The sequence below is a fragment of the Lithobates pipiens genome, unplaced genomic scaffold (genome assembly GCF_037356315.1).
Source record: "Lithobates pipiens isolate NorthernLeopardFrog02 unplaced genomic scaffold, aLitPip1_a1.2 Scaffold_1, whole genome shotgun sequence".
Classification (NCBI taxonomy): Eukaryota; Metazoa; Chordata; class Amphibia; order Anura; family Ranidae; genus Lithobates; species Lithobates pipiens.
Window position 1 is genome coordinate 229,850,404 of NW_027507685.1, and position 222,763 is coordinate 230,073,166.

The 222,763-nt window shown below is 45.5% G+C and overlaps 1 protein-coding gene, 1 long non-coding RNA gene and 1 pseudogene across 2 annotated transcripts; all 3 read left to right on the forward strand.

The window, feature by feature from the left end:
• The first annotated feature begins 10,885 nt into the window (after window positions 1–10,885).
• Window positions 10,886–204,839, forward strand: LOC143984169 (uncharacterized). The gene is made up of 4 exons (XR_013274714.1): window positions 10,886–11,004; window positions 12,572–12,601; window positions 14,268–14,958; window positions 202,078–204,839. It is a non-coding gene; the product is annotated as an uncharacterized LOC143984169 (long non-coding RNA).
• Window positions 34,418–37,245, forward strand: LOC143987039 (hsc70-interacting protein pseudogene; annotated as a pseudogene).
• LOC143984096 (class I histocompatibility antigen, F10 alpha chain-like) lies at window positions 77,946–204,839 on the forward strand. The gene is made up of 7 exons (XM_077484415.1): window positions 77,946–78,083; window positions 115,522–115,782; window positions 148,784–149,062; window positions 181,926–182,201; window positions 198,009–198,107; window positions 201,060–201,089; window positions 201,397–204,839. Exons 1-7 carry the CDS (start codon window positions 78,026–78,028, stop codon window positions 201,435–201,437), a joined length of 1,044 nt encoding a protein of 347 aa, XP_077340541.1. The 5' UTR covers window positions 77,946–78,025; the 3' UTR covers window positions 201,438–204,839.
• Window positions 204,840–222,763: the final 17,924 nt, after the last annotated feature.

Here is a 222,763-nt window from a genome sequence, read left to right on the forward strand (position 1 = left end):
GAAATGGGGGTGTCGGTAACGTATAATGACACTCTCCAGCAGTCCGCATATGACAGTGTGAACTGCCGTGCGTGTCGGGTGTGATGCGGGAACCCGCAGTTTATTCGCAGGGTTCTCACAGCGCAATAGTGTGAACCGGCCCTGACTGTCAGATGATGTACAGTATCTGCACTCAAACAGAACAAACTTTGCAAAGAATTTGTCAGCTGATTTCAATTGTCTTGGTAAAGACAAGCCTAGCATAAAATTCCAGGAGTTTTCCCGCACCCTGGAAGACACAGGTGTTGTGTACAGCCTGCTATTCTAGAGGTTGGCTGTATGCAGCTTTATGCTTGTCAACACGGATGCTTCTGTGCAGGGCTTGACAAATTTGCTTGGAATCTAGGAGCCAGCTAAAAAAGTTAGGAGCCAGGTCGGTAACGGCGATCTGGACCTGTCCCTGGCCTGACATGGAAACGAATGAGGGGAGGATAGCGCAGCCCCCCCACCTGTCTCCAAGTCATTGCCCTTAGCTCTTAGCCCTTGTACACACGGTCGGAGATTCCGTCGGAATGTGTCCGATCGGACCGTTTTGTCGGATATTCCGACCGTGTGTTGTCTGCATCGGACTGTTTCCGTCTGAGTATCCGATGGACCAACTTTTCCAACTTCCCGGTAAAATTTTCTGACAAAATGCTCCGATCTGACATACTCCGATCATGTGTAGAGAATTCCAATCGGAAAGTGCCACAAAGTGCCACGCATGCTCAGATCAAATTCCTACACCAAAGCTATTGGCTACTAGCGTGAACGTAGTCCAGTCGTAACGAAATAACATAATCACGTCGGATTTTCCGACAACTTTGTCCGACCGTGTGTATGCAACAGTTTCTGACAAAATCCGATGGATTTGGTTGTCAGAATCTCTGACCGCGTGTACAAGGGCTTAGAGGGACATTTTATTTATTTATTTATTTATTTATTTATTTTTTCAAATGACAATTTTTTTTTTTTAATTGCATTTTAGTGTAAATATGAGATCTGAGGTCTCTCTGACCCCAGATCTCATATTTAACCACTTTCAGACCGGACCATTTTGCTGGTAAATGACCAGAGGTCTTTTTACACTTTGGCACTGCGCTGCTTTAACTGGTAATTGCGCGGTCATGCAATGTTGTACCCAAACGAAATTTGCGTCCTTTTCTTCCCACAAATAGAGCTTTCTTTTAAAGGTATTTGACTGACTCTGCGATTTTTATTTTTTGCGATATAAACGTAAAAATACCGCAAATTTTGAAAAAAAATGATATTTTCTACTTTTTGTTATTAGAAAAATCCAATAAACTCAATTTTAGTCATACATTTAGGCCAAAATGTATTCAGCCACATGTCTTTGGTAAAAAAAAAGTCAATAATTGTATATTTATTGGTTTGCGCAAAAGTTGTCACATCTACAAACTAAGGTACATTTTCTGGAATTTACGCAGCTTTTATTTTATGACTGCCTATCTCATTTCTTGAGGTGCTAAAATGGCAGGGCAGTACAAAACCCCCCCAAATGACCCCATTTTGGAAAGTAGACACCCTAAGGAAATTGATAAGAGGCATGTTGAGCCCATTGAATATTTTATTTTTTTGCCGCAAGCGATTGAATAATGACAAAAAAAAAAATTTTTTTTTTTTTTTACACAAAGTTGTCACTAAATGATATATTGCTCACACATGCCATGGTTATATGTGGAATTGTACCCCAAAATACATTCTGCTGCTTCTCCTGAGTACGGGGATACCACATGTGGTCGACTTTTTGGAAGCCTAGCCGCGTACGGGGCCCCGAAAGCCAAGCACCGCCTTCAGGATTTCTAAGGGCATACATATGTCATTTTACTCCTCACTACCTATCACAGTTTTGAAGGCCATAAAATGCCAAGATGGCACAAAACCCCCACAAATGACCCCATTTTAGAAAGTAGACACCCCAAGCTATTTGCTGAGAGGCATGTTGAGTCCATGGAATATTTTATATTTTGCCACAAGTTGCGGGAAAATGACAAACTTTATAAATTTTTCACAAAGTTGTCACTAAATGATATATTGCTTACACATGCTATGGGCATATGTGAAATTACACCCCAAAATAAATTCTGCTGCTTCTCCTGAGTACGGGGATACCACATGTGTGGGATTTTTTGGGAGCCTAGCCGCGTACGGGGCCCCGAAAACCAAGCACCGCCTTCAGGCTTTCTAAGGCCGTAAATTTTTAATTTCACGCCTCACTACCTATTACAGTTTTGAAGGCCATAAAATGCCAAGATGGCACAAAACCCCCACAAATGACCCCATTTTAGAAAGTAGACACCCCAAGCTATTTGCTGAGAGGCATGTTGAGTCCATGGAATATTTTATATTTTGCCGCAAGTTGCGGGAAAATTACAAACTTTTTTTATTTTTTTATTTTTTTTCACAAAGTTGTCACTAAATGATATATTGCTCACGCATGCCATGGGCATATGTGAAATGACACCCCAAAATAAATTCTGCTGCTTCTCCTGAGTACGGGGATACCACATATGTGGGACTTTTTGGGAGCCTAGCTGCGTACGGGGCCCCAAAAGCCAAGAACCGCCTTCAGGCTTTCTAAGGGCGTAAATCTTTGATTTCACGCCTCACTACCTATTACAGTTTTGAAGGCCATAAAATGCCAAGATGGCACAAAACACCCACAAATGACCCCATTTTAGAAAGTAGACACCCCAAGCTATTTGCTGAGAGGCATGTTGAGTCCATGGAATATTTTATATTTTGCCGCAAGTTGCGGGAAATTTACAAACTTTTTTTTTTTTATTTTTTTTTTCACAAAGTTGTCACTAAATGATATATTGCTCATGCATGCCATGGGCATATGTAAAATGACACCCCAAAATAAATTCTGCTGCTTCTCCTGAGTACGGGGATACCACATGTGTGGGATTTTTTGGGAGCCTAGGTGCGTACGGGGCCCCGAAAGCCAAGAACCGCCTTCAGGCTTTCTAAGGGCGTAAATCTTTGATTTCATGCCTCACTACCTATTACAGTTTTGAAGGCCATAAAATGCCAAGATGGCACAAAACCCCCACAAATGACCCCATTTTAGAAAGTAGACACCCCAAGCTATTTGCTGAGAGGCATGTTGAGTCCATGGAATATTTTATATTTTGCCACAAGTTGCGGGAAAATTACAAACTTTTATTTTTTTTTCACAAAGTTGTCACTAAATGATATATTGCTCACACATGCCAGGGACATATGTGAAATGACACCCCAAAATAAATTCTGCTGCTTCTCCTGAGTACGGGGATACCACATGTGTGGGACTTTTTGAGAGCCTAGTCGCGTACGGGGCCCCGAAAACCAAGAACCGCCTTCAGGATTTCTAAGGGTGTAAATTTTGGATTTTACACCTCACTACCTATCACAGTTTTGAAGGCCATAAAATGCCAAAATAGCACAAAACCCCCCAAAATGACCCCATTTTGGAAAGTAGACACCCCAAGCTATTTGCCGAGAGGCATGGTGAGTATTTTGCAGCTCTCATTTGTTTTTGAAAATGAAGAAAAAAAAAAATAATGTATATTTTTTTTCTTTTTTTCAATTTTCAAAACTTTGTGACAAAAATGAAGGTCTGCAAAATACTAACCATACCTCTCGGCAAATAGCTTGGGGTGTCTCCTTTCCAAAATGGGGTCACTTGGGGGGATTTTGTGCTATCTGGGCATTCCATGGCCTCCGAAACTGTGATAGGCAGTGAGGAATGAAATCTAAAATTTACACCCTTAGAAATCCTGAAGGTGGTGCTTGGATTTTGGGGTACCGTACGCGGTTAGGCTCCCAAAAGGTCTCACACTTGTGGTATCCCCGTACTCAGGAGAAGCAACAGAATGTATTTTGGGGTGTAATTTTACATATAACCATGGCATGTTTGAGCAATATATCATTTAATGACAACTTTGTGCAAAAAAAAAAAAAAAAATAATAATAATGTATTTTTTCCACAACTTTTGTCAAAATATAAAATATTCCATGGACTCGACCTGCCTCTCAGCAAATAGCTTGGGGTGTCTACTTTCTAAAATGGGGTCATTTGGGGGGGTTTTGAACTGTCCTGGCATTTTATGCACAACATTTAGAAGCTTATGTCACACATCACCCACTCTTCTAACCACTTGAAGAAAAAGCCCTTTCTGACACTTTTTGTTTACATGAAAAAATATTTTTTTTTGCAAGAAAATTACTTTGAACCCCCAAACATGTAGTGTTTTTTTAAAGCAAAAGCCCTACCGATTAAAATGGTGGGTGTTTCATATTTTTTTTTCACACGGTATTTGCGCGGCGATTTTTCAAACGCATTTTTTGGGGAAAAAACACACTTTTTTTTATTTTAATGCACTAAAAATCACTATATTGCCCAAATGTTTGATGAAATAAAAAATATGATCTTAGGCCGAGTACATGGATACCAAACACGACATGCTTTAAAATTGCGCAGAAACGTGCAGCGGCGACAAACTACGTACATTTTTAAAAGCCTTTAAATGCCTTTACAGGTGACCACTTTAGATTTACGGAGGAGGTCTACTGCTAAAATTAGTACCCTCGATCTGACCTTCGCGGTGATACCTCACATGCATGGTGCAATTGCTGTTTACATATGCCACCAGACCAACGCTTGTGTTCCGCGTTGCGCCTTAGCAGGGGGGGACAGGGGTGGTTTTTTTTTTTTTTTTTTTTTTTATTATTTATTTTGCTTTTTTTTTTTTTTTTTAAACTGTTCCTTTCATTTATATATATTTTTTTATGATTTTTATTGTTATCTCAGGGAATATAAATATCCCCTATGATTGCAATAGGTAGTGACAGGTACTCTTTTTTAAAAAAATTAGGGTCTATCAGACCCTAGATCTCTCCTCTGTCCTCAAAGCATCTGACCACACCAAGATCGGTGTGATAAAATGCTTTCCCAATTTCCCAATGGCGCTGTTTACATCCCGCAAAATCTAAGTCATGAAATGCTCGTAGCTTCCGGTGTCTTAGGCCATAGAGATGATTGGAGCCATTCTGGTCTCTGATCAGCTCTATGGTCAGCTGGCGGAACCACCGGCTGCATTCTCAGGTTCCCTGTTGGGACAGGAGAGCCTGAGAAAACCATGGAAGATGGTGCGGGGGGGGGGACATTCCCTCCCACTGCTTGTAAAAGTAGTCTAGAGGCTAATTAGCCACTAGGATTGCTTTTACATAAAAGCCGACCGCTGGCTGAAAAGAATGATACCAAGATGATACCTAAACCTGCAGGCATCATTCTGGTATAAGCACTCAAAGTCCCGCAACATACCAGTATGTTGCTGGAACTGGTTGGGCATATATTGTATTTTTTTTTTCATGCAGCCTGTGGGCTGAACGAAAAAAAAATATTGATCGGTGGGCATGCCCACCATTAGATACCACCCTTCATCCACCCACTTTCTAATGGTGGGCATACATGCACCATTTATATATGCCGAAGCATGGGGGCATCCTCCCGCAAAAGGTAGGAGCAGATCGTTCCTCCACCCCGTATGCCCCCATGCTTCGGCATATATGCTCTTTTTTAACTGTGGTGGTGAAATCACCCCCGACAGTGCTGGAGTCGCGGCTTTATGTATCGTGGGAGCAAACGCTGTTGCTGTCAAGATAAATAAATCCGCTCTGCAGCAGAATGGCGTACCTGCTAAGCAAATGATGGTTAACAATAAAACAAAGTAACATTACAGTATAACAGTAGGACTTACCATACCTGCAAAGCAAATACAAAAAAAATCGCAAAAAATAACACATTTAACACAATCTGTGCCTAAAATATATATATGCCGAAGCATGGGGGCATCCTCCCGCAAAAAAGTTATGCCGCGTACATACATTCAAACTTTTCCACGGGCAAGCCCTCCGTCGGAATTTTGACTGTATGTACGCGGCATTAGGAGCAAAATCGATCCTCCACCCCTTATGCCCCCATGCTTCGGCATATATGCTCTTTTTTAACTGTGGTGGTGAAATCACCTCCGACAGCGCTGGAGTCGTGGCTTTACATATCGTGGGAGCAAACGCTGTTGCTGTCAAGATAAATAAATCCACGCTACAGCTGAATGGCGTACCTGAAAACAAAAAATGGTTAACAATAAAACATTGCAGAATAGAATACAGTACAAAGGAGCAGAACAATAGAGAGAGAATAGAGAGAGAGAGAACAATAAAACGACAACTATTTTTGGTTTTTTTATTTTATATTTTTTTTGGTTTTTTTGGTTTTTTTACTTTTTTTTTTTTTTTTTTTTTTAACACTTTTTTTTGTAACTTTAACACTTTTTCTGTTGTAACGGTTCCAGCGGTTTGGGTCTCTCAAAATGTGATGGCATCTTGGGAGACCCTGTGAACGTGTGCCTAGCTTGTGCAATGCTGTACCCTGCGCTAATACTCAACTAGTTCATGGTAGCGTTCAAAACACTCACCCTGACAAAGACCAGGCTGGTCAGGACAGCGGGGACAATAAGAACGGGTGTCACGCCTAAATCCGCGCTTGCTACAGACACGACATCTTTTTTGGGGGGCTCGTTGGGTAGGGGTACTCGGGATGACATAAGAATAATGCCTCTCATGCAGCCGGCTTACTGCATCTGGTAGGGGAAGGTGAGGTGGAGCACCGTCTGGATACAGAAGGGCTCTGACGATATCCTCCTGGAATTTGAGGAAGGATCCAGTCCGTCCTGAAGCTTTGTGTAGTACATAAGCATTCAGTATAGCCAATTGGAATAAATAAACAGACACTTTTTTGTACCAGCGTCTGGACTTACGGGCAACTAGATACGGCGCCAACAACTGGTCATTGAGGTCCACCCCTCCCATGTTAAGGTTATATTTGTGGACACAGAGGGGTTTCTCCACAACACCAGTCGCCGTAGAAATTTGGACCGTCGTGTCTGCATGAAGGGAGGTAAGAACGAAAACATTCTTATTATCCCTCCACTTCATAGCGAGCAAATTATTACTGCGCAAGCAGGCTCTCTCCCCCAGCCTAAGACGGGACTCTACAAGCCGCTGGGGAAAGCCCCGGCGATTAGGTCGCACGGTGCCACATGCTCCAATCTGCTGATCAAACAAGTGACTAAAGAGTGGCACGCTTGTGTAATAATTGTCCACGTACAAGTGGTACCCCTTTCCGAATAAGGGTGACACCAAGTCCCACACTATCTTGCCAGCGCTTCCTATGTAATCAGGGCAGTTCTCCGGCTCTACGTGACTATCTCTTCCCTCATAAACCATGAAACTACGTGTATAGCCTGTGGCCCTGTCACAGAGCTTATACATCTTGACCCCGTATCTGGAACGCTTGTTGGGGACGTATTGTTTGAAGGACAAGCGACCAGAAAATTTAATCAGGGACTCATCAACGCAGACAACTTGATCGGGAGTAAACAAGGCTGCAAAACGTTGGTTGAAGTGGTTTATGAGGGGCCGAATTTTGTAGAGCCGATCATACTCAGGGTCTCCACGAGGACGACAGAGTTCATTGTCGCTGAAGTGCATGAACCGCAAAATCATCTCGTATCGTGCCCTGGACATGGAAGCAGAGAACACGCGCATATGGTGAATTGGGTCAATGGACCAATATGACCGCAACTCACTCTTTTTGGTTATGCCCATGTTGAGGGAGAGGCCCAGAAAGATTTTAAATTCGGAAACCGTAACTGGTTTCCATTGTCTGGCAAGGGCGGACTGGGGAATAGTGGCGATGTGTTGAGCAGCGTACAAATTGGTTTGGTCCACAATAGATCTAAAGAGATCTTCGGTGAAAAACAGTGAGTAAAAGTCAAGTGTCGTAAAATCAACTGTTTCCACGTTAATGCCAGGTTGGCCAGTGAATGGGGGAAGTACGGGTTCTGCAGAAGTGGTGGGCACCCAAATAGGATTGGCGAATTCTGCAGGAAGGGCACTATGGGTACGACGGGCCTGTCTTTGTCTTCTTCTTGGTGGCAGCGGGACACTACTTGTGCTTGCCACCTCGCCAGCTTGAACTGCACTTATGGGACTCGCCACGTCACCACGTGTTACTGCAGTGCTGGATGTAGGTCCAGGGTGTACTAGGCCGCTGGTGCTTGCCAGTTCACCAGAAGGTTGAGCGGCTCTAGTACGTCTCTGCTCCATACGAGTGACCTGCGGTTCCTGCACCTCAACAACAGAATACATACGGGATTGGGCACACCTGTTCTTAACAGCGGCCTCATCTCCGTCGTCAGAGCTATCTGTCATGGAGCCGCTGTCCTCTACAGGATCGTATTCTGAGCCTGAATCTGACAGATGAGTGACGTCCTCTTCACTATCTGTCATGCTCAGAAACGTGTAGGCCTCATCACTAGTGTACCTTCGCTTTGCCATTTTGGGCTCTAAATTTAGGGGTACACTAGTGAGACTCACAGGTAAAAAAGCACCTAGCCTGTCAGCGACTGTTTCAAAACGCTACAAAAAAAACTGTTAGCGATCGCAGGGATCAAGCCTGACTCTGCGAACGCTGCAGTTATGTGTGTTGTGTTTTGTAAGTGACAGTGATCGATCGATACTGCACTTGGGTGGGCTGGGCTGGGCTTGGCGGAGGGGCTAAACGCAGGTGCTAGCGGGTATCTGGGCTGATCCCGCTAACAATGCGTTTTGGGAAACCTAAAATGCTGGCAACGCTAATATATATCTGATCAGATACTATATTACTAAGGGAGGTGTATGCTTTGCGCGTGGGTGTTAGCGGTACTGGCACTAACCTGACGCTGGGGCGACGCAGGCCTTATCTGACCCTAAAAAACTTATATCACCCGCCGGGTGATCAGGGGGTTAAACCTTTATTAGGTAATAAATGGCGGGTGCCCTGAAACAAAAAAATATAACTAACCAACCAGCGTCACCTGTAACAGTTATATGGTGATCACTGGTGAAAGGGTTAACTGGGGGGCAATCAGGGGGCTATGCGGTAGTATATGGGGGTCCCTGACGCTATAAAAAGCTGCGGCGAACCCAAATACTTACCTGCCTATCTAGCGTCACCTGTGACACTAATACAGCGATCAGAAAAAAATCGCTTATTAGTGACACTGGCGACGGGGGGTGATCACGGGGTTAAACCTTTATTGGGGGGGTTAGGGGGGCACCCTAGAGCTAAAGGGGGCTAGCCCTAACTGCCCTAACAGTTATTACAGTCACAAATGACACCAATGCAAAAAAAAAAAAAAAAAAAAAAAAAAAAAAAAAAATGCACTTGGTGTCACTGTGACTGGGGGGGGCAGGGGTGATTGGGGGTGATTGGGGGGTGATCAGGGGGGTGAAAAGTGTGCCTGGCGTGTTCTACTGTTAGTGTAGTGTTAGGTGCAACTCACCGATCCGCTCTCCTCGGTGCCGGAACGAAAAAGACCGACACGAGGAGAGAATACATCACTTCCTCTCCTGTGTTTACATTACAGGAGAGGAAGTGATGTCACGGGGGATTTTCATTCGTCGGGAGCGATCGCGAGGGGGTGGCCATGAATGAATGGCCGTCCCCTCGTCCGGGATCGCTCCCGAACGAAAACCGACCGCCGCAGGCACCGGGCGGGGGCCCGATCGGGCCCCCGACCCGCGGGAGGCAAATCACGTACATGTACGTGCTTATGCCTGCCCGTGCCATTCTGCCGACGTACATCGGCGTTAGGCGGTCGGCAAGTGGTTAAGAGGACCTGTCATGCTTTTTTCTATTATAAGGGATTTTTACATTCCTTATAATAGGAATAAAAGTGACACAAATTTTTATTTTTTTTAAAAGAACAGTGAAAAAAATAAAAGTTAAAGTAAGAAAATAAAAATAATTTTAAACGCGCCCTGTCCCGCCCGCATATGAAAGCGGTGTTCAAACCACACATGTGAGGTATCGCTGCGATCGGTAGAGCGAGAGCAATAATTCTAGCCCTAGACCTCCTCTGTAACTCAAAATGTGCAACCTGTAGACTTTTTTAAACGTCGCCTATGGAGATTTTAAAGGGTAAAAGTTTGTTGCCATTCCATGAGCGGGCGCAATTTTGAAGCGTGACATGTTGGGTATCAATTTACTCGGCATAACATTATCTTTTACTATATGAAAAAAATTGGGCTAACTTTACTGTTGTCTTATTTTTTTATTAAATAAAAATGTTTTCCCCAAAAAAGTGCGCTTGTAAGTCCGCTGCGCAAATACAGTGTGACAGACAGTATTGCAACCATCACCATTTTATTCTCTAGGGTGTTATATATAAATATATATAATTTTTAGGGGTTCTAAATAAAGGGAAGGCGATAGGCAGGGCAATAAAAAACAGGCAGGGGAAGCTCCGTTAGCATTGCTGGTTGTCATACCAACGGCCACCACAAGAGGGCACCAGATTCCAGAAGGAAGCATATCACCGCAGAAGGCCTCAAAGCCGCGGCCTCAATTACCGGCGGAACGGCCCGACGAGATCACGCTGGGGGGTCCACGGAGACAGGATACCCCCAGCTGTGCTGCCCCAGGTGCCAGGTCGCTAATTCTAGTCGCAAATGCGACCTGGCTCCCGGGTTTTGTCGAGCCCTGCTTCTGTGCATTAGCATTTACCCACAGATGTGTGTACAATGCATACAGGTACACAGAGGTTCAGCGTACGGTAATTATGTCATACGGGCATGAAGGGTACACAGTGATGCACAGAAGCATCAAAATTTATAAGAATATTACGTGGGAAAACACCCAGAATTTTACACTGGGCATATCTATGGTTTCTTCCCATCTGTGTACATGAGGTCTGATTATTACATGTCTTCTATTATAAAGTATCTTCACCTGAACTTCTCACTCACTATTCCCACCATCTCATGGATCTCTTTCAGAACCTGATAATGGCCTCCCACTTGCTATGATTATTGGAATTGCCTGTGCTGTTGTCATCATTGCAGTCGCTCTTGGTGTTGGAATCTTTTTCTACAAGAGTAAGTGATAGATTTAATTTTTTTATCTCGTTACTTTCTTTCACAGTATGAATGGATGAAGCTCAAAATAATTTGATTGCTTAAAGTGACAATTATGGAAGCCGCCATTGCTATCCCCCTGAGCTTAAAGTCTGGGTCCAGTACTCGCCCCCTCCACTCCACTGTCTCTCACAGTACCTCTTCTCTGCCACAAGATGTCCTCAGTGTGATGGACCAAACTGGGACAGAGGCTTCTGAGAGGACTAGGGGCAAGCCTCCTATCTACTGACTATGGGCCTGGGCTTTTAAAGGAACATCATTCCTTAGGAGCTGTGTGCGTTTGGGACACATGGAGTGGTCTTGCTTCAGATTCAAATCCATGTCTCCCCAAAACAGACTGAGAGGACAGGAGGACCCACAGACATATTTTTTGCATCTCTATTCCCAAACCAGGACTGACTGCTTCAGACTGAGACTCGGAGCAGATGGTAATCTAATCAGCTCAAGCAATCTGATACCAGGGGCTCTAGTCTGTTTATTAAGGTCTTGTGTGTTTATTAGGCACATCTCTCCCATTGTGTGCCTCCTAGGTGTGCATTCCCATTGATAATTGAGTCTCCTATTGTTTCTGTCTGTTGGCTAATTTGGCTGACTTTTGGAGGTTCCTATGTGATGGGATTAGCCTTGCGTCAGCTCTGCCTTGTTATCTAAACCATTGTGTGATGTTTTGGGTAAATATTTGGTTTTATTGTTCATGTGGTGACTGACCATAAAAACCTGTATGTCTATTCAATAAACAGTCATTCCTTTGGTTTTATCTCCACATCTTGTCTGTGTCCGGTGATTGGGGTAAAGGGCTGGTATTATTTCTCAGTCTGCTGGAATAGTTTGGAGGGCAGGAAGCATTGTTTGGCAGAAGCACCAAAGCGAGGGGCCAAGAGGTTCTGTCCCACTCAGTATTCCAGGTGAAATCACATTTATTCAACCTGGGAGACTGAGGACATACTGTGAATGCAGAGGGTCATGGGACGGCTTTTGAGGGGCATCATTATGACACCCTGTACTCGGTACATTGGGCAGGGAGAGGCACTGATGTCTTAATAGCAGCGCTGCTATCTGTATCATCAAGAACCACAGACTAGCAGGGGGTGTTGGGGGGTCACAGACCTGGAACGAGCATGCTGTAAATGAATGCCAGAAAAGTGTCCAATTCCATAACTAACTGTATCTGTTCTGTGTCTCCAACTCAGACAGCACTGAAGCCAAACATTAGCAAGACAGCCAGGGAATGAGCATTCTCAAAGGGAGATTGCAGCAATGGCTTCCTCCAGTATTCTCTAATGATATTGTCTCTTATTTTATCAGCATCCATAGTGTCATTTATAGAAAGTAGGGATCCGTTCTTCAACTTTTTTTTTATTGCCATTTATAATTATATTAGTCTGTTTTGGGTCTTTTCTGATGGGTTATACTCCATCTGGGGATGTTTCTAGCCTAAAATTTCTGAGTTTGGATATTGGCTGACAGATTGTGATGAACTTTTATTTACTACTTTCCTGTTTCTAACACAATAATTTATATATTTCAGAGAGGGGAGAAGGCTACAAGACCACCAGTAGTAAGTATCCCATCATGTCCTGTTCTCTGTGTTGTAGTGTACAGTGTGTAGAATATGTGGGGAGGTGAGACGTCTTGCAGATCATCTTATTCTATGATACAAGTAACTTTATTATCATTACCTACATTATATGATACAGATGGAAATAACTGAGGAGATCCCCAATAGTGTCTCTCTGTACAGACTTTTCTCTGTAATAAAAAGTGTGTCAGAAGGATGTTCTCTCTCTGTACTTTATATAGTATTATATCAATTCATATAAATGGTGCAGCGCAAAATACAAGAGTCCACACGTATTGGTCATATGTGACAACAGAAGAGCATGTAGAGCGGGGACACCACGTGGAAAGACCGCTAATTGCTTGTATGTGACACTCCTTCCACCAGTAGGAATAAACTCTTACCAGCTCTGATGGACCTCTGAATTCTCAGATGGTCAAATGTGCGTCTTCACACTCTCGGTGTGCAGGAGTCTTTATTTCCACATGCGAATGGAGCAGTTGTCTGAATCGATTGCTCACATGCAGCCGAATCCAGAAAAAACCCAATGGATTCACTCCAGATGTAAGTAGGTAGGTATATATGAACAGAAAAGTCCAGGAACAACTCCAACGAAAGATCGTGTTTTTTTTTTCTATATTTTTTTTTTTCTAAGTGTAGCAATAAACAGATCGCTTTATTAAAATATTAATTTAAAAAAATAAAGAGAATTAATCAATTTTTATATAACACAAAAAAATAAAAAAAATCTTTCAGTTTCAAAGTCCACAGTTCTGTGAATGAATTACTGAATAGCAGTGAATTGCTGTCAATACTGCTTTACACCACAAGATGCCAGTAGAGGGCAATAAGCATATCGAGACAAAAGCTGAGCCATTTACAGCACAAGATACACTTAGAATGAAATCAATGTGTAAAGCAAAAACAAACAGCACTGGCATCTTGTGGTGTAAAGCAGTATTGACAGCAATTCATTCACAGAACTGTGGACTTTGAAACTGAAAGATTTTCTTGTGTTATATAAAAACTTCTTAATTCTCTTTATTTTTTAAATGAATATTTTAATAAAGCGATCTGTTTATTGCTACACTTAGATCGTTTTTTTTTCTATATTTATTTTTTTTCTTTCGTTGGAGTTGTTCCTGGACTTTTCTGTTCATATATACCTACTTACTTACATCTGGAGTGAATCCATTGGGTTTTTTCTGGAGTCGGCTGCATGTGATCAAACGATTCGGACAACTGCTCCATTCGCATGTGGAAATAAAGACTCCTGCACACCGAGAGTGTGAAGACGCGCATTTGACCATCTGAGAATTCAGAGGTCCATCAGAGCTGGTAAGAGTTTATTCCTACTGGTGGAAGGAGTGTCACATACAAGCCATTAGCGGTCTTTCCACGTGGTGTCCCCGCTCTACATGCTCTTCTGTTGTCATATATGACCAATACGTGTGGACTCTTGTATTTTGCGCTGCACCATTTATATTAATTGATGTGTTATTAAGGTGTTTTTTGTATTGCTCCTTTAGGTGTTCAGCAATTAGTTTGTTTTGGATTATACATGTGAGCGCTGATTGTTTTTTCTTGATTTAAATATAGTGTTATATGATAATCATCATTTACCATGATCTCCATACAGACTAAACTGCTCCACTTTCTTTTACAGCTTCAGATGCCAATTCTGACTCCTCCAACCCGAGAGCCTGAATGTACAGGATGGAGGACATCACAGGAAGAGGAGGAGAGGCTTTTCTTTCCATTCAGATTCAGCCTATTGCACTTGCTTCTGTCTACATTTATTAATATATCTAATGCCATGTAATTTAAAGAGAACCTGTCATGTATTCTAATCCACTGGTGTATATAAAAGAATACATTTGAATGTAAAACCAGAGTGGTACACCGAATGTATGAAGATTGAGAGAAGTATTTTCCCCATATTAATAAAATCATCATGGCTGACCATGTCACCCCTATAAAGGTCTGTGATATAATAAATATTCATATACAGATTTAACTGATTTGATCAGTGCTGTCTATACTTCAGTGCTGAGGATTTCTGAATAGTACCATCATCTTATTCAGTACTCTGCATCTGACTTCCCAGGCTCTGCAGTAATATCTGAGTAATGAGGGGAAGCATATATTGGACCCCTGTAAACTCATGAGGATAGAGTCATGAGAGATCCCATTTCTGACCTGTTTTATGGGCATAGACTCCTTTCTATGTTAATGATCTTGACTTGAGTACATCATGAATCTGTGACCTGGAACAGACATGCTGTCACAATTCCCTTCTGTGTGCTTGTGTCAGGTCAGGGAAGTGTGTGTGTGTGTGTGTGTGTGTGTGTGTGTGTGTGTGTGTGTGTGTGTGTGTGGTGGATTCAAGGACCAGGATGACAGCCCCAGAACTTGCACTCCGAAAAAAAAAAATACAATCTGGCATCTCTCATATCTCCATCTTCACAGGTTCTGTTTATTGCCAGCCATGTATAGTGAGCCGCCTTTTCCTTTATTATTGGGGGGGAAATTTTCTCTGTACATTTGTCAGAAGAACATTGATATCCTGATACACGGCTAATGAGGCCATAAGCACAATGTACCATATTCTATGACAGGTTTTCTGTAGGAATAGGATTTATACAGCAATTATATTATACATCATTATTATGCTTTTTTTTTGCTTTGTTTTTTTTAAATAACTTTTACATATTTGCAATAAGGTGAAGGTTTTTAATTTTGTTGGTTTTATTTTATTTGTAATTGATAATTTGATTTGTAAAAAAAAAAATACATTATACCATACCAACATTTAACATCTCATATCATCATGGACACCACCATCATATTCTGGAAATAACTGCTGGGCTTCTTCAGATGGATGATGACCCCATTGTGCCAGATAGACACGGCTCTCCCGCTGCCCTTTCCATGTATGTCAGAATGTTTCCAACAGGCTTCCCTTATCTTTACTATGAATGGTGTTGTCATCTGCAATCCGCTAAGGTCAGATCAACATTGGCATTTCCTTTCCATTCATTCAGAGGAGTTCTTTGCCGTACAGACCAATATCCATAATGGACTGAACTCCTCAGTGTGTGTATATAAAGCGCTCCAGCCATCATAGAGCGGAAGAAGCTTGTCAGAAAATGCTGAGCACTGAGCTGTGTTTGCCTTAGGGCCTGTGTCATTGGGCTTTGGACTTGTGTTGATTGCATTAGTGTGAGACACGTATGAGATCATTCAGAATTTACTGACAGGTACATTCGATCTGCAATTGACCTCCTGATCTTCTTCAAGCAAGTTTTGCAGACCCATAGACTTTGTATGTTGAAGAGAACAAAAGCAATCTATAGAACCCCGAACGCTGTTCATCACCTGTCTGAAAATGCCTATACAGTAGACATGTACACTGCTGAAAAATGTTTGTTTTCGTTTCATTCTTTTTTGTTTTTTTCTGGGTCATTTGTTAAGATCGAAAATCGTTATTTTGAAAAAAAAAAACGGAATTGCGAAAATTCGAAAATAAGAACGAAAATTCACAATTTCCGCAGTAATAACTATTAAATAATAGGTATTGGAATTTCCTATCAAATTTGGCTGTTAGTGAAAGTGATGAATATGAATTTATCCGAAGTTACGAATTATCTGAAATAACGAACGCCGTATCTAAACAAATGGAATGTAACAAATTCATAATAGTAATTCATAACTTTGGATAAATTAGTGTTTGTTACGTTCACTAACAGCCAATTTGAAAGTAAATTCCAATACCTATAATTTAGTAGTTAGTATTAGTTATTTCAGATTTTCAAATTTGTGTTTTCGGATTTTAGTTCTTATTTTCGAATTTAATGGGTTTTCGTTAATTTGAATATTTCCGAATTAACAAATGTGTCAAATTTCGCCAAAAAACACATTCGGAATGAAACAAATTGCACATTCTACTTTACAGTCCACAACCCACATTATGGACCCGCTGATGTTACAATATCAAAGCAGGTATATTATAAATGAGTGACCTCAGACTATTCTAGAGGAATACAAGAAGAGACCGCTGATGACTTGATTCTGGATGGAAACTGTCAGTATGTTTTTTATTTCAATAGAATGGATATAAGGGAAGTAGAGTTTGAGATTATGATGGTGCCCAAATACACTTGGAATACAATTTTACTTAAAAAAAAAAAAAAAAAATACACACATTATATTACATAGAAAATGTGACAAAACGATCATAGGTGCATACAGAGTAGATCATTTATTTTAATGTTGCTAAGAAAAGGTATTGATAAGTGTATTTATGGCTTGTATGTAGAATATATACAAACAGATTGTTTAGTGCAACGCATGCACTGCAGTGTTTTGTGGTGACATTTGTTTTGAAAGCTCTGCACAGTAGAGGACAAAGCACTGCAGCACATTACAATGGACATGGGATGTGTTGCAAAATTTTTCTTAAAAAAAAAAACTGCATGTCCAATTTTTGATTCAAACTGCACTACCAGTACTTTCAAAATAAATGGGCTGTCTTAAGGCAGTGGACTGTAATGCACTGTAATATGTTGTGTGAACATAATCTGTACTGTGAATAGTCCCTAAATGTTTTTTCTCAGAAATTCCATTGGCTCTGTCTGGCTTCCCAGCTGCAGGAGGTTTATTAGCATTATCTCCATGTTCCTGATATTATAAAATAAAAACAAAGAATGATATCCCTATAAACTTCACATCAGTTGGGGGTGCAGAAAAATTGATCCCAAACCTCCTGAGACGCATTTGAGGTTGTTGGGTGATTCAGTGGACTGGAATGGTGATGTATCAGATTATGGGGGTCTAATTCCCCAGTTATATATTGAATAAATGATCTAGCACTTAAAAGAAACATCATTGTCCCAATCACCAGACAGAGACCTGAAATGATCAGATACAGATATGAGGCACGTGAGAGAATGAATGGCATGTTGGTAATAAGACTGTACTTACTCTATGGACATTAAGGCAATAAATAATAGAATTTTGGTATGTAACTAAGATTTAAATTATCAATAAAATTGGCTTGCCCCTCTGAGGTGACTCTGTTTACTTTTTTCAATTTGTCTTGAGTTCTAAAATAGTTAAAATATCTCTGCTAACTAACATCTGTTGTATAATAGTCGGGAGCAACATTGTTGGTTGATGTGAAGGGACAGCGCTGTGAGGGCGTGTTTTATGGAGGATAGGGACAGGACTGTGAAGGGTGGGTTATGGCAGATGTGGGGCAGTAAAGTAGTAGGAGGGGCAGGGGAGGAGCAGAGCACAGTCCCTGGCAGGTAGTATCCCCTGTGCAGCTCTCTCCTCCCTTCCACTGGGTGGGGGTCTAGATCGGGCTCTCCAGGAAGACTCCCTGCCCATCTTCCAGTTCCCCCCTGGACAGGCTCCGAGTTGGGTTTGGGCAGCCTGAATGCCCGCTACCCCCTGGACAGCCATGTAGTCACCTATCAGGGGCCACCAATGCTGCCTTATCACTGCACATTAGAAAAAAATTACTTTAAATCAAATTAAAGGGGTTGTAAACCTTCTGTTTTTTTTTTTTTCACCGTAATGCATCCTATGCATTAAGGTGAAAAAACATTTGATCGTTACAGGCCCCCAGCCCCCTGGTTTACTTACCTGAGCCCTCAAAAGACCCGCGGTGAGAACGTGCTAGCTTCTCGGCCCGGGCTTCTCGCCTCTTCAATAGATAGATTGATAGCAGCGCAGCCATTGGCTCGCACTGCTGTCAATCAAATCCAAATTATGTAGCCGCCGGGGGGGGCAGGACCGAGACATGGGAGCGTGCCTGCAAGCTAACCCTCTTGGAAAAGAGCTTCCGAAAGGGGATTAGCTTTGGCAGGGAGGAGCTGAGACAGCCACTGTGGGACCCCAGAAGAGCAGGATTGGGGCCACTCTGTGCAAAACGAACTGCACAGTGGAGGTAAGTATAAAATGTTTATTTTTTATTTTTTAAAACAAACCTATACAACCACTTTAAGAAAAAAAAAAATTCAAAATTTTTTTTCTGTTTTTCTTCATGTATTTAGAGAAAAATAAAGACCCTAGCGGTGATTAAATACCACCAGAAAAAAAAGCTCTATATGTCTCAAAAAATGATAAAAATGTAATTTGGGTACAGTGTTGCATGACCACACAATTGTCATTCAAAGTGTGAGTGTTGAAAGCTGAAAATTGGCATGAGCAGGAAGGGGGTGAAAGTAACTAGTAGGCAAACATTAAAAAAAAAAAAAAAAAAAAAAAAATTGTCTCAACTTTTTTTTAAATTGCCTTTTAGATTCAAAGCTAATTTGTCAAGCCCTGAATTATGCATAGATACAAGGTAACCAGATGGCCAAAGAAACTTGCCTCCTGGTCTTCAGCTGTGAGGCCTTAGTCCTGGTTCACACTACCACAACTGCGACACAGAAAGTCACATGACAAGTCAAAACACATTCATTTCAATGGGTGCCATCTTAATTGCTGCAACCCAAGTCAGCAAAAAAAAAAAATAAGTTTCTGCACTACTTTTGGCGACTTGAGTGCCTTAGACCCAAGGCTGGCGCCAGCATAAGGCAGCCAAGGTGGGTGCCAAGAGGGGCAAAGTCATGGGTTCCCCAAGAGTTGCTTATGCCGATGGCCGGCCTTCCTCCAATATGTACACAGCCTAGCTCATCCGCACACTGACAGGAGGCGGCGCAGCACAGTCCCGGCCGGGCACTGTTGACTTCCCCCGCTCTGCTCGCATCTCCTTACTACAGGCCTGGCTCGCCTACTGCTGCACTCCTCTGCCAGCTGAGCTGCAGCACGAGACTATAACACTGACACTTGAAGACACCCCCCCTCCTCTCAGGGGCGGGCTGGGCCAGGGGGCAGGGTGGCAATTTCCCCCTAGGCTGCCCTAACAATATACACATAATGGCCGGCGGCCACTGCTCACGATTTTTTTTTTTTTCGGGTCAGGGCAGGGGCTGCCAGCTGAGGCAGAGGGAGGGGCACGGAAACTCAAGAGGCACTCACTTATGTAGTGGAGGCTGCTCTGTTCCCGCACCTCCCATCGGTCGCGCTCACACTAATCCACTGACAGTGGAGTGAGAGCCAACCTGACCTGTCAGTTCGTGTGGGGGATTACCTCCCTCCTCTCCTCTCCTCCTCCGAAGACTGCAGCCTGTGTGAGCGTCCGCCCACTCTGTTCCCTCCCCTGCTTCCTCATTGGTAGAGGGAGGGAGCCCATCAGAGCCTCCAGCCGCTGCAAAGCATCATGGGACATGTAGTCCTAGTGGCCTAATAGCAATTCCTGGGCGCAAAAAATTCCCTAGCCTGACCACAGGAAGAGAACAAACGAGAGGCTGTGGGGGAGCAGACTGTCACCCCATGAGGCTGATCCTAAAGACAGAGCACAGATAATGTAAGTTTTTGGGTAAATGTGTTTTTTTTATTTTTTATTAAAAAGAAAAGTCTTACACTATGAAGATTCCTCACTTTTTTCCCATTGTTTCAAGCTGGGAGCTGATATTATTAACCCCTTCATGCCTAAACCTTTTTTGACACTTCTTTACAAGTAATATATATATATATATATATATATATATATATATTTATGGTCAAAGCCCTATGGCCGATACGGATATGATCAAGTAGCCTCTACCATAAGATTAACCACATGAAATGGACCTGAAGTGTGCCCTGGTCTGATGGTCGGTATACCAAAATAAGGGGGCATACCCTAGATTAGAAATTAATGTATGTGAAGAGAAATGAATTTGAGAAATGCCCTGAAAAGGGGAAGGGAGGGTGGGTGCCGCGCACCGGAAACCGACAAAGACCACAGGCGAGCGGGCTGGTTAAATACCCTCCGGGCTCCTCCCATAAATTCAGGCCACCACACTGGCCTTCTTACTTATGGTCAAAGCCCTATGGCCGATACGGATATGATCAAGTAGCCTCTACCATAAGATTAACCACATGAAATGGACCTGAAGTGTGCCCTGGTCTGATGGTCGGTATACCAAAATAAGGGGGCAAAACATTCAGGTAGGGGTGCAGTTTTATTAGTTTTAGCTTAATTAGTTGAGCGAGTTTGGTGAACGCTTGTGCCATTTCCACCCGAGGATTGGGAATGTACCGGGCGAGGTAGGCAGGGTCCCAACTGCTTAGTCTTTCAATGACGTGACTTGGGACCCACGCCAACATGCTGCCAAGGGTGCTCAAATACTAAAGAGTGTCCACGGTATGGACCGGGGACGAGGTGTAGGCTGTGTAGAAGAACCCCATGTGTTTGGGAAACTGGCAGGTACACAAGTGTTGGCACGAAAGCAATAGGGAACTAGAGTCTACGCGTTCCGGTAGGAGTGACAGTAGGTAGTCAAGTACGGTTACTTGATACCAAGCCCTGCTTCTCTATAGAAATGGACGTCCATCCTGGAGTCAGATTTCTGGGTTTTAGACACTGCAAGGAGGAGGATGAAATGAAGTTGGTAGCGAGCCAAGTAACGACTATGCAGAACTTGGCCTGCGGGATTGCTGAAGGCCTGGAATGAACATACAATGGACATTAAACTGGTGCCACCGGGCTAACTGCAGCGGTCTGCGCAGGAAGGACACAACCGAGAGCGGTCCAGACCTGGCTTCAATAACAAGATGAGCCTCGGCCCAGTTGTCGGTGGTGAAAGCCACAGCCTGTCCTGTCCTGACATGACCCCAGATACGAGAGGCTGTCATGACCGGGTATAGCCTGAAGAGGGAGGAAGTCCAGGTAAACCGGGGTTTTAGGAGTATCCCTGATGCCATGGTCCTGTAAACCAGTGGTGGCCAAAAATTTCCGCGAAGCCTGTGTAGGCTGTGGCATCTGTCACTACCAGGGGCGACAGGGGCATCGTAGACGGTCTAAACACCGATACATCAATCCATGCAGTAAGGAACCTTCCGACATTGACAGGTCTGCTATTGCCATGGCATCCAAATTAAGGATCTAAGAAGGGTCCTGTGTCCGTGAGAGGAGGACTAGGAGGCGTGACATAAAGATCGATCCTGGGGAATGGCCCGTATTGCAGATTTGAACATTCGTCAAGTAGTGTCTGTGTAGAACCTGGCTGCCAGTGCTACCAACAATAAATTGGCTAGGCCATGGAAAATCACAAAGGGCCAGGTAGATGGCCGCTTGGATGACTAGACTGGAGAATATGCGAGGATTTCATGTCCCTAAAGATGGCAGTTGTGATGGGCGAGCGTTTTCCGTTGGCTATGGGTGATGCCTCTGGATGCCTCGAAGTGGGGATCTTGCTGTATAAGCCATAAAGACAGGTGGCTCTCCGGGCCCTGTAAGGATGAGAAATGCTGAGCGCTGGCTAGGTATAGCCTGAGCGTGTTACAGGAAGAAGCCAGTTGCGTGTGTCAACACGATCCAGGTGCTGGATGGAAGTTGAACTCAACTATCCTAAGGGAGAGACCGACAGACAGGAAACGGTGAGTGGCTTGTAAGAAAAGCCACAGGAGACAAGTGGCCAACTAAGTGCTGCTGAAAACGACGTGTAGCCAGTTTGTGTGCCACTGAGAATGTGTGCTTGCAAAAGAATGATTGCAAGACGTTATGCTAAGTCGCGAGCCTTGGCACGATTGCAAAAGTAGTGTTTAAACGTGTGCTTGCGACAATTGCGTGGGAGTTTGTCACTGGAAATGTGTTCATAGTGACTGTGAGAAATTCGTGTTATCGCATGTGCTTTGCGAAAACTGCAGGAGTTGTGCTTGAACATGTGTTTGGGTGCGTGCTTGCAACGATTGCAAGATGTTATGCCAAGATGCGTGCTTGCAACGATTGCAAGATGTTATGCCAAGATGCGTGCTTGCAACGATTGCAAGATGTTATGCTAGGATGCGTGCCTGCAACGATTGCAAGGAGTTACACCAGGATGCGTGCTTGCCATGATTGCAAGATGTTATGCTAGGATGCGTGTGTGCAATGATTGCAAGAAGTTATGCCAGGATGCGTGCCTGCAACGATTTCAAGGAGTTATGCCAGGATGCGTGCCTGCAACGATTGCAAGAAGTTATGGTAAGATACATGGGTAGCCAGGTCGGAAAAGACAGAAGTCCATCCAGTCCTAACCACAAATCAAACAAATAAATATCGCACAACCCGACACACCCAATTCTACACCCACAGCTGATCCAGAGGAAGGCAAAAAACCCCAGCAGAGCATGGCCCAATTTGCTACAGCAGGGAAAAAATTCCTTCCTGATCCCCCGAGAGGCAATCGGATTTTCCCTGGATCAACTTTACCTATAAAATAAGTACCCCGTTACAATGTACATTTAGGAAGGTATCCAGGTTTTTCCCAAAGCAATCTATTGAGCCAGCCGGAACTGCCTGCTAGCAATGATTGTAACAAGTTTGTGCCTGGACATCTGCTCGCAATGATTGCAAGAGGTCTTATGCTCGAATGCGTGCTAGCAATGATTTGCCAGAGGTCTATGCCTGAATGTGTGCTTGCAATGATTGCAAGAAGTCTATGTTTGGATGCGTGCCTGCAACGATTGCAAGAAATCTACGCTTGGATGCATGCTTGCAATGACTGCAAGAAGTCTACGCATGGATGCGTGTTTGCAATGATTGCAAGAAGTCTATTCTTGTATGCGTGCTTGCAACGACTGCCAGATTTCCATACTTGAATGCGTGCTCGCAACGATTGCACGAAGATTTATGCTTGATGCATGCTTGCAATGATTTGCAAGAAGTCTATGCTTGGATTCGTGCTTGCAACGATTGAAAAAGTCTACGCTTGAATGCGAACTTGCAACGACTGTACGACGTCCATGCTTGAATGCGTGCTCGCAACGGTTGCAAGAAGTCTACACTTGAATGCGAGCTTGCAACGCTTGCGAGAAGTCCAGGCTTGTATGCGTACTCGCACCAACCGCAAGACGTCCATGCTTGACTGCGTACTAGCAACGATTGCAAGAGGTCTATGCTAGGATGCGTGCTTGCAACGATTGCTAGAAGTCTACGCTTGGATGCGTGTTTGCAACGATCGCAAGAAGTCTACGCTTGTGTGCGTCCATGCTTGGATGCGTGTATGCAAAGATTGCAAGAAGTCTATGCTTGAATGCGTGCTTGCAACGATTGCCAGAAGTCTGTGCCTGGGGATGTGTTTGCATGTCAGATGCGACCGACTCGAAACGGGGCACTGTATACTACGGTCCATTTAATAAAAACCTGTTATGACAGAGGCATAAGCCGGTCATGCCGTGATTGTGACTGATGATGAACCGGACTCTGGAGCATGCACTGAAATGAGGCTAAAGCACTGGGGCACACCGTAACGAATCGGTGCATGTATGCAACTGGATTCGAAACGGAGCGCGGTACGTGGCGGTGAAAATTTTATTTTTTTTTTATTTTTTTTTGATTGCCATGACAGAGGCATGAGTTGGTCGTGCCGCTGTTGCGACTATCCGTTAATCGTGCATGCTGTAAAGCAAGTACTGGAATGTGGCTGAAATACCTGGGGCGCCGGGACGAATCGGTGCGTCGTAGATGCGACTGGATTCGTATCGGACGTCCTACGTGACAGTGAAATTGATTTCCCATGACAGAGTCATGAATCAGAGAACCGAAACCTGCAACCAACAATGAATCCTGACTCTGGAGCATGTACTGAAATGAGGCCGTAACCAACTGGGGCACACCGAAACGAATCGGTGCATCACAGATGCGACTAGATTCGAATCGGAGCGCGGTAAGTGACAGTGAAATGAGTGACAAAAGTATGCCATGACAGAGGCCCGAATCGGTCGTGCCGCGATTGCGACTGACGACGAACGGGACTCCGGAGCATGTACAGAAATGAGGCCGAAAATACCTGGGGCACGCCGGGACGAATTGGTGCATCGTAGACGCGACTGGATTCGTATCGGAACGTGATATGTGACAGTGAAATGATCCCATGACAGAGACCCGATCGCTTAGCAACGAGCGGGCTCTGGAGCATGTACCGAAATGAGGCCAACACAACTGGGACACGTTGATCGAACCTGTGCGTTTTCTTGAGAAATGTGACTGGTTTCGACTCGAACGTACTAGGTGACAGTGAAATGATTCCCATGACAGAGACCCGATCGATTAGCCACGAACGAGCTCTGGAGCATGTACCGAAATGAGGCCAACGTAACTGGGACACGTCGATCGAACCTGTGCGTTCGAGAACTGCGACTGGTTTCGATTCGAACGTACTAGGTGACAGTGAAATGAATTCCCATGACAGAGACCCGATCGATTAGCCACGAACGAGCTCTGGAGCATGTACTGAAATGTGGCCAAGCAGTTAGGGGCACACCGGAATGAATCTGCGCATTTAGCGGATGCGACTGGATTCGAATCGGAGCGCCGTGCGTAACAAAATGAGTGAAATGATGAAATGACCTACGTGAGCCAGCCATGGCAGAGGTAGGAGTCGTTGTGCCGTGAGACGCGACTGGCAACGATTTTGACTGTGGAACACGGTAACGAGACTATAACAAGTACTAAAACAGAGCAATTTTTCCTACCAGCAATATCTACCGAAATGACGCCCGTGAAATGAAGGGCGCTGCGAAATTGGAGCGTATTGAGTGATAACAACCGGTATCACAACAAACGATTCGATATTTCAGGTTTTAACGACACTAAAAATAGTACAGGAAGGTCAATCGAGACCCTTACCTGCGGCAGTCGAGCTGGCGACATTGTACAGAGCCGGCGACGTTGTACAAACGAACGGGAAAGAAAACCACGAGAGAGACGTTTTGTCCGAATGGAAACGAAACACGAGCCGTCGGCCTAGTGACGTAGTGCCGCGCACCGGAAACCGACAAAGACCACAGGCGAGCGGGCTGGTTAAATACCCTCCGGGCTCCTCCCATAAATTCAGGCCACCACACTGGCCTTCTTACATATATATAAATTTTTTTTTTTTTTTTTTTTTTTTTTTTTTAGCAGAGACCCTAGAGAATAAAATGGCAATTGTTGCAATATTTTATGTCACACGGCATTTATGTAGCTGTTTTTCAAATACAATTTTTTTTGGAAGAAATACACTTTCATTAATTTACCACTTCAATACCGGGCATTTTCATCCCTTCCTGCCCAGGTCAGTTTTCATTGTGCGGTCATGCAACATTGTACCCAAATAAATTTTTTCCCACAAATAGAGCTTTCTTTTGGTGGTATTTGATCACCTCTGTGGTTTTTATTATTTGCACTTTAAACAAAAAAAGAGTGCCAACTTTAACCACTTCAGCCCCGGACCATTTTACTGGCCAAAGACCAGACCACTTTTTTGCGATTTGGGCACTGCGTCGCTTTAAAGCGGAGGTCCACCCTAAAGTGGACCTTACACTCATTGGAGTTCTCCCCCCCTACGGCGCCACAATTGGCACCTTTCAGGGGGGAGGGGGGTGCAGGTACCTGTACAGTACAGCTATCTGCACCCACTTCCGGGATAGCTCTCTGCGGAAAGGGGCGTAGATTACGCCCCTTTCCGAAAGTCCCCCGCTGCCTGCTGGGAAACACACAGATCCCAGAGGCAGCGGGTCCATCCTTATTGCGCAGCGCGACTCGCACATGCGCAGTAGGGAACCGGGAAATGAAGCCGAAAGGCTCCACTTCCTGATTCCCATACCCAAGATGGCGGCGGCAGCACCCGAGAGACGATCGCAAGATCGGCTTCGGGTGCCGACATCGCGGGCGCGCTGGGCAGGTAAGTGTCACTATTTTAAAAGTCAGCAGCTGCAGTATTTGTAGCTGCTGGCTTTAAAAAAAAAAAACACGGACTCCCGGCGGACTCCCTTTTTAACTGACAATTTGGCGGTCGTGCGATGTGGCTCCCAAACAAAATTGACGTCCTTTTTTTCCCACAAATAGAGCTTTCTTTTGGTGGTATTTGATCACCTCTGCGGTTTTTATTTTTTGCGCTATAAACAAAAATAGAGCGACAATTTTGAAAAAAACGCATTATTTTTTACTTTTTGTTATAATAAATATCCCCCAAAAATATATAAAAAAAATTTTTTTTTTCCTCAGTTTAGGCCGATACGTATTCTTCTACATATCTTTGGTAAAAAAAAAATCGCAATAAGCGATTATTGATTTGTTTGCGCAAAAGTTATAGCGTTTACAAAATAGGGGATAGTTTTATGGCATTTTTAGTAATAATTTTTTTTTACTAGTAATGGCGGCGATCAATGATTTTTATTGTGACTGCGACATTACGGCGGACACATCGGACATTTTTGACACATTTTTGGGACCATTGTCATTTATACAGTAATCACTGCTATACAAATGCACTGATTCCTGTGTAAATGACACTGGCAGTGAAGGGGTTAACCAGGGGGTGGCAGTGTGGGGGTTAAGTGTTCCTAGGGGTGTGTTACTAACTGGGGGGTCACTGATCTCTGCTCCAATCACATGGAGCAGAGATCAGCGTCATTTGTTGCTAGGCAGAACGGGGAGATGCTGTTTACAACAGCATCTCTCCGTTCAGCCGCCCCGTGAGACGATCGTGGGTATGCCCGTGGCGATCGAGTCCGCGTAACCCGCGACCGGACTCACAGGGGTCCCGACCAGATTGGACATACCTGTACACCAATATGCCTGCCTGTGCCATTGTGGCGACGTACATCGGCGTGCGCTGGTCGGGAACTGGTTAAAAAAAACACAATATTTTTTACTTTTTGCTATAATATGCCAACTTAAGCCTTAACAGTTTAGGCTGATGTGTAATTTTCTACATATTTTTGGTAAAAAAAATTGCGATAAGCAGTAATAAGTTATAGCGTCTACAAAATAGGTTATTGATTTATGGAATTTTTATCATTTTTTTCTTTTTACTAGTAATGCTGCAATTTTTATTGTGACTGTGACATTGCGGTGGACAGATCAGACACTTTTGACCCTATTTTGGGATCAGTGACTTTTATACAGCGATCAGTGCTATAAAAATGCACTGATTACTGTATAAATACCACTGGCAGGGAAGGGGTTAACACTAGGGGGCAATTAAGGGGTTAAATGTGTTACCTAGGGAGTGATTCTAACTGTGGGGGAGATGGGACTGACTAGGGAGGAGACCAATCCTATATACTAGGAACATACGATCTGTCTCCTCTCCCCTGACAGGACGTGGATCTGTGTATTTACACACACAGATCCACATTCCTGCTCTGTCATGAGCGATTGAGGGTGCCTGGCAGATATCACAGCAACCGGGTACGTGCATCGGCTCCTCAGTGACGTGTACCTCAGTGTACTGCCAGGAAGCCAAGGATGTCCTATGATAAAGAGCACACTGGTGACATCTATCATAGAACCTGGTCCAGGAGGCACGACTTTGTATGACAGAAGCCGCACTGGGTAAGCGGGAGATCTCCGCTCTGTGTTATCCAGCAGCTTTTCTCTCTCTAATCCCCATGCACTGAACAGACTGCATTGATGGGCACTGGTGAAGCTGCATTGATGAGCACTGATGAGGCTGCATTGATAGGCATTGGTGAGGCTGCATTGATGGGCACTGTTGATGGTGAGCTGATTCGTGGATTAATGGGCCACTTGACTAGACTTGCCCCCCAGGCCTAAGGCTGCCAGCCCTCCCCTGCCTCCTCTGCCCTCAAGTCGAAGGAAGGATCGCTGGATCACAAAGAAAAACAATTTTTCGCACCTGGCTGGGTTCGGTAGCAACGCCTCCATTTCAGCAGCACATAGAACATGGGAGAAGAGGGGGAGCCTGGAGCCAAGTGAGACCTGGAGGAGGGACCAAGGCCAGCAGAAAGGACAGGAGGAGGAGCGCGATTGGCAGTGGTGGTACAGCCCAGATGAAGATTTCTTATCTTTGTGGAAGGTGAGGCAAGCAAGCTGTGCATATTATTGTACCAGCCCTGCCATTGTGCCATGCATGCAATCTCTGACCATTCCTAGTGCCATCTCTGAGCATCATGGTGCAATCTCTGACCGCCCCATGTGCATTCTCTGACCGTTCTGTGTGCAATCTCTGACCGCTCCATGTGCAATGCATGCAATCTCTGACCGTCCCTTGTGCCATGCATGCAATCTCTGACCGTCCCTTGTGCCATGCATGCAATCTCTGACCGTCCCTTGTGCCATGCATGCAATCTCTGACCATTTACATTAAATATAAACAAAGCATATTTGTGTGCTTGTCTCAATCCAGAGCAGTAAATGTCATTTCTGTCTGCTGCCTCTCTTCTCTGCTATCAGTATGAATCGCTTTTCACCAGTTTACTTGACACCAAGAGCACATTGGTTACGGGTTGTGCACAGCCTGTGATTGACAACCTCAACTCTGTACCTGTGTAAAGGAGGGGTTGCCCCTTCCTTCCAATCAGCTCTCAAAGCTCTCCTCACTGTAACTTCAGCTCTCCGCCCCCTGTTTTTTAGAGCTGAGAGATTCTGTGTAAATTCTGCACTTTGATTGGCTGCACAGGACAAATGGCTTTAGGTAAACAGGTATAATTTACATAGGATGGTTTGTTTTATCTCTGTGTATCACCTGAGGCCAGTCACTTCATTGGGTATATGTCAGGGTTTAAAACCACTTTAACCGGTTCCCGGCGTCAACAGAATGGCATGGCTGCGCAAATGGGCGTACCTGTACGTCCCTTTGAATTTGCCGCCGTGCCATCATGTGCATGCCTGCCACGAACTCCGTGAGTAGGATAGTGGGTCTGTGGGGATACCTGCGAATCTCTCACAGAGAGGAAGAACGGGGAAATTCTAATGTAGACAAGCATTTCCCCGTTCTGCCTAGTGACCCTGTCACCGATCACCGCTCCCTGTAATCGGAAGCGGTGATCAGTGGTGTGTCACATGTAGCCACCCACAGTTAGAATCACTCCCTAGGACACACTTAACCCCTACAGCGCCACCTAGTGTTAACCCTTTCACTGCCAGTCACATTTACACAGTAATCAATGCAGTTTTAATCACACTGATCGCTGTATAAATGTGAATGGTCCCACAAATGTGGCAATGCATGCAATCTCTGACCGTCCCTTGTGCCATGCGTACAATCTCTGACTGCCCTGTGTGCCATGCATGCAATCTCTGACCATCCATGTGCCATGATGTATTCAATCTCTGACCGTCCTGTGTGCCTTGCGTGCCATCTCTGACTGCCCCGTGTGCCATCCTGTGTCTCATGCGAGCAATCTCTGACCGACCCGTGTGCCATGCGTGCAATTTCTGACCATCCGTGTGTCATGTATGCAAACTAACCATCCCGTGTGCCATGCATACCATCTCTGACCATCCCGTGGGGCATGCGTGCAATCTCTGACCGTCCCGTGTGCAATGGGTGTAAACTGACCATCCTGTGTGCAATGCGGTCAATCTCTGACGTTCCATGTGCCATGCATGCAATTTCTGACCATCCGTGTGCCATGATGTATGCAATATCTGACCATCCGATGTGCAATCTCTGACCATCCTGTGTGCCATGCGTGCAATCTCTGATCATCCCATGTGCCATGCATGCAACCTCTGACCGTCCCGTGATGCAGGCATCATTCAGATATAATTTTTTTCAGACGGCGATTCCCTTCTTCATAAGAACAATCATAGTGGCTGTTCTGCCGCTTGATCGTTCTTACAGGCAGCGGGAGGGGACTCCGCCCTCCATTGCTTCTACTGGCCCCTGTGATCAGCGAGCCAGAGAAGGATTACGCCAGAAGATAGTCATAGAGAAATCCGAGGGACAGATGGTCCCCGGCAGTCTCTATGCCTCTCAGAGGAACTCCGCAGGAAAGTCTGAGATTTTTTTTTTGGATCTCAGACTTTCCAGCCCAGAGGAGAGATCTCTCCATAAAGAGGACCTGTCACACACTATTCCTATTACAAGGGATGTTTACATTCCATGTAATAGGAATAAAAGTGATTTTAGGACCCCTTTCACAATGAGCTGCTCCCGGCGTTAGCGGCGCTTTACCATCGTTTTAGTGGCCAAAGAGAGGGCTAAATGCACCCCTGTAGCATTGCTGCTGAAGTGCTTTGCAGGCGCTTTGACAGTGGTGTCCATTCATTTCAATGGGCAGGAGTGGTGTATAGATGGTGTATAGACCGCTCCTCCACCGCCCCAAAGATGCTGCTTGCAGGACTTCTTTTAACGTCCTGCCAGCGCAGCGCCTCCGTGTGAAAGCACTCAGGCTTTCACACTGGGACTGCAGAGGAGGAATTTTTCAGACAATTTACAGGCGCTATTTTTAGCCCAAAAGCACCTGAAAAAAACCCCAGTGTGAAAGGGGTCTAAAGGGAAAGTATAAAAAAAAAAAAAAAAAAAAAACGTAAGTGCCCCCATCCCTGCATGCTCGCGTGCAGAAGCAAACGCATATGTAAGTCACATACACATATGTAAACAATGTTCAAACCACACATGTGAGGTTCTGCCAACGTTAGAGTGAGAGCAATAATTCTATCCCAAACCCTCCTCTGTAACTCTAAATGGGGGTAATCTGTAAAAAATTTTAAAGGGCTGCCTATGGAGATTTTTATGTAGCGAAGTTGGGCGCCGTTCCACGAATGTGCACAATTTTAAAAGGTGATGTGAGGTATCTATTTACTCGGTGTAACATCATCTGTCACATTATACAAAAAAATTGGGCTAACTTTATTGTTTTTTTTTTTTTCATTCATGAAAGTGTTTTTCACGTTGGAAAAATTGCTGCGTAAATACCTTGCGATATAAAATGCCTGTTACAATGCCCGGCATTTTTTTCCCTAGGGTCTCTGCTAATTATATATATAATGTTTAGGGGTTCTGAGTAATTTTCTGGCAAAAAAATGATGATTTTTACATGTAGGAGAGGAGTGCTGGAATTTGTGCGGTATAGAAGGGGTTAAAGTCACCTCACGTTCTTCACCTGTGGGGGGGAAAGGGGTTTAGACTGTCCAACATTCATGTTTACTTAAGGAGAAGATTATCCTCTAATTGCTACATGCTAATTGTTTCAGAGTATTCTATTCCCCTCTCCTGTCAAAGTTTCTTCAAGCTATAAATATTCGGAAGACACCCCCTTGACTGCATTATTGGGGTCAGAGTGGATGAACCAATGAATAAACGCTTATTGCGATGTTTTTTTTTTTTTTTTAACAAAAATATGTAGAAGAATACGTATCTGCCTAAACTGAGGAAAATTTTTTTTTTATATATATATTTTTTTGGGGGGGATATTTATTATAGCAAAAAGTAAAAAATACGTTTTCAAAATTGTCACTCTTTTTGTTTATAGCACAAAAAATAAAAACCGCAGAGGTGATCAAATACCACCAAAAGAAAGCTCTATTTGTGGGAATAAACAGAACATCAATTTTGTTTGGGAGCCACGTTGCACGACCGCGCAATTGTCAGTTAAAGCGACGCAGTGCCAAATCGCAAAAAGTGCTCTGATCTTTGGCCAGCAAAATGGTCCGGGGCTGAAGTGGTTAATGTATTTATTATTATATATTATTAGTATTATATACCCAAAAGGGGAAGCTCTGCTTGTCTGCCTCCTCCCCCTCCACTGCAACAATTGGCACCTTTTGCGGGAGACAGGGGAGCGGGTACCTGGGGGGGAAGTTCTGCCCTCCTCCTCCTTCCCCCTAATCTGGCCCATTCACAGAGCACAGTGCGCTTTGCACATGTGCAGTAGGGAGCCGGCTGTGAAGCCACAAGGCTTTACTACTGAGTTCCCAAAGTGGAGATGACAGTGGGATGGATAGATAGATAGATAGATAGATAGATAGATAGATAGATAGATAGATAGATAGATAGATAGATAGATAGATAGATAGATAGATAGATAGATGTGAGGACACCGCTGGATTCCTGGACAGGTAAGTGTCCCAATATTAAAAGTCAGCAGTTACAGTATTTGTAGCTGCTGAATTTTCACTTTTTCTGTAGGAGCTCCCCTTTAACTTTCAACATTGGGAGGTACCTAGCAAGGGGCGCTGGAAATCTTCCCCCCCCCCTTGTCCTAATGCTGTGATTGAAAATAGCTAAACCAGCAGGCAGGTTGCACAGACTTAAGTACAATAATAACATCAATACTTTTGACATTATAAAAACAAAATTGCATTTACAAGATGTGTAGAAAGAAATCTGCTGGTGAGAAGCCGACAGCAGGAGGCAGAAGTGACGGCTCTCTGTGGGCCAGCAGAGGAGATCTATCCGCAGTAAAGAACATCCCAATGTCTGTCTGGATGGCAGGAAAAGCCACTAACAGGAGAAAAGCCTTCCATATCCTGACAACCCAGCGTGCTCCAGAGATGTGAATATCTCCTGGGTGGAAAGAAGAGCCGGGGGTGCCAGACATTGTGTTTCGGGGGTTCCACCTCCTTTGTCAAGTTTAGAGGTTGTCATAGAATGTGAGCGTCTTTACATCATATAACAGCCGGGAAAGTCACCAAGCCATACAATATAATGGGGAATACAAACAAATACAGAAATGTTGTCTTACTGAAAAGTACATCCATGTACAGTATATTATACACTCAGTACTTGGTCGGGGCTCCTTTTGTATAAATTACGGCATCAATGTGACGTGGCATGGGGGTGATCAGCCTGTGGCACTGCTGAGGTGTTATAGAAGCCCAGGTTGCTTTTATAGAGTCCTTCAACTTGTCTGCATTGTTGGGTCTGGTGTCTCTCATCTTCCTCTTGACAATACACCACAGGTTTTCTATGGGGTTTAGGTCAGGCGAGTTTGCTGGCCAATCAAGCACAGTGATGCCATGATCATTAAACCAGGTATTGGTACTTTTGGCAGTGTGGGAGGTGCCAAGTCCTGCTGGGAAATGAAATCATCATCTCCATAAAGCTGATCAGCAGAGGGAAGCATGAAGTGCTGGAGAATCTCCTGGTAGAGGGCGGAGATGACTTTGGACTTGATAAAACACAGCAAACCAACACCAGCAGATGACACGACTCCCCAAATCATCACTGACTGTGGAAAATTTACACTGGACCTCATGCAGCTTGGACTCTGTGCCTCTCCACTCCTCCTCCAGACTCTGGGGCTTTGACTTCCAAATAAAATGCTAAATTTACTTTTATCCGAAAAGAGGACTTTGGACCTCTGAGCAACAGTCCAGTCCTTTTTCTACTTAGTGCAGGTAAGACGCTTCTGACGTTGTCTCTGGTTAATCCTATAGATTACAGTAGGCAAGGGGACCATTAAAAATTTGGGCCGTGTTTTTACCACCCACATTGCTCCATTTGGTATTGTGCACACCCAGAATGTTTGGTTGTTCAAATGATATATTGAACATGAGTCCCCCCTATAGATCGCAGAAGGCATAGGTTTAATTTAACATTTGGGCTTTGTGTTTTTACCGCCCATATTGTTTCATATGGTATTGTGCACACCCAGGACAGTTGGTTGTTCAAATTACATATTAAACCCGAGTCCTCCCTATAGATCAATAGAAGGCATAGGTGTCATTTCAAAACGTGAGCGCTGTGTTTTTACCGTCCATACTGTTCCATATGGTATTGTGCACACCCAGGGTAGTCGGTTGTTCAAATCATATATTGAGGATGAGCCCCCTCTATAGATCGCAGAAGGCATAGGCTTAATTTAAAATTTGGGCTGTGTGTTTTTATCGCCCATATTGTTCCACATGATACTATGCACACCCAGGAGAGCTGGTCACTCATATATATTTACTAAATACGAGTCTCTCCTATAGAGTGCAGAAGATATAGCGGTGATCCAAAATTTGGGCCGTGTTTTTACCACCCATACTGCTCCATATGTATACAAATTTATACACCGAAGATGAATTCATCTATCCAGTTAGGATCCACTGTGGTGTGCGACTCATACGGAACAGATAATCAGAGGATATCTTTGTTCTGTATGAATCATGTACCGTTGATTGATTTTGGTCAATTTTGTTTCGTTCTATACTCCTCCTTTTTCCATATCTATACCTTGACAGCTCCCCCGTGCTTTTCATTGATGTTTTTATTATGGGGTTCAGCTAAATGTATTTACATATAAATGTATTCAGGATAATGGAGTATAGCAAACATACATTCATCTTTAATCATTGGGATATAAATAGGTTGTAATGTTTTTACATTTGGATGTTTTCTAGGCAGTAGGGGGCGTTGTGCTCGTGTGTGTAAAGCCATCAATTTACTAACAGAAGCCATAAAATTGAAGCCACAGATTGTCATGTTGTATGCAGAAAGAACAAGTGTTTATGTGACGCTACAGAAGCCAAATGCTGCAATTGGTGACGGTGAGAAAGCTACAGCCATCAACCCCGACTCTGCTCAGCCATATAAATGGAGAGGCAAAGCACATAGGCTCCTTGGGCACTGGGAAGAATCTGCCCACGGCCCGGCCATGGCTTGTAAATTGGACTGTGATGAAGAAGCAAGTGAAATGTTGAAAGAAGTGCGACCCACGTGCTCAGAGAATTGCAGAGCATCGGAGAAAATATGAAGGCAAACAGAAGGAAAGGCTGCTCAATGAAAGGAAAGAACATCTTAGGCCGCGTACACACGGGCGGACTGTTCGCCCAACCTTGTCCGCTGAACAGTGTTTGGGCGGACAGTCCGCTCGTGTGTGGGGGTTTCAGCGGACAGTTTCAGCGGACAGTTTGACGGACAAAGTCTTTCGGAAATTCCGAAAAACTGTCCGCTGAAACTGTGTTTGAGCGAACAGTCCGCCCGTGTGTAGGCTACTTTCGAAATGAGCAAACTGTTCCCGCTCGGAGGAAAGTCTGCTCATTTCGAGCGCGTGTGAAGGTAGGCGGGGCCCGCGAAGGAGACGTCGCGGGCTCCGCCGCCTGGAATGGGCTTAAAGGGGAACCCCAACGCCGAAAAAAATCGGCGTGGGGGTCCCCCCAAAGTCCACAACAGACCCTTGTCCGAGCACGCTACCCGGCCGGCCAGGAATGCCAGAGCCGCGCTGTGCGGTCACTTATATAGTGACAATGGGGCGGGGTCACATGGTATATGTCACATGGGTTGGTCACATGGTGACCCCGCCCCCTTACGATGTCATAGTCCCCATGTGACATCAACCCATGTGACCAACCCATGTGACATATACCATGTGACCCCGCCCCATTGTCACTATATAAGTGACCGCACAGCGCGGCTCTGGCATTCCGGCCGGAGAGAGCGACGTGTCAACATCTCCTGGAGAAGAAGAAGAAGAACAAGAAGAAGAAGAAGAACGGAAGGCGGCGACGGCGACAGCGACAGCGGCGACAGAAGACCGGGCCACCGCCTGTAAAAGAGCTACAAGAAGGCGCGGTGGCCCGGCAGAAGAACCGAAGGCGGCGACAGAAGAACGGAAGGCAGCGGCGACAGAAGACCGGGCCACCGCCTGCAAAAGAGCTACAAGAAGGCGCGGTGGCCCGGCAGAAGAACCGAAGAGGGGGACAAGACCCCCGAAGTCGGGAGAAGAGGCCGGCGGCGGGGAGGAAGAAAGCCGGACTCCTCCGCTAGCAAAAGAGCTACACGGAGATAGCGGAGGAGTCCGGCGAGAAGACCCCCAAAGACGGAAGACCCCCGGAGCTGTGCAATAAAATATTTTTTCCCTGTGTTGTGTTTTTTTTTGTACTTTATTTCACAGGTGAATGGGTAGGGGTACATTGTACCCCATACTCATTCACATAGGGTGGGGGGCCGGTATCCGGGGGCCCCCTTCTTAAAGGGGGCTCCCGGATTCCGATAAGCCCCCCGCCCGCAGACCCCGACAACCAACGGCCAGGGTTGTCGGGAAGAGGCCCTTGTCCTCATCAACATGGGGACAAGGTGCTTTGGGGTGGGGGGGCCGCGTGGCCCCCCCTTCCCCAAGGCACCCCCCATGTTGAGGGCACGCGGCCTGGTACGGCTCAGGAGGGGGGGCGCGCTCGCTCGCCCCCCTTTCCTGGCCGGCCGGGTAGCGTGCTCGGACAAGGGTCTGTTGTGGACTTTGGGGGGACCCCCACGCCGATTTTTTTTGGCGTTGGGGTTCCCCTTTAAGCCCATTCCAGGCGGCGGAGCCCGCGACGTCTCCTTCGCGGGCCCCGCCTACCTGTACACGCGCTCGAAATGGGCGGATTTGCCTCCGCCTTACGTGGGCGAGTCCGTTCATTTCAAAAGTTGAGCGAACTGTTTGGCAAACAGTTCGCTGAAACAGTCCGCTCGTGTGTGGGCAAGTCCGCTCATGCAAATTTTGAGCGGACTGTTTGCCGAAACTGTTTGCCGAACAAGGTTGGGCGAACAGTCCGCGCGTGTGTACGCGGCCTTAGGAAAGCCAAAGAGGAACATGAAAGAGCACAGAGGGAGGAAGAAGCCCGGCGTCAAGCAGGTGCCGAGCTTCCAGGTCTCCCAGGGGGGTTTCCTGGTGGCTTTGCCGGGATGCCAGGAGTCCGTGACATTCTCTCTGACCCAGAAGTTTTGGCTGCAATGCAGGATCCTGAAGTCATGGCTGCATTTCAAGATGGAGCTCAAAATCCAGCTAACATATCAAAGTATAACACCAACCCAAAAGTGATGAATCTGATCAGCAAACTATCCAGTAAATTTGGAGGAAGTGCATAAGGGTGTAAGAACATCTCAGACAGCGGTGAAAAAAGACGACTTCTTGGACTTTTTATGTACACATGGTGATTTTTTTTCATCTTATGCTTACAAAACAGTTTAGAAAATAAAGTATTACAGATAATAAGGCCCCTTTCACACGGACGGATAGAATGGGGCTTTATGCTCTATTTTTTCTATTCGCACCGAACCGCATGTAACGAAATCGCAGCTAAACGCTGTGTGTGAATGGGGCCATAGGAAAGCATTGTGTGCTTTTAGCTGCGGTAGAAAACTAGAAAATCCACAGCTAAAAGCACACAATGCTTTCCTATGGCCCCATTCACACACTGCGTTTAGCTGCGATTTCGTTACATGCGGTTCGGTGCGGATAGAAAAAATAGAATTGAATGCGCAGCTATATGCACATAACCGCAGGTAATCGCTGTCTTTTGTGTTAACTGCGGATAGCAGCGTGAGAAGGGATTCAAGGGACCAAAAAAATAAATAAAAACAAAAGGTTGCTATGGGAACGACTATATTAGATAACTGCAACTGAACGCAACTGCACAGAAACGCACATAAACGCAGGTAATTGCACTGTACAAATGCAGCTGATCGCTGTGCCTGGAGTCTTGAATTTCACCGAAAATAAATAAACATGCTAAACTGCGACAGAACAGCCGTCCGTGTGAAAGCGGCCTAAGGGATATACAAAATATATCAGTTGGTTCAATGAACAGTTAATGTGTTTGAAAAACAATGGTATGCCTGTATTTTTTTATTTTTTTTATTTCCTGATGGGTTTACTATAAGAATGTTATTTCTGTCAGCAATATTTGAAATGCAATAAAATATACCAATCTGCAAAAACAGTACAGACCAAAAGTTTGGACACCCCTTCTCATTCAAAGAGTTTTCTTTATTTTCATGACTATGAAAATTGTAGATTCACACTGAAGGCATCAAAACTATGAAATAACACATGTGGAATTATATACTGAACAAAAAAGTGTGAAACAACTGAAAATATGTCTTATATTCTAGGTCAGTGATGGTGAACCTTGGCACCCCAGATGTTTTGGAACTACATTTCCCATGATGCTCCACTATGCTGCAGAGTGCCAAAGCATCATGGGAAATGTAGTTCCAAAACATCTGGGGTGCCAAGGTTCGCCATCACTGTTCTAGGTTCTTCAAAGTAGCCATATTTTGCTTTGATTACTGCTCCGCACACTCTCAGCATTCTGTTGTTGAGCTTCCAGAGGTAATCACCTGAAATGGTTTTCCAACAGTCTTGAAGGAGTTCCCAGAGATTCTTAGCACTTGTTGGCCCTTTTGCCTTCACTCTGCGGTCCAGCTCACCCCAAACCATCTCGATTGGGTTCAGGTCCGGTGACTGTGGAGGCCAAGTCATCTGGTGCAGCCCCCCCATCACTCTCCTTCTTGGTCAAATAGCCCTTACACAGCCTGGAGGTGTGTTTTGGGGGTCATTGTCCTGTTGAAAAATAAATGATGGTCCAACTAAATGCAAACCGGATGGAATAGCATGCCGCTGCAAGATGCTGTGGTAGCCATGCTGGTTCAGTATGCCTTCAATTTTGAATAAATCCCCAACAGTGTCACCACAAAGCACCCCCACACCATCACAGTTAATGAGTTAATTAGCTGATTAGAGCGTGACACCATCAGTCTACAACATTGAACTTTTTAACAATATTCTCATTTTCTGAGATACTGAATTTTGGGTTTTCACTAACTGTAAGTCAAAATCATTAAAATTAGAAGAAATAAATGCTTGAAATATATCGCTATGTATGTAATAAATCTATATAATATATGGGATTCACTTTTTGAATTGAATTAGTGAAATAAATTATCTTTTTGATTAAACGGTATTCACATTTTTTTTAGATGTACCTGTATGTGAGGATACAAAGTAGCTTACATTCCTAGTGCACCAAATTATTTATAAATATATTGTTATACAGGAAGTTGTTCTGGATTTTTGGAGAATGTGCATTCAGATAGTTTTGAAAAGCCTCCTAAACCAAATCTTTGAAGGACCTTTCCTGTATTTGTCTTTTTTACAATCTCACTAAAGTGCAATTTATTGAGTCTATAGAACTGGCTTCTGAGGATGTTATTCTTCCATTTTTCATGGTGACATTTATTTTCATGACGATAGAAATTCCCACTGGTGGGAAAAAAAAAGAGAGCTCCTGTTCCCTTATAGCAGATTAAACAGCACTGTGCTTGTGCTGCCTAATCTGTCTCTCTCTAAGCTGTAAAATACCTGGTTGATCCTGCCTGTTCCTGTATTTATCTCTATGTACTGACCACGGTAATCATGGTCAGTTTACATGTCGCCATCATTCCTATCCTCTCCCTCTCAGCTCCTGTATGTGTCTCACCTCCTATCAGCCCCCCTCCCCCAACCACTTTAAAATGATTCCTGGACAGAATCATTCTGTTCATGAAAAAGTTGTAAGTTCAAAAAATTAGAGACACATGGTTACCTACATGCCTAAATCTCAAGCCAAGTGTGCTATTGTTACAATAAAGTAAAAAAGGGAGAATGGTCTGTGAGACCCAGGGCCGGCGCTACCATAAGGCAGCTTGACCACTTGCCGACCAGCTGCCGCCAATATGTGGCAGTGCCAGGTCGGTTCTATTGTGCGAATCGCCGTACTGGTACAGGTGTTTGTTTAATAGATATAGCACACATGCCCGCAGTGCCGGAGCCGATGCACGTGGCCAACGGCCACCGACCGCCCACAATCGCTCTACAGAGAGGCAGAACGGGGATCTACCAATGTAAACAAAGCAAATCCCCATTCTGTCAGGGGATTACAGTGAGATTGTCTGTTCCTAGTGATCAGGAACAGCAATCCCTCTCTACACCCCGTCAGTCCACTTCCCCCACAGTTAGAAACACCTCCCTAGGACACATTCAACACCTTCCCTGCCAGTGTCATTTATACAGTAATCAGTGGTGCATTTTTATATAGCTCTGATCGCTGTATGAAGGGCACTGGTCCCAAAAACGTGTCCCATCTGTCCACCGCAATGTCGCAGTCCCACTAAAAAAAAAAAAAAAAAAAAAAAAAAAAGCGCCATAAATATATGCCCTGTTTTGTAAAATCTATAACTTTTGTGCAAGCCAATCAATATACGCTTATTGCAAGTTTTTTATCAAAAATATGTAGTAAATTACATATTGGCCTAAACTGATGAATAAATTCATTTTTTTTTACATTTTTTGGCAGATATTTATTATAGCAAAAAGTAAAAATTTTATTTTTTTCTTCAAAATTGTATTTTTTTGTTTATAGCACAAAAAATAAAAACTGCAGAGGTAATCAAATACCACCAAGAGAAAGCTCTATTTGTGGGGAAAAAAGGACATCAATTTTGTTTCGGTACAACATCGCACGGCCGTGCAATTGTCAGTTAAAATAACACAGTGCCATATTGAAAAAAAATGGCCTGGTCATTAAGGGGAGTAAATCCATCTGGGGCTAAGGTGGTTAAGCAATCGCCATAGGGCACCAACCACTTGGCGGGATTCTGATTTTTACAGTGCTGCAGACATGTGGGGTTTTTGTACTTCAGTAAAGCCGACTGTCGGCTTTCATGTGCTGTGAAGCCGCCATCACTTTCACCACTCCCGTGATGTGCCGCCATTCCCACCCTCCATGTTCACCGGGCTCTGCTGTCCCACTGCAGCTCTCATTCTCCAGAATCAGCGCTGGGGGAAGCAGCAATCTGTGTTCCATTAGCTGCAGTGGATTAGAAAGGAGACATCCAGGGTCTAATAGACCCTAGGTGTCTCCATAAAGAGAACTTATTCACCTATTCACTTAGTCACCAATATACTATCACATAGGGGGCTATTGGTCCCGTATATGATAGCAATAAATGTTATGTAAAAATAAATAAAAATGTGGCAAAATGCACCTTTGCCCAAGTAGACAAAATTCTTGCACCGGCCCTGGTGAGACCTAATTCCAGATCAGGGTTTCTCAACTCCAGTCTTCAATGCCCCCCGACAGGTCATGTTTTCAGGCTTTCCATTATTTTGCACAGGTGATTTGATCAGTTTCACTGCCTTAGTAATTACTAGACATGTGCAGAGTAAAATATTTCGTTTCGGAATTTCGTTTTCGTCCGAAAACTTAATTTATTTAGTTACTCCCGAAATTCGTTTTTATTTATTTCGTTTTTCGTTCAAAAATTGCATTCGTCCGAAAATCCACATGAATTACGGTCGAATCTGTCTTTGAAGGCTTATGGTGTCTGTCGAATGTATAAAGAAGATTCGACGGAGCTAGTATATAGCATACTTTAGAACCCTATTAAAGTCTATGGGACTCCAACGTTCAAAATCTAAAGTGCTAATTTTAAAGACTAATTTGCAAGTTACTGTCCTAAAAAGTGTTTGGGGACCCGGGTCCTGCCCCAGGGGACATGTATCAATGCAAAAAAAAAGTTTTAAAAATGGCCGTTTTTTCGGGAGCAGTGATTTTAATAATGATTAAAGTGAAACAATAAAAGTGTAATATTCCTTTAAATTTCGTAGGGGGGGGGGGGGTGTCTATAGTATGCCTGTGAAGGGGCTCATGTTTCTGGTGCTTAGAACTGTCCCTGCACAAAGTGTCATTTATGCAGGAAACAAAGTCGTTTAAAATCACTCACAGCTATTATGAATTGTCGGCTCCGTAATACAGAGAACACTCATTGAAAGTCATTGATAAAAAAATAAATAAATAAATAAATAAAAAAGCGTGGGGGTCCCCCAAATTCAATTACCAGGCCCTTCAGGTCTGGTATGGATATTAAGGGGAACCCTGCCTCAAATTTAAGAAAAAATTTGACGTGGGGTTCCCCCTAAATATCCATAACCAGACCCTTCAGGTCTGGTATGGATATTAAGGGGAACCCCGCGTCAAATTTAAAAAAAAATTGACGTGGGGGTCCCCCTAAAAATCCATACCAGACCCTTTATCCGAGCACGCAACCTGGCAGGCCGCAGTAAAAGAGGGGGGGACGAGAGAGTGGCCCCCCCTCCCTCCTGAACCGTACCAGGCCACATGCCCTCAACATTGGGAGGATGCTTTGGGGGTCTGTGACCCCTCAAAGCACCTTGTCCCCATGTTGATGAGGACAAGGGCCTCATCCCCACAACCCTGGCCGGTGGTTGTGGGGGTCTGCGGGCGGGGGGCTTATCAGAATCTGGAAGCCCCATTTAACAAGCGGACCCCCAGATCCCGGCCCCCCCCTGTTTGAAATGGTAAGGGGTACAAAAGTACCCCTACCATTTCACAAAGAAAGTGTAAAAAATAGTTAAAAAAGACAAACACACTTTTGAAAAATTCCTTTATTAAAAAAAAAAAAAAAAAAAAAAAAAAAAAGATTCCAGCGGTGGTAATCCACTCTTGCTATCCAGTGACAGACGGTCATCTCTCCAGCGATGGCTCATCTCATCCAGCGCAGCGAATCCATCCTTCTTCTGTCTCCATGGAGGAGACACTTCAGGGATTCCGGCGGCCTGACGTTTCTTATATACGGAGGGCGGGGCCACCCGTCACCTGACCCCGCCCCCCTCTGACGCAAGGGGAAACCCGGGGTTCCCTGTGATGTATGGGTGACCCCGCCCCCTCTGATGTAACACATGCAGGTTTCCGTTACATCAGAGGGGGCGGGGTCACCCATACGTCACAGGGAACCCCGGGTTTCCCCTTGCGTCAGAGGGGGGCGGGGTCAGGTGACGGGTGTCCCCGCCCTCCGTATATAAGAAACGTCAGGCCGCCGGAATCCCTGAAGTGTCTCCTCCATGGAGACAGAAGAAGGATGGATTCGCTGCGCTGGATGAGATGAGCCATCGCTGGAGAGATGACCGTCCGTTGCTGGATAGCAAGAATGGATTACCACCGCTGGAATCTTTTTTTTTTTTTTTTTTTAATAAAGGAATTTTTCAAAAGTGTGTTTGTCTTATTTAACTATTTTTTACACTTTCTTTGTGAAATGGTAGGGGTACTTTTGTACCCCTTACCATTTCAAACAGGGGGGGCGGGATCTGGGGGTCCCCTTGTTAAAGGGGGCTTCCAGATTCTGATAAGCCCCCCGCCCGCAGACCCCCACAACCACCGGCCAGGGTTGTGGGGATGAGGCCCTTGTCCTCATCAACATGGGGACAAGGTGCTTTGAGGGGTCACAGACCCCCAAAGCATCCTCCCAATGTTGAGGGCATGTGGCCGCTCTCTCGTCCCCCCCTCTTTTCCTGCGGCCTGCCAGGTTCCGTGCTCGGATAAAAGGTCTGGTATGGATTTTTAGGGGGACCCCCACGTCAATTTTTTTTTAAATTTGACACGGGGTTCCCCTTAATATCCATACCAGACCTGAAGGGTCTGGTTATGGATATTTAGGGGGAACCCCACATCAAATTTTTTCTTAAATTTGAGGCAGGGTTCCCTTTAATATCCATACCAGACCTGAAGGGCCTGTTAATTGAATTTGGGGGACCCCCACGCTTTTTTTTTATTTATTTATTTTTTTATCAATGACTTTCAATGAGTGTTCTCTGTATTACGGAGCCGACAATTCATAATAGCTGCGAGTGATTTTAAATGACTTTTTTTCCTGCATAAATGACACTTTGTGCAGGGACAGTTCTAAGCACCAGAAACATGCGCCCCTTCACAGGCATACTATAGACACCCCCCCCCCCTACGAAATTTAAAGGAATATTACACTTTTATTGTTTCACTTTAATCATTATTAAAATCACTGCTCCCGAAAAAACGGACGTTTTTAAAACTTTTTTTTGCATTGATACATGTCCCCTGGGGTAGGACGCGGGTCCCCAAACACTTTTTAGGACAGTAACTTGCAGAATCTTTTCTCTCTGTCAAATCTTTTTTCTCTGTCGAATATTTTCTCTATATAATCTTGGACTAATAGAGGTAAGGTTAGGCACATTCGGCCACAGGTTCTATAGACAGATTGTTATTGTCAGAGTCATGTCGAATCTCCTATTCTATATCGAACTGTTGTAACAATGAAAACGAAAATAAAGCATTTATTTATGTCGGATCTTTCGTTTTTCGGATTCTGTGCTTTCGTTATCGTTTGTCAAAACGAAAATGAAAATAGCTGAAATTCGGACGAAAATGCATTCGGACAAAAACGAATGCACATGTCTAGAAATTACCACAGCCGCCTTGAGGGCTGGAGTTGAGAAACACTGTCCCAGATGATCCCCATCTCATCTATATACTGTATCTCCCAAAGTATATAATTGTAGTGCTTACACCTGAAGGAACCATTGATGTACGGGTCCCCTGATTTCAGATGACAATGACCTTTCTAGCAATGACACACCCTCTGACACACCTAGGCTAAATAAGGAGGATGTATTTGGGAAATACTCCCAACAAGACAACGAACACATGATGGCAATAGCAATAAACAACAGATAGTAATTTGGCACAACACCACAAATAATATGAAAACCAAGTGTCTCTGCACCTGAACCCTGAAACGAGGAAAGTCATAATTATTGGGGACGATACTGAAAGCTAAAAGGTCCTTCAGTCTCTCTAGTCTCTCCCACTGGCCAGTGTACTAGCTATCCTTGGGGCACAAAGTTTCTACATTGGAGTGCTTAGATATAAGTGGATCTCCTATCGGGAGACACCTCATCCGGGGGGTAAATACTCAAATTATATTCTTTGGTGAATTAGGGTATGTTTTATACACATTTTACAGATAAGTATAACAAGGGCTAGGTAGCCTTTTCCATTCACTTTACAGAGAAGTGTATATATCTCTGTAAGGGTATATAGGGGGGGTTGCACTAATTAAGCGCCACAAGGTGATATTGATTTGACAAAGTGGAGTTGTTGATTTATATTTACTTTTTGATTTATTTAATAAAAATAGCCCCCCTTCACATCAGAGTCCACAGAGTTCCACTTTTGCATCTGAACTCACAGAGTTCCCTTTCGCTGTAAGGGGGACTCTGCAGACACTGATGTAAGGGAGAACTCAGAGAAGCCTGATTTAAGGAGGAGGAACACTGAGAACTCTGTAAGGGAGAGCACTGTGGCCTCTGGTGTAAAGAGGAACTCTGATGTAAGGGGTGCTCTGAGAACCCTGAGTTACCTTAGTGTAGTCACTCAGAGGCAAGGGAGAGAAGGGGGAGACTTCACTCACAGACAGGGATGGATGGTAAGCTCACTCACCCTTTTGCAGTCAGCACCTCTCATCCAGATGTATCTGAGGCTGCTGGACTTCAAATTTCCAGCCCCCGCTTTTCTTTTCTGAGGTACAGCACCGGGGATTGGAGTGTAGGCAGACAAGGAGGGTTGGGGTGGGACGAAGAGGTGTAGATTGAGCCCTCTCTCCTCTCCCGTCTGTGTGTGTGTGTGTTGGGGGGATTGTTAGTGCTGGCTTTGGTCAGCATGAAAGAGAATGTAACACACTCTCAGCTTAGATAACTGCAGCCAGCAACCCTGCTGGGAAGCCATAGTCCAGTCTAAATAATGTGTCCGGGGTTTCAGGCAGTTTGAAACCCGGACACATGATTCCAAACCCGAACTGTCCGGGTGAATCCCAGACAGGTGGCAACCCTACTCACACCCCTCTCCCCCTTCACCCACACAGCCATGTCATTCATTCACAGGAATATGTCCTGTTCTATCTGCCACCTCAGCAGATGGCTTCTCAATGGATTGTGAGGGCACTGAACATAGCCTTTAAGTCTCCTTCTGCTCTCTAGTGTAAGAAACTGGAGGTGGTGACTTTCAACCCAGTAATGATGATCTCTAATGGAACCAATGACACCCCTTTTGTCCAACTCACAGGGTTTTCCTGATGTTGACGGACATCTCATTGACACTGCTGCCAACACTCACAACAGGCAACTCTCCACCCCTGCAGCCCAGTGTCTTGTCACCTCACACATCCCACATGAGACTGCCCAGGCCCAGGCTTCTCTTTCCCTTTCTTCCTCCTGCAGCTCTCTGTCCTCTGGGAACTTGTAGTCCCATCCAGCACTTGGCTTACTAGAGGATATCTCCTGGGGACTACACCCTACTCCAAGGAGCTTCCAGCACCCTGTTTTGTCTCTTAGGCTGGATTCACATCTATGGCATTTTTAGTGCTTTTTGCATTTTGCAGATTTGCACTACAGAACGTGTTCCATAGGAAACCATGGTAAATGGACTGTAGTGCAAATCTGCAAAGTGCAAAAAGCACTAAAAATGCCATAGGTGTGAATTAAGCATTAGGCTGCTCATTAGTCAGGCACAGGGTCCCTTGCAAACTGGGGTGGTGGGACGGGCAAGAAATGGCCAGCAGCCAATCAGAATCCTCCTGGCTGATTGCTAGGGGTGGGTCCTGCCCCTCGCCTGCACTAACAGCTAATCAGTGCTCAGTCCTTCTTCCTCCCTGGAGCTGCTACTCAAGCAGGGAGCATTGCTTGGCAGGAGCTAGGGCCCGTTTGCACCGCCTGCACACTAAACTGCAGCGGTTTAGTGAGTAGGCAGCTCTCCATTCTGGATGCAGTGAGTGGGCAGCAGGGGGCAGTGTGATGTGCGTTTTAGCGCATCGCACAGTTCCCTTATTTGTTTCAACTTTATTTGAAGTGCACAAAGTAACACTTCATTCATGTCACTGCACAACAGAGCTGTGCATTGCCCTGCAGTACAGTAAAATGTAATCCCTTCCTGTACCCTGCAATAAAATTCAGCATGCTTGCATTTTATTGCAGTGTACTGCACTGCACTGACATGTGAACAGGACACATAGAAAACAATTGTTTTAGGCGGGTCCTTGCGGTGATTTGCATTTATCCAGTGCGGTAAAACAAAAGTCAGTGCACTATTTGTGAACAGAGCCTTAAGGATCCCATCCCAATGCTACACAATTCTGTCACCAGGGCCGGCGCTACCACTAGGCGAACTAGGCAGCCGCCTAGGGCGCACTGCCGCCTCGGGCGCCCGGCCGCTGGTGAGTCCACTCCCTCTCTCCCTCAGCAACTAACTCAACAGGCAGCTGCTCTGCTCCCAAGTCCCTCCATAGAGTGTTAGAGGCACTTGCACAGCAGCGACAGAGGAATGTAGGAAGGAGAGAAAACATCCCCTGCGCCCCGATCATCACAGTGCCACTGCCAGTGAGTGTGACCTGTGTGTGTACCACCGCACACAGTCACGTCATTACCGCTCAACACCGGCCTGTGTCTGATGTACCACTCTGCCTCCGCTACAGCCAGCCACCTCTGTGCCTTCTTTTCCCTCCTGTGTACACAGTGCGCAGGAATACTGCTGCCCCCCCCATCGTGGAGGCTCAGGCCGCTCTCCCACCTGACCTGGCCTGTCCTCCTGAACAATGGCAGGCATCATTGAACTTAATGGCAGCACTCCGGGCTTGGTGATAGTTGGAGCCTTAGCTTGCCTGGACTCACAGAGGCCAGGCAGCGTTTAACTGGCAGTGGCACAGTCAAGTTGTCAGATGCAGAGAGAGCTGCAGAGGTAAGTAGATCATACAGCTGCAGAGGTGAGTAGATCATACAGCTGCAGAGGTGAGCCCCAGTCACAGTCAGACCGTCACCTGGTGAGTAAAAGTTTTCACTAACATGTATACAGATATAGTATACATTGTGGGTGCTGGTGAAGCTGCACATTGGCTGCACGTTATGGATGCCGGTTGAGGCTACACATTATGGGTGCTGGTGGGGCTGTACATTGGCTGCACATTATGGGCACTGGTGAGGCTGTACATTATGAGTGCTGGTGAAACTGCACATTATGGACGCTGGTGAGACTGTCCATTGGCTGCACATTATGGACGCTGGAGAGGCTGTACATTATGAGTGCTGGTGAAGATACACATTATGGGCGCTGGTGAGGCTGTACATTGGCTGCACATTATGGCCACTGGTGAGACTGCACATTATGGATGCTGGTGAGGCTGCACATTATGGGCACTGGTGAGACTGTACATTGGCTGCACATTATGGGCATTGGTGAGACTGTACATTGGCTGCACATTATGGGCGCTGGTGAGGCTGTACATTAGCTGCACATTATGGGCACTGGTGAGACTTTACATTGGCTGCACATTATGGGCACTGGTGAGACTGTACATTGGCTGCACATTATGGGCACTGGTGAGGCTGAACATTACGGGCGCTGGTGAGGCTGAACATTATGGGCGCTGGTGAGGCTGCTCATTGGCTGCACATTATGGGCACTGGTGAAGCTGCACATTATGGGCACTGGTGAAGCTGCACATTGGCTGCACTTAATGGGTGCTGGTGAGGCTGAACATTAGGGGTGCTGGTGAGGCTGAACATTACAGGTGCTGGTGAAGCTGCACATTGGCTGCACATTATGGGCGCTGGTGAGGCTGCACATTACGGGAGCTGGTGAGGCTGCACATTACGGGCGCTGGTGAGGCTGCACATTACGGGCGCTGGTGAGGCTGCACATTACGGGCGCTGGTGAGGCTGTACTTTATGGGTGCTCTTTGAATTATTTGATCCAAAAGCTGGTTTGGGGGCAAAACTGTAAAATTTCTACAATTAGCAGGTCTATCAAAGCGTTGCATGCAAAATAGTAGCGGTCATTAAAAAGGTGGGGTATACATGGGCAGGGGTATTGCCAAGAGGGGGGGGCGGCAAAATTAGGTTTCGCCTAGGGTGTCAAAAATCCTTGCACCAGCCCTGTCTGTCACAACAGGGATCACTATGCTATATATATATATATATATATATTCGGAACCTCTAACTGGCATAGTAATTCCTTTTGTACAGTATTATAACAATAACACCCTTGGCCTATTAAAGGAGGCCCATTACTGGCCAGATCACAGGTGAAGACAAAGGAGAAAAAATCAATAAATAAATAAATAAACGATTCTGCCACCACATCAAATGCTCGGTACACTGCAATATATTACATTTATGGTTTTGGGTTTAAGGCCTCATGCACACGGACGTTTTTACAGCCGCTTTTTTGAGCTTTTTTTGCAGCTTAAAAAGGCCTGTCCATGTTAGTCTATGGCTTCATGCCCACCTAGGCGTTTTTGAGCTGCAAATGGCATAGGCGTTTTTAAGCTGTAAAAAAAACCCAGGACCAGTGCGTTCCGTGGCGTGGAGCTAGAGCTGTAAAAACGCGAATCGCGGGAAAACGCGCAAAAACGCACACAAACGCGCAAAAACGCGCATAAACGCGCAACATATTTTCTTTGTTTTCTGAGTCCTATAGCTAAGAGATGTGTTTCTTAAAGACAGCTACTTAACGCTAACGCTAAAAAACGCGCAAAAACGCCAATGCAAAATGCTGTAAAAATCAAGTTTTTAACGACGATTTTTCCAGGCGTCGGAGCTAGCTTTGCAGCCAGTTTTTTAAAACGTCCGTGTGCATGAGCACTAAGCCAAAAAAAAAAATCTTTAAACCCTCTAATCTTCATAAAAATAGTTGGTACTATGGCAAATGGAATGCGTAACTTCCTAAAAAGCCAGTTCTGTAGAAAAAAAAATTGCACTTATACATGGATTATGTCACCCAAAATTAGATATAAGATGGTTGAAGAGGCTTTTTAAAATGATTTGGATAACCCCACATCCTACAAAAAGCCCTTACCAAAAAAGTATTTATTTCATTATTATATACCACAAATTTTCAACCGATAAAAAAACTCAACTTTTTAGGCCCCCCCCTCCCACAACAGCCAAGTATAAACTTTAAGTCCCCGTACACACGGTCGGAGATTTCGACAACCAAATCCGTCGGATTTTGTCCGAAACTGTTGCATACACACGGTCGGACTAAGTTGTCAAAAAATCCGATCTTTCAGAACGTGATGACGTAATTTCGTTACGATGGGACTACGTTCAGGCTAGTAGCCAATAGCTTTGATGTAGGAATTTGATCTGAGCATGCGTGGCACTTGGTCCAATCAAAATTCTCTACACATGATCGGAGTATGTCCGATCGAACCATTTGGTCGGAAAATATTTCCAACAAGTTTGAAAATTGGGTCCGACAGATATTCCCGACGGAATCAGTCCGATGCATACCACACACAGTCGGATTATCTGACGACACGGTCCGATAGGACACATTCCGACGGATTCTCCGACCGTGTGTACAAGGGCTTAAGAGAACTCCTTATAAAGCCAAAAAGTTTGCATTTAGTAAAATAAAACATTCATAGTATCCTCTCCATCAGTTTCCTTGATTAAACGTAGGAAATGCAAAATCCGCTGACAGCCAGGGCTGTCAGCAGGTATGTGATCTGAGCCGCACATGCGCGGTTAAGACCACAGTTACGGCCCATTCTGTGTGCCACGGCGATGTGACTCCCGTGCACATGTGCAGGAGTGATGTCACCGCTGCCTGGCCATTCAAGTGGCTGAAGATTTCAAACCTGTAAGGAAGACCGGGTGAAGATGGAAGCACCAGGGAGCCGTGACGACACAGCATTGGAGGACTCCGTTTGTAGGTAAGTCTGTTATAATGTACTAGTATGAAGTGCATACTAGCACATTATGACAAAGTATTTGTTACCCTAACACTTTATATTCCTGATATGTGTCTGCTATGTACTTGTGTGAGAAAGTCTGTTCTCTTTGCATTGCTTCTTTTGTGTGAAATCCCTGGTGTTCCTGCCAGTCCCTTTGCTTTCCTATTAAAAATTGACCGCACTAAGCAGGAGAACACATTGTGGTCAGTTCTCTAGCTGTGCTGGGAACTCAGGCTGCTCTCCTCCAATGATCAGACTTGTCCTGCCCTCCCCCCACTGCACAGCCATTCACTGGCAAGATCAGTGTACTACTGTTTCTCCTCCCCCAGCTCTCATGCAGCTGAGAACAGAGGGAATATGAACACTTCTAAAAAAGGGGGAAAAAAGGGTATTTATAATGCTTTTTTATATCTATACACAAATGTTTAGTCTTTCATTTATATTTTAAACTGAAAAGGTTGTTTTAGAAGGCGATTGTTTACAAACACACACTGCAAGGGGGCATTATTTTACATTGAATCTGAAAATTGGAGGAAAAATACCGCTTTCGAAACGATCGTATGATAATTGGATCGTTAGCACAGAGCTTTCGAGAGCCGATCATGTCCATTCATCTGATATCCGATGGAATATCACATGTGACACTGATGATAAGGCACTGATTGGTAGCACTGATGGGCACTGATAGGTGGCATTGGTGGTCTTTGCTTAGCAGTACTGATATGCACTGGTAGGTGGCACTGCTTAGGTGGCGCTGTGTGTGTGTGACCGATGTCCCGTTTTTCTCATCACGCTGTCAGTGTAAGTGGAAAAAAAGCTGATTAAATGGAAGGGGGTGAGGAGGGGGTTATAAGTGTCTATATATCAGAATACACAACCCTGGCTCTCTCTTAGCCTCATGGAAGCCAAAGCATGGTCACCTAAGGGCTGTCTGTGTAATGTATCCATATTATCTTATTTCTCTTTTCTTTTCTCTAACCTTTTCTATCCTAGGATTTGCCTTAAAGCGGTAGTAAACCCGCTATTTTTTTTTTTTTTTAACACCTGCAAAGGAAAAGGCATAATGAGCTAGTATGCACCGCATACTAGCTCATTATGAAATACTTACCTTAGAACGAGGCCCCAACATCTGGAACGATCCACGCCGAGGGAGCTGACATGCTTCCTCTGCGTTTCTTCCGGGTATCGTGGCTCTGGCGCTGTGAGTGGCCGGAGCCGCGATATCGTCACTCCCGCGCATGCGCGCGGGAGATTTCATTCCGGCCGGTCGGCCACTGCCGGATTTTCAGGCCGAAAATCCCCTTGTGCACATGCGCCGCTGCAGTCAGTGGCGCATACCGAGGGGAATATCTCCTAAACCGTACAGGTTTAGGAGATATTTTTTTTTACCTACAGGTAAGTCTTATTATAGGCTTTCCTGTAGGTAAAAGTCCCAAAAATGAGTATACAACCACTTTAATACATTGATAGCATTTGTACAGTACAAATCACATTGTAAATAAGTGTGCCTCAGTTGACTGCCTTCTGTACTCCAAGCAGACATACATTTTCTTGATTATCATTATTATTATTAAGTCTGCTCAAATCATTCTTGAGATAACAAAAGTAATAGCCCTACTTTAAGCCATTTTTTAGAATACTTTGGAAAAGTCCACAGAGGAGATTGAACTAAAGAGTTCAGGAAAATCTCCAGGTTTCTTGAAGGACGATCGTCACAAACAGGGAAAATATTGCTCTGACAAGTAGTGAAAAGAAGCAACGGTGACCGGGGCGCTACCTGTCAGCCCAATCACAGTCCAGAAAGTAGCTACCTCTGGAGAAGAAGCCTATAAAAGGTTGGGAAATCAGGTCAGGGTCCAATCATCCGTAAGGATGGGTAATAGAATTGCTTCAAAGAGGGGATCTGAATGTGGTGAACCCTACCAACTGACCCCAAGGGAAGAGATGATAGATAAATATGGGCCCCGGGTGGTAAAATATATTGGTGATTGGGATTGTTGGACGGGGAAGAGGTTTTCTAAGAAAGGTACATTTAAACAAAGTATGGGAAGATCTGTACTGTGCTCACCACAAAAAGATGAGACGGCCATATGAAAAAGATACTTGGAGTATATGGATGGTGGAGACAGCAAATAAAAAAAGAGGAAATGAATGTTTTTACTATGGGATTTAAGGAGAATCATTCCAAACAAAGAAAATAAATTGGGATGATCAGGGAGACAAGGAGCAATTGTCAGGACTTGGGCCTTATGGAGTTGCCCAGCCCTTGTCAGCAGAGTGCTCAGGGGCTGACATGAACTGTCACCTTTCTGTGGCTGACAAAAAGGGAGAACCACAACACAAGTCTGATACCCCAGTAACATGTGAAGTACAGGGGGGTTGGGAGGTCCAGGAAGAGGAAGGCAGAGCGGAGGGACATGGAGAGGAAATTGCCATGCTGGCATTAAGGGAGGAAAGTCTCCAGGCAGAAGGGACACTTTCTGTCCCGCTGATGGGAGAGGATGTGAAATTAAATGTCACTGGATGATGCTGTAGTAAGCGCACGGGAAAAATACCGCTAATCTTTGTGGCCAGGTGGTTAGTGAAACAGTATGAACATCTGAAAGTGTAAAACCCATCCCTAAAAGAAGTGCTAGAAATAACCAATGGGAACATCAGTACTTTAGAAGCTTCTATGTTAAATTCTGAGGCCATCCACCAGCAATTAGTACTAGAAAACCAGAGATTACAGGAGAACGTTCATCAGTTGGGAAAAAGACTGAAGGATGCAGAAAGTGAAGTGAACCCGTTATCTGTCAGCTGCCAGGAGCCGTTCTCTCAGTTTTCAGATAGAGGAGATAACAGAGCAACGGATTTGGGCATGTCTGAATTCAGGGGGACACCCTCCACACTTAAGGTATGTACCAACAAGAATAAATCCCTGGAAGGTAAGAGCTCTTTAACTGCTTGTCGCCCGCCCAGCAAATGATGGCGGGCAGTGCTGCTCTCGTTCTGGGATGCCGTCATATGACGGCGTCCCAGAACAGCCACTCTTGCGCGTTGCTAGGACACGGCACAACCCCGATCTCTGTAAAGAGCCGTGTCTGCAGCTCTTTAACCATGTGATCGGCTGTGTCCAATCACAGCCGTTCACATATAAACACGGAGATGCAGGTAATCGGCTCTCCTTGCCTCACACTGGCAGGAATGTAGGATCACGCAGGGGGACATCTAGGAATGTAATCAGGGCACTGATCATCAGTGCCCTGATTAAAATAATGTAATACAGTGCCACCAATCAGTGCCCACCAATGCCAGCAATCAGTGCCCACCACTGTCAGAAATCAGTGCCCAGCACTGCCCACAAGTGCCACCAATCAGTGCCCATTAGCGATGCCAGTCAGTGCCGCCTATTAGTGCTGCCCATCACTACTGTTGATCAATGCCCATCAATGACACCCATCAATGCCCATCTGTACTGCCTATCTGTGCTGCCTATCAGTGCTCACCAGTGCCACCTATCAGTGCCCATCGGTGCCACATATCAGTGCCCATATCAGTGCCCATAAGTGCCACCTCATCAATGCCCACCAGTTCAGCCTATAAGTGCCGCCTCATCAGCGCACATCAGTGAAGGCAAAAAATGACTTAGTTACAAAATTTACTGACAGAAAAGTAAAAAACATATTTTTCCAACATTTTTGGTTGAAAAAAAACAGCAGTGACTAAATACCACCAAAAGAATGCTCTATTTGTGTGAAGAAAATTATAAAAAAATTGATTGGGTACAGTGTAGCGCAATTGTCATTCAAAGTGCGACAGCGCTGAAAGCTGAAAAATGGCCTGGGCAGGAAGGGGGTGTAAGGGCCCGGGAGACAAGTGGTTAAAAATTGCCCCTATGTTTTGTAAGCTGCAGGCAAAATCTACTAATCCAGAAAAAGCCATCCCACTTTCCCAGTCATCTAATACAAAGCCTGTCATTAAGAGATAAAATGTCACTTATGTGGGGTATTTGGTCACATATCTAAATTCTGTCTATCCAGTCCCATTGAAAAAGTCAGTAAACATAATCCATATAGGACCACAAGATGTGATTTTGAAGTGTACTTTGCATGCGTCACCACGTGGCCTAGGTGGAAGAAGTATGGACCACCCAGGTCATGGGTCCCATTCCAAAATCCTGAGAATGCGTCCATACAGGCTGAGAAGAAGCCAATGAAATAGGACGGATCTCTGAAAGAATTTCAACCTTACAAAACAGATGTTATGGGTTTAAGAAGAAGTACAGGTTATTATAGAAAACACACTGATATGTGTGATGTGTAGAGTTCATCTTTAACCTGTGTAATTGTGTGAGTGTGTGTGTGGAATATGGAATGTATGTTGTGTCGTCTAACTGTGAGGTCTGCTGTCTCCACTGCTGAGAACCCACCCAAATGTCCCCCCTTCTTTCTGACCAGGTCGGGGAGAGTGTAAAGCGATCTGTATTGACATGCAAATGACCTGAGCCAAGATAAATAACTGTTAGGCTTCATGCACACCGAGTCGCTGTTAAACGTGTGTTCAGAGGCAGTTGGACACTTTTTTTCAACTGCCCCTGAACTCATTCAATGTTATCCTATGTGTCCATGTACACAGTCTAATTTTTTGCCGTTTTTATGCAGTTGCGTTTAACCTCGTTTTTCCAGAAGCAAAAAAATGGGTTCAGACGCAAAAGTTTCCACGTTTCAGACGCAAAACGCAGTAAAACGTGGCAAAACACAGCTACTGCGTTTTGCCGCGTTTTTGTTTATACGCGTTTTTAAAGGTGACCTATTTTTTTTACATTAAAAATCTCAAAAATGATTGCAAATGATGAAAAAACATTAAAAACAAAACATATTTTAAACAATTGCAATTGCAAATGGACAATCCACAACTTGTGGCAAATGACATGGCAGGTGACAAGTGACGTGGCAAGTGGACAACCCACAACTTGTGGCAAGTGATGTGGCAGGTGAAGTGGCAAGTGACCTGGCAGGTGACGCGGCAAGTGAACAATCCACAACCTGTGGCAGGTTAACGTGGCAAGTGACCTGGCAGGTTAACGTGGCAAGTGACCTGGCAGGTGACGTGGCAAGTGGACAATCCACAACTTGTGGCAGGTGGCATGGCAGGTGACGTGGCAAGTGGACAATCCACAACTTGTGGCAAGTGACGTGGCAGGTGATGTGGCAAGTGACCTGGCAGGTGACGTGGCAGGTAATGTGGCAAGTGACCTGGCAGGCGACGTGGCAAATGGACAATCCACTTGTGGTAGGTGACGTGGCAAGTGATGTGGCAGGTGACGTGGACAATCCCCAACTTGTGGCAGGTGATGTGGCAAGTGACACGCTAAATACGAGTAAACTGCTCTCACAGCTGCTGCTACTCACTCTGGTCTCACAAAATTGCTGAAATAGTTAATAATACTGTTTTTTGAGCTTGGGGAGGGTCTATGATGTTAGTTTAACTAAACGCTTCTAGACGCAAAACGTGGTAAAACACCGCTAAATCGCGGTAAAAAATCGTGGCAAAATGGGTGTTTCTAAACACAGGTTTCAGCTTTTAAAAAACATGTGTCCAGCAGTTTACATCTGCGTCTCATGTGCATGAAGCCTTATAGTGAATTGAAATGTGTATTTACTAAAATGTGTTTGTTTTCCAGAGAGACCGTTCTGGGGAGGTTCGGTATTATGATTTGTAGATAAATGGTACCGCTAAAAGGTTTTTTATGAGTTGCAAATTCTCACCATGGTGAATAAATTTTTTTGGGGGGGAATTAATGGTATACCATTAAACAAAAATCCACGTGGTAGTAATTAAAGTTGAGCTCAACAATTTTTGGTATTTTAAAAAAGTGATCTGTTCCAAAGCATATTAGATTTTTTCATGGAATGTAATGTAATGTATATTTATGTTTCATATGCTAATGTCTTATTGCAGGTATATAACCATTGGTTTATTTTGTTTCTAGGCGAAAAATTGAATGTTTATTACTAATTTGTATTGGTGTTTTATCCCTCAGATTCAATAATTGGGTTTCATGGCTTTCAGAACAAAAGGAAATCACAGCCTCCATAGACAACTTTATACAAAATAGTTTCTTTTCCCTGGTTTGTTGGGTTTCACATATGAATGTTTTAATCACTATTATCTAGTTGGTGCTTCTATTTTGTAGCACCCTCTACCAATAGGTAAGAAGATTTGAAAAGCTGCGCCACCAATCCTATTCGATAATAAAAAACAATCTCCAATGACATATCCCTAAGGAATTAATGGCACACTCACAAAATGAATATTTGTTGCCGATAAAATAACATTAATATTGAAATGAGTTAAACATGTAAAAATTGTATAGATAACCTATAGCAGAAAAAGCAGCTTGCAGAGAGCCAGGGCTGGAAAACAAAGTCCAATATGTCAATGCTGATCAAACCACCGCGGTGAGTCCAAACAAAACTGTAAACCAGCGCCTGTCACCAAAATTCAGATGCGCTTACCAGATGCAGATTAGATAGTAGCCTTAATGGTAATTTATCCAAAAACAGGTTGTAGTCTTAGTAATACAACATCCGTATCATAATCCTTGCGGCACGATTCTACTGTCACCGGTGTATGGCAGCATCCCAGAATAAAAACTTCCACTATCGGCAATCAGGTATGTCACCAGCATTAGCCCCAAAAAGAAAGAGATGCCTCCATAGCGTAAAACCATTCAGGTATTTTATTAAAATATAGATATTGCACTTACGTAGAATAATCTTTAAAACAGCATTAAGGTAAATCACAGAAAGCCGGCCGGCATTCAAAAAAGCGTCCCGTCCTCCCCTCGTAGAGCGTGGTGGCGTCACTGCGTACCTTCCCATAATAGGTACTGTCAGCATAGGCAAATTTGCTTCTACATGGTCATTTAATATAAATATACAAACAATCTGAAAATAATTTGTACAAGAAGTGTAAGCAACCTGTGTTGAACCACAGGAACGTCTCACACTTATCTGTGTAAACAACAATATGTGTAATGTGCAATCACAATGGAATACACATGCAACTTGTATGTGAGAAAAAAAACGTGATTCAATAAGGTCATATAGCAAAAATTACAGACAATTAATAATGTATCAATGTGTACGAGAGTCCTCATATACTATTTAAGCAGAGTCAACCAATTCTCTCTTGGGGACCCAGGATTAAGGCTGCAGGAAAACCACCGACAGAGATCTGCTTGTCTGTAGTAATGTCTGAAGACACAGCAATCAATAGAGATAAGTTGAATACCCTTACCGGAACTGTTAGACCCACCTGTTATACAACAGTGGGTCAAAAGTGCGTGTTACCCCAAAAGGGATTGTGTTCCAGCTCTTAATGGAAAACGATCTCGACCAACAATCCTCCCATAGACGTCCTCTATCTCAGACGAAGGTAAGTAGTCCAGGTGATCACGGTCAAAGTTTTCCATAGCCCAGAGAGTGGATGTCTCCACGGTGGGGAGTAGCAAAGCTTTACTTTTAAAATGAGAGTTCCAGGGAATATCACATAAACCGAAAACAGAAAAAGAAGAGGGGGCTCCGGATGGTGTAGGTCAAAAATAAACCAGTTGGTTTTATTAAAATATACGCATTTGTCAAAAATATAAAAGTGATCACTGAATATAAATTTGATTTCAAAAGAGCAATGTGGGGTGCAAGTAAGGCTGTCCAATGCGTTTCGACACAAGTGGTCATCAACAGGGGCATAGTCTTCATCATTTCACGGTGAATGATGAGGAGTCCTGGATCAGAGGAGAGACTGTGGGGATCGGTGTCAAATCGATGTGGCCTGAGGGCACAGGATTTACAAGCTGGGCTGGCTGGGAACATTAGTCTACCATCCATGTCAATGCTTTTAAGCTACTAGGCCCTCAGGGAGAGGTGCTGCAGGCCTCAGGCCTAGTAGAAGTGAGCAACCAGAGCCTGCTTAGGAACTCATTCGGAGGGGGTCATTATTGCTCAGTAGAAAAGGATGTGACATTATTTCACTTAAAGAAGTTTTGTGCAGGAGAGAAGTTCTGGGACCATCACTCTTACATGGTCAAGAGTGATGTCTGCACCCTTTACTCGGTAATGGATGGGGAATTCTTGGAAGGAATAGTCTGCAGGAGTTGAGCAGAGGAGGAGCAACAGTCTGCATGGAGATGCAGGAGGGGAATTATACTCAGATGCACATCATTTCTTCTGGCTCTAACTTTGTGCTAGTGAATGTAATCTTTAAAATGTGATTGCAAACAAACGATTCTTTGGGCATCCCATATATAATTTTCCAATCTGAGTTGTACCCCCCCAATAAAACAACAACAAAAAACAGAGAAAGACTATTCATTGACTCTGATGTATGAAGACTAGCAGCAGGGTGAATTGGTGGATTGTCTGTTACTAGTGGCAACTACACCTCTACATATTTGTCAGTCCATTCGGCTGTGTTTTGGTCTACCTAGCAGTGTTGCCAACCGCCCTTGTTTTTTTATGGGCAGCATGTAAAAACTGGGCATATTTTCGGTGCCTGTAAAAAGTGAAAAGCCTGCCAGTGAATACATACGCTTTCAGCCAGTGATGCTCTTGGCTCAACTGTGCATGTGCAGTTCCCAGCCGGAGCCAGCTGAGACCGAGAGTTTCCAATGATCTGACTGAGTGAAGCTACGTGTACCCTCCCCCTTCTCTCAGTGCGCCTTATTTGAGATCCTCACAGGAGATGCTGGGAGGGGGAGGAGTGGAGACAGTCTGCAGTGGAGGACGAAGTCCTAAGGTAAGCTAGCTGAGTTAAATGCAGACAGTCCTGTCGGCAGCTTATCTTAGTGGGGGGGATAATAAGTAGTGAGAAAATTTGATGTGGAAGCTCATTGGAGCATTTTTATTTGTTTTATAATGGAAAGACAGAGTAGTGGAGTGAGGAGGAAGGTGGATGGACAGAGAGATGGAAACAGCGAGGAGTGAGTTGGGCCCCTTTCACACATGCGGACCGTTCAGGTCAGCCTGTCAGTTTTTCAGGCGGACCTGAACGGACGCTCCATGCACCTCTATGGAGTGATGGATGTCAGCGGTGACATATATATGTGACATCCGATCCGCTCCGCTAAATCCAGACGGATGGTGACCCAGCTGTCCGTTTTCATCCGATCCCCCATAGAGGAGATTGGGGCTCTGATGGGTCTGTCCCTGCACAGTGAGCGGAGACAGACCTGTCATCCGGCGGCTCAGCGGAGATCAACGGAACGATCCCTGCTGAGCAAGTGGAGTCCGTGAAAATGGACATATGTGTCAAAGAGCCCTATTTATAGATTGGGTGACAGAGAGATGGATGATGGTATAGAGCAAGGCATGGAGGGATGTGAGCGAGACAGAGAAAAGGAGTAATGGAGCAAAGGATGGAGTTATGGAAAGATAGAGGGATAGACAGAATAATAGAGGGATGAAAGTGATGGAGGATGGTGGAGGGATAAAAGGCACAAGGATTGTTTAATGGACAGTATGATGGAGGGAGGGATGGATGGAGCAAGAGATAAAAGGATGGAGTTATGGAAATATGAAAGAAGGGAGGGAGAGAGTAACAGAGGGATGGAAGTGATGGAGGGTGAAGAGGTTGGAGGGATCTGCAACAGAGGATGGAGACGGGAGAGGAGGCGAAGGAGGGATGGAGACGGGAGAGGAGGCGAAGGAGGGATGGAGACAGGAGAGGAGGCGAAGGAGGGATGGAGACGGGAGAGGAGGCGAAGGAGGGATGGAGACGGGAGAGGAGGTGAAGGAGGGATGGAGATGGGAGAGGAGGTGAAGGAGGGATGGAGACGGGAGAGGAGGTGAAGGAGGGATGGAGACGGGAGAGGAGGTGGAGGAGGGATGGAGACGGGAGAGGAGGTGGAGGAGGGATGGAGACGGGAAGTGAAGGAGGCATGGAGACGGGAGGTGAAGGAGGGATGGAGACAGGAGAGGAAGTGGAGGAATGGAGACGGGAGAGGAGGTGGAGGGATGGAGACGGGAGAGGAGGTGAAGGAGGGATGGAGACGGGAGAGGAGGTGAAAGAGGGATGGAGACGGGAGAGGAGGTGAAGGAGGATGGAGACGGGAGAGGAGGTGAAGGAGGGATGGAGACAGGAGAGGAAGTGGAGGAATGGAGACGGGAGAGGAGGTGAAGGAGGGATGGAGACGGGAGAGGAGGTGAAAGAGGATGGAGATGGGAGAGGAGGTGAAGGAGGGATGGAGACGGGAGAGGAGGTGGAGGAGGGATGGAGACGGGAGAGGAGGTGGAGGAGGGATGGAGCAATGGAGACAGGAAGTCTTTAGAATTGGGGACATAAATTCTGGTAATCCTGGTGGTTACCTGGGATTTCTGCTCACTTTCTGTGGTGGTTATGGAACAGAAATTAAGGGGAAATCTCTCCAGTTGGACATACATGACAAAATCTGATGGGTTATAATCAGGGCAGCCATCAGGGGGTACAGCCATCACAACTGTAAGGGGCCCCGGGGCCAGAAGACGGACGGACATGTGGAGGGGAGCCTTGCTGTGCATTACAGAAACAATTTCACAGCTTCTGCAGTTCTCGTGTCACTGAGCTCAGACATCGAGCTCTTTACTGCCACCTCTGGTTACTATGTGTATGTGCACCCCTCGTGTGATTTGTACTGAGCTTCTCAGCAACATGTCAGCTTTGTGAAATGAGCTGGGACCAGGTAGGTCTTCTTTACAGGTAGGGGCTGTTGAGGAAAAGGGAGGGGCCAGAACCTTATGTGTTTACAGGTTTGTGTATGTAAGGGGCTGACATATATACAGGTTTGTGTGGAGGGGTGGCTGGCATATATACAGGTGTGTGTGGGAGGGGGCTGGCCAGGGCCATCTTTAATATCGTTTGGGCCCTGGGCAAAAATTTTCTTGCCCCCCCATGCAATTTCACTCTCCACCTGCTCTGAGATATACAATAAATAGCAGCTAGACTTAAAATCAGTTACTGTATCAGATCAGGCAGCAATTGCATTTGGTTGCCAGCGGTTACAGCTATCATTACTGCTTACTGACTGGTTGCTAGAGGTTACAGCACACATTACGGCTCACTGATTTGTTGCTAGAGGTTACATCAAATAATTTCTGCTTGTTAAAGCGGAGGTCCACCCTAAAGTGGCGGCGGCAGCACCCGAGAGACGATCTAGAGATCGGCTTCGGGTGCCGACATCGTGGGCGCGCTGGACAGGTAAGTGTCACTATTTTAAAAGTCAGCAGCTGCAGTATTTGTAGCTGCTGGCTTTATAAAAAAAAAAAGCGGAGTCCCGGCGGACTCCCGCTTTAATTGGTTGCTAGAGATTACTATACAACAATACTGCTCACTGATTGGTTGATAGAGGTTACAGCACATCATCTCCTTACTGCAGGGAAGCATGATATACATATGAAAGCTATTTTCTTAGTAATGCCATCACTATTTACATATAAATGCCAGTTATTTACATGTAACCAAAGCGTCTGCCTGCTAAGTCATCTGTACACAACAATAGGGCAGAGGTGAGCAGCATTAGTACCATCACTTCACATTGAGATATCGGGACACAGCACAGGGCTAAAACTTCAAGGGACAAGGGAATTTAAGCTGGGATAGTTGGCAAATATGAGGCAGCTGCTTTGGACCCCACAACAACGACAGGGCCCAGGGCAGCTTCCCCTTTTGCCCTGCCTTAAAGACGGCCCTGGTGCTGGCATATATACAGGTGTGTGTGTGGGGGGGGCTGACATATTTACAGGTTTGGGGGCATGACATATATACAGGATTGCAGGGGGGCTGAGTGTGTACAGGTGAGGTGGCCGGTGTGCAGATTCAGTAGGATGGCCCGTGGGCAAGCCCAGGTTTAAAGTTGTGTAAGGGGCACACAAATTTCTGATGGCTGCCCTGGTTATAATAACCCACCCTTACTATATCAAAAATAACATAAGAAATATGTTTGTTTGTTTTGTTTTTTTAACTTAATATTTATCTTAATCACTTAAGCCCCGGACCATTTGGCTGGCCAAAGACCAGAGCACTTTTTGCAATTTGGCACTGCGTCGCTTTAACTGAAGATTGCACGGTCATGCGACGTGGCTCTCAAACAAAATTGACGTCCTTTTTTTCCCACAAATAAAGCTTTCTTTTGGTGGTATTTGATCACCTCTGCTGTTTTTATTTTTTGTGCTATAAACAAAAAAAGAGCGACAATTTGGGAAAAAAAGCAATATTTTTTGTTTTTTTGCTATAATATATAAACCCCAAAAATATATATAAAAAAAATTCAGTTTAGGCCAATACGTATTCTACATATTTTTTTTTTTTACCAAAATCGCAATAAGTGTTTATTGATTGGTTTGTGCAAAAGTTAGTGTCTACGCGAATGTAGTCTCAGGGTTGACGGCGGATTCAGAAGTGGGGGGGGATTTGTTGGGTGAATGGATGGTGCTACCACTGAAATCATTCTGACACCAGGCTTAGTATGGTGTCAAGATGATCAAATCACATTATTTCTATTACTACATTGTAATATAAAATGAAATAGTTCAACTCACCATAATGCAAAGGGAACCCTGAGCTTGCCATTTGCCACCAGATGCTGCTTGTCACTTGCCACTGTCTCCTGCCACCAGATGCCATTTGCCACTGTCTCCTTCCACCAGATGCCACTTGCCACTGTCTCCTGCCACCAGAGGCCACTTGTCACTTGCCACCAGATAACAAGTGTCACTTGCCACCATCACCTGCCACCAGATGAAGTTTGTCACTTGTCACCTGCTGCCAGAGAGAGGGCAGGGAGAGAGAGAGGGGGCAGGAGGGACAGGGAGAGAGAGGGGGGACAGGGAGAGAGAGGGGGGACAGTGACGGGGGACAGGGAGAGAGAGGGGGGACAGGCAGAGAGAGAGGGGGGACAGGGAGAGAGAGGGGGGGACAGGGAGAGAGAGGGGGAGAGTGACGGTGACAGGGAGAGGGAGGGGGATAGGGAGACGGGGGGGGACAGGGAGAGAGGGGGGACGGGGAGAGAGAGGGGGGACAGGCAGAGAGAGCGTGGGGGACAGGCAGAGAGAGCGTGGGGGACAGGGAGACAGAGGGGGGACAGGGAGACAGAGCGGGGACAGGGAGAGAGAGGGGGGACAGGGAGACAGAGGGATGACAGGCAGAGAGAGGGGGGACAGGGAGACAGAGGGGGGACAGGCAGAGAGAGGGGGGACAGGCAGAGAGAGGGGGGACAGGGAGACAGAGGGACGATAGGCAGAGAGAGGGGGACAGGGAGACAGAGGGACGACAGGCAGAGAGAGGGAGACAGGGAGACAGAGGGACGAGAGGCAGAGAGAGGGGGACAGGGAGACAGAGGGATGACAGGCAGAGAGAGGGACAACAGGCAGAGAGAGGGACGACAGGCAGAGAGAGGGGGGACAGGGAGAGAGGGGGGACAGGGAGAGAGAATGGAGACAGGCAGAGAGAGCAGGGGCAGGCAGAGAGCGCGGGGGACAGGGAGACAGAGGGGGACAGGGAGACAGAGGGGGGACAAGGAGACAGAGGGGGAACAAGGAGACAGAGGGGGGACAGGCAGAGAGAGGGGGACAGGGAGACAGGGGGGGGCAGAGAGAGGGGGGACAGGGAGACAGGGGGGGGCAGAGAGAGGGGGGACAGGCAGAGAGAGTGGGGACAGGCAGAGAGGCGGGGGACAGGCAGAGAGAGCGGGGGACAGGTAGAGAGAGCGGGGGACAGGCAGAGAGAATGCGGGGGACAGGGAGAGAGGGGGGATGAGGAGACAGAGGGGGGACAGGGAGACAGAGGGGGGAGAGGGAGGGGAGACAGGAAGAAAGAGGGGGGACAGGGAGAGAGAGGGGGGACAGGGAGAGGGGGGAGAGTGACGGTGACAGGGAGAGGGAGGGGAGAGGGAGGGGAGACAGGCAGAGAGAGGGGGGACAGGCAGAGAGAGGGGGGACAGGCAGAGAGGCGGGGACAGGCAGAGAGGCGGGGACAGGCAGAGAGGCAGGGACAGGCAGATAGAGCGGGGGACAGGGAGACAGAGGGGGGACAGGGAGACAGAGGGGGGACAGGCAGAGAGAGGGGGACAGGGAGACAGGGGGGGACAGGGAGATGGGGGAGAGTGACAGTGACAGGGAGAGGGAGGGGAGACAGGGAGAGAGAGGGGGGACAGGGAGAGGGGGGAGAGTGACGGTGACAGGGAGAGGGAGGGGTGACAGGGAGAGGGAGGGGAGACAGGCAGAGAGAGGGTGGACAGGCAGAGAGAGGGTGGACAGGCAGAGAGAGGGGGACAGGGAGACAGGGGGGCAGGGAGACAGGGGGGACAGGGAGATGGGGGGGACAGGCAGAGAGAGTGGGGCAGGCAGAGAGAGCGGGGAGACAGAGGGGGGACAGGGAGACAGAGGGGGGACAGGGAGAGATAGGGGGCAGGGAGAGATAGGGGGCAGGGAGAGAGAGGGGGACAGGGAGAGAGAGGGGGGACAGGGAGAGACAGGGGGCAGGGAGAGGGAGGGGGACAGGGAGACAGAGGGGGACAGGGAGACAGAGGAGGGGCAGAGAGAGGGGGACAGGGAGACAGGGGGGGCAGAGAGAGGGGGGACAGGCAGAGAGAGGGGGGACAGGCAGAGAGGCAGGGGACAGGCAGAGAGAATGCGGGGGACAGGGAGAGAGGGGGGACGGGGAGACAGAGGGGGGACAGGGAGACAGAGGGGGGACAGGGAGAGGGGGGAGAGTGACAGTGACAGGGAGAGGGAGGGGAGACAGGGAGAGGGAGGGGAGACAGGGAGAGATAGGGGGGACAGGGAGAGAGAGGGGGGACAGGGAGAGGGGGGAGAGTGGCGGTGACAGGGAGAGGGAGGGGAGACAGGGAGAGGGAGGGGAGACAGGCAGAGAGAGGGGGGACAGGCAGAGAGAGCGGGGGCAGACAGAGAGAGCGGGGGCAGGCAGAGAGAGGGGGGACAGGCAGAGAGAAGGGGGACAGGCAGAGAGGTGGGGGACAGGCAGAGAGAGCGGGGGACAGGGAGACAGAGGGGGGACAGGCAGAGAGAGGTGGAAAGGGAGACAGGGGGGGACAGGGAGACAGAGGGGGGACAGGGAGAGGGGGGAGAGTGACGGTGAGAGGGAGGGGAGACAGGGAGAGAGAGGGGGGACAGGGAGAGGGGGGAGAGTGACAGGGAGAGGGAGGGGGGACAGGGAGAGAGAGGGGGGACAGGGAGACAGGGGGGAGCGGGAGACAGAGGGGGGAGAGGGAGACAGAGGGGGGACAGGGAGAGATAGGGGGCAGGGAGAGATAGGGGGCAGGGAGAGAGGGGGGACAGGGAGAGAGAGGGGAGACAGGGAGAGAGAGGGGGGACAGGGAGAGACAGGGGGCAGGGAGAGAGAGGGGGGACAGGGAGACAGAGGGGGCAGGGAGAGAGAGAGGAAGGAGGTCTGGTTAGCTACAGACAGTGCTCAGATCACTCACTTAGAGGGTCCGTGGGGGGGCTCACAGTCAGCGGCTTCCCGGTGTCACAAGCTTGCCCAGGCAGGCATGCTGGATGGAGCAGTGTGCGGATCTCCCCTCGGAGGATGGAACGGCAGCAGCCGTCGGAGGACTTCTGTCCCGCCCACCACCAGCGTGACGTGACCTATTAGTCACCTATCACAGTAGCCAAAGAAAGTTCTCCAAGGCTCTGTGCTACAGGTGGTGGGCAGGCCAGCAATAGTAAGAAGCCGCACTCAGGACTCAGGAGGAGGAGATACAGAAGACGCTCTCTGGCTGCTCTCTCGCTCTCCCTGCTGCTGCGGCCGGAGGCGGAGGTTGGAGGACTCAGAGCACTGTTGCTAGGCAATGTTTATTGCTGTGGCTGTGTGTCCTTAGTTCATTCCGGGATCGGAATGAAGGTGCACGGGACACAGATATAAGTTAAGGGACAATCCTGGGCAATCCGGGACACGTGGGCACCCTAAGCCCAGAGACTTGGCCAGAGCACCGGACAGTGCAGGCAGGGGAGGGAGACACCTGGATGGGAGACCCATTACAGAGTCATAATAGGAGTCTCCTCAGCTGGGTCTGAACACTGTGTCCGGGGCTCAAGTGAACTGAATCCTGGACATGTAATTCCAAACCCGTACTGTCCGGGTGAATCCCAGACAGGGGGCAACCCTACTCACCACTGAAACTTTTGCTAGAGACTTGCTATGCAAATTTTCTACAAATTTGAAAAGTGTCAACTAGAACTTGTGCTTCAAGTGCTCTGCAAGTGTACAACTTGTCAGTGAATGTGCAGCAAGTTATCAAGATTTATAATTCAACACTGACACACATGTGTGAGAATTTATCCTTCATATCTGAGATACAGGAAGTAATAGAGGGGTGACAAGTTCCATGGGGGCAGGAGATTTTACTTCATGTCCACCTGAAGACACAGGGGTCGGTTTACTAAAGGTAAATGTTCTGTGCATTGCTAATGCAGGTCCTCTAGATATGAGGGGAACATGCAAAGTAAATTTTAAAAAACTGCATTTTTGCTTGTACATGATTGGATGATAGAAATCAGCAGAGCTTCCCCTCAGATCCAGAGCCCCTTCACTTGCAGTGCACTTCTAGTACACAATATATTTGTCTTTAGTAAATCAACCTCACAGAGAGCAATTCTAACCTAAACCTGACTTCCTTCCCTATCCAGTACTTCAAAGAGAAGTGTGTGGAGTTGGGTTTCAGGCGTTTGTATGTGTTATAATGGGGAAAAGAAATCATCTTTTCTATTCTGAACTGCGAATGATAAAATGGCCGCCAGTAACAAGGCTTCAGTTCCTGTGCCAACCAATCACATCTCCCCTCAGTGATCATGGCTCAGGATGTGGAATTCCCCGCCCTGAGCTCCTCTGTCATCATGTTTGTCGAAATCATTGAAATCATTTTACTTTCACTTTCTCCCATTCTATTCCTCAACTAGACAACCTTTTCACACTGCCACTGCCTAGCAACTGGTGATCATCTCTATAAGAATTTTTCTATTGGATGGGAGATAATTATCACCCAATCAGCAGCGTCCTGTGTACAGAGTCTCCGCCTCCTCCTGCACAGAGTATCAGTAGAAGTGGGTGAGGTGAGAGGACGGTTCTGGTTCCGTACAAAGAAGAGAATGAGGCTCTTTGTGGCCGCCGCACTCCTCTGTGTGTCTGTCATAGGAGTCCATTCCGGTGAGTACAGCGCCGGTATATGAGGGTCTGTGTTATGCCGTGTATGAGTTATAATCTCTATCAGTGCTGCACACACTACTATACAAACACTTTACTAATAATAGGTGACAAATGCGGAGCTTCCAGCGGTCCTTCATATGGGACTAAAGCCGGCCATAGACGGGCCTGTTCTTTTATTCAGCCAGCGGACAGAATAAGAGACAACTAATGCCGCGTACACACAACCGGACTTTCCCGCAGAAAAGGTCCAACAGAATAATTCCGTCGGATGTTATGATGGTGTGTGCGCTTCATTGGACGTTTTTCTTCAATTCCGCCGGACCTATAAATAGAACACGTTTCACATCTGTCCGACGGACTCAATTTCTATCGGGAAAACCCTTCGTCTGTGTGCCGGTCCGACGGACCAAATACGATCCCAGGACAGTGATTGGCTACTGGATATTGAATTTCCTTCTCTAGTCCTGTCATACGTCATCATGTTCAAAAATGAACGGACTTTGGTGTGTGGACAAGTCCATTTGGTGGGAACTCCGTTGGGAAGACCGTCGGACCTTTTCTGAGGGAAAGTCCGGTTGTGTGTACGTGGAATGACGGATTCCTCCATCCACACAGGACATCGTATTCTGACAGCGAGACTCCCCACTGACTGTACATCCATCAACAAACCTTCTACTTGTTTGTTTGACAGAAGACGATCAAATGATCACATTCTGCCGAACCGGACAGTCCACACACTGATGGACATTTGAGCGATCGCTGATAATCCAGATCAAATTTCCATTTGTCTCTGGCCAGATTTATCTCCTCGCTCCTCCTTTCCTCCTCAATGTGTCCTCTATGTGGTCTGATGTACACCTCTAATCAATGTATGATTTACCAATCACATATGTAATAGAGCACTAAACATTCCATACAACATTTAAATGTCCACATTTTAAAAAAATAGTATAAAAATGGAAAGTCGTGATGAAAAGTAGAACTTGTTGGTATAACCCAGTGCTCTCCACACTGCAGACCTTTGCTAGCTATTCCTGCTAATGATGTGAGGCACTATTCCTTCCACTGACACCAACAATGGGGGACTTTTCCTCCCCCCAATACCAATGATGGGGCATTACTCCTACTGACCACCAACACCGAGGCCATGTTTATTCTCATTGGTGCTGGGCCCGGGACATTTTTTACCCTCACTGGCCACAATCCGGCCCCCCTAAAGTCTGAAGGACAGTAAATTGTCTCTTTGGAAATGTTTGGAGCCCCCCGGTGTAACCAATCATTTTATGTTTGAGTATTAATACGTTGTGGCTCATGTAAATGGCTGGAGGGGGCTCTTTATGCAGTTTTTGTGAAGTCTCCAGTCACACCTATGTGACAATGCACTACTAGAGGAATCCCATTATGGGTTATAGGGCTTGTATTTATGTAATGGGCTTCTATGTAACTTGAATAAAGGAGCAGGCGCTTTGTTTGGTGTGACATTTGTGGCCCCGTAGACTATGGACACCGATGACAATACAGACACACAGGGGAGTCTATAAAGCCGTCCTTCCTCATCACAGAATGTTAGGAGGCAGAACACAAATAGGAGTTTATGGTGATTCTACCTATTAGGACTTCTCAGATCAGATTGTTTATATATAAAGAGACTCTGATCATTCCATGTATGAGCGTCTCTAGTCCAGGTCAGGTATTTGTTCATCTTCAATTAAAGGAAGTTCTTCATATGAAAATAACCGAGGGAACCATTTTGTGTTGATGGTGTGAAAACAGTTTGGATTTACTCACATTGAGGTGTGGCTGAATGTATCAGTGAGAGCTGTGGGGGGTTATTGGGGATTGAGACTTAAAGCGGGATTGCACTGTGGAAAAAAATATTAAAAGCCAGCAGCTACAAATACTACAGCTGCTGACTTTTAATAAATGGACACTCACCTGTCCCGGGGTCCAGCGATGCCGACACCGATCGATCGCTCGGCTCTTGGCTGCTGCCGCCACCATTCTAGGTGAGGGAATCGGGAAGTGAAGCACGGCGGCTTCACTTTCCATTTCCCTACTGCGCATGTGCGAGTCGCGCAGTGCAATAGGAATTGTCCGTGCTGTCTCTGGGACCCGTGTGTGTCCCAGCAGACAGCGCGACAGGACAGGAAGAGGCACAGACTCCCACGGGAGTCTATGCCCGGAAGTGGGTGTAAATACCTGTCTTTGACAGGTATCTGCACCCCCCCGAAAGGTGCCAATTGTGACACCGGAGGGGGAGGGTTCCGATCAGCGGAAGTTCCACTTTAGGGTGGAACCCCGCTTTAAAGCTGTTCCTTTAGTTTTGGGTAGGGAGGGATGAGAACGTTTTTAGATATTTATCACTTTCTATGACCCCATTGGGGTGATTTCACCTCACTCTGAGTACTGCAGACACCGGGACGTCGATGGGAGTCTCTGTACAGGAAGACCGGGGCTTTTTTCAGCAGCTAAATGTACGTAATGGCAGTGTGTACTGGAGAGTCTATTGATGCTGGCTACTGGGGGATCTATTCTTGCTGGGGGGTCTGTTTTTGCTGGTGGGGGATATATTATTGCATGGGGTCTTATGTTGCTGGGGGATCATTTGTTCCTGGTAGGGATCTACTGTTGAATGGAGGAGTCTACTAATGCAGGCTGCTGGGAGATCTATTGTTGTGTGCTTTTGATGGGGGATGTATTGTTGTATCTGGGTCTATTGTTGCTGATGGGGGTCTATTGTTTCTGGGAGTGTTATGTTGTTGGGCGGAATCTACTTATGCAGGCTGCTGGGGATCTATTGTTGCTGTGGGGCTATATTGATTTAAGAGAAGTGACCTGCCGCAGTACCAAATAGCAATGGCATGCTTCCATCCCGGGTAAATTGTATAAAAAGAAGAGGGGGCAAGTGGGACTTTAAATGAAGCATGTCAATTGAAAATAAAATTAATAAATACATGTGAGTAGATGAAATGATTTAATTTATAATCAATAACCCCTGGGGGTAGTCCATGATCTGAATACATACCATGGTAATACAGTAATATAATATAGATAGACACTCAATATATTTTCATAATAATGATCAGAAAATCTGGAGTATAGACAAATCTAATGATTACCCCCAGGGGTTATTGATTATAAATGAAATCATTTCATCTACTCACATCTATTTATTCATTTTATTTTCAATTGACATGCTTCATTTAAAGTCCCACTTGCCCCCTCTTCTTTTTGTGGGGCTATATTGTTGCTGAGGCTCCAGTGTTGGGGGAATCTATTGTGTCTGGAGGGATCTGTTTTTGATGGGGAACTTTTGTTGTTGGGGTCTATTGTTTCTGACTTCAGGGGATCTATTGTACTGCTTTTCTTGTTATCATTAACACATTCCTACAAATTACAATGATACTTGATTCTGTATCCTCTATAAAGGGTGGTACTGGGAGGTGAGTAGGGAGTAGACCAAGGGGCAATGCTCGGAGGTGGGTAAGGGGTGGGGACAAGGGGTGACTTGGAAGGGGGGGAGGGGATACCTTCATCTATTCTCTGAGGAAAAAAAGCTGAAAAGGAAGAAGACACAGTGCTTAGAACCATCCCCAATATATCTAAACCAACAAGGAAGCTTTGTCTAGATTAATAATTTAAATTTTATTTTGGTTTTATAAATGTGTGTGTATATGTGTATACAAAACCATAAATAACATAAACACATAAAATGCAAAAAAAAACAAAAAACGCTAAAGTGCAAGAAATCGCATAAAATGCAAAATAATAAAAGTCATAGTAAAAAAAGGAAAAGGTGCAAAGTCCAATCAGTGCAGTAAAGTGCAATCGTGAATGTACTGAATCTTCATCAAACAGTTCATATAGAAGACGTAAAGTGCATGTGTAGAAAGTGATCGATTTCAGATTCCTCCAATCCAGTCATCAGCAATCTGGAGTATCACACGTTTCCCCAGCCCCCTACCGCCAGTCCAAAGGAGACCCCTAAGGTCAGAATGAGCCTGTAATCTGAAGGCAATGGTAAGCCAGCAGTTGATCGATCTCCTCCGATCGTCACAGCACACGACGGAGCTCTAGTTTTTTAAATGTACCATACATTTAAAAAAAATACAATGTAAAATTGACAAGGGACTACGGGATAATGGTGCTGTGGTAACTTGCCCAAAAAAAAAAAAATATTCTTGATATCACTAGAAAAAAAGCCTTTTGAAATTAGTTTGCAATAACTCCATCAGTATCACCAGCAAAGCAGCTTCATTATTATCCCATTAACCGCTTAAGGACCGCCTCCTGCACATATACGTTGGAAGAATGGCACGGCTGGGCATAATCACGTACCTGTATGTGGCTCTTTAAGTGCCCAGCCATGGGTCGCGAGAAAGAAGCTGTTCCAGTGGTGCCCGCAGACCGCTGACACGGCTTACACTTTTCCCAGAGTTTCTTCCGGGTTCGCTGGCTCCCGCGCTGTGATTGGCCAGGCCTGCGATGACGTTACTCCCATGCATGCGTGCGGGAGCTGCCACTCACGGCACTGGCCTCGACAGGAATGGCAGTCGTGGCCGTTCCTTCAGAACGCATGCGCCAGTGATGTCAATAGCTGCATGCAATGTAAATGTCTCCTAAACGGTGCAAGTTTAGGAGATATTTCCAGTACTTACAGGCGATTCTGGCTAAAATGAGAATCACATTATCTTTGGAAAGTGGGGAAGTACCTGGAGCTGCTCCAAACACTCTATAGCACTAAAAAAGCCGAGGACTATCTCGGTACCCGAGGAGTGAACCAATTAAGAAGAAAATGTAAATTTATTAGAAAATAGACATAGTTAAAAACAGTTGGTACGGAGGTCCATACACTGTGCACATAGTACCGTGCACGGTAATGAAAACCAGTAATGGACACGTAGGTCCTAATACAAGAAAACTTGGATATATATCCTGACAGAAATATCCCAAGGGGAAAGGGGCAAGGGAAAAAATTGGGACTTTATATGAAGCATGCCATCTCCAAGAGACTGCATGCTTCATATAGCGTCCCAATTTTTTCCCTTGCCCCTTTCCCCTTAGGATATTTCCAATAGATAGGGATGGAGCTATATGTCCTAAATGGTCTTTACCTCATATAAAGTCCCAAACAGATACTCTGCCTTTTAAAATGATATCCTGATGGAGTCCTCTACATGTTTTGTGGTATCCACCGCTTCTTCAGGAGGGGTCAGTCAAAATCATCTACAAGAGTAAATAAAGTTTCATAGTTGAACAGTTATACAAATTTCAAACTTGGTAAGTTTGAGTGTAACGGACTCTTGGGTAACAATACATAGTAAATTGATCTTGGAGAATCTATAGAATTATAAGTAGCTTACCAAAGATGGCCCTGGAGGCGCCACGCAGTACCAAGAGAGGCACCCGATAAGGGGTAGTCCCCGTCCCCGTCCCCCCGGGGCGGACAGAGGAGAGGCTATGGGCACAAAAGAGCATCGTTGAAAAATGGTAAGGTGACAATGGGTCAGTGCTAGAAACTATGGACACAACAAACGGTGGGGAAGTAGGAAAGAAAAGGAAAGGGGGTGGAATGAAGAGGAAAAGAACCAAGGAATAAGAAAAGGAAGAAGGGAAGGAAAAAAACAAGAATAGGAATAATTGAAAAGTGAGGAGGGTGGAGGGGTATATATATTCTTCCCTCCCTCTTGCACCCACTCTTCGCTTTAAAAAAAGTTCTGGAGCTTCTTGTTGTGAGTAGGGCAGCCCATTCAAATGAATAGACGTTCCCTATGTATGACGAGCAAAAATGCCCAAAAAAACAAATGCAGGAATGAGTTCCCACTTCGCAGAAATGTGAACAGCACAGGGGTGTAGTGGTTAGCCATTTCAGCACGACCACGGCACCATCTGCCTGGAGTTTGCATGTTCTCCCTGTGCCTCTGTGGGTTTCCTCCGGGTACTCCGGTTTCCTCCCACACTCCAAAGACCTGCTGGTAGGTTAATTAGACCCCGTCTAAAAATTGGCCATAATATGTATATGTTGATGTGTTTGTAAGCGCGTTGGGACCTTATGGGGTAAAGGACTGTGCTATACCACTGATGGACATCGGTGGCAAAAGCCCTGAGACGATTCAGTGCACATAGTAGTGCTATACAATTCACTTATTCATTCAACAGTGCCTGATAGCTGAGTGTCTCTATGCACTCCCTCCTATGTATTGTATAAAGCTGGCCATACACTATGCAACCTGATTGTACAATCTCTGTATAATTTCTTTTATCTTTACCAAAAGTATGCAATAAGAGGACCCATCTCTCTATCCGTTTACTATGTATGAAAATCAGACAGGCACTACATAGTTGATGGCAGATCTAAAGGAAATGGTACAATCAGGTTGCATAGTGTATGGCCAGATTTATACAAGTACATAGGAGGGAGTGCATGGAGACACTAAGCTGTCAGGCCCCATTCACATCTCTGTGTAGCGAGAACTCGCATTCCCTCATTAACCACTTTAAGACCGGACCATTTTGCTGGTAAATGACCAGAGGTCTTTTTACAATTTGGCACTGCGCTGTTTAACTGGTAATTGCGCGGTCATGCAATGTTGTACCCAAAAAAAATTTGCGTCATTTTCTTCCCACAAATAGAGCTTTCTTTTGATGGTATTTGATTGCCTCTGCGATTTTTATTTTTTGCGATATAAACGTAAAAAGACCGCAAATTTTGAAAAAAAAATGATATTTTCTACTTTTTGTTATTAGAAAAATCCAATAAACTCAATTTTAGTCATACATTTAGGCCAAAATGTATTCAGCCACATGTCTTTGGTAAAAAAAAAGTCAATAATTGTATATTTATTGGTTTGCGCAAAAGTTGTCACATCTACAAACTAAGGTCCGTTTTCTGGAATTTACGCAGCTTTTAGTTTGACTGCCTATCTCATTTCTTGAGGTGCTAAAATGGCAGGGCAGTACAAAACCCCCCCAAATGACCCCATTTTGGAAAGTAGACCCCCTAAGGAAATTGATAAGTGGCATGTTGAGCCCATTGAATATTTTATTTTTTTGCCTCAAGCGATTGAATAATGACAAAAAAATTCTTTTTTTTTTTTTTTTTTTACACAAAGTTGTCACTAAATGATATATTGCTCACACATGCTATGGGCATATGTGAAATGACACCCCAAAATAAATTCTGCTGCTTCTCCTGAGTACGGGGATACCACATATGTGGGACTTTTTGGGAGCCTAGCCGCGTACGGGGCCCCGAAAACCAAGCACCGCCTTCAGGTTTTCTAAGGGCGTAAATTTTTGATTTCACTTCTCACTACCTATTACAGTTTTGAAGGCCATAAAATGCCAAGATGGCACAAAACCCCCACAAATGACCCCATTTTAGAAAGTAGACACCCCAAGCTATTTGCTGAGAGGCATGTTGAGTCCATGGAATATTTTATATTTTGCCACAAGTTGCGGGAAAATTACAAACTTTTTTTTTCCACAAAGTTGTCACTAAATTATATATTGCTCACACATGCTATGGGCATATGTGAAATGACACCCCAAAATAAATTCTGCTGCTTCTGCTGAGTACGGGGATACCACATATGTGGGACTTTTTGGGAGCCTAGCCGCGTACGGGGCCCCGAAAACCAAGCACCGCCTTCACGCTTTCTAAGGGCGTAAATTTTTGATTTCACTTCTCACTACCTATTACAGTTTTGAAGGCCATAAAATGCCAAGATGGCACAAAACCCCCACAAATGACCCCATTTTAGAAAGTAGATACCCCAAGCTATTTGCTGAGAGGCATGTTGAGTCCATGGAATATTTTATATTTTGCCACAAGTTGCGGGAAAATTACAAACTTTTTTATTTTATTTTATTTTTTCACAAAGTTGTCACTAAATGATATATTGCTCACGCATGCCATGGGCATATGTGAAATGACACCCCAAAATAAATTCTGCTGCTTCTCCTGAGTACGGGGATACCACATATGTGGGACTTTTTGGGAGCCTAGCCGCGTACGGGGCCCCGAAAACCAAGCACCGCCTTCAGGCTTTCTAAGGGCGTTACAGTTTTGAAGGCCATAAAATGCCAAGATGGCACAAACCCCCCCCCAAATGACCCCATTTTGGAAAGTAGACACCCCTAAATTTAGGGGTACACTAGTGAGACTAGGTAATAAATGGCGGGTGCCCTGAAACTATAAAAAAATAACTAACCAACCAGCGTCACCTGTAACAGTTATATGGTGATCACTGGTGAAAGGGTTAAATAGGGGGCAATCAGGGGGCTTTATGCGGTAGTATATGGGGTCCCTGGCGCTATAAAAAGCTGCGACGAACCTAAATACCTACCTGCCTAACTAGCGTCACCTGTGACACTAATACAGCGATCAGAAAAATGATCGCTTATTAGGCTGGGTTCACACTGGAGCGATGCGGGAACGCCACGAATCTGCGGCGGGTTTCCGCATCGCATGCCTCCCGGCTGCAGTTCACACTGCCCTATGCGAACTGCTGGGAGTGTCAGTGAAATGTTAATGACACCCCCAGATCAGTTCGCATACCGCAGTGCGATCTGCAAACTCGGATCGCATGGTGTGAACACCCATGCGATCCGATTCTGCTGCGGACCAAAAAAAGGGTCCCGTGCGAGTTTGCGGCGGGTGCGGCGCGAATTCAGCCATACTATCTGTATGGCTGAGCTCGAATCGCACAGAGATCGGATGTGATTTGCACTGCAGTGCGGTGCGAATCACATCCGTTCTCATAAACCGCTGCAATGTGAACCCAGCCTTAGTGACACTGGCGATGGGGGGTGATCACGGGGTTAAACCTTTATTGGGGGGGTTAGGGGGGTACCCTAGAGCTAAAGGGGGCTAACCCTAACTGCCCTAACAGTTATTACAGTCACAAATGACACCAATGCAAATAAATAAATAAATAAATAAATGCTATTGGTGTCACTGTGACTGGGAGGGCAGGGGTGATTGGGGGGGTGATCGGGGGGTGAAGGGGGGGTGTGAGTGTGCCTGGCATGTTCTACTGTGAAGTGTCGTGTTGGTGCAACTCACCGATCCTCTCTCCTCGGTGCCGGAACGAAAAATACCGACACGGAGGAGAGATTACATCACTTCCTCTCCTGTGTTTACATTACAGGAGAGGAAGTGATGTCACGCCTCACTTCCATTCGTCAGGAGCGATCGAGAGGGGTGGCCATGAATGAATGGCCGCCCCCTCATCCCGGATCGCTTCTGAACGAAAACCGACCGCCGCTGGCACCGGGGGGGGGGCCCTATCGGGCCCCCCACCCGCGGGAAGGCAGGGACGTACATGTACGCCCATATGCCTGCCCGTGCCATTCTGTCGACGTACATCGTCATGCGGCGGTCGGCAAGTGGTTAATATAAAGCTTATTTTCCTGCAACAGAGTTATATTAATATTAAATTGCTACATAGGGGAGCTGGATTTTAGAAAAAAAAAGGTGAACTTTAAAAACCACTTGACGACTGCCCACAGTAAATATACATCATTACTTTGCCGTTAAATACGGTATTATGGCAGCAGCTAGCACAGTATAATTGTTTACTGTGGCCAATTCTACATCGAATTAAAATGGTCCCGTCGGTGGATTTGTGGGGGGATCACTTTAAGAGGCGACGGGAGAGGTGCCCTCCTGCCACTTCCAGGTCATTTCTGGGAAGGGACAAGGACCTGGCGGGTGGTTATCGGGGCTTATCACAATCTGATAAAAAAAAAAAATCATTTTTTCTATTCTAAACTGTAAATGACAAAATGGCTGCCAGTAACAAGGCTTCAGTTCCTGTGCCAACCAATCACATCTCCCCGCTCAGTGATCATGGCTCAGGATGTGGAATTCCCCGCCCTGAGCTCCTCTGTCATCATGTTTGTCTGACGTCTCAGCATTTTACTTTCACTTTCTCCCATTCTATTCCTCAACTAGACAACCTTTTCACACTGCCTCTGCCCAGCAACTGGTGATCATCTCTGTATGAATTTCTCTATTGGATGGTAGATAATTATCACCCAATCAGCAGCGTCCTGTATTCAGAGTCTCCGCCTCCTCCTCCACAGAGTATCAGTAGAAGTGGGTGAGGTGAGAGGACGGTTCTGGTTCCGTACAAAGAAGAGAATGAGGCTCTTTGTGGCTGCCGCACTCCTCTGTGTGTCTGTCATAGGAGTCCATTCCGGTGAGTACAGCGCCGGTATATGATTGGTGTGTGTGAGTTATAATATCTGTCATATTTGCCAACATTGTAAAAAAAAAATTAGGGACACTTTTTTTTTTTAGCTTTTGTCGGTGTTACATTATAATTAGGGAGCGGGGCATGCGTTTGTAGGCGTGGCATAGGGAAAAAATAAAAATGCGGGGTGTGCGAAAAACCGGTGTGGTTTATGGGAAATAGTGGGTGTGGCTCAAAGGGGGTGTGGTTAGAGTTTGAGATGAATGAGGGATGGAGGGACAGCAGCCCCAGATCCTACAACACTACTAGTATCAGGGACCCCAGATCATGCTGGTTGATGCAATGTCATTATGCAGCAAACAAGGCATCTTGGTTCTTGTAGTTCCTCAGCCTAGTTATCTGTAAATGCTGTAATCGTACCAAGTACCCTAGTGCATGCTGGCTCTTGTAGTTCTGGAGACCAGACCATGGTGGGTGGTGCAATGTCACTATATAGCAAACAAGTCAGGCTTGTTCTTGTAGTTTTACAAACCACTTACTGTATCTAATGGTGTCTTTGCTGGATGGGATTCCATTTTAGTACAAGCCAGGCATGCTGGCTCTTGCAGTTACACATACCACTTATCTCCTGGTGTCACTAGTATCGGGGACCCTAGACCATGCTGGGTGCTGCAAAATCATTATATAGCAAACAAGTCATGCTGGTTCTTGTAGTTCTACGAACCACTTACTGTACCTAATGGTGTCTATGCTGGATGAGATGCCATTTTACGCTCGGTTCACACAGGACGCGGCACGACCTGCCGCGACCTCAGCGGCGACTTGCAAACGACTTCTGTATAGAAGTCAATGCAAGTCGCCCGAGGTCGCCCAAAAGTAGTACAGGAACCTTTTTTCTAAGTCGGAGCGACTCGAGTCGCTCCTCTTAGAACGGGGGCGACTTGTCAGGTCGCGGCGCGGCAAGTCGTGCCGCGTCCTGTGTGAACCGAGCCTTAGTATAAAAACAAGCCAGGCATGCTGGCTCTTGTAGTTCCTATTTATGGACATAAATAGCTTTCTTTTGGTAGTGTTTGGTCACCTCTGGGTTTTTTATTTTTTGCGCCATAAATGAAAAAATAATGAAAAATTTGAAAAAAAAACGCATTTTTCTTTGTTTCTGTGCTAAAATTTTGCAAATTATTATTTTTTCTTCATAAATTTTGGACACAATTTATACTGCTACATATCTTTGGTAAAAAATAACCCAAATTAGTGGATATTATTTGGTCTTTGTGAAAGTTAGAGAGTCTACAAGCTGTGGTGCGAATCATACAAAATTTATCACATCTGATGTACTGGTGGTCTATCTCATTTCTTGTGACCCGAATAAGCAAGGAAAGTACAAATACCCCCCAAATGACCCCTTTTTGGAAAGTAGACATTCCAAGGTGTTTAGGCATAAAAGGCATAGTGAGCTTTTTGATGTTGTCATTTTTTCCCACAATTCTTTGCAAAATGAAGATATTTTATTTTAATTTTTCCACAAAATTATAATAGATTATTTCTCTCACGTGGCATGTATATACCACAAATAAATTCTGCTACTCCTCCTGAGTATTACGATACCACATGTGTGGGACTTTTCCACAGCCTGGCCACATAGAGAGGCCCAACATGCAGGGAGTGCCATCACGTGTTCTAGGAGCATAAATTACACATCTAACTTGTTGACTACCTATTACACTTTTGAAGACCCTGGAGCACCAGGACAATGACACGTGACACCGACGTGGCACTGATGACAGATGCCATTAATACGTGGCACTGATGACACGTGACACTGAGAGATGGCACTGATGACAGATGGCAATTATACATGGCACTGATGACACGTGGCACTAATACGTGGCACTGTTGACAGATGAACTAATACGTGGTAACAGATGGCACGTGACACTGACAGATGGCACTGATGACAGATGGCACTAATATGTGGCACTGATGACACGTGACACTGATGACACGTGGCACTGGGGACAGGTGGCACTGGGGGCAGATGGCACTGACAGGTGGCAGTGGGGACAGATAGGCACTGTATTTTTATTTATTTATTTATTTTTTACACTGACCGCAGCAGAGATACAGCGGTTCATCTCTCCCTCCTCATACGCTGTCTGTGTGAGGAGGGAGAGCCGGCGATGAGAGATGATTGGGCATGCCGATCACGCTGTAAACTGCCGCTGTGATTGGCCGTTTACAGCGATCTGTGACTGGCTGTGTCCGGGGGACACGACCAGCACAGAACTTCCCCGGTGCGTGCCAGACGGTGGCGCACATTGGGGAAGTAAACAGGAGGACATCCAGGGACGGCCTCCCAGCAGTTAGCGTCCACGCTGTACCCATCTTTTGGCTATAGCGCGGGTGCGAAGTGGTTAATAAATCACCTTGGAATAACATGGATCTTCCAGGAAATCATCAACTGCCACATTGGCTTTAATAATAACAAGTACAACGACTGCTACTTACAAACTGAGGGAGATAGCAGGAAGTGAGAGAAAATCTACCACTAAGAAGGGAAATTCTCTCCTGTAAGAGTTAATATGGGAAAAAGGTGTCTCCACTGATGCTTTATCACCAATCCTTGTTTCCCTAACAGCCCAAAATTTTCAAAATCCAATTATCATTGGGACAGATAGTGAGGTGAAATCTTCTGTACAGGGGCACAGACAGCTAAACAAACGTTACAGGGGTGATAACCCTTCCCTATGTTATCCAAAAAGCTTAAAAATAGATTTTTTGGCTGGAGCTACACTTAAAAAATTTACCTGTTCCGACTTACAAAGAGATTCAACTTAAAGAGGAAGTAAACCCTGATGGGTTTACTTCCTCTTTGTCTCCCTGCAAATGTAAAGCATAATGGGAAACTATGCATCGCACAGTAGCCCATTATGTGTCACTTACCTGACACAGGAGCCAGCGATGTCACCGCTGTCCCCTGTAGTCCGGAGCGTCCATCTTCTTCCGGGTATCGCTGCTCCGGCCCCCCCAGGGGAGCTGTCACTAACAGCATATCGCCATTAGCAGCGGCGTGCTGCTAACGGCGATTGTGCGCCGCTGTCTACGGTACACGCACCGTAGACAGCTGTCACTGTCTTTTAGTAAATATCTCCTAAACCGTGTAGGTTTAGGAGATATTTCTTGGACCTACAGGTAAGCCTTAACCTAGTCTTTCCTGTAGGTCAAAGTGGTATGTAAGGGTTTACAACCACTTTAAGAACAAACCTACAGTCCCTGTCTTGTTAGTAACCTGGGGACCCCCTGTATCTAGGCAGGTTAATCAGCATGACATGTTTTCCTCGCTCTGTGCCTTGTTGCTTTGCTTTCTACTGTACTGGAGGGGGGGTCTGAGCCATCATTAATCTGAAGGGGAGCGATCACATGTTGCTCTACAGGGGTGGAGGGTTTGACGGCGGCTGATCTCTTCCTGTTGTGTTCAGTGGAGAGGGGAGGGGTCTCCAATCCCTGCAGCCACTGAAGAGAGAAGCCGATTGGCTGCCCTCTCCTCTCCACTGAACACAAGGGTAAACAATAATTGTGGCAACAGTGATGGCCTTCTTTGTGTGGCCCACTGCAGTTTTTAGCCTAAAACATTCCCGATTTTCCCAGGACAAAACCAAAATCCCGGGAAAATAATTGGCACAAGCTTAATTCGGGACGAGGGTCCAAAAATCCGGATTGTCCCGGGAAAATCGGAACTGTTGGCAAGTATTCGATCTATCTAGCTATCTGTACTTCACACACTACTATACAGACACTTTTCAAATAATAGGTGACAAATGCAGAGCTTCCGGTGATCCTTCATATGGGACTAAAGCCGGCCATAGACGGGCCTGTTCTTTTATTCAGCCAGCGGTCAGAATAAGAGACAACCGACAGATTCCTCCATCCACACAGGACATCGTATTCTGACAGCGAGACTCCCCCCTGACAACAGGACATCGATCAACAAACGTTTTTCAATTTGTTTGTTTGACAGAAGTTAATCAAACGATCGCATTCTGTAGAACTGGGACGGTCACACACTGATCGAAATTTGAGTGATCGCTGATAAACCAGATGAATTTAGATTGGTCTCTGGCCAGCTTTATCTCCTCGGTCCTCCTTTCCTCCTCAATGTGTCCTCTATGTCCTCTGATGTACACCTCTAATAAAATCTACGATTTACCAATAAAATATGTAATAGTGCACTAAACATTCCATTCAACCTTTAAATGTCCACATTATTTAAAAATAGTATAAAAATGGAAAGTAGTGATGAAAAGTAGGACTTGTTGGTTTAACCCAGTGCTCTCCACATGCAGACATTTGCTAGCTTTTATCCGGCCCTGGGGGCACTATTCCTGCTGATGATATGAGGCCTCTCACTGACCCCAACAATGAGGTAATATTCCTTCCACAGACCCCAGCAATGGGGTACTATGCCTTCCATTGACACCAACAATGAGGTACTGTGCCTTCCGCTGACACCAACAATGGGGCACTATTTCTTCCACTGACACCAACAATGGGGCACGATTTCTTCCACTGACACCAACAATGGGGCTTGATTTCTTCCACTGATACCAACAATGAGATAATATTCCTCCCCCCAATACCAATGATGGGGCACTACTCCTCCACCTACACTGAGGTCATGTTTATTCCCACTGATGCTGGGTCAAGGGACATTTTCATCTATGAGGTACTCATATTGGCTTGTTCTGGTATTAAACTCAGTTTTCCACTCGTCGTCCTCCTTAATCCTCACAAGATTGTATGCCCCTCTCAAATCAAGCTTTGTGAAAACCGTTGCTCCCTTGAGGTGGTCAAATAACTCTGTAATCAATGGAATCGGATAGGCATTCTTAATCTTGAGACATCTTTAATCAAAGGTCTCAGTTTACCACTCTTCTTCTTCACAAAGAAGAAACCAGCACCAGCAGGAGACGAGGATTTGAGGATGAAACCTTGAGAGCACGTCTGCAACATACTCCTCCATGGCCTTATCCTCCAAGACCGACAAAGGATATACCCGGGCCACGAGAGGGGTACCAGGTTGAAGGTCAATTGCGCGATCATTCGGCCAGTGTGGAGGCAAACTACCAGCTTGAACTTTGTCAAAGACATCGCTAAAATCGCAGTTCTCCTCCGGCAGGGAGGAGAGTGAAGAGGTGCACAGGACCTTGGCTACCTTATGGAAGCATGTCTCACTGCATTGTGGTGACCATGAGAGAGCCTTTAGCACTGAGCCAATCAAAAGAGGGATTGTGCCTCTGTAACCAAGGATAACCAATACCGAGCAGAAACTTAGGTGAGGAAATAACTTGGAATTGGATTATCTCATGGTGGAGAGCCCCTACAGCTATGGACAATGGAATTATTTCATGAGTCACATGGGCAGGCTGTAAACATCTTCCATCAAGAACCTCAATGGCAAGTGGAGTGTCACGCAGGCACAGCGGAATTGAGTGCTTCGATACAAAGGCAGCATCAATGAACAGACCTGCAGCCCCAGAGTCGATTAGAGCCTGTATCTTGGATGACTCCCAAGAAAGGGTGATCAAAACCAGGGGCTTATCCTTCTGGATAACTGGGGATGATACAACGGCACCTAAGGTCTGTCCATGACAGGACCTCAAGGTTCGGGTGTTCCCTGGATGGGTAGGACAAGACTTCAAAAAGTGACCTGCCTGGCCACAATAAAGGCACAATCTCTCCCTCCTCCTAAAGGCTCTCTCATCCACAGAGACGCGTGAAATCCAAGTGTATGGGTTCACCTTCACTGCCCCACTCGGTACCAGGAGGCATGGGAGGTGAGGGAGGCACAGATGGGACCACAAAGCTCGTACAGGGGGCTTCCGCAAGCGCTCCTTAAATGAGTCTTTCTGAGTCTGAAGTCCATGAGGATGGCAAATATGATCAACTTCTCCAGCTCAGTGTGTTTATCTCGGGCTGCTATCTCATCCTTGATGGTATCCGTGAGAGATCATGAGAACAAGCAGCCACGAGGGCCTCATTGTTTCACAGAACCTCTGCTGCCAGAGTACAGAATTCAAAGGCATAGTCGGCAACAGTTCTCATACTCTGTTCAATGGACACGAGGCACTCTGCAGCAGAAGCGAAGCATGCAGGAATGTCAAATACCCTTTTAAATAAAGCCACTAACTCAAGACAACAGGTTTTTGTGTCTCCTATAGAGGGTTTGCCCAGGCCAAGGCTACCTCAGAAAGCAAAGCTATCACAAACCTACTTTGCTTCTGTCCATGGGAAATGCCTGGGGCAGAATCTCAAAGTATATCTCAACCTGGTTGAGAAACCCTCTGCATTGGACTGGATCGCCCTAAAATCGCTGGGGAAGTGGAGCGGAACCAGACATACCTCCTAATAGAGGTAATACTCGAGGAGGGTGCCTGCACAGAGACTGGAGCAGCAGCAGGGTCAGCCTGCAACATGGGTTGTATCGGGGTAGCCACAATGGGAGATTCCAGGTGAGCCGTGCGACTCAAGAGCGTTTGTAACACCATGGAGAACTGATCCATGCGATGATCCAGTTCATCTAATCTGGAAAAAAATATTACCAACAAGTGGATTGACTGCATCAGAATTCGTAGCCTTCGCCTACTGTCAAAGCATGACATCAGACCAAGACAGAATAACAGTTAATTTGCACTTGTTTAATAATAAAAGTACAAACATAGTCAAAACATAGCCAAAGTTCAGTAACCGTAATGTAACAAAAATTTGGAAGCCTAGTGCACAAAGGCACAGCTAGTACCCCTAGGGATATTAAACCCAAATATATATATATATATATATATATATATATATATATATATATATATATATATATATATATATATATATATATACACTTTATTATTATTTTACAACATACATGGTAAATAATACATATTGTATATAAGCAAGAAGTACTTGAGAATGCTGAATTAAAGCAGGCTTTAGACAGTATGTACAGTAGAAAGTATTACTGACATGTTTCGGACTTTCTGTCCTTTTTCTGAGGCAAAATAAAGGTCTCATAAATACATAATCTAGAATGTAAATACACAGAAAAAAAAGTATGAGAAAAATACAAGGTGCAAGACAATAAAAACATTTTAACCATGGTAATAAAAATAATATATAATATAGCTACTTACAGGTCTAGCACAGCGTCAGTATTCAGCAGTAGGGGATTGGGGTGCTCAGGATAAATTTAAAACATGGCAAAAAAGGCAATTTAATGCCGGTATTGATGTGGTGTACAGGCCTATTGATGGCCAGGCAAGTATATATTCAGAAAATCCGGGTCAACTGTGGCTGCAGGAGCTCAACTGTCTGGTAGTAAAAACCAGAACATCACAACCAATGGCATCAGTATGCAAAAGTGGAGAGTCTGACAAAAGAGACAAAATATAGTGTAATAATATACGGCAATGAAAAAAGGCCTAAGTACTATAGTATGCAATGACAGTGTTACTACACAAAGAGAGTACTGACCTGAGCGCACAGAATAACTGAGTACTGCTTGGCGGCGTGAAACACATGGCGTGCTGTTCGCCATGGTTGCAGGCCTAATATAGCCAAAAGGGAGATGGGTAATCAGAATCAGCTGCGGACAGGCGCCATCAGGCAGCCTGCCGTAACTGTGGCCATTAGGGATGGACTTGTGTGCCAATGGCAGCATCAAGTCCATCCGAAGAGCTCCCTGACAGGACGGCACGGACAGGCACCGTCCTGGCAGCCTGCCTCAGCTGTTGACATTAGGAACGGACTTGATGCTGCCATTGGTGCGCAAGTCCATCCCTAATGGCCACAGCTACGACTGGCTGACTGATGGCGCCTGTCCGCAGCTGATTCTGATTACCCATCTGTGTTTCACGCCGCCAAGCAGTACTCAGTTATTCTGCGCGCTCAGGTCAGTACTCTCTTTGTGTAGTAACACTGTCATTGCATACTATAGTACTTAGGCCTTTTTTCATTGCCGTATATTATTACACTATATTTTGTCTCTTTTGTCAGACTCTCCACTTTTGCATACTGATGCCATTGGTTGTGATGTTCTGGTTTTTACTACCAGACAGTTGAGCTCCTGCAGCCACAGTTGACCCGGATTTTCTGTATTAATACTTGCCTGGCCATCAATAGGCCTGTACACCACATCAATACCAGCATTAAATTGCCTTTTTTGCCATGTTTTAAATTTATCCTGAGCACCCTAACCCCCTACTGCTGAATACTGACTCTGTGCTAGACCTGTAAGTAGCTATATTATATATTATTTTTATTACCATGGTTTAAATGTGGTTATTATCTTGCAACTATTTTGCTCATACTCATTTTTTTTTCTGTGTATTTACATTCTAGATCAGCCATTCTCAACTAGGGTTCCTCCAGAGGTGGCTAGGGGTTCCTTGAGCTGTGGCTGATTTACCTGCAGTTTGATGGTGCCTACATAGTCCTGAGCCAATTCCACTTGGAGGAGTCAGTGGTATGACACAATGATCTTTATAGCTCTCTGTAAGGGGGCTATTCTTACACTGACCGCCAAAGTAAGGGGCATTGTTCCCACTGACCCCCAATGAATAGTTTTATCAGGGGTTCCCGAGACCTGAAAATAATTTTAAGGGTTCCCCTGGGCTAAAAAGTTTGAGAAAGGCTGTTCTAGATATGTATTTATGAGATGTTTATTTTGCCTCAGAAAAAGCACAAAAAGTCCGAAACATGTCGGCAATACTCTCTACTGTACATACTGTCTAAAGCCTGCTTTAAAGTGGAAGTAAACCCACTTTTTTAACTTTTACCTACAGGAAAGCCTATAGTAAGGCTTACCTGTAGGTAAAAAAAATATCTCCTAAACCTGTACGGTTTAGGAGATATTCCCCTCGGTATGCGCCGCTGACTGCAGCGGCGCATGCGCACAAGGGGGTTCTCTCCGCGAAAATCCGGCAGCGCTCGTCCGGCCGGATTTAAATCTCCCGCGCGCATGCGCGGGAGTGACGATATCGCGGCTCCGGCCACTCACAGCGCCGGAGCCGCGATACCCGGAAGAGACGCCAAGGGAGCATGTCGGCTTCCTCGGCGTGGATCGGGCGAGATGTCGGGGCCTCGTTCTAAGGTAAGTATTTCATAATGAGCTAGTATGCGGTGCATACTAGCTCATTATGCCTTTTGCTTTGCAGGTTTTAAAAAAAAAAAAAAAAATGCGGGTTTACTACCGCTTTAATTCAGCATTCCCAAGTACTTCTAGCTTCTATGCAATATGTATTATTTACCATGTATGTTGTAAATTAATAATAAAGTATATATGTGTGTGTGTATATATGTATATATATATGTATATATATATATATGTATATATGTATATATATATATATATATATATATATATATATATAGTGTGTGTGTGTATATATATATATATATATATATATATATATATATATATATATATATATATATATATATATATATATACACACATAAAAAAAATATATAAACTACTGTCTGGTCTATTGGGTTCAATATCCGTAGGGGTACTAGCTGTGCCTTTGTGCACTAGGCTTCCAAATTTTTGTTGTGTTTTTTTGGGATTCTGATAGACCAGCTCTTGACCCACCACCATTCTGCACACATTGGTTTGTCTTTTAACCGGAACATATAGTCAGCCAAACCAGAAGCCAGGGATCAAAGTAGTGGAACAGCAAGCAGGATCTGGAGCCAGAAGGGATGCTAGCAAAGCCTGTCTTTAACCAGGACTGCAGATGATCGTTTCTTGTGATGTGACCAAGGTGAAGGCCGAGCTCATCTAGACTGGACGGCTTAAAGTGGAGGGCCACCCTGAAAAACAAAAAAATGTTAAAAATTACCAAAAAATCTAAAAAAAAAAAAAATGAAAAAAAAAATTTTTTTTTACTTACCAGAAATGCCTGTTGCTAGGCACTTTATCCTAATCTTCCTCTTCCTCCTCCGCGGAGATCTTCTGTCTTCTCTCTTCGTCGCGGCGTCTTCTGGGTAATGGGTCGCGCTGTGTTCTGGGAACTGTGTGTTCCAGAACACAGCGCGTCCCATTCAGAAAGCGCTGCGGGACTCGCGCATGCGCAGTAGGAAACGGGCAGTGAAGCCATAAGGCTCTACTGCCTGTTTCCCTTAGAGGGAATGGTGGCGCCGGGACCCGAGAGCCGAGGGACGGGTCGGCCTCGGGCGGCCGACATCGCGGGCGCCCTGGACAGGTAAGTGTGTTTATTAAGTCAGCAGCTGCAGTGTTTGCAGCTGCTGACTTTTTTTTTATTTTTTATTTTAAACGGACCTCCTCTTTAAGTAGGCAGGACTGACGAGCAGGATATCATCAACAGCTGAGTAACTGGAGAGAGATGGGAGCTGGCGATTAGCCGACAGCTGAGCGGCCAGCTCAGAGAAGGAAGGGCTGAGCCCAGCCCTGACACTACCCTTAATCTGGGCGTAACATGTTAAAAAGGTGAATTTATCCTTTAAATAACATATTGCAGTTACTTTAGCAATCAGGACTGTTTCACATGGGCTGCAGCTTGTATAAGAGCAGTGTGAACAGCAAGCTTTGACAAAACATGTGCAAAGTTTTCAGGATGCTTTGTTGAAGCTTTTGAAGCACCATTCAGCTCCAGTTTGTAAATGTTAAAGAGGAGTGCCACCTTAAAAAAAACTATTAAAAGTCAGCAGCTACAAATACTGCAGCTGCTGAATTTTAATAAATGGACACTTACCTGTTCCAGGGTCCAGCCATGTCAGCAGCAGACGACGAGCAATCTCTCGGCTGCCCCCGCCGCCATCCTCTGTCAGGGAATCGGGAAGTGAAGCGTTGTGGCTTCACTGCCTGGTTCCCTACTGCGCATGCGCAAGTCTCGCCGCGCGTCTTCACTGGTCCCCGTTGTGTCCTGGGAACTGTGTGTTTCCCAGAACACACCGGGGGGGTCGGGCGGGGCTTCTGCGGCTAGCTATTCCCGGAAGCACCCCCCAATTGTGGCACCAGAGGGGGGGTTCCGATGAGCAGAACTTCTACTTTAGGGTGGAGGTCCGCTTTAAACACAGAACCTAATGGGAGTGTTGATTGCTGCTTTTTAAACAAGCTGCTGGTAGGCTTCAGAACTTCTGGAAGCGTGTTGAAAGCCTGCTAGAAGCTTGCTTAAATTGACAATCAGCACTCCCATTAGTTTCTGTGTTAAACATTTACAAACTGGAGCTATATGATACTTCAAAAACTTCAATAAAGCGTCCTGAAATCTCTGCACATGCTTTGTCAAAGCTTGCTGTTCACTCTGCTGAAGCCTGTGTGAACACGCCTTGGTCTGCTCAGTGCTGCAGTAATCTTTCCTCGGGATGTGGAAATTCCCAGCTCTAAGCTCATTCTTCTGTCATTTTGTTTGTGAAGAAAATCCAGATTTTATTCTCACTTTCTCCCCCTGTGTGTTAAAGCTTTGCAAACTTTTCAAGTACTCTCTACCCAGCAACTACTGATCAACTCGTGTGAATTTTCCTATTGGCTAAAAGCTCAGGATCACTCATTGGCTCATGACAGTGTCAGTGGAAGTCAGTGTCTCCTCAGTATTTGGGGTCCCACTCCCAGCCATGTATATCATACAGGAGGGAGATGGAGATTTACTGACGGCTCACCCTGCTCAAGTGTGTTCTGGTGAGTAGAATTCCCTGTATATTGTTCTTTATAATAAGATCTGTCATCATGTGGAATAGACTTTCTCTGGATCTACTTCTAGACAACTCTGTAGAGTCTTTATAAATGGAGATATTACAATGCAAGTTAATACAAGGAGGATGAGAGGCCCCTATACCTGAGAGCTTACAATCTAATAGGGAGGGGCAAGCGATACAAAAGGTAATAACTGTGATGGATGAGCTGATGGAGGAAGTAAAGTTCAGTTAGGTTGAGATGTGAAAGACTCTGAAAATATGATTTCTAAGGGTTTGCCTGAAGATGGATAGGGTAGGAGATAGCCAGAGATTGGGGTAGGGAGTTCCAGCAGGGACGTGCTGTGAGTGGCTGGTGAGGCACTGGATAGTATCAGAGCCAGATAAACACAGGTTACATACGCCACGATCATTAGAATGAGAGCAATAATTCTAGAACTATATCTCCTCTGTAACTCTAAACATGTAATCTGTAAAAAAAATAAAGCGTCACCTATGGAGATTTATAAGTACTGAAGTTTGGCGCCATTCCACAAGTGTGCGCAATTTTAAAGCATGACATGTCAGTAGTATAGTTGTAGCACTGACCCCCGAAGGAGCTGCTGGTTTTATTGGGCTTACCGTTACCTTCTTGACTGCTTCTCCATCTAGGGTTTCCCATGGTAGATGGCCCAAAGAAATATGGAAACTGACACTGAATCTTCTTTTGGGTTATTTATTTGAAATAGAAACAGAGTCTCTCAGTTTAGGGTAGAGGGTTAGAACGTTCAGGTACTTTGGACTGCAAAAATGGAAAGTCTCTTATAGGAAGTGTAGCGCTGGCTCCTGAAGAGCACGCGCTGTGTGTTTTTCAAAGTTAAGGTTACATCTGAACTGCAGTTTGGTTTGGGTACAGTTGTCTAAATTTGGACTTCAGCATCAGTCTGACTGGACTATGAGATGTTCAGCCTGACCACAGGGGGGCACTGTCGCTTCTGGCAGGCGTGGAACTATGGTCTGGTTGGGGGCTTAAGTTACTCTCTCTCAGAGCCCGCCCAGTGGGAGTGGTGCTCTTGCTGTGCTTTCTGGGAGAGGGTATTTAAGATGCGGACGTCACGTGGTTCGGGGTTCCGGTCCAGAAGGATGTACTGACTTCATGGTCCTGGTCCTCCTGACCAGCCCCCAGGAAGGCTATGGCCTGGGGTGCAGATCCACCCGATCTTGTTGTCTCGGGGCTAGCTAGCCCGAGGCAAGGAAACTATAGGAGGATTCTGAGGTGGTTGGGTGCCGTCTCCGGTTTGGGAGAGACCCAGTGATTTCATGCTATCTAGGGGAGGACTCTTCAGAAGAAGGCCACGTATGGGTTGGTTTCTTGGCAAGCGCCTGGAGGAGCTGAAGTACCCAAGAGAATACGGTCTCGTGGATATCACCAAGCTGGCTGAAAGATCCAGGTATCACACGAGTGTTCTACAAGTTTCGTTTTCTTACATGTTCTACAACGACGTCTGTGGCAGAGACATGTTCCTGAGTAAGCACCTTGTTGGCTGCTAGGCCTTGTGAGAGGGACTGTCCAATTTGAGTGAACATCCAGTTGCGAATGGCTATTCTCTGGATACAGTCAAAGTAAGCAAATTGTTCAACATTGACATTGACACTACCTGAACTTCCTTTCCAACCCTCTGATCCCATGTTAAGAGACTGTTCATTGTCTACGTTTTTGCCAATAAAATCCATTTAAGTGGAACTGTTGTCAGTCTCTCGAGTTACTGGGCCATCTACCACAGGGCACCCCTAGACATGAAGTGAGGAGAAAAAAAAGGTAACGGTAAGCCCAATCTAACCAGCAACTCCTTTGGGGGATAGTGCTACAGAAGAAAGCCAGAAAATGACCGTTTCACAGCTGGACTTTACAACTCCTGGATAGACCTCCTCTCTCACTAGGCCTAGCAGCCGGTACGGTGTCAAGTAAAATAAAGTCTCTGCCACAGACTTGAATATAGAATACTTGAGAAAAGTCTGTGCCACAGACTTGAATGTAACTGAGGGATGTAGACCAATTTAAAGAGCTATCATACGGTACCAGTATCTCACAGCCAGTCCCGCGATACCGTATGAGTGTAGATCCATGAAGTGTCCTTCAACTGAGCCTCCAGGCTCCTTCAGTGAAGACAGCCTTGCACACGCCTTCTCCTGAAGAGTCCTCCCCTGGATGCTTCTCCAGTTGCTGGGCCTCTCCTTAGACGAGATGGCACTGGGCCACCTTTGAATCAATAGGCCCTGATATCCATTCAGGCCTGTCCCTGCAGTTGCGTCACCTCGGGCTAGCCAGCCCCGAGACTTGGAAATGTATGGTTCCGCACCCCAGGCCAGGAGGGCCATGGGGGCTGGTCTGGAGGACCAGAACCAAACAGTCACTGAACACCTGGCATCGGTACCTTAAATACCACCTCCCAGAACACTCCCACTGGGCTGGTTCTGAAAGAAACGTGGCATTCAATACACCCAGCTGGACTGGTACTGAAACCATAATTTAGTAAAATCAGCCCCAAAACCCAGCTGTGGTTTCAGGAGATTTAACTTTGAAAAACATATAGCGCACGCATCAAAAACAAAATATCCTGCACTTCGCGTATAGATCCTCCATCTGCACAAAAACTCAAGAAACCAACTGCAAAATAGTTACCAGAGGGTACAATGCCCCTGCAAAATTACAAAAGATCTTCCCTTCCTCCCCAGACCGTTGCTGGAGATGCCAGGGGGAACGGGGATCGATCCTCCAAATCTTCTGGACCTGCCCCATCCTGGAGCGGTTATGGAAGGCTATCCAGCAAATGGTGCAAAGGTTCACTGATCGTCCCATGCTGGAGGATCCAGCCCTTTCCTACTGCATGCCTCTAACAGCTCACGTAAAATCTACAGAAAGTCACTGATCCCTCACTTGCTAGATGGGACCAAGGCCTGCATTCCCATATACTGGAAGTCCACACAATCTCCACCTATTAGCCTGTGGCTTAGAAAGGTGGAGGAAATTTAAAAAAGTGGAGGACCTAATCCTCACAACTCGCCATCAAAACGAACAGTTTACCAAGACATGGTCCGTATGGAACACGTTCATCTTCTCAGACGAAGGTCAGGCCCAATGGATGATCGGACAGGACTATGGGAGGCGGTCGGTGGTACCAGCCTATGCTCGAGACCGGAGATTGGTGCGTTGACTGCCTCCCTGGGCCCCTCTCCCTCTGGCTCCCCCCCTTACCTCTTGTCTCCCCCCTCCTTTTCTTTCTATCTATCTCTTCTCTCTTTCGCCAATGGTCTAGGTATGTGGGGACCTATCGGGTGCCCCATGGACCTATGCTGCTTTACTTCTACACGTAACTGGAAAAAGGGGACGAGATACACGGAACCATCCTGTAGTCCAAGAGAACCTTCTGTAGTAAGATACCCACCACAGCTAACAACAGAGTCGATCGCAATTAATAAGTTTCTCCTTCCGGGAGATACGAGATGTTACAGATGGGTTTGTTTGATGTTCCAAAGATTATTGTTCTTTCTTTATAATGGTGTATCCCGCATATGTCATGTAGTGTTGCTCAGCTCATTGTATACCATGGTATTGTAATGGAAAGTGCCTTAAAGTCTAAACCCAGCTGATTCTGTTTTTTAAGCTTTCTACAGGGTAGGAAAGAGTTCCATTTTCTGTCTTTTTTTTTTTTTCTGTAACCCCATTGGATGATTTTTCCTCACTTCCTGTCACTGTGATGACTGTATGAGAAATAGGAGGACAGGAAGACATAAACAGCAGAAACCACATTATCAGATGTTCTCTCTCGGCCTCCCTCTACAAAACATATGTTTGTGTTCCCATCACTTTCTGTCCTGACAGGATGTGAGGGTGAATCCCCACAGCAGATAGATGGCAATAAAAACCTGACAGACACTCTAACCTCTCTGGGCTTTGTTCAAAACAGGATAAAAAGCTTTGGCTGGAGATGGGCTTAAACGGACATTGGACATTTTTTTCAACTAAGGCCGCGTACACACGGGCGGACTGTCTGGCCAACTTAGTTCGTCAGACAGTCTGACAGACAGTCCGTCCTATATTAGAATGAACGGACTTGACCACACACGATGAACGAACAGTCCGCTGAAAACTTGCGCGATGACGTGTACAGCACATAAGATGGGACTAGAAAATAGAACGTCCAATACACAGCAATGCAACCTTCCGCCGTGTAAATCCTTTCTGAGCATGCACCATACTTAGTCCGTCCAACTAGCCTACTCACGAGCGGACTGTCCGCTGAAAACAAAGTTGAACGGACTGTATTACGGAAATTCAAAAATACTTAGTCCGCCAGACTGTCCGCTGAAAAAGTCCGCTGAAGCCCACACACGAGCGGACTGTCCGCTGAACTGTGTTTCAGCAGGCTAAGTTGGCCAGACAGTCCGCCCGTGTGTACTCGGCCTGCCCCTGAACTCATTCAGTGTTATCCTATGTGACCATGTACACAGCTTCATTTAGTCGTTTTTAGGCAGTTGCGTTTAACAGCCTTTCTTAGAAGGCAAAAAAATGAGCTCAGAAGCCAAAGATTTCCATGTTTCACGTTTAGCTGCATTTTCATTTTTAAAGGTGCCCTATTTTTTTTTTTACATTAAAAATCTTGGGAAATGAGGAAAAACCATAAAAATGTTTTTAAAAAAATTGTAAATGCAATGATTCATAGACCATTTATATACCCTAATGAGCCCTTGATCCAATCCAATACACCACTAGAATTGCTGTTATCCGAAGTATAATTGGAATTTGACACATATGTGGTTAGATTTGAACAAGCAACTTGTGGCAAGTGGATGGGCCACAAAATATCTGAAATAGTTAAATAATACTGTTTTTCAAGCTTGGGGAGGGTCTTAATATTTTATTTTAACATAATGCTTCTAGACGCAAACATGGTTAAACGCAGATAAACTGGCATTTTAAACGCCGGTGACACAATCACACATCAGGCTACGTCTCCTTCAGCAAAACCTTTGTGGCACAACCTGTGCGCTTGTGTTCCTGGGGAACCAAGTACAACAGTTTGCAGAGTTCAAACACAAATTTATTGCTAGATGCCATTACTGTGGGAACTGTGCTAAGCCATTGTTCTATTGGATAGTGCCTGCTATCAAAAAGTGTCTGGGATGTACTGCGCATGCACCGTACGGAACAGCACAACAGCTGATTTTATTGTTGAGACGACGCCTGCGCACAATAGCCAACAGGAGAAATGTTTCTGTCGGATTTTGCCTGGCGCTGACGTGGTGTGTTCATGTCGGTGAGTGGTGGATTTGTACATGTTGGGGGATTTTTAAATTATGGGCAGTGCTGCAAAGATGGGGGTGAATTTTGCAAAGATGGCCAGTGCTGCAAAACAAATTTTATTCTGCTATTTTTCCTGGATGCTTGCGGGGCGTAACAATCCGCCCCCAACATGTACAAATCCGCCGCTCACCGTCATTAACAAGCCTCAGCAATCTGACACAATCTGACAGAAAATTTTCTTCTGTCCGCTATTGTGCTCCGGCGCCATGATCGTAAAATTAGCTGTTGTGCTGTTCTGTACGGCACATGCACAGTACATCTGGGGCACATCTTCATAGCGGGCACTATCCGACAGAACAAATCACTCTCTGTGCTGCTCTGGTTCACTCTCCATGTGTGATGTCTTATACAGTCACAGGGGAGAGAACCATTATTTTCCAGCACTGCCTTAACCCTCTTGGGCGTGGAGTTCACCAGAGCTTCACGGGTTACTTCCACTCCACCATGATGACATCGTGGAGCTGGTGGATGTTAGAGACCTTGCTCTCCAACTTCCGTTTGAGGATGCCCCACAGATACTCAATAGGGTTTAGTTCTGGAGACATGATTGGCAAGTTCATTACCTTTACCCTGAGCTTCTTTAGCAAGGCAGTGGTTGTCTTGGAGGTGTGTTTGGGGTCATTATCATGTTGGAATACTGCCCTGTGGCCCTGTCTCCGAAGGGGGGGGGAAATCATGCTCTGCTTCAGTATGCCACAGTACATGTTGGCATTCATGGTTCCCTCAATGAACTGTAGCTCCCCAGTGCCGGCAGCACTCATGCAGCCCCAGCCCATGAAACTCCCACCACCATGCTTGACTGTAGGCAAGACCCACTTGTCTTTGTACTCCTCAGCTGGTTGCCCTCACACATTCTTGACACCATCTGAACCAAATAAGTTTATCTTGGTCTCATCAGACCACAGGACATGGTTCCAGTAATCAACAATCTGTTTGCAGGCTTTCTTGTGCATCATCTTTAGAATAGACTTCCTTCTGAGACAACAGCCATGCAGACCAATTTGATGCAGTGTGTGGTGTATGGTCTGAGCACTGACAGATTGAACCCCCACTCCTTAAATCTCAGTAGCAATGCTGGCAGCACTCATACGTCTAAGTCCCAAAGACAACCTCTGAATATGACGCTGAGCACGTGCACTCAACTCCTTTGGGCGGCCATGGAGAGGCCTGTTCTGAGAAGAACCTGTCCTGTTAAACCGCTGTATGGTCTTGGCCACCGTGCTGCAGCTCAGTTCCCAGGGTCTTGGCAATCTTTATAGCCTAGATTTTTGTAACAAAACACTGCGCTATTCTTGCAAGAAAATAAATATAAATCACACAAGAGAGCTGCTAACACATCACCGGGGTATCAAGTGTAAGGTAAACAATGTTATAAAAAAGTGTAGCGCTTCTCACAACTTCAAATATCAAATATCCTTAATCTTACCTATAGGTGTAAAATTACAGTGAAAAAAATCCCACTATAAAATAGTGCTCATAATACATAAATTCTTACATAAGTTGCCTATATAAGTGACTCAAAAAAGAAGGTTTTACCAAAAAAAATGTCCAAACAACAAAGTATAAAGGAAAAAAGGGGAAGAAAACAAAATCCCAATAGTGAAAAACAGAGTCCTTTGTGTATAGTGTCTTTATATAATCCACAGGTGTGTAGGAAATATATTACACCTCCTTTCAAAAAGGTTCATGCATTAGTCTCGTGAGATTCCCGTCACCAGGCGAATTGAAGGCTTACCGGAGTTAATGAATCCTCACAAATTTACATTTGGGGGATCAGACAAGCTTTTGCAACTATGTGCAGATTCACCCAGCAACCAGTTATCCAGGGGGACCTCAAATGTAGACAATCACTTCATACGTTGAGATGTATTTTAAATCCAGCCAGATATACCCATAGGTATGTTAGGAACATACGAAGAAAAAAACAGGGACCAAAAAAATAGCGTAATTCCGTTTTTATAGAAACAAATAGAAAATAAAAGTACAAAACTCACATGTGTACAGTATACACTTTTTTATTATTATTATTATTATTCAGGATTTATATAGCGCCAACAGTTTGCGCAGCGCTTTACAATTATTATTATTATAACAATCTTTATAGCCTAGGCCATCTTTATGTAGAGCAACAATTCTGTTTTTCAGATCCTCACAGATTTTTTTGCCATGAGGTGCCATGTTGAACTTCCAATGACCTGTAAGAGAGTGAGAACGATAACACCAAATTTAACACACCTGCTCCCCATTCACACCTGAGACCTTGTAACACTAACAAGTCACATGGCACTGGGGAGGGAAAATGGCTAATTGGGCCCAATTTGGACATTTTCACTTAGGAGTGTACTGACTTGTGTTATCAGTGGTTTAGACATTAATGGCTGTGTGTTGAGTTATTTTGAGGGGACAGCAAATTTACACTGTTATACAAGCTGTACACTCACTACTTTACATTGTAGAAAAGTGTCATTTCTTCCGTGTTGTCACATGAAAAGATAATAAAATATTTACAAAAATGTGAGGGGTGTACTTAATTTTGTGAGATCAGAATGAGCTAAAGTGAAAGTGGAGGGTTTACAACCACTTTAAGACGTTATTAGGGTAATTTTTAAATTGTGTATCACATTACTATAAAAATCAAAACCCAATAACAAATCTCCAACTGTAAACATAGAAAATCAAAAATATGAAGGCAATATATTCTAAACAAAGAAAGGATTCCTAAATGACATCTTCTACATTAGTGGGCTCCAAACTGCAGCCCTTTGATTTTATCCAGCCCTTGGGGCATTATTCCTCCCACTGTCATTGACAGTGGGGCATAGTTCCTGCCACTGACACTAACAATGTGGCACTATTCCTCCCAGCGACTTCAATGATGGGGCACTATTCCTCAACAATAATAAAGATGGGGCACTATTCCTCCCACTGACACCAGTGATGGGGCACTATTCCTCCCACGGACTTCAGTGATGGGGCACTATTCCTCCCACTGACACCAGTGATGGGGCACTATTCCTCCCACTGACACCAGTGATGGGGCACTATTCCTCAACAATACTAAAGATGGGGCACTTTTGCTCCCACTGACACCAGTGATGGGGCACTATTTCTCCCACTGACACCAATGATGGGACACTATTCCTCCCACTGACACCAGTGATGGGACACTATTCCACTGACACCGGTGATGGGGCACTATTCCTCCCAGTGATACCAATAATGGGGCACTATTCCTCCTGAATACTAAAGATTGGGCAGTATTCCTCCCTCTGACACCAATGGTGGGGCATTTTTCCTCCCACTGAAACCAATAAGAGGACACTTCCTCCCACTGACACCAGCGATGGGGCACTATTCCTCATATACTAAATAGGGGACACCAGGACATTTTGTACTTCTGATGACTGTATTCTGGCCCCCCGAAAGATAAAAAACAGCCTTTTGTTTACAAAGTTTGGAGACCCCTGTTCTACATCTTACAAGATGCAATTTATGGACACTTGTGTTGGTTTTGCATTTCTTGCTTTGTATAGTATTGTGTGTTGATTGTTGTTGTGTCCCATTTTTCTCCTCCCCCTCATCTCCTGGGTGTTATGGGTAGGCGTTATGTCCATTCCGCATCCCCCACTACAGGTTATTACTTTTTGTTTTAAAAAATATCTGTGGAATGGTAAGAATACAAAAGTAAACTCACCAAGCCACCCCCTAGCGCTTATTATTATTATTATTATTATACAGAATTTATATAGCGCCAACAGTTTACATAGCGCTTTACAACTTGAGGGTAGACAATACACATTAATACAGTAGGAATCAGAGGGCCCTGCTTCTTGGAGCTTACAATCTAATGCCGCGTACACACGAGCGGACTGTCTGGCCAACTTAGTTCGTCAGACATTCTGACAGACAGTCCGTCGTACTTTTGAATGAACGGACTTGACCACACACGATAAACGAACAGTCCGCTGAAAACTTGCACGATGACGTGTACAGCACGTACGACGGGACTAGAAAATAGAACGTCCAATACACAGCAATGCAACCTTCCGCCGTGTAAATCCTTTCTGAGCATGCGCCATACTTAGTCCGTCCAACTAGCCTACTCACGAGCGGACTGTCCGCTGAAACCCAAGTTGGACGGACAGTATTTCGGAAATTCCGAAAGACTTAGTCCGCCAGACTGTCCGCTGAAAAAATCCGCTGAAGCCCACACACGAGCGGATTGTCCGCTGAACTGTGTTTCAGAGGACTAAGTTGGACAGACAGTCCGCCCGTGTGTACGCGGCCTAAGAAGGAAGGTCAAGAGATACAAGAGGTAATAACTGTGGGCGATGTGCTGATTGAGAAGATAAATGTACAGTTGTTAGTTGGGGGCCAGACAGGCTTCTCTGAAGAGATGAGTTTTCAGGGATCGTCAAAGTGGATAAAGCAGAAGAAAATCAGACGGATTGGGGTAGAGCATTCCAGAGGATGGGAGAGGCTCTGGAGAAGTCCTGAAGGTGAGCAGGCGCTGAGCGGTTTGTGAGGTGGATGAGCCTGGCAGCAGTGTTCATGATGGACTGAAGTGGGGATAGTCTATTTAGAGGTAAGCCAATGAGGAGGGAGTTGCAATAGTTGAGGCGAGAGATAACCAGGGAGTGGATTAGAAGCTTTGTGGTGACATTGGTTAGGAAGGGTCGTATCTTGAAGATGTTGCAGAGGTTGAGGTGGCAAATTTTGGATAGCGATAGGATGTGGGGCCAAAAGGTTAGTCCAGAGTCCAGGATTACACCTCGGACCTTGGTGTGGGGGGACAAGCTGATAGTTGAGCCGTTGATATTGACAGAGAAATCAGGGGAAGCGGCACCTGAGGGAGGAAATATCATGAGCTCGGTTTTGGATAGGTTGCGTTTGAGGAAGTGATGTCACATCCTGGCTGATATGTCTGCTAGTAAGTTGGTGATGTGTGAGGAGACAGATGGAGAGAGCAGAGGGATGGAGATTTGGGTGTCATCAGCGTAGAGATGATATTTAAAGCCGTGGGAGGCAATCAACTGACCCAGGGAGGAGGTGTAGATAGAGGAAAGGAGAGGCCCAAGAACAGAACCTTGAGGGACCCCAACGGAGAAAGGAAGAGGAGAGGAGGAAGTAGAGTTGGAAGTGACAATAAAGGAGCGGTGGGAAAAAAAAACATCCAGTGTTCTAATATAATCTGGCAGCTGCTATAATCACATTAAATATTAAACAAATGTGCTAAAATACAATCCAGCATTAGCAGTGCTTAAAATCCATTTAACAAGAATCTATGATTTAAGCCGTCCAAATATTCAAAGGACTTAATCATATATGAAAAGTATATACTGTATTTATTGGCATATAACACTCACTTTTTCCACCATGAAAATCGGGTGCAAATAGCGCGTAATGTGTGTTATACGCCAATACTTCAATTTTAGCTGCCTCGGAGGGGACAGGGAGAGGGGCGGGATGAGCGCCATCAGATTACATACAGTGAGAATCTCCTATTTACTTGGCGGCCTCAGTAATAGGAAGTCCCGTCTCCTGGGCTGCCATTGGACCACTGTTCTGTCTATCATAGGAGATTCTCACTGTATGTAATCTGTCAGCGCTCATCTTGCCCCCTCCCTCTCCCCTCTAGGCTGCAGATGGGCATTGATCAGGCTGCACTGATGGTTATAGTGAGGCTGCTGTATTAAGGACAATGGTGAGGCTGCATTCATATGGACTGATGAGGCTGCACTGATGGCACTTGTGAGGCTGCAGATGGGCCCTTATTTTGCTTCAAAGTTCTTATTTAAAATGTATGTTTTTTTTTTTCTGAAACTTCCCTCTTAAAATGAATGTTCATGTTATACGCCGATAAAGACTTCCCTGGGAGAATAGTAGTGAGGTGGAGGTCTGCTTTAATAATATTCCAATATTTTCTAACAATTCTTTCAACTTGTTTATGTTGGATGTTGAAATCCATGACAAGTGATACAATGTTATTATTTGCTGTATTTTTTTCTGTGTCCTGTATCAACTTTTCTCTATCCAGTGCCGCCACATCTTTTATTCTTTCTTCTATAACTTCCGGGATTTTGCACAAATCTCTCCAATCACTTCCACCTGTTTGATAAAAGGTTTCTTTCATTGTACAGTTTGATCTTATTGTAATTAATTGAGGGAGATCTCCATGGTATCCACAAGAATGTTATAGATGGGAAAGAACTCCATATAAATTTTTAGAGGGAAGACCCCGTAGAGACACCAAACGGACCCCAGATCCCAAATCACAAAGAAATAGGAAAAAGGAGGGGAGGAGACGATTGTAGAATCAGAGGGATCGAGAGAGAGAAAGGAACGTCAGAGAAGGACTCCAAGAAGATCTGTAGAGAAAAGACCAGGAAGAAACGAAAAACAAGAAGGATGCCGAGCAGGGGTAAAAAAACAAACGAAAACGAATAGTAGGGGAGGGGATCACAAATATTAGTGGAGTAGAATTCACAGAGGAAATCAAAGTGTTGGATAAAGGATTAAAGTTTGCCCCTAAAAAGAACTTCAACTCAACACGTACGTGGACATTAAATTCACTAGAAACTTACATATAAAGAAATATATGTTGAACAACCCCGGAGATGGCAGGGAAAAAATGTCCTTGATACTAATGGTATATTATTTAGTGGTCTCCGTAATAAATCTCTTTTCAACCCCCCTCCGGGGAAGGATGGAAATATTGAAGTGTTAAAAAAAAAAGCATTTTGAAGAACTTGAAAATAAAGAAGGCTTATGATCCAGAAGACATAAAAAGTGGGATCAAAAAAAAGGATTTTACCCCTGCAAAAATTGTTACAACTGTCACCACACTAGAGAAAGCAAGAAAAATAAATCCAGTTTTATCTCCAGTGTGAGGAAAAAGAGTATTTAAAGCGGGAGTCCGCCGTTTTTTTTTTTTTAAAAGCCAGCAGCTACAAATACTGCAGCTGCTGACTTTTAAAATAATGACACTTACCCGCCCAGCGCGCCCGCAATGTCGGCACCCGAAGCCGATCTCTCGATCGTCTCTCGGGTGCTGCTGCCGCCATCTTGGGTATGGGAATCAGGAAGTGGAGCCTTTCGGCTTCATTTCCCTGTTCCCTACTGCGCATGTGCGAGTCGCGCTGCGCAATAAGGATGGACCCGCTGCCTCTGGGATCTGTGTGTTTCCCAGCAGGCAGCGGGGGACTTTCGGAAAGGGGCGTAATCTACGCCCCTTTCCGCAGAGAGCTATCCCGGAAGCGGGTGCAGATACCTGTACTATTCCAATGAGCGGAAGGTCCACTTTAGGGTGGACCTCCGCTTTAATAGAGGACTTTATTTCATGTCGGACTGAGGGGGTGGTGTATTTATTAGAATGCCTGTGCCGGATTCAATATATTGGCAGAATGAAAAGAGAACTGTGGAGAAGATTGAGGGAACATGTCCAAAACATAAAAAAGTGCTTTGTAAAACAGTCTATCAAGACATTATTCCGAATTTCACAATAAAGATCCCTCTTCCCTAGTGATATGTGCGGGGCTTGACAAATTTGCTTGGAATCTAGGAGCCAGCTAAAAAAGTTAGGAGCCGTTTTTTTTTTTTTATTGTTTTTTTACGACCGACCGCTTTATTTTCAATATAAAAATGAATCAATTTTAAATTTACACAGAAAGATGACTAGATCAAACGTGACTGCTTTTATTACCTGCCTTGCAGGGACACAAGACCGCCATAGCTAGCTACCATAACCCCGGTATCCTCTTCAAGAGCCGGCAGTTCTCTTTCAGATAAAAGTGGTCCCTGTGGCAGATTCGCCGCAAGATCACTTTTATCGGTGGCTGGAAAAGGGCCCCTCGTCCCTCCGCGCTCCAGTGCCCTCCACTGCTTATAGTGGCCGTCAGTAGCGGTGATCCGGACCTGTCCCTGGCCTGACATGGAGATGAGTGAGGGGAAGATGGCCCCCACCTGTCTCCAAGCCATTGTCCATAGCTCTTAAAGGGACATTTTATTTATTTTTATTTTTTTTCAAATTACACATTTTTTTTAAATTGCTTTTTAGTGTAAAGTCTCTCTGACCCCAGATCTCATATTTAAGAGGACCTGTCATGCTTTTTTTTTTTATTACAAGGGATATTTACGTTCTTTGTAATAGGAATAAAAGTGACACCATTTATTTAATTTTTTTTAAAGAACAGTGAAAAAGTTAAAAATAAAAGTTAAAATAAATAAGAATTTTTTTTTTTTTTTTTAAACGCGCCCCATCCCGCCGAGCTCGCGTGCAGAAGCGAACGCATACTTGAGTTCACCTGCATATGAAAGCGGTAGGAGGTATCTCTGTGATCGGTAGAGTGAGAGCAATAATTCTAGCCCTAGACCTCCTCTGTAACTGAAAACATGCAACATGTAGAATTTTCTAAACGTTGCCTATGGAGATTTTAAAGGGTAAATGTTTGTCGCCATTGCACGAGCGGACGCAATTTTGAAGTGTGACATGTTGGGTATCAATTTACTCGGCGTAACGTTATCTTTCACAATATAAAAAAAATTGGGCTAACGTTACTGTGGTCTTGTTTTGTAATTAAAGTATTCTTTCCAAAAAAAGTGCGCTTGTAAGTCCGTTGCGCAAATACGGTGTGACAGACAGTGTTGCAACCGCCATTTTATTCTCTAGGGTGTTAGAATAATAATTACTGGCCTCAACGCGATTGAACCGACCGGGGGGGGGGGGGTTGTGCGCACAGAGACAGGATACCCCTAGCTGTGCCGTGCCAGGTCGCTAATTCTAGTCGCAAATGTGACCTGGCGCCCGGGATTTGTCCAGCCCTGGATATGTGGCATTGAAAAATACAATCCCCACTGGAGGGGAGATAATAAGGTGATCAAAATAAGCCAATTAGAGTCTAAATGGATACATGAAATATGTACTTTGATTCCTCTGGGGCATAACGTTGAACTTTAATTCCATCTTAACTGTTTTATTTCTATTAGTCTGCTATTCACATATCTTTATAATTTTTTTCATTTTCCTCTTCTCTATGTGGTTATGTGTCCTTTATGTCACGACCGCGCAATTGTCAGTTAAAGCAACGCAGTGCCAAATCGCAAGAAATGGCCTGGTCATGAAGGGGGTGAAACCTTCTGGGACTGAAGTGGTTAAACAGAGCACTAGGGCCCTACATCCCTCCATGTATTGTTATTGTCTCTGATGATAGGACGTGTCCTTCATTCTCTAATATTAGATTTTCCTTTTTCATTCTAACAATCTTGAATGGGGGACCATATAGATGTTCTGTATTATTCAGGTAGGCGGCATTTCTTAGCTGCTTTGGCACTAGAGCATTTTTTTTTTCTTGCACACATGTAAAAGTCTACAATTTTGGTTATAAAATTACTTAAAACCTTGAGAACATTATATACTTTCTGAAAGCAGAGACCTGTAAAACAAAAAGATATTTGCTGCAATTTTTTTACATTGCATTAATATTTTGCAACTGTTTATTAAGTGCATATTATCAGGAAAAAAATATAATAAAAATTATTTTAGTGCTAACGCACACAATATAATAATAATCTCAGTGTCTAAAAGGCCTAATTGCACCGCTCAGCGCTCAGGACAAAATGAAGTTCCCAAAAAAATATATATTCAGAAAGCATGTATAATGTATGATGTATGATGTATAGGACGTAAATCTATGTACATAAAAGCAGCCGCTAATTAAAACAAATATACACATAAGTAAAAAAAAGTCCTTAGTCCATATAGACCAGGGGTGTCCAAACTTTTTTCAAAGAGGGCCGACCATTTTGCCTGACATTCTTTGAACCATTAACATTAAATGCAAATGAACTAATACACTGTCCAAGGAGAATTCTTGTGCTTTTGTGGCCGTGTGTGGTGAAGAGTCTAAGGCCGCGTACACACGAGAGGATTGTGCGCCCAACTTAGTCCGCTGAACCGTGTTTCAGCGGACAATCCGCTCGTGTGTGGGCTTCAGCGGACTTTTTCAGCGGACAGTCTGACGAACCAAGTCTTACGGAATTTCCGTAATTTTGTCCGTCCAAACTTGGTTTCGGCGGACAGTCCGCTCGTGAGTAGGCAAGTTGGACGGACTAAGTATGGCGCATGCTCAGAAAGGGTTTTCACGGCCGAAGGTTGCATTGCAGTTTATTGGACGTTGTATTTCTAGTCCCGTCGTACGTGCTGTACATGTCATCACGCAAGTTTTCAGCGGACTGTCTGTTTATCGTATGTGGTCAAGTCCGTTCATTCAAAAGTTGGACGGACTGTCTGTCAGACTGTCTGGCGAACTTAGTTGGGCGGACAATCCGCCCATGTGTACGCGGCCTAAGGATGAGCTCGGCGTGAGATTTGGATATAATGTATTTATAGGTGTATAACACTCACCTTCACTTTAAAAGGGAAGTTTCAAATACAGAGACGGAGTAATGGTTTTTCTGGGTCTAAAATAAGGTGTGTAGGTTTTAGTTAAAAATACAACTAGCCTGTAAAAGTAGAACCAAAGGTGAATTTATTCATTTCAGAGTAAGCTGTTAAGGGAGTTACAGTGGAACCTTGGTTTACGAGTAACGCGGTTAATGAGAGCTTTGAAAGACTAGCAACTTTTTTTTAAAAATCCTGACTCGGTTTGCGAGTGTTGTCTTGCATAACGAGCAGGATTAAAGCCAATGGGGTGTGCAGTACCGCATTTGGCCAGAGGTGCGAGAGTTTCCGAGTGTTTCGGGGCCCTCCCGAGGGTTTCCGAGTTCAGCTGAGCTGTCCATGAGTATTTCCGAGGCGCTCTGACGCCCCCCCCCCCACCTCTGGACACATGCGGTATTGCATGCAATAGAAGTCAATGCGGAACAAATTATCTTTGTTTCCATTGACTTCTATGGGGAAACTGGCATTGATATGGATCCTGGAATGGATTATGTTCCACTGTATAACCCTTCTCAGTTTTATTTTTCTCATTGTCACTTGTGTCCTATTGGAGAGATGTCCCTTCACTTCCTTCCCTATAGCCAAAACAGAAAGTTAGAGGAAAATCCTGCAAAGTGAGGGAATCCCGGTTTGTCACCAGAACTTGTGTCCCCATTGGAAGATTTCCCCTCTATTCCTGTTCTGGTGACAACCTAAAATTTGGGATTTTCTTTAACTTTTGGTGAAAACAATAAACAGGGCAATTTGAGAGGGTGAATCTCCGTAATTGGGACACAGACAGCAATAAAAACCTTCTACATATTTTTGGTAAATAAAAATAAAATCGCCATAATCGCCCGACGTACAGCTACGAGTATAACTGCGGCGGCTGGTCCTCAAATAGTTAAAAAATATTCAAACCAAACCCTTGTTTCCAGCTTTGGATAGAGGGGGTGAGGATTAGAATGTCTGGCAGGTTCCCCTCACCACATTGTCAGGGGGACTGGAAGATTAGATAATCCCTCTAATTGAGCCCTGAATAGTAAGAAAACCCTGAGAGGGGTTCTAACCCTTATTCGCTTAACATAAACTGTAAACATATACTGTATATTTAGATGTGTGTAAATAATTAAATTGATTGTCCATAGAGCTGCACAATTCTGGATAAAATGAGAATCACAATTATTTTGCTTACAATAAAGATCACAATTCTCTCACGATTCTGAAGAACTTTTTTATTTTAAAGATTTACAACCCCTGAACATTATATTATCTATCAAGATGACAATAAAATAAGACATAATACTCTTTTCTTCAATTAAACAAGATGGCTGAAAAGATAATAATGTATCTGGGAGCACACACAAAGGTGAATATACAACTCCTATAGACCAGATGATAAACACATTTGGTGCCGCCCTTTACATGAATGAAAAAAAAAAAGTCCTTGTGTTGGATGAATAAAGTCCTATTTGTGACCAACTGTCATGAACTGACGATCCTTTCTTAATGCAAAAGCCCCCTGTGAGGCCGCGTACACACGGGCGGACTGTTCGCTCGTGTGTGGGCTTCAGCGGACTGTTTCAGCGGACAGTCTCACGAACAAAGTTTTTCGGAATTCCCGTAAGACAGTCCGCTGAAACTTGGTTTCAGCGGACAGTCCGCTCGTGTGTAGGTTAGTTGGACGGACTAAGTATGGCGCATGCTCAGAAAGGATTTCCACGGCGAAGGTTGCATTGCAGTGTATAGGACGTCGTTTTTCTAGTCCCGTCGTACGTGCTGTACACGTCATCGCGCAAGTTTTCAGCGGACTGTTCGTTCTTCGTGTGTGGTCAAGTCCGTTCATGCTAATTTTGAACGGACTGTTTGTCAAACTGTTTGACGAACCTAGTTGGGCGGACAGTCCACCCGTGTGTACGCGGCCTCACAGTGCGATTTGTCAAAACAAAGAAAGGGAATAATATCCACCATTCTATACAGTCACCAGATAGTAAGACATTACAAGCCTTGAGCCATCGCCATAGAACCTGGTGACATCATATCCAGAACTGTAGGGGGTTAGGAAGACTTCATGATGAAACGGCAATAGATGGTCTATTAGGCTGATCCCTGAACGTGCATGCTCATGAAATGCATCAGAAGGGACCTACACACTGACATCATTGCCACCACGACCTCGTGGTAGGAGTGGCAGCCATCTATTGCTGGTTCCTCGCAAAGTCCTCTTAACCCCCTACAGTTCTGGATATGATGTCACCAGGTTCTATGGCGATGGCTCAAGGCTTGTAATGTTTTACTATCTGGTGAGTGTATAGAATGGTGGAGGGATATCACAGATAAGGAGCTCTGTGCAACACTTTGGGCACAAGTGTTTATAACTGAATGCTGGATATTATTCCATTTCTTTGTTTTGACACATCGCACTGTCACAGGGGGCTTTTGCATTAAGAAAGGATCGTCAGTTCACAGCAGTTGGTTACACATAGGACTTTATTTATTTATCTAACACAAGGGCTTTTTTTCATTTATGTAAATCACTGCACCAAATTTATCATATGCTTCTCTCCTGTCCTTGAAAATATAATTTGCTGAATCATAGAAATGCTGAATTAAGATTGTGTGGGGGGAGGGGTCGAATCGAGATTGCGATCTTTTAACAATAAATCGTGCAGCTCTAGGTGTCCATTAGGCCTTAAAGTGGTTATAAACCCTTACAGCCAACTTTGACCTACAGGTAAGCCTAGATTAAGGCTTACCTGTAGGTCCAAGAAATATCTCCTAAACCTACACGTTAGGAGATATTTACCCGCGATATGCCACGAGTGTCGGCTCCCGTGCACATGCGCGGGAGTGACGTCATTGCAGCTGCGGCGAATCACAGCCCTGGAGCCCCGAGACCCGGAAGTCGCTCCGGGATCCATGGCAGCGGCAAAGAGGAAGACGGAGGACCGCTTCGGGGGCATCGTTCTCAGGTAAGTTATTCATAATGAGCTAGTATGCTATGCATACTAGCTCATTATGCCTTTGCCTTACAGGGTGTGCTTTTAAAAAAAAAAAAAATTGTTGCCTTTACTTCCTCTTTAAAGGGGTTGTAAAGACAATTTTTCTTTTTTTAAATAACAAACATGTTATACTTACCTCCACTGTGCAGCTCGTTTTGCACAGAGTGACTTCGAACCTGCTGTTCTGGGGTCCCTCTGCGGCTGTCTCAGCTCCTCCCCACAAGAACTAACCACCTTCATGCAAACTCTCTCACATGGTGGTTAGTTCTTGCGGGAGCGCTCCCTTAATACGGCCGGCGCCTATAGCTGCTCACTGTATCACTTGGCCCTGGCGCACTTTGTCATTGGATGTGATTGACAGCAGTGCGAGCCAATGGCTGCGCTCCTTACAATCTATCCACTCTAGCCAATCAACGACCAGGCTGAGCTGCGAAGAGGACATCGGGGTAGGGTTGCCACCTTTTCTTCAAGCCAAACCCGAACATTTTCGTGGCGCACGGCAATTTTTCCGTAGTACATGATATAGGATTATAAAATACCTTGGGTTATCCAAAAAGAGTAGTAATGAGGTGTGCTACGGTGAACAGTGGCTGTGGCCAAATTGCATTAACAGTGAGTGGGGGGTGGGGGGACTTAAAAGGCCATGGTTAGATAAAGCAAAAGCATTGGTGTACCCATAAAATATGATTTGAATAATAAAAGAAATGTCAGTGAAAATAGCCTACCTTAAAAGTGGACAGAGCAGATGATGGTGTCAGTAGGGCAGTGGACAGTGTCACCCGGTGAGAACTGTATGTATGGATGGTGTATCTATATTATATGGTGGGGGGGAGGGGGGGTGTATGTATAGTGTATGGTGGGGGAAGGGGGTAGTATGTATAGTGTATGGTGGGGGAGGGGGGGTGTATGTATAGTGTATGGTGGGGGAGGGGGGGTGTATGTATAGTGTATGGTGGGGGAGGGGGGGTGAATGTATAGTGTATGGTGGGGGGAGGGGGTGTATGTATAGTGTGTGGTGGGGGGAGGGGGGTGTATGTATAGTGTGTGGTGGGGGGTGTATGTATGGTGGGAGGTGTAGGTATAGTGTATGGTGGGGGGAGAGGGGTGTATGTATAGTATATGGTGGGGGGGGGGTGTATGTATAGTGTATGGTGGGGGGTGTATGTATAGTGTGTGGTGGGGGGAGGGGGGGGTGTATGTATAGTGTATGGTGGGGGGGTGTATGTATGGTGGGGGGTATGTATAGTGTATGGTGGGTGGAGGGGGGTGTATGTATAGTGTATGGTGGGGGGGTAAGTATAGTGTATGGTGGGTGGAGGGGGGTGTATGTATAGTGTATGGTGGGGGGTGTATGTATAGTGTATGGTGGGGGGAGGGGGGTGTATGTATAGTGTGTGGTGGGGGGAGGGGGGTGTATATATAGTGTATGGTGGGGGGATGGGGGATGTATGTATAGTGTATGGTGGGTGGAGGAGGGTGTATGTATAGTGTATGGTGGGTGGAGGGGGGTGTATGTATAGTGTATGGTGGGGGGGGTGTATGTATAGTGTATGGTGGGGGGAGGGGGGGGTGTATGCATAGTGTATGGTGGGGGGAGGGGGGTGTATGTATAGTGTATGGTGGGGGGAGGGGGGTGTATGCATAGTGTATGGTGGGGGGAGGGGGGTGTATGTATAGTGTATGGTGGGGGAGGGGGGTGTATGGTGGGGGGTGTATGTATAGTGCATGGTGGGTGGAGGGGGGTGTATGTATAGTATATGGTGGGGGGGTGTATGTATAGTGTATGGTGGGGGGATGGGGGATGTATGTATAGTGTATGGTGGGTGGAGGAGGGTGTATGTATAGTGTATGCTGGGTGGAGGGGGGTGTATGTATAGTATATGGTGGCGGGACGGGGGAGTATGTATATAGTATGGTGGGGGGGTGTATGTATAGTGTATGGTGGGGGGGTGTATGTATAGTGTATTGTGGGGGGATGGGGGATGTATGTATAGTGTATGATGGGGGGTGTATGGTGGGGGGATGGGGGATGTATGTATAGTGTATGGTGGGTGGAGGGGGTGTATGTATAGTGTATGGTGGGGGGATGGGGGGTGTATGTATAGTGTATGATGGGTGGAGGGGGGTGTATGTATAGTGTATGGTGGGGGGGTGGGGGGGTGTATGTATAGTATATGGTGGGGGGGTGTATGTATAGTGTATGGTGGGGGGAGGGGGGTGTATGTATAGTGTATGGTGGGGGGAGGGGGGTGTATGCATAGTGTATGGTGGGGGGAGGGGGGTGTATGTATAGTGTATGGTGGGGGGGGTGTATGGTGGGGGGGTGTATGTATAGTGTGTGGTGGGGGGGTATGTATAGTGCATGGTGGGTGGAGGGGGGTGTATGTATAGTGTATGGTGGGTGGAGGGGGGTGTATGTATAGTGTATGGTGGGGGGGTATGTATAGTGTATGGTGGGTGGAGGGGGGTGTATGTATAGTGTATGGTGGGGGGGTGTATGTATAGTGTATGGTGGGGGGAGGGGGGTGTATGTATAGTGTGTGGTGGGGGGAGGGGGGTGTATGTATAGTGTATGGTGGGGGGATGGGGGATGTATGTATAGTGTATGGTGGGTGGAGGAGGGTGTATGTATAGTGTATGGTGGGTGGAGGGGGGTGTATGTATAGTGTATGGTGGGGGGAGGGGGGTGTATGTATAGTATATGGTGGGGGGGTGTATGTATAGTGTATGGTGGGGGGATGGGGGATGTATGTATAGTGTATGGTGGGTGGAGGAGGGTGTATGTATAGTGTATGGTGGGGGGAGGGGGGTGTATGCATAGTGTATGGTGGGGGGAGGGGGGTGTATATATAGTGTATGGTGGGTGAGGGGGGTGTATGGTGGGGGGTGTATGTATAGTGCATGGTGGGTGGAGGGGGGTGTATGTATAGTATATGGTGGGGGGGTGTATGTATAGTGTATGGTGGGGGGATGGGGGATGTATGTATAGTGTATGGTGGGTGGAGGAGGGTGTATGTATAGTGTATGGTGGGGGGACGGGGGAGTATGTATATAGTATGGTGGGGGGGGGTGTATGTATAGTGTATGGTGGGGGGATGGGGGAAGTATGTATAGTGTATGGTGGGGGGGGGGGGGTGTGTGGTGGGGGATGGGGGATGTATGTATAGTGTATGGTGGGTGGAGGGGGGTGTATGTATAGTATATGGTGGGGGGACGGGGGAGTATGTATATAGTATGGTGGAGGGGGGTGTATGTATAGTGTATGGTGGGGGATGGGGGAAGTATGTATAGTGTATGGTGGGGGGGGGGGTGTATGTATAGTGTATTGTGGGGGGATGGGGGATGTATGTATAGTGTATGATGGGGGGTGTATGGTGGGGGGATGGGGGATGTATGTATAGTGTATGGTGGGTGGAGGGGGGTGTATGTATAGTGTATGGTGGGGGGATGGGGGGTGTATGTATAGTGTATGATGGGTGGAGGGGGGTGTATGTCTAGTGTATGATGGGGGGGGTGGAGGGGGGTGTATGTATGGTGTATGTATAGTATATGGTGGGGGGGTGTATGTATAGTGGGGGGAGGGGGGTGTATGCATAGTGTATGGTGGGGGGAGGGGGGTGTATGGTGGGTGGAGGGGGGTGTATGTATAGTGTATGGTGGGGGGATGGGGGGTGTATGTATAGTGTATGATGGGTGGAGGGGGGTGTATGTCTAGTGTATGATGGGGGGGGTGGATGTATAGTGTATGTATAGTATATGGTGGGGCGGTGTATGTATAGTGGGGGGAGGGGGGGTGTATGCATAGTGTATGGTGGGGGGAGGGGGGTGTATGCATAGTGTATGGTGGGGGGAGGGGGGTGTATGTATAGTGTATGGTGGGGGGAGGGGGGTGTATGGTGGGGGGGTGTATGTATAGTGTGTGGTGGGGGGGTATGTATAGTGCATGGTGGGTGGAGGGGGGTGTATGTATAGTATATGGTGGGGGGTGTATGTATAGTGTATGGTGGGGGGAAGGGGGATGTATGTATAGTGTATGGTGGGTGGAGGAGGGTGTATGTATAGTATATGGTGGGGGGATGGGGGAGTATGTATATAGTATGGTGGGGGGGTGTATGTATAGTGTATGGTGGGGGGATGGGGGAAGAATGTATAGTGTATGGTGGGGGGGTGTATGTATAGTGTATTGTGGGGGGATGTATGTATAGTGTATGATGGGGGGGGGTGTATGGTGGGGGGGTGGGGGATGTATGTATAGTGTATTGTGGGGGGGATGGGGGGTGTATGTATAGTGTATGTTGGGGGGATGGGGGGTGTATGTATAGTGTATGATGGGGGGGTGGAGGGGGGTGTATGTATAGTGTATGTTGGGGGGATGGGGGGTGTATGTATAGTGTATGATGGGGGGGGTGGAGGAGGGTGTATGTATAGTGTATGGTGGGTGGAGGGGGGTGTATGTATAGTGTATGGTGGGGGGAGGGGGGTGTATGTATAGTATATGGTGGGGGGTGGTGTATGCATAGTGTATGGTGGGGGGAGGGGGGTGTATGCATAGTGTATGGTGGGGGGAGGGGGGTGTATGTATAGTGTATGGTGGGGGGAGGGGGGTGTATGTATAGTGTATGGTGGGGGGAGGGGGGTGTATGTATAGTGTATGGTGGGGGGAGGGGGGTGTATGGTGGGGGGGTGTATGTATAGTGTGTGGTGGGGGGGGGGGGTATGTATAGTGCATGGTGGGTGGAGGGGGGTGTATGTATAGTATATGGTGGGGGGGTGTATGTATAGTGTATGGTGGGGGGATGTATGTATAGTGTATGGTGGGTGGAGGGGGTGTATGTATAGTATATGGTGGGGGGGTGTATGTATAGTGTATGGTGGGGGGGTGTATGTATAGTGTATGGTGGGTGGAGGGGGGTGTATGTATAGTATATGGTGGGGGAACGGGGGAGTATGTATATAGTATGGTGGGGGGGGTGTATGTATAGTGTATGGTGGGGGGAGGGGGGTGTATGTATAGTATATGGTGGGGGAACGGGGGAGTATGTATATAGTATGGTGGGGGGGGTGTATGTATAGTGTATGGTGGGGGGAGGGGGGTGTATGGTGGGGGGAGGGTGTATGGTTGGGGGGTGTATGTATAGTGTATGGTGGGGGGAGGGGGGTGTATGGTGGGGGGAGGGTGTATGGTTGGGGGGGTGTATGTATAGTGTATGGTGGGGGGAGGGGGGTGTATGGTGGGGGGAGGGTGTATGGTTGGGGGGTGTATGTATAGTGTATGGTGGGGGGAGGGGGGTGTATGTATAGTGTATGGTGGGGGGAGGGGGGTGTATGGTGGGGGGGTGTATGTATAGTGTGTGGTGGGGGGGGTATGTATAGTGCATGGTGGGTGGAGGGGGGTGTATGTATAGTATATGGTGGGGGGGGTGTATGTATAGTGTATGGTGGGGGGATGTATGTATAGTGTATGGTGGGGGGGGTGTATGTATAGTGTATGGTGGGGGGTGTATGTATAGTGTATGGTGGGTGGAGGGGGGTGTATGTATAGTATATGGTGGGGGAACGGGGGAGTATGTATATAGTATGGTGGGGGGTGTATGTATAGTGTATGGTGGGGGGAGGGGGGTGTATGGTGGGGGGTGTATGTATAGTGTATGGTGGGGGGAGGGGGGTGTATGTATGGTGGGGGGAGGGGGGTGTATGTATAGTGTATGGTGGGGGGAGGGGGGTGTATGTATAGTGTATGGTGGGGGGAGGGGGGGTGAATGTATAGTGTATGGTGGGGGGGTATGTATAGTGTATGGTGGGGGGGTGTATGTATAGTGTGTGGTGGGGGGTGTATGTATGGTGGGGGGTGTATGTATAGTGTATGTATGGTGGGGGAGGGGGGTGTATGTATAGTGTATGGTGGGGGAGGGGGAGTGAATGTATAGTGTATGGTGGGGGGAGGGGGGTGTATGTATAGTGTATGGTGGGGGGAGGGGGGTGTATGTATAGTGTGTGGTGAGGGGAGGGGGGGTCTATGTATAGTGTATGGTGGGGGAGGGGGAGTGAATGTATAGTGTATGGTGGGGGGAGGGGGGTGTATGTATAGTGTGTGGTGAGGGGAGGGGGGGTCTATGTATAGTGTATGGTGGGGGGAGGGGGGTGTATGGTGGGGGGGTGTATGGTTGGGGGGTGTATGTATAGTGTATGGTGGGGGAGGGGGGTGTATGTATAGTGTATGGTGGGGGGGGTGTATGTATAGTGTATGGTGGGGGGGGGGGTGTATGGTGGGGGGTGTATGCATAGTGTATGGTGGGGGGAGGGGGGTGTATGGTGGGGGGGAGGTGTATGGTGGGGGGGTGTATGTATAGTGTCTGGTGGGGGGAGGGGGGTGTATGGTTGGGGGGTGTATGTATAGTGTATGGTGGGGGGTGTATGCATAGTGTATGGTGGGGGGAGGGGGGTGTATGGTGGGGGGAGGGGGTGTATGGTTGGGGGGTGTATGTATAGTGTATGGTGGGGGGGAGGGTGTATGGTGGGGGGGCGTATGCATAGTGTGTGGTGGGGGGAGGGGGGTGTATGGTGGGGGGGAGGTGTATGGTGGGGGGGTGTATGTATAGTGTATGGTGGGGGGGAGGGTGTATGGTGGGGGGGCGTATGCATAGTGTGTGGTGGGGGGAGGGGGGTGTATGGTGGGGGGGAGGTGTATGGTGGGGGGGTGTATGTATAGTGTATGGTGGGGGGGGTGTATGTATAGTGTATGGTGGGGGGGGTGTATGTATAGTGTATGGTGGGGGGAGGGGGTGTATGTATAGTGTGTGGTGGGGGGAGGGGGTGTATGTATAGTGTGTGGTGGAGGGAGGGGGGGTGTAAGGTTGGGGGGGTGTATGTATAGTGTATGGTGGGGGGAGGGGGGTGTATGGTGTGGGGTCACCCTTATTTCTCAGGATATATTATATGCTGTGTGATATATAACCATCTGTGTATCTTTCTCTCTATCAGACAGTCACACTCTGCAGAATTATCTCACTGCAGTCTCCTCTCCGGGATCCGGACTCCCCGTGTTCTCTATGATCGGATATGTGGATGATAAGGAGATAGTAAATTATAACAGTGACACCCGTCGGTGTCTTCCCAGGACTGAGTGGATGAAGAAACTGGGATCTGATTACTGGGAGGAGGAGACACAAATAGGTCAGGGCGGTGAGCCTGTTTTCAAGCACAATGTACAGACAGTGATGAGTCGATTCAACCAGACTGGAGGTGAGAGAATTTTTACACTCTGATGGATTTGATGATAAATATAAACCAAAGTTCTATTTAATATTTTTATGTGCAAAACAAAGTCCCTCTGCACAGTATATATAGAAGGTGAAATGAGTTGAGTGCTGGAAGGTCACCATTCCATTATAGTCAGTATGATGTCTGTACGGCACTCACTAATGTCCCTCAATGTATTATACACAGCAATGATCCCACATGGAGTGTTGTGATGTCATCACATGTGCCGTGTGAAGATTGCGGTTATTGGTGGAGATGAGGTTCAGGTTTATCATTAATTCACAGCAATTTTCAGGGTTATAATGTGTTCAAAAATTGCAAATTTTTGCCCAAAAACCTTTAAGGCTCCGGGCACACGGGCTTCAAAAAATGCTGTTTCTATGGGAGTTTTACCTGTAGAAGCAGCTCAGTGTCACCCGATGTTTCCTGCACATTAGGACCATTACAGGTGTATTTTACCCACTTCCTTACTGGGCACTTAAACCCCCTCCTGCCCACACCAATTTTTAGCTTTCAGCGCTGTCACACTTTGAATGGCAATTGCGCGGTCATGCTACAGTGTACCCAAATTACAGTTTTATCTTTTTTTTTTTCCACACAAATGGAGCTTTTTTTTAGTGGTATTTATTCACCACTTGGGTTTTTTTTTTTTTTTGCTAAACGAACAAAAAAAGACAGATTTTTGAAAAAAAAAAATAGTTTCATAGTTTCTTATAAAATTTTGCAAACTGGTAATTTATCTCCTTCATTGATATTCGCTGATGAGGGTGCACTGATGGGCACAGATAAGGCGACACTGATGGGTGTAACTGATGGGCACTGGTAGGTGGTATTAATAGGCAGCACTGGTGATGAGTCATTGATTGGTGACATTTATAGGTGACACTGTGGGCACTGATAGGTGGCACTGGTGGGCACTGGTAAATGACATTGTGGGCACTGATGGGTGGTACTGTGGGCACTGGTAGGTGGCACAGAAGCCTCTGCAGAGGCTCTCCAGATCGAAACTGCTGTCCTTCTCACAGCCACCGGTGATCGGCTTTTTATTTTTTCTCTCCTCACACTAGTGCCACAGTACCAGCATGAGGAGAAAAAATAGCAGATTACCAGCTCTGTTTACATCACATGATCAGCAGTCATTGGTTGACAGATGATCACATGGTAAGGTGTCGGGATTACGGGGGCGCGCAGGCCACGCAAGCACAGAAGGATGTCTATGGACGCCCTCCTGGCAAATTAGGTCCACGCTGTAGCCATCTTTCGGCTATAGTGCGGACGGGAGATGGTTAACCAGTTCCCAAATGGCACCTGTATAAATAAGTCGTCAGGATGGCACGGCTGGGCAAAGTAACATACCCATACGTTGCTTTGAATTTCCTGCCGTGCCCGCACGGGCCTGCCGCGAGCTCCGTGAAGGTGCCCGTGGGTCCCGCGGACTCAATCGCTGTGGGGATACCTGTAATCATGTCACGGAGCTCAAGAACAGAACCGATGTAAACAACATCTCCCTGTTCTGACTAGTGACAGCACACTGATTGTCTGCTCCTTGTCATCGGTAGCAGCGATCAGTGTGATGTCACACACAGCCCATCCCCCAGGCAGAAACGCGGCCCTAGGAACACTTAACCCCTCCCTGCCCCCTAGTGGTTAACCCCTTTACTGCCAGTGGCATTTTTACAGTAATCAATGCAATTTTATAGTATCGATCGATGTATTAATGCCAATGGTCCCAAAAATGTGTCAAAATTGTCTGATGTGTCTGCCATCATAAAAATCGCTGATCATCGCCATTACTAGTTAAAAAAAAAATATATTAATAAAAATGCCATAATACTATCCCCTATATTTTAAACACTATAACTTTTCCGCAAACCAATCAATCGCTTTTTGTGTTTTTATTTTTTTTACCAAAAATATGTAGAAGAATACGCATAGGCCTAAACAGAGGGAAAAAAAAAATTTATACTTTTTTGAGGAATATTTATTATAGCAAAAAGTAAAAAATAATGCATTTTTTTCAAAATTGTCGCTTTTTTTGTTTATAGCGCAAAAAATAAAAACCGCAAGGGTGATCAAATACCACCAAAAAAAAGCTCTATATGTGAGGAAAAAAGGACGTCAATTTTGTTTGGGTGCCATATCGCACGACCGCGCAATTGTGTTAACGCTCTGGTCGGGAAGGGGGTAAATCCTTCCGGAGCTGAAGTGGTTAAACTCAAAGTTTAGAGGCAGGAAAAAACCCTTCTGGTTTGCGTTTCTGATTGGAGCTTTCTGGCAGAAAAAAAATGCAAAACTCTGAAACTTATCTAAACTTTGTACAAAAAATGATCTATATGGATGTTTTTTCCTGCCAAGGGACCTGGCTTTTTTTAAGCCCAGTGTGCATGGAGCCTGAGACTCACTGCCAGAAATGAGGAACATCCCATAATGATCAACTGAAACCAATAATCTGAAGGATTGGATAATCCGGCCCCCTCACTATAAAATGGTGGGATCACAGCAGCCATATTGTCAGTGTGTGTTTTTAGGGGGGAGTGACAATTCTGTATAAGGACAGATTCATCAATAATGGATGTACATATGTCTACACATGCAGTTACTACATTACATTTTGTTGATGGGTTTAGATGGTTTAAGCGGAATTTCATTTTAAATGGTGACTGCATGTACACAGAGCAACACACATCCCCTGAGCCTGTTTGATTGGTATAGGATACAGATAATATGACAGCATACCTCCTTACTTTAGCACTTGAGAAACTGTATCATACAATACAGATCTCCCTATGAATAGTGATGGATGTGATCCGGGATAACAGGTCCTGTTCTAGTAAAACCCGTCAGCTGCACAGGACAGTTACTACATAAAGAGATCCCAGCAGACAGGAATCCCAGTACAAAACATATTACAGCGCACACATTCAAGAATGATATTTCCTGCTAGGCTAGTTAAAAACACCTGAACATATTCAAAAAATACGGGGAATCCCAGTGACAGCAGACATTTCCTTTATATCAGTGATAGGAAAACAGCAGATCTCCAGCTGCAGTAGAACTACAAGGCCCAGCAGGCATTGTCATCTCCCTGGTGACTTTCTTCCCTCATTGAGTGTGGGGCAGGGATGGGATTTGTAGTTTCCCAGCAGTTGGAGCTGTGCTGTGTGGAGGATCCTGTCACTGTACAGAGGTAAGTGGCCAGTGCTGTGTGGAGGATCTTGTCACTGTACAGAGGTAAGTGGCCAGGAGATGAGCATTACTCCGACTCCATGACTTGTGACATCATCAGATCAGACTGAGGATGAGGGATGACAGATATAGCACATATCAGGGTTAGAGGTCAACTGATATGGGTTTTTCACTGGCCGATGCCAATATTTAGAAATCACGGCGGCGATGGCCGATATATGATGCCGATTTTTTTTTGGGCCGGTATGTTAGGCCGATTTTTTTTTTTTTTTTCATTTCATAAAATCTAACAGCCGCCTTTCCCACTGGGGTGTTTTTCAGGCGCTTTTAGGCTAAAAATAGCACCTGTAAAGTGCCTGCAAAACGGCTCCCCTACAGTCTGTGTCAAAGTCCGAGTGCTTTCACGCGGAGGCGATGTGCTGGGAGGATGTTAAAAAAAAGTCCTGCAAGCAGCATGTTTGGAGTGGTGTATGCCACTCCTCCACCACTTCCGCCTATTGAAATGAATGGGTACCACTGCCAAAGCACAGGCAATGCGATTTGGCAGCGGCGCTTTACAGGCGCATTTAACCTCTTCCTGGGTTATAAGTGCCCCGATAGCAGCCGAATAACGCCGCTAAAATGATGGTAAAGCGCCGCTAAATCTAGCAGCGTTTTTACCGTCAACACCTGCCCGCTACAGTGTGAAAGCAGCCTTAAGTAATCAGTAATACAGCAAACTTCTTACATTTAAACATTTATTAAACAAAACAAACCTCCAATCCGTTCACTTGTATGTATAATTTAGATATAAAATTTAAAAAAACTATATATTAAATACACAAAAACAGGTAATCAAAACTTTTGGATGAAAAAATTGGGCTAACTTTACTGTTTTCATTTTTATTTTTTTAATCATTAGTGTCTTTTTTTCAAAAAAAAATGCATTTGAAAGACCTCTGCGCAAATGCTGTGTGACAGAAAATATTGTAACAACTGCTATTTTATTCCCTAGGGTCTCTGCTAAAAAAAATATATAATTTTTGGGGCTTCTGAGTGATTTTCTAGCAGAAAATACAGGATTCTTACTTGTAAGCAACAAGTGTCAGAAAAGATTTAATCTTTAAATGGTTAAACTGAGAATTCCTACACACAGAGTTGAGTTCATTCAGAAGTGTAAACATTGTATCTCTTTAGAGTCGGTTCACACAGGGCCAACGCGACTTTTGGAGGCAACTTGGACACGACTTGGGGCGACTTACAACCTGACTTTAGGTCGCCCCAGGCCAGGCCAATCAGAGAATGAGCTCTCAAAGTGGAACTCCACGCCAAGTTATTTTTTAAAAAAATGGCGTGGATTCCCCCTCCGGGAGCATACCAGGCCCTTGGGTCTGGTATGGATTTTAAGGGGCCCCCCCCGGGGCAGTACCAGGCCGCGTGCCTTCAACATGAGGGGATTAGTGCTTTGGGAAAGGGGGGCGCCCTGCGGGCTCCCGCCACCCCAAAGCACCTTGTCCCCATGTTGATGAGGACAAGGGCCTCTTCTCGACAATCCTGGCCGTTGGTTGTCAGGGTCTGCAGGCGGGGGACTTATCGGAATCCCAGAGCCCCCTTCACCCCCCCACCCCATGTGAATGAGTAAGGGGTACGATATTCACCTGGGGAAAAAGTGTAAAAAAAAAACACTACACAGGTTTTAAAAGTAATAAAGCGTCGGGGGTCTTCTTCCGACTTCTCCCGGTGTCCGGCCTCTTCTCCCGCTCTCCGGCATCTTCTCCCGGGCTCCTCCGCTGTCTTCTTGGAGCTCTATTACTAGCGGAGGAGCCCGGTCTCCTCCGTCCTCTGTCCTTCTTCTCTCTTCTCTCACCTTTTCTTCTTTCTTCTTCCGATGTTGACACGGCGCTGTCTTCCGCTGTACTGGCTTGTGCGACGTGCACGGCGACTTATATAGGTATGGGGCGTGGTCACCGGGTGATGTCACATGGTGACCCCGCCCCATACCTATAAAAGTCACTGCGCACGTCACACAAGCCAGTACAGCAGAAGAGCGCCGTGTCAACATCGAAAGAAGGAAGGACAGAGGAGACTCCTCCGCTAGTAAAAGATCTCCAAAAAGACAGCGGAGGAGCCCGGGAGAAGACACCGGAGAGCGGGAGAAGAGGCCGGACACCGAGAGAAGTCGGAAGAAGACCCCCGACGCCCCCGGAGCAGATTAATAAATTACTTTTAAAACCTGTGTAGTGTTTTGTTTTGTTTTTACACTTTTTCCCCAGGTGAATGGGTAGGGGTACGAAGTACCCCTTACTCATTCACATAGGGTGGGGCGGGCTGGAATCTGGGGGCCCCCTTATTAAAGGGGCACCCGGATTCCAATAAGCCCCCACCCACAGACCCCGACAACCAATGGCCAAGGTTGTCGGGAAGAGGCCCTTGTCCTCATCAACATGGGGACAAGGTCCTTTGGGGTGAGGGGGGCTGCAAATAAACGACATTTTATGATGCACAATTTTTCTTTTTGTTCGCCCTCAAAGTCTCGCTGTACCGGGGGGTACTTGTGTCTCTTTTTAGGGTCCTTATACCCTTGTTAATGACCTTGGAAATTGTCTGCAGAATATCAGTGTTGCCTGTCCACAAATGACCCCACACCTGAGCTGCAGCCAATATGGGGTAGACCTCGAACAAGGCAGATGTCTGAGAACCCAGGAATTGCCCGACACTCGTCCTGCCAGCCATTGTGTGCCAAAAATAGCTGCATAGCCTCTAGTGGCTGCAGCATCAGTGAGGACCTGAAAGACACTGAAACAGCAGAAATAAACATGGAAATACTGTTCCAATGCTGAAGGAATTCATCCCACATGCGTAGGTCAGACAAGGACGCTGCATCTAACTTAACCCTAGAATCTGAGTCAGGGGCTGAGGGTAATAACGCCAGTAACCGGGGAATGATCCTCAAGTTTAACATGCCCAATATTGACTGCAAATCTTTCCAGGAAATGGCTTGCGAAACTGTAAAACCATGGATTCGATCCCTGATCCTTGCCAACTTATCTGCTGGCAGACTTGCCTGCATGGACCAAGAATCTAACACAATTCCCAAAAAGGTCAGAGTGGTAGCTGGGCCTTCCATTTTCTTACTTGACGATGGCACATCAAGAGCAGAAAACAGTCAGTGGGTGCGCGGCTCGAACTTTCGATCAGGAGGAAATCATCCAAATAGTGGATAACTTCCTGACAGAGTTCCCTATACATGAGAATCCAAGTACTTTGGCAAAGACATCAAAAAGCCAAGGGCTGCTTTTGGACTCAAAAGTGAGCTTAGTTGTGAAATAGTACACCCCCCTCCACTTAATGCCATGCCACTGCCAGAGAGAAGGTAAAATAGGGAGAAGCTTGAAAGCATCTGAAATGTCTGATTTAAACATCCAAGCATTCCTACCTATGCAGATGATACTCTGGATTGCTTGGTCCACAGATGCATATTTAAGTGAAAACTCTGCATGTGCCCAGTCTGAATTCCTTAATCCCATCAGAGAACAATGAGGGGCTGACAAATTGTAAATTAAATTAAGTTTATTAGAACATTTCCCCTTAACCAAGCCAAGGGGGTTGATCCTCCAATTATAAAAAGGCAGTGTGGAAAAAAGACCAATGATGAAGCTTGGACTTTAGTAGAAAGTCCACCGCCTCCAGGTCTGCTACTGCTGACAACAGATTTCTACACTCAAGCAATCCCTGAGGTAATGTAATGAAACCTGTGTGAAAACCACGAGTGAGCCCTTCCACCAAATATTGACAAAACATGGGGGAGGATGGGAAGCCAGACAGGCCTTTAAGAGATATTGATGCGGCTTAGTCATGAGGGTTTCACCTGCTTCAGTGAACAGGCAGATTTGGTGTGTGCCCTATAGCAGCTGGCACAGACATGTAGGAGGCAGCACTGGCTGTAATTTCACGAACCATGATTCAAATTACAAATCTGTGACCTGCCTAGAAACTGAATTGGGCAGCCAAATTTGTCAAAGGCAATCAAATGAGCTGTGGTTGGTAACAGACTTGATGGCACCTTGGAGGTACCTGGAACAGCAGGGGTCCCATGACCGGGCACCAGTAGGTGGTATGTGTTGAAGACTGAAAAGTGGCACAGGAGACCTCAACCTGGCAAAATGGCGACAAAAAAGCTCAGTATCCACGTTGCTCCAGTCAGTCATCATTTGGTGCTGGGCAAAAATGGCTGCCTCCTTAGCAGAGAAAGAACGATGATACTCGTAGAAGGCTGATCCCCCGTATTTTTGCCCCAACTCCACTACAGCATAAAGGTAGAGATCAAGCTCCTCCCTCCTTTGAGGACTATCCGAGCAAATAACATCCCTAAAAATGCTAAAATCTAGAACAAAGTCTGGAATGGAGAGTTTGCGATTAAGCCTATTGACTACCACCGAGACCTCACCACAAGCATATGACTTATTGTCAGCAATGTTGTGAGTCGCTATCAACAGGGAAGCTAAATTGATATCTTTGGCATCCAAAATGTCCTTTTTGATATTAGCCGGGATGAAATGGGCCGGAGTAACCGACAACGAGCTGGTGGTTTTACCTGTGACTAACGGACCGATCAAGGGTGATACAGAGACTGCTGACATGCTGAGGATGATAGGTGCCTCCGGAGCCGGGCATGGAGGGCTCTCTAAGGCCGCGTACACACGGGCGGACTGTTCGCCCAACCTTGTCCGCTGACCAGTGTTTGGGCGGACAGTCCGCTCGTGTGTGGGCTTTCAGCGGACAGTTTCAGCGGACAGTTGGACGGACAAAGTCTTTCGGAAATTCCGAAAAACTGTCCGCTGAAACTGTGTTTGAGCGAACAGTCCGCCCGTGTGTGGGCCTGTCCGCTGTACTTTCGAAATGAGCGGACTGTTCCCGCTCGGAAAGTCCGCCCATTTCGAGCGCGTGTACAGGTAGGCGGGGCCCGCGAAGGAGACGTCGCGGGCTCCGCCGCCTGGAATGGGCTTAAAGGGGACCCCCACGCCGAAAAAAATCGGCGTGGGGGTTCCCCCCAAGTCCACACCAGACCCTTGTCCGAGCACGCTACCCGGCCGGCCAGGAAAGGGGGGCGAGCGAGCGCGCCCCCCCTCCTGAGCCGTACCAGGCCGCGTGCCCTCAACATGGGGGGGTGCCTTGGGGAAGGGGGGGCCGCGCGGCCCCCCCACCCCAAAGCACCTTGTCCCCATGTTGATGAGGACAAGGGCCTCTTCCCGACAACCCTGGCCGTTGGTTGTCGGGGTCTGCGGGCGGGGGGCTTATCGGAATCCGGGAGCCCCCTTTAAGAAGGGGGCCCCCGGATACCGGCCCCCCACCCTATGTGAATGAGTATGGGGTACAATGTACCCCTACCCATTCACCTGTGAAATAAAGTACAAATAAAAACACAACACAGGGGAAAAAAATATTTTATTGCACAGCCGGGGGTCTTCCGTCTTCGGGGGTCTTCTCGCCGGACTCCTCCGCTATGTGTGTGTAGCTCTTTTGCTAGCGGAGGAGTCCGGCTTTCTTCCTCCCCGCCGCCGGCCTCTTCTCCCGACTTCGGGAGTCTTGTCCCCCTCTTCGGTTCTTCTGCCGGGCCACCGCGCCTGGTCCGGTGGCCCGGTCTTCTGTCGCCGTCTTCCGTTCTTCTGTCGCCGCCTTCGGTTCTTCTGCCGGGCCACCGCGCCTTCTTGTAGCTCTTTTACAGGCGGTGGCCCGGTCTTCTGTCGCCGCCGACTTCCGTTCGTGTTCTTCTTCTTGTTCTTCTTGTTCTTCTCCAGGAGATGTTGACACGTCGCTCCCTCCGGCCGGAATGCCAGAGCCGCCCTGCGCTGTCACTTATATAGTGACAATGGGGCGGGGTCACATGGTATATGTCACATGGGTTGGTCACATGGGTTGATGTCACATGGGGACTATGACATCGTAAGGGGGCGGGGTCACCATGTGACCAACCCATGTGACATATACCATGTGACCCCGCCCCATTGTCACTATATAAGTGACCGCACAGCGCGGCTCTGGCATTCCGGCCGGAGGGAGCGACGTGTCAACATCTCCTGGAGAAGAACAAGAAGAACAAGAAGAAGAACACGAACGGAAGTCGGCGGCGACAGAAGACCGGGCCACCGCCTGTAAAAGAGCTACAAGAAGGCGCGGTGGCCCGGCAGAAGAACCGAAGGCGGCGACAGAAGAACGGAAGACGGCGACAGAAGACCGGGCCACCGGACCAGGCGCGGTGGCCCGGCAGAAGAACCGAAGAGGGGGACAAGACCCCCGAAGTCGGGAGAAGAGGCCGGCGGCGGGGAGGAAGAAAGCCGGACTCCTCCGCTAGCAAAAGAGCTACACACACATAGCGGAGGAGTCCGGCGAGAAGACCCCCGAAGACGGAAGACCCCCGGCTGTGCAATAAAATATTTTTTTCCCCTGTGTTGTGTTTTTATTTGTACTTTATTTCACAGGTGAATGGGTAGGGGTACATTGTACCCCATACTCATTCACATAGGGTGGGGGGCCGGTATCCGGGGGCCCCCTTCTTAAAGGGGGCTCCCGGATTCCGATAAGCCCCCCGCCCGCAGACCCCGACAACCAACGGCCAGGGTTGTCGGGAAGAGGCCCTTGTCCTCATCAACATGGGGACAAGGTGCTTTGGGGTGGGGGGGCCGCGCGGCCCCCCCTTCCCCAAGGCACCCCCCCTTGTTGAGGGCACGCGGCCTGGTACGGCTCAGGAGGGGGGGCGCGCTCGCTCGCCCCCTTTCCTGGCCGGCCGGGTAGTGTGCTCGGACAAGGGTCTGGTGTGGACTTGGGGGGAACCCCCACGCCGATTTTTTTCGGCGTTGGGGTTCCCCTTTAAGCCCATTCCAGGCGGCGAAGCCCGCGACGTCTCCTTCGCGGGCCCCGCCTACCTGTACACGCGCTCGAAATGGGCGGACTTGCCTCCGCCTTACGTGGGCGAGTCCGTTCATTTCAAAAGTTGAGCGAACTGTTTGCCCAACCTTGTTCGTCAAACAGTCCGCTCGTGTGTGGGCAAGTCCGCTCATGCAAATTTTGAGCAGACTGTTTGCCCAAACTGTTTGACGAACAAGGTTGGGCAAACAGTCCGCGCGTGTGTACGCGGCCTAAGACCTCCACCCTTGCCCTGGTAACTCTTGAAAGGATGTTGCCAATAAACTTAGAGTGGATTTGTGTGAGGAACGACCCGACTGAACAAAGGGTGACTTGCTCAGGAATGGAACCTGATGTACTAGGGGTCAAGAGTCTGAAAAGTTCCGCTTTGCTCGCTGACGCTGGGTAAGAGATACCCCTGCTCTGTAATTCAGCCATCAATCTGGGAATGGTCCAGGACCTCAGGGAGGGTGTACTGCCATGTTCAGAACCTCTAGCCGGAGACCAAGGGATGGACGCAAAATCCTCGATGTCTGCCGCCTGAGACATGACTTAATTGACATAAGGTGATGGTGAATTAGTAAATTTAACCATCCGGACTGAAATCGTGTCAGCTTGTGACATTGAAATGATTAAGGAGTGATTAACGCATGAAAATGATACCCCCCTTTTTTTTATATATTGTGTGTGTGTGTGTGTGTGTGTATATGTGTATGTATGTGTATATATATATATATATATATATATATATATATATATATATATATATATATATATATATATATTAGAGCTGCCACGACGAGTCGACGTGCGTGCAGGGCGTCCATGCATCACACTGCTCCATGTCTCCCGTGCTGCCGCCCCCTCTCTTGCCCCCCTCTCTTCTCCCCCTCCGTGCATCTGTCCCCCTCTCTTCTCTCCCCCTCTGTGCATCTGTCCCCCTCTCTCTTCTATGTCCCCCTCCATGTATCTGTCCCCCCTCTCTCTTCTCTGTGTCCCCCTCTGTGCTGCCACCCCCCTCGGTATCTCAGGATGGAGAGCGGAGGTAGGAGCCGGTAAGTGACCACTGACTCTGTCCATTCACATAACTGAAACATTGTAACCTGCCTGTGATTACGATATCTCAGTTAATGAATGGAGAGAAGCCACTCCTTCTCTCCATTCATTATCAGTGCAGCAGAGGCTGCAGAGAAAGGGACTAGGGAATCCCTTTCCCTGTCTCAAATGGGAGATGTCAGAAGTCTGTTAAAGTGGTTGTAAACCCTAACGACACACTTTGACCTACAGGTAAGCCTAGATTAAGGCTTACCTGTTGGTCCAAGAAATATCTCCTAAACCTACACGGTTTAGGAGATATTTGCCGTAGACAGCGGCGCGCAGGGCGCACTGAGCTTGGCACCGTCAACATCGCGGCTTCGCCGAATGACAGCGGCGGAGCAGAGAGACCCACCGAGAAGATGGATGCGCCGGACTACAGGGGACAGCGGTGACTTCGCTGGCTCCTGTGTCGGGTAAGTGACACATAACGGACTACTATGAGATGCATAGTTTCCCATTATGCTTTACCTTTGCAGGGAATGAAAGAGCAAGTAAACTCATCAGGGATTACTTCCTCTTTAAGACCCCTGATATATCACCATAGCCCCCCCAACAGGGCTGATAAAAAATTGCAATAAATAACAAAAAAAAAAAATGTAAATAATAATAAAAAAAAACACACTGACACTGTCCCCACACACCCTCCCCCTTAAAAAAAGAAAGCATTGTAAAAAATAAATTATAAACATTCATGAACTTCTGAACAGAAAATAAAAAGCTAAGATAAAAAAAAAAAAAAAAAAATATACATATATACATTTCTTTTATCTTAAGTTTGCAAAAAATAAGTACATTAAAAAAAAAAAAGGTAAGATAAAAGAATATAACTAGTACATACATATATTATATATATGTACTTAGATTTTTTTATCTTACCTTTTTTTTATGTACTTATTTTTTGCAAAGTTAAGATAAAAGAATATATATGTATGTACTAGTTATATTCTTTTATTTTACCCTTTTTTTTATGTACTTATTATTTTTTGTAAAGTTATCCAAAGGATTAATTAGCTAATCAAAAAAAACCCACTGGATTAATAAAAAAAAAAAAAAAAAAAATCATCTAGTCGATGACTAATCGAAAAAATAATCGATAGATTAGTCGACAGACAAACTAATCGTTAGTTGCAGCTCTAATATATATTATATAATGTGGTGCAAGTGGGTTAGCCAGTGGCATTTGTGTAAAACAGACTGAAAATGTGTCAGTAAGTGAAATGAAAAGAGTCACCTGAGGCGTAGCAGGTAATTATAAATATACACTCAGGCCTCGAAAACCTAAAAACAGGTCAAGTAAGATATCAGAGTAGTGAAGGGAAGCCTTCTGATGGGGATGGAGAACCACTGGTCGAAGCCAGGGGAGGGGACCCTGGCCTTTTGGCCTGGATTGTGGCAGCTTTAGCTCCGGTCAGTTGTTCGGGATTGGAACGCTTGTTCCCCTTTTGTCCGGTGGGGGGAGCGGCCAGTACGTCCCGAATGTAATTAGGTGGGAGTGATGGGAGTGAGGGTGGGACCTGATGGTAAAGGGTCTCACTAAGCTCCTGGATCTCCATGCCTTCCTGATTAGGGTGGGGGCTGTTGTGGTCTGGGCTGGGGGGGCCAGGGATGCTTTTGTTGGAAAGCCCATGGTGATGTGCCCCTGGAGTGGCAGTCCAGGGGTGCCTTCTTTCACTGTGCGTCCCACACTTTGATTTAGGCACCTAGGTCACGTCACCATTAACACGCTTTTTCACACCTGCCTCTAGGGCCCGGCCTTTTGGCTAGGACCAGAGGAATTTTTGATTCCTGGCCGGAGGGCCGGTCATTGTTTCACACAATGGCCACTTTTCACTCTCCTCTCCACTATCCCTTTCCTCACTTTTTATTTATTTTATTTGTGTGTGTTTGTCACTGTTTGTCACTTTCACGTTTTGATTAGTAGGGTGTCGGTCCTCGGACCAATCCTGAACGTCTTGTGGGAGAGCGGACATAGGCCTTCTGGCTTGGTCCAATCTCCATGAGGGGGGGCCTACCTTCGGGGAAGCCCCCACAGTACCAAGTACCTAGGAGGTTCTGTTTCGGCAGTCGTCCCGGGGAAAGGAGGGCTTCCGGTTTTGTCCGGGGACCACTTGTTGAGTCTGGTACCTCAGTCCCTGTCTGGAGCCTAACGCCCCGGGGGATCAGGGTATGGTCCTTCTTTTGGAGGACATCAGACACCCGTCTGCACTTTTTAGTGTGTCACTCTTTATGTGTGTGCACTTTTTTTATGCACCGGGTGGAAGTTTTTTGGGTGTGTTTGCACGCCATGGGCTTTTTAAAAAAAAAAAAAAAAAATCAGAGTAGTGAAACGTAAAACGTATGACGTATGTGGAACGGACGTGCAAAACTTCCCACCGCAAAAGTCAATTAAAAACGTTCATCTCAAGCCGTTCATACATATAAACGTGATTGGTAACCCAAGTGACGGTGAAACGCCTTTAACCCTAATATAGCCATGTAGTGATGAAAAGTAGCTCATGGAAAACAGTATAACACCTACCTGAAACACGCTGGAGCTTGAAAGAAGATGTGAAAACCCCTGGTTCCTGACCAACACGCAGAGAAACCTGGCGGATATGTAGAAATTAAACAACGGAACATGAACATACCAAAGCTATCCTTCTAAAACAAATGCTAGAATATGAACAACACAGGTTTTAAGAAATGAAACGCAACATAACAAAGAGAAAGTAGACTCCCGGTGGAGGTGGTCCAGACACCATGTACCGTGTGTGTACCTTACCCAGCTGACCATGGGGTGCCTAGGTGCAACCTGGTAGGTACTCCTGACACCCCCCTCCCCCAGTGATGCGGATAAAAGTGACTGGCCGACAGTAGAAACAAAAGGTGGTGAGTGGCGAAAAGCAAAACCTGAAAGAAATGAGCGAATGATGTGCGAGTGATGGGTGAGAGGCCCTGTCATCACAAGAGACCATCAAAACTGATCACCCCATGTTACCCATGAAACATGACATGTAAGCTAGCGATGGTGTCACGCTGTGATACCTGATGGGAGAAACCTTAGCCTACCCATGACTGTGACCAAAAACAAGTATGGTGAATAACAATAAACCTATCTGTGAAAAAAAAAACCTTAAAACCGAGAGAAAAATATGAACCCCCCGGGCCCTGAATGTCACGCAGAAATGAGCACTACAAGAATCAAAAAGACAAGCAAACAAGAGGCTACCACCTGGCAATGAAAGAAAAAGCCTAGAGGATGATAAACATGAAGTCTAACAGAACCAACCAAGTCTCATGTGACACACTCCCCGCAACCCCCTTCCCCTTCTTCTTCTTTTTTGTGGGGTATCACAAACTCCATAATATTACACACAACCGGGAAAATGACATCACCAAGCAAACCATTTAAAAAAACAAAAACACCTGAAATGCCACAACCCGCCATGCCTCAGCGACACCCAGGAAACATCTGAAAGAAAAAAGGGGGGAGGGGGGCGAATCATATATCTGTTCCATAAGTAAATACACATGCAAAACTGACAGTTACCCCCACCTTCTAAGAAAAAATGGTACAGCTCTCAAAAAACACACATTTTTAGTTATTTTTTCTACGTTTAGTTTACACGTGTTGGAAGTGGTGGGCCACCCTGAAAAACAAAAGTACATAAAAAATTAGCAAAAAAAATAAATAATTTTTTTTTTTTAACTTACCAGAAATGCCTGTTGCTAGGCATATCGTCCTAATCTGCCTCTTCCTCCTCCGCGGTGATCTTATTTCTTCTCTCCTCCGTGCGGCGTCTTCTGGGTAATGGGTCGCGCTGTGTTCTGGGAAATGTGTGTCCTAGAACACAGCGCGCCCCATTCACAAAGCGCTGGGTGACTCGCGCATGCGCAGTAGGAAACGGGCAGTGAAGCCTCAAGGCTCCACTGCCTGTTTCCCTTAATTGAAATGGTGGCACTGGGACCCGAGAGCCGAGGGATGGGTCGGCCTCGGGCGGCCGACATAGCGGGCGCCCTGGACAGGTAAGTCTGCTTATTAAAAGTCAGCAGCTACAGTGTTTGCAGCTGCTGACTTTTAAAATTTATTTTTTAAAGCTGGCCCTCCTCTTTAAGTAGCCAGTGGGCGTGAAATGACAAAATGCACAACATGTCTGAAACAATGCTGTGTGACGTAATACAATCTTTGGCATTTACTCATGGTATAAGTCTTTATTCTAAATAAAAAGTGTCATTGAGTGACTGCTGCAAGTGGCAGTAACCCTAAGCCACTGCAATACCGGGATGAGTCTGAAATGATGATGTGGTACCTGTAATCCCATAACCTTCTGTGACATATTTAATATTCCTCCCTAACCAGACACAAAAATATGAGCCAGCGTGGTGCCTGCATCCCCCTCCCCAACCCGTATGAGCATGGCATGATACACACACTATTAGACAAAAAAGGAGCTGCGCTAACCAGTGACAGCACTCCAAACCTCAATAAAGTACAAAAGTGCAAATAGTGATATTAAAGTGCCAAATAAATAAATAAAAAGTGAATAAATAAATATATATGGTGATGGAGTTGATTAGATTAAATATAAGCACCTAATTGAAAAAACAGCACCCGATAATAAAACTATAAGGTGTATAACTGGAAGTGCAAACCATAAGATCAATGAATGTAAATCAATGACGAATAAAATAAATACCTGCATATAAACAATACAAAAAATTGTAATCATTTAATAATAGTCCATATAAAGTCCCGTGATTTCTTAACACCAGGGTGACACCCAAATTTCCACAGAAGAAAAATTTGTGAACCACCTCCACCATGTGTAAACTAGGCGGCCACACTGTGTGTATGGCTTTAACCACAGCCGGGATGGTGATGACGCCAAAATAAACTCATCAGTTTGACAGGGTCATCCACAATTGGAAAGCCACACTTAAAATCAGGTTGGTATTCAAAATGTTTCCCAGCTCCCAGGGGTTAATCCATATTAGCAAAATTACGACAGGATTCCCAAAAGATAAAACAAGCTCACATAGCGTAAAACCCTTTTCAGATTTATTCATATACAGACAAATATACACTTACGAAACCGTGAATGGAATCCGCATAAAAATTATGTGAGCCGGCCGGCCTCGCTCACATCCCGTAGCTTCCAGGACTAAGCGTATAGCTGTGACGTCAGAATGTCGCTTCTCCCTATGCGTTTCGTCATCAATAGGACATTGTTAACTATTATTAAATTATTACAATTTTTTGTATTATTTATATGCGGTTATTATTTACTTTATTCGTTCATTGAGCTTATGGTATGCACTTCCAGTTATACACCTTTATAGTTTTATTATCGGGTGCTGTTTTTTCAATTAGGTGCTTATATTTAATTTAATCAATTCCATCACCATATATATTTATTCACTTTTTATTTATTTATTTGGCACTTTAATATCACTATTTGCACTTTATTGAGTTTTTGAGTGCTGTCACTGTTTAGCACAGCTCCTTTTTTGTCTAATATTTTGTTGGTGTTGTATAACATTTTGAGCCGCAGCTTGTCACTTTAGAGATAGAGCAGTATTTTCTTGACACCATGATACACACACATGCACCCCCCCTCCCTCCAAGTTCCTTTTGTGGGAAAGGTGACACCCCCCCCCAAACGAGCGGGCCCTCCTCCCCTACAGACATGAGAGATATCTAGTCTGAAGTGAGTGAGCGTGCCCTCCCCCTGAAGCGATACCTGAGCCTGCCCTCCAGAAAAACGGGGAGAAGAGGCAACCCTTCAGCGCCCACACATTCCCTCGATGGACCGGAAACGTTGGCGGTCACGCTGGAAAGGACGCGAACAAGCCTCCAACACAAACAGGAAACACCTGATCCATACCTCCACCCCGATACCTGAAAGGACCGCCCCTAACAAGAATGCCACGCCCCCTTATCGTGAGAAGAAATGCTGACAGGAAAGGAGGACCAGGGGCATGCCTTTTAAAAGGCGAGGCTCCTCCTACAAATTCAGGCTGGCCTGCGCCCCGCCTTCCTACATGTCTGTGGCCAGTGTAATCCCACCCAAAACTGATAGATCAGTTAAGGGCTCATTTAGAAGGGCTGAGACTTGCCCTGTTTGGTGAGCCCCTGTCCTCTGCATCCACCTCGGAGCTTCACACAGGCAGCCTATAGAAGTAGCTGCAGACACATGGGCTACACAGACATAGTTGTATGCGAAAATTTTGATATGCATGCAGGAATGGGCGCATGGATGCAGAGGCACAGTGTCTGCTTTTCCATCAGTGCACTCACACATGTATGTATGTCAGATCATGATATACAACTGTGTCCATGCAGATGTGGCATCTACAGACTCCGAGGTGGATGCAGATTTTTTATTTTTTTTATCTTATTGCATTCCCTGCATTTAATACAAAAACATTTTATCATTTGCTATGTGCCCGCCCCAAACAGTTACCTGTGTTCTGTATTAACCCAGCACTGTGCCCAGTTGCATCTGGTCTCTCACCTCTCACCGCTCTCACAGGCTTTGCTGAGGCAGTGGAAGCCATTGACTTATAAGGCTGTGAATCAAATCCTGTGTGCAAGCCTGCATGAGTGCCCCCATAGCAAGTGGCTTCATATCAGGGTGCACAGAGAAGAGGAGGAGCCTACAGTGCCCAACAAAGGAGCCCGGAAGAGAAGGCACAGGCACACTTTCTGCAATACCATTCCACAGAGCAGGTACGAGATGGTATCAAAAAGTTTCAGGACTAGTTTTGTAACACGCCAACAGAGGGCAGCACAAGGCTGCCTGCACAGTCACAGGGAGCACCGACCTTCATATGTGTCCTGTGTACATCGGGAGCTGTGCAACTGGTGCTATTCTGACCACGTGTGTTACCACGTCTGCTATTTCCTCATAGACAGCAAGTTAGAAAACGGACAGCAAACATGAAATTCTGCATGAAACTGGGCAAATCTGCCACAGAGACATTTGACATGATTCGGCAAGTTTACAGCGATGCTTTAATGAGTTGCTTGAGGTGTTTTGAGTGGCATGCATGCTTCAAGAGCCGAAGAACATCACTGGAAGACTACAAGAGATCAAGAAGACCATCAACCAGCTCAACCCCCAAAAATGTTGAAACCATTCAGCCACTTGTGATTTGAACATGCGTCGTGTTGCTGCCAAGTTCATCCCCGCGGCACGCTGACTGAGTTCTTGGCAGGCTTTGACACGGTGTTCCTTCTGCTCCTGGGTCAGCAGCCGGGGACACCGCAAACTCAAATCACCTTGAATGACTCATTGCAGCATCGCCGTAAACTTGCCAAATCATGTCAAATGTTTGTGGCAGATTTGCCCAGTTAAATGCAGAATTGTTTGTTTATATAGAAAACTGAGGGCAGAACAAGACAGTAGTAGAGTAGTCCAAGCCTGCCCATTTTCTTGTTTTTGTTTTTCTGGGGTTTTTTTGTGTATTTTTTTTAAACTGTGTTGTCCGAGTATAGATCTGTGATTATCCCAAGCATGTTTGCAGCCATTTACTGTTGACTGTCTCACTATCTCTGCAGTTAGTTTATTCTAAGCATCAACTACCCTTTCAGGAAAAAAAACAAAACATTTTTTACTTACCAGAAATGGCTGTTGCTAGGCAGATCGTCCTAATCTGCCACTTCCTACACCACGGTGATCTTCATTCTTCACGTTGTCTTCTGAGGAATGGGGAGCGCTGTGTTCTGGGAACTGTGTGTGTCTCAGAACACAGCCAGCCATTTAAAAAAGTGTTGTGCGATTCTTGCACATGCACAGTAGGAAATGGGCAGTGAAGCTGCAAGGCTCCACTGCCTGTTTCCCTTAGTTCTAATGGCGGAGCTGGGACCCAATCCGATGGATGGATCGGCCCTCGGATGGCTGACATTGCGAGCACCCTAGACAGGTAAGTGTGCTTATTAAGTCAGTAGCTAAAGTGTTTGTAGCTGCTGACTTTTATTTTTTTCAGCTGACTCTCCTATTTAAGTTTCTGAAGTAACTCTCAATATGTTTTATCTCTATAAACCTTTCACCATTTTTGTTTCCTGTCTCTGGACTCGTTCAATATATCTTTCTGTAAGTGAGGTCTCCAGAACTGAACACCGTATTCTAAATGAGGTCTAACTAAAGATCTATATAGAGGAATCAGGACCTCCTTCCTCCTGCTGGTGATCCCTCTAGTGATGCCTCCTAGAATTCTATTCACTTTTCCCACTGCCTGGTCACACTGTTTGCTAATTTTGCAATCATCTGAAAGTACCCCCAAATCTTTTTCCTCTGTAGTGCCGGATAACACTGTACCCCCAATGTTATACTCTCTCAGGGGATTATTTTTCCCTAGTTGCATTATTTTACATTTAGATTTTTTGAACTGCAGTCTCCACTGCTTTGACCAATCTTCCAGCAATGCCAAATCATGTTCCATGTTACAGACACCTCGAGGGATATCAACCCCGTTACACACCTTTGTGTCATTAGCAAAAATCACTTGCATAGAGACTAAATAGAACAGGACCCAGTACAGAGCCTTGTGGTACCCCGCTAGTGACTGGTCTCTGTTCTTAGTGAACCCCATTTAGAACCACACTCTGGGATCTATCCTTCAGCCAACTACATATCCACTGAACCATCCGAGGGATAAGTCCCAGCTTGTACAAACTTTTTGTATTAGATTATAATGTGGAACTGTATCAAATACCTTGCTGAAATGAAGATATGCTATGTCCACAGTACCACCCTGGTCCAAAACATTGGTAATATAGTCAAAAAATGCAATCTGATTAGTCTGACATGAGCTGCCCTAAGTAAAGCCATGCTGCTTTGGCTCCAGCAAGCTGTGTATTTTTAGGTGATCAATGATCCTTCTTTTCAGGAGTGATTCCATTAACTTGACTACAATTCATGTTAAACTCACTGGCCTGTAATTGCCAGCGTCTACCTTTCTGCCCTTCTTGAGGATAGGTACAATATTATCTGTCTTCTCCTGTTAGAAGATTGATTAAAAATAAAAATATCCATTAATGATCCAACAACTATATCTCAAAGTTCTCCTATGCCGCGTACACCCGATCGGAATTCTCGTCAGATAAAGCTATGATGGTTTTTCCTATGGAATTCCGCTGAAACCTGACTTGCATACATATGGTCACACAAAAGTTTGCTGAACATTCAACCATCAAGAAAGTACAACGCAATGACGAGCCAAGAAAATGAAGTTCAATGCTTCCGAGCATGCGTAGGAATTTTGCGCGTCGGAATTGCTGTAGACGATCGGAATTTCCGATCATAACTTTTTCCCTCGGAAAAATTGAGACCATGTTCTCCAACTTTTGCTGTCGGAAATTCGGCCAGCAAAATTCTGATGGAGCATACACACAGTCACATTTTCCATCAAAAAGCTCTCATCAGTCTTTTGCTGGCCGAATTTCCGATCGCGTGTACGTGGCATTAGAACTCTGGGATGAATATCATCAGTGCCCATTACTTTATTGAGCTTTAACTGAGCCAGTTTCTCTGCTACCTCTGTCTCCAGGAATCCTAAAAATGAACCATCATTAGTAGAACCAATATGATTCCCCAACTTGTTATTGTTAGTTTGCTCTTTGTTCTAACTTGCTGTCTATGATGAAATAGCAGACGTGGTAATGCACATGGTCAGAATAGCACCAGATGCACAGCTCCCGATGTACACAGGATGATGTCTTTTGGCACACTGACTTATGGTGGTTGGTGCTCCCTGTGACTTGTGCTGCCATCTGTTGGTGTGTTAAAAAACTAGTCCTGAAAAGTTTTGATACCACCTCATAACATGTTTATTACTTTAATTAAAAAAAATGCCTTTACAAATGCTATAAAGTTGAGGTTTGGATATGACTTGTTGTGCAGAGTCACATTGCTCCAGTTTGGAAAATACAATCAATATTTAAACAGTATAACTACCTGCCGACAAATCATGTCCCTGGTGCATCGCTGGACTTTAAGTAGTTATACCAGAATGATGCAGTTTTTTGGAGCCGATGGGCGGCTCTCTTGTAAAAGCAATCCTAGTGGCTAACTAGCCGCTGGATTGCTTTTACAAGCAGTGGGATCTCCCTTCCATCCGAGTCCCAATTGACCAGCTGGCACCCCTGTTTGGTTGATCTCACAGCCAAACAAAGACCGGATCGGCTTTGTTTGGCTCTGATATGGTAACCCGAAGTGATGACCTTACATCACCATTTTCAAAAATCAGAAGTATTTGATCCCCCCGATCTTGTTGTGACTACATGCTTTTAAGTTCAGAGGAGGGATCTGGGATCCTATAGTTCTCAGATCTCCATAAAGAGCACCTGTCACATGCCTATTGCTCTCACACTGGGTGTTTACATTCTTTGTGACATTAATAAACAAGATAAAAAAAAAGTGACAGTGTAAAGAATAAAAAAAAATGTAAATGCCCCGTGCTTACATTCTCGAATGCAGGCGAATGCATTCAAACAGCGGTCATCCCACACAAGTGAGGTATCACGGTGAATGTCAGATCATGGGCAGTAATTCTGGGACCAGACTTCCTGTGTAAATCTAAAGCGGTAACCTGTAAAGAAATGACTAAACAACCCTGTGTACATGTAGTGATAAGATAACAGAGAGGAGAGTTCAGGGGCAGCTGAAAAAACACCCAACTGCTCCTAAACATCCTTTTATCAGCAGCAGTGTACATGAAGCCTTAAAGTGGAAGTAAACCCTCCTATCGTTTTCAGCCAAGGAAGCTGCCATCTTGGCCTCCGTTTTAATCTTTAACTGCCATGAAGCTGCACATGTGATCAGTTATCACACCAGCCATTGGATAGTTGGTTTGACAGTCTGGTTGAGAGCACAACCAATGTGACAGTTAACATTTCCAGCATGCCGGGAATGTAACTGTTTTTTTCAAGCTGTTAGATCGATGGGTTCACTTCTGCTTTAATGTGGAGTTCCACTTTCTGCTGTTCGGAATTCCTCCCCCCCTCCGGTGTCACATTTGGCGCCTTTCAGGGGGGGGGGGTAGATACCTGTCTAATCCAGGTATTTGCTCCCACTTCAGGGGAAAAGCACTTCACATTGTGCGACAATCTACGCAATGTCTGGTAAATCCCCCTCCCCCGCTGTCTTCTGGGAGACATGCAGGTCTAAGAAGATAGCAGGGACTAATCAGAACGTGCAGCACAACTCGCACATGCGCAGTAGGGAACCAGGAGTGGAGCCGGAAGTCTTCACTGCCTGGTTCTCTTACCTGGAATGGTGGCGGCAGCTGGGGTGCCGACATCGCGGGCTCTCTGGACAGGTACGTCTCCTTTATTAAAAGTCAGCAGCTACAGTATTTGTAGCTGCTTACTTTTTTTTCCCGCTGGTGGAACTCCGCTTTAATCTCTACCCATACCATGTTTATACATTCATATATATCCATAAATCTTCCCATTGATGTTCGCTCTCTATGCGTTTCATGAACAAGGTTAAACTTTTTCAGAATATATTTGCAGAGAATCTAAAATGATACAGGTAACAATTATTAATACATAATAAAGTATATTACAATGTATAATCCATATATGACTGATATTCATTACTTACACAAATGTACAACAAGACCAATAAACACACATATAAAACAATTGTTGGGCATCGCCTGCTAGTTGGACATCCCCCTATGGAGCGGCTGTGTACAAGTCACATGGGGTGTTACCCCCAATCCTGCCAAGATGTATGTAATAATTACACTCATATATGAGGAGAAAGCCTTGGAAATGAAATTAGCCAAATTTTACCAGAATTGGGTCACTAATAAAGGAAAATGAAGTCCTGAGAATTGGCTCCAGTTTCCTGGGTAGAGCTTCAGGTTAAAATTTCAACAAAATTCCAAATTACGAGGGGGATGTGCGATTATAATTCATAACTTTTTTTGCAAAATGTGATAGTAATGAGAATGGTGCCACACCGATCATTATAAATGTATCTTTTTATTGGTACCAATAATATTCCATTTATTCGTTGTTTTTTTTTCATGTAACCTTTTCATGCTTTTTGCATGAAAAAATGACTAACAGATTAAATGATAAGGTTCCATCTTTATTCAGTATCTAAACTGCGCTTTTTTGCTTTCTTCTTGTGATTGGCAGTAGGATCTTGAGATCCCTTTTGCAGTTGAGGGAACCGTGTAAAAATGTCCATCACCACTATGATTGGTGGTTCCCTCCACACCATTGGGACTGCGGAAGGCATGGACTTTTCTTCTTGTTTAGACAATGATGGAGAGAAGTCGCACACAATGAGGGGCCCAACTCCTGTCCTGATCCCCTATTGTGCATCCAAAATATAAGTGGTTTGCCTTTTCTTTATCACCGCCGTCATACTGCACTTTGGGGATACAAATGTGACCTCGCCACAAATATAGCCGAAGATATCTGCATTATTTACAGTTTTCAAGGCATCTCGGCTTCTGAGGGAAAATATCAGACAATTGTTCCTTGGATCTGTTGGGCAATGATCCGTTCACAATCACCGGATGGAACTGTATGATGTGTAGATCTGACCAAGACAAATGTACCTTGTAATAAAAGAACAATAAATGACAGTTGGGTAATCTGTAGGCTCAAAGAGAAAATGAAGATACATTTATAAACTTCCATGTGGTTCCATCTTCATTGTTCTACCGTTTCGAGGCATCATAATCCTCGGACACCTCCCTCCATTGTAGGCAAATCTACTCGCCTGCCTATAAATCTTTATTGTGAAAGATCTTAAAAACTTTACCCAACCAGCACCTTTATCACCTGTTTTCTAATTCATTGAATGAAATATGTAAGAATTCGCACATTTTATCTCAGAGGTGAATAATTCCCCAAAATGTGTAGACTTGGTATTATCCAACAGCTTCATGAAGCCTTCTACAAAGGTGAGTACAATATACTGTATATACAATATATACATGTGTATATAGGCAGGTAATAACATTGCCCATTAGGGGTGCAACGGATCAAAAAACTCATCGGATCATTTTTCTGATTAGCAAATAATTATTGAATTTGCAAAAACCTGTGAAAATTCCAACACCATATAGTCCCCACTGTAATATCCACATCATCTCCCCCACTGGCTGGGTACGGATGAGTATGGCTGGGCATCACCGAGTATTGCAGAGTATTGGCAGAGTATGGATGGATGTGACTGCTGTGTGCTGGATCTGTAGTGCCCACAGCACTGCTTCCATCTGATCTCTCCCCTCAACTGTACAGATCAGTACACAGAGGGGAGAGAGGAACCGGCATCATAACATGACGCCGGTTTGTTTACAAGTGATCGCTCCGTCATTTGACGGAGCGATCACATTCTAAACGGCCGTGGGGTGTACCAAGATGGCCGCCGCTCTGGAGCTAGGCCGAAGCCGCTGCCTTTTCTAAGGCCGAGGCAGCGGATCGCAGGGGTTTGCCGATCCGAACAGGTTGGCCCGTTGGGATCACGGATCGGTGACGATCCGTTGCACCCCTATTGCCCATAGTACTTGACATTACCTACCCCATACAGACTTCTATATAGCTTAAGATCAGTCTCTTCTGTTGCATGTTTCAAAAAAGGAGATTTGTATCTGCAGTAGCAGAAAAAAAAGAGTGCTATGTGTGTGGAGTCCAAAAATGACTCATCCGAGGATCCCAATTACCATAAGGCTCGGTTCACATATATGCAGTGCAGAAAATGCAGCAAATGTGTGTTTCCTGCACTGCATTGAAATTGTACTGCGTTCATGCGATCAACAGGGATGTCATTTTTAATTAAATGACACCCGAAAATGGTTTGCAAAACGCAGTGCACAAAACGCAGACACAATTGGATGGCATGGATGTGGACACCCATGTGATCCGAATTCAGTGTGGGGGGGGGAAGGACCCCACACCTTTTTTTTTTGTGCAGATTTGGTGTGATTTGAGCCATACAAATGAATAGCTAAAATTGCACCGCACACACGTCACATGTGATTTGTACAGGAATGTGGTGCGATTCCCGTGCAAATTAAATGCGATTTGTCGCACTGCAGATATGTGAACCCAGGCTAACTCTATTGATGGTGCCACTAACTATAATCAATGATCTCATTCCTGAGGAACAAATTATGTGGGTATTTTACACTCAATTCTGATTGTTCATTCATATAACGATGTCCTCATATACTGTAAGATCTGATGCTGGCCCCTCTATAAATGTCATATTACTCCATATATGAATTCTAAAAAAGTCAGGGAAATTCATATTATAACTCAGATTTACTTCATGGGATCCCTTGTCCATCTTCTGGTGCGATTTTAGGGCTCATTCACACTGTATGCAGTGACAGGACACACAAGAAGCAATTGTTTCCTATGTGTCCTGTTCTTTCACACCTCAATGCAGCACATGGCCGTACTGCAGGGTGTTGTGAGAAAATGCAGACATACTGCGTTTTATTGCAGCGCACTGTGCTGAATCGCATAACAATGTGCAGCAACGCAGAGCATCACACTGCTGTACATTGCTGTGAATGAAGTGTACCTTTTGTACATTTCACATTAAGTTTATACAAAAAATAGAATAGTGGGATGTGCTGAATTGCGTACCACAATGCCCCTACCACAGCCGGTGTCCCCACAAAATAGCCAATTCATCAAGATGTCCCAATTATGTCACTTCTGTTTTCTGTAAACCGTCACTAATTGGAGAGTTTGACGACTTGCTGTTTTGACACAACGCCGGCAACCGTGTTCAGTCCGGTACATTGTATTATGAGTGGATATTGTTAGTCCGCTCCGATACTAACCAACAAAATGGCCGTTGGCGGCGACAACTTTTTCCTCATTACCCGTTGTTGTTGTGTCAAAACAGCAAAGTCTTCCTGTAGCGGGGTGTACGCGATCACCGGTGTGTCAAAACGGCAAGTCGTCGAAATCTCCAATTACTGACGGTTTACATAACCGGAAGTGATGTGATTGGAGATCTTGGTGAATTGCCTATTTGGACAGAAGACGGGGAAGGGAGAGATGCTGGAGAGGTGAATCGCTGACAGCTCTGCGTTATTGTGTGATCCCGGCCTTCCATAAATCATATCCTCCTATTTCTGTATGAGATACAAATGTGCTTCCAATATTCCTCCCAATCAGTAGATGTCCTTCTAAAGACTCGGCACCTCATATACATGAGATATGTCATCTGTTTATTCACTCCGATCAGAAATGTCCTCATAAAGGAAGATCCGATGTCCTCCCATCTACACATCAAGTTCCTCCAGTATATAAAATGTACATTATATCTCATATATACTCCAAGTGAAGAGCAATGGAGAAATGTATGATCTCTACACATCAATGTTATATACTTGTTATGGGTAGAAATGAAGTGGGATGGAAAGGAATCATCCAGGTTTATGTCATAGTGTGATGGAGGAACATATTGTGTACATTACCGGCCTTTCCTCCATAGTACATGGAGGGTTTATGTATTCTTTATTTTTATTGATCCTTTTTCCATAATTTTTATTGTTTTCTGGATAATTTGCATAAACAAGAGGTTATCATACATCATGTGTCAGATAACACTAATATTGGAAGAATGGTAAATACAGAATGTGCGCTTCATTTGATGATAATAATTTATACTCTTAATATAATAGTAATAGTGAAGAAGTCAGGCAGTATACGGCATAAATAATACTAAACATACAAATACAGAATATAAAATCTGGAAGTAATACTGCAGTGGATTCTGAGCACAGATAATAATAATGTATTATACAGGTAGATTGGGGGGTCCAACTTTTCACCTTCCTGAGCCACATTGGGAGAAGAGGAATAGTCTCGGGCCGCACATAAAATACACAATCAATAAGGAGAGCTGATGAGGAGTTCCTCCTGCGGCTCTCAGCGGGTAGGTGCGACTGCTGACCCCGTTCACTATGATGAAAGGTCGCCGGCGGCCGCACATATTCCCGGCTTCCTACACAGCCAGCGATTACCTGCGGTGATTACTGCCAGAAGCAGACATAGCGTGTATAGGAGTGGCCTAGTCAAAGTCCGGACTTAAATCCCATTGACATGCTGTTGCATGACCTTAAACAGGCTGTTCATGCTGGAAAACCCTCCAATGTGGATTCAAACAATTCTGCAAAGATGATTGGGCCAAAATTCCTCCAATGCGATGTGAAAGACTCATTGCCAGTTATCACAAATGCTTGTTTTCCGCTGTTGCCGCCAAGGGTGACACAACCAGGTATTAGGTTTAGGGGGCAATTACTTTTTCACATAGAGCCAGGCAGGTTTGGACATCTTTTTTTCCCTTAATAATTGAAATTATCATTTAAAAACTGCATTTTGTATTAACTCGGGTTATCTTTGTATCCGATTACATTTTGTTTGAGCATCTAAATCACTTAAGTGTGACAAATATGAAAAAAATGGAAAAATCAGGAGCAAATACTTTTTTTACAGCAGTGTAATGTGCAGACTCCGGTGACATGAGCATTGTATATATTGTATATACTATGGGGGAGGGGAGACGGCACCTGAAGACTACATATTGTAGGGGAACACTTACAGATAAAGAGGTAGGTAACCCTGTGAGTACACAGTGCTTACACTCAGGCTTACCTGTAGGTACATTGAATATCTCCTAAACGTTCCCCCTTTAGGAGATATTGGCAATGGCCGATGACATCATCTACACATGTGCGGTGACACTCTGCATTCACAGACACACAGTTTGCTGTGGAATGTAGAGCACCACACGCATGCGCAGGAGTGACATCATCACAGCCCAGACATTCATTGGCCGGAGCCCGCAAACCCGGGAGGAAGACTGGATGAAGATGGAAGCCTCCGCAGTGGTGACAGCGCACCACTAGAGGGCGCCATTTCTAAGGTAAGTTTGTGGTGCATACTAGCGCATTATGACAAAAAACTTGACGGGCCCAGATTTTTTTTCTTTTTTGTCAAGTTTACAACCACTTTAAGAATCCCATTTGTGATGATCATCATGTCTGCATCCTGCTTTATAATACTTATATTCATATTGTATAGTATCTCTTATCTGAAGACTGTAGGGGGGGAGGGGTGTTAGCCCTATTATTATTATTTTGATCTTAGGTGGACCATACACGATAAAACATTAGGACTTTTTTTTTTTTCTTAATATGACAAATGTATCTGCAAAACAACATTCCAGGGATGGTTGAAAATATTCTGTAATTTATGTTTTTCCTAAACACTTTACATTCTATTTTTTTTTTTTAAAACTGCTGTCCAAATGTCACAAGCATTTGCACAACCATCACGAATAATCCCTCATTATCGTGTCTAATATGTTTACTTCCTATGATCATCAGCTCCATTTAGTGTCCATGATATGCAGTATTTTCCTGAAATACCTCAAACAGGAAAATGCTATATTATGGCCACTAGGGGGAGCTGATGATCATAAAACACACATATTAGGGATTCTTTGATGGTTGTGCTTGTGACATTCATACAGCAATTTTTTTTTTTAATCCAACCCCCTATATATATTTGTATAATATCTTCTTGTGCATGGATTGGGAATGGATGGATTTGGAGAAATGATAATGTAGAACTATTTCTTGGTAGTTGATGAAGAATATTAGTGCAGCTTTCAGTGAGGGGGTGATAAGCTTCGGGTTCACACCAGAACATGGCTCAGAAAACAGCAATCCGTTTGCGTTTCCCGCACTGAGTTCAGATTGCACTGCCCTTGTGATCTGCAGCGGGTGTCAGTGCTATGATAATGACACCGCAAACGCAGGTCACAAACGCAGTGAATTTGTCTGCATCAGATCACACGGCATAAAACTACTATGCGATCCGGGTGCAGTGCGTTTCCAGAAGTAGTACATGCATTACTTTGGTGTGATGTAGTGCAATTTTCAGCCTCAAATCGCACTGCACTGAATCACATGTGAATTGCACAAGAATTTAGTGTGCATCCCTGTGCGATTCATAGGTGATTCCTGTGCGATTCATAGGTGATTCCTGTGTGATTCATAGGTGATTCCTGTGTGATTCATAGTTGATTCCTGTGCGATTCATAGGTGATTCCTGTGTGATTCATAAGTGATTCCTGTGCGGTTTCATAGGTGATTCCTGTGTGATTCATAGGTGATTCCTGTGCGATTCATAGGTGATTCCTGTGCGATTCATAGGTGATTCCTGTGTGATTCATAAGTGATTCCTGTGCGGTTTCATAGGTGATTCCTGTGTGATTCATAGGTGATTCCTGTGTGATTCATAGGTGATTCCTGTGTGATTCATAGGTGATTCCTAGGTGATTCCTGTGCGGTTTCATAGGTGATTCCTGTGTGATTCATAGGTGATTCCTGTGCGATTCATAGGTGATTCCTGTGCGATTCATAGGTGATTCCTGTGCGATTCATAGGTGATTCCTGTGTGATTCATAGGTGATTCCTGTGCGGTTTCATAGGTGATTCCTGTGTGATTCATAGGTGATTCCTGTGCAGTTTCATAGGTGATTCCTGTGCGATTCATAGGTGATTCCTGTGCAGTTTCATAGGTGATTCCTGTGCGATTCATAGGTGATTCCTGTGCGGTTTCATAGGTGATTCCTGTGTGATTCATAGGTGATTCCTGTGTGATTCATAGGTGATTCCTGTGCGGTTTCATAGGTGATTCCTGTGTGATTCATAGGTGATTCCTGTGTGATTCATAGGTGATTCCTGTGTGGTTTCATAGGTGATTCCTGTGTGATTCATAGGTGATTCCTGTGTGATTCATAGGTGATTCCTGTGCAGTTTCATAGGTGATTCCTGTGTGATTCATAGATGATTCCTGTGTGATTCATAGGTGATTCCTGTGCGGTTTCATAGGTGATTCCTGTGTGATTCATAGGTGATTCCTGTGCGGTTTCATAGGTGATTCCTGTGTGATTCATAGGTGATTCCTGTGTGATTCATAGGTGATTCCTGTGCGGTTTCATAGGTGATTCCTGTGTGATTCATAGGTGATTCCTGTGTGATTCATAGGTGATTCCTGTGCAGTTTCATAGGTGATTCCTGTGTGATTCATAGATGATTCCTGTGTGATTCATAGGTGATTCCTGTGCGATTCATAGGTGATTCCTGTGCGATTCATAGGTGATTGCTGTGTGATTCATAGGTGATTCCTGTGTGATTCATAGGTGATTCCTGTGTGATTCATAGGTGATTCCTGTGCGATTCATAGGTGATTCCTGTGCGATTCATAGGTGATTCCTGTGCGGTTTCATAGTGCAAACTCTAGCTAAGTCTGGGTTCACACAATCTTTATAAATCAGCATCATTAGTGAGATATCACTCACATCGAGTATAAAGCCAAGTGCACACTATCAGTTTTATTGTTAAACCCAGCGGGCTAAATGAAAAAAACCCTCAAGAGCTGAGGAGGAGATCCTGTACTAACAGTCTAATGTTAGTACATCGAACTCCCCCGCTAAGCTATTGTGTTCTGACAAAGTATCTTCTGTATCTATTTTGGAGTGTATTTCACGTGACAAAATGCCCAATTTTTGGAGTATCATTAAGAATAATGGCTCCCAAACACGTGTTGCACATTTTCCAGTGTAGCAGAATTGTACGACTGCCAGTAATTCAGATGTGAATGGGGCCCTATAATAGAGCTTCCCCGGGCCCCCCCCCCCCCCCCCCCCCCGGATGATATGGATGGAAATTAGGATTCGGATCTATGAAGAGAAGGTGACAGACGGACAGCAGACATCTCACAGGTGACTTCATTAGATGCTCTTCAGCCCTGGTTCACATTGATATGTCAAATCGCATTCCAAATCGGCAGCTATTGCCGGCAATGGCACCCTCCGAATCAGTGCTGCACCGATTCCCAAAAGTATTTTCTGTGCTAGATTTGGTGATTTCAGGTGTGATTTCAATGGACATCTGTGCAGGAAAACGCAGAGATGTCTCTGAAATCATCGGACTGACATGCGGAATGAAATCGCTGAACTCGCCCCATTTCATTCCTGCAGCTCAGTGTGATCCCGGGATCAATCCTATGAATTACTAATCGCAGTGAGGATCATTGCCGGGATTATTGGGATCAATGCAGCTCTCATGGACCCCATTGAATGGAATTCTTATTATGGGAACACAATCGTCCTATTAGATCAATAAAGCTTATTAATCTGACAACTAACAGAACGATGGGGTGAGGATCATCCCATGTCTATGGCCGGCTCTAGGCCTGGGTCACACCTCTGTGTTCTTTAGTGCTTTTTTGCAGAAACGCCCTACAGTCCATATAACATGGATTCCTATGGGACACGATCACATCTGTGCGCTTTTCAGTCGCTGCATTTTTGAAAAGGGTCAAGGACTTTTATAAATGCAAAATGGTGCATTTGTGGTTCAGTGAACTTCGATTGAGAAGCTACAGAAAAGTGTGTAGTGCATATTTTTTATCTGCTCTACAAAAAAAACGCATAAGAAATGCAAAACGCAATAAAAAAAACTTGTGAAAAATGCTTTACAAATGTGTGTGCAAAAATGCAAAACACACCACAAAGCACTGCAGAGATCAAAAGCAAACTGCATCGGTGTGACCCGAGCCGAAGGCTTCAATATCTGATATTTACAATAAGAAACATGTCGGCATTTCTGATCTTTAGACTCACACAGTGCAGTGATCGGAGGTTTTCTGCATTGTAAAATGACACACAACACAATTGTTGCCTGTGAACCTCATTCACACTGTAATGCACCCCAGAACTGTGCTGCAGTGTGCTGTGATAAAATGCTGTATTTTATTACAGTGCACTGTACAGGGTTGCATGTCGCTGTACAGGATCGCCTGTCACTGTACAGGATCGCATCACAAGCTGCTTAACAGTGACATGAATGAAGTGGACATTTGTCCACTTCAAATAAAGTTCAGTGATGAATAAAAGGGAAGTTGTTTGATGCGCCAAATTGTGCACCACACTGCCCCCTACTGCCCTCAGGATGGAGCTCTGCGGTTTACCTCTCAGACTGCTGTGTATTCTGTGTGATTTACTTTAGAAAATGCTGATTGCCTGGCTTTCATGCTGATCCAATGGTGCTCATATGATATATATATCACTCACCCAGAATAAGTTTGCATATTAGAGAGTCTCACTTCCTTTGCTGCATGCTTCTTCCAGGTCAGGGACTGAGAAAGCACTGAGCCCAGTGACAGCCAGGCAGATGGTATGCTCAGGAGGTCAGTAATGGCAGCCGCCATATTCCCCTGAGTTGAGGTTTCCATGAAGTCTGACCATTCAGATGAAGTGTCCTCCAATGTATGTTCTGCTCCTTCTACAATACAGATCTCCCTATGAATAGTGATGGATGTGATCCGGGATAACAGGTCCTGTTCTAGTAAAACCCGTCAGCTGCACAGGACAGTTATTACATAAACAGATCCCAGCAGACAGGAATCCCAGTGACAGCAGACATTTCCTTTATATCAGTGATAGGAGAACAGCAGATCTCCAGCTGCAGTAGAACTACAAGGCCCAGCAGGCATTGCCATCTCCCTGGTGACTTTCTTCCCTCATTGAGTGTGGGGCAGGGATGGGATTTGTAGTTCCCCAGCAGTTGGAGCTGTGCTGTGTGGAGGATCCTGTCACTGTACAGAGGTATTTAGTTCTCCCCGCTCTACAGATGATTAGAGGGATGGTGAGTGTAGAAATATACAGAGTGATGCTCAGTGTCTGTACTATACACACTATACATGTCATGTGATCACATATTACACACATCACTTCCTCTGATCCCAGGTCACATCTTCCTCTTCTCTCTGCAGGGATCCATTCCTTCCAGAGGATGTACGGCTGTGAGCTGAGAGATGACGGCACCACTGAGGGGTATGATCAGTACGGATATGATGGGAGAGATTTCATGTATCTGGACACACAGAGAGGGATTTGGATCCCGACCATGAATGAGGCTCAGATCTCCACACAGAGATGGAACAGTCCGGAGATGAGAGTGGGGGAGAGAGACAAGAATTATCTGGAGAATATCTGTATAGAATGGCTGAATAAATACATCAACAATGGGAGAGAAGATCTGGAGAGGAGAGGTGAGCACACACTATATATATACATTGTATTATATACATCCTCTGTATACTCTCTATACATTCTATCTGTATACACTAGTGATGTCCAGTTCATGAACGAATCGTTCTTTTGAATCGGTTCTTTTCAGTGAACTGATTCGTTTGAAACATTTCTCTGCACTCAGTACATAGCAGAGCTGGCAGTGGTAATATGATCCTAGAGGGAGAGAGCTCCGCCCCTCCCTGCAACCAATCAGCTGACTCACAGCACAGCGACACTCAGGAACTGGATACAAACGTAACACAAGAGTCAGGAGTGGACAGTACACCGAGTTAAAGAATCAGATCCGTTTTTAGAACACAGTACACTGAAAGAACTACTGGTGGTGTCTCCTGGTTCTAACACATTTCCCTATCATCCAATTGATTATAACTCTGAGCATACTGATCAAAAAGGAAGGAAAGTGTTAAATTCTCAATGGGAAGCCTGTACAGTACATTCATTAACCAGGAATTATATTTCTAGAATTATTGCAGTCACTGTAGCGTTTGTGGTGACACCTCACGTGTGAAGCAATCATGGTCTATGTACATGTGCCCTACACACATTTATTCACATGCAGATATCGGGGTTGGTTTTAGTTTTTAGTTTTTTAATTTTTTTCACTTAACAAGCCCCTATGTGATAGTTTGTTGAAGTGACAGGTTCTCTTTATTGCATATATGGGGTCTGGTATATGACAGGGCTCGACAAAACCCGGGCGCCAGGTCGCATTTGTGACTAGAAATAGCAACCTGGGGCAGCACAGCTGGGGGTATCCTGTCTCTGTGGACCTCCCCCCCAGCGTGATCGCGTCGGGCCGTTCCGCCGGCGGCCGGTAATTGAGGCCGCGGCTTTGAGGCCTTCTGCGGTCCTATGATTCCTTCTGGAATCTGGCGCCCTCTTGTGGTCGCCATTGGTATGACAACCAGCAATGCTAATGAAGCTTCCTCTGCCTGTTTTATATTACCTGCCTCTTCTTCCCTTTATTTAGAACCCCCTAAACATTATATATATTTTTTATTCTAACACCCTAGAGAATAAAATGGTGGTTGTTTCAATACTGTCTGTCACACCGTATTTGTGCAGCGGACTTACAAGCACACTTTTGTTGCAAAAAATAATTCAGTTAATAAAAAAATAAGACAACAGTAAAGTTAGCCCAATTTTTTTTATATTGTGAAAGATAATGTTACGCCGAGTAAATTGATACCCAACATGTCACGCTTCAAAATTGCACCCGCTCATGGAATGGCAACAAACTTTTACCCTTTAAAATCTCCATAGGCGACGTTTAAAAAAATTCTACAGGTTGCACGTTTTGAGTTACAGAGGAGGTCTAGGGCTAGAATTATTGCTCTCGCTCTACCGATCACGGCGCTACCTCCTATGTGTGGTTCGAACACCGATTTTATATGCGGGCAGGACAGGGCGCGTTTAAAAATTATTATTTTATTTATTTCTTATTACAAGGAATGTAAAAATCCCTTGTAATAGAAAAACCATGAGAGGTCCTCTTAAATATGAGATCTGGGGTCAGACAGACCTCGGATCTCATATTTACACTAAAATGCAATGAAAAAAAAATTTTCATTTGAAAAAAATAAATAAAATGTCCTTCTAAGAACTATGGGCAATGACTTGCTGCTTTCTTCCCCTCACTCGTCTCCATGTCAGGCCAGGGACAGGTCTGAATCGCCATCATGGACCTGGCTCCTAACTTTTTAAGCTGGCTCCTAGATTCCAAGCAGATTTGTCAACCCCTGATATATGATTATATGAGTATAGGATTGTGCTCAGTAACCTGGGTAGCAGGTGTTCTGTCAGATCAAGCAATCTATAGGAGCAGCCAATATTGCCACTTATGGTGATGCACAAACAGTTGTGTAAACGAAAAGCATGTTTTTGTGTGTATTTTCTGCATTCTGATGGGCCAACTTCACAGGTAAGATTGCTAGCCATCAGATTTGTCCGTAGTCTTTACAGTGCATAATGAGGCTCCTTTTACACTTGTGTGACTTATCATGCAACTTGGGATACAAAGTCACATGACAAGTCGTACCCCAAGATTTGCAATGAGTACCGTTCATATCTGTGGGTCTTCCAGTCACAGCGACTTCAAAGTAGTTACTGCACTACTTTGGTCCGATTTTGATGCGACTTGAGACAGAGACCTCAAGATTACATAAGTATTCCTTCAAGTCACATCAAAATCGCATCAAAGTCACGGTAAAAATCGTGGCAAAAATTACATGACTTTCAAGTCACACAAGTGTGAAAGGAGCCTAACGATTGGATTTTACTACCGTGGATACTTCGCCTGAACACGGAAGTAAAATACAATCATTTTTCCTGTGCATGCACTGTAAAGAGAATGGAAAAATCTGATGTCTGGCAATGTTAACTGTGTAGTTGGCCCATCACATGCACAAAAATCCGCTTTTCATTTTCACAGCTTTATGTGTCACCAAAATTGATGACGCGGCTGATCTGACAAATTGTGGTCTGACAAAATAATAGGATTGTGATTGTAGCAAGGAACTAAATACAAGTAAACCTCCCCAGGAGCTGCCAACCTTCTGAGAAGAATAATTCTTCTGATTCTAATCATTTAAGAAGGTTGAGTCAGAGCTTCGCTTCACTTGCTTGTCAGTAGACTCAGCAAGTGAACTGAAGAATCGGTTCATTGAATCCGTTCATTTCACTGAGTAGTTCGAAATGAACCGATTCAGTTAAAAGATCCGGACTTCCCATCACTAGTATACACAGCACCTCCTACCTCATCACACACTCCTCCCACCTCTCTGATAACCACACCCACTCACACCTGAAACCACACCTTCTAATAGGACCCAATACAGCCTGGAGAGTCCTTGGCCCAGAAGTGGGTGGGGTTTAGTGAAGTGGGCGTGTCTTCTCATCCCCCCAACAGGGTCTTTTCCTGAGACTCTGCCTGGGTCTGTCTGTCTGTCAGTGATGATCTGTGTGTCCATCCCAGTCTGTGTCCATTCATGTCTTCCAGTGTGTAGATGTCGGGATCTGTCCGGTCACATTGGTAAGTATTGGGGTGATGTAAGAATAATCTCCCCTCCCCCGCAGTGACTCCTCCAGGATCTCAGGGTTCTCCTCATAGATCAGTCACCTCTATAGATCTTCTCTTCCTGTGACTGCTTCCATCACACGTGTCCCACCGAGTCTTCACCCCCCAGTATGATCCGCTCCCTGCACCCCGATACTGGAAGAGTTCTCAGGATTTCTACATGTCATAGGAGAAAGTCCAACACTGAGTGTATAATACACCATACAATGTGTGCGATCTACACACCATACAATACATAACAATCCAATCCTAGAAATGTCCAACAAGTGTCACTCCACCCAACACTCAATTGTGTCTAAAATCAAAGATTTATCAATTGCTCCGCCCCAGAAGGAGAAGGAATCCCCGGATCACACGACCGCAACTTCCCCCACCAAACTCATCAGAGACTTTACTGATAATCATTCCTATCACTTTGATGGATCCGTCTCTTTTTTATTTTGGGTCACACATTGGTCTTCCCAGTCACTTGGACAGGCTGCCCTCCACACAACAAACATCCCAAAGTATCTCTAGAACATTTCCAGTCTTGGATTGTCGTGTTTTGTTCAGTCACACAGCAAAACGCACATCTGCTCACTGTGATTGGGGTGTCATTAACAATCAGGCTGTATTTACATCTGTGTGTTTCCGAATGTGTGGCGACCCGCACAGAAACCGCATGATTTGCCGCACATTCCAGGAATGCCCTGCAAACGCACATCATGCTTGTGTCACCATAATGGTGGGGCAAGTGCAATGCATCTTTCCGCAATGTGCTGCAGAGCGCACATCTTCTGTGCTGGTTGCTGTGCAGATACAAGTTTAGCCTCAATGGTAACACAACCATGACACACATTACCACACGTTTTCAAAATAAATGCACAGCAAAGCATGTATTTTCTTGTTGCTATACACTAGTTAACACGCAGATGCAAACAAATTGTATCACAAGTGCAACACATGTGAAGCGCACTGCAAAGCATGCATTTTCTTGCTGGTTGCTGTGCGCTTTGAAACACGCAGATGCAAACTAATAATAACATAAGCGCATTGCTACGTGTTTTCTGTGCAGGTTGTCACCTGTTTTGAAATGCGCAAATGAGAACACAGCCTAAATGGTACTGCAAGTGTGACTCACATTGCCATGCAGGTTGCAATGCGATTATAAACAGACAGAAGCAAATTAATGGTAACGCAATCGTGACACGCATTGCCACGTGTTTTTAAAATGTAAGGCAAAGCGCGTGTTTTCTGTGCGGGTGTCCACGCGTTTTTGAAACTAATGCCAAAGCATTAGTTTTACTTGCGAGTTGTCATGCATTCAGAAATGTGCAGATGCAAACAAATGGTATTGCAAGCATGATGCGCATTGCTTTGCGTTTTTCAAAACTCAAGGCAAAGCACGCATTTCCTGTGCAGGTTGCTGTGGGTTTGGAAATGCGCAGATGAGAATGCAGCCTGGATGGTAAGGCAAAGGTGACGCACATTGCTGTCCGTTTTAAAAATGCACAGCAAAGAGTGTAATTTTTTGCAAGTTGCCAATGCGTTTGGAAACGCACGTGTGTACGAATAGTAAAGCAAGCGCGACACGCGTTGCCGCATGTTTTTACAATGTGCAGCAAAGCGTGCGTTTTCTTGCTGGTTGCCATGCACTTGAAAATTGAGCAGATGCAAACAATTGGTAACACAAGCGCATTGCCACGTGTTTTCTATGCGGGTTGTGACAAGTTTGGAAACGCACAGATGAGAATGTAGTCTAAATGGTAACGAAAGCATGACGTGTACTGCTGAGTTTTTTGAAACGTAGGGCAAGGCATACATTTTCTTGTGGGTTGCCACACATTTGGAAACATGCAGGTGCAAACTTATGCTAACGCGACGTGCATTGCAGCGTGTTTCAGAGATGTACGGCAAATCGTGTGTTTTCTTCTGGATTGTCATGCGTTTGGAAAACTCACGTTTAGGAGCATCACACAAAGACTAAATTCACATTTAGGAGAGGAGTTTATTGACAGAAAAATGCCAAACGCAGCCAAAACACACCTAAATGTTAGGAGCATTTAGCACTTCAGCGATTTATTTCAATGGATGAAATAAATATTCTGGCCAATGAAATGAATAAACACCCAAAGCACTTGACACGGGTAAATACGTCTAATTGTGGTACACACCTTTACCAGAATTTTTTTTATTTTATTTATTTTATTTATTTTTTCCTGCAGACGAAAAACATTCAGGGCAGTTGTTCTCAGCATCCAGTGTGCGTGTACTCTAACCCAAAAGCAACGCACTTTGCCTCATGTTTTCAAAATGCACAGCAAAGCATGCATTTTCTATGTGGGTTGCCATGCATTCGGAAACGCACAGATGCAAATGCAGCCTATATGGCACTGTAAGCATGACGCAGATTTGGAGGGCGTTTCTGTGCATTTTCAGTGCTAACAAGTGCCTAAATGGCAGTGCAAGTGGGATGTGCGTTTGCTGTGAGTTTCCAAAACGTGGGTTGCTGCCTGGTCATCAATGTCCTGAATTCAGGCTAACTTTTAATGACGCCCCAATCACGGTTGGCAGATGTGTGTTTTGCTCCCAAAATGCGTGATGTTCCACGACTGAAAATGTTGAGCTACTTTGTGGAATTTGTCGCCCGTAGGGGATCCCATTCAAGTGAATCAGCTGCCCTATACGTGAAATGTATTTACTAATGAAAAACAGGCAAAAAAACCTGAGCGGGAATGTGCGTTTCTGCTACGCAAAAGTCTGTTTGGGATGTCTCAGGGAGGAAGTTTTTTAGGCAGCAAGAATGACCAGGGAGGTGAGGGTTAAAAAAAGCCTGCCTAAGAAGTCACTGCAATTAAAGCGTTAGATAAACCGCATCGGAATATAAATAAAATCAGACCCCGGGCAGTTTAAAGTGATCTTAAAGTCTCCATTTAAAAAAAAAATACCAAACCTATCATACTTACCCGCTCTGTGTAATGGTTTTGCACAGAGCAACCCAGATCCTCCACTTCTCAGTTCCCTCTTCCAGGCTCCTGGCCCCTCCCTCCTGATCCCCACAGCAAGCAGCTTAATATGGGGGCACCCGAGCTTCTTTGTGTGTCCATTCAGACACAGAGCCGCAGCCCGGCCCCACCCCCTCTCTCCTTATTGGCTCACTGACTTTGATTGGCAAGAGAGTCCCAGACAGCCTAGTCTCTCGTGCATCATCGCTGGATTGAGATGGGACTCATGTAAATATTAGGGGGACTGCTGCACACAGAATGCATTAAGATAAAAAGCCTTTAGAACCGCTTTAAGTCCTAATGGGCTAGTATGCTTCGCATACTATCAAATTATGCAGGACTTGAAAACAAAAGCCCTCCAGAGGTGCGTGTCACCGCTGAATGCGCTTTTATCTTTACCTGGTCTTCTTTCTGGGTTCACAGACTTAGGCAATATGAATGGCTGAGCCGGCGATGATGCATGCACACTGGAGTCGCGGTTTGCGGCGCAGCTCTGCAAGAACGACATGGTTATGCCATTACTTCAGAGCGCATGCGCTGGTGACATCACCAGCTGCATCTAACTGTAATATCTCCTAAACAGTTCACATTTAGGAGATATATTTACAGTACCTAATAGATAAGTTTATAATAAGGCTTGCCTATAGGTAAAAATTATACATGGTAGTTTACTCCCAAATTAACCACTTACAGACCGGAACATTTGGCTGCTGACAAGGCACTGCGTCAGTTTAACTGGTTCCCGACCGGCGCACAGCGATGTACGTCGGCAGAATGGCACGGCTGGGCAAATGGGCGTACCTATACGTCCCTTTAAATATACCTGCGCGCCAGCCGGGAGCTTCGTGAGGCGGGTGGACAGGTCCCTTGGACACAATGCCCGTGGGGATACCCGCAGTCATCTCACAGAGAGGAAGAACGGGGAGATGCTAATGTAAACAAGCAACTCCCGGTTCTGCCTAGTGACAGTGTCACTGATCAGGGATCCCTATGATCAGGATCAGTGATGTGTCACAGCTAAAAGAAAAGGGGGGAAATCAAACTATTCAGCTGCGGCTTCACTATGTCACATACATGCAGAATAGGTAAACGAAAAATCATAAGCCGCGCTTAAACAAAAATAAAAACAGCCAACTACTCGTGCAGTAATATTGAAATACGTACTATACAAGGTATAGCAACCCTATATATATATAATACAGGGCACATGCGTGTTAATATTTCAAATCCAGAATCTCACTACTGTAATTCACTACATATAATGTGGTTCCATAACATAACTTATAAATACAGAAAATTATATATAAACCATAAACACCCAGTGTGTAAACAATAAGTCTGTGTATAAAACACCAAAAATGGTTGACGTGAAACTGTAAATGGAAATCCTCTAAAAATAAACCACAATGTTCATAGAATCGAAAATGGGAAGAATCGTGTTCAGTCCACCACCAACATACGTTGAGATTTACTGCTTACCAGATAGATATGACCCCCCACTACAGAGGGTCACACGGAACTTTATGAAATTGTGCACCACTTCCAGCCGCAGGGGAGGGGGTTCCTCGATGTCCTCCTGGCTTCGCTGCTTCAAAGAATCTTGGGAAGAAAAACTCACTCCCGAATACTTGACTCAAAGGTCCGAAAGAGGGACTCAGAGGCAGGGGCATCAAAATCTCTGTTCTGGCAAGAAAAAGAGGAAGGAGGGAGAGGAATACACATGGAACGCCATAAACGATCTCTCGCCCCACTTCCGGTTCGTGACCTTCCCGGATATCCAAGCCTTGTTTATGGCGTTCCATGTGTATTCCTCTCCCTCCTTCCTCTTTTTCTTGCCAGAACAGAGATTTTGATGCCCCTGCCTCTGAGTCCCTCTTTCGGACCTTTGAGTCAAGTATTCGGGAGTGAGTTTTTCTTCCCAAGATTCTTTGAAGCAGCGAAGCCAGGAGGACATCGAGGAACCCCCTCCCCTGCGGCTGGAAGTGGTGCACAATTTCATAAAGTTCCGTGTGACCCTCTGTAGTGGGGGGTCATATCTATCTGGTAAGCAGTAAATCTCAACGTATGTTGGTGGTGGACTGAACACGATTCTTCCCATTTTCGATTCTATGAACATTGTGGTTTATTTTTAGAGGATTTCCATTTACAGTTTCACGTCAACCATTTTTGGTGTTTTATACACAGACTTATTGTTTACACACTGGGTGTTTATGGTTTATATATAATTTTCTGTATTTATAAGTTATGTTATGGAACCACATTATATGTAGTGAATTACAGTAGTGAGATTCTGGATTTGAAATATTAACACGCATGTGCCCTGTATTATATATATATATATATATATATATATATATATATATATATATAGGGTTGCTATACCTTGTATAGTACGTATTTCAATATTACTGCACGAGTAGTTGGCTGTTTTTATTTTTGTTTAAGCGCGGCTTATGATTTTTCATGTGTCACAGCTAGCCCACCCCCCCTACAGTTAGAAACACTCCCCAGGACACACTTAACCCCTACAGCGCCACCTAGTGTTAACCCCTTCACTGTCAGTCACATTTACACAGTAATCAATGCAATTTTAATCGTACTGATCGCTGTATAAATGTGGTCCCAAAATCGCACCAAAATTGTCCGATGTGTCCGCCATAATGTCAAAGTCATGATAAAAATTGCTGATCGCCGCCATTACTAATAAAAATATTAATAAAAATGCCATAAAATGATCCCCTATTTTGTAGACACTATAACTTTTGTGCAAACCAATCAAACGCTTTATTGCAAAAAAATTTTTTTTTACCCAAAATATGTAGAAAAATACGTATCGGCCTAAAATGAGGAAAAAATATGTTTTTTTTTTTTTTTAATTTTGGGGGATATTTACTATAGCAAAATGCAAAAAATAATGTTTTTTTTTTTTTTTTTTCCAAAATCGAAGCTTTTATTTTGTTTATAGCACAAAAAATAAAATCTGCAGAGGTGATCAAATACCACCAAAAGAAAGCTCTATATGTGGGGTAAAAAAAGAAGCTAATTTTGTTTGGGAGCCACGTTGCACGACCGCGCAATTGTCAGTTAAAGCGACGCAGTGCCGGATCGCAAAAAGTGCTCTGGTCTTTGGCCAGCAAAATGGTCCGGGGCTTAAGTGGTTAACTGACAAATGCGCAGTTGTGCGACGCTGTACCCAAACAAAATTGACATCTTTTTTTCCCACAAATAGAGCTTTCTTTTGGTGGTATTTGATCACCTCTGCAGTTTTTTGGAGTTGGGCTTTAACAGCTTGCCGCCCGCCCACTGTCAAATGACGGAGAAGCGGTGCGGCTCTCGTTCTGGGTGGACATTATATGACGGAGCCTGGCCAGTGGGCTTGCACCATGTTGCTAGGGCATGCCGCAAACCCGATCTCAGTAAAGAGCCGATCAAGCGGCACTTTAACCATGTGATCAGCTGTGTCCAATCACAGCCGATCACATGTAAACACAATAGTGCCAGTGATCATCTGTCATCTCACGTAACAGAGTGTGTGATGAGGAGAGCCGGTCAGCGGTATCTCCTTGCAGGGGACGCGCAGGCATGTAATCGGGGCACTGAGTGCCCATGTGATGTCAGTCACTGCTGCCTTTCAGTGCCACTTATCCCTGCCACCTATCAGTTCCCACCAGTGCTGTTCATAAGCGCACATCGGTGAAGGAGAAAAATTACTTTTCAATTATATATTCACCGACTGACACAGCTCCTCTCTTAGCCATTGGGTTGTTACGCCACCTTTAGGAGAAGACTAGGCATAACATGTTATGAAAAACACAGAACTTTAAGTTCCGCCCAAGGGGCGGTCCCTTAGGTAACAACCCCCAGCCTGCCATGCAGTCTCAGTTTTATTTTGCCTAGTGAAGGAGAAGGAACTAGGAACCCTGCGGGCCCATCGTTCCGGATTTTTTTCTGCAGAAGCTTTGCTTTTTGCACAAGACTAAAGATCCTGTGATCTGCTATCAACAGCCAGCTGGGTGGCAGGCTGGATACCTGGATACCATTATCCTTGTAGTCTCCCCAGCCTGACCAGTGAGCGTGTGCAGACCAGAGCTATGCGCTGGGTCTGCCACGACCTACCTCAGCTCCAGAGGTGGTCGGCGAGCTTTAATGCTCCGGGGCACACATATGACCGGGCTACTGATGTCTGCGTCACAGTGTGCCGTGGCCAGCAGCCACCCCGTACTGATCGGAGAGTCAGTCTGTGATGGAATGTCTCCCAGCTCTGCAGGACTGGTAAGTACAGCTCTCCCTGCCACGATGAGGCTGCGCAGCTGGGCATTCCCTGGGAGGTCGATTCGGGGGTCCCTCACCTTCCTCTCTTCTCTCCCTGTCCCTATCTTCCCTCCCCCCTCCTCCCCATGGGGGATGCTGCATGTGGCTGCTGAGCGGTAGTGTGTCATGTGCAGGGGCTCTCCAGGGGGGCTCTCACCTGGGGGGGGGGGCTGCGCTGGCTGGCTGTGCCTTGATGTGTGTTTTTTTTCTTCCTGGGGGTGTCTGATGAGGTTGTGTCTTTGATCCCTGCAGCGCTGCTCACCGCCATTCTTTGTCACTGTCCCTCATGGTATTTCAGTGTTCAGCAGCCATCTTTTTTTTTTTTTTTTTTTTTTTTATTCATTTATATAATAATTTAACACCAAGAACATAGCAATAACAGAAATTACAGTATAAAAAATAGCAATTATGAAAAATACTTTCTTCACAACATAAATGTTACAATATTCTAAATTATATCAGATAACAATACTATTTACTCAGCTACCCAAACCCTCCCCCCTCTTCCTAACTTCCCCCCCTCTTCCTAACTTCCCCCCCCTCTTCCTAACTTCCCCCCCCTCTTCCTAACTTCCCCCCCATCCCGGCACCATATAAGTGTACTTATATCCACTAATTATAAAAAAAGAAAAAAATTTACAAAAGAAGGGAGAAAAAGAGAAAAAAAAGAAGAAAAGAAAGAAAAAAGAAAAACAGGGAAAAATATAAATATGTCCCAATCCCCCCTTAAGGGGGATACCCCCTCTCATCTAGCCAGGACTTCCACATTCTAATAAATTTCCCATAATTACCCTGTCGAGTATACATCACTCTCTTATTTCCCACTACTAAATTGACTGTATCAACCCAAATCTGCAGCAGCGGGGGGGGGGGGGGGGGGGGGTATGGGTGGGGGTGGGTGTATGTGCCTGCCATTTCTGTGTAATCATTTTTCTTGCCTTGAATAGGAATCTCAAAACTGGCTCCAGAGTTTCTTTCGGAGCTCTGCCCCTCTCCACACTCCCCAGTAAGCAGATCTTAGCCGTTGGTTCCAGGGTAGCGTTAAAGATTTTATTTATACTGTCTACTACTTCAATCCAATACTTAAATAGCTTTGGGCATCTCCAAAGCATGTGGATAAAATCCCCTGATGCTCCGCATCTAAAGCAATGATCATCTTGTTTCCATCCAAAACTAAACATTTTTGCTGGAGTGTAGTACACCCCATGGAGCAGAAATAGGTGCAACACCTTCTGTGAGGGAGAGATTGAGACCAACCTTCCTCTTTGCAGGATTTCTCCACAATCCTCTGTTGTTATTGCCCCTATGTCTCTTTCCCATTTAGCTCTACTCTTAGAAAGTCCTATTCTGCTTATTGTTTTAGCTTCCAAACTAGTATATATTTTAGAGATTAGGCCTTTAGATGCATCTGAATTAATTATACTGGTCAAAACCGAAAGCCGAGTCCATTCGATTATTTGTGACCTGAACTGGGTTTGGATCGCGTGCCTAAGTTGTAAGTACTTATAAAAGGTACTATTTGATATGTTGAATTCTTGTTTTAAATCTGAAAAAGCTTTCAAGGTACTGCCGTCATATAGCTGTCGTAAGCGTCTAATGCCCTGCCGTTCCCATTCTACTGATTTCTCTATATTCCTTAGTTCTGGCAGTTTATTATTGTTCCATAAAGGAACATATTCTGACATCCCCTTATACCCCAGCAAAAGCTTCGCTTTCTGCCAGACTTTTTTAATCAATTTGAACGTCGGGCATTTATGGAAGAATGACTCTGCCTCCAGAACCTCAAGTAGAGAGTTATGCGTTGACCTCATCAACATTAAACTCCTATTGGGATTCCCACCCTCATAATCTCCGCAACCCCCCAAGTGTTGGAGCTGCGATGCAAGAAAATATGTCCTAGGATGTGGAACCGCCACTCCCCCCTCTTTTAATGGTAACTGCATGGTTTGTAAGCTGATCCTAGGCTGACCCTTCTTCCATATCAGGTCTCTAAACAAAGATTCTATTCGTTTAAACCATTTATGGTCTATCCAAACTGGGGAGTTGTGGAAGAAATATAAAATCTGAGGTAACCAAATCATCTTTATTAGGTTACAGCGCCCAGCTACTGACAGAGGGAGGCGGCTCCAAGTATCTCCTTTTTGCTTCCATTTAAGCAACAATGGACTTATGTTATCCCTGAGCTATTGGTTTAGGTCCCTGTCAATCCAGACGCCCAGATACTTTAATTTTCCCACTATTTTTAATTTGGTGATGTCTACACAGGTCTGGTTGCCAAGAGGATTAACCGGCAATAAGGCGGATTTTTCCCAATTGACAACCAGACCAGAAGCCCGTTCAAAACTCGCCGACCATTTGTATTACAGTTTTCAGTGAGGACTGGACATCACCTAAAAAAAAAGCCCGTTGTCTTTCTAGCCAATCTTTCTGGGTATCAAAGGTTGGATTCATCACATAGGACCTTTCTGCAAGCAGCATCTCTCTTCTAACATCAATCTCCCTCCTTTTAGAAATCCCCTTTACTCTTTCTACCTGTTGAATTAAAAGGCCCCTGAGGTAGGCTTTCAGGGAGTCCCAGACCACCCCCACGACACTGTACCAGTATTCATTTGGACAAATTCTTGCAGTTTTTCTACTATTCCTCCAGAGCTGCCCATCAGTTCTAGCCAAGTTGGATTTATTCTCCACTCAATGCGTTGGGCTTTACCCCCAGCGTTTACAACCAACGACAGTGGGGAGTGATCAGAGACCCTCTTGGGCCATATTCTACACCCCTTATCAACGGAAATGCTTCACTATTAGCTAAGGCCATATCAATTCTAGATGAGGTAAGGTGAGTACCTGAAAAACAAGAATATTGGCGCTCTTGCGGATATCGGGTTCGCCATATATCAAATAGTCCCGTTTCAGATAAAAAGCAGGATAAGCGGCCCTCAGCCGCTGTGTTAGGATCTAAACCTCTGTCTAAAACTTAATTGAAGTCCCCCCCACCACAATAATGGGGATACCCACTTTGTTTAATGTAAATGCCACCAGTTCTTGTGATACCTCAAAATTAAATAGGGGGGGGTATATAGACATTCGCTAAAACATATCATTTATTCTCAATTGAGCAGAACAGAAAAACAAACCAGCCCTGTACATCAATGTGACTTTCTCTACAGGAGAAGATGAATTCTTTCCCAATCATTACGCTCACTCCCCTCGAGTAGAAGGTGTGAACCGAATGATATTGGGAACACAATTTCTGACTACGCAATAGCGGAATGGTATCCTTGGTCAAATGCGTCTCCTGGAGAAAAAGGAGTCCGGGCCCTGACCCCTCTAATACGGACAGAATTATCTTTCTTTTGATTGGGTCCCTCAGGCCTCGGACATTCCAAGAAACTATACTAAAGGTTTTATCCTGCATAAGCATAAAAAACGATATTTCAAAAATAACAAAAAGAGAAAAAAAAACGTATCAGGGTCAGGCAAGTTAGTGAGAGTTCTATGGACCCTCCCCAAACCAGTCTGACCCTCCACCCATTTGTGTTCCTTCTTCTTCTTTAATGTGCAATCCAACCATTTCTCTAAGTATATCTCAAAACATATCCATATCAGTGTTAATCTTTGTAGTGCCTGAAATACTTGAGGTGCACATAATAAATATGGTGTATCCACCCCGAGCCCACCCCCCACCCTCCCTTACCCTCCCACCTCTGTCCACTTGGGCTACCCATCAAGGGTTTTCTCGTGACCCTACCATACCTATCCCCTCTTACATCCCATCCTTGTAGTCCCAAGTTTATAAGTGCAAAGTGTATCCAAAATGGGAGCCTCATTTGCTCCTTAACAAACATTCCTCTAAATAACAAAACATACAAATCAAGATGCACTCACCCTCCTCCACACTGGATTTCCTTTTATTCCTATCATTATTATAACATTATACCGTTAGAACATTTTATACCATTTTAAAGTGTTATTGAAAGAAAAAGAGAGAGAGAAAAAAAAAAAAAATTCTCCATTTTCTTTCCCCATTTCTCCTATTACTTTACACACAAAAAAAATAACAATAGAACAATATAATCGCATAAACAAGTCGCAGGTCACAAGACCGTCTTGTTTTCCTCAAACCAACGGTCTGCCTCAGCTGGAGTATTAAAAAAATACGCTTGACCCAGGGCTGATACTTGTAAACGTGCTGGATACAATAATGCATATGTTACCTTGTACTTAAAGCGGGAGTCCGCCGGGAGTTCCGCCGTTTTTTGTTTTTTTTAAAAGCCAGCAGCTACAAATACTGCAGCTGCTGACTTTTAAAATAAGAACACTTACCCGCCCAGCGCGCCCGCGATGTCGGCACCCGAAGCCGATCTCTCGATCGTCTCTCGGGTGCTGCCGCCACCATCTTGGGTATGGGAATCAGGAAGTGGAGCCTTTCGGCTTTATTTCCCGGTTCCCTACTGCGCATGCGCGAGTCGCGCTGCGCAATAAGGATGGACCCGCTGCCTCTGGGATCTGTGTGTTTCCCAGCAGGCAGCGGGGGACTTTCGGAAAGGGGCGTAATCTACGCCCCTTTCTGCAGAGAGCTATCCCGGAAGTGGGTGCAGATACCTGTACTGTACAGGTACCTGCACCCCCCTCCCCCCTGAAAGGTGCCAATTGTGGCGCCGGAGGGGGGGAGGATTCCAATGAGCGGAAGGTTTGAGCCTGAACACGTTGTAGATACAGTGCCTTGTGAAAGTATTCGGCCCCCTTGAACTTTTCAACCTTTTGCCACATTTCAGGCTTCAAACATAAAGATATAAAATTTTTATTTTTTGTGAAGAATCACCAACAAGTGGGACACAATTGTGAAGTGGAACGAAATCTATTGGATTTTTGAAACTTTTTTAACTAATAAAAAAATGAAAAGTGGTGCGTGCAAAATTATTCGGCCCCTTTACTTTCAGTGCAGAAAACTCACTCCAGAAGTTCAGCGAGGATCTCTGAATGATCCAATGTTGTCCTAAATGACTGATGGTGATAGCCCTCCAGCTGTTGCGAAACTACACATCCCATGAGGCTTTATAAAACTCTGACATTCACAGACATGACTGGGCATGATGGGAATTGTAGTTCCTGAACAACTGGAGGGCCGTAGTTTGAAGACCCATGATCTAAGGTGTTCACATATCTGACTTATTTTGCAAAGTTCATTTACAAGGAATGGGGTTGACCGCAACAGACCTTTTCAGTCTCCAAATACATGGTGGTGCGTTACCCCTTTGAGGAGAGCCTTCTCAAAAAATGGTCGGCTCCTCCAGTCGTGGACCCCACGGTATCCAGGTTAAACAAAGTAACCACAATCCCGGTAGAGGGGACTCCTGCATTTAAGGACCACACGGACAGGAAGGCCGAGGCAGTGGCTCGTTCCTTGTTTACGGTTGTGGGGTCAACCATGCGACCAGTACTGGCATCTGAACTTGTGTCGCAGACACTAACTGAGTGGGCAAAACTGTTGCACCGCGAACTGGGAGAATAACGGGCTTCTCCTGTCTGCGTGGAACTAGCAGACCAACTAGTGCAAGGCCTTAAGTACATTTGTAACACGGCCCTGGATACTCTTCCGCTGTTATCCAGGCCTTCAGTGTCAGCAGTGGTGCTGAGCCGCCTAATTTGGTTAAAATGCTGGTCTGCTGACCAGGCATTCAAAAAAGCCCTGACCGATCTTCCCTTCCTTGGCGACCGACTCTTTGGAGCCTCTTTGGATGGCATTATTAAAAATGCCACAGGTGGTAAGAGTACTCTACTCCCACAGGCCAGGAAGGCTAAAGGAGCCACGCTGTAGGCAAGGGCCCTCATTTTCCGCTCTTTTTCGTCCGCCCGGAGCTTCGACAAAACTTCCCCAGGACGAACACTGAGGGACCAAAGCGTCCCTGGAATGGCAGATTAACAAGCCTGCGAGCAAAAGTGCTACCGCATGAAGGTTTGCCCCCCTACTCTCGGCTGTCCGACCAATGGGTCTGCGATCTGATTTCCTCTGGCTACAAGATAGAGTTCCTCTCTTCGGCGCAAAACAGATTCTTCCCCTCCAGCATACCCATACTACCGGCTGGGGGCGGTAAGGGACCTACTGAGTCGTAGGGTGATAGTACCTGTTCTGGAATCGGAACGTTTAAAGGGGTTCTTCTCAAACCTGTTTGTAGTCACCAAGAAGGAAGAGATACGTCCAATCTTGGATCTAAAAGCCCTTAATTACTTTGTGAAAGTACAGAGGTTCAGAATGGAATCAGTTCGCTCAGTAGTCGCTGCACTCCATCAAAGGGACTCCCTGGCATCCTTATACATCCAGGATGCGTACCTGCACATACCCATATGCCTCCGGCATCAGAAGTTTCTGCAAATTGCCCACTACCAGTTTGTGGCTCTCCCTTTTGGTTTGGCATCAGCCCCCCAAGTCTTCACCAAGGTATTGGCTCCTGTGTTGGCATTGCTTCAGCAAAATGCGGGATCACGATCGTGGGATACCTAGACGATCTCCTCCTGGGAGCATCTTCCGCCTCAGAGTTAGAGGAGGATGTGGCGATCACCATGCAGACCCTGCAGGAATTTGGGTGGCAGTTGAACCTAAAAAAGTCGGTGATCATACCGACTCAGCATTTGGAGTACCTAGGCTTGCTGCTGGACTCCATGGAAGCGAGAGTGTCTCTCCCTTCAGACAAGCTGCAGACTCTCATCAGCAGTAAAACTGCTGATGAACTGCAATTGGTGGTTGCTACACTTCTGCATCCGAGTCCTGGGACTCATGGTGGCCTCCTTCGAGGCAGTACCATATGCCCAGTTCCACACCAGAGTCCCGCAGAAGGAGATTTTTAAAAAAATGGGACAAATCTCCGTTGTCCCTGGATTGACAGATTCAGGTGAGCTAGTTAGTCAAGGATTCCCTGATCTGGTGGCTGATGTCCCGGGTACTTCAATCCGGGAATTTGTTCCTACCTCTGTAATGGGCGGTGATCACAACGGACGCCAGCCTATAGGGCTGGGGTGGAGTAATAGGTGTTCAGTCGACCCAGAACCTCTGGTCAGCGGAGGAATCAAAGTTGCAGATCAATCTGCTCGAACTGAGAGCGATCAGGCTATCCCTCTCCACATGGTCGATAAGACTTTGAGGGCGTCCGATCAGGATCCAGTCAGACAATGCCATGGCTGTGGCATACGCCAATCACCAAGGAGAAACAAGAAGCTCAGCCGCCGCACAGGAGGTCGCTCACATACTTCGGTGGGCAGAGTAACGTGTACCGGCCCTGTCGGCCATTTACTTTCCGAGAGTGGAGAACTGGCAGGCGGACTATCTAAGTCGACAGATGCTAGACCCAGGAGAATGGGCGTTGCATCCAGAGGTGTTTGGGCTACTGTAATTAGACGATTAAAAAACAGCGCATCAAGAAAAATCGTAGTATATTGTGAAAAAAACTTTAAAATGTCATTTATTCAAGGTGTGAAATAAACAGAGAAAAATGATCCCTTCAGAATCTAAAAAACATATAGGATATTTCAAACATGAAAAAGACGAATGTTAGATAATAAAAAGCCCCTCAGATCTCTCAGTTGTCACTTTAGAGATGGTAAAAACAAAGACCAATCTGCACTACTACCAGTTCCTTGAGCCTAAAATCCATCCTTATAAAAACGAAGGGACCCAAAACATGTGTTAACAAACTGTAGAAAGCCAGGCAAGGGCCCTCATTTTCCGCTCTTTTTCGTCCGCCCGGAGCTTCGACCAAACTTCCCCAGGACGACCACTGAGGGACCAAAGCATTTTTTCTATATATATCTTTTCATATTTTAATCATTAGTTTTTCACTCACATCAGGTATCCATAACAGTTTTTTCTTATGCGGGTTTGTTCAGGGACCTGTCCAACAGTTTTTTTACTACTGTCACAAATCTCTGTTTACAAGTCCTCAATTCAGCAGGCTTAGTGACACATAAGGGGTTAATTTGAGTGATTCCGATATTCCCCGCCCCTATACACAACCCGATGCTTTATCTTTCTGGTTGCCGTATGCCGCTCCAGCTTTGACAAAGCGCAGGCGCGCGAAACATGTAAGCAGGAGAGTCGGCATAGCAACCATCCTCATCTATCAGCTTCTCACGTGACAAGCTTTCCACATGATACACAGCCGTTCAGACACACGGCGTTGCACGCAGTATGGCGTGCTTCAGGCTTCTCTTCACGTCCAGCTGATACCACCTGAAGATTAAGCCTGACACTTACCATCCAGCGGACAGCGTGCACTCAGCGGACATCATATCTTGGCCCCAAAACCGAACGAATTAGAAGGTGCTGTAATTAACATCTTCCCTTCACTTCACAAACGTGGTATGGTGGCGCTTCAGTCCATTTAAACATCAACGTAGTGAGTGACTCTAGGAACTTAGTTCCATCTATTTGCACTGGCTTTCTACACAGTTTGTTAACACATGTTTTGGGTCCCTTCGTTTTTATAAGGATGGATTTTAGGCTCAAGGAAATGGTAGTAGTGCAGATTGGTCTTTGTTTTTACCATCTCTAAAGTGACAACTGAGAGATCTGAGGGGCTTTTTATTATCTAACATCGTCTTTTTCATGTTTGAAATATCCTATATGTTTTTTAGATCCTGAAGGGATCATTTTTCTCTGTTTATTTCACACCTTGAATAAATGACATTTTAAAGTTTTTTTCACAATATACTACGAGTTTTCTTGATGCGCTGTTTTTTAATCGTCTAATTGCTGTTCCCCTCTTTTTGCCAAGTCCATAATGGGTTAATAGCTGCACATGGAAACCAACTACAGGACATTCATTTGAATAACGCATATCCCACGAGATAGATAAGCGCTTTTTAACGGATCATTCATTTGTGCGCCAACTACTTTTTGGTTTGATTTTGTTTGGGCTACTGTGCCTGTATTGGGGCACACCAGACATGGATCTTCTGGCCTCCCATCTCAATTGGAAGGTGCCGAGATTCGTGTCCAGGACAAGAGATCTGTGGGCAGTTGTGTCAGATGAGCTGGTGCCTCCGTGGGATCAGTACCAGCTGTTCTATGCCTTTCCTCCGCTGAAGCTGTTACCACGTCTGCTCCGCAGAGTGGAGGCCGTTGGAATTCCAGTCATTCTAATTGCCCCAGATTGGCCCCAGCGTCCTTGGTACACAGACCTGGTGCGCCTGGTGGCAGACGCCCCCTGGCGACTGCCGTTACGAGAAGACCTTCTGTCTCAATATCCGATTCTCCATCCTGCTTTACCATCACTGGTTTGAATGGCATGGCTATTGAGAGCCAGGTGTTGAGGAACCAGGGTCTTTCGGACTCGGTGATCCCAACTATGCTGAGAGCACAGAAATATTCTTCTCGGAAGATATATTATTGTACCTGAAAGGTCTACAGCTCCAGGTGTGAGGAGAAAGGGTGGCATCCACGCTCTTTTTCTATATCCAGGGTCCTGCTGTTTCTTCAGCAAGGAGTAGACCAGAAATTGGCTTTGAGCTCCATTAAAGGACACATTTCAGCTTTGGCTGTCTTTTTTTCAGCGACCCCTGGTGTCTCACTCTCTAGTGAGCACTTTTGTCCAAGGGGTCCGTCATGTAGTTCCTCGGGTGCGTCCACTGTTAGCCCCGTGGGATCTGAATCTGGTGTTGTCGGCGCTGCAAAAACCGCCATTTGAAAATATCAGAGAGATCCCTCTGTTGACTCTTTCCCAGAAAGTGGTCTTTCTAGTGGCCATCACATCGGCCAGGAGGGTTTCAGAACTGGCAACCTTGTCCTGCAAGTCGTTCTATCTGGTTATCCACAGGATAAGGCGGTGTTGCGTCTGCAACCTTCTTTTCTGCCGAAGGTGGTCTCTGCGTTTCACATCAATGAAGACATTGTGTTACCATCTCTGTGTCCTAAGCTGACAAATCCTAAGGAGGTGGCCCTCCATTCCCTGGACGTGGTTCGGGCTCTGAGGATGTATTTGTCTGCCACGGCTCCCTTCTGGAAGTCAGACTATTTTTTTTTTTTTTTTTCGGTGGCTGGTCCAAAGAAAGGCATGGCGGTCTCGCCTGCAACCATTTCCAGGTGGATCAGACAGATTGTAGTACAAGCCTATGCCTTGAAGGGGCAGATACCCCCCCTTTCCGGTCACGGACCACTCCACGAGGGCAATTTGAATGTCTTGGTCCTTCTGACATCAAGCATCTGTCGCTCAAGTGTGTAAAGCGGTGACCTTGTCGTCTGTTCACACCTTCACAAAATTCTACAAGGTAGGTGTCAGTGCATCGGCTGATGCCTGGTTTGGCCGCATAGTTTTGCAGGTGGCTGTATAGTTGCAATTGCTTATACGTTTTTTTTCCTTTTTTCCTGTTTTTTTGGATAAATATGCAGTACCTTTAAGTAAAGGCACTGTTGCATTTGTTACCGCAGTTTTGGTGCGGTTTGAGGGTGGTGTCTCTCTGTTGATGAGCACATAGATAAAAGTGTGATGCGCTAAATTACAAAACATTCAAATAGCCACAGTAAAATGGAAAATTGTATACTCACCTTTCCGTAATTTTCCTTTCCTGGTGCATCTTCATGGCAGCATACATATGGGTTGTGGCTCCGCCCCCACAACCTGATAGGACTGGTTAACTATAAATCAAAGACAGACCCGGCTCACAGCATTCTCTGTAACTATCACCATTTGGGTGGGCATCTGTATGCTGCCATGAAGATGCACCAGGAAAGGAAAATTACGGAAAGGTGAGTATACAATTTTCCATTTTCCTGGCGCATCATGGCAGCATACATATGGGGACTAACTCGCCATACGGGAGGGTGCAAGAAAATTTTATAATCAGTAGCGCAAGTATGCACCATGAATTTTCCAATTTTTCTGTCGCGAGCCGGGTTCACCTATTAAAGTGTAATGAAGGTGTCCTGGGAGGACCATATTGCCAACTTTCAAATACCTCAGGAGACTCAGCGCTGAGCTGTCCACAGAGCTGGCACTGCCCTAGTTAAATGTGCTCTGAAGACCTCCGAAAACAGGAAAGCCCTGAAGAGTAGGCGCTTATAATTGTTTTAACAATCTAGGAGGTGACTGAGCATGTTGATGCTGACTGACCTTGTCTTAGGCCACGCTGGAGCCAAGAACATATTTCAGCTTTCCTGAATGAAAAGGTAGCTGCCAAGCAGGCCACTAGCGTTAGCTCAACAACCAGAGAATGTGGTTCTCTCACTCAACCAAGAAAGACTGCAAATTTACTTCCTGGTTAAATTGGAAGGAGAAAGACACCCCATGGATAAAAGCAGTCTGGTGTTTTAGGACTATTCTGTTGTCTGGGTATAATGTTAAGTGAGGCTCCTTGAGTACAAAGCCTGCAGTTCTGACATCCTTCACAGAGGTTGTAGCAACCAGAATACGGTCTTTAGGGTTTGCAGAGTGTAGTCAGTTCAGTAGGATAGAAATGAGGCCTTGATAGAAATGTGGACCATAAGCAAGTTCCACATAGGGAACAATGGTTTCCTGTGAGGCCTATAACTTCATGCAAGCCTTTAATGGATTGCATCACTAAAGGGTTAAGGACTAATTGACCTCTGCAGTGTAGACAAAGCTGAACTTTGAGCTTTAAACATATTTGAACCTAGTCCCTTGTTCAGCCCCAGTTGTAACCTGGGGAACCTTAGCTGGTTTAGGTGATAAAGGACTCCAGGCTTTGCTGTGTGAGATCTGCATAATTTTCACATATTCTTAGGTAAATCTTATTCATGAAGACCTCTCTGGATTGACAACGTAGTCACTACCTTCACTGAGCATAATTGACCTGGTAGCCACTGCCTCTCAACTTCCATGCCATCAAAAGTAATCTCTTGGAGCTGGATGGCAAAACTGTCCATGAGAGAGCGAATCCGTCATCACTGGAAACGGCAGTGGCTATTCAATGCTTAAGAGCAGGAGAGAGAGACACTAGAGCCTCCTAAGCCAAAAACTGTATATTTGCAATTATTGATACATGAAGCTCCACTGACAGTCTAAGGATTCTACCCTTCCACTGTTGTCTAGGCATAATGCAAATCTTGCTCCTCTTGCTAAAAGGAGTGAAAGACAGAAGTGCTTTGAACAATACTCGGTTCAAGAAAATGTAATACTATTCCTCATAAGCTTAACATCCCATGACCTTAAGCAGCCTGGTCTTTGAAATGAGACCCCCAACCTTTCTAGATGGGGTCTGATGTGATAATGTTCCATCTGAAAACAATTGGTCAGTTACGAAGAACCAAGGATACTCCGGCACTATTCTGCTAGAAGAGACTTCACTCCCAATGCACCTTTGGCTTTCTCTGTCAGAGGATGGAAATTCCCTTGAGTAAGTTCTACTGAATTTATTTTTTTTTTTTCCTGTCGCTATTGCAGACAGTAAGACCTTTGTGAATGCCCTGGGTGAGATGTACAGACCGAAGGGGAGGAACTCAACTGGTAGAGGAATTGAGGATGAATTGCGACAAGTAGGTGTCTGATAAACCTACAGGAGAATCCAGCCTCCCAGATTTATGAATATTATAATTGATTGGAGGTTTTCCATCTTGCACAACTCTAACTTCCTGTGCTGCGTGTCAAATGTTTTTTTTTTTTTTCTAACTTTGCACTGGGCACAGATTTTTTTTTTTTTTTTTTTTTTTTTTTATCCAGCTACAAACTGGAACAGAATTTTTAACTTTTGTATCAACTCTGGTAGCCTTGCTGACTGGAAGAGATTGAAAGGTGAACTTCCCACCTGTCAAATGTTATATGATCATTATGCTCATTGAATTATGCCCCTGCATGGGTGAGTTTGTCATGTTATACTTTTTCGATAAAAAATTATTGTACCAGAAAGGCGGACCTCCCTTAAACTTCCACCAATGTCACGCCAATATAGCTGATATGGGCCATTGATCCTGAAGGTTTTCCCACCAGGTGTGTGTGTAAAGCTTCGTCCAGGCACCCCCTGGATTAGTGCACCCTTAAAAAGGGACTTCTGCTGTACTCCTAGGACAGGAGCCTTAGATATTTAAGGCTTCAATAATGAAGAATGGGTACTTCTCCAGTTAGTTTACTAATCTCTTCCACGCCTGTAGGATTGTGCCTCCTGGTGTCTACTTGGGAGTCACCACCTTTATGCTGGACCTTTGAATTTTCTGTTTTTGTCAGATGATATTCGCCCTGACCCTCTAATGGTCACCCTTGAGATGGCTGTATCCTGTCTACTCCCAAATAAATTGGATCTGTGTTCTGGTGTCTTGCACTTTTTTTTTTTTTTTTTGCGGGATCCACCAACCATGGCTTCAGCCATAATGCACTCCTTGCAGTGACCGCAGGAAACATCGCTCTTGAAAAACATCAATTGACGTCTGACACATCCACCACAGAGTATGCCACCAATTTCAGCTCTTACAAAGCTGTTACCACCTTGTCTATTCACTTCTTCCAGACGGGCTTAATTAAAAGGTTACTCCACTTTTTTAATCTGCAGGACTACAATTTTCCTGTTTGTATGACTGGTTCACTGATCTTCCTAGAAGTCTGCATCAAGACAAAAGTCTGATTCTTTGGCATCCACTGCAATAAAAAAAAAAATTCATTTTGATAAGATACTCCCAATAGGGAATCACATCTAAAGGAATGCAGACCCTGCCACTTTCCCAGCTGGTTGACAATTAATAAACCACTACCATTAGACTCATTCAGCACATGGGCTGGTTATTGCTGATGTGCCAGTACCTGTAGATGCTACAGTATGTAGGAACATTTCAAATCTAGATCTAATTTTCGGACTAGAGCCTCCTTGAATGTGACATGTCTTGCCAGCTACATTCATGATGCATAAATCATTGGAGGAGACTGCAGCAGGTTGACCTCTAGCTTTTTCAGGGTATACAGTTTTGATAGCCTGTTTATGAGGGCATTTTCCTCTGACCCCTTCAATTGTTCCTGGATTAACTCTTCCAGTTGTTCAGTGAAGGAAATTAGTACTTTTTAACCTTGTGGAGAGTTTCCTCCACTTCAACCCAGGCAATTGCATCCTTAGCTGCCCTTGCAGAAAAAATCTCTATCGGGCAATCTTCAAAGCTTTTGCAAGCTTTCCTATTTGAACACCACCTACTGGTTCTGGCTAGAAGCGCTAGGCAATTTATGCACTGTAGCTTGTCAAGCAAAGACTTCCCACCACGAATGCAGCAACCATTAGGGCTGGTAATCTGTGGCATTTGTAAATGGGGAGCAAACAAAATGAGAGGTTATGGTGATGACATTGATCAATCTTGCCTGTATGTCTGCACTTTGAATGGTGACTATTCTGGCTTTAGCAGGCTCTCTTCATCTTGAGGTCCTTGCAGTGGTAGTTCTGGTTGGAGGTGCTAGGCAATTTATGCACTGTAGCTTGTCAAGCAATGACTTTCCACCACGAATGCAGCGACCATTAGGGCTGATAATCTGTGGTGTTAGTAAACGGGGAGCAAACAAAAGGAGAGGTGAGATGATGACATTGATCAATGTTGCCTGTATGTCTGCGCTTTGAACAGTGACTGTTTTGGCTTTTAGCAGGTTCTCTTCATCTTGAGGTCCTTGCACGGCTGTATAGTGCTTGTTCATTTGACACACTAGCTTGGCAGGCAATGATTTTCCACAACAAATGCGATAATTTGTGATGTTTGTAAACAGGGAGCAATGATAATGAGGGGTGAGGTGATGAGATTTAATCAACATTGCCTCGATGTCTGTTCTTAGATGGTGACTTGTCTTGACCGTCAGAAGGCTCCCTCCATCTTGTAGTCCTTACAGGACTATAGATATTGGCTCTCTTTTTCTCAATCTTCACTACTTACCTAATCCCTATACCTTAAAGGCAATCAGTGGTCTGACTGGACAGCGTTTCCCATAGAAACAGAGCAAAGCAGCAGATTAAAATGAAAAACAGAATAATGCTAAGTCTCCACTATTGCGACCTGAAAGTCGTACGACTTTGCCAAAAATGTGATGCGACTCGGAGCAATGCCCATTTATACTCCTAAGGTCCATGAACACAGAAATGAACGGACTCATTGGAAACCATGGAGTACGGCCCGTCATGCAAATTTGCAACAACAAGTCGCACTAGTGGAAACCAAGCCCTAACACAGTGATCCCAGAGCAAGCATTGAAAAGGAGATAGGGAAAAACACAGGTGAAAGCCATAAAAAGGGAAACATACCTGCAAACAATGACCACATAAGCATGCAGCATGCATGAGTAGAGAGCTCCACCATTTGTTACTGAAAAAAATGGCATAAAAACATTTAGAACTCACATTTGCCACTAGTGATGATATCAGTGCCTGAGCCTGTTTAGATCACCAACATGAAAAGCTCTAGCCAGGAAACACAGAGGCCGCATCACTTCCTGTCTGTCATGCTCAGAGTATACTTGCACTGTTGCAGCCATCTTGGAAATGGCAAACGCCCAAAACACAGAGAAAGAAGTAAAAGGCATATGGAAAGAAAAAGGAAACGCTGTCACTTACGTCAAAGCTTGTTTAAAGCTTTCTTTGAGAAGCCTGCACCACCAGAATGGGGCTCCAACTATATAGCTCATTTAGAGACTGTAGAGGAAGGACTTCCACCCAGGAGAGGCTGAAATATGCCCCCCAGACCACCAGAATGGGGCTCCAACCATATAGCTCATTTAGAGGCTGTACAGGAAGGACTTCCACCCAGGAGAGGCTGAACCTGGCTGGGGCGACAATCGGTAAGGGATACCTCGCGATTCCAGTCCTGATCAGGTGAGGAAAAAAAGGAGAATGCTGTGAGCCGGGTCTGTCTTTGATTTATAGTTAACCAGTCCTATCAGGTTGTGGGGGCGGAGCCACAACCCATATGTATGCTGCCATGATGCGCCAGGAAAGCTAATGGTGTGCAATAGTAAAAAGTGCAGACGTGCATAAATAAGTCAAAAAATGACTCTGTGCATATATACCAATGAACTAAAGTGGAACTACAATAGATCATATAGTGATTACCTAGTGTAAAAACCATAAAATGACTCTAAGTGCAAAAAACATGAATTTACCATATATATCAAAATATAGGATGTGTGAGTATATTCAGCGTGTGAAAAACACAGCCAAAGATATATATGAGCAAAGAAAAATAAACAGGTTTTGAATCCAAGTGACAATTGTGATTTAAATAAAATGTCCCATACACAATCAGATCAAAGCGTGCAATTTCGGTAGACACACTAAATTAAACGTGCAACGTGCTGAGTAATAAATCCGTCCGTGGTGATCCGTGCAGGTAGTGTTAATGCTGTGCAATTACCTCACTGCTGTGGGTAACACAGCAAAATTCGTAATGGACACCAAGATGATTGCAGAGATGGCTGTATGAACAAATTCTTTGGGAGACTTCTATAGCTTCCTCATGGATGGTGGGTGAACTCAGGGGAATAGATCAGAGAGAACCGCCATAGTGTAGTAGTTTTTTAAAATATAGCAATTTATTTAAAGGGTTAAAACTACTCACAAGTGAAGCAACAGTAAGCACATTTGACAAACAGCAGACAAAAACCGGATACGAACGTCACTTCCGGGTTCCTACGCATTACGTCGTCGAGACTTCAACTGGGATCTCTGTTGAGGAGCACACGGTGTTTGTGTTGGTTTTTCCACACAATGTTGATTTTGTGGGTAAAGTTTATATTAGTTCCCACTTGCCATGGTGGATGAAGTTTTTATGCTGTTGACCCACCCCTCATTTTGGCACTGCTTGGGGACGTCCCTATGGCTAAGAGGAGCTGTGTCAGTCAGTGAATATAAGAGAAAATAGGATTTTTTGTACTCGCCGTAAAATCCTTTTCTCTGTAATTTAACGACCGACACAGGACCCGCCCCTCCTATTTTTCTTTACGTTATACTGCTTGTTGACGTACTGAGGCTGCATGGAAGGCTGGGGGGTTGTTACCTAAGGGACCGCCCCTTGGACGGAACTCAAAGTTCTGTGTTTTTCATAACATGTTATGCCTAGTCTTCTTCTAAAGGTGGCGTAACAACCCAATGGATAAGAGAGGAGCTGTGTCAGTCGGTGATTTACGTAGAAAAGGATTTTACGGCGAGTACAAAAAATCCTATTTATCTTTTTTTTTCTTTCATTTAATTTTTTTTCAACCTTTTTTTTTTTTTTTTTTTGTAAAAAATAAAAAACCCAGCAGTGATTAAATACCACCAAAAGAAAGCTCTATTTGTGTGAATAAAATGATAAAAAAATTCATTTGGGTACAGTGTTGCATGACCAGGCAATTGTAATTCAAAGTGTGACAGCACTGAATGCTGAAAATTGGCCTGGGCAGGAAGGGGGTAAAAGTGCCTGGTTGGCAAGTGGCTAAGTGAACCTGTTGCTTTTGTCCTGTATGAGAAATATATATGTTTTTACTAAAACGGAACCCTAGACACGGATCAGTGCAGCTCTGTATTCATAATTACAATCTAAGTTATTATTTTTTTTTTTTATTCAAACAGTGCAAGTACCTTCATTTGACTTGGTATCAGCCTCTTGAAGAAGAGCTCAGACTGGGAGAGGTAGAAGCAGCACAAGCTGAGCTGTAATGCTTATGTGTTAACAAATAGCATGCAGATAGGAGGAGAGAGCAGAGTGATAGAGATGAAGCTCATCAGTTTGCTGCCTCTCCTTTTCACTTTCCAGTCTCAGGCTGGGGATGGTAATGAGCCCTCTAAATGATATATCACTAAAGCAGAGAAATATCAGATCCGTTATCTTCCAGGCAGGAGGTCGTGTAAATCTCCGGCATTGATGGAGAGAGAGGCAAATTCTTTAGCAGATAAAATCTTTCCCATATAAGGATAATGTATCACCTGTGTGTATAGTGTTACTGGAGTCCGGCTTCCAGAATAAGATCTTTGGAGTAACCTTGATCTGCCGAATTGCAAAATCATTCACTCCGGAGGCATAAAATGTCGGCTTTCCTAACCACCTCCCACCCGCCATATAACAAAATGACAGCCAGAAAGTGGTTCTGTTATCCTGACTGGGCCTCATATGACCTCCAGCAGGATAAGCCGCGATCACACGCCTGCGGGGGCTCACCGCACAGCGATCTGTGGTGTGTCCAGTGTGACACACGGCATCTCTAATCGTGGTAAAGAGTCTATGATGTAAGCTCTTTCCCACATGATCAGCTGTGTCCAATCACGGCTGATCAGTGTAAACAGAAAAAGCCGTGTATTGGCTTTTCTTCTACTCACACTGACAAGGACGATTAGAGGAGAAACCAATCAGCTGCTCTCCTGATGGGGATCTGCGCTGATTGATTGTCAGTGCAGCCCCACCGAGGATGCCCACCCATGACCACCACGTGAGCCCACCGGGGATGTTAATCAGTGCCCATTAGGGATGGCATGCTGTGCCCATCAGTGAAGCTTGCCTGTGCCTCCTGATCAGTGCCGCCTATGAGTGCCCATCAGTGCTGTATATTAGTGCCTCATCACCAGTGCCACCTCATCGGTGCCAATCAGTACTGATTCATCAGTGCCTCATCAGTGAAGGAGAAAAATTACTTATTTACAAATTTTTGTAACAGAAACAAAGAACTTCCCCTTTAAAAAAAAAAAAAAGTTGGGTCTTTTTTATTTGTAGTGCAAAAAATAACCCCAGTGGTGATCAAACACCACCAATAAAAAGCTCTATTTGTGGGGGTAAAAATGATAAAAATGTTGTTTGGGTACAGCGTCACATGACCGCGCAATTGTCATTCAAAATGTGATTGCGCTGAAAATTGGACTGGGCAGGAAGGGGGGAAAGAGCCCTGTATTGAAGTGGTTAATGATCCTGACAAATGATTGTACAGTTGTCTCTGTATGTGTGCGATCCTCTTATACAGAGCATCCGGAAAGTATTCACAGGGCTTCACTTTTTCCCATTTTATGTTACAGCCTTATTCCAAAATGGATTCAATTCATTATTTTCCCTAAAATTCTTCAAACCATTCCCCATAATGACATTGTGAGAGAAGTTTGAAATCTTTGCAATTGTAAAAAGAAATGACCAGTACATAAGTATTCACAGCCTTTGCTCAATACTGAAGCACCTTTGGCACCAATTACAGCCTCAAGTCTTCCTGAGTATGATGCTACAAGGTTGGCACACCTATTTTTTGGCAGTTTCTCCCATTCTTTGCAGGACCTCTCAAGCGCCATCAGGTTGGATGAGGAGCGTTGGCACACAGCCTTTTTTCAGATCTCCAGAAATGTTCAATCGGGTTAAAGTCTGGGCTTTGGCTGGACATTCACAGAAGTTTCCCGAAGCCATTCCTTTGTTATTTTGGCTGTGTACTTAGGGTCGCTGTCCTGTTGGAAGATGAACCTTCGCCCCAGTCTGAGGTCCAGAGTGCTCTGGAGCAGGTATTCATCAAGAATGCCTCATATATTGCTGCATTCATCATTCCCTCAATCCTGACAAGTCTCCCAGTTCCTGCTGCTGGAAAACTTCCCCACAGAATGATGCTGCCACCACCATGCTTCACTGTAGGGATGGTATGGGCCAGGGGGTGAACGGTGCCTGGTTTCCTCCAGACATGGCACTTGCCATTCAGGCCAATGAGTTTATCCTTTGTTTCATCAGACCAGAGAATTTGTTTCTCAAGGTCTGAGAGTCCTTCAGGTGCCTTTTGGCAAACTCCAGGCAGGCTGTCATGTGCCTTTTACTGAGGAGTGCCTTCCATCTGTCCACTCTACCATACAGGCCTGATTGGTGGAGTGCTGCAGAGATGGTTGTTCTTCTGGAAGGTTCTCCTCTCTCCACAGAGAAACGCTAGAGCTCTGTCAGAATGGCCATCGGGTTCTTGGTCACCTCCCTGACTAAGGCCCTTCTCACCCGATCACTCAGTTTGACCGGGCAGCCCGCTCTAGGAAGAGTCCTGGTGGTTCCAAACTTCTTCCATTTACGGATGATGGAGGCCACTGTGCTCATTGGGACCCTGAATGCTGCAGACATTTTTCTGTACCCTTCCCCAGATCTGTGCCTTGATAAAATCCGGTTTCGGTGGTCTACAGACAATTCATTGGACTTCATGGATTGGTTTGTGCTCTGACATGCACTGTTAACTGTGGGACCTTCTATAGACAGGTGTGTGCCTTTCCAAATCATGTCCAATCAACTGAATTTACCACAGGTGGATTCCAATCAAGTTGTAGAAACTTCTCGAGAATGATCAGTGGAAACCGGATGAGAAACACCTGAGATCAACTTTGAGTCTCACGGCAAAAGCTGTGAATACTTATGTACATGTGATTTTTTTTTTTTCTTTTTTTTTCTTAATTTGCAAAGATTTCTAACAAAGTTCTTTCACGTTGTCATTATGGGGAATTGTTTGTAGAATTTTTTTGAAAAAAAAAATGTATTTACCGTATATACTCGAGTATAAGCCGAGATTTTCAGCCTCTTTTTTGAGGCTGAAAGTGCCCCCCTCGGCTTATACTCGAGTCATCGCTGTCTGCCTGCTCGATCAGCGTGTCGAGCAGACAGACAGCGGCCATTCTATAATTCAAAAGCCGCGCCTCCGGCTCCGCCTTCGCCTGTGATAGGCGGAACACTGAATTTCCCAGCAGCCTGTGTTCCGCCTATCACGGACATCGTCTCATCCTCGTACTACGGACGAGGATGAGACGATGTCCGTGATAGGCGGAACACAGGCTGCTGGGAAATTCAGTGTTCCGCCTATCACAGGCGAAGGCGGAGGCGCGGCTTTTGAATTTTACAATGGCCGCCGAGGCGCCGACGAAGAGCGGCGATCCTGGCAAGGCACGGGACGGAGGCAAGGCAAGGCACGGCACGGGACGGGACGGAGGCAAGGCACGACACGGGACGGAGGCAAGGCACGGCACGGGACGGAGGCAAGGAGGCAAGGCACGGGACGGAGGCTCGGGACACAGGCTCGGGACACAGGTAGGCTGGACACACACACACACACACACACACACACACACACACACGGACACACACACACAGGGATGGATGGATGGAGACACACACACACAGGGATGGATGGATACACACACACACAGGGATGGATGGATGGATGGAGACACACACACACAGGGATGGATGGATGGAGACACACACACACACAGGGATGGATGGATGGATGGAGAGACACACACACACAGGGATGGATGGATGGATGGACACACACACACACAGGGATGGATGGATGGATGGACACACACACACACAGGGATGGATGGATGGATGGATGGACACACACACACACAGGGATGGATGGACGGACACACAGGGATGGACGGACACACAGGGATGGACGGACACACAGGGATGGACGGACACACACACAGGGATGGACAGGCATGTCTCACCCTCGGCTTATACACGAGTCAATAAGTTTGCCAGTTTTTTTGGGGGTAAATTGGGGGCCTCGGCTTATATTCGGGTCGGCCTATACTCGAGTATATACGGTAATCCATTTTGGAATAAGGCTGTAACATGACAAAATGTGGAAAAAGTGAGACACTGAATACTTTCCAGGTGCTCTGTAACTGTATACCATCAGTAGGGTAGATTGAATCAATCAATAATGGATAAATTATTTATTACTAATACAATAAAGTGCAATAAAAAGCATTAGTGGTAAAACAATATATACAATACAGAATTGAGGTGAGCATGAGTAATACATGACATAGTAAAAAATCATAGCATAGTAACATTGTTGCACATTATTAGTAATAAACCTGCAGTAATCTCAAATTTGCCTCCAATCATCATTATCTTCATGATCTACCTTTATAACCTTCTACCCATAGGTAAGAGTGCTAGGACCATAGTTGTTTGTTCCCTCTCTTCCTGTTATCAATTACCATTGATTATTAATTTATAATTCATTTTAGGTATCCCCAATGTATAGCTGCTCCTGATGAGTGGAAACAATCCACGAAACGTGTCAAGATTTTACTATTTGATGCTATGCCACAGTAATCATGTGTCTACCATGAGTTGACTTGTTTGAATCATCAATCCAATTTTTTTTTACCTACTATGTTTTTACACAAATTTGAGTTTACTGCTGGTTTATTACTAATCATGTGCAACAATGTTACTATGCTATGAAGTTTTACTATGTCATGTATTACTCATGCTTACCTCCATTCTGTATCGTATATATTGATTTACCATTAATGCTTTTTATTGCACTTTACTCTATTGTGTTTGAATCAATCAATATCGAATTAATTATTACTATCTACCCTAGTGGGGTGTTTCATACAAAGTCCCATTGCCCTCTTTTTTTCCCCTTCCCCTCCTTATCAATTAATAGGGATGGAGACCTGTGTACTGTATAGTCATGGCCTCATACAAAGTCCCAACCATTTTTTCTTTATATGTATACCATCAGTGTTTTTATAGATTTTTTTTTTTTTTATCTCCCTCAGTGCGTCCAGAGGTGAAGGTGTGGGGTCGTGCTCAGCAAGATGGAATAACAAGACTTCAGTGCCTGGTGTACGGATTTCACCCCCGACCTGTGGATGTGAAGTGGATGAGGAATGGGAAGGACCATCTTCCTTCAGATGAAATGAGTCCAACTCTCCCCCATCCTGATGGCACCTATCAGATCAGAGTCAGTGTGGAAGTGCCAACCCAGGAAGCCGACACTTACTCCTGTCATGTGGACCACAGCAGTCTGGAGGAAGTTCTCACTAAGAAATACGGTGAGTAGAGAAGAAGAACGTTTGATAAAATTCCTAACCATGACTACACATGAGGTCTACTGTGCTTAAAAGTTTACATACCCTGGCAGACTTTATGATTTCTTGGCCGTTTTTCAGAGAATATGATGGATAACACAAAAAAACTTCTTTCACTCACGGTTAGTGTTTGGCTGAAGCCATTTATTATCAATCAACTGTGTTCTTACTCTTTTTAAATCATAATGGCAACAGAAACTACCCAGATGACCCTGATCAAAAGTTTACATACCCTGGTGGTGATTTTGACTTGATAACATGCACACAAGTTGACACAAAGGGGTTTGAATGGCTATTAAAAGTAACCATCCTCACCTGTGATCTGTTTGCTTGTAATTAGTGTGTGTGTATAAATGGTCAATGACTTTCTAGACTCCCGACAGACCCTTGCATCTTTCATCCAGTGCTGCACTGATGTTTCTGGATTCTGAGTCATGGAGAAAGAAAAAGAATTGTCAAAGGATCTGCGGGAAAAGGTAGTTGAACTGTATAAAACAGGAAAGGGATATAAAAAGATATTCAAGGAATTGAGAATGCTAATCAGCAGTGTTCAAACTCTAATCAAGAAGTGGAAAATGAGGGGTTCTGTTGAAACCAAACCCCGTTTAGGTAGACCAACTAAAATTTTAGCCACAACTGCCAGGAAAATTGTTTGGGATGAAAAGAGAAACCCACAAATAACTTCAGGTGAAATACGGGACTCTCTGAAAACATGTGGTGTGGCACAATAAGGAGGCACTTGAAGAAAGGTGGACTGCATGGTCCAGTCATCAGAAAAAAGCCATTACTATGCAAATGCCACAAAGTATCCCACTTACAATACGCCAAACGGCACAGAGACAAGACTCAAACCTTCTGGCACAACGTCATTTGGAGTGATGCTTTTTGGCCACAACCATAAACACTACATTTGGAGAGGAATCAACAAGGCCTATGATGAAAGGTCCACCATTCCTACTGTGAAACACGGAGGTGGATCGCTGATGTTTTGGGGATGTGTGAGCTATAAAGGCACAGGAAATTTGGTCAAAATTGTTGGCAAGATGAATGCAGTATGTTATCAAAAAATACTGGAGGAACATTTGCATTCATCAGCCAGGAAGCTGCGCACGGGATGTACATGACAATGATCCAAAACACAAGGCCAAGTCGACCCGTCATTGGCTACAGCAGAATAAAGTGAAGGTTCTGGAGTGGCCACCTCAATCTCCTGACCTCAATATCATTGAGCCACTCTGGGGAGATCTCAGATGTGCAGTTCATACAACACAGCCCAAGAATTTACAGGAACTGGAGGCTTTTTGCCAAGAGGAATAGAGCTTTACCATCTGAGAAGATAAAGAGCCTCATCCACAAATACCACAAAAGACTTCAAACTGTCATTGATGTTAAAGGGGGCAATACACAGTTTACATCAGTATTACTGTAAACTTTTGATCAGGGTCATTTGGATTGTTTCTGTTGTCATTATTATTTAAAAAGAGTAAACACATTTGATTTATAATAAATGGCTTCAGTCAAACACTAACCATGAGCAAATTACTTGCCTTCCCCGGGCAAGTAATGCTGACAACCCGCGCTACGCCACTGCAATCATGTGTAAGCAAAATGCTGTTTTTTATTTTCCTTGCGTGTGATTGGGTATTCTTTGTAAAGTGAAGCTTCATCTCATTAAGTACCCTAAGCTCTGGAGCAACTGCACTTGCAAAGTTCACAGGCTATTTGCCTCTAGTAAATGAACCTCACTGTGTTCATATTCACAACATGTCTTGAAAATAGAATTGCCAATCCAAAACTATTAAATCACAAATTTAATTGTCAAGAAATTAGCAGCTGACACAATATTGCAGGCTATAATATAAACACAATTATATGAAAAAGACAGAGCCTGGAAAAGGGATGAACAAAGAGGTGCAAACCAATTAAAATTGATCAGGTAAGTCCATAAAGTCCTTAAAGTGGTTGTAAACCCTTACAGACCACTTTGACCTACAGGTAAGCCTAGATTAGGGCTTACCTGTAGGTCCATGAAATATCTCCTAAACTGTGTACACCGTAGACAGCGGTGCACTGAGCATGCCGCTGCTAATGGTGATATGCCATTAGTGGCGGCTCCCGTGCGCGGGAGTGACGTCATCGGTTCTCCAGCCACTCACATCGCCGGAAAAGATGGACGCTTCTTGCTACAGGGGACAGCGGTGACATCGCTGGCTCCTGTGTCAGGTAAGTGACACATAATGGGCTACTATGCAATGCACAGTAGTCCATTATGCTTTACCTTTGCAGGGAATCAAAGAGGAAGTAAACCCATCAGGGTTTACTTCCTCTTTAAATGAATGGTAGGTGGTGCTCATAAGGATGTGTGACACAGACCCTCAAACTGCATAGTCAGTATCTGACCAAATAAATTTTACCTTGCAGTCAAAAAGCACTGTCAGACATCTCCTTCTGAAATGGAACATATCTCAACTTCTCCCTTGGGTAAACCTATTCAGTAGTTGTTCCTACCATGGTGACCATCAGAACTTCCAATGGGTAGTAGTCAAAAAGAACGGCAGAGGTATCTCATAGTACAGCATGTTTTTTTAAAGTCCATTTAGTAAAATAATGCCTTCACATTTAAAAAAAAATAGAAAACCACATTAGAAAGTTTAAATTTTTTGATACTTCATGGATTAATGTGACATATCTGTATGTATGTTTAATAATAAATTAAAAACGACTTGATTAAAAAAGAAAGAACGTTTTTAAGATGGGCACTACATTTGGTGCGCAGACTTCTCCTGCTGTGACTCTATGCTACGCGTTTCATCAGCAATGACGTTCTGTGGTGTTAAATGTGAGTGCATTGATCCATTTTATTTGTTTTGCACTTTACATTTTTCCTAACTTTGTCTATTTTTAATATTAGTGGAGCACTGTCTTTTTTTTCCCTATAATCCAGAACTATTATCTCAGTCACTATTTTTTAAATATTACATTACGTAAGAACATAAGATGGTCACTGACCAATCCCTGTGATTAAGGCAAGGGGAAGCTACAGTCATGTCTGTAGGAGAAATGCAGCCAGGACCTCCGGCCACCATGAGTAAAAAATAAGTTTAAGTGTAACGTCAGTGTGAAAAAAAAGTGAACAGGCAGAATTTTTGATACAGAAAAGACATACTGGGGCTGATTTACTAAAGTCAAATAGACTGGGCACTTTTGAATTTACTCCAGACCTTAGTAAAAGAGCGACTTCTGTCATCTAATCATGTGCAAACAAAAATGTTATTGGATATTCTTTGCAGAGTGAAGCTTCATCTCATTTTATTAAGTTCTTAAGAAAATGTCCTTGCAGAGTTCAAATTGCACTTGCAAAGTGAACAAGCTATTTGCCTTTAGTAAATAACCCCCCGATGTCTCTTCTGCATTAAAGTTGCTGTCCTGTCTGTCTGCACTGTACACTGAGCTAGTCACACACAGATCAGGGTATAATTTCAGTAGTGCAAAGATGACTGAACTCCCAAGCATGCATGGGCATGATGATCTCTCAGCCCGGCCAATCAAAACGGCTGGGGATTGATACCTAAAATCGGTTCATTCTTATTTTACCTGAGCAAAGTGGCTGATTAATAAGACTGTGGGCGGTGTCCTCCTGAAGAGTGATCTGCAGTGAATCTGCCTATAAAGGGCATTTGACAGGGGTTGAGGAAGCATTATGCTGCCTACTTACTCCATGTTTTAACCTCTAAAGACCCGCACATGAACCCAAAGGGGATCCTTTTTGCTGCACCACAATGCAAAGCATCATGGCTGCAGAATATACACCACACTTTCTGTCATGGTAGTTTTTAGTAGAAGCAGTTGGAGCAGGGGCGTAACTAGAAATCACAGGGCCCCATAGCAAAATGTTGTATGGGGCCCCCCTGCAAACAGCCCCCCCCCAGTAAATTCATTCATCAGCGACCGTAACCAGTAAAATCATTCGACCGTGACCAGTAAAATCATTCATCAGTGACCATGACCAGTGCAGGACATTAATTCATCAGTGCCCGTGACCAGTAAATTTATTCATCAGTGACCATGACCAGTAAAATCATTCCACAGTGACCAGTAAAATCATTCATCAGTGACCATGACCAGTAAAATCATTCCACAGTGACCAGTAAAATCATTCATCAGTGACCGTGACCAGTAAAATCATTCCACAGTGACCAGTAAAATCATTCATCAGTGACCAGTAAATTTATTCATCAGTGACTGTGACCAGTAAAATCATTCCACAGTGACCAGTAAAATCATTCCACAGTGACCAGTAAAATCATTCCACAGTGACCAGTAAAATCATTCATCAGTGACCGTGACCAGTAAAATCATTCGACCGTGACCAGTAAAATCATTCGACCGTGACCAGTAAAATCATTCGACCGTGACCAGTAAAATCATTTATCAGTGACCGTGACCAGTAAAATCATTCATCAGTGACCATGACCAGTAAAATCATTCATCAGTGACCGTGACCAGTTAATTCATTCATCAGTGACCAGTAAATTTATTCATCAGTGACTGTGACCAGTAAAATCATTCCACAGTGACCAGTAAAATCATTCCACAGTGACCAGTAAAATCATTCATCAGTGACCGTGACCAGTAAAATCATTCGACCGTGACTAGTAAAATCATTCGACCGTGACCAGTAAAATCATTTATCATTGACCATGACCAGTAAAATCATTCATCAGTGACCGTGACCAGTAAAATCATTCATCAGTGACTGTGACCAGTAAAATCATTCATCAGTGACTGTGACCAGTAAAATCATTCATCAGTGACTGTGACCAGTAAATTCATTCATCAGTGACCGTGACCAGTAAAATCATTCGACCGTGACCAGTAAAATCATTTATCAGTGACCGTGACCAGTAAAATCATTCATCAGTGACCGTGACCAGTAAAATCATTCATCAGTGACTGTGACCAGTAAATTCATTCATCAGTGACCGTGACCAGTAAAATCATTCGACCGTGACCAGTAAAATCATTCATCAGTGACCAGTAAAATCATTCGACCGTGACCAGTAAAATCATTCATCAGTGACCGTGACCAGTAAAATCATTCATCAGTGACCGTGACCAGTAAAATCATTCATCAGTGACCGTGACCAGTGCAGGACATGAATACGATTACTGTGACCAGTGCAGGACATTAATTCATCAGTGCCCGTGACCAGTAAATTTATTCATCAGTGACCGTGACCAGTAAAATCATTCATCAGTGACCAGTAAAATCATTCCACAGTGACCAGTAAAATCATTCATCAGTGACCGTGACCAGTAAAATCATTCGACCGTGACCAGTAAAATCATTTATCAGTGACCGCGACAAGTAAAATCATTCATCAGTGACCTTGACCAGTAAAATCATTCATCAGTGACTGTGACCAGTAAATTCATTCATCAGTGACCGTGACCAGTAAAATCATTCGACCGTGACCAGTAAAATCATTCGACCGTGACCAGTAAAATCATTCATCAGTGACCGTGACCAGTAAAATCATTCATCAGTGACCGTGACCAGTGCAGGACATGAATACGATTACTGTGACCAGTGCAGGACATTAATACAATTACAGTGACCAGTGCAGGACATTAATTCATCAGTGCCCGTGACCAGTAAATTTATTCATCAGTGACCGTGACCAGTAAAATCATTCTTCAGTGACCGTGACCAGTAAAATCATTCATCAGTGACCAGTAAAATCATTCATCAGTGACCATGACCAGTAAAATCATTCATCAGTGACCGTGACCAGTAAATTCATTCATCAGTGACCGTGACCAGTAAATTCATTCATCAGTGACCGTGACCAGTAAAATCATTCATCAGTGACCAGTAAATTTATTCATCAGTGACTGTGACCAGTAAAATCATTCCACAGTGACCAGTAAAATCATTCCACAGTGACCAGTAAAATCATTCATCAGTGACCGTGACCATTAAAATCATTCGACCGTGACCAGTAAATTTATTCATCAGTGACTGTGACCAGTAAAATCATTCCACAGTGACCAGTAAAATCATTCCACAGTGACCAGTAAAATCATTCATCAGTGACCGTGACCAGTAAAATCATTCGACCGTGACCAGTAAAATCATTCTTCAGTGACTGTGACCAGTACTGTGACCAGTAAAATCATTCGACCGTGACCGTGACCAGTAAAATCATTCATCAGTGACTGTGACCAGTAAAATCATTCATCAGTAGTGATGGCCGAACGGTTCGCCCGGCGGTCGTTTCGCGGCGAATTTCCGACATTCGCGGTCCGCACGTTCGAACGCCTTTTTCCGTCGTTCGCCGCGGCGGACTTACGTGTTTAATGTATACAAGAACTTTAACCTTTGGTGACACGTTTATCATGTGATACAGGACAGCCAATTGAGACATGACAGCACATGGACACTTGTACATTCCCCCTAACCTATAAATACACCCGATCCGGTGGCCATTTTACATTCTTTCTTCTGTTACGATAGGGACAGGTTCCTGTGTGGAGTAGGGAGAGATAAACCACTAGCTATTTGGTACACAAAAGTTCTTTTCAGGACTGGTATAGGTGTTAGGTGTTGATAGGTTTGCTGTGCTGCTGATTCTTGCAGCAGCCTGAGTGTCTTTTGTTAGTTTAGAGAAAGGGAAAGGACGGTGTATGCTACAGGGACAGCCAGATTAGTCTTTCATCATCATCATCATCATCATCATCATTAGCTGTTACTATCAAGGTCCACAAAAGAGCTGTTCCAGTAACCACTAATCGTTCTCTTTTTTTGCCAATTTGTATAGGGACAGGAAGGAAGCAGTGTTGTCAGGCAGTGAGGGTAATTTTAAAGACTTGCTGTTATTATTAGTTCCACAAAGGTTCTTTTCAGGACTGGTATCAGTGGTACAGTAATAGGCTTGTACATGTATAATATTCTTTCTTCCAAATATAGAAAGGATATTATACTTGACTGCTGCCCTTCTGCTGCAGTCTGCTAAACATTCACAACTCACTTGTTCCACAAAAGTTCTTATAAGGACTGGTAACTTGGTATAGGGTGCTACGGTACATAGGCTTGAGTGCGGTACAGTCTGCTGTTCTGTAAGGACCGCTATCGGTCCACAATAGATAGGGTTGACGTGCACCACTGCTGACCGCTCACCTATACTGCAGCAGTCCTTCAGCGGTATAGGGACTGACGTACAGTCTGCTAATCACTAACACACAACCTGCTTGTTCCACAAAAGTTCTTATAAGGACTGGTAACTTGGTATAGGGTGCTACGGTACATAGGCTTGAGTGCGGTACAGTCTGCTGTTCTGTAAGGACCGCTATCGGTCCACAATAGATAGGGTTGACGTGCACCACTGCTGACCGCTGCCCTATACTGCAGCAGTCCTTCAGCGGTATAGGGACTGACGTACAGTCTGCTAAACACTAATACACAACCTGCTTGGTCCACAAAAGTTCTTATAAGGACTGGTAACTTGGTATAGGGTGCTACGGTACATAGGCTTGAGTGCGGTACAGTCTGCTGTTCTGTAAGGACCGCTATCGGTCCACAATAGATAGGGTTGACGTGCACCACTGCTGACCGCTCACCTATACTGCAGCAGTCCTTCAGCGGTATAGGGACTGACGTACAGTCTGCTAATCACTAACACACAACCTGCTTGTTCCACAAAAGTTCTTATAAGGACTGGTAACTTGGTATAGGGTGCTACGGTACATAGGCTTGAGTGCGGTACAGTCTGCTGTTCTGTAAGGACCGCTATCGGTCCACAATAGATAGGGTTGACGTGCACCACTGCTGACCGCTGCCCTATACTGCAGCAGTCCTTCAGCGGTATAGGGACTGACGTACAGTCTGCTAAACACTAATACACAACCTGCTTGGTCCACAAAAGTTCTTATAAGGACTGGTAACTTGGTATAGGGTGCTACGGTACATAGGCTTGAGTGCGGTACAGTCTGCTGTTCTGTAAGGACCGCTATAGGTCCACAATAGATAGGGTTGACGTGCACCACTGCTGACCGCTCACCTATACTGCAGCAGTCCTTCAGCGGTATAGGGACTGACGTACAGTCTGCTAATCACTAACACACAACCTGCTTGTTCCACAAAAGTTCTTATAAGGACTGGTAACTTGGTATAGGGTGCTACGGTACATAGGCTTGAGTGCGGTACAGTCTGCTGTTCTGTAAGGACCGCTATCGGTCCACAATAGATAGGGTTGACGTGCACCACTGCTGACCGCTGCCCTATACTGCAGCAGTCCTTCATCGGTATAGGGACTAAGAGTTTTGTCACAGGGTCATTTAAAAAATGACAGGCAGAGGAAGAGGCAGGCCCTTCCGCAGGGGTGGTAGGGGTAGGGCAGGAGCAACAGGCTTGAGCCAAAGTGGGAAGTTGCAGAAGGTGCGTTCAATTACTTTAAAGGATGCACCAGACTTGGTTGAGTGGCTCGCTCAGCCTTACTCTTCTGCACCCTCCTCATCCTCTCGATCTGCACCCTCTTCTTCACTCTCTGCTATGTGCACCCCCAAAGACACTACCACCAACAACACGACCACCACCACCACCACCACATACCTTCCGCTTGAGTCACTGGAATTATTTTCCGATCCATATCAAGAGGACATTTCTGATGCGCAGCCACTCTTGGTATTGGATCAGGAAGAGGAGGTAGCAACAAGCGCTACTCAGCAGTCTGACGCCAGTACCCAGATCAGCCCAAGGAGGAGGTTGGTCCCCGGTGTTGCTGCCTACTCCGAGATCTCTACTTATAGCGGTGGGGAAGGTGACGTTGATGATGACGTGTCTAGTGATGTCACGTGGGTGCCCACAAGAGAGGAAGAGGAGGGGAGTTCAGAGGGAGATATGGACCAGCAGATAGGGAGGAGAAGCAGCAATGACTTACATTGCACAGCAGGGACAAAGCAGACTGCAAATGTATCAGGAGCGAGTCATCGACCATGTACGGTCACATCTGGCGCTCCCAGGACACCGGCACATGGCTCCGCAGTGTGGGCTTTTTTTAACGTGTCCGCTGCTGACAATAGCGTTGCCATCTGCAATCTTTGCAGTCAACGCGTTAGTCGCGGTAAGCCCAATACTCACCTAGGGACGACCGCCTTAAGAAGGCACATGAGCAGCCATCACCGAGCCCAGTGGGAGCAACGGAACACACAAAGCCACACTGCAGGCTCTCACCGTCCAGCCTCGTCTTCTACTTCTCCTTCTCCTCTCTCCTCACAATTGTCCTCCACTCCACCTTCCATCACGCCAAGCTCACATTTTTCTGCAAAAAGGCAGGCTTCCGTGGGCCTAATGTTTGAGCGTAAAAAAATGATGACGCCGGATAACCCTCTTGCCCAACGGTTGGCGGCTGGCTTGTCAGAACTCATAGCCCGCCAACTACTGCCATATAAACTGGTGGACTCGGAGGCCTTTCGCAAATTTGTGGCCATTGGAACACCACAATGGAAGGTCCCAGGAAGGAAGTATTTCTCAGAGAAGGGCATCCCAGAGCTATATGGCCATGTTCAGCGGCAAGTGAATGTATCTCTGGCACACAGTGTCGGTGCCAAGATACATCTGACCACAGACACGTGGTCTAGCAAACACGGGCAGGGAAGGTATATCAGTTTTACTGCCCACTGGGTGAACCTTCTGACGGCCGTCAAGCATGTAACCCGTGGCACCCGTGTAGATTTGGTTTTACCGCCACGGATTGCATGCAGGCCTGACTCTTCTTCTCCTCCTCCTACTCCATCCTCCTCCCTCTCCTCCTCAGCTGCCTCCTCCTTTTCCGCTGCTAGCGTCTCTTCCACTGCACCGCCCAAGCTCCCCAGAACCTATTCCACATGCCAGGTGAGACGTTGCCATGCCGTGCTGCGTCTGTTGTGCCTGGAAGCAAAGAGCCACACTGGCCCGGCACTCCTTTCAGCTTTGCGTTCACAGGCAGATGAGTGGCTAACACCGCTCAATTTGACAGTTGGTAAAGTGGTGTGTGACAACGGTGCCAATCTGCTTAGCGCATTGAAACAGGGCAAAATCACGCACGTGCCGTGCATGGCACACGTCTTAAACTTGGTCGTGCAGCGATTCCTTGTCAAATACCCTGGGGTCCAGGACATCTTGCGGCAGGCAAGGAAAATCTCGGCCCATTTCAGAAGATCTTACACGGCCATGGCTCGCCTTGCTGACATTCAGCGGCGACACCATCTGCCGGTCAGACGTCTTATTTGCGATTGCCCGACGCGATGGAACTCAACCTTCTATATGCTTGATAGGCTGCTCCAGCAGAAACGTGCAGTTAACGTCTACCTGTATGAACTCTGCGAAAGAAACGGTTCTGGGGAGCTGGGTTTTTTTTCACCGCGCCAGTGGCTGCTCATGCGCGACACATGCAGACTTCTGCGGCCATTTGAGGAGATCACCAAACTGGTCAGTCGCAGCCATGGCGCCATCAGTGACATGGTACCTTATGCCTTCTTTCTGGAGCGTGCATTGCGTCGTGTCATTGATCAGGCTGTGGAGGAGCAGGAGCGGGAAGATGAGGAAGTCGCAATGCTGGATGAATTCCCAGGGGGGGCTACTCTATCTGAGACAAGTCAACAACAGGAGTCTGATGAGGAGTCAGAGGAGGATGGTGCCGGGGCGGATGAGCAGGAGCAAGAAGAGCATGCTTTAAACCTTTCTGGGATCCCTGTTGTGCGAGGATGGGGAGAGGAGAATGAAGAGGACGACATTATCCTGGATGATGAGCAGGAGCCAGGCCACCACACCGCTTCCACTTTAGTGCAAATGGGGGCCTTCATGCTCCAGTGTTTTAATAGGGACCCCCGTATAAAAAGCATGAGGGTCAAGGACCAGTACTGGGTGGCAACGTACTTAGACCCCCGGTACAAACACAAAATGGCGGAAATGTTACCGCCGTCGCAGAGGGCTGTCAGAATGCAGCACTTCCAGGCCTTGCTTCGAGAAATGCTGCATTCTGCTTTTGCGTGCGCTGGCAGAGGAGCAATTCCCACTCCCAGAGAAGGATTTGCGGGTACCAATCCAACAGCGCCTGCAAGAAGAGGCCGGTTTGAAGATGTGTTGGTGACTTCGGATATGAGGTCATTCTTTCAGCCGACCCATCGACAGGTGTCATCCGGATCCAGCATCAGGGAACGCCTAGACCGTCAGGTGTCCGACTACATTGGGTTAACGGCCGATGTGGACGCTCTGAGGAGTGATGAACCCCTAGACTACTGGGTGGGCAGGCTTGACCTCTGGCCAGAGCTTGCCCAATTTGCAATCGAACTGTTGGCTTGCCCCTCATCCAGTGTCCTGTCCGAAAGGACGTTCAGCGCAGCAGGGGGGATTGTGACCGATAAGCGTACTCGCCTAGCTCACCACAGTGTTAACTACCTCACATTTCTAAAAATGAATGAGGCATGGATCTCGGAGGAATTCAACACATGTGATCAGTAGACCATGTATATGTCTATAAACAATTTTTGGAATCAAGCACACAGACCTTCTTAATTCATTTGGCTCACTTCCCTGACCCAAAAAAGCACACCGTACTATATGCCCCTACCCTCCTCTTTGAAGAGGTTGAGCGGTGTCATATTTCTACTGGGGCTGCTTATTATGAGGGGTTCCCACCATCCCTGTGCTGTGCTGACTTCCTCCTGGGTGTTCTTATTATGAGGGGCTCCCACCATCCCTGTGCTGTGCTGACTTCCTCCTGGGGGTTCTTATTATGAGGGGATCACACCATCCCTGTGCTGTGCTGACTTCCTCCTGGGGCTGCTTACGGTGCTGCTGTCAGCGCTGTATGTCACGGAGCTGCTGTCAGCGCTGTATGTCACGGAGCTGCTGTCAGCGCTGTATGTCACGGAGCTGCTGTCAGCGCTGTATGTCACGGAGCTGCTGTCAGCGCTGTATGTCACGGAGCTGCTGTCAGCGCTGTATGTCACGGAGCTGCTGTCAGCGCTGTATGTCACGGAGCTGCTGTCAGCGCTGTATGTCACGGAGCTGCTGTCAGCGCTGTATGTCACGGAGCTGCTGTCAGCGCTGTATGTCACGGAGCTGCTGTCAGCGCTGTATGTCACGGTGCTGCTGTCAGCGCTGTATGTCACGGAGCTGCTGTCAGCGCTGTATGTCACGGAGCTGCTGTCAGTGCTGTATGTCACGGAGCTGCTGTCAGCGCTGTATGTCACGGAGCTGCTGTCAGCGCTGTATGTCACGGAGCTGCTGTCAGCGCTGTATGTCACGGTGCTGCTGTCAGCGCTGTATGTCACGGAGCTGCTGTCAGCGCTGTATGTCACGGAGCTGCTGTCAGCGCTGTATGTCACGGAGCTGCTGTCAGCGCTGTATGTCACGGAGCTGCTGTCAGCGCTGTATGTCACGGAGCTGCTGTCAGCGCTGTATGTCACGGTGCTGATGTCAGTGCTCTGTATTACGGTGCTGCTGTCAGTGCTCTGTATCTCCTGCACCCTCTTGTTTGCCTACCCTGGTCCCTGACCTTCCCTCTCCTCCATTGCCTTCATTAGCTCCATAGTCCTGAATTGTCAGAACAATTTCCCAAATAAAAAAAAAATGCTTGTAGTTATCGATCCCAAATTCACCTCATACATGTATTATGCTATTGTCCAGGTGGTGGGACTACGTGCTACCCCCTAATAATTACCCCGTGGCCGCAAATTCGACCTAAAGGTTTGCGAAATTCGCCTCCCATTGAAGTCAATGGAGCCCGCGGCGAACGGTCGTTTTCGCGAACGTTTGTGTCCGTTCGCGTTTCGCGTTCGCGAAACGTCCCGTCGGAAGTTCGTCCATCACTATTCATCAGTGACTGTGACCAGTAAATTCATTCATCAGTGACCGTGACCAGTAAAATCATTCGACCGTGACCAGTAAAATCATTCATCAGTGACTGTGACCAGTAAATTCATTCATCAGTGACCGTGACCAGTAAAATCATTCGACCGTGACCAGTAAAATCATTCGACCGTGACCAGTAAAATCATTCATCAGTGACCGTGACCAGTAAAATCATTCATCAGTGACCGTGACCAGTGCAGGACATGAATACGATTACTGTGACCAGTGCAGGACATTAATACAATTACAGTGACCAGTGCAGGACATTAATTCATCAGTGCCCGTGACCAGTTAATTCATTCATCAGTGACCATGACCAGTAAAATCATTCATCAGTGACCGTGACCAGTAAAACCATTCGACCGTGACCAGTAAAATCATTCGACCGTGACCAGTAAAATCATTCGACCGTGACCAGTAAAATCATTTATCAGTGACCGTGACCAGTAAATTCATTCATCAGTGACCGTGACCAGTTAATTCATTCATCAGTGACTGTGACCAGTAAAATCATTCATCAGTGACCGTGACCAGTAAAATCATTCATCAGTGACCGTGACCAGTAAATTCATTCATCAGTGACCGTGACCAGTAAAATCATTCATCAGTGACCCTGACCAGTAAAATCATTCATCAGTGACCAGTAAATTTATTCATCAGTGACTGTGACCAGTAAAATCATTCCACAGTGACCAGTAAAATCATTCATCAGTGACCGTGACCAGTTAATTCATTCATCAGTGACCGTGACCAGTTAATTCATTCATCAGTGACCGTGACCAGTAAAATCATTCCACAGTGACCACCAGTTAATTCATTCATCAGTGACCCTGACCAGTAAAATCATTCATCAGTGACCAGTAAATTTATTCATCAGTGACTGTGACCAGTAAAATCATTCCACAGTGACCAGTAAAATCATTCATCAGTGACCGTGACCAGTAAAATCATTTGACCGTGACCAGTAAAATCATTCGACCGTGACCAGTAAAATCATTCGACCGTGACCAGTAAAATCATTTATCAGTGACCGTGACCAGTAAAATCATTCATCAGTGACCGTGACCAGTAAATTCATTCATCAGTGACTGTGACCAGTAAAATCATTCATCAGTGACCGTGACCAGTAAAACCATTCGACCGTGACCAGTAAAATCATTCGACCGTGACCAGTAAAATCATTCGACCGTGACCAGTAAAATCATTTATCAGTGACCGTGACCAGTAAATTCATTCATCAGTGACCGTGACCAGTTAATTCATTCATCAGTGACTGTGACCAGTAAAATCATTCATCAGTGACCGTGACCAGTAAATTCATTCATCAGTGACCGTGACCAGTAAAATCATTCAACAGTGACCATGACCAGTAAATTCATTCATCAGTGACCGTGACCAGTTAATTCATTCAACAGTGACCATGACCAGTAAAATCATTCATCAGTGACCGTAACCAGTAAAATCATTCAACCGTGACCAGTGCAGGACATTAATACAATTACAGTGACCAGTGCAGGACATTAATACAATTACAGTGACCAGTGCAGGACATTCACCCCCCCCCCCATGCTGCATATTATAAAAATCAGTTAAACTCACAGACAGTTCAAAATGTTTAGACTGCAGTCTGGCCCCATCATTGCATCAGCTTAATTTAGCTTGTACAGTACCTCTGTCTGATTGCAATGAATGGTCTGCAAATTTTGCAAGTGAGGGTGAGTCTGGTTCCTGTGTATGCAGGCTGCAGTAGCTCTGCATTGACGCTCCGCCCATCGAGCCTCCGGCCGAGTGACGTCACGACGTTGGGAGGGGGCTGACGCTGGTGTTCTGGGCAGGACAGAAGCTTGACAAATGCATTGCCGAGCCCCGGACCGCTCGGCAGCGGCCCCCATTCGGCAGCAGTTCCACTAGGCTTCGGGCCCCATAGCGACTGCGGGCCCCATAGCGACCGCGTGGGTCGCTATGGCGGTAGTTCTGCCACTGAGTTGGAGGGAGAATAAAAACGCTGCTCAACCGCACCCCGGATTGCATGTAAACAAGGTCTTAGGGCTGGTTCACACTAGCGCGATGCCAGACAATAATTCGCAGTGCACTGCTGTTCACATTACATGCAATGTCTGTGCGGTGCGATGTCAGTCATACAGATAGTATGGCTGATATCGCAACGCATTCAGTGCAAACGCGCACAGGACCCTTTTTTTTTTTGGGTTTGGACCAGAATCGGATTGCATGTGTGTTCAAATGGGGATGACGGTAACATATAATGACACTCTCCAGCAGTTCGCATATGACAGTGTGAACTGCCGTGCGTGTCGGCTGCGATGCGGGAACCCGCAGTTGATTTGCAGGGTTCTCACATTGCAATAGTGTGAACCAGCCCTGACTATCAGATGATGTACAGTATCTGCACTCAAACAGAACAGACTTTGCAAAGAATTTGTCAGCTGATTTCAATTGTCTTGGTAAAGACAAGCCTAGCATAAAATTCCAGGAGTTTTCCCGCACCCTGGAAGACACAGGCGTTGTGTACAGCCTGCTATTCTAGAGGTTGGCTGTATGCAGCTTTATGCTTGTCAACACGGATGCTTCTGTGCATCAGCATTTACCCACAGATGTGTGTACAATGCATACAGGTACACAGGTTCAGCGTACGGTAATTATGTCATACGGGCATGAAGGGTACACAGTGATGCACAGAAGCATCAAAATTTATAAGAATATTACGTGGGAAAACACCCAGAATTTTACGCTGGGCATATCTAAGGTTTCTTCCCATCTGTGTACATGAGGTCTGATTATTACATGTCTTCTATTATAAAGTATCTTCACCTGAACTTCTCACTCACTATTCCCACCATCTCATGGATCTCTTTCAGAACCTGATAATGGCCTCCCACTTGCTATGATTATTGGCATTGCCTGTGCTGTTGTCGTCATTGCAGTCGTTTTTGGTGTTGGAATCTTTTGCTACAAGAGTAAGTGATTACATTTTTTTTATCGCATGTTATTTTCTTTCACAGTATAAATGGATGAAGCTCAGAAGAATTTGATTGCTTAACCACTTACAGACCACTTTTTGCGATTCAGCACTGCGTAGCTTTAACTGACAATTGCGCGGTCGTGCGACATGGCTCCCAAACAAAGTTGACGTCCTTTTTTTCCCACAAATAGTTTTCTTTTGGTGGTATTTGATCACCCCTGTGGTTTTTATTTTTTGCGCTATAAACAAAAATATAGGGACAATTTTGAAAAAAACGCATTATTTTTTACTTTTTGTTATAATAAATATCCCCCCAAAATATATTAAAAAAACATTTTTTTCCCTCAGTTTAGGCCGATACGTATTCTTCTACATATTTTCGGTAAAAAAAAAATTGCAGTAAGCGATTATTGATTGGTTTGCGCAAAAGTTATAGCGTTTACAAAATAGGCATAGTTTTATGGTATTTTTATTAATATTTTTTTTTTACTAGTAATAGCGATCAGCGATTTTTATTGTGACTGCGACATTATGGCGGACACATCGGACATTTTTGACACATTTTTGGGACCATTGTCATTTATACAGTAATCACTGCTATATAAATGCAGTGATTCCTGTGTAAATGACACTGGCAGTGAAGGGGTTAACCAGGGGGTGGCAGTGTAGGGGTTAAGTGTTCCTAGGGGTGTGTTACTAACTGTGGGGGGCTGGGCTTTCATTTAGTGAACACTGATCTCTGCTCCAATCACATGGAGCAGAGATAAGCATCACTAGTTGCTAGGCAGAATGGAGAAATGCTGTTTACAACGGCATTTCTCCATTCAGCCGCCCTGTGAGACGATCGCAGGTATGCCCGCGGCGATCGAGTCCGCGGGACCCACGACTGGACTCTCGGGGGTCCCGACCGGCACGCGAGCATGCTGGCGGCGGTGCGATGGCAGGGCGGCATTAAAGATTGGACAAACCTGTACGCCAATATGCCTGCCCGTGCCATTCTGCCGACGTACATCGGCGTGCGCTGGTCGGGAACCGGTTAAAGTGACAATCATGGAAGCCGCCATTGCTATCCCCCACCTAGCTTAAAGTCTGGGTCCAGTACTTGCCCCCTCCACTCCACTCTCTCACAGTACCTCTTCTCTGCCACAAGATGTCCTTAGTGTGACAGACCAAACTGGGACAGAGGCTTCTGAGAGGACTAGGGGCAAGCCTCCTATCCACTGTCTATGGGCCTGGGCTTTTAAAGGAACACCACTCCTTAGGAGCTGTGTGCATTTGGGACACATAGAGTGGTCTTGCTTCAGATTCAAATCCATGTCTCCCCAAAACAGACTGGGAACAGGAGGACCCACAGACATATTTTTTGCATCTCTATGTCCAAACCAGGAATGGCTGCTTCAGACTGAGACTCGGAGCAGATGGTAATCTAATCAGCTCAAGCAATCTGATACCAGAGGCTCTAGTCTGTTTATTAAGGTTTTGTGTGTTTATTAGGCGTGTCTCTCCCATTGTGCACCTCCTAGGTGGGCATTCCCATTGTTAATTGAGTCCCCTATTGTTTCTGTCTGTTGGCTAATTTGGCTGACTTTTGGAGGTTCCTATGTGATGGGATTAGCTTTGCGTCAGCTCTGCCTTGTTATCTAAACCATTGTGTGAAGTTTTGGGTAAATATTTGTTTTTATTGTTCATGTGGTGACTGACCATAAAAATCTGTATTTATTGTCAATAAACAGTCATTCCTTTGGTTTTATCTCCACATCTTGTCTGTGTACGGTGATTGGGGTAAAGGGCTGGTATTGGCTCTCAATCTGCTGGAACAGTTTGGAGGGCAGGAAGCCAAGCAGTTCCGTCACATTTATTCAACTTGGGACAGCTTTTGAGGGGGCATCATTATGACACCCTGTACAGAGAGAGGCACTGATGTCTTAATAGCAGCGCTGCTATCTGTATCATCAGGAACCACCAACTACCAGAAAAATATTTGAAGAGAAAGAGGACCCTGCACATCATGAGACCAATCTGAAGACCCATGCAAAGGAAAAAACTAAAAGTATAAAATAGAGGGGGGGGGGGTCATCCAGGGGGTGTTGGGGGGGAGTCACAGACCTGGAACGAGCATGCTGTAAATGAATGCCAGAAAAAAGTGTCCATTTCCATAACTAAAGCCCCGTACACACGAGCGGACTTTTCGACATCCAAACTCCGACGGACTGAGTCCGGCGGACTATCCGATCGTGTGTGGGCTGCAACGGACTTTAGCGAAGCTAAAGTCTGACGGACTTTAGAAATGAAGCATGCTTTAAATTTTCCCGACGGAACTCCGCCGGACCCGGTCCCTTCGAAAAATTCGCTCGTGTGTGTGCTACTCCGACGGACTAAAACCGACGCTAGGGCAGCTATTGGCTACTGTCTATGAACTTCCTACGTCAAATACAGTCGTACGTCATCACGTTCGACTCCGTCGGAGTTTGGTGTGATGGTGTGTGGCCAAGTCCGTTCGGTCGAAAAGTCCGCCAGAACTCCGTCGGAACTCCGGCGGAACTCCGGCGGAACTCCTTTGGAGGTCTGTCAGACTTATAACTGTATCTGTTCTGTGTCACCAACTCAGACAGCACTGAAGCCAAACATGAGCAAGACAGCCAGGGAATGAGCATTCTCAAAGGGAGATTGCAGCAATGGCGGCCTTCATTATTCTCTAATGATATTGTCTCTTTATTATTTTATCAGCATCCATAGTGTCATTTATAGAAAGTTGGGATCCGTTCTTCAACTTTTTAAAAAAAATTTATAATTATATTAGTCTGTTTTTTGTCTTTTCTGATGGTTTATACCCCATCTGTGGATGTTTCTAGCCTCAAAATTCTGAGTTTGGATATTGGCTGACAGATTGTGATGAACTTTTATTTACTACTTTCCTGTTTCTAACACAATAATTTATATATTTCAGAGAGGGGAAAAGGCTACAAGACCACCAGTAGTAAGTATCCCACCATGTCCTGTTCTCTGTGTTGTAGTGTACAGTGTGTAGAATATGTGGGGAGGTGAGACGTCTTGCAGATCATCTTATTCTATGATACAAGTAACTTTATTATCATTACCTACATTATATGATACAAATGGAAATAACTGAGGAGATCCCCAATAGTGTCTCTCTGTACAGACTTTTCTCTGTAATAAAAAGCGTGTCAGAAGGATGTTCTCTCTGTACTTTATATAGTATTATATGATAATCATCATTTACCACGATCTCCATACAGACTAAACTGCTCCACTTTCTTTTACAGCTTCAGATGCCAATTCTGACTCCTCCAACCCGAGAGCCTGAATGTACAGGATGGAGGACATCACAGGAAGAGGAGGGGAGGCTTTTCTTTCCATTCAGATTCAGCCTATTGCACTTGCTTCTGTCTACATTCATTAATATATCTAATGCCATGTAATTTAAAGAGAACCTGTCATGTATTCTAATCCACTGGTGTATATAAAAGAATACATTTGAATGTAAAACCAGGGTGGTACACCGAATGTATGAAGATTGAGAGAAGTATTTTCCCCATATTAATAAAATCATCATGGCTGACAATGTCACCCCTATAAAGGTCTGTGGTATAATAAATATTCTTATACAGATTTAACTGATTGGATCAGTGCTGTCTATACTTCAGTGCTGAGGATTTCTGAATAGTACCACCATCTTATTCAGTATACTGCCTCTGACTTCCCAGGCTCTGCAGTAATATCTGAGTAATGAGGGGAAGCATATATTGGACCCCTGTATACTCATGAGGATAGAGTCATGAGAGATCCCATTTCTGACCTGTTTTATGGGCATAGACTTTTTTCTATGTTAAACATCTTGGCTTGAGTACATCATGAATCCGTGACATGGAACAGACATGCTGTCACAATTCCCTTGTGTGTGCTTGTGTCAGGTCAGGGAATTGTGTGTGTGTGTGTATATTTAGTGGATTCAAGGACCAGGATAATAGTAATTCAAGGATCAGGATGACAGCCCCAGAACTTGCACTCTGAAAAAAAAAATCCAATCTGGCATCTCTCATATCTCCATCTTCACAGGTTCTGTTTATTGCCAGCCATGTATAGTGAGCCGCCTTTTCCTTTATTAGTGGGGGAAATTTTCTCTGTACATTTGTCAGAAGAACATTGATATCCTGATACACGGCTAATGAGGCCATAAGCACGATGTACCATATTCTATGACAGGTTTTCTGTAGGAATATGATTTATACAGCAATTATCATATTATACAACATAATTCTGCTTTTTTTAGCTTTGTTTTTTAAATAACTTTTAGATCTTTACATATTTTCAATAAGGTGAAGGTTTTTAATTTTGTTGGTTTTATTTTATTTGTAATTGATAATTTGATTTGTAAAAAAAAAAATACATTATACCATACCTACGTTTAGCATCTCATATCATCATGGACACCACCATCATATTCTGGAAATAACTGCTGGGCTTCTTCAGATGGATGATGTCCCATTGTGCCAGATAGACACGACTCTCCCGCTGCCCTTTCCATGTATGTCAGAATGTTTCTGGCAGGCTTCTCTTATCTTTACTATGAATGGTGTTGTCATCTGCAATCCGCTAAGGTCAGATCAACATTGGCATTTCCTTTCCATTCATTTAGAGGAGTTCTTTGCCATACAGACCAATATCCATGATGGACTGAACTCCTCAGAGAGTGTGTGTGTGTGTGTGTGTGTGTATATATGTATATGTATATGTATGTATATGTATATATATGTATATGTATATATATATATATATATATATATATATATATAAAGCGCTCCAGCCATCATAGAGCTGAAAGAAGCTTGTCAGAAAATGCTGAGCCCTGAGCCTTAGGGCCTGTGTCATTGGGCTTTGGACTTGTGTCGATTGCATTAGTGTGAGATCATTCAGAATTTACTGACGGGTACATTGGATCTGCAGTTGACCTCCTCCTGATCTGCTTCAAGCAGGTTTTGCATAACCATAGACTTTGTATGTTGAAGAGAACAGAAGCAATCTATATAACCCTGAATGCTGTTTATCACCTGTCTGAAAATACCTATACAGTAGATATGTGCACTGCTGAAAAATGGGTTTGTTTTGTTTTTTCTGGGCCATTCGTTAAGATCGAAAATCATTATTTTGAAAAAAATCGGAATTGCGAAAATTCAAAATTTCCACAGTAATAACTATTAAATAATAGGTAATGGAATTTCCTATCAAATTTGGCTGTTATTAAAAGTGATGAATTAGAATTTATCCGAAGTTACGAATTATCTGAAATAACGAACGCCGTATCTAAACAAATGGAATGTAACAAATTAATAATAGTAATTCATAACTTTGGATAAATTGGTGTTTGTTACATTCACTACCAGCCAATTTGAAAGTAAATTCCAATACCTATAATTTAGTAGTTAGTATTAGTTATTTCAAATTTGTGTTTTTGGATTTTCGTTCTTATTTTCGAATTTAACGGGTTTTCGTTAATTTGAATATTTCTGAATTAATAAATGTGTCAAATTTCGCTAAAAAACACATTCAGAATGAAACGAATTGCACATTCTACTTTACAGTCCACAACCCACATTATGGACCCGCTGATGTTACAATATCAAAGCAGGTATATTATAAATGAGTGACCTCAGACTATTCTAGAGGAATATAAGAAGAGACCGCTGATGCCTGGATTCTGGATGGAAACTGTCAGTATGTTTTTTATTTTTATTTTAATAGAATGGATATAAGGGACGTAGAGTTTGGGATTATGATGGTGCCCATTACACTTGGAATACAATTTTACTTAAAGAAAAATACAAATTTTATTACATAGAAAATGTGACAAAACAATCATAGGAGCATAAAAAGAAACTGAGTAGATAGTTTATTTTATTTTAATGCTGCTTAAAGCTAAGAAAAGGTATTGATAAGTACATATATTCCACATACAAGCCATAAATACAAACAGATAGTTTAGTACAACGCATGCACTGCAGTGTTTTGTGGTGACATTTGTTTTGAACGCTCTGCACAGTAGAGGACAAAGCACTGCAGCACATTACAATGGACATGGGGTGTGTTGCAAAAATTTTCTTAAAAATAAAACTGCATGTCCAATTTTTGAGTCAAACTGCACTACCAGTACTTTCAAAATAAATGGGCTGTCTTAAGGCAGTGGACTGTAATGCACTGTAATATGTTGTGTGAACATAATCTGTAATGTGAATAGTCTCTAAAAGTTTTTTCTCAGAAATTCCATTGGCTCTGTCTGGCTTCCCAGCTGCAGGAGACTTATTAGCATTATCTCCATGTTCCTGATATTATAAAATAAAAACAAAGAATGATATCCCTATAAACTTCACATCAGTTGGGGGTGCAGAAAAGTTGATACCAAACCTCCTGAAACACATCTGAGGTTGTTGGGTGATTTCAGTGGACTGGAATGGTGATGTATCAGATTATGGGGGTCTAATTCCCCAGTTATATATTGAATAAATGATCTAGCACTTAAAAGAAATATCAATGTCCCAATCACCAGACAGAGACCTGAAATGATCAGATACAAATATGAGGCACACGAGAGAATGAATGGCATGTTGGTAATAAGACTGTACTTACTCTATGGACATTAAGTCAATAAATAATAGAATTTTGGTATGTAACTAAGATTTAAATTATCAATAAAATTGGCTTGCCCCTCTGAGGTGACTGTTTACCTTTTTTTTAATTTGTCTTGAATTGTAAAATAGTTAAAATATATCTGCTAACTATTTTTTAGTGTTGAAAATATTTTTATTAAGACATGTCAAGTAAAAACAATAAACAGTAACCATCATGAGGCATATACAGACAGGAACAGTGACAGAGGTACAATTACAGGAGATCGGCTAACGACAATCGGCCACAGCCGGTCCCTGACAGGAAGCTTGGAGGGTAGAAAAGACGGCCTGTGCTCCGGTCCCAAAGGTCACAGTAGGGGAGAAGCACCCATGGGTTACTACATGACGCAGTTTTGAGATAAGAACATAAAAAAGAAAAGACAGAAAGGAAGAGAGAAGAGAAAAGAGCAAAGTAAAGAGGAGCAAGGCAGTATAGGGGAAAGCTAAATAGCAAGAGGAGAGGAAGGAAAAGGGGGAGGAAGGGGGGAGGGGGAAGCAATTGGATAGGGGGGGTAGGGTAAGGGAGAGCCCACAACGGCCTTATGCGTTTAAGATTTGGTTCATTAAAGTGTCAGGAGAAGCGGAGCCAGATCGACCACTGAGAAACAAATTTGGCGTAAGTGTCATTGTCCAGTGCAACATCTCCTCCATTCTCATGGTGTCATTCATAATCGATACCCACCGCGACAATGGGGGGGTGATCGTCGTCTTCCAATAGGCAGGTATCAGTTGCCTAGCGGAGGACATAAAAAAACGGAGCAGCCTTTGTTTCTGCGATTTATTAGACCCTGGCAGAATAGAGAGTAATGCAATTTTTGGAGAGATAGGAACCGGGGTATCAGCCAAGAGATTATAGCATTCAAAAACCTGTGTCCAGAAGGGGCGGATCCTCTCACAGTCCCACCAGACATGCATGTAAGTTCCGACTGAAGCTTCACAGCGCCAGCAGGTGGCCGGGGTAGACGGGAAAATCCTGTGTAAAGTAGCAGGATCCCTGTACCACCTGGACAATAGCTTGTAATTCTTTTCTTGGGAGTAACAGGAGATTGTTGACTTATGTGTGAAATGAAAAGAGGTATTCCATTCCGGCACAGAGATGTCCTCACCCAAATCCGCAGACCACAGCCTGGTGTAATGTGGAAGCTGAGCATGTGCTAAAGTCTGTAGCAGGTAATATAAGGAGGACAGTAAGTGTTTGGGAGTTTCTGGAAGCAAACACAGTTCCTCGAAATTGGTAAGCTTGCGATGTATCTGAGAGGAGGAGTGTAGTCGTTTGGCAAATGCGGACACATGTAGGGCCGTGAGCCAATCTCCAGAGTCTGTCACGGAGACCGGGGTCCCCTGAGAGGGGTGCACAAAGGTACGGGCCTGCGGCCAATCTGTGCGCTTAAAAGGTCCTAGGGAGGTTGCCCCTGCACTTTGTGGTAAAGCAGGATGGTCAAAGAGGGACGTCAAGGGGCCCGGGTCCGAGGAGAGAGTGAAGTTTAGTCCCGTTCTGTACCACGTCGCTAGGGAAGCCAAAGTCAGGGGGGACAAGGAGGTCATACAAGAGTAGGCCATGTTATAACCCCATGGAAGGGCTCGGAGATCTACAGGAGAAAGGTCCTGTTCAACAGACACCGAGGCCTTGCAGGAAGGGCGAGAGAACCACTCAATGATGCGAGTTAAATGAGCGGCCTTATGGTAAGTCTCAAAGTCAGGGAGGCCTGTGCCTCCCAGAGTCTTCGGGAGCGTTAGTAGTTTAAATTTAACCCTGGGGAGGCCCCGGTTCCACAAAAATCTGATTGCCAACGAGCGTAGGGATATAAAAAATGATTTGGGAACGTGGATGGGTATAGTTTGAGATAAATATAGGAACTTGGGTAGAGTGTCCATCTTCAGGATATTAATCCGTCCGAACCAGGGCAAGGGAGATCCCCCCCACTCCTCGAGGTCCTTCCGTATACGGTTAAGCAAAGGGATATAATTCAGAGAAAACAAATCAGCTAGGTTGGAGGGGATAACAATCCTCAGGTACGAGATCCCTTTAGCCTGCCATTTAAACGAGAAGTTAGATTGCAGAAGGGACAGCGTGGAGGGGGCAAGGGATATGTTAAGGGCTTCCGTCTTAGAAATGTTGAGCTTAAAGTTACTGTAGATACCAAAGCGTTGAAATTCACTAAGTAGGGATGGTATGGAAATGTGTGGATTCTGAATATACACTAGGAGGTCATCAGCATACAAGGAAAGTTTGTGATGGGAGGATGGAGTTTGGATACCAAGAATGGAGGGGTTTTGTCGTATGGCACAAGCCAAATGCTCAATGATGATGACAAAGAGGAGGGGGGACAGGGGGCAGCCCTGCCGAGTACCGTTGGCAATATCAAAGGGAGCCGACGTTGTACCGTTGACCAGGACCGCAGCTGAAGGTCGGGAGTATAGGGACATTACTTTTGATATGAAGGAAGCTCCGAGGCCAAGTTGTTCCAGAGAAAGCTGTAGAAACCTCCAGCTGACCCTATCGAAGGCCTTTTCGGCATCGAAGGATAAGAGGCAAGGTCTCAGACCTTTACGTTGGATCAGGGATATAAGATGTATCGTCTTGGTGGTGTTGTCCCTTGCCTCCCTGCCAGGGACAAACCCCACCTGATCATTATGAATAATCTTAGGCAATAGGGGGGACAAACGGGTGGCTAGGACTTTTGCGAATAGCTTGATATCTATGTTGAGCAGGGAGATGGGCCGGTAGCTGCTGCATTGGGACGGATCTTTGCCCGGTTTAGGGATAATAGAAATGTTAGCAGACAAAGATTCCTTTGACGGGAGGTTAGAACTGTCCACCGAGTTAAAGGCTTTCATCAGAAGGGGAGCAAGCTGGGGGGCAAAAGTTTTGTAGAACCGGGGTGTAAAGCCATCAGGGCCCGGGCATTTCCCCACTTTAAGGACTTTAATGGCCTGCAAAAAGTCAGAGGTAGTCAGGGGCTCGTCTAAGGTCGCTGCGTCCACAGCGTCAACAGTGGGTAAGGCGGTCTCTAGGATATAAGCCTGCGTGGGGTCAGAAGATGGAGGGGACCCAGCTGGGGGGGTTGCATGCGGGAGGTTATAGAGCTGGGAGTAGTATTGCCTGAAGGATGCAGATATCCCAGAGGTGTTAAATGTTTTCGTTTGGTCTGGTCGGACAAGGAAGGGAATAGAATGTCGCGGGGGTCTCGGATGAATGACCCTAGCCAGGTGCTTACCACATTTATTTGCCAAGGAGTAGAAGTGGCTCCGCGCTTTATCCCTGGCGATCAGGGAGTGCGCGTCTAGGAGTAGGAGTAGGTCTCTGCGGGCATTGGAAAGCTGAACAAAAACAGCAGGGTCCAAGTCCTTTTTGTGGAGGGGTTCGAGGTCCGAAATGATAGTAAGGAGTCTGCGTATGTCATGGGCTCGGGCCTTTTTAAGGCGAGAACCATGTTGTATAAGGGTACCTCGGAGCACACATTTGAGAGCGTCCCACTGGTTCATAGGAGAGGTAGTGTCAGCGGAATGGTCACCTACAAAGTCCCGAATGGCCTGAGAGATATCCGCCACACATACGGTGTCCCGCAGTAGATTGTCGTTAAGTCTCCAGCTCGCTCCCCGACGAATAGTAGGGGGGCGAACCAGAGTCAGGTAGACGGGGGCATGGTCAGACCATAGAATATTACCGATCGAAGTGTGGAGAGGTGTGTCAAGCAGGGATTGTGATATGAGGAAGTGGTCCAGTCTACTATATGAGTCGTGTGCAACGGAAAAGTAGCTATAATCCCTTTCTGTTGGATGCTGGATTCGCCAGGCATCCACCAGATGGGAAGAATGTAGAAGTGATTTAATGTGTGCTAAGGTGGAATGGGGAATAGAAGACTTACCCGAGGATGTGTCTGCGGACGGGGAGAGGGCAACGTTTAGATCACCTCCAATAATGAAAGTTGACCCTCCAAAGGAGGACAGTCTGGTGAGGACCGAGGAGAGGAACCGAGCCTGGCCCACGTTCGGCACATAGATGTTAGCCACTGTGAAAAGAAAGTCATTTAGCTTCAATTTCAGAAAAACATAGCGACCAGAGTTATCTATTAGAGAGTCTAGGACCTCCGGGTTGAAAGATTTATGAAAGGCGACAGACACCCCCTTAGACTTGGACTGAGGATTAACACTATGAAACCATTGTGAGTAATATCTATTGCGCAGGGCTGGAACAGCTCCCGCGCAAAAATGCGTCTCTTGAAGCAGCAGGATTTGCGCACGCTTCTTGTGAAAATGGTAGAGTGTCTGGCTCCGCTTCTCAGGCGTGTTGAAACCCCTACAGTTAAAGGAAGCAAAGGTTATGGAACCGTCACTAGCCATGGGGGGGCCGTAGGGAGGAGCTGAAAATCAATATGAAAGGTGGTACTATGGGCAAACCTTGGGGGATGTGGGAGTGGGAGAAAAGGTCAGGCCATGGGAGCAGGGGGAGGAGCAGAGGGTGAGAGGGCAGAAGCAGAGGAAAAACAGAGGTAGGAAAGAAGGCAGAAAAAGGGAGAAAAAACAGTAGAACAACCTCGTATAGGAAGCAGTGAGAAGTAAAGGCAGGGATACCCGTTCCCAAAAGAATCAACAGGGGTATACATAAGACAACAGCTGTAAACATCAGTTGTGGGAAACAGGCCCGTGAGGTCTGGTGTAAAATAACATTTAGTAGAACAAAAAAAGCCACTGGGTGGCTCAAAAAGGGAAGCAGCATACAGGAAAAAAGCCTATCAGGTAGGCACAAATCGGTGCACCCCGCAGCGATCATAGGAACACCGCGGGGCGCACAGCACAAAATAAAAATGGAAAAACTAACAGATAAAGAACCCGTGAAAAGGGGAACAAAAAAACAAAAAGAAAAAAAAAAGGGGGGGGAGGGCGAGGAGCTGAGTCACCAAGCCGGGCAGCTCCCCCCCCCCGGCCCCACGGGGTAAACCGGAGATAGTCGCGACCTGTAAAGTGAACCAAATAACATATTAACATAAAATATTTTAGCGGTCATCCATAAATGCAATTGTAAACCAACAAGAAAGAGAAACAACTAGAGGGGACATATTAACAACTGGAGAGTATGGCAAGGGCAGCCCAGAAGGGTACAAAAAACCTGTAAACAAAAGGGTTAACCAGAATTAAAGTCATTCGACCCGTCAGGGTCCAGGCACTTCCTAGGGGAGGGCCCCAGATGTGAAAAAAAGAGAAACTGGTCCAGAAGGGCCCGCAGGCACGAATCAGCCGTTAGGATCCTGAGGCAACGGAGATCGAGGGGTGCGCCTACGACCTTGCTTCTGCCATTGCGGAGTGTAGGGAAGGCCAGGTGTGGTCGGAGCAAACGGCCAATCGGGCAGCGCAACTTGAGGCAGTTCAAGTGTACTAAGGAATGTAGGCAGGTCCCCCAATGTGCGGAATATGGCGGTTTTACCAGCGTGATGCACTCAAAGATGGAACGGAAAGCGCCACTGGTATTTAATTTGTCGTGCTTGAAGGAGTTGCGTGAGAGGCCTCAGGGATTTCCGCATCGCCAGGGTTTGGCGGGAGAGATCAGGAAGGAGCATGACAGGCGTGTCGTTGAATAGGATCGACTGTTGTGTGCTGGCGGCCCTCATGATGTCCTCCTTTACTCTGTAAAAATGGATACGGCAAAGAGTGTCACAGACAAAGGAGGGGTCAGGGGTGCGGGGACCCGATGTACGGTGCACCCGGTCCAATTCGATCGGGTCATCTTTGGGTCGTTGGAGTAGCTGGTTGAAGATGGCCGAAACCGCAGCAGGTAGATTCTTGGGTTCAACCGATTCAGGGATCCCCCGTATGCGTATGTTGTTGCGGCGGCTGCGGTTTTCGAGGTCATCCTGCTGATACGAGAGTTGTTGAAGCAGGACAGTGTGGGCATTTAGGATCTGGTCGTGTGACTGTACAGCGTCTCGCAGGCCATCAACCGTGCTGTCCACATCATCAAAGCGTACCCCCACATCTTTTCTCAGGTCTGAAATCTCCTTCCGATAAGTTTCCTCAATCCGATGCACACAGCGTTCAAAGTCATCTTTAGTGGGAAGGGACCGCAGGTAGCCGTGCAGGGATCTGATTTGTGATTCCATGTCCCCCCGATCCCAATGAGGCATTCGAGCGGCTTCTGGTAAGCCTGGGGGAGAGGGCAATGTCCTCGGGGTGTGAGAGCGAACTGTGGGAACGTGCTGGAGGCTGCAGGGTTGGTTCAGAGTGTGCTGGTGACGGAGGAGCCGGCGGCTCTTTAGGTGCTGGACGGTGCTGTGAAGACAACCTTCCGTGGCCGAAGTAGTCATCTAAATCTCTGCCTGGGTGACGGCTACCGCCGCCCCTGTGTGCCTTGGGCTTGTCTTTCCCCATGGAGCTGGGAACGGTCCGGTTTACAATTGAAAAAATAAATCCCGTGAGGCCGGGGGAGCTAGGAGCCGAGTGCGGCCCGACTCACCGCTCCATACGGCTGGCTAGGCCCTCACAGAAGAAAAAACAGGTCAGTTAATTAGAAGGGACTTGCATATGATGAGACGTGATCTTAGAGGCATGCGACAATGCGAGGCAGCATCCACAGTAACAAGTCTGAGAGGTACACTGGCTTGCGATCTGAGCGGATGCAAAGTTCATCTAGGTAGGAGCAAAAGAGATTCGTCAATCCCCTGTTGCAGTAGAATAAACAAGTATGCGGTGGAAGTCAGGACAGGTCCGCAAGCAGGGGGAACAAGAGACCACAGGGGGTACTGGAGGCAGGATGCTGGGGACAGCGAGCCAGTGAAGCCAGTTAAAGGGAGCAGGTCAGCATGGAGGTATAGCCACAGGGAGATAGCATGCAAAGCAAGTCTTCCATGAAGGGGGGGATGGGGGGGAGCAGCCAGGCCAGCGCAGGAAAGCAGAGTGCCGCCGCTGTTGCAGACCGGAGCGGTCTTGGAGCGAAACCCCGGGCCGCAACTTCAGGAAACTCCGGGGATTCTCAGGCCTGAGTAGGCCGCACTAGGCCGGAGCCGGTCGCGGGCCCCCCGGGGTCCGCGGGGGCCCAGAAACTCCTCAGAAGGATCCTTAGGGAAGGGGGAGAGGACGATGGGGGTCTGATGGTATCCCCTTACCTCTCCCTCCGGGACAGCGGCGATATCCTTCGGCGGCCCGGCAGGTCCAAGATGGCGGCGGCCGGCGAGGCCTCGAGCGGCGGATCCGGGCGGCCGGGAGCCTCAGTGCCGATAGATTCAGGGTCCGGAGCGTGCGGGATCACAGCCCGGTCTTGGCCAGGCAAGCTATGAGGCAAAATCTGCCAGGGATGCAGAGGATGGCGGCGGATAGCTCCGTGGACGCTCGGAGCTCCTCATTCGTGTCAGCAGTATGTGCCCCTGCTAACTATTTTTTAAATATGGGTCTGTGTTGCTTATGTGTATATAAATCCTAACATTTTTTTTTCCCTTTTCGGTATTGAAAGTGTTTTGTAACATCTGTTGTATAATAGTCGGGAGCAACATTGTTGGGTGATGTGAAGGGACAGCGCTGTGAGGGCGTGTTTTATGGAGGATAGGGACGGGACTGTGAAGGGTGAGTTATGGCAGATGTGCGGCAGTAAAGTAGTTGGAGGGGCAGGGGAGAAGCGGCCAGAGTCCCTGGCAGGTAGTATCCCCTGTGCAGCTCTCTCCTCCCTTCCACTGGGTGGGGGTCTAGATCGGGCTGTCCAGGAAGACTCTGACCATCTTCTGATTAATCCCTGGACAGGCTCCGAGTTGGATTTGGGCAGCCCGAGAGCCCAATACCCCCTGAACAGCCGTGTAGTCGCCTATCAGGGGCCACCAATGCTGCCTTATCACTGCACATTAGAAGAAAAAAAATTACTTATTTGCAAAATTTTATAACAAATGTCTTTCTTCATGTATTTAGAAAAATAAACATCCCAGTGGTGATTTAAATGCCACCAGAAAAAAAAGCTCTATATGTCTCAATTAAAAAAAAAAATGTAATGTGTGTACAGTGTTACATGACCACACAATTGTCATTCAAAGTTCGAGTTTTGAAAGCTGAAAACTGGCCTGGGCAGGAAGGGGGTGAAAGTAACTAGTAGGCAAACGTATTAAAAAAAATTGTCTCTTAACTTTTTTAATTGGCTTTTAGATTCAAAGTAAATTTGTCAAGTCCTGAGTTAGGCATAGACACAAGGTAACCAGATGGCCAAAGAAACTTGCCTCCTGGTCCTCAGCTGTGAGGCCTTAGCCCTGGTTCACACTACCACAATGTGCGACACAAAGTAGCATTACAAGTCAAAACACATTCATTTCAATGGATGCCATCTTAATTGCTGCAACCCAAGTCACAGCAAAAAAAAAGTTTCTGCACTACTTTTGTCGACCTGTGTGCCTTAGACCCAGGGCCAGCGCCAGCATAAGGCAGTCAAGGTGGGCGCCAGGAGGGGGGCCAAAGTCAGGGGTTCCCTAAGAGTAGCTTATGCTGGCGGCCGGCCTTTCTCCAACCTGTACACAGCCTAGCTCGTCCGCACACTAACAGGAGGCGGCGCAGCACAGTCCCGGCCGGGCACTGTTGACTTCATCCGTTCCGCTCGCATCTCCTTACTACAGGCCTGGCCCCGCCTACTACTGCACTCCTCTGCCAGCTGAGCTGCAGCACGAGACTATAACACTGACACTCAAAGGCACCGCCCCCCTCCCCTGCCCTCAAGCCGAAGGAAGGATCGCTGGATCACAAAGAAAAACAATATCTCCCACCTGGCTGGTTTCAGCAGCACATAGAACATGGGAGAAGAGGGGGAGCCTGGAGCCAAGTGAGACCTGGAGGAGGGACCAAGGCCAGCAGAAAGGACAGGAGGAGGAGCGCTATTGGCAGTGGTGGTACAGCCCAGATGAAGATTTCTCTCTCATCTCTGTGAAAGGTGAGGCAAGCAAGCTGTGTATATTATACCAGCCCTACCATTGTGCCATGTATGTGATCTCTGACCATCCCAAGTGCCATCTCTGACCGCCCCATGTGCAATGGGTGCAATCTCTAACCACCCCGTGTACAGTGGGAGCAATCTCTGACCGCCCTTGTGCATTCTCTGACCATTCTGTGTGCAATCTCTGACCGCCCCATGTGCAAAGCATGCAATCTCTGACCGTCCCGTGTGCAATTTATGACATCCATGTGCCATGATGTATGCAATCTCTGACAGTCCTGTGTCCCATGCGTGGCATCTCAGACTGTCCCGTGTGCCATCTCTGACCATCCCGTGTGGCATTCGTGCAATCTCTGACTGTCCTGCATGCCATCTCTGACCATGCTGTGTCTCATGCGTGCAATCTCTGACCATCCCATGTGCCATGCATGCAATCTCTGACGTCCTGTGTGCCATGCGTGCAATTTCTGACAATCCGTGTGTCATTATGTATGCAAACCATCCCGTGTGCCATCTCTGACTGTCCTGTGTGCCATGCGTGCCATCTCTGACCATCTCGTGCGGCATGCATACAATCTCTGATAGTCCCGTGTGCAATCTCTGACGTCCCATGTGCCATGCATGTAATCTCTGACCATCATGAGTGCAATTTCTGGTCATCTGTCTGCGATGATGTATGTAATCTCTGACCATCCTGCGTGCCATTGCCGAACATCCCATGTGCAATTTCTGACCGTCCTGTGTGCAATCTCTGACCGTCCTGTGTGCCATGCATGCCCTCTCTGACCATCCTTTGTGCCATCTCTGACTGTCCTGTGTGCAATCTCTGACCCTCCCGTGCGCCATGCATGCCATCTCTGGCCATCCCGTGTGCCATCTCTGACCGTCCCGTGTGCCATATGTGCACTCTCTGACTGTACTGTGTGCAAGGCATCATTCAGATATAATTTTTTTTCAGCCGGCAATTCCCTTCATCATAAGAACAATCATAGTGGCTGTTCAGCCGCTTGATCGTTCTTACAGGTGGCGAGAGAGGACTCCGCCCTCCGGTGCTTCTGCGGGCCCCTGTGATTGTCGAGCCATAGAAGGAATGCGCTGGAAGATAGTCATATAGCAATCAGAGGGACAGATGGTCTCCGGCAGTCTCTATGACTCTCGGAGGCCCAGATGTGAAGTTATGATGTCATGTCCGGTGAAAGTAAACAATGCCGGGGACTCTATAGGAAAGCCTGGGATTTTTTGGGATCTCCGACTTTCCAGCCTGGAGAAGAGATGTGGGGACTTTTTAGGCAACAAAACACGAACGTAGTGATGTTTCAAGGTACTGACGACACTTCAAAAGAGGACGTTCAATTACTCCAGCGCCACCCTTTGGTCAACTTCTGTATTGTCTGATCTTTTGCATTGGTTCTGTGAATGTGTGTTTGTACTTTGTACAAAACTCCGATGGTTTTGTGTACACATGATTGGACTTTTCTCCATCGGACTTATGTTGTCAAAAAGTTTGTCCATTCGCACAGCCAACAAAAGATGAACACTGAAAAAGTTTGTCCGATGGAGCGTACACACGGTCGGATGTTGCTTTAAAACCGCTAATTTGCATGTTTGTTGTCAAAAAGTCCGATAGTGTGTACGGGCCTTAAGACCCCTTTCACATTGACCCGATCCTGGCTTCAGCGGTAAAGCGGCGCTAGTTTTGGCGGCGCTTTACCATCGTTTTAGCGGCCGAAGAGAGGGTTAAATGTGCCCTTGTAGCGTTGCTGCCGAATCACTTTGCAGGCACTTCGGCAGCGGTGTCCATTCATTTCAATGGGCAGGACCGTTGGGGGAGCGGTGTATAGATGGTGTATAGACTGCTCCTCCACCGTCCCAAAGATGCTGCTTGCAGGACTCTTTTTTTTTTTTATGTCCTGCCAGCGCAGCGCCCCAGTGTGAAAGCACTCGGGCTTTCACATTGGGACTGCAGGGGAGGCATTTTTCAGACACATTACAAATGAAAAAAAGCCCCAGTGTGAAAGGGGTCTAAAGGGAAAGTATAAAAAAAAATGGAGTCCCTATGGAGATTTTTATGTAGCGAAGTTTGGCGCCATTCCACGAATGTGCGCAATTTTAAAAGGTGACATGTGAGGTATCTATTTACATGGTGTAACATCATCTGTCACATTATACAAACAAAATATTGGGCCGACTTTACGGTTTTGATTTTTTTTCATTCATGAAAGGTTTTTTTTTCCCCAAAAGAAAATCACGTTTGAAAAATTGCTGTGCAAATACGTTGCGATATAAAAAGTTACAATGCCCGCCATTTTTTTCCCCTAGGGTCTCTGCTAATATATATATATATATATATATATATATATATATATATATATATATATATATATATATATATATAATATACTAATATATTTGTGCGGTATAGAAGTGGTTAAAGTCACCTCACGTTCTTCAGCTGTGGGGGGGAAAGGGGTTTAGACTGTCCAACATTCATGTTTACTTAGGCTGCTTTCACACTGGGGCGGTATTCAGGCGTTACAGCGCTAAAAATAGCGGCGCTTTACCGCCGACGCTGCTCCCGCCCCAGTTTGAAAGCAGCCTTAAGGAGAAGATTATCCTCTAATTGCTACGTGCTAATCGTTTCAGAGTATTCTATTCCCCTCTCCTGTTGAAGTTTCTTCAAGCTATAAATATTCGGAAGACACCCCCTTGACTGCATTATTGGGGCCAGAGTGGATGAACTGGTACTTGTGGGGCTGGGCAGCCTCTGTACTGATTGGGAAGAACCAGATAAAACCATTAAATGTAAACAAAGCATATTTGTGTGCTTGTCTCAATCCAGAGCAGTAAATGTCATTTCTGTCTGCTGCCTCTCTTCTCTGCTATCAGTATGAATTAGAGGTCAACCGATATGGGTTTTTCTCTGGCTGATGACGATATTTAGAAATCATGGCGGCCAATGGCCACTTACACTTTAAGGGGGAGCTCTGATGTAAGGGGTGCTCTGAGAACCCTGATTTACTTTAGTGTACACACTCAGAGGCAGGTGAGAGAAGGGGGGAGATTTCAGTCACAGACAGGGATGGATGGTGAGCTCTCACCCAATGTCAGTCAGCACCTCTCATCCAAATGTATCTGCAGCTGCTAGGCTTTAAATTTCCCACCCTCACTTCCCTTTCCTGAGGCACAGCGCCAGGTATTGCAGTGTGGGCAGACACAAAGAGGTAAGGGAGGGAGGAAGAGGAGCAGGTCAAGCCTTCTCTCCTCTCCTATCTGGGGGGGGGTGTAGTGCTGGCTTTGGGCAGTGTGAAAGAGTGTAGCAGACACTCTCGGCTTAGACAACTGCAGCCAGCAACCCTACTGTGAAGCCATAGTCTGCTATGAATAATGTGTCCTGGTTTCAGGTGGTCTGAAACCAGGGCTCGAGTCTTGCAGGAATGCATGGGAACGCCGTTCCTGTACTTTTTCCATAGCAGGAAAGCAGTTCCCTTTAGCGAAACTGGCCCTTGAACAGGGGCGGGCTGAGCTGGGAGGGCAGTCTGCTGCGCTGCATTCCGGGAGTTGTCCAGACCACGCTCAAGTTCCTGGTAGCGGTGGGTGGAGACTGGAGAGAACTGAGCAGCGCAGGAAGAAACTACTACTCCTGAGTCCCAAACATCGCTTGTGAGTGTCCCAGTGTAATGGTAAACCTCGGGGAATCAGCGTGCCTGGTGTGTGATGTCACAGGTGTGCCCCATTCCACTCTCCCTTCTCAATTCCTCCTCCTTCACTCTGCTGCCGCACATGTACCCACTACTACCAATACCACCTAGCCTCCGCTCTACGGGGCCACCACTGCCACCTCATGGTCAACGAAGGAATGGCACCACACTGCTGACAGCTCACAACCTTGCTGACAGGTCAGTTGCGATCTCACCAGCCCCCACTCTTCCAGGAACTGGAAGATACTGGGTTGAAGGGGCAGAGGACATTACTGGGAGGGGGAGTGAAGGGGGGAGAGGACATTTCCGGGGGGGGGGGTGAAGGGGCAGAGGACATTACTGGGAGGGGGAGTGAAGGGGGGAGAGGACATTTCCGGGGGGAGGTGAAGGGGCAGAGGACATTACTGGGAGGGGGAGTGAAGGGGGGAGAGGACATTTCCGGGGGGGAGGTGAAGGGGCAGAGGCAGGGCTGGTGCAAGGATTTTTGACACCCTAGGCGAAACCTCATTTTGCCACCCCCTTGGCTCCACCCCTGACCCAACCCCCTTTGCCCTGCCCATGTATACCCCACCTTTTTATTGAAGCGCCCATCAATGCAGCCTACCAATGAATGTTTGCTTGCATTCATTCAGGAGTTGGGACACAGACACAGTCCTCTGCCAACGCTGCGCCTCTGACACTTTGTGTAAACGGAGCAGTGGCGGCCTGGTGATGCTGAGGCTAAGTTGCTTGCTGCAGAGAGAGAGAGTAGGAACACCAGTGGCCAGGTGCCCCTAGGCAACAGCGCGCCCTAGGGGGCTGTTTAGTCTGCCTAGTGGTAGCACCGGCCCTGTTCCTGCTACATAACTATAAGGCCTCATGCACACGAGACGCAGTTAAACGCGTGTTCAGAGGCAGTTGGACACTTTTTTTCAACTGCTCCTGAACTCATTCAATGTTATCCTATGTGTCCATGTACACAGTCTCGTTTTTTGCCGTTTTTATGCAGTTGCGTTTAACCTCGTTTTTCCAGAAGCAAAAAAATGGGTTCAGACGCAAAAGTTTCCACGTTTCAGACGCAAAACGCCGCTACCGCGTTTTGCCGTGTTTTAGTTTATAAGCGTTTTTAAAGGTGACCTTTTTTTTTACATTAAAAATCTCAAAAATGATTTCAAATGATGAAAAACCATTAGAAAAATATTTTAAACAATTGCAATTGCAAGTGGACAATCCACAACTTGTGGCAAGTGACATGGCAGGTGGCAAGTGACGTGGCAAGTGGACAATCCACAACTTGTGGCAAGTGACATGGCAGGTGGCAAGTGATGTGGCAAATGGACAATCCACAACTTGTGGCAGGTGATGTGGCTGGTGACGTGGCAAGTGGACAATCCACAACTTGTGGCAGGTGGCATGGCAGGTGACGTGGAAAGTGGACAATCCACATCTTGTGGCAAGTGACATGGCAGGTGATGTGGCAAGTGACGCGGCAAGTGGACAATCCACAACTTGTGGCAGGTGACGTGGCAGGTGATGTGGCTGGTGATGTGACAAGTGGACAATCCACATCTTGTGGCAAGTGACGTGGCAAGTGGACAATCCAAAACTAGTGGCAGGTGACGTGGCAAGTGGAAAATCCACAACTTGTGGCAAGTGACGTGGCAGGTGATGTGGCAAGTAGACAATCCACAACTTGTGGCAGGTGATGTGGCAAGTGACGTGGCAGGTGATGTGGCAAGTCACATGGCAAGTGGACAATCCACAACTTGTGGCAGGTGATGTGGCTGGTGACGTGGCAAGTGGACAATCCACAACTTGTGGCAGGTGGCATGGCAGATGACGTGGAAAGTGGACAATGCACATCTCGTGGCAAGTGAAGTGGCAGATGATGTGGCAAGTGACGTGGCAAGTGGACAATCCACAACTTGTGGCAGGTGATGTGGCAAGTGGACAATCCCCAACTTGTGGCAAGTTACGTGGCAAGTGGACAATCCAAAACTTGTGGCAGGTGACGTGGCAAGTGACGTGGCAGGTGATGTGGCAAGTCACGTGGCAAGTGGACAATCCACAACTTGTGGCAGGTGACGTGGCAGTTGGACAATGCACAACTTGTGGCAGATGACATGGCAAGTGACGTGGCAGGTGATGTGGCAAGTCACGTGGCAAGTGGACAATCCACAACTTGTGGCAGGTGCTGTGGCAAGTGACACGCTAAATACAAGTACACTGCAGCTCTCACAGCTGCTGCTACTCACTCTGGTCTCACAAAATTGCTGAAATAGTTAATAATACTGTTTTTTTGAGCTGGGGAGGGTCTGTGATGTTAGCTTAACTAAATGCTTCTAAACTAAAACGCCGCTAAATCGCGGTAAAAATTGCGGCAAAACACGCGTTTCTAAACGCCGGTTTCAGCTTTTAAAAACATGTGTCCAGCAGCGTTTGCATCTGCGTCTCGTGTGCATGAAGCCTAACTCTCCATGGTTGAGCACTCAACTGCTACCCTCTTCAGCTGCAGAGGCAGCAGCAGGTAGTCAATATTTTTGTTTATTTAAGCCCCCATACACATGATCAGAACAAAAAATATTGCTTTTGAATCGATCGTACGATAATCTGATTGTACACAGCGTTCCAGAGCCAATCATGATAGTTCATCTGATATATACGATCGGACATGCTTGAAAAAATTCTTCATACGATACCAGATTGTATGATTTCTGCACTTTTCCCACACCACATGAAAATACAGAAATTTATGGGATCCATTGTTTTTTTTGTTTTTTTTTAATGGCATCCCCACACATGCAGCAAACACACCCACCAAAACAGACTGCACTGCAATATAATGCAGATTGGTGTGAAGCGATTTCAAAAATCACATTTGCACCTTTATTGCACGTTTCACGCAAACACGGCTGCCCATTGATATTAATAGGCTTCCTTAAGTGCCGGTTCACACTATTGCGATGCGAGACCCCTGCGAATCAACTGCGGGTTCCCACATCGCACTCGACATGCACGGCAGTTCACACTGCCATATGCGAACTGCTGGAGAGTGTCATTATATGTTAACGACACCCCCATTTCAGCTCGTGTATCGCACTGTGAACTGACAGTTCGGACATGAATCGGATGGCATATGTGTGAACACACATGCGATCTGATTCTGGTCCGAACAGAAAAAAGGGTCCTGTGCGTGTTTGGACCGAATGCGGTGCGATATCAGCCATTCTATCTGTATGGCTGATATCAAACCGCACAGACATCGCATGTCATGTGAACAGCAGTGCGCTGCAAATTACATGCGATGTCTGGCATCGCACAAGTGTGAACCGGCACTAAAACACGATACGTGGGAACACACACACTCTAAAACACCTCGGGGGGAGCAAGTCCTCAATAAAGTGAAAAGGGAACGTGACCCCCATCACTACACATGGGGTGACCCCATTATTACATATCGGTACACATGGAGTGACCCTACATTTATACATAGCGGTGACCCCACATTAATATACAGGGGTAACCCTCATCACTAAACAATAGTTGACCCCCATTATTACACATCACTACACAGGGGTGACCCCACATTATTACACGGGGTGACCCCTAAATTACTGCACTGAGTTGCCCCCATTATTACAGATAACCCCACATTAATACACAGGGTAGACCCCTCCATCACTACACAGGAGGAACCCCATTATTACATATTACCACACAGGGTGACTCCCCCCCATTATTACACATCGGTGACCAAAAGTAGAGAAAGTTGCATAGAAGTGATAGTGGGAGGACTGAACCATATACAGGTGGGGGGGATGTCCTGGCACATACTTACCCCATGGTGATGGGTAGTCAGTCAGCTGCGGATGACAACCAGCGAGAGGACTCTGTGGCTCTCAGGAGATCACACATGCGGCTCTCATCAGTGGATTCCCACAGAGCTCCAGCCTGCAGCAGACTGAATAGGATCCCGGGAAGGAGAGGTGAAGTGTGCTCAGTCCCCCGCCCTCCCCCTCCTCCTACAGTGATCAGTGTTAGTGGATATCTGTTCTCCACTCTGATTTACTGTGGATGAAGTGAGAACACCAGCAAAGAGCATCCCCGGCATCCCTTTAGATGGGTCACAGGCAGCACCTGCAGCCACTGCGCCTCTGAGACTGTACGGAGGGCCTTCGGGAGCGGCTACCTGCTGTGTTGAGACAGACATAGTTGCTGGCTGCAGACAGAGGGAAGAGGGTCACCAGTGGCCGGGCGCCCTAGGCGGAAGTGCGCCCTAGGCGGCTGCCTAGTCTGCCTAGTGGTAGCACCGGCCCTAGGCAGAGGACATTACTGGGAGGGGGAGTGAATGGGGGAGAGGACATTACTGGGGGGTGGTGAAGGGGGGCAGAGGACATTACTGGGAGGGGGAGTGAAGGGGGAGAGGATATTACTGGGGGGGGGTTAAGGGGCAGAGGACATTAATGGAAGGGGGAGAGGACATTACTGGGGGGAGGTGAAGGGGCAGGACATTACTGGGGGTTGGTGAAGGAGACAGAGGACATTACTGGGAGGGTGAGTGAGGGGGCAGAGGACATTACTGGGGGGGTGAAGGGGGCAGAGGACATTACTGGGAGGGGGAGGTGAAGGGGGCAGAGGACGTTACTGGGGAGGGCAGTGAAGGGGGAAAAGGACATTCCTGGGAGGGGGAGTGAAGCGGCAGAGGACATTACTGGGGGGGTGAAGGGGGAAAAGGACATTACTGCGAGGGGGAGTGAAGGGGGCAGAGGACATTACTGGGAGGGGGCAAAGGACGTTACTGGGGGGGAGTGAAGGGGCAGAGGACATTACTGGGGGGAGTAAAGGGGCAGAGGACATTACTGGGGGGAGTGAAGGGGGCAGATGACATTACTGGGGGGGAGTGAAGGGGGCAGATGACATTACTGGGGGGAGTGAAGGGGCAGAGGACATTACTGGGGGGGTGAAGGGGACAGAGTTCCAGCATTCCCCTTTACATCAGAGTCTTACAGGGGGAACTCTGCGAACCCTGATGTTACAGGCAATATACACAAGAAAATGTATTTTTGAGGTGGGGGGGGGTCTTGGGTGAGTTCCTGTAATTTTTTTCCCAGGACTTTACCCCTGTCTGAAACCCAGACGCATGCTTCAAAACTCAAACTGTCAGGGTGAATCCCGGACAGATGGCAACCCTAATGCCGCGTACACACGATCAGAATTCCGCCCAGAAAAAGACTGATGAGAGCTTTTCATCGGAAAATGTGACCACGTGTATGCTCCTTAGGAAGTTAGCTGTCTGAATTCCCGCCAGCCAAAAATTGATAGCATGTTCTAAATTTTCCCAACGGAAAAACTTTCTATCAGTTATTCTGATCGTGTGTATGCAATTCTGACATGC

What these genes read in the sequence shown, in the direction of transcription:
- LOC143984096 (XM_077484415.1), top strand. Translation starts at nt 78,026, where the DNA reads ATGAGGCTCTTTGTGGCTGCCGCACTCCTCTGTGTGTCTGTCATAGGA. An exon ending in TCGATTCAACCAGACTGGAG is followed by an intron (nt 115,783 to 148,783) that starts GTGAGAGAATTT and finishes TTCTCTCTGCAG; the next exon opens with GGATCCATTCCTTCCAGAGG. An exon ending in AGGCTACAAGACCACCAGTA is followed by an intron (nt 201,090 to 201,396) that starts GTAAGTATCCCA and finishes TTTCTTTTACAG; the next exon opens with CTTCAGATGCCAATTCTGAC.